General features: G+C 46.0%; 3 protein-coding genes and 1 pseudogene across 6 annotated transcripts; 2 read left to right on the top strand and 2 right to left on the bottom strand.

Annotated features, from left to right (window-relative positions):
- Nucleotides 1–51,963: 51,963 nt before the first annotated feature.
- On the bottom strand, nucleotides 51,964–63,635 carry LOC119465315 (tubulin beta chain-like). Of its 2 annotated transcripts, none has more exons than XM_037726116.2 (6): nucleotides 63,477–63,635; nucleotides 59,412–59,520; nucleotides 58,289–58,399; nucleotides 54,443–54,887; nucleotides 53,570–54,006; nucleotides 51,964–52,268 (listed from the first exon to the last, which is right to left on the bottom strand). In XM_037726116.2, the coding sequence occupies exons 1-6, from the start codon at nucleotides 63,531–63,533 to the stop codon at nucleotides 52,087–52,089; spliced, it is 1,341 nt and encodes a 446-aa protein (XP_037582044.1). In that variant the 5' UTR covers nucleotides 63,534–63,635; the 3' UTR covers nucleotides 51,964–52,086. The 2 variants fall into 2 exon arrangements, with proteins under 2 accessions (XP_037582044.1, XP_037582045.1); XM_037726117.2 differs by having other exon boundaries at nucleotides 58,289–58,396.
- Nucleotides 63,636–64,015: 380 nt separating this feature from the next.
- On the top strand, nucleotides 64,016–106,767 carry LOC119465314 (actin-related protein 6-like). Its single transcript, XM_037726115.2, is given in 12 exon segments — nucleotides 64,016–64,242; nucleotides 65,435–65,552; nucleotides 68,398–68,466; nucleotides 73,905–74,028; nucleotides 78,376–78,511; nucleotides 80,441–80,596; nucleotides 84,388–84,440; nucleotides 84,443–84,507; nucleotides 92,565–92,688; nucleotides 96,814–96,889; nucleotides 103,026–103,088; nucleotides 106,483–106,767. Coding segments are annotated over 12 exon segments (1,191 nt in total). The 5' UTR covers nucleotides 64,016–64,165; the 3' UTR covers nucleotides 106,613–106,767.
- Nucleotides 106,768–111,245: 4,478 nt separating this feature from the next.
- Nucleotides 111,246–174,821, bottom strand: LOC119465313 (protein Mpv17). 3 transcript variants are annotated; one of them, XM_037726112.2, is made up of 2 exons: nucleotides 174,353–174,821; nucleotides 111,246–115,206 (listed from the first exon to the last, which is right to left on the bottom strand). In XM_037726112.2, the coding sequence occupies exons 1-2, from the start codon at nucleotides 174,505–174,507 to the stop codon at nucleotides 114,822–114,824; spliced, it is 540 nt and encodes a 179-aa protein (XP_037582040.1). In that variant the 5' UTR covers nucleotides 174,508–174,821; the 3' UTR covers nucleotides 111,246–114,821. The 3 variants fall into 3 exon arrangements, with proteins under 3 accessions (XP_037582040.1, XP_037582039.1, XP_037582042.1); XM_037726111.2 differs by lacking the exon at nucleotides 174,353–174,821 and adding an exon at nucleotides 120,456–121,082; XM_037726114.2 differs by lacking the exon at nucleotides 111,246–115,206 and adding an exon at nucleotides 165,563–169,116 and having other exon boundaries at nucleotides 174,353–174,806.
- Nucleotides 148,887–149,005, top strand: LOC119465380 (5S ribosomal RNA; annotated as a pseudogene).
- Nucleotides 174,822–207,258: the final 32,437 nt, after the last annotated feature.

Genomic DNA, 207,258 nt, shown 5'->3' with positions numbered 1-207,258 from the left:
GTGACAAAGAATTTTGAACAAGATAGGAACACATTTATTGTCTCGATCGGTGGTCATCGTGACGATAGGTACGCACGTACATTCTGGTATAAACTCTGTTATTATTATATTTATTCCATCATATTCGCGTATAGTCCGGACTCCCGAGGAGCAACGGGCCTACGAAGAGCGACGGCAGGAACAGAGACGAGAATGCAATCGTCGCCGGTGGGCGGAAAACACCACCGATGAAGATCGTGCGGGACGTCGCTCTACATAGACGCGTTGCTCCTCGGGAGTCCGGAATATACGCGGCCTCCCCATTACGACGACAGAAGAGAAGTTCAATTCAAAATGGAGAACGCCAACTTTTCTTTTGGGTTCTTTATATACATTCGCGTGGACGGCGTGACCGCCGCGTCGAGGAGTCGGAGGTAACTAGGCACGCGTGACGCTTCGACGGCACCGCCACCACGGGAGAGAGGAAGGAAAGGAAACTAGATACGCAAGCGCTTGGAACGCCGACAAAGAGAGGGTGGTGCGAACGTAGACATGGTCGATGTGGGTCGGCCTTTTGGGTTAAGATCCGATCATAGTATCCGTTCTGGTCCTTGTGCCTGGGACCTCTTTGGGTCCCAGGTGTGATAAGGGTAGCTCAAGGGCGCGTTACAGGTCCCTGAGTCCACCACATGGAGTCCGTAGGAGCATGTGCCATTGCGATTGCACCCTTTCTGCACTATCACCAGGATCGGCCCACATTTTTGTTCACGGAGAACAAAAATGCACGGAACCCTAGCCATAAACAGCTTCGCTGTAAAAAAGAATGGTGCGGCACGAACGCATTCACAGGTACTAAAGGGAAGTTTATTGTGGCAATTTATAACTCATAATTTGTTCTTGTTTGCATTCCTGAATTGCATTGTAGCATTTGGTCAACATACTCATTCTGGCACAAAAGTACACATGCAGTTATACATATACGTATACATATTTACAATAATTATATAGCATCATAGTAATCGTGGCACCCTTAAACCCGGTTGACATACTAATAGGGCAATGCCGTAAATTATGTTCTACCACTTCGAACACTGAATAACCAAGCATGAAATTGCCTCAGAAACTCCTCTTCACCATTATTATGCATTTTTTCGGCTGCACGAGTCTTACCTAGACTCCGGCCCTCACCATGGGGGGTGGTACACGGCCGCAGTCGTGCATGAAAACGTCGTGGTGAATGGCCTAACATTCAGAGCTCAAGACATAACACATGCGGAGGAAGTCGCCATCTCGTTAGCTGCCACAGACCAGGACTCGCGCGTCATTATTACCGACTCGAGAGGGGCCTGCAGAAATATTGAACAGGGGTCTAATCCTCTCATTGCGTCTCGCATCCTTCAAAACAGTAACTACCTCGGGGCCCCCGCGTCTCGAACGATCGTATGGGCTCCTGCTCATATGGGCCTCGAAGGCAACGAACGGCCGACGCCGCTGCCCGCGCGCTCACTCTCCGGGCAACGCATTTAAAGCCTTCCGAAATGGATCCCGGAACCCAATCCGGCCCTCACTTTTCGAGAAATTACTCAACTATACCAATTCGGCCACGCAATTTGTCCTAAGCCCTGTAAGGGCCTTACAAAGGCAGAGGAACGTACACTCCTCCGCCTTTACACCAAAACACTGCTGTGCCCGGCAGTTTTAAAACACTTTGATCCTGCCTGTACAAGAAAATGCCCGCACTGTGCGGAAATGACTTCGGACATCTTCCACATGGTGTGGGCATGCCAATCAACCCCTAACCTCACCCCAAAACCAAACCCCACCCGGGAAGACTGGGAGGCAGCCCTGCTCGGCTGCTCCGACCTGGCGAGCCAGAAGGCCCTGGTCGACCTAGCACAAGCCGTGGCGGCCGCTAATGGGCTCCTGTAAAGAGGAACCCACCTAGTGAGTGTGAGAGGTGGCCCCCTCCGGGCTACCTCAAGCTACCTCCGTGTATATTAGATAAAGTTTTTCAGACAGACAGAGGGCGCAGACGCAATACCTGAAGAATAGGGAGTTTTAAAATACGGCCACCCAAACTTCGGGTGGCCCAATTCCAGTGACTTTATTGCGTTCCCGGATTACCCGTAGTTAAGGCTGGTTAGTAAAGAGTTGCGATCGACCACCCTATAGCAGCGGGCTTGCGTTGCGGCTGCATAACGAGATTCTGGAAATAAAGCCACAACCTATTACAATACGTGTACTTTTTAGATGTTTAAGCTCTACTAATGCCTAAGCAACCCTTGGCTCGGCTTTTACTTCGCTTTTGCTTACTTGCTTTTCCTAGCTTATGCATGTCTACCCTTCGCTTTTCCGGTGCCAAAGAACGCTTACGCACTATAGTAGACAATTCTCGGAATTTCCGTAGCATTTTTGTTGCTTGCCATGTCTGTCCTGCTTAGACCATATAACGTTTCAGAGACAATTCTATGCCACGCAATCACTGGATTACAATCGTCTTTTATTGCTGGCGTTCTGTAAAATTTTACGTTTGTTATTTTTTATTTTCATTTTATTTCCTTTTTATTACGACTTAAGCGCAGTGCCGCCACCATTTTTTTTTTTATTTTTTATGGCTACCAATCATCTGCTATTCCACTATTATCAGTTCTACCAGTCAGCTATGCTATCATATTAACGCGATAGCATTTAGGGCCCCGTGTCGCAGAAAATCCGGCATCGGCGTCGGCATTGGCACCCACGGCGGCGAAAATCATCCCCAACCACGTTTAGGTATGCCACGCCATTATATCATTAATGTTGCTCATACCTTGTCTTGCATTCTTGACAAAGCTATTCCATGGAATTTTGAGATTGACAATCCACAAACAAATGTCATGAAACAAAACTACCACAGCGCATGCCTTTTATGTTAAATCTTCTCAGACTGAAATATTAAAAGGGCGAAAAAAATACGGCGTGGTTTTTTTGGCGTGGTTGTGCACAATCTCCGGGATCGGCCCATGCAAGAGGCCGCGTTTCCACCAGAAAGCTCACCTACGTGCATAGCGTTCTCCGCCAGTGTTTGCCAGTGACCATTACGGTTGCATAAGCAGCAGTCGTCGGGAACCATGCGTAGCAGTCAGGGATCTTTAATGCTATCGCGTTCCACTCTCAAAAGCGAAGCTTAAGCGTCCTACCAACACCGTAGTCCGATAGCAGGCTTTTTTGTACGCACATGAGCAATACAGAGAAGTAAGCTTTCAAGAAAAGTAAGCTTTCAAGGGGGCATGGCGAGAACGGTTCTCTCTTTCAATTCCTTCCTTATCGATTCTAAAGCTACCAGTCATGTATTTTACACTTTTATAACGATTAATTGCCTCAACTTCGCCAATAGTGCATTGATTTTGCTGATAAATGGTGTGACACTTCTCGCGTTAGGCACAGATCTTGCAGGGGTACTCGCCAGAGAGAGATTGCGGTTGTGAAGAGGAAGAGGCTCGCAAAAGAATGCTTACGCGCAAAAGTCGCAAATCGTAGTGGACGCACCGTCAACGCTACGCTCAATCGCCTCTTCGGTAGAGCATGGGCAGCGTTCTGCGTAGTGGGAGCGTGTGTGTGTGTGTGTGTGTGTGTGTGTGTGTGTGTGTGTGTGTGTGTGTGTGTGTGTGTGTGTGTGTGTGTGTGTGTGTGTGTGTGTGTGTGTGTGTGTGTGTGTGTGTGTGTGTGTGTGTGTGTGTGTGTGTGTGTGTGTGTGTGTGTGTGTGTGTGTGTGTGTGTGTGTGTGTGTGTGTGTGTGTGCGTGCGTGCGCGCGCGCGCGCTCTGGTTTGAGCAGTCAACGCCAAGCCAACGTTATCTAATGCTTCACCGGGTGCTCACTGCCGTCAGCGAATTCCCCTCGGTCGAATCTCGTGCCCCATAGACGTTCGATACCTGCAACGCCACTGGCAGCGCACCGAATCACGCTAAGGTAGGGAGCCTACATACAAGCGCTGTTTTAAACAGCGCTTGCATGTAGGCTCCCTACGCTAAGGTCCCTGTATTTTTCAAAGGTAGCGCAAACTCCTCCTTTCCGCGCCTTTTCCTCCTCGCCCAGTGAGCGACGCGCGCGGCCGCTACCGCCCGCTTCATATCGTATCGCATGCGGCGCGTTGAAGCGCTTGCTTGAAACGCGACTTTTCTGGGCCCATTTTCACAAGGCTGTTCGTACGTGATATTTCTACGTAAGATATGTAGTACTTTCAATTATTAGTAGAATCTGCATCACTCAGGTGAAGAAAACGAAACGTAGAGCAAGTTAAACACCATCTAAGCAGTCTTTACCACTGCTGATTGTTTCTCGGAATCAAATGGCATTCTGTTTACCTGACGCATTTTTGAAAACAAAGAGGTACATCAAACTATGCACACAAAATACGGCGGAGACATTTATGTGCTAAATACCCTCAACGTGTTTTTTTTTTTTTTTTCAAAATGCATCCGCGCGCTTTTCATTCCCCGTCAGTTATATGCCTTGGTTCCCGTGTGTGCGCGCGCTTTCTACGTTTTGCTCTTTAATTGTCGACTCTTTCATTATGCTCATTTTATTAGAAGTCATGCTGGTATTCATATTACCAAAATGCGCCCTTTTGTGCGTCGCAGAGCATAAACCGGGACTTTTTTTTTTACTCAGTTGTTGGCTGATGGTGAACTCGCGAACGCACCCACCTTACCGCGTACATCACTACCTGGGTGAGAACAGCGATCAGAAACCCCCTCAGTAATGACCTCCCTTGATGGCAGTCAAATTTCTTTCTTCCGATACGGTGGAGCCATATCGCTCGCCGTTTGAGGTTTTGTTTGCCACGAGGAACTGCAAAACGCTTGCCCCGCTTGGTAATGCTATTCCAACATCCAACAGCACAACAAGTCGGCATCGTGCAGCAGCCGAGCCCGTCTTCAAAAATGTAAAAATCGTATGCTCACTCGCAGCGCACATCTGTTCCGGTGTTTCTACGCTCACTAATGGCGCCGGTTTTCCCGCGATAACAAAAGCCGCGCGGGTTATTTGTTACGTGTCAAGCTTCGTCCAATGGGAGAGCGGAAAACGGCGAACAAGTCAGGAGAGGGTAGAGGGCGGGGAGGAAATTCTCCTTTCCTATTTGAACAATGGTTTGTGCTACCTTTGGAGCATACAGGGACCTTAAATCACGTCAACGTTGTGCGACACCTGGTGTATGGTTGGCTATCTTCCAGGGTGTTGTTCCTTTTCCCGGGCAGGAGTTGCCTTGCGTGCTATTTGGCGCCAACATGTCTCACCCGCATATGGTTAAAACACCGTCCGAGGAGTTTAGGCGCAACGCTAGGCATCGCTATTGCTGTCACTGCTCCTACCTCCCGGCGAAAGTGCCAATCCCGAAAATAGTGCAGTCTAACACTGCGTAAACCCGCAGTGTAGTACGGTACCACCTGTACAGGCGGCGGTACCGGTGGTAACAGGGCTCCCTGGTGGCACCACATGGCCGAAATCGCCCATAGCGTAATCGACTGGTCCAAATGCAGCCGCGCTATTCCCGCTGCACTGCTGCTACTGCTCGCTGCTTCCCACGGCAAACGCTGCTACGCCTTCTACGGGATTCGATGGCCCCGAGTATCGGAGAAATAAAAAAATAAAAAATAAAATCAATGCGGTGGATGAACAAGGAACAGATCACCTAGGTAGCGATCAAGACCGAACAACCTTACCTTTCGGGAGAGACCGCGATGGAAGACAAGAAGCAACACCAGCCGGATAATTAAAACTAAATGAAAATCAAGTAGCAGGAACAGCAAAACAAGCCTAAAGAAGAAAGTGGAGGCTTTTCCTATGATTACAAGGAACTCGTAGACTTAATGCAGCATGAGGTAAGACAAGAACTGCTAAAGGTCGTTGGAGTGGAAAGAAAAAACCGTTTAAACGTTTTCACAAGAAAATAAAGCAAGCTATAGAATAGTGTAAGAAAAGCGTATAGGGATCGTCGAGAGGACAGAAAGTTGGGATTATATGAAGAACAGGCACTGCTTAGGTGGAGCAAAAGAAAAGCGTGCTGATACAACTAGTGCAACAAAAAAAATTAAATGTACAAGTGAAAGTAGAATGCATAACATTCGCCAAAAAAATAAAGGCTCCACAAAATTATTCTGGAACTTTGAGAGAGCACTAAACTCAACTCCAACTATCCACTCGCAACCGGCTATAAAGGATGAAGACTGAAACGTCTTCGAAGGAGACGACGCGCTGCTGTACAAGAGAGACATTGTTAGTGATAACTTAGGCGAGAAAAAGAGCATGTTCTGACTGAAACAGATCCGGCAACAACGGAGAAGCCTGAGAGATCAAAACTTAGCGTAAGAAGCTTTTATAGGAAGAAAAAAAGCAGAACATGTCCCTAATCACACGGCCGCCAGACCCAATTAAATCCCAATACACCTAATTGAACAGCTGGGTCCAGGGAATAAGGCTCTGCTGAATAATGCCATAGAAACAATAATTAAAACAAGGAAAGTTCCATTTGGGTAGCGTGACAGCAAGATGAACCTTATCTATAAGGACAGAGGTGATAAGGATAAGACGAGCTTGCACAGGCCAGTTATAGTAACGTCGGTCATATATAAAATGGCAATGCAAGCCATGAAAGTTGAGCTGTCGAAGTGGGTGGACAAAAACATTATACTGCGGAAATTACAGAACGGGTTCAGACCAGGCAGATGCTTAGAGGATAGTATATTGGTACTAACGCAGTGGATACATAATTCAATAGCTCAGCATGGACACTTATGGATAGCATTTCAAGATGTCAAGGAAGCTTACGACAGCACAGACAGGGAAATTGCTATGGGATAGTCTCAAGCACGAGGGCATAGACGACAATTTCGTGGGCTGTTGAGGGAGATATATAGCAATCACCCAACACAAATCCTATGAGAAGGCCGGAAATGCAATGAAGTTGTGGAATTTCACCGATCATTGAACAGGGGTGTCCTCTGTCTCCATTGTTGTTCATGCTTTATGTTAAGGGCACAGAAAGACGACTGGAAAGCGGTGAATTAGGTCTTCATCTATCTCACATCCGTAATGGACAAAAGGTGCAACAGATAGTCACTGGGCTGATGTACGCGGACGACATAGTGCAAATGATTCATTGATACTTGCGAATATAAGAGGCAATGCAGCAACGAATCTAGGCCTTGAGTTTAGCACATAGAAATTGGGAATTATGATCTTTAATGAAGAGACAAGTGATGACGTGGTATCAATACGTATATATATATATATATATATATATATATATGTACGTCACTGTAAACACAAATTAGCCCATATGGGCGTTTTAACAGGTGACATGCCCTTTTTCCTCCCAAGCTCAAAACAGGTACTCCCACGAGATAGAGTAAAACAAGCTAGAACCTTTATTTTACCCCCGACCTCATTCAGATGAACATTAAGGGGACGTTGCGGTTGTAAAATGGGGGTTTTCAAAAAATAACTGGCGTTGGGTCGATAGGGAGTGCTGAAATACGCACATATCTTACCCGAGCCAAACAGCTAAAATAGCAACTCAGCCGCCTGCCATGACCAACATGGCCGTCACCTCGAGCGACAATTTCAGTAGAATTTATGCACTCAGATTCGAAATATCCGCGCAATGCGCATCCGCGCTGTTTTTCTGTTTGGAGTAGCCGCGCTAGCGCTTCAGGCGCTGCAGGGAATGCCGCGCCAAACCCGAAACCATCGAAACGCCGCGCCGACCGGTCTTCGGAGTGCGCGCGCTCGAAGCGACCAATCGGCAGCCATCACCACCAGCGTCGACGCATTGTTCTGCCACCGCTGGTGTCTCTCGCAGTTTTGAACAGCTAAGACTCCACGGTAAGTGATTTTCAACGAACGCTGCACGTTCTGTGTATACATATGTGTTCTAAGTGAGCAGAGGCTGATACGAGTTATTGAAGGCCTCAGTGCAACAGCTAGTTGGCCGTCCCGAACCATTTTGCAAACATTGCCGTGCACGATCACCGTGTTTGTGCGAGCTTTTTCGTATTCGAGGCGAGTGCTTAGAGTGGAGCGAGAGTACATAGAAAACATGATTTTAGATCATGAGGAACTTTGCCATGGTTTTGAGGTCTCTTAATTGGATGGCTGTGATTGTTCTTGATGTTTCCCCAAGCGCAAGCCACTACCAGAGAAGTTACGTGCAGTGCGGGGTGAGCTAAGCCGCCAAGCTTCGCCGCATAACCGCGGCCTTAAAATGTGTCAACTCGTTACTGCGATGCGCGTGTGTGCAGGTTTCGGCGCTTCTTTGTGCGCGGTATCTGCTAGCTGCCGCGTACGCGGCGCCAATCCCCTCGTACGGTTGTGTGCAGTAGGTCGCTTACTAAGCGCGCACTGTGTAGATTTGCCGGTGCGCTCCGGGCCGGCGTCTGTCTCTTTGCGACCACGCCGCTGATTGTGCAGGCAGTGCGCGATTGCTGCGCGTAGCCGCGCAGCTTGGTGAGCCAGCACCCGTCGACTTTTGTCTTTAAGAAACTCTTTAGATTACCGTTCAGATTACCGGATACGCCGTCACTCGACCCTCGGGGGACAGAAAATGATGCGGTTGGCTTGACGAAACATAAATTTACGCGATAGCGTTGGCGGTGATAGGTAACGGGAGCGTAGCGCAGTGGCTGTGTTATTGGCTGAGGCAGCGACTACGCCTCCCATGCAAGTACTATGCAATATCTATATAGTCGGCGCTTGTACACTGTTATTATTCGACTGCCGGCTCTATGCACTGCACACTTGTTTAGTGTTTGTTTTGCTGCCGCGCCATTGCGTACAAATATTCAGTTTTGATTTCTAGATACCAAATTCATACAAAGTTGTGCTTTCAAACTCAGGATCTTATTACACTTGACAGTGTGATCCTACCGTACACGAGTATTAACTCAATTCCTGCTGCTGGTAAAAAAATGGCTGGCTGATCAACCCAAATCTGAGAAAAATGTGCTTTAGGTCCGCCATTGTCTATTGTAAAAAGAGATACTACCTTGGTATTCGATGTCAGTGACACTCATTAATTATGAATCTTGACTGAAATAATTTGTCTTAGAAGCCAGTCACTTTAGGTGATCAGTAAACATTTCATGACTTAAGTGCATAGGGGTATGAGTTGGGTAATGGCTTTAGTTGTAAAGAGCAAAGCCTGTTAAAATATAAAATTTTGGCAAGCTTAGTTTACCAATAATGTAAGCTGAACAACAGCATAGCACCGCATAGCAGTAATCCCATATTAACTTGCGGCCAGCCGTTGCGTGCTCTATGTGACATCGCTGTCTAATTTTTCACTTGTGTTTCAAGACTGCAGCCGTTTCATTGCCAGCTGTGAGGATGAAGCAACTTCATAGCCGGACATCAGACACCTTCCAGGAGTTCCCCTTTTCAGCAACAGAGGCCTAGGTATGCTCTTACCTAGTTTTTTTACCCTGTATCTGTTACTTGTAATGGCTAGTTTTGTGGCTTCAGTTAGAGGGATCGCTGTGACACCGGCAGGACATGGGACAGAACACATATATAGGCATGTGTGTTCCAGTAAGAAAATAAAAATACTGAAGGAGCCCAACATGACGTATTTCAGGACGAATGTATCATGTAAATTACTATGTGACAAATAAAAAATAACGACAAGACTTGGTGCACTGTGCTAGATGTGTGCATCAGAATAACGACGAAAACCTTGTGCAAGTTTAAAAAAATATTCACTAGGTTTTGTGTGGCTTTATTATCATTGTTCTCTATCACATTATTGCAAAACTGTGCTCTCTAGTATTGCATGGTTAAAAGCACAGTTCAAATACATCAATTGCCTTCACCGTCATATGCACAGAAACAGAGTGGAATTCTTAAAAAGTTGCTTTGCTTCTCTGACCTTAATTTTAGTTCCTTCTCAAGTTCTCCCATCTATTTCAAAAGTGTATCATGAACACTTTCCAGGGTTTACAGGCAGCTTACATTGTGCCAGATTGTGGAAGCCAAAGAGGTCCCAGTGTCTATAGTGGTGTCTGGTAAATGCAAGTTTCTTAAGTGATGCATTATGCTTAGTACCAATTGGATGAAGTCATGATTTTAGAAAAATGTTTGTTTTCCAGGCAAATGTCATTTGATGTGTGTCCAAAGAATCACACTTTTTAATAGAGTTGCTCATTCTCTAAGTCCAGTGCTTGGTATTATGAAATGCATGTACCTTGTAAGCATAGGGTTTAGCCTTGAGCTGAAGGTAGTATTGGCACGTTTGCATGTACATAAAGTAGCATTAAGACAATTGTGAAAACCCAAGCGATAACATGACACAGCTATGTATAAACATTTTCACATGAGCAGATCACTCAGTGCAATCCTTAGGAAAGTAAGTAAAAAGATAATAATGTGCTTATATGATAAACAGTGCCGGTTTCTCGAGCATGGCCTTTTACCTTCATATACAATAACAGTTCGTTATTTAGCATTATAAAACTATTTGCCTTATTTGTGTCCAGCTGCTCTAAATTTGAAAATTCTCGTTAATCGCATTAGGAAGGTTTTGAGAGTGTCTTGGGTCACTGCCAGAATTAAATTTGTAATTGGAGCTGTTGTATGTGTGATAACAAAAAAATTAGAACCAGTTGACTCTATGCAGTATGCTAAGTGTGCATATTAGAACAGTCACTTATATTTTCATTGTAGACATGTATAAAGTGTGTATGTACACATCTTGAAGTCGTAGATTGTGCAGTTTTATTCAAATGTGTGATTGTGTGGATGTAGGTTTTTCTGTAAAGCATTGTCTAGAATTTCTTAGCAATACATTAAGGTGTGAAGCACAGAGAAAAATATTGTTCAAACAAAATGGTTAAAGTTTACTCTTAAGAGTCCTAAGCACGTTTGGATGACTTTACAGCATGTAGTAAAACAAGAATAGGAACTGAGGTGCTCGTCACAACCATATGGCACCAACAAACAATGGACAAGGAAAGAAAAAAGGAACAAAAGTGAAGTGGACCATAGGACAACTCGTTGCTGATGGGAGCTGTATTCACATCTGCATGATGCATGCAATCTTTTATTGAGTTAAAGCAACCGCTCTTCCTCCTGTTCACTTTGTTGCGCATTTTTGTGTGTGTGTACTAAGTCTGGCCCTGGAAGCGTTAGGCAGTGCCACTCACGGCCTTGGTGCTGGATGTAACACATCCTTCTAACTGTAGGTGTCATGTATTATGTGAACCTAAGTTTTTTTTTAATTCATGTACCCCGCGAAAGCCGCACTTGAAACGATATGCTATATACGCCACCATTGCTATGAGTAGCAATGAATGACGGTCCCATGGCCAGACATTGATTTACCTTACTTAACTATCTGCAAAACTGTTTTGCATACAAATGTGGTAATTAGTATACATGCTAAATGCCTCACAGAATAAAATTTTTGATGCACTTTTTACAATTCTTATTATTTTGTTTTAACTCAGGATGCCATTCTACCTGTGCTGCATTGTGTGGCTGACCACTCCAAGAATCTCAGCAGAATCATTACACAGGTGTGCACCTTTGTGATTCTGAGTACGGGTATTTTTGTAGTTTACGTTTGGTGTAATGGCACAGATGAAATGAAAAACAGATAAAAATATGAGCTGACAGGCACTGTCTCCAAACTTTAGTTACAAAGGCAAATCTTTTAACGTTGTCTTTATAGCAATATAAAAGAGCGTGCACATCACAACACCAGTGTCTAACAAGCAACACCATTGTAGTGTAGGAGAAACCAAAACATCATACGAAAACTTGTACCAAACTGGGGACTGTATTAAAACATTATGAGAAAGACCATTTCTTGAGAGTGAGTTTGTGTATTGGAGCCTTAAACTATTTCTTTGGTTACTCTGTCTCGTTTCTTGAACTGAACTGATGTCTTTTGGTTAGTTATCTTACCCAGACCGCTGCATATCGTGGCGCAATCGGCAATGAACATGTGTGACCGCTACAAGTGGCAAGCCGCGCTCCCCTTGACGAATACTGTGAACGGTACTGTTATTGTGCCAAAAATGCCTACAGCTACTTCTGTGGAAGATCATGCGAACTGAATAACCTATATAAAAGCATCAGGTGACTTCGCTAAGAGCCTTTTATGCCCTACACACCAGACTAGGATGCAATATTTAGGTTATTTTGCAACCAAGACGCCCACATACAACGCTTAAAACATGATTAACGTGAGTTGGGCATTTTAGTACATTATGACGAGAATTTCAGCGCAATAAAACAAATGAACGACACAAAGAAACGTCCAGGACGAGCGCAGAAGTTACAACAGGCTTTATTGTAACGAATTTGACATATAAGCACTATCCAACACAGACGTCAATAGTTGCACATGCGTAGAAATGCCATCTCTTTATCTGAGAGTGGTATCGATGGCACGCTAACACACGTTTCCCCTAGCGGGGCAATACGCTCTACTTCAACAATTTTTCGAGTGAAGCGCAATTTGCTCTTCATAATCACAGACGTGTTATGCATTCATCTTAAGTATCGTAACAGCGCAAACAATACAGGAACAAAAGGAAGGAAAAACGACAACACGGCATGTCAGGTGAACAATTCTTACATGTTAAACAATGCCAAGCCAGGAAAGCTTGAGTCTTTCCCTTCAAGCGTGTTTTTCACATAGTTTGCATGCTCCCTAACACTTAACCTAACGTTGACGCATCTCCCAGTTTCGCCAACATACATATTGCCTGGATACTGTATGTTCACAAGCTTTCACACAACCTGAAAAAGGTGGCCCAGCGGTATGACGTAAGAGTCGTATTCACCACACCTAACAGGCTGTCCAAGCTCTGCACAATGACCGACCCAGAGGTAAGAAAGGAGCAAGCCGCAGGCTTGCTCCTTACTTCTTTTTTTTTTCTTCTTTTTGAGTCTTGTTAAAAGGGTCATTTTCCTTTCAGTGTGTTAGATGAAGTCAGTCACAGAAAAGTCGAGACTATATTTTGGTTTCAGCTACACTTTATGTGACATGATACAATTCCTTCACACGTTGCAACCAAGCTTATTTTTTAAATGTATGCCTTTCTTTCAGCGTGGAAAAAACTTACATGAAACAAGGTGATAAGTACTGCTTATGTATCTGTATGATGTTCCGACACAAAGGTGAAAAGTAATAAATCTACGCTTTCATAAATTTTCTACCTAATCTACAAAATTTCTTAATGGGAATAAGACAAATTCATTTGTTTGCACTAGCCTATAACAGAAACAAGAAATGACGAACTTAGCTTTTAAGGGGGCCCTGAAAGGAGCCCAGTGGGGTGCAGTTGGTGTGCACGTGCTCTTTTCTAGTGCAGCCATCACTGCACATGGCTGTCGGTTCAGCTGAGCACATATGCAGCCTGCGCACCTTGTTCTAGAGGTAATCTGCTGCGTGTGCAAAGAGTGGGCATGCTGACATGGCGTGGCATTACGTGTATTGTCTTCCTGCTTTGCGAGCACCACTATAACGTTACAAAAGAAGTGTGTGGCCACTTGGTTATCCCAATTCTGGTGTAATGGCACCACGAAAAGTGAACGGAGATATGTACACATAACACAAGCCTCAGCTCTCACATCAAGCTTTATAATCAAGAAGCAGACAATATATAATAACAAGTGGTGACATGATGCAATGTTATCTATTAAAATCTTTTGTGCAGTGCAACTGATAGATGACTGATGCATTTGTCATTCTTTTTAAATTTCAGAAGTCACAATTGCCTCGCACGTTGTCTAGTCATGATGCGTGGCTACAGTGTCAGTTTTGTTGAACACAGTACTGCCGCCACATTTGTTAGTGTTTCACAATGCGTGATGGCAGGTTGTTTCACACAGATGAGTCATGCTTCCCCAATCACGAATTAATACAGCTTCCCACCTGTCCATTGTAGCCACAACCTATTAAAGACTCCAGTCTACACAACACTTGTGTCCTAGTTTGGTGGATGCATATTATGCCGCAAGCCACAACAAACCTTCTCCATTTTTACTTCTGCCTTTTTTTGTCACAGCACAAAACCATCCTAACAAGGGCCTGTAAAAAATGATTTGCACAACTGAATTAGGCATGACGATGGAATATAATGAATGAGATGAGCCAAGTAAAAAATGGTTGCAGTTGTTTTGTATACTTTTGTGCTTTTTCATGGGCAAAAGTGCAGTTGGTCCCTATGGGCTAAAAGTTTTTTTTTATGTAGGAAGCTTGTGAATGGAGATTTGCTCTGATGTGAGAAAAAATACTGCAGCCAGGAAAATAATGTGGTTGTTGCGTGTGGCACGATTTGAAGGAGATGGTGCACTGTGCAATAGAGGTTGTGTACAGTCGGCCATGGCCATCTTGTTATGCCTACATTGTGTAAACATTGTATTAATTTGAGATTGGGGTGAATTGAGTTGTCCCTAACAAATCTCATCCACACATTGCAACGTACTGCAAAAACAGGGGTTTATTCCTGTGTTCCACAAAACTCGTTATAGCCCAAAATTATGGAACTTGGACATCATAACAAGCACAAAGGAACGCAGACCCAAAGAGACACACAGACTGGACGGGCTATAGTCTGTGTGTCTCTTCGTGTTCCTTCATGCTTGTTATGATGTCCAAGTTCTGTTATCACAAATTAACCCAAACTTCTGTGTTGAACAAAAATTATGGCCAGAGAGTACATAAGATAATCAAGCTTTGGCAGATTCACAACGCAAAATACAAATGCATCGCTCATTCTCATTTACATTGGATGAAGAGTTTATTTTTGAATGAATGATGTCACTTCATATCACCACGTGTTATGTGTGATTTCTGTTTTCTTATTAAAACTAGTTAAGAGTAGGCGATCGTGTCCTGCTTGTTGTCTTCGCTTACTTTCTGTGATGCCATTAAGCCAGAATAAATCCGTGACATGAACTGCCAGTCCATAAAGCTATACATTGTATGCAGTATGGCTGCTGGCCTGACTTTGACAAGTGCGAAGTAGCAGTAAGAACTTCAGAAGAGTAGAACTTTGGGCCAGTTGGTGATGCATATTAGAGTACGGTGAAGTGCAATAGATGGGACATTGTGAGGTGAGACAGACAGGCCAAGTGCTACTGACAACTTTGAATGTTTATTGGAAAATTTTGCTGCACCAGGACAATGCTCGCATGCGCCCAAGACACCTGAAACCAGCAAAAAACAGCAGGCACGAAAAACAAGGAAATACGGCAAAATTGCTGAGAACATGTGCACGATCTCTTCTTCAAACGTGATAATTGGGAAGCATGTGTACGCTGTCAACTGCGCACAACTGGCACAACAGACAAGAGACATCAAAAACGAAACAGAAGTAGAACTAGCTTACCTGTGGCTACCTGCGAATCACGCTTCTTTGTTTAAAGTGCCACTAAAGTCACGCTAATGCACGTATAAGATCCAGAATTGAAAAGAATTTTCAATTAAAACTGCTTCGAAAAGCTCGCATTCTAATTTTGTTTTTCCACGGCCTACTACATATAGCAACCGAAACTTTTGCAGTCCAAGGCAAGATCCAAACCCTTCTCCTTATTTCAAACACATGAAGTGCTGTCGCAGCCTGTCGTTCAGGTACTGGCCAGTCTGTCCCAAGTTAACACGACCGCTGTACATGAATTCTGTACAAGACAGAAGTAGCGCATGGGACCTACTGATACTCGTGTTTCGTCGTACAGTATTTCCTTACTCGACTACCCGTGACGCTTTTGCACAGTTGTGCCAACTTGCATTGCGCAAGAAACACAGGAACCACCCCATATTTCCCCTGTGACTTTCATTAAGTTGTGTGAAACCTTATGCACATAAGCATTGCCACCTTGACGGGGTGGATGTGTTGCTGAGGTTTCGCACAACTTAAGGAAAGCAGCAGGTAAGTATGGGTGGATCTTATGTTTTCTGCGCCATGCAAGTTGGCACAAGTGTGCAAATGCGTCGCGGGTAGTCCAATTAGGAAATACTTTACGACAAAATGTGAGCATCAGTGTGTCCCACACGCTAATTCTGTCGTGTACAGGATTCGTTAAACTGCGGTCGTGTTTACTTGGGACAGACTGACCAGTGCTTGACCGACAGGATGTGACAGTACTTTACGTGTCTGAAATAAAGAGAAATGTGGGATCTTGCCTTGCAGTGCAAAAGTGTGTTATTGTGGCTTTGGGGGCACTATAACCCAAGAAGTGCGATTCATAGGTAGCCACAGCTTAGCTAGTTCTTCTATTCTCTTTTCTTGTTTATTCCTATTGGGCCAGTTGTGCGCAGTTGACTGCATACACATGCTTCCCAATTACCATCACATTCATAAGGGATTGTGCGTGCATTGTTAGCTATCTTTGCTGTATTTCTTTGTTTTTTTTTTGCTCACCAGCTCTCTTTGTTGCTGGTTTCGGGGTGTCTTGGGCACATGTCTTGCTGCAGCGAAATTTTCCAATAAACGTTCAGCTGTCAGTTGCGCTTGTCTCGTCTGTCTCACCTCACCTTGTCCCATCTAGTGCACTTCACCATACTCTAATAGCAGTAAGAAGAGCAACTCACCTGAGCAATAAACAAGGCCCACAGAATTGTCAAATTGAAGGAGAAAGGTTTCAGTGTAGGGCCTGTTTTGTGAACTGATAAGGAAATGGCATACATGTTTGCAAACCAATGACCAGGTGCATTTTTCATCCACATACATTATTGTGTGTAACTGCTCCCTGCTTCTTAGGTTTTTTATAGCTTTTATCAAGCGTTCCTGAGTACTTGACTGTTTGTTGTAAAATAAATCAGTTGTCATTCAGCACGGCGTGTCATTTTCTATAAGCCCTTACTTTGTCTTTGTCGCTGGTCCCACCTATATATGAATTTCCAAATAGCCTTTTTTAGATTATGAAAGAATACTTTTAATACGTATTTCATTACAAAAATTTTCTCAATTTTAGGAAGAAGTCCTGCTGACCCCAAGCATGGCGTGAAATGAAGAAATGGCACTCCACATCCACAGGGAGCTTGATTCCCCTTTTTCATGCTTACTTGTTGGCATAGCCAGTCTGTTAGCTTAATTTTTGGTTCTTCCATATTGAATGCTCAAGAAAGGCACCAAAACTGTCATTCATTGAACAAAAATTGTGCTTGCAGACACTGCCACGCACAAAGCCCTTGACCTCATTAATGTTTTTAAAAGAAAATACAGCTTCTGTGTGCAGTAATAGACTGAACAAGATGAGCGCAAACAGGAAGGTTAAGACATTAGTGATTAAGAGTTGTCCAACAAAGGTCTCAAGCTGAAGCCAACATCTTCATAAAGAAACAAATGGATTTAGCCTGAGACATTCTTTGTTCGACCAGACAAGTCTCCTTGTCGAAACATGTGCTCTGGCCTGAGGCATACATATCCCGTTCTACCACTCTCAGGTCAACAATACACCAATACAATTAGCAAATCGTGGCAAGGTCGTAAATTCACGTTCGAAGGGAATGTAGTGTGCACCCTGCAAGGTAGCATGAATAGTATGGTATATACTTGAATGAAATGCAGATTTGCTTGCCAGTTACATTATCCCCATGATATAGTTGGAAAGCATGGTTCCTAAGAGAGAATAACGACTTAAGCTCACACAGTCTTGCTCTGTTATGTCAGTTCACACTGTTATGGTTGCTACACTACCAGTGCTGTGTGCAACTGCACAGTAGTGTTCCGAGTACGCAGCCCAATTCAATAGAAGTATAAGGCTTTTTTCTCAGAAAATGGGCTGCTGCTTCACAGCTTGATGCAGACAAGTATTTTATATCTGGATGTTGACTGCAATAGGATGTGCTTTTTGAAAAAGAGCGATATGCTGTTTCAAGTGTAATTAAATGCAATTTCAAATGACCACTGCTTGGGGGATCACACGATGGGAGGCCAATGTTAGAAGGAGGATTCGATTTCGGAGAACAAGGCACTTGAACATGAGAAAGCATGACTTATTTCATCTAAAGTTGCTACTGTTGGATATGATCAGGCAAGGTACTTAGTCGTGGCTCCATTTGCAACTTATTACAATGCTGGCTTAATATTTTGCACTGGGTCGAATGAAAAAACCACTGCTTGCACAATATTCAACTAAACAAGGTAGCCATGCTAAAGTGTCCATGCAGAACACAACTCATTCACTATTAGAAAATAAATACCCAGGGTGATCATTTCAAGTTTGATGGAATTTTTTAAAATCGCCTGTGGCAGACAGCATAATTCTTGTCCTTGAGCTGGATTATTTGAAGAGGCGAATTACTAGCACAAGAAATCGAAGCACACACGCAATTAGTTAATGAAAATTTCAGTAATTAACTGATCAGTTTACAGCACATATTGAAAATAACGAATGGTAGCCGGAGAGCTTGCAAGACGTATCCACTTGAAATGGATGTCCAGGATGACACCAGTTTCGAGATATTATTTCCCAAAGTGTGGAACGAAATACATGGGCATTCCAGTTACTTTTGTGCTTCAATGCAGAAGATAGTGATATGATCTCGACCGGGTGAGGTGGGTTGTCACTGCAAGAATCAGGAGACGGCGATGAAGGCGGGCATCGTGGTTATGAAAAAAATATTAAAGACTGTATTCACTTCATTGGTACATGGTTTTGACTCTATCCGAGTCTCGAGTGATTCTGCTTAACATGGGGCCAGGACGGCCTTAAATAACCCCTCATGGTCTTGTGGTAGCCGATGTCTCCTTCGGGGAACTTGTGGAAGTGTCAGTCCTCTGTCGGGTTGTCAAGTTGACGACGTCTTCCCCCTCGGGTCCTCTCCTTTGGTTGCTCGCCTTTGCTTTTGCTCAGGTCGTAGAGATGTGACGCTTTCTCGGGGATTAAGGGGATTATCTCTTCACGGGAAAAGCGCTCAGGCCTGTCTCCCACATTTGAGAGGTACAGTTTCCAGGAAGACGATAGCGCGCGGTGATATTTCCCGCACTTGTGGGAGCCGAGTTTCCGGGAAGACGACCGCGCGCAGCGATATTTCCCGCACTTGTGGGAGCCGAGTTTCCGGGAAGATGATAGCCATGCGAAGAGGTTCCCCACACTTGAGGGGTTTTCCGAGTTTTCCAAAAACATGATAACTACCTCCAGTCATGGGAAAGCATGCAGCGATGTATTCCACACACTTGAACTGTCGAATTCCTTGCCAATCATAACAATAGCATTTTGTTAAAAATGGAAGTTGAACAGTGCATCTTTAGGGACAAGTTTGACGGCGTATATCTCCAAACTGGCGTCATTCTGGAAATTCATTCCAAGTGGATATGCCTTGCAAACTCACTGGCTACAATTCGTTATTTGCAATATAGGCCGTCAATTATTTCAAATGATAATTAGTGGGGTTTTGTTAATTAGCTGAATATGTGCTACGATTTGTCGTTAAAGTATTGTCCGCGTCTCTAATACAGCTAAGGACTAGAATTATATCTGCAACAGGTTATTTTTTAAATTCTGTAAAACTTTAAAATGATCACCCTGTATATAGGAGACCCTGTTTGGAACTTTCACAAATCTAGTCATAAACAAAAAGACGAAGGATCAAATCCCGGCCACGGTGGCCGCATTTCGATGGGAGTGAAATACAAGAACACCTGTATACTTAGATTTAAATGTACATTGACGAATACCAGGTGGTCCAACTTAATCCAGAGTCCTTTACTATGGCGTGTCTCAGAATCAGATTATGGTTTTGGCTCATAAAACGCCATAATTAAATTTTAATCTTTAGTAGCCTGCTCGAAAATGCAACGCAATCACTAGACCAAATTATTTAGCTCGTTTGCGTGATGAGTCCCAATTTCTTAATTTAGTACTTCGGTATTTATCATTCTATGTTTTGTGCTAGTCCATGCAAAATACCACTGGTCGGCCTCATTCTATAGTCCACTGTTAATTTTGGGTGGCTTAGTCTTGCAAGCTCAACATATAGGCTGCAAAATTGTGGAATGTCGGCCCAAAGTAACAGTTCATACACATGGTTCTGTATTTATATTTAAATATGGGACGAGATAATATTTCTTAGATTATCATTTCTTTCGTTTCCTAATTTTATTGTGTTCGGACATGTAGAATAGTATTGACTGGCATGTTTACAATGTAGCTTTTTTTTTAATCCAGACAGTTTTTTAATGGTGCAAGAAATGCTTCTACTTTGGCAGAAAGTGAACATATATTTGTTACATTTGGTGTCTAATAAATTTTATTCTCATTAGTGTGTGTGTGTGTGTGTCGTGTATTTTTCCTTTCAGCGAGTAGAAACTGCTCTCGAAGACGCCTGCTGACCTCGGAGGCACTGCCGATTGCTAGCATTTTCCCCGAGGACGACTGCATGACAGCACAAGGTTTGCAAAGAGGGGCTCTGCAATCAGTGAAAGGAAAATGAAGTCGAAGAAGTGCAGCGACGGGTTCATTCGCCATTGGACCACGTGTGCGCGTGACTTCGTCAATGCCCAGGGCCGTCGATTGTGTCACGTGAGGCAAGCACGCGGTGAAATGTTTCGTGGCAGGACGCCGCCGCGCTTATACGCAGTGGCAGACGGAATACAGCAGGCTTAAGTGTCGGACGCCAGCGATAGCTGCAAACGGCGGTATTCGTGCTCGCCAAACGCATGCTCGGGCGGCAGCTCCTCGGAAGGCCCCGTTCCCTTGAGGCTTGGTGGCCGGCGTCCGACATTTCGGCCTGTGGTGATCCGTTGGGTGCTATGTCACCCGCGCCACCAAGCATTTCGCTTCGTGCTCGCCCCACGTAAACTGAAGCGCCTTTAATTCCATCCATAAACTATCTAATTAATACCAAAAAACGCCCTAAATGCCGCCTTAATTTCATCGCAAATGCTCCCATTTGGAAATGATAAAACTCCCATTGTGGCCTGCAAAACATCCCAGTCAAATGGGGGTAAAGTGGCATTAATATTACGGTACTCCCGTAGTATGCCGAAGGAATGCCCACCTAAATGGGAGTTTTATCGTACGCCCATTAAATGGGAGCAAAAACATGTACGAATGGGAATGCGCTAGAGGACACGCGAAAAACGCCCATCTGGGTGTTTTTCGGTTTAGTAGGTCACAAAATATAAATATCTGGGTGTATAAATAGACGAAGGAAAGACCTACTCAAGCGTCCACCAAGATAATCTAAATATGAAAACCAGGCGGAATGCAGCAATAATGAAACATAGAGCACTTTAGGGGCTACAATATACGAGGTGGTGCAAGGAATTTGGATAAGTGTAATGTTGCCAGCACTTACGTTTCCCCAAATGCCGTTCTGTGCTATAAATCAGAAATCTGGTCGGGGTTGGAAATTAACCAGAGGGCGGTGGGCCGACTGGCTTTTGGAGGCCCGCGGTATAACTACAAATGAGGCGGTGCAAGGTGCAAAGTGATATGGGTTGGGCTCCTTTTGAAGTCAGAAAAGAGCAGAGCAAGATTAGCTTTGAAGAAAGATCAAGGAACATGAATGAATTAAGTGGCCGTTTAAGTGTACAAACATCTGTACCTCAAGAGCGTGGACATGGAATGGAGGAATAGGTCAAGAAAGTTGGCAACCAAGTACAGGGTAATTGAAAGAGTAAGTAGACAAGTGTGCATAGGAGGCATAAAAAAGAAAGTGAAGAAATAGATAAGGTAACTTGGATGCAAATCCTACTTACCTTATCGGCCCAAGAGACCGGAGTTTTCTGTCGCACATGAAAATTTCACAGGACCCTAACCACAAACAGCTTTGCTGTGAAACACGGTACAAGATACAACTCTAAAATGTACCATGTTCGGTCCTCATAGGTCTAACGGCCAAACATCATAGGTTTTAAGATCCTATCTCGCACCGTGGGTTTTTTTTTAATCTTTCATTGTGTTGAACAGCTTGGCTAACGTTAGCTGGGACACCCTGTATGATTACGATTAACATTTATCGCAGAAAGGGTGTGACTTTAAGGTCATTATGGGACAGTGGCGTGTATACCAGGGACAAGAAAAGAAAGCTAAGATTTTACGAGCGACGGTAAATCCTCGCATCGCGTGCGAAGTCTCATAAGGACAATAGATTCGTGCGGGCTTCACCGTCGCTATTGGCCGTTATCCAGTCTTCGGCGCTCTTAACATGTAGCTTGAGGTATTTCTGTGTGAATGTTTTGTAGCCGGGGCACTCGCAGAATATATGTGTTCAGCCGTCGGTCGAGCACCCCAGCGCACATCGAGCAGTTAAGAGGAATAGTTAGCTCGAGTGCTTCTATCTAAATACATGGGAACCGAGACATTGTTTTGGTGGTCATACACTGGACCTAATTTGATCAAGTTTGTCGCATTTAAAAGGAAAGGTCAAAATCTAGTAACCGTAGTAAACGATGTTTGCTACGTTTACTAGATTTATGACGCAAATTTATTTGGAAGAATTATCGAAAATCGCGAAATTTCCAGGAACTTAAACATCAAGTTTAAACCACAGCAATGGCGATATCACAATTCTGTAAACAGCGTCTAATAATACATCTATCGCGGACGAAATTGATGCATTGTGCACCGCTGTGAAACATACCACTAGTTTGAGAGTAGGACTTTTTCAATCCCCTTGTCCGCAAACTTCCGCAAACTTGTACATTCAATATAGCATTTGTACACTTGAGATTATCTAGTAGAATCAGTTTACAGAACTGTGGTATCTGTTTTTCGATGTAGTTACGTGCATTCGTAAACTTCGTTGTCTTTTTTTTTTTCTTTTAACGTGCCGATATTGTAGCGATCTTCGTAGAAGATGACAGCTGGTAAATCGGAATTCTGCTTTCTAGACTTATTCGACAAATTTTTTCAATCAAATGCAATATATTTATTTTAAATCGATCCAGTGGTTTTCTCGGAAACGCATTTCTCTATTTTACACGTACTTTGAACTGGCGGTATGGGAGTCAGCCGCTAGCTAAACAACTATAACAGAGCTTGACGAAGCCGCATGTGTATCATCGTATAACTACAGACACGGCTGGTCTCGAGCCCAAGTCTCGCGTGAGCCGCGCTCCAGGCCGGCCTCGGTGAAGCACGTCATGTCTTGTGATTGCGCACGTTTTAATGCTGAATAAAAGTATCGATTTTTCTACCACGGCGGCGCTTGGACGCAGCAGATCGTGGCCGTTTGCTTAGGAAGATATCAATCCAAGGTTCTGCCGGGACTTGTTTTGCTAGCTGAACAACATGGCTCGTGAAAAATGAAAGCTATATGCTTTATTTCGTTGTTCCTTGTCCTACTTTTGGTGATTCTAGTGAAGGAAACGTTCAACCAGATATGAAGTCCTTGAAGAATCCGAGAGCTCCCAGCGTATACCTCACGTCTTGGGGAACCATGTGGTCGGCGCACCGCTGGAAACAAGCCGAACATGATGATCGATTATGTTTTATTACATTAGCCATGGTCGTGGACGGTTAAGTTCCACGTGCATTAGATGTTGACAGCGTATAGCCTTCCAAGCGGCAATTATTTTAAAGCGTATTCTATATGCAGGAACTGCTTTCATCCTGCTCTTTTATTGCTTGCATTATTTTTCTCACTGTTCTATGGGCTGCACGCGACTGAAGCTCCCTGAGGCTTGAGATCAACATCGTTCGCCTTCAGTGCGTACGAAAAGTTTGCCAGTAGGCAGTAAAAACGGCTTCCCGTGCAACCTATATATACACATCACAGTAAGTGTGCATAGGCTAGAGTAAACAGTGCCCAAATCGATAAATTACTGCTATTCAGTACACGTACGTAGCATCAGAATAAGCCGAAATGCAATACGTACAAGCGTAGGACAAACTCACAATTAAAATAGAGGGTATGCAGAATGTTTGACAATAAAGTTCCAGAGATTACGTTGACACCCTGTTACTAATCGCAGAAAAAAATACTAAACGTGTCCGATAAAAACTACGATATTCTTCTTTTGCGGGATGTGTAAACATTTTGTAACGAGAAAATCTGCGTCTTTATTAAGATCGATAATCGAAAGCACCCTTCTAGCCTTCTTCATGAATTCCCACATGGAATATAGAGCAGACACCAAGTTTGGCTGCAAGTTGGGGAAATGAGTGCGCGAGGCCTACGAAGTGATCGTAATTATTTACCGCGAGAATGGCCTATGTGCGATCGTACAATTGGCCTATAAACACAATCTTGCGAAGGGCGTAAGGATGTACGTGATGGCCCAAGAACTGGACGCCCGTCCAACCAGTCAGTCATTCAGAGGACGTTGTCCAGCGTGTTCGCGACGTTTTTTCGACCATCAAGACATAATTCATTTGGAATGGGTTCCTGAGCGCGCAAGCAATCAACGGTACATTCGATCGCGATGTTCTTGATCGACTAATAGAACGCGTTCCTCGCGCGACACCACGCCTGCGAGAGTGCGACAGCTGGCTGCTCCTTGATTACAACGCTTCTCCTTATTCAGCCCCATTTGTGACAGTGTTCTTGGCGAAGCACATGTTTCAAGGTTCACCTGTTCCCCTTATTTCTCATACTTGTCGCCCGCCTACTTTTTAGTGCTTCTCTAACGAAAACTGACGATAAAAGTACAGCATTTCAGAACTATTCACGACATCCAGAAATGCGTGATGACCCAATTCAAGCACTTTTCAGAGAATGACTTCAATGCCACTTTTGGAAACATCGGTAAGCGGGGAAAGCTGCACATCGAATTTAAGGGAGACTACTCTGAATAATCCTCACCGCGGTTTACTGAAGTAACTTGGACTTCACGGGCACCAGTATCAGTCCTGAAACTTTACTGTCGAACCTCGTGTGTGTTCGCCCACAATAACAGCCTCAGATGGCGTACACGAGTTTGGCCATGGACGGCATGTACTCAAATCACTGGCTAATTATACTCACTGCTGTCGCGTCCAATATTGAAGTAACATTTGCACGATACTGCCTGAAGAGCTCCTGGAGAAAGATGACAAAACAGAAACATCGTTCATTGTTCCATGTCATCAGAGATAGGCATCTGGTGCCGAAGGCGATGGGCACGCACGTGACAAAAAGAAAAACACCTGACAAAAAATGCAGGATGCAACCTTCCGAAGCATCACCAGGCTATGAGGGATGCCGTGGTAGGGTGGTCCGGATTAAATTCGACTTAGTGGAGCTCGTTGACAGTAACCTGAGTGCATCTATATACTCGAGCGTTATTGCATTCCGTCCAAATCAAAATGATGGCGGGGATCGAATCCGCGACATCCGTACTCAGCAGCAAAACACCGTAGAAATTGAGTCCCCGCATCGGCTGTCCTGCCAAAAGTTTCTTTTCACTGAATATCTAAGCTATAGTCGATTCTAAGACGATCTTAAGGTTTTTGTTTGTTGACATGTGCGATATGGCAAACATTCATAAAATCAGTGTGAACGGGAACTCCTTTAATACACTAGCGTGAAATCAACATCAGCCAAAATGCAAAATGTGTCAACATAAAATTGGTTCAAATAAAAAATTTTGGACAGAATTCATGCAAAACAGCGAAATCCTAATTTCTATGTCACCCATGCCAGGAATGAAAGTCATGTGATAGGCTCCGATAATTGATCATCTCTAATTGCATCCCCTGCGAAACGGGGCGGCAAAACATAGTCACATAGCCTGCTAGGGCTAATTATGTCTTACTTTACTTACTGCACTGTAGCATTTTGACTATCTCTAACTTATCTTCTTTGTCTTCATTAAGAGCCTTTACCTCTTAGTTACCTATGCACCCACTGTGGTGGCGTAGTGGCTTTCGCGCTGCGCTACTATGCCCGAGGGCGCGGGATCCCAATCCGGCAGCGGCGGCCGCATTTCGATGGGGGAGAAATGCAGAAATGCTTCTGTACCATGCATTGGGTGCACGTTAAGGAAGCCCAGGTGGTCAAAGTTATTCTGGAGTCCCCCACTACGGCGTGCCTCATAATCGTATCCTGGTTTTGGCCCATAAAACACCAGAATCTAATTTATTAATTTTTTTTTCATTTGCCTATGCCTGTAACGACCCTGGCTTCACCTTTTCCCTGGTATTCTTTTCCCACCAGTACTCTGAACGTCTCTTGCTTATCTCACCCGCTGGTCAGTAAACGCTCCCATCACATTTGCATCCCAGCACGTCTGGGAGGTGGAAGCACAGAGCGGGGCCACTAACTACTGGCAAAGAACGGCATCAGCAGTGCACGCCCATGGCACCGCATGTCAATGAATCGCCTTTCAAAACGACAGCCATCGCTGCACTTAAGGTGCTATCCAACCAGTCTATGCTTCTAAAGGAATTTAAACCGGTAAAAAAAAAAAAAGACGAAGGACCGAGAAGAGACGTGGCACACACAACGACTCTCCTTCACCTTTTCACTGGTTTAAATTCTCAAGAACTTGTACCAACTGACCCTGATCGGAACTCTATACTGCGATGCTTCTAAGCTGCCTACGTCGCATATTACGGAATAAATGGTCCACAGAAGAGCTCAAGCCAAGGAAAACAGACTTGCATTATGGATTATAGCAGAAAGAACAGTTCCTTCACGCAAATATATACGTGAATCGAAGGCGCACGCACAAGATAATTTATTCATGCCGCACTGGCGTCTCTAAAAACAAGTTAGGTAGCTCGGCGGTTGCGTGAGCAAATGTTGTCAATCAGTCAATCAATCAATCAATCTTTACTTTATGTGTCCAGGAACAACCGGAGACCTGAATACTCCCGCACAGAGAGCTAAACGAACTACGACCAAATGTTACGGGATAAAAAGCAGAATGAAAAGAAGAGAACAAGATAAACAGGTATAGTGAGCAAACATTCTGCAAAATAACAGGAAATTGAGAAACAGAGTACAGACATACCTAATAAGTGACTCAAGAAGTAACGGCGCTTGAACATCATGCAGGTTATGGCTAGGTGTGCACATTCGATGTGGCGGCATATACGGAGAGAAGTTAGACGAGAGGGTGGAAGAGGCTCGAAAAAAAAAGGTTCAAAAAAAAGAACGACGCTCGGAACAAAAAGAAGTCAACACAATTTGAAAGATATTAACATAGAGAAAATAACAGTTGCATAGACTTTGCATTCTGCGGAGAGAAGAGCGCCTGATGAAAGAGGCAGCAACTTGGAAGGGTCTACGTTCCCTGGTAGTCATCTGCGGAAGCGGTAATGAAATAGAAGGTAGTAGCTTCGTGTGCGAAATAATTTTGTGAATGACTTCATACAAAAACAGGACGTCGGTGCGACTGCTTCTGCAGCTAAGTGATGAAAGTGTGGTATAATTATTCCAAATTGAAAAGTGCGTCAGACCAGCTCATGAACTAGTATTGTGCTATCGTCCACTGGCAACCGTAAAAATTTCTGAAAGTGTTCGCTGAAACATCCGGTACTTGCTACTATGTTGCCGTGGCATAGTAGTGAGGGAGATAATTACCGGATTGAGCGCTTCGCTCGCATACAGCATTTTCCTGATACAGTGCATATAAGCTGTCCGGAACTGGCTGAGCGTCTAGAAAACAAAGAATAAATGTATTAGACAATCGCAAGGATCATCCTTGATAAGGAACTTATGGGGTAATAAGTTCAAGGTACAGATGACGTAGCTCTGCTACAGAGATCATGTGCGCCGAAGGTAATTGGCAGCGTTTTCGGCAGCGCAGGACCATACAGACTTGCCAAATGTCGCTCGTGGCTAACCACTTACAGCAACGTTAGAATCACCCACCGATAGAAATGAGCGTTTCAAAGCAATACTGCAGATTTTAGGCCATATAGTGGGGAGCTCTGAGTCAACTTTGATTATCGGGGCCTCTTAAACAAGCGCCTAATATACACATTTGAAAAGTTACCGGTCTATTAGCTTGCTTTCTGTTTTGTACAAAATATTCCCTCACGGAATTTTGAGTGGAATCGGTGCGACACTTGACTTCAGTCAGGTCAGAGGACAGTCTGGCTTCAGAAATGAGTATAGGGGGTGTCCAAAATCAGGCCCAAGCGTCGGCGCTCTGTGGGTAACAGAAGCTAATCTCGAAGGATATGTTTTTGCAAACTGCACGTGCCTGAACCAATATTGAAGCCGGAAACACATTATTAGCGCCATGTTTTGGACATCATCTGTTCGATTATGGATCGCATTCATGCCGTCGATCAGGCAGTTAAGAAGTTTCCGGAATTTAATCGACCCATCTTATGGATTTCATATAAAACGTGTTCGATTAAGTACAGTAAATAACTACATTATATAGGTGGTGTCCAAGTCCATGCCCCAGCGACGAGTGTCTGTGAGTAACATAAACAGATCTCAGAGGCTATGCTTTTTGAAGCTAAATGCGTGGGAAGTCATTGCGGAGCCGGAAACAAGTCATGGCCGCCGTGTTTTCGACACAACCTATTGTGGCAGCGTCACTTAAACGAACCACCATAAAGACACAAGCTCTCCCGTGATATTCACTGTATGCTTCCCAGGTGCATTCAAAGCCCTAAATTAAGAAGAATTATGTGCGAGGATCGACGGGAATTATTAAATCAACAATGCACGATTTTAAGTTTACATTCATCAGTTCAGCAACGCGGAAGATGAGTTACAACAAATCATTTAACAGTCTGACTGATAGTAGAGGAGGGATATTAAGGAATATTATGCAAAACATTAGGTTATTGTTGAATACTTCAGCGACACGACAAAGTTATGTGGATGGTAATCAGCCCCTTGATGTTGTACGGGTCTACATTTACGTAGGACAAGTAATCACCGGGACTCAACTCAAGAGGCAGAAATTAATACAGAAATAAAAATAGGCTGCACCTCATGTCGCAGACATACTGTCTGCAGTCGTAGACATCCTCCCTACGAATATTTTCGAACATAAAAGCATACAATCGCAGCACTCTATTAGTAGTTCCTTACGAATATTGATTTAGAGTTCCTTTAGAACTCCTAATTAGTTCCTATGAAGTCAAAAGGAACTCCATAGGAACTCGCGCTCTATAGAGTCGTCTGCACAGAATCTCTATGCGAAATCTAAAGCACCCTGTCAATAGAAACATGTCATTTGACACACAATAGAAGTGCAATAGAGGATGTTGGATATTAACAATAAACTACGAGAAGCTAAGAACTGCTCAGTGAGCGAAGAAATAGGAAATGATAGGCGAAACCTTAAGAGACAAGGTGACATCGGTATGGATAAGAGATGAAACAGAGGTAGCCGATATTCCAGTTGACATTAACCCTTCATAAACCAGTGTTTCCCACAGGCAACATACCATCATTGCTTACCGAGTTTCGATATTGAGTACGAAATTTCTGGCTAAATGTATTCGGCCAACTCTGAATGACAGGCAGCGAACGTCATTTGTTCGTCATTTGTTTAGGGCCGGAGCACAGGAAGGCAAAAAATAAGCTTGGAATGCTAAAACCCCTATATATAAAAAGTAGTGACACTATCCTCCTCCGCCTTCCCTCCTCCTCGTTTATCCTCTCTTTCGCGCTCCTTTTTCGACCGTTGCGCCGCCTACGCCGCTTGAAACACGCGCACTTGTTTATCTTTCACCGCTGATCAGATTCGACGATCGCCGACTGTGTTCGTCGCTATCGTCGTGCTCCTCGCCAGTCGGTAGACGCTTCTCGGGCGAAAATGGCGATGGAGCGTGATCGTAACAAACGCAGCCAGCGCTTGGGGGCTCGACGGTCCACGTGATGCCATTAGGCCAATACCGACGCGGCGTCGGCCTCGGACAGGGTGTGCGAGGAGGCGGCGGCATTCTTCTAAGCGTGACGCTACTTTTTTATATATAGGGGTTTTATGGAATGCACCTCACGTTCTTCTTTTTTTTTTTTTTTTGAAAGCAAGGTCAGAGGACAGCGACCGATGCAACATATCTGGCTGCACTGGGCCGCTATTTTGTAGCGATGCATTATGACTTATTCTACTCTATAGTCTTACCATCCACCGCTCACGGCCGGCTGATCCCGTTGATAACGCGAGCGGACCGTCACTCCGACCACTGACAAAACGCGATAAGCGCGAAAAGGCATTATTACCGGAAAGGCATCGCTACAAGATACCGGCCCTGGTATCACACACATGGTGTAAAGGAAATAAAATGTACACCCGTGGTTCACATGCGATGAGAGCTATCTGTAAAAATTGCAAGCAAAGCCGTAGGTCGCATGGGGAAAAGCACACTTTCCAGTTGTCTCAGTCTGTTATTTCCCGGGTATTGATGAAAAAGTTTCAGCACAATATTTTTTTCGTAGATTACAGTTGTTCTGAATGGGTTTTTAATATTTCCGTAGAAAATAAACAATTTTTCCTGGTATTTGCATTACCAGTCCTTAAAGCGTTAAGAGGAAGAAATGGGGTTGCGCTGCAGGCCATGTAATTCCTAGGGAAGATAATCGGTGGTCTATTAGGGTTAGAGAAGAAGTGCCAAGGGAAAGGAAGCACGGCCGAGGAAGGCAGAGAACTGAGATGGTGTGGTGAGATCCACGGGAATGTTGGAGTTACATAAGCAGCAGGAGTGACGAGTTGCGAACCATATCAAGCCCATTTTCAGAACTGTTCTTTCGCCTCTTGTGTGTGGGTGGTGCGTGCGTGTGCGCGTTAGACTGCGAAGGATTTTTAAAAGTCGCCTGTGGCCGATAGCATAATTCTAGTCATCCTGCGGGGATTACTCAAAGCAGCCGAAATAATAATTGACTAATGCACTACTTGACTTTGTAAATATTTACTTCATGAATTGTGGCTTAGTGGTAGAGCGCCCGCCTCGGCTGCGGGAGGCTATGGGTTCGATTCCCACCGCCGCCGGGCACCCACTGGTTCAAATGGATACAAGCGGGCCCCGGCCTGGCGTTCGGCTTTCTTCAGGGGTGATGCGCTTGGGAAAGGAGCCTGCGCGCTGAATTCCCGTCGAAACCAACGTGAGCACGGAAAAAAAGTGATGTCTGGGCCGCTCCCGTGGAGGTCATTTCCCATGTGGCGCCCCAAGCACCTATTGAGGTGGGGGCGCCTTCGGGTTGAGGTCAAACACTCCTTTCCAAGCGTTGAGGTCCCATAATGGCCGAGCACCAGGCCGGGAGCGCGCTTGTACCTATTTTACCGGTAGGCATACCCGGCGGCAGCACTTGCCTCCCACAGCCGCGGCGGATGCTCGTCTACAAGGCCGTCTGTGGTTGGACAAGAGGCGCCCAGAGACAAGAGCTGAAATCTCTATTGGGCCCTCTTTCGAGATGTGGACCCCCACGACAGCCGAGCACCAGGCCAGGGGACATCTCTACCCATTAGAAAAGCCGGTGGGTTCCCGGCGGCACCGGGATTTGAACTCGGTACCTCCCGCATACGAGGCGGATGCTCTACAGCTAGGCCATCGCTGCGGTGTAATCGCAAGATTACACCTGTTTCGAGATAAAATTCCCAAAGTGTGCGACAAAATTCATGTATGTTCCAGTTATTTCTGTGCTTCAGTACAAAACAGGGCGTGTTGTTTAAAAAAATGTAAATGAAACAACAGTGCATTTTTATCGCAACTTTGATAGCGCATATCTCGAAACCGGTGCCATACTGATAATTTGTGATAAGTGGATATGTCTTGCAAACTCACCGGCTACAATTGGTAAATCGCAATATTGCGTCGTAAAGTAATCAGTTTAAACGTACTTTGAATATCATGTACCAGTAATATACCTCTCTTGAGTATTCCACCTCAAAAAATAGAATTATGCTATCGGCCAGTGTCAACTTTTTTTTTTACTTGTGTATAGTGTAGAAAACACCCTGCATTGGTAGTCAGGTAACAAGCAAACTTCACAAGTTATTGCGTCAGTATATTCACACGTCGCTTCCTTTTGATATACTCACGTCGTTCCTATAACTTCCGTAGGCGAAACAAGTGCGGAACATGATGCATAGACGCTTTATTTCCTGCAAAGGCATCAAATACACCCATTCAGCATTTTAGCTGAAGAACGCCGATTTCTTATAACAACAACCATTAGCCGAAACGAGTCGAGCACCCAACGTTGCCCCAATTTCAAATTTTTGTGCATTTCTGCGGAATTTATTTTGAGTGTACATATACCTGCGCAGGATTTTCAATGTGTCCAGATTTTTATATTCCCCATAGTAAATGCCCTTTCTGGTAAGTTTGTAAGCAATTTTACGACGAATTCGGTCTGTTATCTGCGGACTCAGCTCTTTTATTCATTTTTCTCAAGAATAGAACTCCACTACATTAGCGATCATTTCGCACACTTTCACGCTTTCACACTTTCACACTTTCAGCGCACATATAATTACTTAAGAGCGTTTCTTTCCAACCGCGAGGCGAGTATCAGTATTGGCCAAATCACATCGGATTTATTTAAAATGCCTAACAAAGGAACACCTCAAGGAGCGATAATATCTCCTCTGCTCTTCAACATGGCGATGTGTCGTCTCGCGCGTGATCTGGATCGGATACCCGACCTAGGTTACACGCTCTACGCGGTCGACATCACGCTGTGGACGAGCAGAGGCTCACTAGGGGATAAGGAATATACGCTCCAAAGCGCAGTATTAGCGGTAGAGAAATTTTCCAGATGGAGCGGCCTGAAGTGCGCGCCCGAAAAATCTGAGGTGATCCGGATACACGCGAAAGGCTACAAATCCAGAGGATCCATTAACATCGCAGTTAAGGGCCAATCAGTCCGAGAGGTACCCACGATGCGAGTCCTGGGTTTGTGGCTGCAGAGCGACGGGAGAGCAGTACAGACGCCCAAAACCCTAAAATCCACAACCCACAACATAGCTCAAATGATACGTCGCGTGACGTATCGAAAAGTAGGAATGCGAGAAGACGATATTCTAAGGCTCGTACTTATGCATCTGCATAAGTACGAGCATGGATGCATCAGATGCATGCATCAGATGCATCTGCATCTGATGCGTCTATGCATCATGTTCCGCACTTGTTTCGCCTACGGAAGTTATAGGAACGATGTGAGTATATCAAAAGGAAGCGACGTGTGAATATACTGACGCAATAACTTGTGAAGTTTGCTTGTTACCTGACTACCAATGCAGGGTGTTTTCTACACTATACACAAGTAAAAGTGTGCGAAATGATCGCTAATGTAGTGGAGTTCTATTCTTGAGAAAAATGAATAAATGAGCTGAGTCCGCAGATAACAGACCGAATTCGTCGTAAAATTGCTTACAAACTTACCAGAAAGGGCATTTTCTATCGGGATATAAGGCTTAGTGGTTAGTCGCATCACGTATGGCTTACCGTACCAAATCCTGAACAGGGAGGTGGAAAGGCAGGCCAACACAATAATCCGAACCGCTTTCAAAGCTGCTTTGGGCCTGCCTAAATGTACTTCCACGGAGCGCATGTTAGCTTTGGGAGTGCACAATACTTTCGACGAACTGAGGCAGGCCACTCTGATGCGACAGAGGGAACGCCTCAGCTTCACAAAAATTGGTAGAGCAATATTGGCTAGACTCAATATCCCAGCATACCCCATGTATCTCACCGAACAGGCCGTACCTGTCCATCCTTCGGTGAGACCCAAAATTACAGTAGCCCCAATTCCGAAGAATATGCATCCCGAGTAAAACAAAGGCGCAAAGCACGCGCACAACACATTCAATCAACGTACTCTAATAACCATAGGTACAACACGTACTACACGGACGCAGCTGTGTATGCAGAGGCGACCGGGCAGCGCTATCAAAGGAGGTACGCACTGGCCGTCGTGAACGTGATCTGCCAGCAGCAAATAACCGCATCGGCCACGGCGGGATCCCCCACCTCGGCCGAAATATTAGCAGTGGCGATCGCACTCGCTCATGCGGAGCGTTCGCAAAGGGACTCGGTCGTTGTCACGGATCCATGTCGCATGTTTCTTAAGGGGCACGTGACTGCGGCTAGCCTCGCGATAATCCCCAAATCCTTCAACCACCGTCATCGCCTACTCTGGTGTCCGGGCCACGCGGGGGTACAGGGGAACGAAAAGGCTAACGCGTTAGATCGAGGGTTTACTAACCGAGCGACGGCGTCCTCTTCTAACCCCAACCACTCGCACTATCCCTCACAAAATCCTACCAATTTAAATGCCAAAGACATGCTTGCTCATCAGCGCGGAGTCCGCAGAAAATACCCGCCGCCTCACCCACAACTTAGCGGGGAAGAGGCCGCCGATTGGCGTAAAATACAGACTGGGGTATTCCCCCATTTAAAATTGCTAAACGACATGTATCCCACTCGTTATAGGGCCAACTGTCCTTGGTGCGGTGGCATACCTACCTTAATTCATGTAACTTTGGAGTGCGCTAAGCACCCTCATAGACCAAATACCAGTGACACAATGGAGCAGTGGGAGGCACAGCTCGCCCGCTCCGTCCTGGCAAAACAAAAGTCTTTAATTAGTCAGGTCAGGCAGGCGGCAGAGGCCAGTGGGGCCCTGGACTAAGAGGCTCCGACCACCCCTCCTTTATATCTTTTCCATTACATTGAAGTTTCTATTTTCTATTTTCACGCTTTTGTTTTAGAAAGCAATGCTTCCATCTAAAAAAAAAAAACCCATTGGACACCACCTGTGTGCGACGATTATGACGTCACATTATGCTTCCAAAATCTTGCAGCAGCTGAAGAAGATATAGACAGTTAAAAACGAAGGCTACTCAGCCACCGCTGTAACACAATCGGCATAGAGCATCGCACGCGTCATTCACAGGTTGTAAGTTTGGCAGTCACGAGAAGCAAGTTCTCTTTCATTCCACTTTCACGTCCTTTATTTCTTTTCGAGAATACGAAGATTATAGCCAAAGTTAGACCTCAGTCATTGTCTATGGCTATGGAGCACGACTATGGAGCACGGCTGAAGAGCACCAGACCGCGGTTCAATTCTCGGACGCACCGGTTGCATTTCGATGAGAGCAGAAATCGTCCGGACTAGGTTGCCCTGATGCATTGAATGCAGCCGAATTGAGCCTCTTTTAAATTCAAATCCCGCGCTATTGCAGGTCCACTCAACGTGAAAGCTGGGGAAGTGCGGAGCAGTGATTGGCCGGTGTTTCACTTGTGTTTTCCTTGTGTTTATCTTGTTTTATCAGTGCGTTTATTGTGTGTTTAGCAACCCGATCATCCGTTATGACAACTGTGCTAAGGCACAAGTGGTGCCTTAGCACAGTTGCACATGGAGCAATCTCGCACATGGTAGCCATCTCGCACATGGAGCCAAAAACCTTTGGCTGATGATAGAAGCGATTTAACCAATTTCTTCTAATTAATGCGCTTAATGCTTGATTATTCCTGTCTTTTAAATTATTCTGAATCATGTTAGTTTATTTTGAACCGGTTTTATCTTGAAGTTTATTTTGAACTCGTCATTGTGCGGGTGGATTTAGCACGACACCATCACCTTTCCGGGCCGCTCGCCCAACCAAACGAGCGAATCAAGAGGCTAGCAAGTATGGCGGCAAATATGGGACGAATCAATCGACAACTCACTCGAATTATAGCTGGACTCACGTTCAGCCGAATGATGTGGTCCTTGCACGAGTGCATTAGCTCCGTGCCCAGTCGCATTGCTTTCGCCTGCTGCAAAGGATCTGGGAGAAACGAAACATCCTACGCGGAGATTCGATGGCGACAATGCTGTGCGCATTACAAGCCGCAAAATTGAAACAAGCTATCGAAACCGTCTGGCCAAATTTCAGAAAGCCCAGAAGCCCATCAGTACGTTTATGCGAGTATTCTTGAAACACGGCACCTCGAAACATAATTTTCAATCGATAGGCCATTTTAAGTTTGAGCTTGGCATCCTGGTACGTAGGTCGGCGTATATCACTCACGAGAACACCGACTCATATTCGCTCCCCACTCATTTCACAGGCGGCCTGAGATAGATCGCTAGTGAGTGACGAAGGGTGTGAGTTAAACTAAATACGAATAGGGGTAAGTGTCACTTAACGTAAGTAAGAATGCAGGTCGGTGACAGTTTGAATTGACGTGTGTATGAAAGTGAATTACCATGGGCGAGCGTGAGTTTCTGCGTGAGTAAGGGAAGCTACGAGTGGGATCTGACGCGAGTATGAGCGCGAGTTGGTGCCTGCAAGTGTGCATGAAGGCGACTGTTAGTTAGTTCGAGTTAGTGTTGCTGAGTACGAGTAGGAGGGTGACTGAGCACTGACGAGTGTGAGCGCACGTGAGTTTGAGCGAGTTTATATAGCTTGGATAAGTATGCGTGAGCATTCGCTTATTCTGCTGACCTATGTCCTGACTCTCGAGGGCCTGACTCTCACTAGAAGAGGGATGCCCACAGTGAAAAGTTCCGTTCTCTTGCGCATAAAAAGTTATTCACTCGCTTCCAGCATTGCCAAACTGCTGCAGTGCAAACAAATTGAAGTTGACAGCAAACATGCATTCCAGATTTAAAAGCCCAGTTCTTCGTCACGCTTGATTGCTCGGAGGCCTGTGTTCGTGTATCGCTGCAATTCATGCCAATCTTTCCTTCATTGTATATATGTCATATTGAATACTGCATACGATGCAAGAGTTGTACGGATTATAATCTCCGTAACTGCGAGCTCCTTCCTGCGCAAAATTTTATGCGAATACAACTTCGCTAGCAGCCAATTTCGTTCATTATTAACATTTTGCAAGATTTGTAATTGCCAGTGCAAACAAAGGCTCAAGCCCTGTCAGGCGAAATTGTCATTCGCTTTTATCTGGCGCTTTCCTTTAGGCCTCAAGAGATAATAAGCTGCTCTTATAGCTTGTTTACGTCTTACGTCAACATCCACAAAACAACGCGGGCGCGCAGAAATAATGCTTAGTTTCCAATCACTAGCGCTTTTGAGAACGTTGCGCAAAACTATCAAAAAATAACTAAATGATTTACGAACGAAAAGCGTGCACGGTTCACAACGCTCTAGCTGCGTCACATTTCACGTACTTAGCCTGTCTCCACACCAACGGAAGTATTCTTCTTCCCGAAGGATACTTTTAGAAAGGGCCACGACGATGGATAAAAGCCAGACACACTTCATCTCGGACGCAAATCATTCAGTTATGTACAACGCATCACTTTTATGCTATCTTAACACTTCAATAGCCCTGCCTTCCAATGCATGATGTACAGAAGCGGTCGTCGCGGCTATTTTCGTGCGTACTGCTCCTTGCACATTCCGTTGCAGATTACATTTCCATCGTATGTACTCCATAATATGTATTCAACTGCGCCTTTCCGAATGTACTCCGTATAGAGGCCATCACAGTGATGGATCATCATTTGTTCAGCGTGCGATGCCACGGCACTAAAGAATATTGAAGTCGGAAGCGCACGGCTTCATTGTGCACACGCCTCCATGACATCGCTAAGCTGACACACCATGAACATTTCAGAATGACGAGTATATTGGACCTCGAGCCCGCACTCCTTGTCCCACGCTTTCGGAGCCCCGAACTATACTATGCTATAATGATGCGCGTCACGCAAATTTCAGGCGTAGCACTAGCGTGGCTAATGAGCTTGCATGTCAGCGAAAACTGAATGTACGTATTTTAAAATATACCCGAAATTCACAAAACCTCTCCCACTGTAGCCATGACCGGCCGCCTCTGCTGATACTGCGTTTGTTATCGCGCTATCGGGGTCGTGATCACTTCCCCACAGCTTTATGAGGCGCCAGGAATGTGTTTTGTACGTTTCGGAATGTTAGGGGAAAATGCTTATATAATTTGACCCCTTTCTGCGCCCTTTCTGGTATAGCTATGCGTTGTATGTTGTTTTCCTTCTACTAACGGCACGAATAATGTCATCAACAAAAACGAGTGACAGCGTGCGGCGACGATTTCATCGCCCTTGGACTTTATAAGGAACCTCGCGGCGACGGCAACGCCGACGGCAAAAACCCGCTTTAAGTGTCCATATAATTGCTATCGCAATAATTATAGGCGTTCTGTTACTAGGTCAATTGGTTCACGTAAAACGCAAGTTGCAGCAATCTACAAAAAAAAATGTCGCAGTTTCACCCGAAAGGCGAAGCATCAATTGCGATAGCAAATTAGCCATGCTATCTATCTGGCAATCGGATATTTCAGATGAATTTGAACTACCTCATATGAAAACGTTCCCTGTTTTTAGGCCAAGTCTTCGAGGGGGTGGTGTCACTATGCTACTTGATAATTCTTTAGCAGCCGTATTGCTCGAAAAGTTTACTTTAGTTACTGCTCATTACGAGATGTTATGTGTTCAGTTTCAAGATCTCATAGTTGTTGTGTGTTACCGGAAACCTGATGGTAACTTGTCTGATATTTTTGCAATTTTAGATGTTTTCTTAATATTTGTAAATCAAAATCAATACACTGTTATATTGGGTGGTGATTTCAAATCAAATCAAATCAAATTTTATTACTATATACAAAGTTATTACAACATGTAATATACAGGAGGAGGTCCCGGAGTCGCCGACTGAATTGGGACCTCCTGTACGTGGATACACGAAAGGAAAAGTAAACTTAGGTAACGCAGCGATAGTAATAAATACAACTATAAAAACAAATTAAAAAGGCAGCAATTATAAAAACAGTGGAACACGAAATAAATTAATTAAACAACATAGGGAAACATGAACAAATTGAACAGGAAATGAACTTGCTTAAACAGTTTCATACGTGAATAATAAGCATGATATAAACTGCAGTATTTATCAATGAAAATGCAAAGGCATGCACTATGCAGCACAAGCAAAAAAAAATGTTATGTAAGGCTCGGTTGGTTCAAAAGGAACTTTTTGAATTCAATAATAAATGAATGTAGTGTCATTAATTTTAAAACAAATGGTACCGAGTTCCATAATAAAAAAGCGCTGAAATGAACAGATTGCTTGCCGTAGTTGGTTCGAACTTTAGGTAAGATGAGATTTTCCTTAAGAGCAAATCTAGTGCTGTTAGTGTTGTCTAGAAAAGTAGACGGAATGAAAGAAAAGGGAAATCGATTGTTGATATGCTTATATAACCAAATACCTAGATTATATTTAATTATGTCGGACACTGTAAGGATATTATTGGCTTGTAATAATTGTTTGGCGTTGGTGTAGTATAAGCCAAAAGTTATAATTTTGATTAATCTATTCTGGACGATTTGTAGTGGCGCAAGATGAGTACTGTATGTATTACCGCCATGAAATTATACAGTAGTTGATATGTGAATGAATGAATGAATCATACAATGATAACAGAATAGAATGTGAAAAAAAGGACGAGCTCGAATGAGGATGCGTATACCATAGGACATGTTTTTCTTGCGTCTGAAATGTGGTGATGAAATTTTAAGTTTCTATCTAGTCTGACGCCCAAATACATACAGTCATCACTAGCCTGGATCGAGTACTGTGGCATGCAAATGGAAGGAACAGGAACTAATGACCGTTGATGTGAAGTAAAGACAATGAACTTAGTTTTAGATGGATTAAATTGTAATCTGTTTAATTTACACCAGTGTATTATGTTGAGAAGGTCCGCACTAAGTTTACCTACTAGGCAGTTCATGCTTTTATCCAAGTTAAATATTGTAGTATCGTTAGCATACAGCAAACAATTACAGTGCGTGATGAAGTTAGGTAGATCTTTATTATAAATTAAAAATGAAAGTGGGCCCAAAATGGACCCTTGTGGTACCCCTATATTGGTCATTATTTGCTTTGAGTAAGTCCCGGAAACGCTGACCACTTGGTTTCTATTAGGGAGGTAACTGCGGATTAGTAGCAAGGCAGGACCAGAAATTCCCATTGCTTCTAGTTTTAGAAAGAGTATCTGGTGATTTATAGTGTCAAAGGCTTTAGTTAGGTCAACAAAAATAGAGTCGACATAGCTACCATCATCAATAGCTTTCTTTAGATAATCTGTGAGAAATATTAGAGCGAGATCTGTAGAGTATCCTGATCGAAAACCCAATTGATAGCGCGTAAGAACATTAAATTGAGATAATTTGTTAGGCGTTTCTCAGTTAGTTTCTCATTATTTTATTGAAGAATGGCAACACACAGATAGGTCGGTAGTTCGTTAATAATGAACGATCTCCTTTTTTAAATACTGGGGTAACTTTGGCACGCTTGATTTCACGAGGAAACGTCCCTGTTTTAAATATTAAATTAATAACATCCGCAAGAATATTAGATATCGGACAAGCAATTAATTTTATATGACATGGCCTAATATCGTCAAGACCGGCACTTGTGACTTTTAGAGAGAGAGAGAGAAAAAAAGGTAAAGGAAAGACAGGGAGGTTAACCAGACATTATCTCCGGTTGGCTACCCTGTACCGGGGGAGGGGTAAAGGGATTGGACAGGAGAGAGAGAGAAAAAATAAGTACAAAAAAGGGGAAGAAAAGGAAAGAAAAAAATCACACACACACACACGCACACGCACACACACACACAAAACAGCAACTGTTTCTGTGGGCATTGTCACGCAGTCTGCGAAGGCGTTCTAGTGTTGCATAGTGTCAACGTCCCATCCTACGTGTGACTTTTAGATTATTAATTACAGAGATCACTTCACCAGGAGTAGTAGGGAACTTGTACAAAGGTTGCGGGAGGCGTGTCAATTGATAATCAAAAAGCTTGTCCGAAGCCAAATTGCTCGAGAAAACGAAGTCACTGAAGATATCTGCTATGTCACGAGGGTTTGAATATTCACTGCCACAGTGGTTTATTCTAGTTACGGTTTCCTGGTTGCTGCTTCTATTTAGGAAAGAATTTACTATTTTCCATTTGTTATCAGAGTTGTTCCCACACTCCAACATTTTCTGCTCAAAGTAGCTTCTTTTTTTCTCTTTTCAGCTGCGCGCAGATATGGTTACAGTATATTTTGTACCGGGCTATCAGTCTAACATTAAAGGCTGTTTTTTTTTTATAAGAATTCTCTCGTCTTCGCATTGCTTTCAGTAATCTATCAGTAAGCCACGGGTTTTGCGGTGACGCTAGTATCTTCTTGCATTTTTTCTTGTGGGAATGGAAATGAAATGTGTGTAAAAATATTGACATGGGGCATGACGGCACGAAAAAGTGTGACCTTGAAACTATTATTGCATGCAACGGTTGCGAAAACATTATAAATAGATCCACTAGAATTGCTCTGTCTCCGGAGACCACCATAGACTTATTTATCCCAAACTGTGATCTGTCGTGTGTGACCTGTGCTGTCCTTACGTATCCTATTAGTGACCACATGGCGATATGTTGTTCTGTAAAAACAGGTGCACCTACGTTAATTCAGAATGACATTCCTTATAGTTGTCAGCATGTCACGCCAGCTGCATTAGATGCCGTCAGTTCAGAGATTGGCACTTTGCATTGGGAGAATGTTTTTCACTCAAATGATGCAAATGCAGCCTAGACGCCTTTTTTTAGAATCCTTTATCTGTATATACAAAAAACACTTCCCTTATAAACAGCGGAACAAACGTAAAGGTTGTCGGAAACATTGGAAGTGAAGAAATCAAAGGAGCTATCACACACAAGCATTTACTGTGTGCTCAAAACGAGCAGATGTGTATATAATAAACTCTTTGATGGGCCGCAATCCGAGAACAGAAGAAATTAAGGAGGTACTCCATGATGGAAACTTGGTCAGTGGAGAGGCTATGGCCAATGTTTTTTAAGGATTACTTCGTTTACAGAGACTTTAACGACAGATCACCCGCTGCTTGCCGAACTCTGGGTCCAGAAACTACAAACACATTTTTCTTAGCAGGTACTATTGAACCAGAAGTCCGTACAGCATTCCTCGGCTTAAAAAACAGTCGCAACTGTGACGCAGATGGCATGCAAATAAAACCCGTGAAATGTGTTATCGATCAGATAAGTCCAGCACTAACACACATTCAATCTCTGTATTTCGACGGGTGTTTTTCCTTCGCAAATGCAAACGACACGCGTAATAGCCCTCTACAAAAAGGGGAACAAGCATAACGTTGCAAATTATCGACCGATATCTATTCTCCCCGCATTTTCTAAAGGTATCGTAAAAATTCTTTTTAGTCGCTTATCCTGTTTTTGCACCAAATATGTCCGACAAAATCGCAATATGGCTGCCAAAAACGTAAGTCTACAGAACTCGCCCTACTGGATCAAAAAGAATATATTCTACAACAGTTCGAAGAAAAAATAAAGTGGCCGGAATTTTTGTGGATTTCACACGTACAAGCATTTGACTACATTCACCATGGCATTTTATTTGAAAAATTAAACCATTATGGCATTCGCGGGCTCCCATTCATGTTACTTAAAAGCTATCTGGCGCATAGATGTCAATTTGTTTCTATATATAGAAATGATTTAGTAACATATAAGAATAAGATAATTTCAGGGGTACCTCAAGGGAGCATTTTTGGCCCTTTGTTGTTCACTTTATATATTAATGATATAGTGCATATGTCCCCAGAAGTAAAGTTTATTATCTACGCGTATGCAGATGGCACGAGTATATTTGTCACCTCAGCATCAGATGTTATTCTTTCAAGAAAAGCTAATGACGTCTTACAGAAGTAAGACAACTGGACAAGTAATAACAAGTTACTTGTCCAGCAGCAACAATTGTCACAGCATCATCGCACAGTACTTATGCGTTATATATGAAACTACACTTAATACTGGAGTTGTTCCCCGTGACTGGAAAATTGCTAACGTAGTCCCGGTTCATAAATCAGGTGACAAAAAGCTCGTCGAAAATTACAGGCCCATCTCGCTAACAGCATTTTGTTGCAAGTTATTTGAACACATCATATACAGTGAAACAGTTAAATACTTGGAGTCAATCAACTTCTTCACGACGTCTCAGGATGGTTTTAGAAATGGGCGTTCATGTATACCCCAGCTAGTCGAATTTCAACATTACATTGCACAATGCTTAGACAGTAACGCTCAAGTAGATGCAGTGTTCCTTGATTTCCGTAAAGCTTTCGATACCGTCCCACACAACCTGTTAGAATTTGCAATACTTTCTGCAAACATAAACCCTAAATTTATTATTTGGATAAACCGCTACTTAAACGGTCGTCAGCAAAGCGTAGTAATTAACGGCTCAAAATCATCGCAGTAAACGTTACGTCCGGTGTACCACAAGGGAGCGTACTAGGACCTCTGCTGTTCCTGATTTACATTAATACCATAGTTGATGGTGTTACCTCTCCCATTAAGTTATTCGCAGATGAGTGTGTAGTGTTTAGGGAGATTAAATCGCGTAAGGATGCAGAAATTTTGCAAAATGACTTGTGCAGAATATCAACGTGGTGTCAAAATTGGAAAATGAGTCTAAACGTCCGGAAATGTTGCTGCGTATCGTTCACCAACAGGTTTCGTAAAGTAGATATAACGTACGAAATCAATAATTCAATTATTAGCAACGAATCTCATTATAAATATTTGGGCGTCTATTTTTCCGACAATTTTAAGTGGATTAAACACATAGATATGACCGTGACAAAGGCAGGTAGAATGCTATACTTTATACGCAGAAATTTTAGGCAAGCCTCACAGACCGTGAGACAAACCTTCTATCTCATGTATGTAAGATCTCTTCTGGATTATGCTTGTGTATAATCTGGGACCCCATCAGCAATACTTGATCGACAGACTGGAAAAAATTCAAAATCAAGCAGCCATATTTGTTAGCAACAACTATAATTCTTTTGCAAGTATCACAGAAATAAAACAAACCTTGGAATGGGAGCCACTAATGGTGAGGAGGCAGAAACTGCGGCTTAAAATTATTCATAGTATTTATTATAATAGAAATGCCATTAACCCCCTTGATTATATCTTCGCACCAACGTACGTCTCAAATCGACGAGATAATTCACAGAAAATATTACAATACTCCTACAAAACCCACTCTTTTGGCAGTACCTTCTTCGTAAAAACAATACAGGAATGGAACCGACTCCCGGATGACATCGTTAATGAAACTGATAATGAAATATACCACTGCCAATAGGAGTGGTTTGGTGTCCCGAAGCGTTTGGGTGTTTAAATGTATAGCTGTGTCACTGTTTATGATTTGTGTAATTCACTGCTATTCGAGTGTTTTTTTTTCTTAAAAGTATCTTGTGCATCGTTGTATTTGTCATAACTATCATATCGATTGCTAACTGCGTTATGTTATTACCCTTGTGTACCTCCCCTACGCAATGCCGTACGGCGATGTAGGTGAAGTGTAAATAAATAAATATAGCAACGAAGCCGTTGCGGCTATCGCGTTATCGGTTCGACGGCCGCTCGCGCGGGGTTCGGTCGAACGATGGTCGGCACGCTGATTTTATCGGTGCCGTCGACAAGAAAGCCCGTCGCAGTACGACAACTCGCGCTCGTCGGTTATGTCTTGCAGGCCTGGTATGATAAAATGGTCTCAGAGACACAGTGCTGAATGGTCGGCCAATCGTAGGCGTGCGCGTCTTGTCGGTCTCGTATCGACCCAGTGTTACCGCGCCTTGAACGAGTACGTGAAGTTGGGCACACGCTGCCAATACCAGCAAGCGACGACCGACGCTGCAAGAAGTCTTCGTCAGCAACGTGTTTTTAGTGTCGCCCAAGTGTAACGCAGGTGTTTATCGATAAATTTGCTATTACAGCCATCAATGCAAGGCGGCAACTACGTGGTTCCCTGTGCAGTCTGGACGAAGCCCTCGCCGCTTTCTGTTAAAAGTGGAGTTGCAGTGTTACGCTACGCACGTTTTCAGAACCGCACCGACGTCGAGCTACCAGTGAAGTTTCAACGAGGTACACGGCACGAGTTTGCACTTGCAGTAGCGCGCGTGCGAGTGCATTTTTTTTTTCGGGGGACGTTTCCCCGAGACGGGGCCGCACGGCCGCGCGTGCGACCATTCCAAAACGTTTCGCGACTAATCCGCCAGGGCAGGGCGCATGCGCTGTAGCGCCGTGAAAAAGGCGGATTCTTCAGCCCATCAGAGAGCACGGCGCCGCGTCGCAGGGGAGAGGGGGAGTAGGAGGTAGAGAGGAAAGAGAAGAGACAGTTCAGGGGGCTCGTCCGCACATGGGTAGGCAGCAGAGGCGGCAGGGACCGGCAAGGGCAGGTACGCTCAGCGGTACGCCGCTATCCCACTCGTCTCCACGAACTCCACGAGGCTGTAAAGTACAAGTTGCTCGCAGAGCAGAAGCCGCACGCCTTCCCTCCCGCACCGCCTTCCCGCTTTCCTCATTTCGCCTGCGAGATTCCAGTTCCCCTTGCGCCCGGTCGCAAGATAGGCATTTGGTGCCGCAGCTAAACGTCGCCTCCCCTCCCTCCCTCCCATCCCCCACGGCCTTTCGCGCCACGGAAGACGTCGCGTTTGCTCTCCGCCGTACGTTCGCTCCCCGTGAAAGCGCGCGTCCCTCACGTGCTTTCACGCGCACATACAGCAGACAGCGCGCGGCGACGATTTTATCGCCCTTGGACTTTATACAGAACCTCACGGCGACGGCAGAAATCCGCTTGGAGTGTCCATATCATTGACATCGCAATAATAAGTGCACGTTTCGCAAGCGCAAGATGCAGAAAAAAAGTAGAAAGAAGGAAATATAATTAAAAGTACTTGAGCTAGACATACATATGGAATGGTTCTAGTTGAACAGACGAATGGAAAGCTCTTCTTCGTATGTTTTGAACTTGAAAGTAGCACTCGTGGGCCGTGCAGCAGTGCTATAGTATGCAGTGCTCAGCGAAAACCGATGCTGGCAATGAAAAGTTCTCACTACTATGTTTTCTTTCTTGTCCCTATTCATTCGTCTGTTTTTTCAGCGCGACATAGTCTCAAAATCGAGAAATTACTTAGTGGCCGGCGGCTTTCAGAACTTCTCTGCATGCGTATAGATTTTTCTAGTAGTAGCATCTCCATGGCACTTGAGTATTCTCAGTCCCTCATAAGCGTAACTTTAACCGGGAGTCATCGTGGAACCAGCAAGAGGAGACAGTTAGGAAGCTAATTCATACAGGTAGATATGGGGCCAGCAACTGCACTCAGAGCTAAAACGTTGTCCCATGGAAGGAAGGGGAAAAATTTGAGGACACCTAAGCACGTCTTATGAGTTATGAATGCGAAAGCGATCATTTCCAATTGAACGCCGCTGAGCGGCCCTGCGAGTTCCATTTTGCTGCGTTCTTCTGGTCCCTTACTTCGTCTGCGGTGTACTGGCGTGGATGACCACGCTTAGGTAGCGGCCGCCGACGATGTCGATGCTTCAGACTCCATAGCGGTACGTGCTGCCCGAGCCAGCAAGCAGCAGCATCCTGTGGTGCTAACGCCTCAGGTCACCGATGTCCTGCGCGACTAGAGACCGAAGAAACAGCAGCGGTCACCAAGGCCGACAGGTGCGCGCAGCAGCTAAGCCCAGTGGTAGTAAGAGAGAGAGAGATACGGTGCGCTGGTGACGTGCGTCGGGGCGATGCACTCTCTCCTCACGCAACACCTGGCGCGCTACAACAGCAGCAGGTGTTCCATTTCGCTCGCTCTGCACCGTCGAGGCATGCTCGTGACGTGGCGTCGCAGCCAATGGGAATTTAGGTGCCATTTCGCTGCCACAGACGCCGGCTTTTTCGCGCAATGGGCCATTTCAGGCTTTCGCATCAAAAACATAGTGACGTTTCACTTCGTGAACGCGGGTTACGCGCAAGCGTATGGGTGCTATTCCCTTTTTGTGCATTGACCCGCATTGTCACAAGCCGCCTAGCACGTTCTTCGGGAGCCTCCTGGGCACGCCTAGCCCGCGCCTTTTACCGGTCTCGTTCAGCTCGTGCCGGCGCTTGCTGACGACTTCGGGGTCGGTCGACTCGCGCTCGGCCTGCCGCCGCTTGGGTTAATGCTCCATCCTTCTCGCCATTGTCAGCCTGCAAGCCATTGTCAGCCTGGAAGGATTTGTAGAAAGCTTCATTTTAATAGACAGTATCCAGCCAGGTGACCAATTATTTTAACCCTCTCACTTCCATTCCCAAGATAACTTGGGCACCCGCTCTCCCACCACTACCTCCACTCCTCAATATAGTCGTTTTGTTTTCAGCGCATTCACAGCATGGCCAGAAGCAATTCGTGCAAAAAAGAACAATGTATACCTGTTTTGCTCTATAGGGAGATGTCAACACACCCACACACACAAAAAGTTGAAGTTAAATTTCTGACTACTGCGTGGAGCGATTGTCTCCGGGCTCTGTCTCAGCAGGGCAGTCACGACGAATCAGTCTGTAAAGTCCGTACGCATTCAGACGTACGGCGTACGAAGACATTTCAATGAATTATGAACCAGAAGAAATCGACAATGTAGAACTACTTTCTATGCATGTGTGGCATGAAATGTCCTCTGAATCAAAAGATTTAAAAAAAAACGGCCGGGGCTAAGGATCGGAAGGCCAGGCATGACTATTGCCAGTGTGGCAGCTGTCCTTTTGTCCTGACGATGACAAATTAATAGATTTATGAACTGTTCACAAGTATTTAAGGGGGAGAAAGAAACAATGAAAAAACAGCTTCTACGCTATTTGAAATGTCCAATTAACCAACAATCGTAAGAAAAAAGAAAAACACTGCAGGGTCTGAGGAGAAGTCGAAGAAAAAAAAACTTGAATCAGTCAAAAGGATAATCTCGACTGACAGAGACTCCCTTTTTCCACTAATGCGCTTATAAAGGATTGCTAATTTTTTTTTAATCGCTTGGAGTATATAGCCCAATTCAGCCTGTTCAGTTCGGTTACCTGCACGAAAAATTACAATGACCATGGTCATTGTCTGCAGACACACAATTAAAAACATTCACTTAACTATTGGCCACATGACGGTCCTGTCCCCACATCTAAGCAGGAACGGTTTGATGAGCAGACATGAAACGCAATGAACTTAATTGAAATAATACACATTCAGCACTTTATTGCAACAGGACACATTGCACCATAGTTCAAATACAAAAAGAAAGCAAAGACAAGCTGATGCGTGAAATTTTTGAAGCCATGGTAATTGATGGAAGGGGGAAATAATACATCAGTGCACCAGCAATACTACCGACAGAAAAAGGCTACCTGTGGAAAACCCGGTCTACCAGCCCAAGAAACATACTATCGGCGTGATAAGGAAAAAAATATCAAAAGTAACTGCATTGGTTGTCGATCTATACAAAATGTTAAATCGAATAATCAGTGTTCAGTTGCTAGTCCAGCGGTGCGTCTCGTTTCCTTCTATGTCAGTATTTTCTGCTGGCCACGTTTCCTACACTGCTCTAAACCGATTAGCAAGCAAAGAATCTAAGAGCAAAACTCATTATAATTACCGTGCAGAAATTGGAGTTGTCGGTTGCAGAAACATTGAAATACAAGCGAAATGAGAGCAACCTACCTTTGAGTAACCCTCGATTCAAATTATTGCGCATCTTGAGTGCCACATGTCACTCTTCCATGAAGTGCCGCATCATGGCTGCCAAGCCTGCTCCGCTTGTCTACGGCGTCATTATGTAGCTTCATCATGGCCTCACAATATGGCAGAGTGCAATCCAATCTCGAAGACATCACTTCTTTGGTTAGAACAGCTACTGCGAGGTGGCAGCTAGCACGCCATGTGCTTAAACCCACTTGCTAGATGTGCTCACGAGATCTTCTTTCTCGTATTTGCCAGAGCGTCGAGCGCATGCGCGACAATTGACAAGGAACTTTATTGATGTGTCCCGAGGAAAATGAATTCGGCCCCCCAATCAAGTTGGTGGTTCCACCCACGACGGGACCGGGAGGCGGTGGCTCTCGGCGACATCGCGGGCCCTCTGGACAGACTGTAGTTGGTGCGTGAATTCCGAGCTCTTCAACAAGGCATCCCACTTAGACTTGTATTGAGCAGGGTTGGGACTGCCCAAAGTCATTTTGGAGCAATTTTCGGGGCAAGCAAAATTGAGTTTTGGAGCAGTTTGGCGTAGACAAAATTGCATTTTGCAGCAGCTTGGAGCAGAGTAAATTTCATTTTGGAGCAGGCCAATCTGAATTTTGGTGGAATAATGGAATATGGCAGCGCACTTAGAAATCACAATGAAACAGAGAATAAAGCAACACAAAGCGCATATTAAAAGCACGCTTTCTAGCTATAGTATACTAGAATGTGGAAGAGTGGATCGAGCAGCGGCACGGCGCATGTCTTCCTGTAAAGCCAAAAACATCAGTGGAACTACAATCGAACTATACATTCCCGCGCCGACGCTCATGATGATAGCTGAAAATGTTCTCAAATTATGCATCCCATCGATGCGCTAACATAATTTCTGGGTCACGATATGTCACCGCAGACCTAGAGAGCTGCAATCAACCCTGGGCTGGTATAAGGTAAGACTATTCGAATCTGTCTTTATTGCAATAGCAATTATGGACACTCCAGGCGCATCTCTGCTGTCGTCGTCGCCGTGATGTTCCGCATGAAGTCCAGGGGCGATAACATGGTCGCCGCGCGCCGTATTCTGTATGTGCGAGTGAAATCGTATGTAGGTGAGCCAACGATGTCGGCTCAATCTCGCACACGCAAGGGAGGAAAGCGGGGAGGAAGGCACAGTCTTCGATCGCGCGCAAGGCACCGCGTGGGAAATGGACGGAGTGAGGGGGGCTGCTGCGTATGGTGCGGCAGCGCGGACCCTATCTTGAAAGCGGTCTGCGATGAGGACAGTGCAATTGCTCATAGCTTCGTGCGCGCTATGTTTTCGCCGCTAGGTTCGTGTTGAAGCGAGAGGCCACACAAAGGTCAATTCGCTCGCTGCTGCTGCCGCGCTTCCTCACTCAAGCGTTTAGACAGCTAGTTTCCGCGGTCATCGACTGCGATGTGTTCACGTTTGTTTGTGCGTGACACCATGCTTGTCAATTTAATAAATTTATTAAGCCAATGTTTACAAGTTTATACAGCTGATAAAACTACTATCCTTACTTCGTATAGCTGTCAACTAATGTGCTATCGCAAACGATGCTTCGCCTTTCAGGCGAAACTGCGACTTTTTATTCCAAATCCGTCATTAGTCCTTTGCGACGTGTCAAAATGGCTCAGGCCTCGCCCAAATGGGCTTAAATAACATTGAAATATGTTTACGGTATACTGGCCCTGTGCATAAAGACGGCCGCCCACTGAATCCACTGCAGCGCGCGGCTCCCTGTAATTAATATCTAGTTCGCTCGCAGTGCTCTCAGCCTACTATTCGTTGTTTTGCGCACACATGCCGAAGCCGTTCTGGCGCAGCGTGGCGCTACTTCGGTCAATTTTCCGTGTTTGGCGCAGGAATCTGCATTTGTATCAAAATGGCGCAGGAGTCCCACCCCTGATTGAGGTTCAGGACCCGCGTTGTACGTGCGCATGTGTAAGGCATTGTTGTATTAGCTGCAAAGGCACTATCCTCTCATGGGATATCCTTCAGCAAATCTGAAAAAGAACTCGCTGTGCAACACCTGCTGCCAGCGTCTTGCAATGAACCGTTGGATATGGTTTCTCTAATGGGAATCAGCAGAGCCGATCATATCTCGGTTTGCAATTGAGTTTGTTTGAATGGCTATCAATCTAATAGTTTATGATGAATGTGGCACCACTGGCAAGGTGTTTATCCTTGTCAACATTTTAATGCAGTTTTCTTTTGCAGAACTCCCAGGAAATATTTTGTGGAGACTCGAGGGCATGCTATAGTACCTGGTACTGTTAATGCCACTAGTATGGATATGTGGTGCTGGCATCACTGCCATAGCATTTGTAATGAGTTTGAATCGTTTATCAGGCGATGCTTCGCACTGCAATAAGTACCATGAAAAGTATTTCGTGGCACCATGCCAAAGCGCTGTGCTCATAACTGGTATGGTCCTTAGTTTGCATCTAAACATTCCCTATAGCAATAAGTCAATAGGCACTCTCGAATCGATGCACTGAAGCATGGTTGGTTGGCTATACTGACAGAACACGTTCGAACTGGACCTTTTGCAACGGACCACAAAATAGGAGAGCGACTAGTGATGTCTGCTATAAGCTATTATTACAAAGTACAGAACATTTATATTCAAAGCCTTGTGTGGCAACAAAAAATCTGCACCTGAGCACATCGGCAAACAATTGGGCAGAAAATCGGATGGTGACCACACCCAGGAACGTATCGGGCGCACAAGTTGATTGGCAAACGCGGAGAACAGAGCCACGTGATAGACAGTTTGGACAGCATGGAACGCATTTCTAGTAAAAGCACTGTATACACAGGTCGCACCTTCTGGAGAATACTTAATCAGCTCTGAAAGTGCTTACATGCCCTCTGAAGCTGTGATCAAAGCATCATTTCATCCACTTGGTTACCATCCAAGATATCTCGCTGTTATGTTAGTGGCGGATACTCCCTTTATCAATGCAACGAGCGGCACTCAAGTTACTAAACGTTCCACGGTTGAAGTCTTCCTTGGAGGTCAGATACGCTGGCACACGAGTTAACTTTATCCTTGAGGACATTTCGCAGCAGCCGTCCATGAATTTCGCCACTCATTCAATACCTTGATGTGTCAGTCACTATTTTTACAGTCAGCTACTGTACACATTTGACCTCTCCCATGCAACATCTTGCAGCACAGTGCATTGGCGATGCACCATCTCATTTCTTGAGAGTGATCCACTTTACAAAATAGGCTATTTAAGTAAATACGGTAGTACATCGTACAGTAGCATCATTCCTGTAGGATCTCGTAGATCACAAGCTAGAGTTCCCACAATAGGTTACAAACTTAAGCACCTCGTATCTACAACAGCAGGGTTATCCTGCCATAAGTGCAATATTTGTCAGCACAAAGGTTACTTCAAAAATTCTGTCACCCTACAGGTGCCACTGATTGTATTTGCAAAGCCAAGGTTGCACAGCAAACAGGGATGCAAGACATTTAAAGTCGCTGGCAATTTTGCAGCGATAGTTGATGCTGCAGACAACAGCAAAACATACTCAACTGGCCAACACGATGGTGCAACACTGCAGGTTTGAACAAAATAATTTATTTAGAACTGAACATGAATGAACAAAAAAAAAAAAAGTCACTGGGAGAAAATGAACAGGGGTGGGGGATTGCTGCAATGATACATGAGAGAAACGTTGCCTAAGCCTCGGCATCAGCCTCTGGCTCATCATCGAACTCTCCCTCCTCGTCCGCGGTGGCCTCCTGGTACTGCTGGTACTCTGAAACCAGGTCGTTCATGTTGGACTCTGCCTCGGTGAACTCCATCTCGTCCATGCCCTCGCCAGTGTACCAGTGGAGGAAAGCTTTGCGGCGGAACATAGCTGCACAGAGAAGTGTACAAGGTGGCATGATCAACGCAAGTCTACACGGGTCAATAAATGGTAAAAGAACCAACTATAAAATATGCAGTGTCACTATGCGTTGGTCACTCTACTTGTATATGGCTAAGGGTGACACCCACAATACACTTTGCTAGAAAAATCCCATAGGCAGTGAACCACCACAGGAGAAGTACAGAGAAAGTTTTTTTTTTAATGGAACGTTACTACAGCTCGGACCGCTTGTAACTCAACCACTTGCAGTGCAGGAACGGATATAATGCGGTCTTTAGATACTCCCGTTAAATTCCCACAGAACTTGATGTATACTTATACATAGTGCAGCCATGTGATACGAAATACAGGTTATGAAGTTGCCAGCAAATTTAGCAGACAAGCGAAGCAGCGAGTGCACGAGGGCAATTCAGAGAAGACCAAGCAAGCGAACGGAATAAAGAAAAGAATGCAGCAGCAGCAGGCTGTCTCAGTGGGTGCTCCGATTCTCCAGTTAGCTTGAAGCATATACATGACGAAAATATTTTTCCGACAGTAAGTAGCGAAAATGCCTGCATTTTGGGCCGGCCACAAGGAAACCAACTTGAGATTAAAGTCAACTCCAACACCACAGAAACATCAGATAAAGCAGGCTATGCTGCACTGCACATAATTTCGCATCAGATCTGTGTATTTGCCTATGGGTACAAACTTATATCAAGGGCGAGCTTCCAGTGACTCCCATCGGCTTTGCCTACCACCATCTCGTCAGCCAATGTTGCGGGTTGGTGCAGAGTCTCCAAAACGCATTGCAGTGGCTGCACAGCACTTGTACAGTGGGGGAACCACCTAGCAAATGAAAATCCTGACATGTCCAGTCATATGCGTTAACTTAGACACACGCAGCTGCTTGGTCTACATGTTTTGCATGTGCACAGCCTTTGAAAAATTGTTTTGGTTAATGCAATACTGCTTATAGTGTGGTAATTGGCGACTCTGAAGAGTTGCATTAAAGCAGTCTATGCTGTACTCTGCAGGGAAACTGAACCCAAACTGGCTCCAAATGGTAAACAATTGCAAAACTTTTTGCTTTCATCCAAACAAAACAAGCTTGTAGGTGCAGACACGTACCAGTTGCTCATCAAACACTGTAGGGTTGCGCAAGAGCAATAAGTCATGTAGTGCACATCATTCAGGTAGGGACAGTCACCCATGATGGCATATGGAAATACTAATGTTGTTGAATGACTGGTACTGATGCGGCAACGCTTAGTACTACCGTGAAAGAAGCCGCAATCTTAACTACCCACCTGTGAATTGCTCGGAGATTCGTTTGAAGAGCTCCTGGATGGCAGTGCTGTTGCCAATGAATGTGGCAGACATCTTGAGTCCACGGGGTGGAATGTCACACACGGCGGTCTTGACGTTGTTCGGGATCCATTCGACGAAGTAGGAGGAGTTCTTGTTCTGTACGTTGAGCATCTGCTCGTCCACCTCGCGCATGCTCATGCGGCCTCGGAAGATGGCTGCCACCGTGAGATACCGGCCGTGCCTCGGGTCACAGGCGGCCATCATGTTCTTGGCATCAAACATCTGTTGGGTCAGCTCGGGCACCGTCAGGGCACGGTACTGCTGGGAACCACGGGCAGTGAGGGGCGCGAAGCCAGGCATGAAAAAGTGCAGACGAGGGAAGGGAACCATGTTGACTGCAAGCTTGCGCAGGTCAGCATTCAGCTGGCCTGGGAACCTGGGCAGAAAAAAAAAAGATGAATGGCGATTGGTTGGAGATCCAAATGTTTGGAGAAGAAAAAATCCAATATGAGTAGACACCCAAATGCAATCACTTCCTTAAAAAAATGTGGCTAAGTAAACTTGTTGCGTAGTAATGAGGTCAATATTGCCATGTGGATAAGTCAGGCTTAAATTACTAAAGTTGGCACCCATTCACAATGCATCTTGTATGGATAGCTATGCCTCACGGTGGAAATACGAATACATGACTAGAATGAAAGCAGAGATGGTGGCACTGAATGAACTTGGCACCATCCAGTTACTGCATCCTGCACTAGCATACCTTGTCCACTCCACTTACTATTCCAAACCTTTCCCCTAGTGCCTTTATAATCAAAAAGCCATTCCTCAGTGCTAAATATCACTTGGTAACCGATTACTAATGGACCCACCTAAGGCAGGTTGTGACGCCGGACATGGTCGCAGACACAAGGTGGTTGAGGTCTCCGTATGTGGGTGTGGTCAGCTTCAGCGTGCGGAAGCAGATGTCGTACAGAGCTTCATTGTCGATGCAGAAGGTCTCGTCAGTGTTCTCCACCAGCTGGTGGACCGAGAGGGTTGCATTGTAGGGCTCGACCACCGTGTCGGACACCTTGGGCGAGGGGACGACCGAGAAAGTGTTCATGATGCGATCCGGGTACTCCTCCCGGATCTTGGAGATGAGCAGGGTGCCCATGCCGGAGCCAGTGCCGCCTCCGAGCGAGTGCGTCAGCTGGAAGCCCTGCAGGCAGTCGCAGCCCTCGGCCTCCTTCCGGACAACATCGAGCACAGAGTCCACGAGCTCGGCACCCTCTGTGTAGTGGCCCTTAGCCCAGTTGTTACCCGCGCCACTCTGGCCTGTAAGCAGGAAGAACAGGAGACATTAGACGAATACGATGGGCACAAAGACTTGCAAATAAGGCACACGTGCAACCAGCTGGGAGAAAAAAAAAAAAAGCAAGCGGGATTTTCGATCACCTGGGCACGTAACTGGGAATTCAGACGTCCTAAGTACAGACTGAAATCTGAACATTTGAGTTGTATGAAAACTTTACTTCCTATCGTGAAAAAACACCCCTCACGAAAGAGTGGCCTCCTATCTAAGAGACTAAGCACCCTTTTAAGCTTCTGCAGCCATGCTCATCTGCCCATGCTGTCACTAGACCTTGTGAACGGAAGTTTAGCCTAGCTTAATTCCACAAGGGTTAGTGCAATGCATCAGCCTATTTTGTGCATACTGCAGGATGAATGGCTCTACCATCTATCTTTAACTCTTAAATGGCGGCACATATAAATACCTGGAAAGAATGTTTGCCTACCTAATTATCCAAAATCAATGAAAAAAAATATATTTTGCAGAAACTCAGTAATATGATGAAAACGGGCAGAACTGGAAGTTGGCTTCACCCCGAGCCACCTGTTGCCAAGTTTGAAATTTGCAGAGAACAGCTGTCATCATATATGAAGCATAGGTGTGGATTTTATTTGCTTTGAACACGTGTGACCACTACAGCCAGAGATCTTGCATCGGTCAGTCTCCTCCGACCATGCTTAAAAAAAAAAAAGCGAGTTGCATGCCAAAATACTTTGTCCACTGTTCTTGCTCTAAACCAACAAATGGCTCTTGCTACCGATCATTTGGTGGCAAGAGCAAACCAAATCCAACCAACCAAACCAAAAAATTCTGGCATGTTGGCAGTAGGAAAGACTTCAATAAAGGGATAGTTATTTTCATGAACAAGTGCACACCATGAATGCCTGCCATTGTTGACTGTTTGCCGTTCATTTGCGACAATACATCACAGGTATCAAACTCAATTTTCGCAGTAATAAGTAGATTAGAAGACCAAATGAAGGTCTTAGTTCCCCTTATAAATTTTGCACTGAAACACCAACACCAGCTTTGACGTCATGAATGTGAAAGTATTTTTCGGACTTGGATTATTGTGGATCAGCAAAAGCTTTTTAAGTTTGCGAAGAACAGTGTCCCCCGCTCTTCTACGACGGGACATGGCAAGACTTCACCAACGAAAATGTAGGCTGAAGCAGCTGCCGCCAAAATCTTGAGATGTCACGGCAAGCGGGCGGGAACCTGAAGGTCGAGTCGCCACTAATCTTTTGTTTTTGTGCATTTTCTGGCTTGCCAAGCCTTGTCACAGGAAGAGGCTCTTGTTATTTGGATAGCAAGTTTACCAGTGGAACCGAGCTTCCTTTTTTTTTTTGTAGTGTCCTAGACGCAAGGACAATTTCGTAGGTTTATATTCTGCACATTCAGATTTGGTTTTATCATGATCAGCAGTGTGAGCACTCATTGTGCTTTGTTCCAGGCACTGATATGCACACACAGGACAAGGCATTAAGGGCCAGGCCATTTGCTCGTTGGTGGTAAACTTCATCAGACCATCTATGACCAAAGACCATCGAAGAGCATGAACCGTGGTCTAGGAAGTTAACCACTGTAATGACCAATGCTATACTGAACAACCTCATATTACACCGGAAAGAAATGCAGCAGATCAAACGAGTTGAAATCTATACAGCGAAGCTTTGAGAGTTTACAGAGTCGAAACACGAGTGTTTATTGAATGTCCACTCAGAGGGACACAAAAGGGTTTATTCAGGCATTGTAGAGAGGCTAATGCAATGCCAGCACCGCTGCTGCAGATGCACAAAGGAGAGCTTTCTGGTTCTTTCCTCCACACTGCCACGTAGAGTTACTATATGCTCCCCATGGGAGCAGAGTTGCACACAGGTCTGCCATCTTGCCTGCAGACGCATCCGTGTTAACCAGAAAAGCCACTCCTCTTGCATGCAGCATACAGCATGGCTCAGCTGTAGAGTGTGCTTGCTCCTTGATTCCAAGGCCAGGTGGCGTGGCGGGCGACAGTGTAGGCTATAGAAACTATTGTGCAGGCGCATCCATGAAGTCTGCTTTCCCTCAAAAGGGTGCTTTGAGATGTGACCAGATTTGGTGAATAGGGGCGCGTTCAACCAGACGTGCAACTCTGCTCCACAAGGAGAGCATATGCAGCAACTACTGCCGTGTGGAGGCGAGCGCCACCTAGTGGTGGTGCAAGGAATCTAGTGGTAGGCATGGTGCACATGGCCCGCCGAGATTGACTGGCCTATTCACCAAGAGAACAGCTACGCCGCAACACCCAGTCGCGAAACCCGGTGAAGTTTGCCAAGAAAAGCTTCGCTTTGATAAATTCCCATGGCGCAAGTTACAAGCAAGCAAAAGGGATAACTATGGGCATTGATGCAGTTCTGTTGACAGCATAGCGTCACCATACATCGGCACTCGATGTGTTAGACTACAGCGTGGGTGATGCAGTCTGAAAGCCAGCATGGCCCCCACAACTGTGTAGCCTCACAGTTTGTGCAAAAAAAAAAAAGTGTGATCCTGTTGACAGTCGTACTATGAACAAATGCAGCCAATGAATGCAGTGGTGCAAGTCTTCATTTAGTGTTCAATTTTCACACCCACGAAACTAGGTTGCAGCGTAGCAATATTGGATAAAAAACCTTTTGGAGCAGCATTCCTACTGCTCTATTTTGCATATTCATAGGCTTTTGCGGCATCTAAAGGTTGAAGAAAATTTGTTCTATTGCAAGGAAACAAATCTCTCTTGCAAAACTCATGGCTGCATGCTGTGCTATCTGCATGTGATTGTTGATCAAATCATAGTAGGCTAACAGTAAAGAAATGCAAATACTTTTTGAGCATTGATTTCAAGTGTTCAAATTGAAAATTTACAAACATTTTGCACAATGTGCAACAAGCTACCACCAGACTTTAGATGAATAACTAATTCTGGAGCTAATGTATTTACTTCATTGGCAGAGAGGAGAGACTCCAGGAGAAGATGTAGGACTTCTTCCTGTTCAATTCTGTTATGCAACAACTATGCACACTATATCTGGTACGCCATGCGGTAAAGGGTTAAAGTAGAATTTAACAGGTGGCTGTGTGAATTTAAAGAACAAATGCAAATTGGAAAATGGGCAGTCCGAGGGAAGCTGAACAGCACAGCACAAAATATTGAGAGCTGTAATAACTGTAGTTCAGTTGAAAGCAGGAAAAAAGGCCACCAAAATGTGCAACAATTAACCGTTGGAGCTTTGCTACGACTTTCTATGGCTCACCAGTACTTAACATTTTCAACAGGCTACCAGAGCAAGCTTAAATACAGCTCACACTAAAATTTATGGCAGCGCGATAACTGGTATTGACAGTGCCAACTGTAGAGAGTACGTACCGAATACGAAGTTGTCTGGCCTGAAGAGCTGGCCGAAAGGTCCGGACCGAACGGAGTCCATGGTGCCGGGCTCCAGATCCACCAGGATAGCACGCGGCACGTATTTGCCTCCTCCACCGAGAAAGAAGATACAAACTCACGAACGAGGCACTAAAGACATGGCACAGAGCAAGAGCCAACAGTCTGCAGTACACTAAGCACACAAACTGCACTCTGAACAGATGCCTAGAAAAAATTACCAATGTGTTGCAAGGTCTCAAAGTAGCCTTGCAATGTGCGACAGTACAGAGTAGTGCTAATGGGGACACCAACTTTGAAGTGGTGTCGCCAGCCCCTGTCACGGCCAGGAGCCGCAAGTGTATGTACAACAAAGTTCCCAATTTTTTTTTTTTGCAGTCTTGTCACCAGAAGCTGAGGGGATCGGCAAAAACGGGTGCAGGAGGGGGCTTTAATTCAGGCGAGCACGATTTGCCACTGCCAGACATTCCCAACTGTTCTTCGTGGGTGCAGTCTCAAATAGAGTGAACGGATCATATTCCATGCACCCCAGTGTGGTGCTCCAAAGGCTTTTGTGGAACGATCCCATGAAACGGGCAGACAAGCACGCTTGCAAACTGCACATACTGCCCAAGCCAAACAGAAGAAACATGATCCCTTTCTGCCCGAGAATTCACTGCCAGATGGCACCAGCCTCTGAACACTTGGGCCTCTTCGCTTACAATCGGGCAACTACAACTTCCACGGCCACACGTGCTATGCGGGGAGGTCGGATTCACAGAAACGAGAGCCTTGCATATCAGGGGACGCGAGAGTAGCCTCCCCACAAGCTCTGGCACCGGTGTCTACAGGAGCTGCATGCATAACAGTGCAGTCAGCATGGGCACAATGGGATAGTAAGTGTATTTACCTAAACCTTGACTTGATGGCAACAAGCAACCGATTAATTTGCAATGATCATGCGCACAGACAATTGCATTGCATAGAGAACCGAGTAGGTGGGAAAACTACACACGAAGCGCAATAAATAACGAACACGTCTTCAACACACGCCTATGCTGACCACGGCCGCTGGCAAAGCAAGCAGGCTATGAAAACAAGGCACGAAAAAAGGCAGAAGCCTCACCGGAAGCCTCATTGTAGTAGACATTGATGCGTTCCAGCTGCAAGTCGGAGTCGCCGTGGTAGCTGCCAGTGGGATCGATGCCATGCTCATCGGAGATCACTTCCCAAAACTGCGATAGAGAAGGCCATTTCATTTACAAAGCACGTACAAGTTTTGCATTAACAAGCAATCAAAGTTGAAAACTAGCCTGCAGTTAATGCTACGAGTTTGAGAGGTGTTCTCGGTACGTTATATGCGAATGAGCACAGCTACAGCTCAGCACAGTATGATCTAGAACGGGAGAATGCCCTAAATCTAAGCAACATTTACATCATTTTAGGACATTAAAGGAAAAGCATTTGTGTCTGGTCCTCGAAGTAAAGCTTGGAATAATGCAAGCCAAATATGGAAACAAGGTACATAATGTGCCAACTGGACTTCATATCCGATGAGTAAGTTGCATGGTATGCAGCCTTGCAGGCTGATAGCAAGCTGGGCACTTGAGTGTAACGAGAGCGCAGCAGAAAGTACAAGTAAGATAACACGAAAACAAGATACCTTACTAACCCCCAGAAGAAGGCAGCTATCTGCACGGTATCAGCTGAAGGGTGCCCTCAATGAGAAGGCTACAGGACAATCTAATCAAATGTTGCTATCTACACAAATGACTTCCAAGCTAGATCCACACAGCCTTCCTAGCAGCACACGGGCAAATTATTCATCGTATTCATGCACATCGCGATTATTACACATTGGGAAACATCCTAGTGCAAGCAATCTTTGCACAATAGCTTTTGTGGATAATGCAGCAATACGCCAACACTTATGTGACACGTGTTTATGCATACACACAGAACAGAAAGTAAGCACAGTTGGAGGTGTGCCGACAATTCTGAACTTCACTATTGCATTTAATGAAACCGCTCGACCTTGAAATGTTTACGAGCAATATTATCAATTCTAAGTAGCTTCTGTACAGCCAGATCAGTTCCCAGGGGATGCGTCTTGATGAGCGAGCTGAGCAAGCTAGCCGGTAACGATTCATAGTGAATTTAATGCGTGAACAAAGGTGCAGGGAAGAGAGCACAACGTGAGCATTACTATCAATTGAAGGTGCATTTCGGAAAAGATAGGTTATGGAGTAAAACCTTAGTAAAACAAGCACTAACATGCGAAAAACACAACAGAAAAAAGCCAGCCCTCCCTCGAACTTCACAAGAGAACTTTTCAAGCAAGGTTACCGTCATACAGGATATGGCTTAACACCCTGCTCCATAACTTCTCTGAAGCGCTAGGGAGGGTTGGCTTATTCTATTTTTTTTTGTATAGGGTTCCTTGCATGGAAGCGGAGGTTTTAGTACGCAACTCATCCTTTACGAAATAAACCTTCAGTTGATGACAGCGCTCACAGTGCATCTTTTCTTTAGGTCTGTTTGAGCAAAATTTTCATCACGATGCAGAAAGTGGTCATGCAGGGCAGGTTTTGGCACGCATTCAGACTTGCTCCGTGGGTGACCAAAGTAGAAACGTAGCCGACGCATGCCGGACCGGAGCAAGTGCCAAAAAGTCACCATCTCCTTGCACGCCCCCTTTTTCCGGACATCGCAGTACATGTCTGAAGCCCCGAGATTGCTTGTGCGCCAGTAAAATTCCCTTACCATGTGGTTTGGCTGTTGTAAGTTCTGGCTAGCACTAGCTTTATTTTCAATTTATGCATAGTTGACAGCCCTTTTTACAAAACATACTCTTAGCTTAATGTAACCGTGTGCAGTCTTAAGCAAAAGGAAACAGTTATGTGCAGCTGCATATTGTCTCCAAGTGCATCATAACTGAAAAGCTCCTGCAGAAGTAAATAGGATGGAGCAATATCTGTCTTTGGCATTTAATGCCTATTGTGCAGAACAAGGATCGCGAAGTGAATAATTAACCAGCATATTTACAGATGCTTTGCAAGCGAGATCATTTGAAAGGAAGTACAAAAAATTCTACATTGAGCCTTTGCTGTAAGATATAAAGTAATCCAATTAATAAAATTATGAAGTTCTTACATAAGATACAAATTCATTCGTGGCATGTTTGATACCGCCACGAGTAATGAGGTTAAAAGCGCAATTTTATTTACTGGACCAGACGCAGTGACTGTGTCCGAAAACGAGAGGCTAATGTTTTTACGTTAGAAATGCTTGCCGATTGCGTGTTTTCCAAATTGAAACTGAACAAGATTGCACAACAAACGTAACGTTAGCAACGTGTTGTGCCACGCCCGCGGAACGTAGCGAACTCAATATGTTACGCCCGAAGTCCGCAATTACCACCTTTATTCGCTGGCCTTAGTACGACAGTGCGAACCAAACGTTTTGTACTCAAGTATCTCAAACGCCGCTCAACAGCTGCTTCATCGATTGAACTTGACAGGCAATTAGACAATCGATCACTTATTGCAACATTCCTTCCGAGGCGGTGCACGTCAAAAACAAGTCCCGCGGTATCGAGGCACCCGTAAGCGGAGGAACACCAAGCAGGAATCTGAAGGAGCAGCCACGATACCGCCAACAATCTGTAACCGCCTCCGCACGCCTTATCAGCGGCAAATCTAATGACGCTCGGATGACCTACATACGATTAAACAATGGCCAATTAAGACTGAAATGAAAAAAAAAAAGTCAGGATACAGCAACGCAAAGGTACAGGTAACAAAACGCCCACATGCAAAGCACGAAAAAGAAACGTTCATGAAATGAACTGGATACACCGCTTCCTCACTCGTCGCCCTTAAACGTGTGCAGCGCTGCATCCCAATAATGTAAAACCACGCCCAGCCTAAAAAAACATTAACTAGCGCGAAAATGAACAAGTTCGCTGGGTATAATTTTTACTGGTTAAAAGAAAATCTACTTAAGTGCCCAGGCGGGCGGTTAGATATGAATGCCCACGCAAACGAGAAGGTAACGGTCAAGCGGCGGGAAGCCGATTTCGTAATACGAAAGGCGCTACGCCATTGGTCAAAGAGCCAATTCACGCAGCCAATCAACGACACGCAATTTGAAACATGCCGGTCCGCGCGGAAACAGCGCGCGCTTTCTTGGCAGCGGACGCGAAATTTCACGCTGCAGGAAGCGTCCCGAGAGCCGCTTATAACACGACGCAACGCCAAAGCATCTGCCCACGCATTGCCTTGTAAGGAGACAGACTGGCGTTACTAATTTAGAAAGCGCAGCTAGACAAAATGGACGCCAAACAAGGAAATACGCCGGGCGGCCGCAATGGCCGATAGGTACTAGTAGTAAAAGCTGACTATCAAGGTGACAGGATTAAAGAAGCCGACAAGCATACAAAAAGTTAAAGGTGCAGCGAAAACGAAGATCGTTCCGTAACCACAGTGTGTGGGTTGCTCGAGCGATTGCGAGATCGCACTCGAGAAGGCATACGATATACACAGCGTAAGCGCAAATCGAAAGCCAGACTGTTTATGCACAACGAAACGGGCGAGTCGGGAAACACTAATGGGGACGTACTACACGAGCTTGCCACGGATCGTGCATTCGTTATAAGCACGGCCTGCCCCCCACGCATAGGGCGCCTAGGAGGAGTCAGGCCTACGCGTGAAAGCTTGAATTTCACGCGGCACCGCAGCGCTTCTTCGTGAACGAAAGACGGGCGCTGTCCCCAATTAAGACGGGAGCGAACACCGCAGGAGAGCTGGCGAGGCCTAAACCAACTAGGCACGAAGGTCGTTCCTCTTTTGAACCGAGTCACGACCATGAGCGGCCGCTGCAACGGTCACCCACACAACCAGGTCATCGCGCCGGCATTGTCAGCGGGTGGGGCTTCCGCTCGTCGCTTTTGCAGTTTCAGCACAACACACCGCAAGCAGCCGATTACTGGAATACTTGCACTAAGCGTGAAGAGAGTTGAACAATAAACCTCGAAGTACGCTAGCAACAACACTACATCAGGTGTCGATCGAGACGCCGCACGGTTTTTAACAGGAGGGGCTCTTTGACGTCCACTAAGCCTAACCGCGCCCACACCCGGCACACCTGCCTAATACAGCGTTGAATTGTCACAAAAGCTGCTGGTAATTACCTTCGCTCCGATTTGGTTCCCGCACTGGCCGGCCTGGATGTGGACGATTTCACGCATCTTGGAATTCAGATAGGGGCACAAGGAAGACTGCCGCTGCACGTATTACTGTCGAGCGCAGACACAGACTGGGCGCGACTGGGTGCACGGGGGTCTCAACGGCCGAACAGGTTTTCACCGGCTCGACCAGTCTCGACAGCCAATCAGAGAGCTCGGATCAAAAACGCGTTGTATGATTGGCGGAAACATTTCGCGTGACATGATGGCGCGGGGGCCGCTGCTGTTTCGTTTCGGTTTCGAAAATGAATGAGAGCTTTTTTTTGCGCGTACGTCAACCTCTGTGTTCTCAATCTTCAATATAAGTTCCTTCATCAAAAGCTTTTTTCTTTGCATTTTTGAAATTTGCGCACTGCCGTCCAGCCACTTTCGCATACAAGCGAGTAATTTCAAAGTACTCCACGTGTTCGCTGTGTATTATGGTATTTTTTTTTTAATCCAGTGTGACAGTTTGTGACAAATCATACATTAGTGTTTATAACGGAACAAGCAAAGCATGCTCTTGCCAACAAGTCCATTGACACTCTACGCGACAGTTTCTATCAGTGTTATGATATTTTGCACAAGCAAATCTCGTCAGTTTCGGCCATGCCTTCACTGGCAAGAAGGCAACGCTGTCGCTCACGCATTTCGTAATGGCCGCGCACTGTTTAGTTGTTGACAACGGCGGTGGATCTATAAAAGCCGGTTTCACGACGCAAAATGTTCCCAGGTTAGTGGCCGAGCTACCCGTTCACAAAAACAGAACGTGTAAACGTGTATTCACTGTACATTAATGAGCGTTTGACGCGTTTGGCACGAGCATTTTTGCTCTGTTGTCCCTAGTCTCCCGGCCGAAGAGCAAAGTAATGCTCAAGATTCGGCGATGTTTCCTCTTCTAATCACCGACCTAGAAAAACCTGTCTGCACTTAATATTTACTGCGCTTTTAAGTGACTCAAATGCGCAGTTTGAAACACACTCGCTGCAGACCTGCGGCTGATTAGAGTGGACTGAAACTCGCCGGCAGTTTTGGGTCGTTGCATTTTAACTCCGAAGAGAGAATCTGCGATTTACTCAAGTGCTGATATTTGCTGTCATCACTGCATGATTAATCCACTTCCTGGGTAATGAAGCTGGTTCATAGAAATTAGTACTTCAAGTGTAGATTGTTCATGATGCTTTATAACCTGCCAGTACTTTTTATACAGCTTTGAGTGTTTGGACCTTCATTTAATTCACAAAAAATATTATTTGATTTATTAATAAAGCTAAATATCTGCAGCAGCTGCGCCCACTAGGTGCCATAGGAACAGTGAAAGTAGTCACAAATAAGTTTACGAGTATGTGTCATTGAAACGTGTCTTCCCCAACGGAAGAAAACATTTCCGGAGCATGCACCAGAAGGAAAGAAAATATCTAGCGTTGGAGAAACGCGACATAGCATCTAAGCCTTCATGCCAGAAGAGCTAGTTAGCGTTCGGTAACGAAAGTGTCCGCCCAAGTACGAAAACGTGCAAAGAAAGCCATTCACTTTAAAACAGCAGAAAGAGGCAACGAAATAAATGTGGTTTTTTAAAAGAATGATGCACTTGAAGGCGTACATTTGTTACAGTGATGATATTTAGGTGCCGTTTTGTTGTTTCATTGCATAATTCCGTAGATAAAAGAGCCGCCAACCGGCACATCTGCAGGGGTCAGTGCAGATGGCTGTTCGTATACATCGAATTTATATGCATGTTCTGTTGGGTGATGTATGTTCTGTTGAACCATGTTGGGCGATGACGCAGTTTCCGTGCAACGGAAATTAGTGCAGGACACCTAGAGAAAAAAATGCTTCTGTGGTAAAAAAAAAAAAATGAAAGTTCTAAAAAGGCATGTCGCCGCTCTTTTAAACCAGCACGTGCGTGCAAAACCTGCTTGCAGGGTGCTTCCCAACTGCATCACCAAAGCCAAGAGCGAGCGCCGGCGCCAGTTCATTGCCGACCAGCTCGATGACTGCAAGGACATGTCGGGCCTCTTCTACCTGCTACCCTTCCAGAAGGTTTGTTTTCGTGGCTTGATTACACCCTCTCCGGCACATGTTCCAATTCAGTGCTTGCATTGGTGTCACGTACGGGCACTTTTGATCGCTATCGCCCTCGATCTGTATCGAGTGCTGCTGCACAAGCGCTTTCAGTCGTAATCGAGCCCTATCTGGAGTGACTGCTGCGACGCGGGCACTTTAATTGCAAGTTTGCTGGATCCAAATTCAGTCAATCACAATTTGTGTATTGTAATTGAGTTTGTCGATTTTGTTCGAAGGCCGGCGTCTGCAACGTGGTTTCTGTTGCATATGTGGCAAATTTATCGAGTGCTTTGGAGCCACTTTGCAACGCCCGGCAAGCTAGAGCTCGGCATACTCAATACGGATTGTATTTCATTTTATTATCTTAAAGACCCCTTGATAGGGGTATTACATAAGGGGTTACAAATCAAATCGATGAATTGAACTGAACATCGGTGATAGCATTAAAAAAGTCAATCCTGACCTGGCTCGATCACGGCGAAAAGTACCCATCATGAAGAGACACATATATACAAAGTAGCACATCTTGCACATGTGCAGTGAACCAGCTGCCTCAGCATCAAAATCTCGGAAAGCAAGCTGACCACATCATATGATGAGGTCATACTGCAGCCTTGATGAGCCACGTGCCGACGCATGATTTCTACAGTACTGATTTGTCTGTTCAAGCGTTCCCCGCCCTTCAAGTTGTCAATGAATTTTCTCATGCTCAACCACGTGCTAGCCTCCTGGTTCCCTCGGATGGTTAAGCGACTGCTTCAGGAAGTGGAGTGGCATTCAGTCCAATACCCTGACCAGAATGAATTTTTCGTCAACTGTGAATGCTTCTTTCTGAGGAACCTGTATGGGTTTTAATATTATGAGCATTCTTTGGCAACTTCATGCGCTTTTAGGCATTGAACACTATGATATTTATAGTCCATTCGAGTAACCTCCTTTACCAGTGTGGTTGATGGGTAGAAATTCGTTTCTCCATGTAGCTGGTAGGCAGTGGGGAGCAATCAAGATGTGAGATGCATCATGAGATTTGAACCCGCTGTCACTGAGTTTGCGTATTATGCGCCCAGCTCAGAGACGGCAGTTTGGAGTGGGCGTGAAGTTAGAACGATGTGCATTAAGATGTTTCCCAGAATCTTGGTTTGGTAGAGCTCGACACAGTCCCAATGCAGCCTAATCATTTAATGCAAATAGCGTTCTTTGGGAAGTTCACCCTCTTTTCGATATGTCCATCTGTATCTAACCACTTTCACTGGGTATGTGCCCCAATAGGCAACTTGTAAAAATACTAGTTCGCGTTCGACAGGGCGCACCATCGCTTGACCACTCACGAACGTGAAAAGTGCCGGAAGGTTTTAGCCTTGGGAAAAGGCATCGCTAGAAAATACCGGCCCGGGGCGTTTATTGAGTGAGTAATGTTTCAGACAAGTGAAGAAGATGTCGGTAACATAAAATTGAAGTTGGCTACACAAAAGTGAAGAATTCAACAGTACAATGTGTCACTATATATTGTGTGAATGCTAGTCACCTCATCATGGGATGGATTGTGCTGCAATTTTTTTAGGGCTGTTCGAGTAGTGAAATTTCCTAGTCAATAAGATTTGAGAAATACTACCACCGAATATGGATCAAATATCGAATCGCTTCTAATTTCTAAACCAATGTGAAATCTGAAGTTTACGCAGTCTCTTTAGTAAAGAAAAAAAATATGGTATCAGGCTCATACGGCATTGTCACATGTGTAATGCCACGTTCGAGTAACTGAGGAGCAGTAGCGCACCCAGGATCTCTGCCAGGGGGCGGTTGACAGTTTGCCAATACCATCTAAACAGCACTAATTTCGATTTCTTCACGGGAAATTGTCAAAAAAATTCGCTTTGTGTGAGTGTGCAGACAATTGCTCGTCTTACATCTTAGTTGCAGCACTCAAATGCGTAAGGAAAGAAAAGGGGTTAAACAAAAAAGGGGGTTAAGTCGGCCTCAGGGGGGGGGGGGTTACAACCCCGAATCCCCCCCTGTCGGTGCGCCACAGCTGAGGAGCTTGTAAATGATAAACTGGTTTCTCTTTTCTGGGGCACCATAAGAATGACAATGACGACACAGGAGAACAGTATGTCACCACATGCACGTACAGCGTTCTTTTCGCTAAAAGATTTGAATTGTAACGTGTTCATTAGAAAAGACAATGAAAATAAGAAGCCCCGATTGGGCCTTAAGCATTAGAAGCAAGTGTGGATTCCCCCTACTGGGGCCTTGGTTGTTCATGTCATCGTGGTGGGTGGTTTCCAAGGAGGCGATGGCCTGATCCGCCTTTATCGTCAACAAATTTGGCTAGCTTGATAGCCTAGCTTGAGAGAAGTGTGATACTACTGCACTGCACATTGTTTAAAAACAATTCAAACGTGGTAGGACTGGCCAAATAATTAAATTGGAAGAAATTCAGCCATTCTTATTGAGCGGAACGTATCTGACCTGCGCATTCATTCAGGAACTGGTGCCTCTATGCAACAACCGCAGCCATCCGGCAGCAGAATGATTGAGAACATTCCTCTGTCTGTCTCAGAAGTGTATTAAGTATTTATATGCCTTTTTGTGTAGTATTCGACAAGTTCCAAAAGTGAATTCTCAAATCGAATAGCAGGGGCTATGCAATTTGTATTCGAAATTTTGAATATTCGCACGTCCCTAGCTTTTTTTATAGCTTGGCAGGCCTCTTTCTCGGATGGATGACAATTTCTCTCTTTGTTTTGCCTCTAGTGGTAGAGTGTGTGTTGTTTTCCAATTGCTTTTCTTCAACCATCCTCTCTTTTCATCTCTCCTGCAGGGGTACCTGGTCAACTGGGAAGTGGAGAAGCAGGTGTGGGACTACATGTTCGGCAAGGATGTCTTCAACGTAAGCGACGCCACCGCTTGCAACTGTATCACTCAGGGAAGCTGGGAAACTCTTTGACCACACCTACTGCTGCAGCTCAGGGGCTGTGCCATTCTATTGCTGAGCGTGATGTTGCAAGTTTAATCCATAGCTGGGGCCATTCTTATGGAAGGTGTGGGATGCAAATGCATTCGCATGCTTATATTTAGGTGCAGAGTAATGTGAAACTAAAGGCACATCTTAAGTCAGTGAACTGTTAAAACAGCATTTCACATACCTCACAGCGCTTGGTTACGTGCCAAGAAAAGACTTAGCTTAAGAGAAAATTACTACTCAATGGGCCGCATTCCTCTAGTGAGTGAGGCTGTGTTCTGTGCTGCATTCGCCATCACTGCCCTTTACTGTTGTCAGTGAGTAAAACAGCATTCGAGAGCCAGCGCTACGTTTTTTTTTTTTTTTTTGTGAAAAGCGCCAAAGTTTGGCCAGAAACCGAGCAAATACAGAGCCGACAGCAGCTCAAGACATCCCAGGTAGACGTGGAATTTTCTGCTGCTTCCAGCCAGTATGAGCTTCGCGAGCCCGCAAAACAAGTGCAGTACTGCGCAACACCAAAACTGTCAGAATGTGAGAGCTCACAAACTGCTGCCGCGATTTCTGCAGAGGGGCGAAATACTAGACGATATGTACACTCGGCCACAAAATATTGCGGGGCATGCGAGCGCGTGGCGAAACGACCTTCTGCACGCAGAGCTCACATGGCAGCATAATTGGAGCGACGTAAATGCTGATCTTGCTGATACGACAGAATTGAGTGGCGGCACTTAGCGTCAGGCACGCTTCACATTGTTCATTTTGCGATACAAGGCCACTGTGACCGGACTTTTGATGTCGTCCAGAAATGTAACTTTTTCACCACCCACGTTAATGGTATTGTCAATAGGTTCTTTCTTCTAAGAATGGAGTAGAAGTGGACAAGCAGCGTTTTATTCCGTCTTGTAATGCAGTGCAATGAACTTTCTTTATTATCAGTGGTTGACTTCTACAACTGAACTCGTTAATTCGGAAAATCAAATTTGGACTTGTCCTCTGGTCCCTGCAGGCATATGCATGTTTAATGCAATCAAGCTCTCTATAATTCTGACGTATTTTGCCATACATCGGTTAATGCGGGCAACTCTCGGAGCTCGGCGAGCTCGGGGCGATGCAAAAACAGCGCTAGCGTCCAACCGAAACGAAGTGGCGGAGTCCGCATCGCCATAGTTGCACATCGCCGAATCACCATCCTGCACCAGCTTGACCAACGGATTGCAGCCGCATCTAAATTGCACATCTTAAAGTGCCATCAATAGCTCGATACGAAGCAAAGCCTGCGAATGTGTTTGGCCAGGAGGGAGCATGCACTGGCATGCATGCGTGTGTCCTGATCTTAAAGGGGCCCTGGAACACTTATTGGATATAGTAATAAAACGTTGCTGATCTGTCGTAGAGGCTGCGGTGAACATGGGAGCCAAATATTACTGCACTGCGTGCAGTAGGGAACTTACAATCTCGTGTCAAAAACAGCTAAAAATTGCTTCCGCAACGCCGTCATGCAGTGTTGTCGAAAGCAGCTGGCCTACCAACGCTATTGGCTGATTTCGTGATCGCCAAAGCATTCTCAGTAATACGTAATTGCTAAATTTGAGTTAAGTAAGTAGCAAATATTGACGTCTGCGATCTCCAAAAAGACTTAAAAATCATTTCATCTTTGCACTGTGCGTAGCTGGCTCAGCTGCGCGGGGTCTATTGCGGCCGCCACAGGGTGCCGCGACGCACCCTTTCATCGCCACAACGCTCAACTTTTGGCCGAGGCTCTGCCCTCTTGGCTTCTTTGCTGTGTAGCTTCCAGCGTGGTAACGGAGACGAAAAGAGAGAAAAACCTATAGCTGAACGATTCGAAAAATTTTTGTGGCATGAGATTCATGAGACGACGTTCTTTTAAAGTGAGGCCAGTCTATGATTAGGTTGAGAAGTGTTTCAGGGCCCCTATAAGTTTTGCATGATTCAAGGCGAGTTTAGTGTTCCAAACTAATGAAAATTAGGGAGACCTGACGGCTACCACATTGATAAGCAGTGTGGCCAAAGTTTCATTCCTACGCGGGCAGGCGTGGTCGAGTGTTAGCAGAGGATAGTCTGCGATAATATGAGAGTCGTACTTTCAGAAGTACGTAATTCTTTTCGAAATGCCAACCGCAGATTTTTCACTTAATTCAGCCTCTTTAATAAACTGCATAAATAAGTACACACAGTAACAGTAGGAAGCAGCGTACTGATCCAGACACCCTTCTTGACTGATGTCGGCTATCAGCCAATAACAGCCACCTATGGGAATGTTGCACATGGTGACATACGCAAGCCGCCGGCAGCTTTAAAATGGCCAAGGAGAAGGCCTCGTTTGAAAAGAGTGTTTGACAAAACGGTGACTTCGTACTCCACTTGCGAACCTCACGTACTGCACACAACCGCAAAATTTGGCTGAGATGTTGACAGCAGCGTATGCTATTCGCGGACTGTATTTTTTCTCCGAGCTCAAGGGGTGGTTCAGGGCCCCTTTGATGTCCATTGTCATCGCCCCCTGACAGCACATTATCATTGTCGATGGACTGCAGTGTGTCGCCCTCCTTACGGTCCATTGCACATTTGATACGTCACATTTATTAAATGATCATCCAAGAATCACAAAACCTAGACTAACCACTTCGATAGTTCGTCCTGGTATGCATGCAATTCTTGGGAATGCCAAGAACACCTGATGCTACTTTTCTGGCACTATCTCAGCGTGTAAATTAACGATATTTTGAATTAGCTTTTGTAATCAAAGACTAAAAGCAGTGTGTCATTGTTGCCATCCTGCCCGAGAACTTATTCTTTTGCCATTTTGTGATGAAATGATGATGCTGGCTTTGACAGAAGGCTGTTCCTAATGCGGCCAACATGATTTCATATTTGATTGGCACCACGCAGGAAATTTTCAGACCAGTATTTTTAGGGGAAAAGAGTGGTGTATTAGAAATAGGTAATTTCGGTAATAATTCATTGTGAGCTGCCATCTTCGCCGAAAACGTTTCCTAGGAGAGGCTGTAAATCAGCGCTTTCAGTGGGAGATAGCGTGTTTCAACACGTAGGCTGTTGTTAGTGCCTTGCTACAGCCATTGGGGTCACTAAGTGCATGCCTTTCAACTCTCTCAAATTTTCCTTATTTGGGCTCAGTGTATGATTTCACGAATGTTCCGTGGCGTTTTATGAAAAGTTAGTCCTCTTCGAGAAAAAGGTCTCGCTCAGTCAGCCTCTGAACCTTCCGTTGGAAGCCTTCTCATTGTGAAAGGACGCGAAAGGGGCGATTGCTTCGAGCAAGTTAATGCGGACAGGTTCCTGAAGCAGCTAAAACCAGTAACAGCGAATTCGCTGAAAGAGTTACTATGATGTAAACACAATTTGTTTCACTGACAGTATCTACTATTTCAAGCGTGTGTGTCTCACCTCCACCTCCACTGTCATGTCATCAGGATTTTAGTAACCTTAAAATTAAGCAAATTGGCAGCTATGCGTCTCGAGTCAGTATTTGGGTCTGGCGCATTCGTGCCGACCAAGCCAAGTTTGATTTATCTGGTGAGGGCCAATTTCAGGATCGAAATAACAAATATTTGGGCCCATGGCCACCATCCAGGACCTTTGGTCAGGATAAAATTATCTGCAAAATCTAATCAGCCAGAGTCCATTGAATGAATGTGTACTGTAGTATCAGGAAGTGGGTATTGGCTGCATCGCATAGTCTGTCAATAACTATGTTACAGTTTTCTATCAGAGCCACTGGCAAGCCATCAGACAACACTACGCAGTCGTGTTTCAAAAAGGAAGCACTCGAAGTAAAGCCTGCTTGCTTTGACACAGCGTGGAAGGACCCGTTCTACATGTATTATCTTGCAGAATAATGTGTGCCAGTTTGAAGGAAGGTAAAGAAATTGTAGGAAACGTTGAAAATGCGAAAAGTGAACAGTTGATGGAAGCTTTCTGCACTACAGGGAATTATCGAAGTGCATTTTTGAAAGAGCTTAACTCTTTCCCTACCATGGGGAAAATGGGTGTTTTTTTGTAGTTTAAGCCAGATTTTTTTTTTTCTGATGGAACTACCTGCACTGAATATTTTATGTAATACATAAGCAAAAAGCAGAATGAATGCACTTTTCAGGCATAAAGGTTTTATTGTTCAACTACTATTGCAGCTTTAACAGTATTTTTGTACATGTATGAATCACTTCTGCGAAAGTGTCCGCTATTGTTTAGCAAACTAGTATCGCAGGTTTAACACTATTTTTGTACATGTATTATTTACTTCTGCGAAACTGTCCGCTATTGTTTAGCAAACTAGTATCTCAGCTGAAACAGTCTTTGTGTACATGTCTTACTTCTGCCAAAGTGCCCGCTGCCGGGTACTGGGAGGTGAGGCCAGTCAAGCTACATGTTGTAGCTTTTTTTCCCGCTTTCCGAACCACATCTCATGTGCAATTTTCTTTTGTACTTTGTGTGGTAAAAATAAATCAACTTCAAACTTCAAATTCATGAGATATATGTCATAAGAAAGATATACAAATTGCCAAAATCAAGATTGTGGGATAAAATTGAACAAAGTTTGTAAAGACATGCTTGTATATGCTAAGAAAAAAATGCTGCGAGAATTATGGGATATATACAAAATGTATTGCCGTCTAATAGGCACTATCTGAAAAAATTTAGATTTTTCATTGAACAGGTACTTCGCTTTAAAAATTTCACATCAAGCAGTACAGTTGGGCGTGCCGGGCTGTGGCCGCCGATGTTCCGGGCTGGTTTGCTTCGTGCTCGCTTTCAGTCTTAAAGTCCGACAAAAAGTCAGCGTCCTCCGACTCGCTGTTACTCGATGTATCGATAAGATCAACCGCAGCGGCAGCGGAATCTTGAGATCTGCTATCTCCCGAAGCGCGCACGCGCTGCTTCTGGAGCCGGATATTTTTGCGTTCTGCTTTGACAATCGCTCAACTTCAGAGCGCGTTCAAAAATCACCGCCTCGCGGGAAAAATGCAAACTGCTTAGAAAACTAAAATATAGTTCTCCTCCTTCACCTCCGATAGCGCAATCTGCCTGTGAGCAGCACGCAAGGTCCCGCAAGTGGTGTTTCAAACCATCGATAGCGGGCTAACGATGTCCAATGAGCGCGATACGGATAGAGTTCAAAGAGAAAGCTTTTTCTTGATGTGCACACATAGACGCCTTAATTGTGATATCCCTGCTTCGTGTGTGTGCTCTTCATTCCTTACATATTTAGCAGTCCATGCCAGCAAATAAAACAGTGCGAGTTTAGTGCTTGTTCTTCATACCCTCCCGTCTGATTGTGACTGTCTTTAGTGCTACTTTCTGTTGCAAGTGTGTTTCCTTTGTCGCAGTGCCAGTTTGAGGAGACGTGCCTGATCCTGACGGAGCCTTACTTCAACTTCCCCTCCATCAGGGAGAGCTTGGTGGAAGTGCTGTATGAGGACTACCAGTTCCATTCACTCCTGCTCACAACAGGTGGGTGGAAAGAGAGGGAGGAGGAGGCTGTTGATGAAGCTGCAACACGTGTGGTCCCAGGAGCTTGTTTTTTGTTTTGGATCAAAATGATTTAATCAAATGAACTTGCAGTCCTCGACCCTTTAAAGGGGACACTAAGAAGAAACACTAAACCAGTTTAGACTGATAAAGTATTCTTTGAAAACTCTGTTGTCGTTAATTTCTCAATGGGTTGATTATTCGAAGAGTAAATGAAGATCAAACTACCGTTTTTAAAATGTTGCACAAGTGCACCCCGTGCCGGTACGTCATTGTGATGTCGCGGATTTCACAGCATTTTGAGCCGCGTTGGCACAGTGAATGTTCCTGAAACTTGCGGCGCTCATGCGTTGACTTTTTTAATATCGTAATGTAGTCGATTTTTGCCGACAAACAATTAACGAGGCTCTAGCAGACGCCGTCAAAATCCGTGACATTGCAGTGAGCTGGTACGGGAATTTCAAGGCGGCATTGCCACCTGTCTTTTCATCTTCTGTCTTTTTGCCTTCTTGCGACAAGATAGGAATTTTAGAAGACTAATTTACTAATAGAGGAAATTATTTTTTCTCTTTAGTCTCTCTTTAACACATGCACTCGAACCCACTTATAACAATATTCAAGTGCCACGATAATTCCATTGTTATAACCGATTATTGTTATAACTAGGTTGCATGAAAAAAAAAAATAGGAGAATGGCAAAGCTGTTGTGAGAAAACTATAATGGCGGGGAGGCCCACCGCCTTCCTCCATCCGGCTGCTGATTGTGTTGACTCTGCTTCCTGCGCGCCCTGATTGCATGTAAAAAGTCGTGGCTGTCGGCATTCAAGAATGGCACTGCTAGTGAAACTTCGCTAATTCAGATTTCATGGGACCGAAAAAAATGTCCGAGTTAACCGAATGTCTAATTATCGAGGGTATCAAGAAAACAAACAAATGCTTTCTACGTCGACACACTTTTACATACTGAATGAATCGGCAGAATCCTGTTTCTATTTTGCACAAAAGCAGTGCGGAAGCTGCAATTCTTGTCATCTCGTGACTGATTAGCGTTCGCATCGGCGAAGGCCTCCCAGCTTCTGTCGTAGCGCGGCCGCGGCGCGCATCTTCATCTAAGACCCCCTTTTCACAACCGTGCGCACATCCCGATTCTCTTTTCGCCCGCGTCGCCAGGTCGCCGCCCATCGTGATGTAGATGGTGCTATTCATCCTCGACAGCTTTGCACCAGTCAAACCGAAAGTATTGTTTGCCGCAACTGCGGCCGCTGTCGAGGCGATCATTGACGGCGATCTTGCGGTTCTGAAGCCGCACAGCCGACGCACGCAGTGAGTCAAAACGAAAGTACCGTTTGCTGCAACTGCGGGCGACACCGCGGCCGCTATTGACGCGATCATGGATGGTGACTATCCAGTCATGAAGGCACGCGGCCAACGCGGTGCAGCGGTAAACGCAAGAATAAAGGCCCAAATAGGCATGAAGCGTTCCGGCACTGCTGTCATTCCAGTACGATTTTCACTGATGACCATGGCGATGCGAACTTCGTCGCTTCGTTTCCATGGACGCTAATGCCATTTTGGCTATATTGCGTCGCACATTTGCGGCGCTCTGCCAGCCCAGCGCTATCAGCACAGTTGGCGCGGTCCATTCGTGTTTCAGAGGATAGCGCAGCATGGAGCTATGGGTGCAGCACATTCATTTTCAGAGGGGTGGAAGGGCAATGTGACAGATGCGCGTGAGGCTGGCGATGCAGAGAAGAATGGAAAACGGAGCACGGCTGCGTGCAATGGCTCAAATTTTTTTTTTTTTTCATTTCAAGGAGTTCGCATTCCATTCCCTTTCGGCACGGACACCCAGTAGCCAGGCTTCATCGTTATAACCGATAATGCGGCATGGGGGAATTGTAGTAAGCGGGTTATTTCGCCATAGAAAACATACAAAACTTGACGGTGCAGCAGCTTCTCATTGTTATTACCAATATATTGTTAAAACCGGTATCGTTATATGTGGGTTGGACTGTGCCCCCATATTCTAGAATGTTCTTCCACTCAACACCTACCTCGGCTCGAGGAAGTGGACTTCAGCACCATCCCCGACAGAAGCAGTCACTGAGCTTAATTGACAGTCCTCAGTAATTCTTAATAAGCGTAGTGTCATTTTCAGCGATAGGCCGCCGCTGAGCTCAACTCAGTTGAGTGGAGGAAGAACGTCGACTTGGGGGGAGCTCGGTTTGTTTGAGAATTACACTGCTGCTCCCCAGATAACTTGACCCACCCCCTCGCACAACCCCTGCCGCTCCCGAGTGTACTTGTTTTTTGTTTTCAGTGCACTCCCTGCATTTCTCGGAAGCACTTGAGCAAACAAAAATTGTTCACAAATATATGTAAATCTGAGCAGCTGATGCATCACAGACAGCATAGCTGTAAAAAAGAGTTATAAGTACTAGGGATCCGTTTGCTGACAGTTCTTAGTGATGATTCATCACCAATGCCCTTGTCTTACTCACACGGTTCTCCCACGGGGGATGCGTTGCTGGACGACGCCACCAGTTTCCAACGCGGAGCCAGTAAAACACGATGCGAGAAACAAAACTGATGGAACTCATCCACTTCAAGTACATTGAGCTTTATTCTGTTTTGGAAGGGTGGCAGGAAGGTGCTTGAACTTTTTTCCAGTTTCCTGTAAGTACGAAAAGAGTTGAGCGACATCCAGTGATGTTCTGTAAATCCAATAGAATATAGATTAAATGTGTCCTAGAGCATAGAATTTTGCTTACTACTACCAAGAGGGAAATCTAGCATAACCATTTTTATGCAAATATCTTGGAAGAGTACTGCGACGCCATGGGAATGCCAGGACATGGAAAGTTGGCCAGCTTGTCTCGAACGTTAGTTGGGCCTCAAACGTGGTAATGGCTGTGCAAATACAGTCGAATCTCGTTAATTCGAACACGCTTAATTCGAACTGCCGGTTTATTCGAACTTATGCTCTAGTCCCGTCAAAGTTATGTGTATTTCAATGGGCAAAAACGCTCGGTAATTCGAACGTGAAAGCATTTGTGACGGTTAATTCGAACATACCACGGACGGACAATGCTCTCAGCAGCGCGCCAAATAACGCGGCGGCGCCTCCGACTGGCATTGCTCCGACACCGCTATAGAGCAAAAGCTTAAGAGAGACCCCTTCATGCTGCGGCGGAGGCCCAGTCCGGCCAACGAACTGCCCATGCCGGCAAACGCTCGCTTCCCAATAACAGCAGAAAACGAAACTTCAGAGAGCGGCCTAAGCTGGCGCCGGGCTGGCTGGACCGGCGGTGTCAGCACCCACGCCGGCAAATGCTCGCTTCCTGATAACGGCAGAAAACGAAACTTCAAGGAGCGGGCTAATCTGCGCCGAGCTGGCTGTACCGGCGCGGGCGCGCCGGAGACAGTCAAAGGTGATGGAGCTGCGAGGGAGTTGAGAGAGAGGACGAGGGGAGCCACCGAAGTGGCGGAGTTGCCGAGGCCAAATCCGCTTTCCTGTCGCCTTAGTCCCTCACCTTCGACGGTCTCCTCGCGCGCGCGTGCCCTTCGCCATGTCGGCGCCGTCCGCTCCCTGAAGTTTCGTTTTCTGCCGTTATCGAGAACCGAGCATTGGCCGGTGTGGCCGCAACTCGCTATGCGCTTGTGCGCCGCGAAATTTCACGCCTCCCACCATTTGTTCATTTTGCTATGGTGCTTGAATACTTCAAAAATATGTCCTTCCATTAATTCGAACTTCTTTTGGTTCGAACAAATTTTCGTGCCCCTTCGAGTTCGAATTATCGAGATTCGACTGTAGATTATAAAAGCTTTGTCTCTAGGGGCACACCACGCTTAGTTCAGAGCTTCTTGTGCAAATAGATGTTTCATGGAATTACAGTGGAACCTCGTCGAGACGATCTTCACGGGAACCGGAAAATAAAGCGTATCATCCGAAAATTGTATCATCCAATGTATTACCCAAGTAAATCGTATTATCAGGGGTGGAAAACAATGTGTGATCCCAAAAAACGTATTACGCAGAATCGTGTATCAGCAAGGTTCCACTGTATTGTTATAAGGCATTCACACACTTGCAAAGGGAACCAGGTTTGTTGGACGCGAAAGTAAGCCATTCGCACACCTGCATGCCTTGCAGCCTTTAGCGCCCTCTTTCTTTTCTTTTTTCTAGGGTATATATTGCGGTTGCAAAATAAACACACTTGTTCGTAGTCGGCCTTGCCCTCTCTTTCTTGTCCCAGTTTTCACGCTGTTTTTCCATCGTGACTAGGCACTAGTTGTTGCTCAACATGTCCGGTTGTTGACACTGCGCAGCGGGTGCTCTGAGCGCCCTCAAGTACCGCAAGGAGCGTGTGCGGGAGATGGCCTGCGTGGTGGTGGACAGTGGCTTCTCCTTCACGCACATCGCACCCTTCCTGCGTGGCAAGCTGATCAAGGCCGGTATCCGCAGGTGAGGGACCGGCGCACTCCATTGTTATTTGTGTTGCCTGTGGAGGAAATAAGCCCCTTTGAAACAGACAAAATACTTGGACTTGGGGGCTGCAATCCTGCTAAGTACAGTGTAGACCGCGTATAACGTAAGTCGCCGGAGTCGCGAATATCCGCACTATAAGCGGTACCGCACTATAACCAAAGCAACAATTTTCAAGGCCCGCACATATGCAAAACATATGCACTGAGCTGCCATGCATATGCGACAGTCGAGGAATGCGGCTAGAACGTTTGCATTCAATTTACAGTCGAATCTCGTTAATTCGAACCAAATCACGCGGCGGCGCCTCCGACCGGCATTGCTCTGGCAAGGCCGCCAACGCTGCTTTTTAATTTTTTTTACTTTGGGCCTTCTCAATAAAAGTTTTCCACCACCACCGCCTAGAGTAAAAGCTTAGAAGAGATCCCTCAAAGTCACGCGTGAACGAAACAAAAAAAAAAAAGAAAGAAAACAAAACGCGGCGGAAATTTCACCCTCTCTCAAATGGCAAGGTTGCCGATTCTGCGTTGCGCCGGAACATGCGTGTACGTGCCGACGTCTCAGCCACGCTACCGTAGCCACGTGTAGAAAATGGCAGTGAACCCTTCTTTCTCCTTTATGCTGCCTTGCACGCTGCGGCTGGGATGATGCCAGTTTCGAGATACTAATTCTCAAACTTCGCAGAGAAATGCATTGGCGTTCCAGTTACTTTCGTGGTTCAATGCATAAAACGACGTTTTGTTTAGAAAGTAACTGGAACACCATTGCACTTCACTGCAAAGTTTGGAAATTAATATCTCGAAACTGGTGTCATCCTGAGAATTCGTTCCAAGTGGATCCGCCTTGCGAATTCCATGGCTACAATTTGTAAATTGCGATATGGGCCATCAGGTAATTAGTTAAAAACTTAATTAGTGAATTTTTGTTAATTCGTCGATTATGCATTAAAATTTTTTGTGCAAGGAATGTCCGCCTCTTCGAGTAGACCAGTTCATGTACTAGAATTCTGCTATCTGCCACAGGCAACCTTTAAGAATTTTTAAAGTGTTCGCTAAAACACCCTGTATATGGTCAAACCTCGATATAACGAACCTCTATTTAACGAAATTCACAATGTAACAAACTATTTTTATTTCCCCATCTTAGTTCAATTGAATTAACGAAACCTTGATATAACGAAATTCTCGATATAACGTAGTTTTTCGCTGCAAGTACAACTTCATTCTATAGAGGTTTGACTGTACTCTCACAGCATGGATGAGACTTGGCATCTGCCACAACGCTCCTGCAACTTGGACGAGCTTCATGATATTCCCGACGCGAGTCATTGAAGCACAGCACGAAATCAGTCGGGTGCATTCACCATGTTGACATGGTCACTAATAAAAGTTCAGTTCATAAATGGACACTCGAGGTAAATCTAAGTTGAGCTGAAAATACTTAAAAAGCCAAAAGTGGGTGACAATGCCACCTTGAAGTTCCCACACCAGCTCATCATAAGTTTAGACTGCTTCTGCTCAGACCTTGTTAATTTGTTATTGGTAATGACGGACTATGGCGTATTCTAAAACGGCCAAGAACTGAGCTTAGTTTCGAGAAAATTTTAATGAGTATGGGACAATAAATTGCAATCTGTGACATCGCACTAGTGTACAGGCGTCTAGGCCTCTGGGATTTCAATGCAGCATGACACTTTAACCTTTTAATAATCAAAATCTACCTGTTATGGTGAAATTCTCGAAAATAGAGTTTTGAAATATACTTTATCAGTCTAAACTGAGTTGCTCTTTCTCTTTAGTGTTCCTTAAAGGCTCGCTTTTTTGCTATGTGCCATGCATTTGAAGAATCAAACTGCGAACGTGTGCAAGAATGGTGATGACCAGATGGATGCGCATGCGTTCGTGGCAGGATAAACCTGGGAGGCAAGGCGCTGACCAACCACCTGAAGGACATAGTCTCCTACCGGCAGCTGCACGTCATGGACGAGACGTACGTCATGAACCAGGTCAAGGAGGATGCCTGCTTTGTCTCCACTTCCTTCAACGAGCACATGAAGATCGCCCAGTAAGCGTGATGGCAATGCTGAGTGTACCATATTTACTTGATTCTAACGTGCCCTCGATTGTAACGTGCACCCGTTTTCCATGAAAAAAAAATCCTTTACAGTACCGTGCACCTCATGCTTTCATACAGAAATGCAACTTTCTGTCATTTGGAAAAACAAAAATTTACTCCTGATGCACTAAAGTTGCGATGAAAAGAAGTCGCAGTTTCGCCCGACAGCGAAGCATTGATTGCATAGCAAATTAGTAGACTGCTATACGAAGTAAGGATAGCAGTTTTATCGGCCATATAAACTTGCAAATAATCGCTTAGTAAATAAATTAACAAGCACAGTGTCGCGTGCGCACCAGCAAACATGAACACATCTCGCTCGTTGACCGCGGAAACTCGCTGTCAAAATGCTGGAGGGACGAAGCGCGGCAAGCGAATTGACCATTGCGCTAGTATGCCTCTCGCTTCAACGCGACCTATAAGCGGCAAAACACAGTGCGCGGCGGACCCTCCCTGTCGCGGATCGCTTTCAAGAAAGGGTCAAGGCGATCGTATCGCTGAAGTGGATCGTCGAAGAATACAGTAAAACCCCGGTGACACGATCCCGGCTGGTACAAATTTCGGTGTGATACGAATTCGTAACATTCCCCGGCCGAAATACATTGCTCACAATACGAAAAAAATCGGCTGTCCCGAACGCTTTGCCGCGCCACTGCGGATCAGACGAATGCGTGATCAACTGCGGCGGCGGCGGCCGAGCCAGCGGAGCGACCGGCACAGACACGCGGCTACATCACGCGGCTGTGCAAAAACGCCCGCTAAATCGAACGCAAAAGCTTTGCGACGGTTAATTCGAACATACCATGCACCGACAATGCTCCCAGTAGCGCACCAAATCACGCGGTGGCGCCTCCGACCGGCATAAAAGTAAAAGCTTAGGAGAGACCCCTCAATGCCACGCGCGAAGGAAAAAAAAATGCAGCAGAAATTTTAACCTCTCTCAAATGGCAACGTCGCCGTTTCTGCATTGCGCTGGCACACGCGTGTACGTGTCGACGTCTCAGCCACGCGGAGAAAATGGCAGTGAACCTTTCTCCGTTATGCTTCCTCTATTTTCTAGTCACGTGTAGATCTTGCACACTGCGGCTGCGGCGTAGAGGAAAGCAGCGGCGATGTCTCAGTCCGGCCAACAAAACTGCCCACACTTCATCTCCGGCATCTCCGCGTGGGCCCGTCGCCGTGCCGGCGCTGCCCGCACCCTGAAGTTCCGTGTTCTGCCGTTATTGGGAAGCCAGCATTGGCCGGCATTGGCTGTTTCGTGGTTCTCGCTTACTATGCTGTTGTGCGCCGCGAAATTTCACGACTCGCACCGTTCGTGCATCGTGCTATGGTGCACGAATAATTCAAAATATGTCCTTCTTTTAATACGAACAAATTTTCGGGCCACTTCGAGTTCAAATTATCGAGATTCAACTGGTACGTGGAAGTCAATGAGATTTAGGTCGGGTCTGCGAAAATGCGACGTAGCAGCCGGGAAAACGCAGCAGTGAGGAAGGTATCAATGGGGTTCCACTATTAGGAATCTTTTCTGATAAAAATAAATTCATTTTTTCTTGATTTTGTGTATGTTTTGATGGTACGAATTTCGGGTGATACGAATACAGTTAAACCTGCTTATAACGAACCTCTATATAACGAATTCCTGGATGTAACGGAGGTTTTGTATTCCTCGCCGTTACTCCATAGAAGCATATGTATTTGAGACCTCTACGTAACGAAGTGGCAGCGGGAGACCCCCTTGATATAACGAATTTTTCCCTCCGACAACCTAGAGATTTCGCCCCAAATTTTGTCATGTTTGCGTGAGCAGCAACCGGAAACTACCTTCTCCGCCGCGACGGAATGCGAAGCGAGCGCACGTGTGCATGCGTGCGTGTGTGAAGCAGGCCTGCATCCCTCGACCCGGCGATCTTGCCGCAGCGGGCATGACCTTTCCCCCTCCCTTCATTGAAACCTGATCCTGCCGCTTGCTACAGTTGGCCTAGCCCGCCCAGCCGGCACTCTCTCCTTTTCCAGTTGATGTTGCCGACGCGCTGGTACACGCTGTGACACATCACACTCGATGAGTGCAGACACGCGCTGTCAAACGCTGGCGGCATCTGGAAGCGCCGCTGGAGAAGCGAGCGAAGTGGCCTTCGTGCTGTTGTCTATCGCTTCAACGCAAACAGAGCGCCGAGAAAACACAGCACGCACAAAGCTACGAGCCACCGACCACCTACACTGCTAGATTCTGCCCCAACGCAGATCGCTTTCAACATAAGGCCCGCTCGCGCGCCGCCGCGCAGTACGCAGTTGATGCAGGTACAGTACAACGCCGCCCCGCTATCCCTCCCCCTCGCTCCCTCGCGGGTGCCTCCAGCGCAACGGAAGGCGCGCTTCCTCCCTGCATTTCTTGCGCGCGCGAGATTTAGATGCGGTCGTCGGCTCCCCTCGCACGTTTTCACTCGCGCAATACAGCATACGGCGCGCGGCGACTGTGTTATCGCCCTTGGACTTTATACGGAATATCTATGAGCCAAAACCAATTTTAGGGCCACAACGCGTCATGGACACCATCTTTATATAGCAAATACGGATCTCAAGGGCCATAATTTTGCTGGCGGCGTGGAAGTGCCGCTGGAGAAGCGAGCAAAGTGACCTTCGTGCTGTTGTCTATCGCTTCAACGCAAACTGAGCGCCGAGAGCACACAGCATGCACAAAGCTACGAGCCGCCGACGCACCTACACTGCTAGACTCTGCCCCCACGCAGATCGCTTTCAAGATACGGCCTGCGCAACCGCGTGCCACCGCACAGTACGCAGTTGATGCAAGAGTACAGTACAATGCTGCCCGCTACCCCCCCCCCCCCCCCCCACCCTTCGCTCCCTCGCCGGTACCTCGAGCGCAACAGAAGAAGGCGCGCTTCCTCCCTGCATTTCTTTCATGCGCACGCGAGATTTAGATGTGGTTGTCGGCTCCCCTCGCACACACAGCATACGGCACGCGGCGACTGCATTATCGCCCTTGGACTTTATACGGAACATCTATGAGCCAAAACCAATTTTAGGGCCACAACGCGTCATAGACACAATCTTTAGATCGCAAATACGGATCTCAAGGGCCATACTTTTGCTGGCGGAAACCGAAAATACGTCATAGTTGTCGCCCCCGGCACTTCGGGCGGTCAATGCCATCGTCAAGCCAGCAAGCCAAGCGACATGAAAAGTCAAAATGGCCGCTCGGGCCGGCGGGGGGTGGCAGTTCGCAACGTCAATGCGGGAACGGTCCCACAGTTGCGACTCAACAGCGGGGTTACCAATGCATTGGGTTCTATGGGAGCTGTGCCGGGACCGGCCGAAAACAACGTAACAGCCGGGAAAACGCAGCACCCGGAAACGTAACAGCGGGGTTCTACTGTAATACTATCCGACGCCACTCTGACGCTCGCTCTTGGTTTCCGATGCCTCGCCGAAACGACATGCATCCGGTACCTGGTGTGACATTCCCAGGATGAGTGCTTCGACGAAAATGGAAAACGGGTGCGCGTTACAATCGAGGGCACGTTAGAATCGAGTAAATACGGTAAGTGTTTCTTTTTTCGAATTTTCGTGCCGAACCTGCATATAACGAAATCCTCTTTATAACGAAGTTTTTGGGGAATTTGTCAATTTCGTTATATCCAGGTTTAACTGTAATACCCAAACTGGCCTCTAGGATAAATACGCGGAAAAGAAAAATCATTCTTTTCTGCCCCTCACAGGAAGCACGGTGCAGAGAACACCGTGGCCCGAGACTACGTCCTACCTGACTACACGTCATCAAACGGGGCTACGTCCGACCGCTCGAGGAGACCACCGGCAGGCCCAAGGACAATGAACAGGTCAGCATGGTCGTTTTGCAGTGCTCTTTCACTCGCCGAGTGAGGCTGTTGAGAAAGCATGTCAATAGATGTACGACATTAGGCCCTTCATGTTTGGATATGAGGGCTGGATTAGACGTTTTATATCCGTATAAGATACTAATGCAACAGGGATAAAGCTTCGCAGAAGTGATGTGAAGTTCTCCTGCACTTTTGTGCACTTCAGCAGCTCTGTTCAGCATGTCATAACGCTCTCCAATAGCAAGTTTCATACTCTGCAAGCCACACCGTGCATCTACTGAACGCTCCATAAGTAAGGGAGTCACGTATAAATTTCTGTTTAGGTCGACGCACCAACTTGTGCAGCCTCAAGTTTGACACAGAGGTGGGATTTCGTTGTTCATTTTATTTAATGTCAGGCTTGGGTGCAGTAGTTGTTCGTTTTCGTCAAAAAAAAATTAGCAGTTTGCGTCATCTGCGGTGACGCCGAACAAAGAGGCCACAGTTTCTCAACAAACGAATGGTGCCATTATTTGTCGCTGTTATAGAGCACTGTTCCTTTCACTGAAACGATTACTTTATTGGTCCCTCATCACCACAGATGATATGTATACTTCTAACTTTGTATGCAAAACATGTAAACCTTGCATACAAACATGATATATATTAAATAAAGTGAGCCACCACATGCTAGCATCACCGGGAAGAACCATTTTTGCCTGACTGCCTTAGTTATGCAAAGTATTCAGTGCACAGGCCGTGACTGCATTGCCTGTGAAACTACGAGCTGTTACCATGCTTTCTTCATTATTGCAAGGAATCAGTGATTGAAGTGGTGGCCTGCGTGTTGTTCCAAGTAACCATCCACTTAACGAAAAAAATTTTCGATGCTGAAACTCTTTTATTACAAATTAGAAAGTCACCATTTACTGTTACACATGCTGCACTATGAAATTCTGAGTTCACCCCTTTTTAGTCGCCACTTTTTTTGGGAACCTTTGGTGTGTGCAACTCATAATGACGTTTAATAATTTGTTGATGTGGCATTCCATCTTTTTCGGCTAACTGTTCATGAAGGGCTCTTTGATCCTCCATGATTAGGGTGTGTCATGTCTTATCTCGTGTTGTCACACTACGAGGATGGCCAGAATGTGGTTCAGCTGTGACAGATTGCCATGTCCACTTGAGCTCACTACATGGTTCGAAATCATATACAGTTAAAGCTTGAAACTTAAATGTAACGAAATTCTATAACAAAGTATAACTTTTTGTAAACTTCTTGTCCATAGAACACCATGCCTTTTGATCCTATATATAACAAAGTTTGTTTATACATGATTTCAATACAGGACACTGCCATTAATTTGACCCTGACATTACTGATCAAATTATCTGGTGGGTCGAATTAAACAAGTTGCAGAAAAAGTGCCAAAACACGCTGCCGAATCATTTGGCAGTACAATTATGTCATAACATGCCTCCGAATCAAACGACACGCCCACTTTCTCGGTGCCCAAAGTATAAAACTAACGTAGAAATTACTTTAAAGCTATTAAACAAAGTAGAAATTTAACGTGCACGCGATTTATCAGCAAGAAATATAGACAAGAGTCCAATATGTGTTGCACAATGGCAGCCGGTTTTCTAAAGTCAGCTTCGCCGCAGTACATTCGTGTTACGCGGTAAAGCATACAAACTCCGTGAAGGCGGTTTGGGTTTTGTATCCGACCGCACCGCACAGGCAGTTTTCGTCCCAATTTTCATGAATAAAAATGGTACGCTCAGTTAAATACAGTAGTCAGGTGTTGTAAACGATGGTTATTGCTTCCATGGAAACTTCCAGAGATGCTGATGGTCAAAGGGTTGAATTGCATGCGGCTGCTTGCGAACGCATCTCTCAAATCAAGCACTGCTTGACCGAGAGCTGCCATCGAAGCGAAGCTGCATCATGTTCCATATCAAGGGCAAGTGTGATAAGATCCTATCGTGCCCCACATGCTGTGTGCTTTAGGTGTGAGTGAAAGCGTGCGAGCGTGAGCCAAGAAGGCCGGGGGGGTTGATGAGCGCCGTCTTCCCGCGCGATCACGGGGAAAGGGGGGAGGAAGGGAATTGGGGGCAGGTTGGCGCAACTCCATTTCTAGCACAGCCATGGCTGCTCAGGGCTGTCAGCATGGCTGAGCGCATATGTAGCCTGCGCGCCCTGCTTTAGAGGTAATCTGCCGCTTGTGCAATGGCTGGGCGAGCTGAGATGGCGTGGCATCGTGCACTCTCCTCCCGCGCGTTTAGTGCTAGAGGTTGCATAATCTCTAGTTTCTGAGGAATGATTCCGTTGGCGACTGTACTTGTTTGCATAAAAGCTTGAATTTCCATATAACAATATTTTCTATATAACAAAGAAAAGTGCCCATTTTACCGACTTATTTATATCAAAGTTTAGCTGTATTAGAACCCCAACTCGTGGATGTAAGGTTGGACCAAATTATGCATTATTTGCACACCCTTGTGCCTCCAGTCAGTAAAATCTTGCTAATTTTGACCCTAGCTAATCCTGAAAGCAGGCAAAAGTTGGAATCAGCTAGCGCAAGACAGGGGTAATTGGAGATCACAGGGAGAGGCCTTCGTCCTGCATGGCATCAAATTCTAGTTAATTTGGACTTATTTGTCTGTGAATTGCTCAATTCAGACGAGCCTTCGAGCACACTGAGTGCAAAGCACTGCAAATGTGCAATGCAAGAAAGCAACAGCAGTGCAATTTTCGGACCAAAACGAAGTGGCAGCGTCTGCATCGCCATAGTCATCAGTGGAAACTGTATGGAACGACCTGAAAGCCACAGAAGCGCATTGCCATTACACCTTTTTCTTGCATTTACCACTGCACAAGACACTTACCTTCAGGACTGTGTGGTCACCATCAGTGACCGTTTTAATATTGATGACGGATTCACCTTGAGTGGTCGTAGTAAGTAGTGGCTTTGTTTTGATCCAGTGTGCAAGGCACCAAGGCATGTATGATGTGACTGATGTCACAAACACGATAGAAGCCATCAAGGATCAAGAGCGATTTTACTGCTGCCCGCGGGTTCACGTCTAACCCACTGGCTACATCACAATGGATCATCAGTTGCCAACTTACTTGCAACTATATAATTGGCATGTCTGCTAAGATAATAAAAGCACATCTACTCAGATGAAGAGGCATGTATTACACCGCTACCGCCCTGTGAAAGAAGTTGCAAGGCCCTTGCCGCTGTGAGCTCACTTGTACTCACTAGATTGCAAGAATTGAAGCTTCTGCACTGGCTTTGTGCAAAATATCAACGAGGGTTGCAGATTGCAGAACACTTGGTCGATTGAACTTCAGACCGTGCGAAACGCCCCAAGAGGTTGACCTTCCCACACCATGGCTTCGGAAGGTGGCGTTTCTACATGCACATACGGAGAGTGAGCTGTGCAGCTAGGAGGGAGCTGCGCAGCTTGACTAGAAACTACCACTTGCCATCACGTGCTTCTCTGCTTTCTCCCTCAATTCCTCATTTTTATTTTGCGACAAGATTGTGACGCGACACTCTTTCCTGATCGTAGCACCAGACGTCGACTTCGTTGTTCGATCGTGTGTGGTGTCACTGTATTACTTCAGCATATTTGTCCACTCCCTGCTTTTGTTCCAACGCAGTGGCTGCCATGAAACAGCAAAACCTGCCATTCTCCATGAAGTTGTCGATAATCAACAGAGTCAAACACAGAGTAAATAAGTCCGATGTTTCGGCAGCACACAGCATTCAAAGAGTATGATATTAAACAACAAGTCTTAAGTTGCTCAGGCCCCACGAGCTTCACGCATGTTGGTGTCTCGTGCCTGCAACGATTCTCGCCATGGGCACGTCACAACTTCCCATCAAAACGCTTCGTTTGAATAAGCCCAGGCCAAATTTGAGGAGCGCAAATGCAAGCTTGCCGAAGCAGCCGCAAAAATGAGAATGTGGATGTCGGGGGTGCTCGGGCGCCACCAAATCAGTGCACGTCAGCTTCTCGTGCTGAAACGATTTGGGCAACACATTGCGTTACGTTTACAGTGCAGTCCACTTATAACGATGTCGAGAAGGGCGAAAAATTCTATCGTTATAACCGATCATTGCTATATCTGGACTGAAGCTGCCGAGTTTACCTTTGTAGTCCCAAAATCAAATTTGCCACTTGCGATAAAAAATCTGCATTGTAAAAAGTAGGCTGTGACAAATACATTGTGTATTTATATCTTTACATAGTGTTTTAATCATTAGGCATGCTGAAATGGTCAGAAATCTGCACTTGCTTTCACGGAAGTTTCAGGTTCACAACCGCGGTGTGCATCACGTCCAGCTACTGCGCAAACACTGCCGGCTAAAATTTATCATGCATGAAATCAGTGAGCGACTCGATCGTCGACAGTGCACTTTGGTTGAGCATCGGGGTCAGTGTCAAAGACGGGCCATTATCAATCTCGTCGCCGCCGTCTGTCGCGATGATTGCCCCGTCGGAGATCTCATCGCAGAACGAGGCAGCACTATCTGCACTCAGAAACTCCTCCATCAAAGCACCACCTATTCCATCATCGGTAGCGACGTGCTCCCAGAGTTCGGTATTGTCAGCGGCTTCCGTGTTGGTATCACCCATGGGGGGTTTCGTCCTGGCACACAAAGCCCGCCTTTTCCGTTGATCGGCATGGCCACTGCTTCTAGCCTTCATGATCATGGCGCTCCCAGTTTTCATAATCATCTATATCACGATTGCGTGAGCTTGTACTTCATCGAGTCTTGCAAAATTTGCAGCTTGGTTTCGGAAATGAGCACGGAAATGCGCCGTGAAAACAGAGGGATCGACACAGCTTTGCGCACCTCCCTCTGTTTTCATGGCGCATTTCCGCGCTCACTGAGAAAGAGAGATTGTAAAGGGAGCACAGGGGCGCAGGCGCCACTCGCTTATCACTTTCTTCCCACTCTCCTCTCCTATAGACGCTTGCGCGATTGCCAGCGACGCAGACGTGAAGCAGCTGGCGCCATCTTGTGCACGCTGCGCCAATTTACGAATGCTCTCGGTGGCTTTTACAATCGGCGCGGGTGGAATGCCCTGTGCGGTAATGGTGGAAGATACGAACTCGTGTAGGCAAACTTTTAGCCCCGTCTCGGTTAAAGGTAACTTAGGAATGCAAATTTCAGATTATTCGGCCTGAAAAACGCTGCCCAGAAGCAAAATTTCGATCATTATACCCAATATGCGGTGAATAACATACAGGGTGCATACAGGTCCTTGAAATCCTTGAAAACCCTTGAAATTGAAAAGTGCGTTTTCAAGCCCCTTGAAAGTCCTGGGATTTTTTTCCTTCCTTGAAAATCCTTGAATTTCGTGAGCAATGCACTCTGATATCGGCATTGGGGCCTCCTTTCTTTGGTAGATCGGCGTCGATCTGACAAACTCCCATTTTAGAAACAATACGCCAGCGCGAGTACACATGCTTCCGTTTTATGGAACTGCACGGAAAAAATAACAGGCTTCACCGCGTCAAACCACGAACGGAGCGAGAGACCCGTGCCGCGCTTGAGTGCTGGCTCGGCTGGCAGGGTTTACGCTGCTTTCCTCACCGTATCGTTCATTTCACTCCTCGCCCGTCGGTCTGCCTTGTCCCACTTTCACTCTTGCGCGCGAGGTGAAGCTAGTGGAGCAACTTTACCACTGATGCTCAGTGCCTTTGGGTGGAGGTTTGTTATGGTATTTATGATAATATAAGTGCAATAACATTACCGTATTTTTCGACCTATAATTCGCACCTTTGTATAAGACTGCCCCTCAAAACGGCCATTTTTCCGAAAAAAATAACGTATATAAGTCGCACCGGTGCATAAGACGCACCTGTTCTTTCGGTAAGTGATTTATAAAAAGATAGTGATTTTCCGCTCCGTGAAAGCGGGTCACGTGCAAGCGTATGGGTGCCATATATTTCCACTCCAGGCGCCTTTCTGCTGCCGTGGTTGCCGCGATGTTCCGTATAAAGTCCAAGGGAGATAACATCGTCCCCGCAGTATGCAGTATGCTGTATGTGAGAGTGAAAGCGTGCGACGGTGAGCCGAATCGTGCACAAGGTAGGAAAGCGTGAAGGCAGCCCGGGAGGGAGGTGGGGGGGGGGGCTGCCTGTACTCTCGTAGCAACTGCGTAGTTGGCGCAGCGGCACGCGCCGTATCTTATCTGCAGATGTGACGACTTCGGGTAGAGGAACTCGCGGTCGGCCTACCGCCGTTTGCGTTGCTGCTCGATCGTTTTCGCACGGCGCTCGGGGACTTTATCACGAGAACCCGGCACCTCAATAGTTCACACAGAACCCGTAGCAATTAAGTCAACCAGCACGCTTCGTGTGGCCATAACATCGGATCCGATTTTGACGACACCTTTTCTGAAAAAAAAATGTACATAGGTCGCACCGTTCTATAAGACACACCGACGAAAAATTCAGAAAAAAAAATGCGTCCTATTCACCGGAAAATACGGTATGCTGAATGTTTTGGAAATACTTGATCAACCAACCCAGCTGATACTGCAGAAGCCTGAGGAGCTGTTGTGAGTGTTTGTTGTGTTAACTTCTAATATTGCGGACTTGAGAAATGATCAAGACATGTTTTACAAAATTGCAATATGCATCTATTTGTTATAATATAATGGATGTGTAGCAAGACTACACTGAATGGTTTGGAAATGTTCGGTAAACTTGCCCAGTTAATACTTGAGAAGTCAGAGTAGCTGTTGGGAGCATTCATTGTGTTTTGTGAACTTTTTTTTGGCATTGTTGTGAACTTGCAAAGTGATTAAGGCTATACATTATTACCATCATTGGGATATACATTTATTTCTTTTTATTTTAGTGCAATAACCTTATGCTGAATGTTTTGGTGAACTTTACCCAGCCTATACTGGAGAAATCTCGGCCGCTGTTGTAGGCGTTCATTTTGTGTTGTTATCTCGAGAAGTTATCAAGGCCAGACATTTTTATTGTAATTGTGATATACATTTATTTATTGTAAGTGCAATAAAACTAGTTATTTTTGGAAATGTTAGAGTAAAGAAATCCTACTTTGGATGTCGCTTTGAGTCTTTGAAAAACCTGTGAGAGGTCGTGGAAAGTCCTTGCCTTGGAAACCTGTATGAACCCTGATGTATCATTATCATCAGTTTTTTTCTCATAGCCCTAATGCATAAGTTGTTACTCTTAAGCCGACTCATCGTTATAACCAATATATCGTTATATGTGGTATCATAAGTGGACAGTGCTGTACGTCCGCTCTAGTTGAGTTTGCCAAATGTTATAGTGACTTCGGGTCATACGTTTTCCCGGTTAGTAAGCTTTTCTTCTTTCTTTTTTTTTTCCAGAACGTATGAATGAGATGCAACTGTATTTAGAAAATAAAGAACAGTTCTTTTATGAGGTGTGTTCTATACATTGTCAAATTCTCTAAAAGTTCATTATCCATTTACACACTATATCAAAATAATTCCCTTGTTTTTCAAATTTTGTGAGTTAAATATATGAGAGTCTTGACTGTACGAATTAACAATGTTTTACTTTGTTAGCTATGTTTTGGCTGCAAGCGCGAATAATGCAGGAACGTCTCTCAACTTGTTCATTGGTCAATTGGCTCGAATCTGCCATGCTTTCCATGTAATTAAATATGTCACACTTTGCGACATAAAAGTATGAAATGAATGATGCATATCTATGCCTTTCTTTCATATGCGACAATCTGTATTTTCGGCATGAATGTGAGCACCGAGAGAAGCCTACACTACAAAGGCTAGAGCCTTTGTAGTGTGTCCGTCGCTGTATTTTCGAAACGGAGTGTATATAATGTTCTTCACACCATCCATGTCAACCCCAGCCTTGTTTTTATTGTTACGCAGCTGCTTTGGCTGAGCAACGAGAGGTTCACGGTTCCTACACTACAAAGGCTAGAGCCTTTGTAGTGTGTCCGTCGCTGTATTTTCGAAACGGAGTGTATATAATGTTCTTCACACCATCCATGTCAACCCCAGCCTTGTTTTTTATTGTTACGCAGCTGCTTCGGCTGAGCAACGAGAGGTTCACGGTTCCCGAGCTGCTGTTCCACCCGACAGACATTGGCATAGATGAGATGGGAATTCCAGAGGCGATAAACTATGTTGTTGAGACTCTGCCAAAGGGTGAGCATGACTGTTCGTTTTATTTCTTCCTTCACATCTGCCTTTCGTGACAGCAAAGGGGGTCATATGATCAACTGGGGGACACGTACTGACATGAATAAAGTTAAACGCAACCAGGGAAGCCCAAAGTAGAATGCTTCTTTTGGGTAATACAGCCGCTGGCTGATAATTCGGGCTTGATGGGAACTGCCTAGAAGCCTTAATGAATAGGCAGTCTGGAATAACAGATTAGCCTGAAAATAAGTGTGTTTATTCCACAAGTGGTCAGAAAAGCTTGTCAATGCCTTGCTGCACGCTCATACACTTGCATGCAACCTGGTGCTTTGACCAATGGCATGCTGCTGCTACAGATAGACAAATGTGCGATAAAGGCTTGCACTAAATCCACATCCCCTGGCAGCTCGAACAGGGGCTGACTGCGCCTGCAGCCGATACATCACGGGTTTCTTGACAAAAGTCGATGTCCATAACTTTTCTCGCTTAATCACTGGTAACAAGATGGTGCCTGTAACAATTGTGATCATGTCCCAATCACAATCGGACAGCAGCTAGAATAAAGCAACTAAAGGAACGCTAGATAACCAGGCATATCATTTCAGTTTCGGAAACACTTGAAATGCACACGAAACAAGTGCACCAGTGATTCAAGTCTGCGTCAGCCAATAAGAGCGCTCCGCGTGCACCACGTGACTGCAGTACCGAATCGTGACGCTAGTTTTCCCTTTTTGCGATCATTTTATTATTTTTTTTTCATTTTTTTTTCATGCAGAAATACGGCACTGTGGCTATCTTAAGCTACAATCTCTCCTGTTTACAGTGATACAGTAGAACCCCGCTGATACGTTTTACACGGGACCATAAAGAAAAAAAAAAACGTAAGAGCCGGGAAAAGCAAAAGCCGAGAAAAAGGAAAAATTTAGAAATGAGAGTAGTGTTAATTGCACACAATATTATGTTTAATTACATGTGAAAAAAAAGTTGTAGTTGTGCCCGAAAGCCGAAGCATCGATTGCGATAACAAATTACAGTATAGACCACTTATAATGTAGCCGCTTATAGTGCAGGACCAGATATAATACGGTCTTTTCAGACTCCCGTTAATTTTCCCCATAGCATTCTATGTATACGCGTATCGCTTATAGTGCAGTTGTGGGACACGAAATAGCAGTTACAGTGCGGCTGCCTGGAAGTTCGGCAGTCAGGCAGGACAGAATGGGCATGCTGCACCCAATGGAAAGTGCAGCAAGTTCTATACGGATGTGACAGTCAGTGTCAGGGCCACCCCAATCTGAAGCCTCATAAGCGCAACTTCCTCCACCTTACTTAGGCGACAGGAGGGAGCAAGCACACGTTGGGATAAGGGTGCTTGTGTCCTGCCGGAGAGAATTTTTGTGGGTGCAGAGTGAACATGTGATTATCTTCGGAGCTTTGAATGGGAAACAACCGGGGGGCTTTCAGTTATCTTGTGCACCATGGCAATGACCGTAATGAAACAAAAGCAGGACGCATCAGTGCTGTGTTGTCTCATCTTGAGAAGGGGGGATGTAGTGTCTGCTACATCATACAGCTGGCGAGAGTATCGGGGCTTGAGGGAACTGAATAAACCGGAGCACACGGGGCTCCGCAGGGGATTCGACTGGCTAGCGTCGTCCGGTGTACATGGATCTCGACACCCGTAGGTGCTGATTATAATCAGTATGGTGGGCCCCGGTACACTTTCACCCGAAAGGCAAAGCATCGATTGTGATAGCAAATTACAGTCAAAGCTTGTTAATTCGTAAATTTGGATAATTCAGCCTGCTGATTCCCTCCCTTCAAAAATGTACATATGTCTATGGCAGCAAACTCTTGTAAATCAGCATGAAATTACGCGTGCACCATTTAATTCGGACTGGAGACAGGCCAAGACCGGCGCTGAAGTGAGTTTTTGGAGCGCAGAAATCAGTACCGGATCGGAAACCACCCTCCATTCCGAAACCGAAAACGTACGCTGCTAGTTCAAGGTGAATTTTTGGAGCACGCATCGCTACTGTCATCACTTCGAGAGAGAACGAGTGAGAATGAGAACAACGCACATGCGCATTCTTCGACGTCCTTTCTTCCGTGTGTGCACGCGTGGTGTTGCTGTTGTGGTGCTGTTGTGTTGCGCTCCGCTGTGATGGCGACGCCTGCTAAGCGGGCTAAGTACGTGGCCAAGGACTTAGGGACTAAGGTAGAAATTCTGAAGGCGCTTGATGGAGGCATCTCCTGTGAAGAGAAGCACCCTGGAAACTTACGTAAAGAATAAGGTGTAAATCTTGGAAGCTTTCCAGAATGAAAAGTTTCATGCAGCTCGCAAGCGTATGCGAACCGCAGCACACCCTCAGTTGGAAGATGCATTGTTGCAATGGATTGGTGCCGCACGGGATGCGCGGCTCCCACTAAGTCAACCATTGATCTGCTTGCAAGCAGAAAGCTATGCCCTCCGCTTGAACATTCATACCTTTAAAGCGTCCGAGGGCTGGCTTGCGCACTTTAAGGAAAGTGCGCAAGCCAGCCCTCGTATTCAAGACTGTGTGTGGAGAGAGAGGTGCAGTGGATGAAAAAGTCGTCACGGACTGGCAGAACGGCGAACTTCAGGAACACATCGCAGCCTACAACCCAAACAATGTTTTCAACGCAGACGAGACAGCTTTATTTTTTAAAGCGCTGCCAGACAAGACCATTGCTTTGAAGGGGGACCCTTGCACCAGTGGAAAGAGAAGTAAGGAGTGTGTCACCGTGCTTTTAGGCGCAAACATGACGGGGACGGAGCGTCTTCGTCTTCTCGTCATCGGAAAGGCGCACAAACTAAGATGTTTTTCCAACAGCAAACACCTACTAGTCTACCAGTCGACTACCATGCAAATAGGAAGGCCTGGATGACCTCAGAAGTATTTCGCTCCTGGCTGCAAGGGCTCGACCGCCAGTTCAGCGCCAAGAAACATAAGGTGCTGCTAGTTATAGACAACTGCAGCGTTGTGTTCCTGCCGCCGAACACGACCGCCACCCTACAGCCTATGGATCAAGAAATCATCCAGTTTTTGGAAAAAAAAAGTTTTGGAGCGTATGCTTCTGTGCATGCATAGAAAAGTGCCCTACAATGTGACGCTCCTGAGCGCAATCCACATTTTGGCACTCGTGTGGACTAACACGCCGGCAGCAGTAGTGGCGAACAGCTTCGACACAGTGGATTTGGGCAACCGGAGCCGTCTGAAAGCCCGGGGGTCGCAGCACCTGACGAGGATAAAGCAGATAGGGCACTCGTAGTCCTGCTTCCCACCGAAGTACAGCTCGCCGACTACTTTGGCATCGATGATGGTGTTACCGTAGCCGGTCAGTTAACTGAAGCGGAAATCATCGCTGATGCCCTTGGTGTGACGGACGAGATGTCCGACGAAGATGGCCCTCGCGAGGAACTTCTGGCACGGCGAACCACCAAGGAAGCTGCGGATGCCCTCACTGTTTTGGAGGAATTTTGCCTCGATGCTCCGTGTATTCGGACATTTTTTTTTACTCCCTTGAGATCCGAATTAACAAGGTTTGACTGTAGTAGACAGCTATACAAAGTAAAGATAGTAGTCTTATTGGTTGAAGGAGGGAATTGTGACGTTACAACACCACACATTGTTTTAAAGAGATGCAAACTTGGTGCAACTGGCCAAACAAAAACAAAATTTTTTGCCTGAATTGACACAGCATATTCGTATATAATCCACCTGAAATTGAGGCATCTTTAATCGAATGACTGAAGATTATTAAGCAGAAGTTACCTGTGCATTGCATAAAAACTGGTGCCTCTGCATAACTGTGGCTCACCAGCACCGGAATCATTTGGAACAGTCATCACTTGGCATCAGTCCCTCTCCCTCCGAGACTCCAACAAGTGCTTTAGTCCTTTATAATTGAGCAAAAATGAATATCCAACAATTTTGAATACTGAAGTTTTCTAATCGAATACGAATAGAATAGCAAGGAGTATTTGATTCACATTCGAAATTTAGAATATTTGCACACCTCTACATTTAGGATGTGCTCTGCACCAGACCGTGTTTGCTTCTTGGGAAATGACATGCGCAACTTCTCTCCCCTTTTGGTGACTTGCAGAAATGCGACCACACATGCTGAAGAACGTCCTCCTGACTGGCGGGAATGCCTGCTTCCCTGCCTTCGGCGAGCGAGTGTGAGTTCAAATTATACTCTGCTTTTAATGAGAATAGCATTCTCCGCATTGTCAGACCAGTTTTCTCTCTGGCTATGTAGCTACCTAACTGTCCCGCCAAAAATGTGGGCCGATCGCGAATATAATGCAGTCTAAACATGTCGTCCTACCCCAAAGGCAGTACAGTCTGTGTGGGCCGTTCGCATGGGTATGTGCCGCTCAAAGAGTGCACCTCTATGACGCCATCTTGAGTATGTTCACCTGCGTGTGTGTTGCTCTTCAATGAATTTTGTGGAAGCTAACTTGGGCGACTGTATTAGTATGCGCCACTGGGTATGCGCAAACAACATGGCATTGGCGCCAGAAGGTGCAGCGTCTTCAGAGGGAAGTGCGAGAGAGTACCTGAGCTGCAGTTCACACCTCATATATGATGCATTTCGGTTATTCACGTACATGGATAGTCATCGTAGATGAGTTCTGCCCAAATTTCTATTGTTTCAGTGGTGCATTCAGTGGGAGCATTGTTGCCAGCTAAAAATCTGAAATTTGCAACTTGAGCCCTAAACAACTGTTACAGCTTATGCTCAAGCGCACCCAGTTGAAATATCCAGGCTGTGATTGGAATATATTCAACGTGCGTGAAAAAAAAGCATTAAAATTTTTTATTCAAGTTGCAAAAAAGCACCTAAATAGCAATTAAGTTCAGGCAGTGATCGATGTACTAATACCACCGGTTCTTTTGTGGGTTTGAATAGATTTTTAAAAGGTTGCCTGTGACAAATAGCACACTTCGGTCTGTTCAGGTGGATTACCTGAAGAAGCATACGCAATTTTTTAGCAAGATTGTTGCATAATGGCGGCCGGTCTAAAGTGAGCTTCGCCGCACGTGTTTCTGAAGTCAGTTTCGCCGCAATACATTAGTGTTATGCGGCAAAGCACGCAAACGTTGCGAAGGCTGTTTTGGTTTGGGTTCGATTGCATCGTGCACGCAATTTTCGGCCCAATTTACACAATTCGTTAAAATTGTGTAAGTACCATAATCAAATGAGGTGTGGTATGCCTAGCCCCGGGCAGCAACAGCCATAATCGTTGGACAAATAAAGTTTATTCCTATCCTAACCTATGGCTTGAAAATCTTCGGAGGGCAGACGGACCTAAAACAGGCATTTTCGACGAGAGATGATGTGTGCTCAATGCATTCGCTGTCCCCTAAGCTCCGCCGAGACAAACGCTGCCACTAAAGGGGTTGCTATCGGAGTCACCATAGGGCTCAGGCACTTGCATGCTGACTGGTCAATCTTAGGATTGAAATAGCGAATCTTTAGGCCCATCGAAATGCATGGGCGCTGGCTGGGACCTTCAGCCAGGATCAAATTAATTGAAAAATTGAATTAACAGAAGTCTGCTGTGGTTTGAAATTGGTGCTGGTTACACAAGTTCTGCGAAGCAAATGTGACTTCAGTACTTCTCAGCTTCAATTTAGCAATTGGAACATGTGCCCTAAAGTCAATAATTAAAATTTTAATTAGGGAATGTTCTTAATTAATCTCCTGAGCTGTGCAATTTATCACACAAGTAATGTCCAACTCTTCAGGTAATCTAGATAAGCAGGTTGAATAGTGCTGCATACTCCATGTGATTTTTAAAAAGTTGTTTAAAAACAAACACTTGGTTTACAAGGTATCTAGATAAACTTTCTCCTCCTCTTGCTAGAGAAAGGTTTAAAAAAACTATAAACGATAAATACTATTAGCATGTGTACTGCAGCATAATTTTCAGCTCAGGCACCTCTGCATCTTTCTTTGCCTCCAGATAGATGGCACCGCTTCACTCATTTAGCGTGTTGTAGCAGGCGTACCTTTAGTTCACTCAGCTACTTGGTCTCTCGCCATGTGATTCTCTAGTGAGGCACACCGCACTGGGCTATCAGCAAATATGGCAACAGTTTTAGGAAACTCTCCTGAAGGAGAATCGACAAAACATTTCCGACATTGATTTTTTTTTTCTTTTTTTTTATTGCGGTAGCAATTATTTGGGCACTCTAAGCACATTTCTGCCGTCGCCGTTGTCTTGAGGTTCCTTATAAAGTCCAACAGCGATAAAATTGTCGTCACGTGCCGTACGCTGTGTGTGCGAGTGAAAGCTTACGAGGGTGAGCCGGCAATCGCGGCTCAGTGTAGCGCAGGCGAGGGAGGAAGGCAGGCAGGCTGGAAGCGCACGAGGCACGGGGGGGGGGGGGGGGGGGGGCGGTGCGTTCTGCTCGGTCGGCTGCTGCTCACAGCACGGGCGTCGTATCTTGAAAGCAATCTGCGATGCAGGCGAAGTGCGCATCCGCGCGGGCCTCATCTCCAAACGATCTGCGATGAGGACAAGGTGCACGCGCCAAGTGCTGGTAGCTTCGTATGGGCTCTGCTTTCGACGTTTAGTTCACGTTGAAGCAAGGCAAGAGACAGTGCGAAGGTCGATTTGCCCGCTGCTGCTGGGGCGCGCCTTTTCACTCCATCGTTTTCACAACGATTTTCCACAGTCATCGAGTGAGATGTGTTCATGTTTACCTGTGCACGCGTGGCCCTCACTTGAGCTCGCTTGGTCGTCTGCTGTGCTGCTACATTGAGTTGTGCAACGAGTAGCAGCCTACAGACGACCAAGGAAATTAGAGTGAGTGATAAAACAACGCATTGTCTTGCTCCCGTGTGACCACCTTCTACATCGTGGCATCACAACACATAGAGTTATTAGAAAACGAAACCAGGATTGATTGGCTTGTATAAAAGCTATTTCAGTGGACTTCCGTTAATTCAGCTCCAATGAAATTGCTAAGGTAGCGGCAAGGAGGTTTAAAAAAAATATGCTGGAGTGGCAGCCCCCGCAGTTTCTTACCAGCACAGGTGAAGCCACAGTTTGCCTATACTTCTACTCTGAAAGAGGGCCGTGACAGCTGAAATCTGCTAGCAGCTCACGTCCTTTTGGTCAGTTATTGCAAATACTATGATAATTTGACATTAAAAACTCGAACCTTTCGCTTAAAATATTACCTTTGGATATGCATTAATATCATGATGTGCCATGAATTTGAAAATAACTTAAGGCTTTCTTCTGAAACCAGTGACAGAAAGGAAGACGTCCAACGATATCTGCACGGCTAAATTGTCCACCTAAAAAAATGTCACAGTTTCGCCCTAAGGGCGAAGCAGTGAATGCGATAGCAACACAGCAATGTCACACGAAGTAAGGTGAGCGGCTTTGGTAGCAATATGAATTGTAGTAAACATGAGCTGATTAAGTAAGCAGGTGTGCTGCGGCGTAAGTAGACCGACATGAAGAGAGACTCGATGACCACGAGGAGGCGCGTGTGAAACGGTGGTGTTGATGAGAAGCGCTTCCCGTGGGCAGCGCGTGCGAAGGGACACACCTGTAGCGCTGCACTGCCGACCCGGGCAGCATTGCATGTGTAGCGTGCGTTGGAAAATGTGGCCCGACTATTACTAACTGATTGAACAAGCGTGGTGTGAGCGCGCACAAACAAACATGAATAGATCACACTGAATGACTGCAGACAACGACTGTCAAAACGCTGGCAGCAAGCGCATATATACGCCGCAGCAGCGGGCGAAGGTACGTGCGGTCTATCGCTTCAACGGAAACTGAGCGGCGAATGCACGGCGCATAAAGGTCAGAGCCGTGTGGAGATAAGCGACGGTGCGAGCGAGCGACGAGCGAGGTTGTTGGCAGAGAAGTGCGCCCCCCTCCCCGCGCTCCCTCCGGCGCTGGCTTCCCGCTTCCTTGCTTGCGCGTGGGTGATTGCGTGCGTTCGCTCTCCGTGATAGCGCGCGTCCCCGCACGCTTCCGCTCGGGCATACGGCGCGCGGCGAAGATTTTATCTATAGGGAACCTCACGGCGACGGCGACGGCAGAAATCCGGTAGAAGTGTCCATATACTTGCTATCGCAATAAAACAGCATGGAGTGGAAAGAAACTGCTTCATATATTCTCCACTATTTCCTAACGTTATTGCTTGCCTATGGTAAAATGGCGGCGGTCCGGCTTCACTTTTGAGACGGCAGCTCCACTCCAGTATTTTTTTAAAACCTCCTTGGGTAGCGGCAACAGAGCCATGTCACGTGATTTCGCTTGCACATTCATTCTATGTCAATGCTGTGTCGATTTGGCAATGCTATTGACTGGACAATTAAGGCACACTGAAGGGAAATGCCGATTTAGTTTAGACCGATGGCTTATTCTTTCAAATCTCTTATTTTCATTAATTTTGCAGTGAGAGGCTGACTACAGTAAAACCCCAGTGATACGATTTCGCTGGTACGAATTTCGGTGTGGTACGAATTCGTAACATTCCCCGGCCTTAATACATTGCTCACAATAAGGAAAAATTGGCTGTTCCGAACGCGTTGCCGCGCCGCTGCAGATCATACGAACGTGTGAGCAACAGTGGCAGCTGCCGAGCCAGCGGAGCGACCGGCACAAACAAGCCGGCTCTGCGGGATCCATAGTGACCAAGCAACCGGCTACGTCACGCGGCTGCACAATCTCTCATTGGTCCCCACGTCGAGCGGACCGGACCACATCACAGCCTAGTCGATGCTTAGCGAGAAAGTAGACGAGGACTGCTGCAGCAACGACGACCGCGGCACAGCCTCGACGGCCAAAACGCTGCCTGCACTCGAAGTGCTCAGGCGTTCAGTGCGTGCAAAAACATTCCCGAGATCACGTGCGCGCACTTATACGCCTTTCAGAAGGCAATCGTTGACGATTTGGGCAAGAAGAAAACACGGTTAGTAAACGGTACACGGTTAGTAAAACCTCATTGATTCGTTTTTCAAGGGACTGTGAAAAAAAAAAGTCGCAGTTTCGCCTGTAAGGTGAAGCAACGGTTGTGATAGCAAATTAGTAGACAGCTGTACGATGTAAGGATAGTAGTTGTACCGGCCGTATAAACTTGTAAACATTAGCTTACTAACTACATTAACAAGCCTGATGTCACGCGCGCACAGGTAAACATTAACACGTCTCGCTCGATGACCGCGGACACTCGCTATCGAAACGCTGGCGTAAGGAAGCACATCAGGAGCAGCGAGCGAATGGACCTTTGCGCTGTCTCTCGCTTCAACGCGAACTACGTAAACGTCGAAAGCACAGCACATACGAAGCTACCGGTACTAGGTGCACTTTGTCAACATCGCAGATTGTTTTGATGATGAGGTCCGCGCGGGTGCACACTTCGCGCACGTTGCAGATCGCTTTCAAGATACGGCAACCGCGCGGCTGCGTTGTATCTGCAAAGTGCCGGTTGCTTGTTGCAACGCATTGGTCGCTTGTTGCAGCGTACAAGCTGGCTGCACCTCTAAATTTACGTGACCGCCACATTCAAACACAATGTAAGATGCAGGAACATTACAGACTGGCGATGTATCATGGGGAACTTAATACATGGAATTCAATGGCATTTCGGTCGGGACCGCGAAAATGTGACGTAGCAGCCGGGAAAGCGCAGCAGCGAGGAAGGTATCAATAGGGTTCCACTATTAGAAATTTTTTCTGGTAAAAATAAATTCATTTTTTCTTGATTTTGTGTATGTTTTGATGATACGTATTTCGGGTCATACGGATATTTCACGCGACCCCGCGAGATTCGTATCACCGAGATTTCACTGTACTAGAAGAGAAAATGAAGACCGAACTTTAATCTTGAGAATTTTGTGCTGAAACCGCAGTGCCATGTCGAGTGTGACGTCAGGTATTTCAGTGTACTTTCTCGAATTTGGGCCATTGTAGTGCAGTAAATGTTCGTAAAACTTGCTACGTTCAGTCTTTAGTTTCTTGAAAACACAATTCAGTCCATCTTTACCAATTTGAAATTAACTAGGGCCGAGCAGGTGTCATCAATACCCATGACATCAGGGCAAGCTGTTGCAGAAACGTCAAGACGGCAGTGTCACGTGCCTTTCTTCTTTGCGTCTTTTCTGGTTTATCAAGCTTCCTCTAATGGTATTGTGGAAGAGTAATTATTAATACATCTCAAATAATTTTTCTTGCTAGTGTTCCTTTAGGTCCCCAGGTAATCAAATTATGCCGCACCTACTTTGCCCTCTGCCATCCTTTGCAAGCCTGCTGCAAGTGGTGTTTGTCTTCTGTGGCGCAGGTACACCGACCTGCGCTCCCTGTGTCCTGAGATCTGCGAGGTGAATGTCACAGCTCCGGACAAGTAAGTCATTTTCTCAAGCCATTATTAGCGTTTCACCATGTGGCATTGGCTTCAACCATACCCACCGCAGTGAGTTAGTACAGTGGAACCCCATTGATATGTTCCTCACTGCTATGTCACCTTATCGCAGTCCCAACCGAAAAAAAAAACATTGACTCCTGTGTATTATATTTCCATATGATACGTCGTCATTCTGTAATGTACACACATCTGACATTGTATTTGAATGCGGCGGTCACTTAAAACTAGCAGTGCAGAGGCAAATTTGGAAGTATGAAATTGTCACCACTACTCGGGAGCAGAAGTGTTGCACGCAGGTGTTATGCGCGATGGAGAAGAGATACGACTGGCAGCACGACAAACAAGGATTTAATATGAGTAAAAGCGGGGAAAAGCGTAAGGCACACAAAACTAAAGACATAGCTCAACAAAAATGCTCACTCAACAACTAAACTATGACTCAGACTAAATACACAACTCAACTAAAATATTCACTTAACCATTAACCTCCAATCGTATACAAAACTACCAAAAAATGCTCATGTAAACAAGGAACGACTATACACTCTATCTCGTAGCAGTGGACTGTCTCGGAGCCTAGCTTCGTCCTAAAGTCTCTAAGTCAGTCTTAGCCCTGACTCATATCAAAGTCTGGCCACCCTAGACTCGGCCTAACTGCGCCGAACTGCAGAAACGCTGGTTCTTACGGACCGTCGGTTTGAAGCTCTTCTGGTCGAGTCCACGTCGTATTCGTTCGAAGTGTCACTGATGCCATAAGTGCCGATGACTCGCGGTTCCGTCGACCTGACCGAGTACGTTGCTGGTGCCCCGGTAGTCGCCGCTGACGTGTCAACTCTCCGGTTAGGCTTAATGAAGCTTTCTTCGTCCTCCGTCTATCTGCATGGTGACCCGGTGTCCCAGCAATTATCGGTTGATCTGGCTCGGCCGAGGAGGTGGGATGCTTGCGAAGAAGACCGGAACCACCGTGAACAGCAGCAGTCGGGCCCAGGAGCCTCGCCTGAACGTCTCCGAGGTCTACAGCCTGGGCCTTGCCAGCATCACGAGCTTTGTGGCTGAGCTCCCCGCACTCCCATCTTCAGAGCGTAGCTGACGAAGCGACCTTCCAGTCCGAGAGCCACGTCGATAATGCTGCTTCGTTGCTTCTCCCTCGCGGATTACACGTCGGTTCGCGTGCCTCGAGCGCTCGCTTGGTTTCGAACGCTCCGCGATCTTCTACTTCATTCTCGTGGGCCGCCGGCATCTGAGTCATGACAGAAATGCTGGAACTATGCGATCGTCAGTCCCGATAAGCACGCCAATTTCTGCCGACTCCCTAATGTCAGCTTCGCCGCAATACAGTCGTGTTATGCGGTGAAGCATATCAAGAGTGGAAAGGTGCTACTGTCTGGAAACATGGTACACTTCTCTTAATTTACATACACAAAAAGCTGTTCCCAATGTTGCTGTGGCTCATTGGGCACCTTCCTCACTGTTACATATTGTGTTCCTCAGTACTTTGGGAAACGTATCGACTGTATACAGGGTGTATTTTTACTAGCGGTTTTTCTATTCCTCCTTGGTGGGCATGGCAGTGTCCTGGCCACACATGAAGCCATTCAGTGGTGCGAAAAGTTTGGTCTATCAGATGCTAGGTAAACAATTTTTGTTCAGAGTAACTAAAGGTTTCACAATGTTCAGAAACAGTTCCGTTTAATGGATAATTGATCATAGCCGGGCTAAATATCATCAAGTTTGACCATACATTCTGCAAAGACACGTCCTTTCATAGCACACTATGCTTTAGAGACGCAAATGCCAGAAACTGAAGCAACTCACATAAAAACCCATGTGTATTAGTAGCTATGTAAATCTCGTGTCAGACACCCGAAAGCCACCTTTGCAACCTGAGTGTCGGAAGGCAGTGGCTGCTGTATTGTTATTACTTATGCTGAAAAGACAGTGACTGCTGTAGTGTTATTACTTATGCTGAAAACGTAAGCACAAACTCTCTTTCTTGATTGGCCCATGTGCCATGGTGCTTGAACCATTGGGAGTGACAGATTAAAGAAAAGCACTTATTGTACAGGAAACTTAGTTTAGGCTGACCTCATACGTTGTCTTCCCAGGCCCAGGCTAGCTTTCACATTTGCTTGATGTTCAGAGTACATAAAAAAATTATTTCCAACTTCCCTTTGGCTTTAAATAAATGCTCTATCAAACTGTACTTTTTGTTGCCTTGGACAAGATACCAATCTGTACTGTGAATACTCTGGTGCTGTAGGAATGGTTGAGCATACGCATTAGAATTTCAGCCTGTAGAGATGAAAGAACATTTTGTCAAGGTCAAATGGGCGTAATTACTTACGACACTGCTAACACGGAGAAGCACTTCAGGCCCTAAGCCTTGTCCTTCTATGTAGCATCAAACTTCGCACTTTGTTTGCTTTTCTTTGAGTCATTGGCTTCTTTGACAACCTCTAGGAATCCCTTCACACACAGATCATAATGACATATTTTTATTTTTATATTGCATCATAATAAAATACTAGGGGTGTGCGAATATCAAATAATGATATGCACATGCATTTATTAGCAAGTTGGGTTAATTTCTTATGTTGGAACATTGCAATTACATTGTTAATGGTAAAAAACTAGACTAGTAAGCAGTTATACTAAAACATTGTGCATTTGGCTCATGTTAACTTGGAGAATTTAGTAATTCCCCCTAGCTGGGCTTGCCAGCCTGTGTCTCATTATACCGCATCAAATGCCCTTGAACTCGGAGGCATTTGACCCTGTGCCAGTCGTCACTCATCGCACTTACTGTCAAGCAATATGTTTGGAATTGGGAGTGGCGCTACGGAAAAAAAATATTAAGGGCACCCTCGCTGTCCGTAAACCCGTGCCCCTTGCTACTCAGAAGCTGGCTTTCCCACAAAGTTTATACGTCTAGTGGGTAAGTGTGCTTTACAGGCACAATTTCGTTTGCAGCATGAAATTATCACAAAATACAGCACAAATCACCCCAGTATCCTTAGATTAGATATAAACAAATGTCAAGAACCGTGTTTGCTCCCGCACAGCTAGCAATATATTCTTCTGCTGGGCCTGAATATTCAAACATTTTACAATATCTATTTTTCGAATCGAATACGAATATTAAAAATATACTATTCGAATATTTGCACACCCCTAGAAAATACCAAATCCACCTTTCTTGCTTTCTCACTTTTGTTTTTTCTTTCTCTCTTCTGTGCTCACAATCACATGACTTTCACACAATCACATCCCCCATCCCCTTACCTGTGCGGAGTAGTGTGCAAGTAATTATATACACCAACAGAAATATCTGCATTTCATTAAAAAGTATTCTCACTCTGTTCATTGATTACAGTCCCATCACATATGCATGGCACGGAGGTGTCATGGCCTTCCAGGATCCCGACATGAACAAGCTCATTGTGACCAAGAAGCAGTACGAGGAGAATGGCACCGCTTATTGCTTAGAAAAGTTCGACTCGTGACGTGCTTGTGTGTGATTGATTTGGAACATTTTAATTTCTACAGCTCCACAATCATGGATGTCAGTGTGGTTCATATTATGTGTATGGCTGTGTGGAACAATGGAAGTGTGTGTTGTGTGCATGAGATCATAATAAAAGAGACTCATTTTCGCATTCTTGCTTAGTGATCAACTGATGAGCCACGCTGTGTACTGACTGTGTGCGGGGTCATAATGAAAAACACCTTGTCCTCTGATTACTAGGCAATCTGCTTGAGCTGTGGAAGTTGTGCTAGACAATGTGAATTCATTGTGGCCAAACAGTGCAGGGAAGCACGTACAGTGGGAAGAAGGGACAAAATGCTGTCAAAAACACAATAAGGAAAAACCGGAAATCATAACGTATCGAGCAAAGCCTTTGGTGACGACATGATTGGAGCCTGGCTTTGGTAACGTGATAAGCCTCAATATTCAATCTAGTGAGAGCTTGCTTATTATTAACCAACTCCGTACTTTGCTGTAGGTTGAGCAGCTTATGTTGCACTTTATGTGTGGCAACTTTCCTTTTCCCCGCATCAATGAGTCATCTGATCCGGAAATGGTGATGTTTCACATCTATTGTCAGTCAACTTAGAGTTCTGACCAAGAGGAGGTATCTTAGCTGCAAACAAGTATTCATTTGCCTATCATTGTGGCTCATTCATAAGGACGTTAAAGAAGCGAACTGGACTCGGACAAAAAAGGCACATATACACACACACACTCATAGCATGTGCTTTCATGTTTGTTTACCAGTAATGAAGGCTAACCGTAGAACTTACGGAATCCTGTTCAGGGCATCAAATATGGTGGTGGCCACGGTCAGTTGTGAAATGACTAAGTTGCTATCAGGGCACGCAACCCATTTAGATCACTGCTATAGTCAATGCTGGCGTGGAGTAAAGGTAGAATATTGGGTTTCTAATACTCATGCCAATTTGGTGTCAAGTTCGAAATCCTTGTCCAGGCCACTATATTTTCGCACTTGGAGTGCTGCCTGAAATCGGAAAAAAAAGAATGCTGCCAGGCAGTCGGGCTATGTTAGACCAGGTGCAGTCAAACTAGGAAAGCCCATTGAGCTTCAAAAAAGCCACACACCCGCCTAAACAGGAATTGGTTTCCCTGGGGCAGTATTTGACTACTAGCTCCCTCGTGACTTGCACTTAACCAACGTCCCTTAGTCCCCAGTGGCTGCAGAGCACCTGACCAAAGCAGCGGTCAGACCTGCAACGTAGCAGGGAGGTCAGAAATCTCTAGATCTAGACAAGTCTCAACTGGAAATTGAACCTGGCAACGTTTAACACAAGAACATTCTCAAGTGAAGCTAGCTTAGCAGGGTTGTATAAGGAATTATCAGGCATTGCCTGGGACATCATTGGCCTTAGTGAGGTTAGGAGAACTGACTATTGGCAACATCTGACCAAAGCTAAATGCTGACTAACGGCCACATATTCTACTGCAGAGGGCGTGCAGATGAAAGAGAATATGAGGCAGAACTTTTTATTAAGGACACAGCGGGTAACATTGATGAACCATTTAGAAGCTTTCCTGGCATACTGGCCTTTTTTGTGCTTGCTCTCTTTGATGCGGCATTGTAAGCTGAAAAGTCGTGTTCAATAAATATACATTATCTGCTCACAGTCGAAAAAAAATTATGAAATATGTTTGCTGCAGTATGCAGACTGATAAACAGTGGCCTCTTGTGTGCCCAGCAAGCCCATGAAAATGGGCTACTAACATTCGATACATAAAACAGGTTGTGGCTAGCAAACAGTTTACATATAGTGCCTAAAATGAAGCTTTAGGTGCCTGCTTTAAGCACCTAAAACCCACATTTTTACTGCCTAAAAATCTGGTCTCTGTATAGTAGTCGTGCTTCAGACACATGGGGATAGTCCATTAGTTAGAATGTTAAGGCACTGCTCGCTCTATGTGAAGACCATAAAAACATACCTTTCTCCATATGTGGTTCTTTCCTGATCTGTTATTGTGAATCCTGCCAGTAGCACAAGCACATTTCTGGCTCAATTTATTCACAGGGTTTAAAGGGATAATAAAGAAAAGACAAATAAAAGAAACAGTTTAGACTGATGAAGAATTTAAAAACTCTACTATCGTTAGCATCATGGTAATAGGTTGATTACCAGAAATATAAAATGAAGGTCGAAGTTCCATTTCTTCAATTCGAAACTCAGTGCCAGTACGTCAGTGTGATGTCACAGATTTCAAAGCATTGTGCTTGGCCCACTCTCAGTACAAGTTCTTGAACCTTGGCAAGTTCAACCTTTGGCTCTTTTGAAGTACAGCCTTCTCCATTTACCAACAAAAAAATAACTAGCCCTGTTTAGACATATTAAAATCAATGACGTTACTTTGGCAAATTCAGTCTTTGCCTCTCTTGGAATACAACCTTGTCTCTTTTTACCAATAAAATCTAGATCTGATTATACATGTTAAACTCAATCACGTTGCGGTGAGCCAGTGCGGGAAATTCAATGTGGAGTCCACACCCATCTTTCGTTTCTCTGTCCTTTCTCATTTACCAAGGCTCCTCCTATGGTAAGAGAGAGAAACTTTAATGGATAAAATGAAATTTGAGGTCCCGTGGTTGGGGCCCCTAGTCCAGGGCTCCACTGGCACGAGCGGCTCGCTGGGCTTGGTCCAGGAGAGCCATTTGCCTGGCCTGGTCCTCGTCCGCAAGCCACTCCTCCCACTGCCTATTCAAATCTTGTGTTTTTAGTAATGTGGAGCTTATATGTGTCGGTCTGTTTGGGCATATCCACATGATGTGCGGTAACGTTGGCGTGTCCCTGCACCACGCGCATTCGTCAGTGTATTGTGCTTGGTGAATACGGCTAAGTGTATGTAGGTTTGGGTATGTGTGTGTGTTTGAAGTCGGCGCCAATTCCTCGCCTGTTGACTGTTTAACTTTGGGTGAGGGCGTCCATATTGCCTCTGCTCCTGTCTTTGGTGTTCGAGGATGTCGCGCGGTGTAGAGGGAGGCTCGTCACTGGGTCGGTCCGCAGCTCGGATGCTTAGTATGCGAGCTAGCCAGTCCGCCCATGTGTTGCCCTCCATGCCCTCGTGTGCGGGGCACCAAGTGAGGTTGTGGAATCTGGTAATTTGACTCCCTAGAATTTTTAGTAATAAGCGCGGTGCCATCCCAGAGAGATACAGGCGACAGGCGGTTTGTGAGTCCGTGAGTATGGCAGCAGGTAAGATTGGGCTTTTCGGTACTGTAGTGGTAATCAACTAATTCAGCTCCAATATTCCATTCCTTTATTTTTAACGTCCATTTAACATTCCAAAGCAACACTGGAGGCTACAACAGACTCCATAGTGGAAGGCTCTGGATCAATTTTCGCCCCCTGAAATTCCCCCATGTGCACCTTCTGCATTTCGTCTCCACTGAAATGCCACCACAATGTCCGGGAGTCAAACCCGCAACCTCCTGCTCGGGCCGCAAAACGGCATAGCCACGCGACAGGTACTGCTCTCCAATATTTGGATAATCCCACGATAGTGTTGACCAGTGCATCGTAGCATGCCAATGAAAGTAGCGGGGGCAAGCGCACGCTAGCGGAGCATTCTAGTGTCCAAGTGTCGTTTGCTAGGCTCTACCAATGAATCTAGCATAGCCCCTTCTGCTTATCAGTTGTATCTATCGTTTACAACCACTTATTGGAACCATTGTGGACGCAGGAGCACGTGTGCACATTTCTGTGTTGGAAGTGGATATGCAGTAGGGGCTACGGGGACGGAATAGCCTTGCACACAATGCACGGACAAGAGCTTGCTCTGTGTGCGTGAGCCTGCTGTCGCTACTTCTGTAGCTGCGCTCCGGGACATTGCCACGTCGATTGACACTTCTGTGAGATTATTAACATCACAGAGACTTGTCCAAGCCCTTTGTGTCACAAGTTGTCACCAGAGACGAGAGACTAGTGTCTTTAATTGTCGATGCCAGGCAAATAAGGCAATGGCTGAACTGGAACAACAGAACTCGGGCTATGTTGAAAGCAGAATACTATTCACCTTCAGCCGACCATGCTGTGTACCTGCAGGCAAATGGAGGGATATGCCCAATGGGATATGTTCAAGTTGAACCAGAAAATGCTCTATTGTATTGTGGGCAAACCCAGCCATGTCGAGGAGGAAGCAGTTGAACAGAAATGCTCAAACGGCAACATGTCCACACAATGCAAAAATGACCTAATTTAGACAGAAGATTTGAACGGGGAAATTAGTCTATATTAAGCCTATCCACCAGATTTCTCACACCATCAGACTACCACCCGTTCTGGTATCGGCTGGAATGCACTATATTGCAAGGCCTTCAACATTCACGAAGAGTTCCAGAATTTTTCCTATGGCGTTTTGGAGGAAAGATAAATTTTTTTTTTCTGGAACAGTATCGAAGATGTCTCTGGACATTGGGCGAGGATCATAAACAAGTGTGTGTATGTGGCGGGGGGGGGGGGGGGGGCTGAATGATTTTGTGGTCTATTTCTGATGTATTTACTTACCAGAAGCTACAAGGCCCGAGCTGAAATATATAATTCTATAATATAGAAAAAAGCATGTCATCCACTTATACACCAACCCAATACGAAATGTCAGAAAATGGCGAAACATCATTTATTTGGCTTTTACAGACTACTTTAAACTTAACATGCAATCAAAGCACAGCAAGTGCAACAGCTTTGAATGGCTTCTAATATTGAGACATGCCGTTGCCTAGTTGGCATATGATGCAACATGATATCTGAAGTCACAGTTTCGGCATGCTGAAGTGATCCTCACAAGGTGTGTCTAGGGAAATGGAACGTCTAGTTCCCAAGGACAACGGCATCACAAAGGAACCCCGATTCGTTTTGCCAAATAAAACTTTCAGCATCAGAATTGTGGCTGGGCGTGAGTGTACCCCAAATACCCATTTGCATTCACACACTACGACAACAATGTAGCATGATACTCCATTTCATATATAGCATGCAATGCTGCAAAGGCCATGGAAACTGCTGTTTGAATTTGTGACTAAAGAACGGTGTGTCACATATCAAAGAGACATGTGTGCATCATGTATTCTAGTGTAAGATATATAATCTTACTTTTGGCCCAAAATATGTGGTAATCAACACGTGAAAGAAGTTGCAAGTCTGAGCATATTCACCACCAAGTCAGCAGGGTCGCACATTTCTGCGGCTAGTGAGCACAGCACACTGCTGGCGCTCGAGATCAAAACATAGTACACTGCGGAATCTTAGTCCCACCAGCTGTAGTTGTAAAAAAAATTCAGAGCCCTTCCCCTGTCGAGAAAGTGGGGGTAAGCGAAGCTTGCGGCAAGACGACACTGTTGCAGGCCTTCCGCTTCGCTTGCCCTAAACTCAGGGTTGGCAGCTCTTTGCTCATGTTTGGCCTGGGCTTTAGAAGCCCTCGTGCTAGAATCGGACGGCAAGCTTTGCTTACCCTCATTTTCTCGACAGGGGAAGGGCTGGTTATTTTGTCTCTTTGGGTCCCACGTGTGACAAGGTAGTTCAAGGGCGTGTTACAGGTCGCCGAGCCCACAGGGGGTATGAGCCATTGAGCTTGGACCCTTTCTGCACAATCACCAGGATCGGCCCAGATTTCAGCATGACACCACCACCATCACCGACAGTTTTGAGCCTATAAAGCTTCGCTTAATATATGATTTAGCCATGCTGTAGAAAGCATTGCACATCAAGCACAACTGCACTGCAAAATGCACGGAGCGAGAATGGCCGCACTACTTGTATAGATTCTGCAGCGTTGCCTCCCAAGTAAGCAATGGATAATATGTAACTGTCTTTATAGATGAATGAAATATCTTTTTCACAAGCTGAAACAAAAGGCAGTGGCCGAGCTTGTTCCACAGCACAGTACTTCCACAACCTCGAACGAAATGCTGTCACTATTTTCGATGACGCCTCAGTACCACCGGCAATCAAAATAATTTCCAGCGAGGGACCAAAACACAGCTTCGAGCCATGCATGTGAAGGCCTCAGCGCTATTCATGGTTCGTCATGTTACGGAACGGGCAGCAGACCAGGACAAGGAAAGAGCTATTGGAGACAGCGTAGTAATTCTGAAACGAACTGTAAGTTGCAGGCTGAAAGCCAAAACTCCTATCACAAGGATAGCAAAACTTCTGAAGGATAATGACCTGTCTCTTATAGAATTTGACAAGGAAGGCAGGTTTGCTGTGCTACCTAAAGCCTTGCTCCAGCAGAAGGCAGAAACAATCATGGAAAAGAGCTTCAATCTAACCAGTTTTGAACCACAACAGCAGAAGAAGTTGGCCTTAGAGCTGCCTAAAGAACTTAAAACTGGGCATCATTAGAAAAAGAGTTGGAAAGGCGGGAAAATCTTTCTTAGAAGCATTCTCCAAGATAAAAACACACAAACCCGACTGCCCACTAAGAGTAATTGTCTTTGGAGAAGGTGTATTGCAAAGAGAAGTTAGCAAGTACCTTCAACGTCACCTGAGCTTCCTCAGCAACAATGACCCTAAGTGGTGCACAGTTCGCCGGAAATTGTGACAAGTCTCGACAGTGTGGATGGGCAGCAAATGACGAGACTTTCTGTAGACATTAAAAACCTGTACCATTCTCTGCTGCTTGCAGCATTGTTCCGTGCAGTTAGGAATTTAATTTCAGAACCGGATGAAGTCAAGTTTCAAAGTGGAGCTGGAATCACAAATGATTACTTTTTAGTGCTATTAAAATTTTATCTCGAGGCATGTCGTAAAGGCGTACAGATATGTAGACGATCATAGGGTACTTTTAAAGCGAACTCCCCGATCCCTGTTTTGATAGGGCCGTAGAACAAGTGCTTCAAATTTTCAAAGAAAAAGGGGAAGGCTTTCAATTCACCAATGAGGTGCCGCAAGAGAATAAAATCCAATTTTTAGATCTTGAACTCGTTTTTAATAATGACCACCTCTGCTGTATGCATAATCCTAGGTCAGAGAAAGTCCTTTTATCGTTTGACATCACACATTTCAAACTTGTGAAGCAAGGCATCATTTCTAACAATTCGTACTTTTCTCCAACAAAACCATGCAGCCATCGCATTTCAGAAAGCTTTTTTAGCCAAGTAGACCATTTGAAATCGTCGAACTACCCCTCTGGTCTCATATCATCAGTTAAGTGTATCACTGCTACAAAAGTTGAAGCCTGCTCCATCCAAAACAAATAAAGAAAAAAAACTGAAAAAAAAACCTGTGCAGGTGACACAGTACGTACACAGACTTGCACATAATGTAAAGAAGGTGGCATCCAGATATAATGTCGATGTTTTGTTTTCAGCTCCTCTTAAGCTATGAGTGATCGCATCAGCAAATCGAGATGGAAAAAGAAAATGGGTTAAGTAACATGTGACTAGGTATGTGAAGTGCATTTCACATGTAGTGTATAGGATTTCACTAAGCTTTCACAAGATTTCACAGGTCAATCCGATCGCTGTTTCAACGACCAGGCTAGAGAACACAACTTGAATGTGCGCAACTATTGTGGCAGTCACGTTAGATGACCACTGCAAAAAATGCGACTGTAATCCAAATCTAGACAGCACGGCATTCTTGAAACGAGCGAGGGAAATGTTAACATATGGAATCATTGAGGCATTTTTTATCAAAAACAAGAGAGAAAATGCGTTAGCACTTCATCAATTCATTTATCGCAAAGTAAAGTAGAATTCGTAAAAGGGCATGTTTAAAAATTGATATGTAGTGGCACTTGTATGCGTAGCAAGCCAAGTGTTAATGATTATCGGCAAGGGAACTTGATGCTATTTGTTGAATTTTGATAAGATGGGTGCGTCAATTCCCAAATAAGCACAGTTGGAAGTTGGCACTTGTGGTGTACATTTCATTTGTCTTAACGTCCTCGTCTTTTTCGTGCCATTGCATTAAGGTTAACAAAACTTCAGACATCAGATTTACGGTGGGCACAAGCGTACCCCAAATTACCCATTCGCATTTGCCCACTAAGGCAACAATATATGTAACTGAATTCTGTAAACAACCGAGAAGTCACGAATGACATCTAGTGGCATCATGGGCAGACGACACTGCCTAAAAAGAAAAGCTGGCTTTGGTCTAGCTGGCACTGAAACCTGTGCTTGGACCACTCGCTGACAAGTCGATGCATTTCAAGACTAATTGTATCCACTATATCTTATGCGTCTTGTTGGCCTTCCAGGCCAAGTATGTGTTCCAGACGAGCGCCACGCAGCTCGCAAATGGCACTCGGTAGCTGAGAGGCACAAATCTAAAGTTGATGAGCTGCGCCGCAGGCCAGAGCATGTAGTTTGCCTTCAGGATAGGCAGGTAGTCCGCCCGCACCGTCTGCTTGATGCTCTCCCACGAGCGTCGCTGAAGCGCACCGAGAGTCACCAGAAAGCTCGGCAAGAACACTGGGGTGAACAGGGCCTGGTCGAGGAACACCTTTTTGATGACCAGTGCCCGACCACCTCCACTCCCGACAATGCGTTCAAGCGTGAAGTACCAGACGCGAAGAGCAGGGCCGACAAATGCAATGCCCATGACGAAGAACCTGCAAAGGTTTGGAGGAGTTCACAAATCAATGACCAAAAACAAACATTTTTTTTTATTTTCAAACCCCCCATCTTTTGGTATGACACTAAAAATACCTGGAATTCTTTTTGACCGTAGACCTGTTGCATTGTTCATAGTTATATATTCTTAGTCTTGTGAATATTTTTGTTTTGGCTTGCCTTGATGTTTACTTTTGCAAATTTAATTTGTTTGTTTTTTCTTCTTTTTTGACCGCACAGTTTGCCATATGGCATACTATGATGAAGTAAATGCACGCAGTCTTCTTTCATGAAGTTGCATAACTGGCCTATGAAACTTATCATCCATAATTAACCATTCACAGTCTGTGGGCTGGTTTGTACGTATCCTGTCGTTTCTAAGCAATTTCTCTCTTGTTGCTTTTGTCCTCAGACAAAGCGACAATATATGGCGAGCATCTGCGGCAGACGTGGAGGCAAAGCACTCTGGGTACTTCATGGGGTCTCCAGCTGCTGGGTCGCAGGCCCAGTTACAGAAGGGCTATGGGCTGTCTCCAAAGAGAGACTTCCTCCACCTAAGTTAGATTATGAGGAAGGGAGCAGACAGACAGGGGAATCAGAGCATGTGCGTCCTGTCAGAGAATTTTGGTCAACAAATATGGAGTAGGGGTCTGAGGGAAAGGAAGTAGGTGGGCTGTCAGATGAAAAAAGGGCAACGAGTGATGTTGGCTACGATTACAGTGGTTACGAGGATGATCCTGCACCCAGTGGACCTTGATGGTGAAATGCAAAGTCATGTGAAGTCTATAAACCTTTTCACACATACGCGTTGCTTTTCTTGCTTCTTTCAACTGCTTCACAGCATTGAGTGAGTTGGCCTAGATCTTCACATCAATGTTTGTCAAGTTGCGAACAGCTACTGATCGCAACATGGATGACCTGTAGCATAAGTAATAAAGAGTCTGTTGTTTCTGTCACATGGCTGCGAGTGTCCTGAATGTCGGGGTGTGTCTAGCTAGTGAAGGTAACCCGTCCTCCATTCCTTTGAACAGCTGCATCTGTGTTAAATCACCCAGCTGCACCCTACTGACGCTCATCTCTACTGCAAAAGGCGGCTGTTTACTTTTGCAAGGCTTTGTTGCTCTGTTGGTGGAGAGTACAGCACCACAGCGGTAGGTCATCCACCTTCGTTTTAAAATGCTATATCGAAGTGACTGTGGCAGTAGCGCACCCAGGATCTCTGCCAGGGGGGGGGGGGGGGGTTGACAGTTTGCCAATACCATCTAAACAGCACTAATTTCGATTTCTTCTCGAAAAATTGTCAGAAAATGCGCTTTTTGCGAGTGTGCAGATGATCGCGCGTCTTACATCTTAGTTGCAGTACTGAAATGCGCAAGGAAAGAAAAGGGGTTAAACAAAAGGGGGGTTAAGTTGGCCTCAGGGGGGGGGGGGGTTACAACCCCCGAAACCCCCTCCCCCCCCATCGGTGCGCCACTGGACTGTGGTGCAGTTTTATGGGCGTGAAGTCACGCGTTCCAAGCCCGGCCACGGTGGCCACGTTCTGATGGGGGTGGAATGCAAAACCGCTCGTGTACATCATACTTTGTGAGCACATTAAAGAACCCTCACATAGCAAAAATTGATTTGGAGCTGCCCAATATAGCATCCCTCATAAATCACTGTGCAGTTTTGCGAAGTTAAACACCACAATCTGCTAATCACCTTCCTTGTATATGTGCACTTCTTATAGGGGATCTCTAGCGATGTCCATTAGAAAAAGAAGATTCGCAGTTAAAAAAAATTCTCTCATTTTCCCGAGTTTCAAACCCCGTACCAGGGCAAATTTTTCTTCTAATGCAAGCCCATATGGCTTTCCACTGTAGCTTTATGCTACAGTTGGGTGGATGGCAATTTCTCCCTTTCAGAAGACAAACGTTAGATTCAGTAGCCTGGCAAGAGAACGAGAATTTGTGATTGGCAGTAAGGCTCTACAAGGTGCACAAGAGTACATAAATATCAAGGCCGACTTATCAGAAGGCATCCGAATCATGAAAAGGAAATGTACAGAGGAATAAAATGCGTTGGAGTACAGATGGCAGGCGCATTCGCAAGTCACGACTGGCACCTTACTGCTATCGTTGAAGCGAGAAGTGTACAATCACTGCATTCTACTGGTGCTAACAGGGCAGAAATTTGTGGAGGTTAACAAACAAGAGTGGAGACGAAACTAAGGAACCTGAAAAGAGTGATGGAATGAAAAATGTTTGGTGCGAGGCTAAGGGCCAAGAAGCCAGTGGTGTGGCTCTGAGAGCAAAAGGGGATAGCTAATACTCTAGTTGACATCAAGAGAAAGAAATGAAGTCAAGCGGGACACGGTTTTTTTTTCTTCTTTTAATAAATATAATTATTTATGAATACCTTACATGCATTGAGAAAGGCATTGGGTACAGGGGAAACATTGGTTACACCAACATGAGACAAGTGTTATTCAACAAGGCAGAAAAAAAGCATCAACGTATCAAAAGCATTGATCACACAACGCAATATAATGCAACATCATACATTCAATGCAAAAAAGTACAATTGAGATGAAAACTGAGAACAGAAATTAGTACCGCTTGATAAGGCACTACCAATTAGTACACGACGATCATTGCACTACCGGGTTGGCGCACAAATGCGAAAATAGCTACATGAATGGCTGAATCAACACAAAGCAATGTTAAAAAAATATTAATAATAAGAGAGAAAAAGAAGACAGGCAGTAATTAAACTCTGCCACCTACCATAAGCTACAAGGTCACAGACAAAGAATAGTGTGAGAGCCCACACATGATTTTTTAGAACATTAGAACAAGCATACCATAAGTACGGACTATAGGTACAACGAAATCAATGGATAAGGTTATAGAAAGGTACACAATAAAAATAGAGGCACGAAAGGACTAGGCGGTTGAGATGGCAAAAAGTTCGCGGCAGAGCTGAAAAATTGTCTGGGATATATCTGTGAAAATCTTCCACCACACGTGAAAAGAAAGGCAATGCTCACATTCAGATCTCACGTGGTATGCCTTTCTGTGACCGCCTCCAACTGGGACAGCCCAAGCTCGTGAACCGCATTACACTTTTTTTGGTGGGAAGCGAGCTGAATGGGATGGCCGGAGCAAAACCTGATAGCGCACGCAATCTTGAAGGCCTTCTTGTTGTATATTAACAATATTTTTCATATTGTCACGCTAGAAGACCACATTCTAGTGTTAATGTATGATTGCATTTCTTACAAAGAAATTACATGTTCGGATAACCAAAAGTCTATCAGCACTAGCACAAATAATATTTGAAAATGGTGTAACGAGTGAGGCACGGTGTTAAACCCAGAAAAACTGTATTCCCTTCTTTTACAAGTGAAAAGTGGCCACTTGGATACAGTTATAAATTGGTTTCCTCACCACTGCAAGAAGTAAATAGCTACATATATTTAGGCATAACCCTGTTTGGCATAAACCTGTCGTGGAACGTAAATATAAATATTATTTCTTCAGTTGCACTATGTTACTGGAGTCACAAACTTAAAAACACTGTTCAACACAAGGAGGTTAAAAAAAAAACTTCTGGAGTGGCGGCGCCCGCTAATGTTTACCAGCAGGGGTGAAGCCAGCGCTTGCCCTGACTTCACCTCTGAAAGAGTGTCGCGCAGGCTGCAGTCCGCGCACACCTTAAGTGCGTTTGTTGTGCGAATATAAACGCTAGGGTAATTGCAAAATAAAAGGTCGTTGTTTCTAGCTAAAATATTATATTTGGCTAAGAACTCTAAAAAAATGTACCACGACACTCAGCTTTGCTCCTAAAAGTTGTGAAACAAAGGTGTACATTTAATAGGATCTTCACAGCGAAATTAGCCATATGAAACATGAAGGAGGCGAAAAGCAGGCGTTTCCTAAATTACACCATTCCCCAATGTCTCTTCTTGCCCTGAGTAAGATGGCGGCGGCTTGGCTTCACTTTCAAAGCAGCATTGCCACTCCAGAACTTTTTTTTAACCTCCTTGGTTCAACACCACAGCAGTAACCTATTACTCACTAATCAGACCTAAATTTGAGCATGCTTGTATTCTTTGAGACCTGCACACGAACTCAGCAACCTCAAGAGGGTTCAAAAAGAAGCAATCAAGTTCATCGAAAATTTTCTCTCACCGACTCCTCTGTAACCAAATAAAATCTAAAGGCATTCAGGCACTTCATGAGCGAAGAAAAGCATTTAGACAGGAATTCCGTTCTTTACTCTTAACAAATCTCCATTGATCCTAAGTCTTATTTGTCGCCATTAACCACCAGATGCACCCAATGCTGTTGAAGCCACGCATTAATTCCATAGTTCGCAAGAACAGATGAATTTTGGTCTCCCTTCTACGCACATGCAATAATAGACAGGGACCTCTTGGCGCACTCATCACATCTACAAATTAATGCTTCCAAGTTTTTTAAAGCATGGTTTCCTTAGTGAACACTGCCAGAATTTCCTCGACCGTGGCTGTTGCTGTCTTACCAAATAGACATGCGCTTCATGTCACATAGCATGTGCGCATGAGAGGATGTGCATCTGTACAAGTAGCTATTAGGCCATGGATGCATGAATGAAAGAGAAAAAATGCTAGTAAATTTTACCCCTGTCTTTTGCATCGTACTTCTCTCAGAATTCATTTGTCCTCATCGAATCACTATTCCCTCGACAATTCACAAAAGCTTCGCTTCACAGAGATTCCAATAACATGTTCATTATTGCATAATTTTTCCATTGTTAAAAGTTATTTGTTATTAAATAAAAAGAATAGGCTGATGCCGATTACAGAACAATAAATAATGCTGACAACTTGCTATATCGTGAAAGGAAATAATCTTACACCTTTAATAATCTTAAAGTTATATCTTATACATGGGTTATTAAAGCAAACTTAAGCGCAATTTGGTTCCATGCATCCTGCATGCCCACACGACGTCTCTTGAGTATGGTATAAATGGAATAAAAAGTAACGAGGTTCTGTCTTGTTATCCACCAGTTTACTTGACAAATGAAAATGCCTGAATGGTAAGGCTACGATAGGATTACTTTATGCATTCTTGGAGGGAGAAAAGAAAAAAAAAAACACGAAAAACTACCAATTTGTGTTTTCATTTCTTTTTTCCCCCCATGTATGCAGTAAGAGTCATAGTCATTTTTGAAAAACCTGTTGCCAGTTTATACAGTGGAGGACGAAACAACTCGACCATACCTGGCCGCTCGAGGAACGTCGATGCTGGACCGGCGTTCGAGCACTTTCTGGGCGATCAGGTCACCCGAAAGCATCACGGTCGCCGTGGTGATCAGCTGCGTCTTCACCGGGTGATCGCGCATCACACGCGCGTAGAGGTTCCACGCCTGCCGCATTTCCGATCGAAGCCGTTTCCAACGCTAGCGCACGTCAAACGCCCTTAAATCGCAAGCTCCGTACGGACAGCAATGCGGAAAACGCGCCGTAAACTAACCGTCGAAGTGGTTCGTCTCTACCAACCGCCTTGGCAACCACGTGTAGAGACAGCGGCGGGAATGTTTATCTCAAAGATTTGAGTCCCCTTGGGAGTCCCGGGTCGCCCTAGTTATCGGAAGCGCCGATTTCGGACGGCAGCGACAGCAAAGACACGGTTTGATGCGCCGGCTCTTCGGGTTTGCACGTGTTTGTTCGGATCAAATTTCCTGCCCAATCGCTCCGCATTGCATGAGATCAACGCGGCAGCACAGCTGAATCCACATGACTACATATTCAGTGCACGACATGACCACATGTTCAGGCTCCGGCGCACACCTTGGGTAGAGGAGGTTAAGCAAAGCGAGCAAAAGCAAGGCAATCAAGCCAACGGTTACAAAACAAAACGAAAGCCGTAAACCGGAAGTCACGTGACCTGACGTAACTCCGACGAAAACGCGGCTATTTTTGAAAACAAATAACGCGCTCAAGAGTGGGAAATCGATTCATGCGTGCAGCGTTGCCTCTGAAGCGGCTTAAGCCGTTCAATCGAACAACAAAGTCATGTGTGATGTTGCTAACAAAACTACCTACTATAACACACATGTTATGTAGTTAGTTATGTAGTTAGTTATGTCTAAATGTGTCTGTAGAGTGGCGGTGTGGGCCAACGTTACTAGAATAAGTTTATTCTAGTAACGTTGGTGTGGGGTGCCTTCGATGTGCTCGAATTCGGTGTGAGCAGAGCCGCCCGACAGTGCGCGTCAGTTTGTTTATTAATTTTCGATATGGCCGAGTTTTGGAGGTAAGATAATCCTGCTTCAAGCCGAAGTAAATATAAGGAATAAAGTGAAACATGGGCCTTACGCAATATGTTCTACTAAAGCTTTGCGCAAATGTCCCAAATAATTGTGCGCGGTGTATATGAAGTGTAGAAATTATATTTGTCGCTCTGGTGCATAGATGTATACAGTGGAAAAATAAAAATAAAGCGAGCGCCGGACAGAGGAGCGCTCGTATGCATCGCTTCTTCATCGTGTCCCCGTCTTCTTTGTGCTCTAAGCGTTACACAACGGAATATGAAAGCCACAACTACAGCATTCAACTGTTATTTATTAGGGTGGGCGCAACAGGCTCACATGGCTCGCCACGAAGGCGTTATGCAGCTGCTATATAGCTGACACCCTACGCATTTTCTAAACATCTTACAATAGCCAAACAATTGAAGTGTGCAGCTGTTGTCATTTTGTCCTGTTGTATGGAAAATGACACAAAAAGAAGAGAAAAGAAAGACTAGCTCGAAAAATCAGTTGTATGTTAGCTTTTCGGAATAAATAGGTCATGAGACCATAGAGTTACTTTACTAATTCCAGATGAACAGCTGCGCAAAAAAGTGTCAAAGGACGCAAGGCGCCTTTGCTACGACTCATTTTTGCGACGCCAAAAATATGCAGAATATTATGCCACAAAAAATTTACACGTAGCACGTGCACACGTGTGAATCACGTGTAAAGTTCATTTAGTATATTTTCCAGAAGTATCGAATGGAAAATTTGAAATTTTGAAAATTTTGATGTAAAAGATGTGGTGCGTAAAAGGATATGCATTTGCAGGCGCCTGAACTATATGGTCCCACCTAAAGTCCCGAGATGTTCCGGTAAAACAAAACAATATCTAGAGACTTGAGTCCCACCATACCGAGGGATGCTCGGGGTAGTGTTGATTGCGCCACAGAGTTAATTTAAACAACCATATAGGAAAAGCTCCCGACGGTGCCCATACATAGAAATCGGCCAGCAGTCCAGTAAGTAATGGTCGATCGTTTCTAATGCGTTACAGAAATGGCACAAAGGGGAAATCGCCAGACCAGATCGGTGCATGTACAAATTTAGGCGGGGGACTCGACATCGCAGTCTTGTTAATGCCACTTCTGTTTGTCTGGATTTGCAAAAGTTCCTGCTCCAAGGGAATTGTAAGTGGTGCAGTTCGGTGGATGATGCTAGATCTGATTTTGATGCCATAAGGGTGTATCTTCTAAACCTGGCAGACGTTATGAAACCCTTCGTTGGAAGAAGGGAACACACAAGGCCTGCAATAGAAGTCTTTGCCAGGCTATCTGCCGCTTCATTCATAAATATGCCTTTGTGACCAGGTACCCATACTAATCGCAAATTCCGCAAATGACTTGGAACCAATGAGTGCAATTTTTTTAGTATAATGCGACTCGCCGGGAGCAGTAAGTGAGGTGCACAAGGACAAAGAGTATGTTAATACTACCGCGGTTGTTGTGGGAGGCTGTAGCTTACGCAAAACTAAGACAACATCTAGGAATTCCGCTAGGAATATTGGAGTGTAGTCGGGGAGCCGAACAGAAAAATTCCAATCTAATGCCGATGAAAAAATTCCAACCCCGACCTTTCCCGCACTCTGCGAAGCATCTGTTTCTATAATTACGTTTGTTTGGAGCTTGTCCAAGTGATCTTGGAGTAAGCCATTAGGAATATGCCAGGGAAGTTGCTTCGCATGGTTGCGTTATATGTTATCATAAGTAATAACCAATGAATTTTGGATACTGCTCACCGTGATTATATCATTTGAACGTACATTTAACGGACTTAATAACGATTGATTCTGTTTTATTCACCCGTGGCGTGTGGAACCGAGGCCATGAGACTCCAAAAAAATAAAGCTGGTTGACTAATAAATATCGACTGGGATCTTCTTATTGGAGATTCATAGAGCCTTATGAATTGAGTATTCAATGACAGTGAGTATTTTAAATCTCATTTCTAGGGAAGTAAGTCGTGATTCCTTGTAGAGCACGGCGTTCGCTACAAACTTTGGCAGCCCCAGACATAAGCGAAGTGCTTCCCTTTCCAGCAAAAGTAGAGGACGTAGTTTATAAGCCGGGGAGCCAGACAATAACACACCGCCGAACTCTAGTATTGGCCGGATATACATGCGGTAAATCATTATAAGTGTGTCTCTGTGCATGCCCCATCGATTATTGCTAATCCTTTTCAATATCCCCATTGCACGGGAAGCTTTTGAAGTTATATTTTCAATATGTTGACGCCAGTTAAGGTTTTCATCATAAATAATTCCTAGGTCTCTGACTTTTTCCACTTGTGGAATAGTGGAATGGCGGTACGAAATGGATATCGTAACTGCATGGGTCTTGCACCGAAAAGACAAGAACAGCGCTCTTATATACATTAAGGGACAAGTGGATACTATCCAGCCAAGCTTCCAACTCGCATAAGTATTCCTGTAAGTGCTCGTACAGTGAATGAATATCATTTGCCGAAGCAAAAAACGCTATATCATCAGTGTAAACGTACGTGCATACATTCTGATGACAAGGAATGGAGCTTAGCGAGATATTAAACAAAAGCCGCGATAACACTGAGCCTTGTGGAACCCCGCGTGTTTGTCTGAATTTTCCTGATACAATTCCACTTTACGCACAGTAAAACTCCCTGCCCTGGAAGAACTCAGCAGTCCGCGTTACGAAGTAATCAGGTAATCTCATTTCCTGCATCATTTCTGTTAAAATAGGGTATTCCACACTATCGTGTGCTTTTGAAATGTCTAATGTAACTAGAGCTGCACATTGGCTGAGGTAGCGAGCCAACTGATTTCGGCTTTCTAGGTCGACGTGTGCGCACCAGATTGACATCCCTGGCCTAAATCCAATTTGACAGGGGTTCAATAATTAATTCTCCTGTGGTCACAAATGCAATCATGCGGGTGTATCATAATCTTTCTATTAATTTTACAAAATTTGATGTTAGAGAGATCGGCCGAATGTTGTCTAGTACATACCCTTTGTTTTGGTCTTTAAGCAGTGGAATCATCTGTGCGATTCTCCACGCAGAAGGGATCCAAGCATATTGTATTGAGTGATTTACAGTATCTAACAGAACGTTAGGAGCAATGTCAAACAGAAGTTTAAGCATCTTAGTAGTAAGCCCATCAGCACCTGGGGCTGCAGCTGGTAAACATGAAACAGCCTCCGACAATTCTGACAAAGAAATCTCTTCGAAATCTTCAACTGTGCCCTGTCTCTGAGGAGAGGAGGGAAGACAAGTCGAGAACCGGATCTCCAAACCTCTCGCAATTGACTCTAGAGATTCTGCTTTATCACTCTTTATCGATTTCTATTGACTCGAAGTTCCAGGGACGCGGAATAATTTTTTGTGATCTTAAAAACCGAAACAGTGCACGCTTATTATTTGACTTTGAAAGAAATTCAAAATGTCGGACATTGTAATAATCTGTTGCCTTAGAGGCCGTTCCTTTAAACGTTCCAGCTATAAATGTGTAGTTATTCCAGTTTCTCGGAGACTGGTTCTGCATGAGTTGTTTCCACGCAGCTTTCCGTCGCTTGTAATCCCGCGAGCAGTAGTCATTCCACCAACTCGTAGAAGTAGGGTTCTTGCTAGCTTTTAACTAGAATTCTGGTCTTTTGCGCGAAGTGTCTAAGATTGAGGAAATATCCTCAGCGTTCATGCATGATTTTCAATTGTTGATTTGAAAGTGTTCAGCAAACATTTTTTAACTCTGGTAATCCACAAATGAGTGGATTCGAGCCTCCATGGTGGATTGCGGACCTATAACGTCAAACTTAATTGGAACGTGATCACTATTTGTCCCAACATCCACTGTTTCCCATGAGGATATGGAAAGACCTGGACCCGAAAATGTAAAATCCAGCACAGATCTAAACTGTCCGCGAATAAATGTAACTGATTCCGAATTTTGACATAGAAAATTATTACTTAATTGTTGCCCAGTCCCACATACGCTTACCACACTGGTCTGATCTGGCTCCCCAGGATATGTGATGCGAGTTGAAGTCTCCAGCCAATACAATTTCTTTATCGCATTTTGCCAGAACTAAGTCTAGTGGGCGTGTATCCTGCACACCCGAAGGAAAATATGCATTAGCCACCAAGAAAGGCCTACTGCCAGGGAGAGTAATTTCTACTGCTAAAATTTCACATTCTGGTGACATCAGCTTGAATGATATATTTGCCCTGTGGCAAAACTTGCTTTATACCATAATTAACAAGCCCCCTCTTTTAGACGGACGATCTAGGCGAAACGATCTAAAATCACGCAAACAAAATAATTTTTTCAGGGGATAACCAAGTTTCTTGCAGTAGCATTATATCGGGACAAAGTTGATAAGATAGAACGTTTAAATCGTTAGAAGCAGCGAATATTGATGTGCAGTTCCACTGTAGTACCCTCATCTACCTTCCGGTGATGAGACCACCGCAGAGGCAACTGCCTCCTCCAAAATATTGGATTTTGAGTTGACTTCAGAGAGGATTTTCTTAGATTTACAAATTGAGCGTAAAGTGGTATTCTCCAGGGGAGAAAACCTCATTTTCTGTGCCCTCACATCAATTTACACGATTGAGGTATCCTGTGAATCAGGATTGTCTGAGTTAGTAGTGTCTTTGCTGGAGGGACCTTCAATAGGCCTAACTTACTTTCTGTGCAGATGCCGCAAAACGTCAACTTCCTGAGCGTGAGGTGTATAGTAGCATTCATTTCAGAGTACATTGATTGAGCAGTAGCAGTCGGTAATAATTGCACTAGTTGTGAGGATACAAAGCCATTAAAGCATTCCGTGACGCTTTCTACAATACGCTCTTGATTTTAGCCATTTACTTTGCAATCGCTTGTGCGATTACCTCTGACAGCGTGCCATCAACGACAGCCTGGTGCCTTGCTGTCACACTCACATATCCATGAGCTCTTTCCTTTTGGCATCTCGGCGTGAGCGACGCCTTTTGTCCATAACTTCCAGGATTTGGATTTCTTGATTTCTAACAGGGCAGCTAGAATAATCAACCTTGTGGGCTCCATCGCAAAGGCAGCACGTGTCCCATTGAGCCGAGCAGTCACTAGAGGATTGGCTCTTCCCGCATGCACAACAGCGAAGGCTAGATTTACGAACGCCTATGCTATTTGGCCTATGCCAATTTGCCTCCCTGGTGCAGTATATATTCCGCCACTACCTCCCTCATGACTCCGACAATAAACCCATGGCCCTCAGTCCCCAGTGGCTCCGGAGCACCTGACCAAGGCGGCGGTCAGACCTGCTACGCGGCAGAGGGTCCTAATAACCTCTGGGTCCGGGCAGGCCGCCAATGGAAACTGACATTGGCAACGTTCAACACGCGCACCCTCTCGAGTGAGGCTAGCTTAGCAGGACTATTTGAAGAATTATCAGGCATTTCCTGCGATAATATTGGCCTTAGTGAGGTTAGAAGAACTGGTGAGGCTTACACAGTGCTGACTAACGACGATGTCCTCTGCTACAGAGGTCTTCCAGATCAGAGAGAATCCGAGGTAGGGTTTCTTGTCCATAACAGAATATCGGGCAACATTGATGAATTCTACAGCATTAATGAGAGGGTAGCAGTCGTCGTAATAAAGCTGAATAGGAGGTACAAAATGAAGGTAGTACAAGCCTACGCCCCAACCTCTAGTCACGATGATGAAGGAAATGGAACAGTTTTATGAAGATGTTGAATTAGTAATGAGAAAGGTGCAAACTCAGTATACTGTAGTCATGGGCGACTTCAATGCAAAAGTGGGGAAAAAACAGGTTGGTGAGCCAGCAATTGGCAACTACGGCGTCGGTTCTAGGAATGCAAGAGGAATGCATGTTAGTAGAATTCGCGGAAAGGAATAGGCTCCGAATAATGAATACCTTCTTCAGGAAGCGCTACAACAGGAAGTGGACCTGGAAAAAGCCCTAATGGAGAAACAAGGAATGAAATAGTCTGCCGATCTAAGCATAGTGCAGGATGTAGAAGTGTTAGGTAAGGTAAAGTGCAGTGACCATAGGTTAGTGAGGTCTAGGATTTCTCTCAATTTGAACAGGGAAAGAGTGAAATTAGTTAAGAGGAAACAGGCCAACCTAGAGGCAGTAAGGGTAAAAGCAGACCAATTCAGGCTGGTGCTCGCAACCAAATATGCAGCTTTAGCAAAGGAAGATAAAGACAATATAGAGGTAATGAATGAAACCGTAACTAGGTTTATCTCAAGCAGCAATTGAAGTGGGAGGTAAGGCACCAAGGCAACCAGTAGGTAAGCTCTCTCAAGAAACAAAGGACCTAATAAAGAAACGACAAAACATGAAAATGTCCAACTCAAGAGATCAGATAGAATTCGCTGAACTGTCAAAGCTGATGAACACGAAGAAAGTAAGGGATATTCGAAATTAAAACGTGGGAAAGATTGAGGAAGCCGTAAAATATGGACGCAGCATTAAATAAGTACGAAGAACGCTTGGCATAGGACAAGGCAAGATGTATGCACTGAAAGATAAGCAGGGCAATATCAGCAATTTCGATGACATAGTAAAAGCAGCGGAAGAATTCTATACTGACCTGTACAGTGCCCAAAACAGCCAAGCTACTTTCATTCGAAATAGTGATGAACCGGATACAGAGGCTCCTTCTATAACTAGCGATGAAGTTAGGAGGGCCTTGAAAGACATGACCAGGGGAAAAGCGGCTGGAGAAGATGGAATAACAGTAGATTTAATCAAAGATGGAGGAGATATCATGCTTGAAAAACTTTAAACCCTTTATACACAATGCCTCGCGACTTCAAGTGCACCAGAGAGCTGGAAGAACGCCAACATCATTCGTAAGAAGGCAGACGTTAAACAATTGAAGAATTATAGACCCATTCGCTTGCTTTCAGTATTGTATAAAATATTCACTAAGATAATTTCCAATGGAATCAGGGCAACAGTTGACTTCAGCCAACCAAGAGAACAGGCTGGCTTCAAGAAGCGATATTCTGCGATGGATCATATCCATGTCATAAATCAGGTAATAGAGAAATCTGCGGAGTACAATCAACCTCTCTATATGGCTTTCATATATAGATTATGAAAACACATTCGATTCAGTAGAGATACCAGCAGTCATAGAGGCATTGCGTAATCAAGGAGTACAGGAGGCATACGTGAATATCTTAGCAAACATCTACAAGGATGCCACAGCTATCTTAGTTCTCCACAAGAAAAGTAGAAAGTTACCCATTAAGAAAGGGGTCAGGCAAGGAGACAGAATCTCTCCAATGCTATTCACTGCATGCTTAGAAGTATTCAAGCTCTTAGACTGGGAAGGCTTAGGAGTGAGGATCAACGGCGAATATCTCAGCAACCTTCGGTTTGCAGATGACATTGTCCTATTCAGCAACAATGGGGACGAATTACAGTAAATGATTCAGGACCTTAATCGAGAAAGTGTAAGAATTGGGTTGAAGATGAATATGCAGAAGACAAAGATAATGTTCAATAGCCTGGCAAGGGGAAAGAATTCAGGATAGCCAGTCAGCCTCTAGAGTCTGTAAAGGAGTACGTTTATCTAGGTCAATTACTCACAGGGGACCCTGATCACGAGAAAGAAATTTACAGAAGAATAAAATTGGGTTGGAGTGCATACGGCAGGCATTGCCAAATCCTAACTGGGAGCTTACCACTGTCGTTGAAAAGAAAAGTGTACAATCATTGCAATCTACCGGTGTTAACATATGGGGCAGAAACTTGGAGGTTAACAAAGAAGCTCGAGAACAAGGACCGCACAAAAAGCGATGGAACGAAAACTCTTAGGACTAACGTTAAGAGACAGGAAGAGAGCGGTGTGTATCAGAGAACAAAGGGGGATAGCCGATATTCTAGTTGACATTAAGCGGAAGAAATGGAGCTGGGCAGGCCATGTAATGCGCAGGATGGATAACCGGTGGACCATTAGAGTTACAGAATGGATACCAAGAGAAGGGAAGCGCAGTCAAGGTCGGCAGAAAAGCAGATGGGATGATGAAGTTAGGAAATTTGCTTGCGCAAGTTGGAATACGCTAGCGCAAGACAGAGGTAATTGGAGATCGCAGGGAGAGGCCTTCGTCCTGCAGTGAACATAAAATATAGGCTGATGATGATAGTGATGATGATGATGATGATGCTATGTCCAAAGCGCCTTGTAATGGGCGCGAGGCAAGCGTATCCACTCTGAAGATCAGAGGCCAGACCTTTATCTCTGTGGGGGAAGATGTACCCGCAAACGTGGCAATTACTGATTCTGTGGGTACACGTGCATTGTCCACCAGTCTGTTGCACCGGTAAACAGCAATTGCCCCAGGCGCGGAGAGCTTTTCCAGGGTCTCTGCCGGACTCAAATTTGAGTCCACACGACGAACAGGAATATTCCCTTGATGCAGGCAAGATGCGGAGGGATGAAGGCACTTACTTGCAATGATCCAAATGATAAGCACTTAAGAAGGCCATACACGCACGCCTGGTCTGGCAATCGGCAAACAATCCTACCCCTGCCAAACTGTCGTACATCGGTAATGTGCAAGTAGTGATGCGTGGCCGCATGAAGCTGCGACTGCACTGCCTTCGGGTTGTTTAGCTGGATGGTTCCTCCATGCAAAGGCACCAGCGCCACAGGAATGCTGCTCACCCCACTACGGAAGAGAGCTTCAAGAGGCATTTGATCAGGTGGTAGAGAGGCCGAACAAGGCAGAGATCGCCCCGGGCCATCCTCTGGAGAATTTGTCGACATCTGTGGCACTATCTCACTACTTAACAATTAAATTACTCTCAAAACGATACTTAGCACCAAGAATCAGGGAAATAAATGCGCCCGACACTTAGCCGAAACCCGAAGAGCTCACAGTTCGTATAGAACAAGGCCAGGAACCACCGAGATTGCCGGTCATCATTCCAGCGTAGAATTTCACTTCTCTTCTGTCGTCGTAATGAAGAGGCCTGCGTTTACGGGGGTATGAGCCATTCATTGTGTTACGCGACGGACACATGTGATTTTGAAGCAATTTAATTTTGAAGAATCGCAAGTGGCAATGCGACAACGGAGGACTGCGGGCATACCGTCAGTGACGTTGTTTTCTCCGTCGCAGCCGAATGTTTCAGTTTCGCTGGTTAACCATCTGATGATGATGATGATGATGTACCTCTGTCATGGCTCGCACCCAACAAGGGGTATAGGCCAAGAATCGGGTGGCAGTGGGTATGCTAAAGAAAATTCATATTTGAAAACAAGAAAACAAGAAACACCAAGTAAAAGACAAAAAAGGCAGATGTCGCAATAACTAGATTACCATGCGAGCGAGCAGTCAGAGTAACTGAAAAGGTGAAAGTGAAAAGCTGTTACAACCAAGGGGAGGTAATATTAACAAAACAGTTAGGAGAAACCAATTTAGGTGATATAAATGCATCTGGCGTGTAGAATACAAATACAATAATTAGCAGGGTAATCGATTTGTTTCAGTTAAAAATTAAATACTGCGCAACACACGTCTCTGTGACTATAGCCTAGTGCTGAGGCCCCAAATGATAACAATACTGGTATGTTTAAGCCAAATCCAATTTTGTAGAGTGGAGCTTCCAGTAATAACTTTCTGTGATGTGAATATCGTCTGCATGATAAAAATTAGTGTTCTATTGATTCAATTTCCTTACAGCTGTGACATAGAGGGGACATCGTGAGGCCAGCTCTATGTAAATAAAAATTCAATTGTGTGATGCGACAGCGTAGTCTGGTGTAAGTAACTTCCAAGTGCCGAGAAGGGCACCACTGTTTATTCCAGCAAGAACTGAGATGCTGAAAGTCTGGAGATGGTTTCAGCAGTAAGTTGCTTAAATCATTTTGCAAACCAAATTATCTGTATCTCGATGCAGTGACGTAAGCAGTATCCGGTAAAACAGGTATATCTAAGGTCCACTTAGAGACGTTCTTGCTAATAAATCTGCCATTTCGTTTAGATATAAACCGCAGTGGCCAGGAACCCACAGCAAGTAATTTTTTTGTAAACTTTTAGGGGCTAAATCGTGAAACAAGCTAAGGAGAGCTGAATTCGTTTCCGTGGAAAGCGACACACATACCAATAGAGAATCTGTAACTACGACAGCTGTTGATTGATTTGCAGGAAGTTTATGTAGCGCTAGAACAATGACCAATAATTATGCTATGAAAATAGGCGTGTAGTCTGGAAGGCGAACAGAAAAGGACCAATTAAGAGAATGAGAGAAAATACCTACACCAGCCTTCTCTTCGGACTGTGAAGCATCAGTGGCTATGATATTGTTTGTTTCCAGGTGAGATAGGTAATCTTGTAATTGATCATTTGAATATAGGTATGGCATTAGTTAGATGGATAACCGGTGGACCATTAGGGTTACAGAATAATACCAAGAGAAGGGAAGCGCAGTCGAGGACGGCAGAAAGTCAGGTGGGATGATGACGTTAGGAAATTCGCAGGCGCAAGTTGGAATACGCTAGCGCAAGACAGGGGTAATTGGAGATCGCAGGGAGAGGCCTTCGTCCTGCAGTGGACATAAATATAGGCTGATGATGATGATGATGATGGCATTAGTTTAGAATATGAGGGGAAAATATCGTGAAATTCTATCTGGAGGCTTATTTTTGATTGACTTGTTGGGCGAATGCGTTGAATTTGCACATTCAATGGTGATAACTGTGCCTGTACGAATACGATCTGAGGGGTGTGTAATCGCGACCAAAGACTATTAAAGAATGAACTTGGTTCGTTAATAAAATATACATTGGTCTTCTTTGCGGAGATTCATAAATTTTTAGATATGTTTGGACTGTAAGAATCCTCAATCTGCTTTTTTAAGCTTGGTATTCGCGCTTCCATATACAGCATGGTGTTGGCAACAAAATTAGGGAGTCCAAGGCACAATCGCAGAGCTTCCCTTTTATAAGCTGGGCTACCAGAAAACAAGACACTCCCAAATTCCATGATGGGTCGGACATACATTTTATATATCATAATTAATGTATGCCTTCACAGCCCATATCGTTGGTTACTGATCTTACGTAGCCATCTCACGGCACGAGTTGCCTTAGACGCAACTCTTTCAATGTGGCTTCTCCAGTTTAGTGACCCATTATACGCGATTCCCAGGTATTTAAGGCAATTCACCTGGGGAATGAACTCTTGACGATACACCAATGAAATATTAATGGGAAGATCTAAAGGAAAGACAAGAAGTGCACTTTTACTAACATTCAGAGACATATGTATATTATCAATCCAAGTTTCAAGGATGCATAAGTAATTTTGTAACGATTGATACAGTGAATTTAGATCATCACAAGGACGCGAAAAGAGCGATGTCATCGGCATAAACGTACACATGAATGTCCTGGAGCGAAGGAATGGAGCTTAAAAATATATTAAATAAAACAGAAGAGAACACTGATCCTTGTGGTACTCCGCGTTTCTGCCTATACCTTGACGATGAACATCCGCTTTGAAAACAGTAGAATTCTCTTTCCCTTAAAAATTCTGCAATCCACGCCGTGATGTATTTCGAAAACCTGTACATCTCTAGTTGCTTTGTTTCTTTGTTTAATTAGTAAAATTGTCTGTAACAAATGTTCATTTTTTATTATGTGCGCTGCACTGATACTACTGGACGGGGTCAGGGACTTCTGGACAGTCACTGCCTTTTGTCCCTGCATCATCTTGAGATTTTATATAGTTGCAAGAAATAAATGCAAAGAATGAAAATTCAAATAATTTTTCGGGCCTCTATGGTTCACCATGTCTGATCTATAAATAGATGTATGTCTTGGTAAATCGAAGAAAATGTCTGAGAGACGCATTTTCAGGCTTTTTCACTTATCATAACTGTAATTCGATATATATATAGAGAGAGAGAGAGAGCCAGACAGATTGCGTGTGGTTTGCCCCCCCCCCCCCCCCCACTCGAGAAATAGTTGGTTCGCCAGTGGAACTTTCTCATAACGGCATCCAAGTGCAGTTCCGCTGCTCTCTTCTTGTGCAGGAGAAGACGTGCCAACCTCCTCGGCGTCATTCGATTGCGCAAAAATGTTTTTACTCGCCTCAGAGCACTGCGAGATCGCTCTCCTGAAGCAGCTGACGCAGGCACGGAAATCACGAGTGGCAGGTACCAGACAACCTGGTCCATCATCTTACGCATATCTGCAGACTTCCCCTGCCGAAATTGTAAAATGCGTTCACTTGCGGCCGGACCCTAGTGATGCTGAACTATCGATAGTACTATCGATACTATCGATAGTTGAGTCACTATCGAACTATCTATGGTAAAAAAAACTATCGATAGCATTAGCGATAGTATGAAACCAGCCACGCGAGCTCATTGCAGCATAAAGTTGGTTCCCAATGCGCGTGGTAACTATGACAGGACTCTTCGTTATTGCAGTCTACCCGTCACCGAGCTTTGCCGATGTACCCGTACGTACAGCTGCTGGATAAAATGAGTGTCGCAAACGTCCTTGTTCTGCTGGCAACAGCGACCCGAGGTGCACTGTTTGGCGCGCCTGCTTCTGAGCTGAATTCGAGTGGAATGTTTACTTCAGGACGTACGCTTGCTGTGTTTCAAGGTCAGTGCTTGAACTGAATCGAAGCAACATAGACATAAAAGCAAGAAACGAGCACGTTGCCCTTGACACAGCAGCTGCGCACTATTATATATATGTTCCGCGCAGCCTCTACTGGTATATGCGAACAACATTGTGATGTATCGTTTTACTGGCTACTTTTAAAGGCTGCTCAAATATTCAGCGTTTTGTGAGATCCCGTGGTCCGTAAGCGTTTTTGGTTGATAGTACATACAAGGAAGTACAAGGACCTACCGATGGTACTATCGATAGTAACACCGATTGCACTATCGATGGTAACACTATCGATTGTTTATCGATAGTAATACTATCCATAGTCTCTTTACACTATCGATGATATCGATAATCAATTTACCGATAGTTTTGCATCACTATCGGACCCTCGTCACGCAGGAGCGTTGGGAGAAGCACGAGTTGCGCTGAAAGCCTGCTGATGTCAAAATCTGCAGCGTGTGCTCCTAAAAGCTCATTTAGGTTGTTTGCCGCGAAGTTTCGACCTTCAGCAGCGTCAGTCAAAATACGCTCGAGGCTAATCAGCTGCTCCATGCCAGCCTGTTCAAATCGCCGTCGGATCTCGCTGGTAATACGATTGATAGCGTACAAAAAACTATTTTCACTGTGATGACTTACCGTCAAGTGTTGCAGGCTCCTCAGGCTTGTATGTGAATTGAAGCCTTCTGGGCGGCTGCGAAATTCTGGGCACACGAGGTTCCTTTAGACCTAACTCTGTTGCTTTTGAGTTCGTCCGCTGCCATAGGATGTCAAGTGAAGCGTCAGAGAGTAGCCTTGACAAGCGGTCACAAAGAGCCTCTGCAGCTTCGTTTGCTCCTGCAGCGCGGTAAACTGGGCGTTGAAGCATCCTCGTTAATTCCTCGCATAAGCCAAGCAGGGCTATAGAAAGGTTGCTAACCAATAAAGTTTCGAAGTTAATACTTTCTCATATCCTTTTATGGCTGTCTTGCTGGTGCCACTGAGAGAGCTTTGAACTTGTACCAGCTCCTGCAAAGTCGCCTGCACCCTTTCATAGTTCTCAACGAACCTGTCCACTGATTTTACTCTTACTGTCCACCTCGTTGGACATAGTGGTAGCAGTAGGGTGTTCGGCCTGGAACAGTCCTGCTCGCCGGCATCATTACCCGAAGGAAGTACAACACTCGAATAAACAGCCTTCCTTTTCTTCGTTTCGAGGATTACATTGGAAACAACCTTTACAATGTTCAGAGTGTCGCCGACGACATCGCAAGTTCCTTGCGACCTCCTGGAGTGCCAAGTCTAGGCAGTGGTGACTGCAGTGCTCAAATATTGAGCGTGGTTCAGAGTCCATAATCTTTTTCTGCACGCCAGTAAATCTGCATGCCATGTTCGCGGCCCCGTCAAAACAGTGTCCCCCTATGGGTTGTGAAAGTCCAGGCGCAGACTCAAAATAATGTCCCTCACCGCTTTATACAAGGTCTCAGCTCTGCTGTCTGGTGCTTCGTACATGCCAATAAATTCCTCACGAACTTCCAGTGTACCCCGTCTACCCAACGCACACAAAATGTGAATTGCTCATTGCCTGTTACGTCGGTAGTGCCGTCAGCGATGATTCCATAAAATGAACTGCATCTGACGTCTTTGATGATGCGCCGATGAACGCTGTGCGCCATAATTTCTATGAGCTCGTTCGGTATGTCGCTGCTCCGCCATCTGGCTGCTCCAGTCATTTCTTCAAAGCAGGCACGTCTTGTGATTGTTCATCTAGCAGGTCAAGAAGCTTTTCTTCATCCTTCGCTTAATTGCCCTTGTAAAGCTTGACCTGTGCGGCATAGGTAGCGCACCGAACTCAATATTGCGCGCAGTGCCTGCCTGTCTTTCGCTTGCTGTCTGTTGCTGTGTTGAGATGCTGCACTACACGCATTGACTAGCACTGACAATTGAGTAGCACTGGCATTGAGTAGCACTGAAGCCATACTACACGCATTCCTTCTTCTCTCGACAGTTGGTGGCTTGCGGAGACGCAGTGAAATTGGCTCTTCTCATGGCGCTGAAAATTTTCGATACCCTTTACCCAATTACTGAACCTGTTGCGAATAAAACACAGTTCCACTGCTACAACACTTTTTTTCTCCTCTTTCCTTGAAGGCAATCTGACACTAATTGCAAAACACGACGTCGCGTTCATAGTCGTACGACAGCCACGTGAATTTCTCAAACCATGCATATTTACAGGACCTTCCGGTTTGGTTACATGAAAATTTGTAGCTTGTAGACATGTTTTCTGATGTCCGCCAGCACAGGTAATATTGTGCTGCATAGGCAATCGCGATATCTCTAAAAGCTTATATTTAAAAATTTTTGTTGAAACAGTCGATTTATAGCTCGTCTATAAATCGGCATATGTGTGAATAAACTGTTGGTGAAAAAAATAAAATACCCGAGTAAATAAGAAACTAATAGGCAAGAAGAGTTAAAAAAAAGGCTGTCAGCCCTTCCACTGGGGTGGAAGTGCAAGACCAGCGAAGCTGTACTATGGTGGGAATTATGTATTTCCAATTATTACTATTAAGATATGATGGTGTAATTCGTTATTTGAAATATTAAATACTAATAGGCAGGAAGAGCTGAAAAAGAAGAAACAAGAGGAAATGTAAAAGAAAAAGAAACGAGAGCTTTTAACAAAAAAAAAAGGGAACAGAAGAAAACGCCGAACTTCAGGATACGCTATTGTACCTGACTGATAGATTTCCGTTCAGCAGCGTTACCGAAGGCTGGCTGCCGTGGAGCCAAGATTGGGGCAGGTAGGCTTGGTCAATAATCTGGTTGACTTTTTTTCACAAGTTCTTCAAGAGCTTGATATTCACCACGATGCTTAATTATTTCAGGTTTGTATACTCTGGTGTTTGGGAATTTGCGGAGGCAGTCTATGAGCTGGTCATCGATCTTTTGTGCAGGTTTTCCGTATTTGCAAGAGTTGTGGTAAGTTTTGTTGGATCTTAAGAGGTAGTTTGGAAATATACAGTGTCTAGTGATTGATTGCGTGGCTTGTGTAATATTTTGTATGGTAGTGCGATGCCATGAGGGAAATGTTTCTTATCCATTGATATGTTGTTGCTCCTTCTCCGTGTGTAAGTCCATATTCCGCCGATTTTTTGTGCATCTGTTTGCGTAGTTGTGATTTAATGAACAGTTTGGTTTCTGTTATGTTGAGTGGCGTGCCTTAATTTGTAGCTTCTTAACCGGCCATCGTGTCACCTTTGTACGCCCAGTTGATCACCGGCCTTATTGAAAGCATTGGACCACACAACCACCAGTTCCAATCGCCACTAGCTCCTGTTAAACTATGAGTGATCGCGTCAGCAAATCGAGATGGAAAAAGAAAAAAAAATGCGTCAAGAAACATGCGACTAGGTATGCGAAGAGCATTCCACATGTAGTGTATAGGATTCCACTAAGCCGTGGCAGGGTCTATATATAGACAACTCGATCTCTGTTTCAACAATACTAGAGAACACAACTTGAATGTGTGCAACTATTGTGGTAGTCACTTAGATGACCATTGCAAACAGGTGGCTGTAATCGACATCTAGACCGCACAACATTCTTAAATCTAGAGAGGGGCACGTTAACGCATGAAACCATTGAGGTATTTATAAAGCGAAGCTTTCTATGTCTCACTGATTCGTCTGTGAGTGCCAAAATCTCACTGCAGAAAAGTCAACTTACACAATAGAACAATCTGCGCTTCTGCGCACACATTCATACAACACTAGAGTTTACATTAGCAGTTGTACCAATAAGAACAATAGGAACTGCAATTCCACGCTATCCAGACGAACTGTATATATCCGGATTGCATTACGCGCGTTACGCAATGCATTCCTGGCCGTCACCGTGGGCAGGCCGCGGGTGGAGCACACGGCAGAAGAGGCTGCCGTAAGCGAACGTAAGTGCGAGCGCGATCGTGCCTGTAAGGCCGATCCCGTGTATCGGCAACGGCATGCAGTCCGTGAAAGTGTGAGTGTGTGCGTGTAATCAACGGTTACATGATCTAAAACAAAAGGCTATGCAACTTAACGAAATGTGGCTTCATTCATCTTCAACGTTCAAAAAATACTATCCTAAACAAGCAATCAAATCACATATGCATCGCATCGGGTGGCTCAGCATTTCTTCGGTTCGTTGCGTGGTCGTTGGCTTTGGACTTTGATTCAGTTTGCATGGACAAAAACTTCGCGTTGAACCATCTTTCTTTTTAGAAAGGGGCTTAGATTTTTTATCAAAAAAATCAGGGATAAAAATGCATTACCACTTCATCAATTCATTTATCGCAAAGCAAACTTACATTTCTAAAAAAATATATTTAGTGGCACTTGTATGCGTAGCAAGCCATGTGTTAACGATTATCTGCAAGAAGAACTTGATGCTATAGGGTGGATCTCGATCACATGGGTATCTTGATTCCCGAATAAACTCAGTTCGAAGTTGGCGCTCGTGTTGTACATTTCAGGTGTATTCGTGTCCTCGTCTTTTTCGTGCCATTGCATCAAGGTAAACAAAACTTCGTGAATGAAATGAGAGAGCCCATGAGGCGGTGCGCGCCCTTCTTTATAACCGCGTCATCTACCGGGATCCTTCAGAGACCCTCAGTGCCAGCATAACTAGCACGACAAAAGGACCACCGTATGACCCAGACAGAGCCCTGAGAGTAGCAGCCAACCGACACAAGAGGGAACTCCGTGCGAGTGTCTCACCAGACCCAAACCCACTTCCCGTGGGTCTTCCCAGGTCGGGGCAGGTGCTGCTGCATAGACTCCGTTCCGGCTTCGTCCTCACACCCGACGTGCTGGAGCGGTGGCGGCAGTACCGGCCACGCCGGGAGAGACGCCCTCCTTTCCCTTCTCTTGACTCCCTTCCGCCGCAGGAACCTGGCCCCTCGACAGCCTAAGAGGACGAAGAAGCACCCCAGGAGCCGCACAGGTGCCCTGACTGCGGCGTGGCCACTCGACCATCCGCAGCCCATTTGTTTGGGGAGTGCCAGCGGGGCCACCACCTGAAGGCGGTGCAAGTGTCGTCCTACGAGGAGTGGATTAGGCCGGCAAGTGGATTGGCGGATTCCGACAGGGCAATTCTGGACTCGCTCTTGGGTTTCGCCAAAGACACGCAGCTTCTAGGAAGGCTCTAATTTCTCCTTCCCTCTCCCCTTCCTGTTCCACATAATAGGCCTTCGAGCCATCCTACAATACATTTTTATCATCATCATCATCAATTTGCAGCACGTAGCTGCAGCCTCACGTGCAAGCTCGCGCGAACAAACGCCGCTGGCGCGCAGCGAAGCATAGACGTAACGCGCGTAGTGATTCATTTTTATGACCGTACTTCTTGCGTAGCTTCCACATGCACCTGATGTATGAAACGGAGTATAGAATATCGGCTATCCTCGTTTGTTCTCTGATCCACACCGTTCTCTTCCTGTCCCTTAACGTTAGGCCTAACATTTTTCGTTCCATCGCTCTTTGTGCGGTCCTTAACTTGTTCTCGAGATTCTTTGTCAACCTCCAAGTTTCTGCTCCATAAGTTAGCACCGGTAGAATGTAATGATTGTACACTTTTCTTTTCAACGACAGTGGTAAGCTCCCAGTCAGGATTTGGCAATGCGCCTGCCATACGCACTCCAACCCAATTTTATTCGTCTGTAAATTTCTTTCTCATGATCAGGGTCCCCTGTGAGTAATTGACCTAGATAAACGTACTCCTTTACAGACTCCAGAGGCTGACTGGCGATCCTGGATTCTTGTTCCCTTGCCAGGCTATTGAAGATTATCTTTGTCCTCTGCATAATAACCTTTAACCCCAATCTTACACTTTCTCGGTTAAGGTGCTCAATCATTTGCTGTAATTCGTCCCCGCGTTATTGCTGAATAGGACAATGCCATCTGCCAACCGAAGGCTGCTGAGGTATTCAGCCGTTGATCCTCACTCCTAAGCCTTCCCAGTCTAAGAGCTTGAATACTTCTCTAAGCATTCAGTGAATAGCATCGGAGAGATTGTGTCTCCTTGCCTGACCCCCTTTTTGATAGGTATCTTTATACTTTTCTTATGGAGAATAAAAGTTGCTGTGCAATCCTTGTAGATATATTTGCCAAGATATTCACGTATGCATCCTGTACTACTTGATTACACAATGCCTCTATGACTGCTGGTCATAAATGTTTTTTTCATGATCTATGAAAGCCATATAGAGAGGTTGATTGTACTCTGCAGATTTCTCTATTACCTGATTTATGACATGGATATGATCCATCGCAGAATATCCCTTCTTGAAGCCAGCCTGTTCTCTTGGTTGGCTGAAGTCAAGTGTTGCCCTGATTCTATTGGAAGTTATCTTCGTCAATATTTTGTACAATACTGAAAGCAAGGTAATGTGTCTATAATTCTTCAATTGTTTAACGCCTCCCTTCTTATGAATGATGTTGGCGTTCTTCCAGCTCTCTGGTACACTTGAAGTCGCGAGGCATTGTGTATAAAGGGCTTAAAATTTTTCAAGCATGATATCTCCTCCATCTGTGATTAAATCGATTGTTATTCCATCTTCTCCAGCCGTTTTTCCCCTGGTCATGTCTTTCAAGGCCCTTCTAACTTCATCGCTAGTTAAAGAAGGAGCCTCTGTATCCGGTTCATCACTATTTCGAATGAAAGTAGCTTGGCTGTTTTGGGCACTGTACGGGTCAGTATAGAATTGTTCCGCTGCTTTTACTATGTCATCGAAATTGCTGATATTACCCTGCTTATCTTTCAGTGCATACATTTTGTCTTGTCCTATGCCAAGTTTTCTTCGGACTGATTTCATGATGCGTCCATATTTTACTACTTCCTCAATATTTTCCACATTATAATTTCGGATATCCCTTACTTTCTTCTTATTGATCAGTTTCAACAGTTCAGCGAATTCTATGTGATCTCTCGAGTTTGACACTTTCATGTTTTGCCGTTTCTTTATTAGGTCCTTTGTTACTTGAGAGAGCTTACCTACTGGTTGCCTTGGTGCCTTACCTCCCACTTCAATTGCTGGTTCTGAAATCAACATAGTTACGGTTTCATTTATTACCTCTATGTTATCTTGATCTTCCTGTTCTAAAGCTGCATATTTGTTTGCGAGCAGCAGCCTGAATTGGTATGCTTTTACCCTTACTAGGTCTAGGCTGGCCTGTTTCTTCGCGACTAATTTTATTCTTTCTCTCTTCAAATTGGGAGAAATCCTAGACGTTACTAACCTATGGTCTCTGCACTTTACCCTCCCTAACACTTCTACATCCTGCACTATGCTGGGATCGGCAGAGAGTATGAAATCTATTTCTTTTCTTGTTTCTCCATTAGGGCTTTTCCAGGTCCACTTCTTTTTGCTATGCTTTCTGAAGAAGGTATTCATTATTCGGAGCCTATTCTTTTCCGCGAATTCTACCAAGATCTCTCCTCTATTTTGCCTAGAACCGACGCCGTAGTTGCCAATTGCTTGCTCACCAGCATGCCTTTTACACACTTTTGCATTGAAGTCGCCCATGACAACCGTATACTGAGTTTGCACCTTTCTCATCGCTAATTGAACATCTTCATAAAACTGTCCTATTTCTTCAACGTCGTGTCTGGAGGTTGGGGCGTAGGTTTGTGCTACCTTCATTCTATACTTCCTATTAAGCTTTATTACGACGACTGATACCCTCTCATTTATGCTGTAGAATTCATCAATCTTGCCCGATATGTCCTTATGGACTGAAAATCCTACTCCGAATGCTCTCTTATCTGGAAGACCTCTGTAGCAGAGGACGTGGCCGTTAGTCCGCACTGTATAAGCCTTACCAGTTCTTCTAACCTCACTAAGGCCAATAATATCCTAGACAATACCTTCAAATAGCCCTGCTAAGCTAGCCTCACTCGATAGGGTGCGCGTGTTGAACGTTGCCAAGTTCAGTTTCCAGTGGCGGTATGTCCGGATCCATAGATTCTTAGCACCTTCTGCCGCGTCGCAGGTCTCGCTCGTAGATGCTCCGCAGCCACTGCAGGACTGAGGGCCATGGGTTAATTGTAGGAGTTATGAAGAAGGTAGCTTCCGAATACTACACCTGGGAGGCCAATATTCCTGTTTTGGTGAGGGAGTGACTTTGTTGAGGTTTAGTGAACCTTCCTAATTTTGTTGCACCTGGACTAGTATAGACCTATTAGCTCTCAGTGATATTTTTTTTTTTTTGCCGGTGTTAGCTCCGTGGCTGAAAATGTGGTGGACTGGAGGAGGATTCGACTTACGACCTTCAGATTAGAAGCCGGGTGTTCTACCTCTGCTCCACGCCACAAACTCAGGGGATCTTTAACGTGCCCCAAATTCACGAGAGACGGGCGTCTTTGCATTTCGCCCCCATCGAAAGGTGGTCGCCACGACCGGGATTCGATCCCGCGACTTTGTTCTTTATTAGCAACGCAACACTACGGTGTCTAGAAGGGGGAGGTGAGAGCAACGGCGGCGGCGGAGTGCTGCAAGCAATCATTACAGCAGCGGCGGCGGCGCTGCAGTCGACAGCAAGATCGCTCCCCGGGCGCGGAAGCACGGCGGCATGGCGGTTGGTGCCGCGGGTTTCGAAGCGGGGGTTTCTGTTCGCAATTAGCGGTTGCATATTTGACATAGCTATCGTTAAGCTAATGCATACCGTGCCTTGTTAGTAGAGACAATAAATTAACTATCAGCTATCCTCTGATGAGCGGTTAAGTGGTAAAATGCATTAGATTCGGGCACGTCACGGCCGGCACAAATACTTTTCGCTCGTCTCGCTCGCACGCGTTCTACGTGCTTTCCCGAATCGTCGGGAGTGAAAAAAAAAAGGATGATTTCAGCTAATGCGAAGAAGATTATGCTAGTGGTGTGGGTAAAAAAAGCTGCACCGATTTCTAGGCTCGCAGTGAAGAGCTCCTTAGGTCATAATACTGCGACGCACTGCATCCTGCTCGTCAAATTGGTTAATACCAATATATGACGCTTTAGAAATCATTCCACATAGGAGTTAAGTAAACAAACCTATTATTGCGATAGCAATTATATGGACACTCCAAAGCAGATTTCTGCCGTCGTCGTCGCCGTCGCCGTTGCCGTGAGGTTCCGTATGACGTCAGTGGAGATGAAATCGTCGCCGATGATGATGATGATAAGTGGTTCTTGAGGGAAAGGGAAAGGTTGGCGCTATCTTCTGCAGCCCTTGAGGGAGCACGGCTCAGCGCCAACGGGGAGGGGTAAGTGGGAGCGAAAGAAGGGATAAAGTGGAGTCGCCATGGCTGGGCGAAGCAAAACCGGCAGGCATAGGCGGCACGTATCAAGCCGAGATGGAAGGCCTTGGTGTGCCGCAGAGTCTGCAGGGGTGTTGTGCCAGGCTGGTCAGGCCCGGGGTGGGGTGGGAGGCCGTGAGGCCTTCCCGCTTGTAGAAATGTCCTTAGAGGTGTGCGGAGAACACTGACGAGTCAAGGAACTCCACGACGCCTTGAAGTGCAGAAAGGTGGTGTCGGCCGGGGAAGAGGAGATCTTCCTCCTTGCCAGAGGGGAGGCCCAGGCGGCGGAACTCCTGCAGCGTCGCCGCGCGCCGAACGCTGTATGTGCGAGTGAAAGGGCGCGAGGGACGCGCGCTTTCACGGGGAGTGAACGCACGGCGAAGAAAAAACGCGCGTTCTGCGCCGTGCTCCCTTAAGGGCTGCAGAAGTCTTTTTCCTCCTTTACAATCACCATATATGTATATATAGAACAAACGCACCTTCTTCCGACGCGCGAAAGGTCGTGGCGGGGAGGGGGGAGGGGGAGGGAAGGGAGGCGACGTTTAGCTGCGGCATCAAGTGCCTTTTTATATCAGAGGCTCCGGCAACAGTCACCAACGCCGTACGCATTTTGTGCGAACGCGGGCAAAACGCCGACGGCGTCGACACCAGTTCTGCGTGTTGCCGGTTGCTGCTGCATGTCCAAGGGTATACACCTGATAAAGCTACTATCATTACTCCATATAGCTCTCTACAAATATGCTATCGCAATTGATGCTTCGCCTTTCAGGTGAAACTGCGACAACTTTTTTAGTCGCTGATGAACTAGAACGGCGGGGACATGAAGAATACTCAAAATGACGACATACAGCACTTGATTATATGATCAATTATACAGGGTGTCCTAACTATGATGTAACAAAATTTTAAAATATGCAAATGCGCCGTAGCTGTATAGAACCAAGGCAATGTTTGCCGTCGCTTGTAGATACTCAGATTATTTTTGCATTTCGCCTAATTACATAATTTGTCTTCATTATTTATCAACTTCTCAAATATTATAATTAGATGAAAAGTGTCAACGTGAACATTGTAGAGCAACTTGAAAAACTACCGATACAGTTTTCTGTAGCTCAATACGTGCTACATAAAAGCGTTTTTCCAAGCGTGAAAGAAGCCCGCGAATACACGCAATTGCCGCGCAACTGGCCGCTCCAGGCACTTTGCGTGTATTCGCTGGCTTCTTTCACGCTCGGAAAAACATTTTTATGTAGCACGTATTGAGCAAAAGAAAGTTGTATCGGTAGATTATTAAGTTGTTCTACAATTTTCACGTTGACACTTTTCATCTAATTGTAATATTTGAGAAGTTGATTAATTAAGGCTAATTATGTAATTAAGCGGAATGTAAAAAATAATCGGAGTATCTACAAGCGACGGCAAACAACATTGCCTTGGTTCTGTCCAGCTACGGGGCATTAGGATATTTTTAAATCTTGTTGCATGATAGTTGGGACACGCTGTAGATGATTCCACTGGGGTTCGAAGTGCAGCTCGCAGATCTTCCAAGTCCTGTTTAAGGCCTTATAAGCACGGGGCCCGGGGCGCTGCCACGCTTTAAGTGCCTCATCGTCATCAGGCAACGAGAAAAGGGATGTTTTTTTTTCTGCTTTTCTAGCAGAAACATAGCCTGTTGTGCAGCCCGGCGCAAAACAGTGCGTCTGTCGTTTCATGCGACTTGCCATGGCTTCTTACGGCATGGCAACGTGTAAAACTATTGTCACCACAAGGAGGTACAACTGCACAGCGTGAATGCAAACAGAAATGAGCCGTGGAGCTAAAAGCACCGAACAGAACCATGCAAACCGAGCACACTTGCTAGCTCCGGCAGCAGCCAAACTACCGCGGAGGCATCTTAGTGTCGACGCGCGCGCCACCACTCGGCATCATTAATCACTGCAACACGCGCCGCGCTCTCCGACGGCTGCGTTGCTCCCACCTCCCCCTTCTAGCCACCGTAGCAACACTATAGCCGCTAAGCCACCGCGGCGGATTGAAAGAGAGCATTTATTCTGCGTGCAGTTTTATTGCGATAGCAATTATATGGACACTCCAAAGCAGATTTCTGCCGTCGCCGTTGCCGTGAGGTTCCGTATGACGTCAATGGAGATGAAATCGTCGCCGCGCGCCGCCGAACGCTGTATGTGCGAGTGAAAGGGTGCGAGGGACGCGCTCTTTCACGGGGAGTGAACCCACGGCGGAAAACAAACGCGCGTTCTGCGCCGTGCTTCCTTAAGGGCTGCAGAAGTAGGCGTCTCTTTCCTCCTTTACAATCACCATATATGTAGAGCAAACGCGCCTTCTTCCGACGCGCTAAAGGCGGTGGGGGGGAGGGGGGGAGGGAAGGGAGGTGACTTTTAGCTGCGGCACCAAGTGCCTATTTATATCAGAGGCTCCGGCACCAGTCAGCAACGCCGCACGCATTTTGTGCGAACGCGGGCAAAACGCCGACGGCGCCGACATTAGTTCTGCGTGTTGCCGGTGCTGCTGCATGTCCAAAAAGCTACTATCATTTACTCCGTATAGCTCTCTACAAATTTGCTATCGCAATTAATGCTTCGCCTTTCAGGTGAAACTGCGACCACTTTTTGTCCTGCTCTGCGGCCGCGCTTTGGCAACAGCATTGACCGACGCCTTCAAAGGCAAGCACGCGCCACCACGTGAAAAGCATCTTTTTCTTCTTTTATACAGCGCAGCCAGCAACAAAACTTGGTTGAAAGCTTCTTTATTAGTTGAGTAATACAAAACGAGACAAATAAAAAATGTACTTTTTTACGTGAAAATCGTGATTTATCCCGGCATGTTCTCTTAAAAGCCTGCTTTTTGGACAATCGCCGTAAAGGTTAAGCGCAAAGGGACAAACGAGGAAACGGAAGCACGCGCCGCGAGACACCACGCGAGTCTATGCTTTGAAAGAAGTGGGTGCGAGCCATAACGGAGGTGCATCATCATCATCATCATCAAGAAGGCAACAACCGCATCGATCGCCAGCATATATATATATATATACTACCCGGTTCTTGGCCAATCCCCCAGAGTGGGTATGTGCCAGTAACTCCAAGGCTCTACATCTACATCTACATCTACGCCAGCATATCGAATACGTGTGAGTGTGTCGGCGTCGCGTAGCGTCTGGACGGCTTGGGTTCAAGGCAAAGTGCGCAGCACGGAGTCGCCGGGACGCCTTACCTGCACCGCTGCGCCAAAAACGACTGTGGCCACACCTGCGGCCTGCACCGAGCTTGAGGCGATTCACCATGAGCCTCGGCCAGACCTGATGACGTCTGGACCGGCCGGAAAATTCAGCCTGGGACAAGGCAAGTACATCTCGAGAGGACGGGGCGAGATTTCTTCGTCATCGCCAGTTATACCAGGGAGCGGACTGCATGGCGTCCGTCCTACAGACAGCCAGTACGCCGTATGTCCTCCGAACGCCGGGAATGGCCCTGAAAGTCGGTCCGGGACAAGCGAACCCATCGCTAAAGAATGCGGCAGAGATCTTCCCTCGCAGCGTTTGCGCACAGCAGGTGAGCCTACATCCCGCCTGCAGACGTCCTCGAGCTCGCCAGTCATCGGGACGCCTGCAGCTCCAAACGAAGTCGGCCCTGGACAAAGCGACTATATCGATACAAGATGCGGCGATGGTTCTCCCTCACCGTCTGTACTTCCAGGACGCGGGCTGACGTCTTTCCCCCAGAGAGCCTTGAGCGTGTAAGTCCTCCGGACGCAGGGAGCTGCCAAGTAAGTCGGCACGGGAGAAGACACGTATATCACAAGAGGACGCGGCAGAGGTCATCGGCCGCCCGTACACGGAGGAGGTGGGCCGGCGTCCATGACGACATCGGCGTGGAGCTTGCCAGTCCTCAAGTATATCACAAGAGGACGCGGCAGAGGTCATCGGGCACCCGTACATGGAGGAGGTGGGCCGGCGTCCATCCCAACATCGGCGTGGAGCTTGCCAGTCCTCAACTATATCACAAGAAGACGCGGCAGAGGTCATCGGCCACCCGTACACGGAGGTGGGCCGGCGTCCATCACGACATCGGCGTGGAGCTTGTCAGACCTCAAGTATATCACAAGAGGACGCAGCAGAGGTCATCGGCCACCCGTACACGGAGGAGGTGGGCCGGCGTCCATCCCGACATCGGCGTGGAGCTTGCAGTCCTCAAGTATATCACAAGAAGACGCGGCAGAGGTCATCAGCCGCCCGTACACGGAGGAGGTGGGCCGGCGTCCATCACGACATCGGCGTGGAGCTTGCCAGTTCTCAAGTATATTACAAGAGGACGCGGCAGAGGTCATCGGCCACCCGTACACGAAGGTGGGCCGGCGTCCATCACGACATCGGCGTGGAGCTTGCCAGTCCTCAAGTATATCACAATAGGACGTGGCAGAGGTCATCGACCACCCGTACACGGAAGAGGTGGGCCGGCGTCCATCACGACATCGGCGTGGAGCTTGCCAGTCCTCAAGTATATCACAAGAGTACGCGGCAGAGGCCATCGGCCACCCGTACATGGAGGAGGTGGGCCGGCGTCCATCCCGACATTGGCGTGGAGCTTGCCAGTTCTCAAGTATATTACAAGAAGACGCGGCAGAGGTCATCGGCCACCCGTACACGGAGGTGGGCCGGCGTCCATCACGACATCGGCGTGGAGCTTGTCAGTCCTCAAGTATATCACAATAGGACGTGGCAGAGGTCATCGACCACCCGTACACGGAAGAGGTGGGCCGGCGTCCATCACGACATCGGCGTGGAGCTTGCCAGTCCTCAAGTATATCACAAGAGTACGCGGCAGAGGCCATCGGCCACCCGTACACGGAGGAGGTGGGCCGGCGTCCATCCCGACATCGGCGTGGAGCTTGCCAGTCAAGTATATCACAAGAAGACGCGGCAGAGGTCATCAGCCGCCCGTACACAGAGGAGGTGGGCCGGCGTCCATCACGACATCGGCGTGGAGCTTGTCAGTTCTCAAGTATATCACAAGAGGACGCGGCAGAGGTCATCGGCCACCCGTACACGGAGGAGGTGGGCCGGCGACCATCACGGCATCGGCGTGGAGCATGCCTGTCTTCCGGACTCCGGGAATGGTGGACGATTTTACTGTGACACCATTAAGCGCTCGAATGAACTCCTATAAGTATTCTTTTTCCCCAGAACGATTACAGATTGGAAGAATCTTATAATGAAGAAGTATCACAAACGTCACTACAAATGTTTGAAAGCTATCTTTATTTCTTAACATCGTTTGTACTATATTATATCCTTGCGTTGCATTTAATTGTGTCTTATATTTTTGCATTTCTCTAACTTGATCTTGACTTATGATTTATTTATGAGTTGATTTATGATTTCTTTTGGAATCCTGTTTGCTCTTTCCAACGGTTCTTTACTTTTATATTACATGCCATCTGCCATACCATGCTGAATACGCCGGTTCTCGTCCGATCCCCGAAGCTAAGCAGCATTGGGCTCGGTCAGTACTTGGGAGGGACACCACCTGGGAACACCGAGTGCTGATGGCACCCTTCTTTTTTGGCGCTGAGCCGTGCTCCCTCAAGGGCTGCAGAAGATAGCGCCAACCTTTCCCTTTCCCCACGAACCACTTACTATATTACAAGCCCACTCTGCTAAGGTCTTGTAAAAGATCGCAGTATAAATAAAATACAGGGCCAGGAAATACTTCCGGTAAAAGAATATAAATAACCTTGGTATATGGATAAACGAAGGCAACAGATATTTGGAAATACAGGAAAACGCAACAGCAAAGAGGAAGAGAAATGCGTCCATAATGAAAAACAGAGCGCCATGGGGATACAATAGCTATACGAGGTGCCCCGGGGTATGTGGAAAGGTGTAATGGTTCCAGGATTTACATTTCAAAATGCGGTTGCATCACTGTTTCAAATGCTTGAAGTCAGTAGTACAATCAGGACTCTATGGCCACCAAAGGTCAGTGGGACGCCTCACATTGGGCGCTCACGGGAAGACTACAAATGAAGCTGTGCAGGGTGATACGGGCTGGACAAGTTTTGAAGTGAGGGAAGCTCAGAGTAAAATTGATTATGAAGAACGACTGAGGAATATGGAATAAATTAAATGGGCAGGGAGAGTGTTCCAATATTTGTACAGGAAACACACTGATTCACAGTGGAGGAAGATAACTATAGGAAGCTTACCAGCAAGTGCGCGATCGGTACAGTAACATAAGGTAACATGACAACAAAGAATGTCACGCGCAAAGTCAAAGAGGCTAAGACCATCTCATGGTTGCCGGCAATGGAAAAGAAACCTTCTATGAGTAACTACTTAACGAAAAAAAAACCGAAATCAGGAAATAAACAATTACGATAACTCCAAAGGGAAGCACTCTACTTTCCGAAGCGAGATCAGGATGCCTTAGAACGCGCACTTATAAAACGAGGTACAATACGGAAGAAGAAGCGCTTGCTGCGAATGTGCTTGCTGCGTAATGCTTGCTAGAATGTGATGATATTTGCCCAGCGGTCTATTTATGCTATTCTGTCCTCCTTGAAGCCCTTGGGTTCAGCGGGAGCAGGGTGGGAGTAAACATGTTCACAAAGGATATTAGTAAGAGGCAATTGGAAGTTTCGCGGGAAGTAGGGAGACGACCAACAACGGAGGCGTAGAAAAACAAATTTCCCAATAAGGGTTCAGAAACTTTGGTGATGAAAATTCGTTGAGTTTCTCTATTTTCCCCCCTTTTTTAAGTACGTAAGACATTGGGCAAAACAATAACAAGAGCTTGGTGGCCCAAGCCACCGCCCCGGTCTAAAGGGGACGATCATATATCATCCATCCATCTATCCATCCCATCCAGAGAGAACATTTCACGCGTTCGTGGCGACGTCACATCCGTTGCAGGAAGTTGATGGTGGATCCGCAGATCCCGGCATAAAACCGTGGAGGAAGGAAAAAGTTAGGAGAGCATTACGTCACGCATTCAGCCTTGGCAAGCGAATGCTCCGTGACGCCAGTCCCTTTGCTCAGTGTCGGCTAAACGCGCGACCGCTTGAGTCGAGATCACAGAGCAAGAATCGAGGTTTGCGAGACGTTTGGTTTCGAATGGACATTGAGGAAGGCAAATGCGAATGGGCAAAGTCAACCGTGAGTATTAAAACCTACCCCGCGCTCTGACGTTTCCTCCGTGCTCTGACGTTTTCCCCGCGTGTTGGGACGACACACTTGGCTTCAATAGCGTTGCGCGATGCTCCCTCTTATCTTTTTCCTTCCTCCATGCAAAAGCACTGGTCACAGCCAATCAACGGGAGGCGCTCACCGCGTATGTGGGCCGCTGGATTTCTACGCATCCGTACATGGAGGAAGGAAAAAGTTAGGAGAGAGCATGAAGTCACGCAGCCAGCCTTGTCAAGCGAACGCTCCGTAACGCCAGCCCTTTGTTCAGTGTCGGCCCAACACGTGACCTCTTGAGTCGAGATCACGGAGCAAGAATGGAGATTTTCCGAGACCTTTGGTGCCCGGTGTTTAAAAAAAAATCAATTCGCACTTGTTTGGGTGTCCTGCCGCAGCGCTGCATGCAGAGCGGGAGCCTTCAAATTTTTTTATCACGCGTTAGACGTGACTATTACGTACGTGTTGGGCCGACACGCCTGGCTTCAATCGCGTTGCGCGGTGCCCCCTCCTAACTTTTTGCTTCCTCCATGCATCCGTAAAACCAAAAGAAACGCTAAAGTAGCGTTATTCTTGTCAGTGTGCAGGCACCTCCTCTCTCGTGCGTTTTTGTACATTGTAAATCAAGTTGAGGTGCGAAGCCCGTTTGAGCGGTCATGGCCCTTGGCAAGAAACACGGTGGCCGGAAAGATGGGCTTCTGCAGTGATCCTGCTAGGACACACCAGGGTGGTGGACGGTTCGTAGCAGTACAGTAGGAGAGATTCGAGAGAAGGAAAAAAAATCAGAGCCCTTCCATGCACTATGTGAAGATGGAAACCCAGCGAAGCTACTGGTTTTGTTTAATTATATTAATTTTTTTAATTTGGTGGGTATGTTAAATGGTTGAAAAGACAACACATAACTTAGTTGCATCCCCGCGTGCCGTATGCTGTATGTGCGAGGTTCTTCGAAAGCGAGTTTAGGCGACTAGATTCACACCACCTTGCACCATCGGCCGCAGCACGTTGGGCCGCTGCGCGTTCGGCTTCTCGTCGCTTTCGCATCCATTGACGCTGTTGAGCGCGCCGGCGCTCCTGAATGGAAGGCGCGCGCCGCTCTTCCTCTTCGGAGTGAGCGACAGGGGTCTTACCCACACCAAGCCCAAGGCGAAACTGATCGCGTCACCAAGAAAATGGCTATGTCAAGAGAGAATGACAGCTATTGGATGGTAGACTATTACGGTTTATCACTGACGTTTCGACACGCATCGTCATAGGCGACAGTGTTCATTGCTACGACGCATTGTTTTTGTCTCTTGAGTCCCACGTGTGACAGGGGTAGTTCAAGGGCGCATTACAGGTCTCCGAGCCCACTGGGGTATGTGCCATTGAGCTCGGACCCTTTCTGCACTATCACCAGGATCGGCCCACTTGTTTTTTGTCAACAACTCGGACTCATTTTAACCGTTAATGGCCCCGTGCCGCAGAAAATCCGGCGTCGCATAAGCGCCTGCTTCGTTGGCGGAAATAATCATGCCGAATCACATCCTCCCGAACCTCCCAGACCGGGCAGGCCCTGCAAGAGCAGTAGCGCACCCAGGATCTCTGCCAAGGGGGGGGGGGGGGGGGTTGCATTTTTGTGGTGAGGGACGGAAGCAAGCACTTTGCATAATATCCAATTTCCTTGGTTTAGCCAGAGGAATACAACAGCAAATGAAATGCCTAAAAATTATAATAATATGATGACAGCAAGGATGCCGACGATGTTTATTTCTTCAGCGTTTTACTCAAAGTAATGTAAGAGTGAAAGCATATGTAATTAAATACAAGGCAGTGAGAGCGTTTTTGTCAATCAGGAAAATTCGACCTCAAGGCACCTCCTGAATTGTAATGACAATGTGAACAGAGCACTGAAGGTACACGTTGGACTGCTGGGGCTGGACACGTGGGAGGGGGGGTTAACTCGGCCTCAGGTGGGGGTTACAACACCCCCCCCCCGACGGTGCGCCACTGCGCAAGACGTTAGCTAATTTCGCAAAGTAAAATCCGTCAGAACTATAACCACAACCTACAGACGAGATAGCGTCGACGTGTAATTTGAATACACGAGAAAAAAAGCCTGATACGCACCCAAGGATCGTTGAATGCTATCGCGTTGCACTCTTGAAAGCGAAACTTAAGGGTCCTGCAAATTTTTTCCCCCAGATCCTAGCCATAGACAGCTTCGTTGTAAAATTCGGAAAAGTAACTGATGTAACACTGAGTACGAATATGGAATATGTAAAGAATGAATTTGCTTTTGGTTTTTTAAAATTTGCAGCCCGTCGCCGCAGCGTCACGTGCAAGCTCGCGCGAGCAAACGCTCCTGGCGCGCAGCGAAGCATAGACGGAACGCGCGCAGTGATTCATTTTAATGACCGTACTACAGTATTTTCTAAATATGGCGCGGGTGCAACAGACTCACGGGGCTGGCCACGAAGGCGCTTTGCAGCGGCTGTATATCTGACACCGTATTTGCTAAATATGGCATGGGTACAAAAGGCTCACGGGGCTGGCCACGAAGGCGCTTTGCAGCGGCTGTATATCTGACACCGTATTTGCTAAATATGGCGTCGGTGCAACATGCTCACGGGGCTGGCCACGAAGGCGCTTTGCAGCGGCTGTATATCTGACACCGTATTTACTAAATATGGCATGGGTACAGAAGGCTCACGGGGCTGGCCACGAAGGCGCTTTGCAGCGGCTGTATATCTGACATCGTATTTGCTAAATATGGCATGGGTACAAAAGGCTCACGGGGCTGGCCACGAAGGCGCTTTGCAGCGGCTGTATATCTGACACCGTATTTTCTAAATATGGCGTCGGTGCAACATGCTCACGGGGCTGGCCACGAAGGCGCTTTGCAGCGACTGTATATCTGACACCGTATTTACTAAATATGGCATGGGTACAGAAGGCTCACGGGGCTGGCCACGAAGGCGCTTTGCAGTGGCTATATATCTGACACCGTATTTTCTAAATATGGCGTCGGTGCAACATGCTCACGGGGCTGGCCACGAAGGCGCTTTGCAGCGGCTGTATATCTGACACCGTATTTACTAAATATGGCATGGGTACAGCAGGCTCACGGGGCTGGCCACGAAGGCGCTTTGCAGTGGCTATATCTGACACCGTATTTTCTAAATATGGCGTGGGTGCAACAGGCTCACGGGGCTGGCCACGAAGGCGCTTTGCAGTGGCTATATATCTGACACCGTATTTTCTAAATATGGCGTCGGTGCAACATGCTCACGGGGCTGGCCACGAAGGCGCTTTGCAGCGGCTGTATATCTGACACCGTATTTACTAAATATGGCATGGGTACAGAAGGCTCACGGGGCTGGCCACGAAGGCGCTTTGCAGTGGCTATATATCTGACACCGTATTTTCTAAATATGGCGTGGGTGCAACAGGCTCACGGGGCTGGCCACGAAGGCGCTTTGCAGTGGCTATATATCTGACACCGTATTTTCTAAATATGGCGGCGGTGCAACATGCTCACGGGGCTGGCCACGAAGGCGCTTGGCAGTGGCTATATATCTGACACCGTATTTGCTAAATATGGCATGGGTAAAAAGGCTCACGGGGCTGGCCACGAAGGCGCTTTGCAGCGGCTGTATATCTGACACCGTATTTACTAAATATGGCATGGGTACAGAAGGCTCACGGGGCTGGCCACGAAGGCGCTTTGCAGTGACTATATATCTGACACCGTATTTTCTAAATATGGCGTCGGTGCAACATGCTCACGGGGCTGGCCACGAAGGCGGTTTGCAGCGGCTATATATCTGACACCGTTTTTTCTAAATATGGCGTGGGTGCAACAGGCTCACGGGGCTGGCCACGTAGGCGCTTTGCAGCGGCTATATATCTGACACCGTATTTTCTAAATATGGCGCAGGTGCAACAGGCTCACGGGGCTGGCCACGAAGGCGCTTTGCAGTGACTATATATCTGACACCGTATTTTCTAAATATGGCGTCGGTGCAACATGCTCACGGGGCTGGCCACGCAGGCGCTTTGCAGCGGCTATATATCTGACACCGTATTTTCTAAATATGGCGTCAGTGCAACAGGCTCACGGGGCTGGCCACGAAGGCGCTTTGCAGTGGCTATATCTCTAACACCGTATTTTCTAAATATGGCGTCGGTGCAACATGCTCACGGGGCTGGCCACGAAGGCGCTTGACAGTGGCTATATATCTGACACCGTATTTTCTAAATATGGCGTGGGTGCAACAGGCTCACGGGGCTGGCCACGAAGGCGCTTTGCAGTGGCTATATATCTGACACCGTATTTTCTAAATATGTCGGCGGTGCAACATGCTCACGGGGCTGGCCACGAAGGCGCTTTGCAGTGGCTATATATCTGACACCGTATTTTCTAAATATGGCATGGGTACAAAAGGCTCACGGGGCAGGCCACGAAGGCGCTTTGCAGCGGCTATATATCTGACACCGTATTTTCTAAATATGGCGTCGGTGCAACATGCTCACGGGGCTGGCCACGAAGGCGCTTTGCAGTGGCTATATATCTGACACCGTATTTTCTAAATATAGCGTCGGTGCAACATGTTCACGGGGCTGGCCAGGAAGGCGCTTTGCAGCGGCTATATATCTGACACCGTATTTACTAAATATGGCATGGGTACAAAAGGCTCACGGGGCTGGCCACGAAGGCGCTTTGCAGTGGCTATATATCTGACACCGTATTTTCTAAATATGGCGTGGGTGCAACAGGCTCACGGGGCTGGCCACGAAGGCGCTTTGCAGTGGCTATATATCTGACACCGTATTTTCTAAATATGGCGTCGGTGCAACATGCTCACGGGGCTGGCCACGAAGGCGGTTTGCAGCGGCTATATATCTGACACCGTTTTTTGTGAACATTTATTAACCAAACAATTGAAATGTGCAGCTATTGTCATTTTGTCCGGTTATTCCTTGGAACTTGGGGCTTTTTGTGCATCTTGCACCGCCGTTCCGCCTGCTCTGATAAAATGGTTCTGCAACTTAATTATTAACACATTCCCTGCAAATCCTGCACTGTTTATAATAAAGTCAGCATCTCTGTACAACGAAGTTCACCTAACAAGGTAATGTACACTCTACATCACGAATTTTATGCATACATCACCGTTCATTTTGTTAATTTGCTGTGAAAAGCAAACAGTTAATGAGTTCAATTAAACATGCTAGGCCACTGAGCGACGGCACGTTAGCTGGAATGCTAGGTTGCTGCAGACGAGAATTTTTTTCTCAGTTACATTAAAAACGCGTAATTTGAGCGCACATCTGTCCTTGCATGGTTACGGGCAGTTTTAATTATTTGAGAGGCTAAAAGCATTAGGTTGGTTTATTTCAGCTAATAATGGCCGATGTTTTTCGTCCAGCTAACCTCACAATGAAGAGCGAAAGGAGATAGACACCACCTTTCAACTATGAGTTATGACGTCCTGGGTCTATAGACTGCTGTCACAGATGATCCTCACTATAATACCCTCTTGTAGCTTTCCTTTGTGGCAGGAAGTCAAAACACAAGAGCCCACGATTTACTTTCGAGGCAAATCAAGATCACCCTTGTGGCATCAGAACTACGCAATAAACAATATCAGGCTGCCGCGTAACCATGCACTAAGCAAGAGTTATGCAATTACCGTAATCATGATACAATTGTAACTTATGACGCGATAATGAGTGCTTGTTAACTAATCTTTTTTCTTTACTGCTGAGTGATATTCACGTCACCTCGTTTTAGTATCACAGAGATTGCAGAGCGATGAACACATCACGACAAGTCGCTAGAGCGTGGTATTCACGTATCGTTTTAGCCACTTGGTTTTATTGAAACGAGGGAAAATACTTTTTGTGTTTTACTCGACACACAAAATGACTATTAACATAACATCGGTATGATTGTGGGGAACGGAGGGTGTGACCGTCACACATTATACTCTCGATTTGGGCAGTCACTGATCTTAATACAGTGCAAAGACGACAGTGCAAGGCTAAATGCTTCTGTACATCGTAAAAAATGCAGACCAGCTTTTACGGCCGGGCTAGAACCACGGAGGTTAATGATCTTAAAAGGTATGCCCGTCGTACGCTCACATGTAAACATAGAGGGCGTAGCAGATGGCGCGCCTCCAGACTAACCGTACGTGGTTCAGCCGTTGGCCACCAGGCGGTGACTGCTCGATCTCGCGACCAATAACTAACTTGTGAAATCGCCTCACGTAGATTTTACTACGAGAAAGTGGGACCACATGCAGAATACATGGCCTCCAAGCAGCAAATTTTGTGATAAGCTTTATAGTACAAAGTACTATTTCGTTGTTCACTCGATAGCAGATTGAAACAAAATATCCTTGTGCTGCATACCAATTTACTTGAATTTCTGATCCATTTTGTGCACACAGGGAATAGCTTCACATTTGTGTGCTCTACCGCACTTTTACTTCTTTACCCCTTTAGGTATTTTACTTGAACGTTTTACATACAGGGGTATGGAAAACGGATGCGGATGTTGCAATATTTACCCTAATCATAGTAGCTATCATCCGATGCATGAATGTAGAAATTCTCAAAAGCGGAATATAGGAAAATCTGTCTTTTTCTGTTTATTTGTGCTAATTTTGAATGTGCAGACTATATCTGAGAACTTGGTTACGTGCCTTGGTTTGGCACTACGAGTGAAAGAAAAACTTAGGTGATGAAGCTGCGGTTAATTATATGCACTTTCGGACATTTTTAGTGCGCGCTGGTACAGCCTGTCCTTATCAGTTGTGGGCTCGATGTGGCTTGTTTGAAATCAAAAAGCTGTAAAAGTGGGCTAACTCTTGGCGTGTGAACTTTGGCCCGTTCTCCATGCACACCTCTGTCGGGATGCTGTACTATGCAAACATCGCCTTAAGTTCTATTACGGCAGTGGCAGATAAGTTGCGCGGGGGCTGTACCACATCTGGGAAGTTAGGCATATCATAGAATCATAAGCGCACAGGTAATGCTTTCGGCCGTATTTGAAAATGTCGATGACTACACAGTACCACGCTCGTGTAGGTATAGGCCGAATTAAAAGCGGCTCTGAAAGTTGCTTATAGGTGGGTACTTTATACAGATGGGGCATTTATGTATCATTAATTCAATGTTCCACAGGGTTGATGTTCGGCCAGTAGACTAAATGTATCGCCCGTGCTTTTTACTTACCCGTATCGAGGTGTCCTTCGTGAAGCCGCTCAATTATTTTGCCTGCATCCGTGTAGGTATATTATCATCTTACTTTCTTTGAGCAGTATGCCATTCACCCCGGAAAGGTCTGAAGATCTGTAGAGGGACCGCGAGACGTGATGCTGCCGTTTATGAGAGTTTTCTTTAATCATGTGCGCCAGATATGAGTCAGATGCTGTCTCACGGTGCAAGACGTAGAGCGGTTCTTTCGCTTAAGACAGATTTCGCTAAAGATCGACTTCGTCGTCGGTGGTATCCGGGGTTCCAGATTCGGCGTTGTCCGGAGACCAAGAAAGCATATGTGGAGCTAACACGAGAAAGATCCAGCCCTAACAGCGTTGAGTTTTCAAACTTATTTTTTATTCTCGCTCTGCACCTGCCGCGCGGACGAATGCCAACTTCTTCTTTCTTGACGGGCGCCGCATGCTGAGGCGCTACAGGGATCCTCCCCCCCCCCCCCTCCCCCTTAGAGCGTGAGCCATAGGAGTGACCCAGTCGACGTGCTTGGATGTGGATATCCAGACTGGAGATGGAAGCTCCGCGGACACGAGAGCGGCAATGCATGCAGGTTTTAGTCGATCGGCAGCCACGACGTCTTCACGGCCGTTGATGTCCAGCGTGAACGTCTTAGATGTACGATGGAGTACGCGAAATGGGCCATCATAGGCCGGTGTGCGTGGTGGCCGTATTTGGTCACGCCGAACGAAGACGTGACTACAGTCATGCAGATCCTGGCTGACGAAGACAGACTGGGGTGTCGGTCGGCAGGAATTACAGGAGCAAGGTCGTGAAACGTGGTGCGCAGCTCTCGAATGTACGTGGAGGCATATGAGTGGAAGGGGGCGGCGACGGCTCAAAGAATTCCCCTGGAAGACGCAGGCACACGCCATAGACTAGTTCGGCTGACGAGCAGCCGAGATCCGTCCTGAACAGGCGCGTAGCCAGGGGGGGGGGGGGGGCTGATGGGGCTTCACCCCCCCCCCCCCGAAATTTTTTCGTACAGGCATGCACCGCCGACCAAAACAACCACCGGCGCCGGTAACCATTTTGGATTTTGTCTACAAGGTCTTTTTCACGCTCGAAAAGACATTTCGGCACGAACATTGCCAACTAGGGCTAGATTTCGCGGCAACGCCTTTGCACCTAGAGTTAGATAACGCAAGGAGCCCCATCCGAGCACAAACTTTTAAGGGCTTTTGGATAGCGAGCGGGCGCGTTGCGGCATCTCGCAGCGGCCGCGGAATCTACGGAGCGCATGGATTTCAATTTCATAACTTTATAGGTATAAAGTTCTTATAATCTTTTGACGCGAATGGTGCACCGACATTTCCAAAGGCGTGCTTTAAATTTTCAATTCTGGAACTTTATCGCTTTAAAGTTGTCATTAACTTGGGCCAACATGCGCGCACTGGAGCCCTCGTGTCCAAGCCATTTCAGAAATGGAGGCACGCGCTCGCAATCTTCCACACAGACGAAAATACTAAATATCACCGTGACTGTCAGCTGGCAGCTCATAATTTTCTCCAAACATTTTCAGCAAGCGCGCCCTATGTGATCGATCAGCTGGACCAGGGCAGGGAAAGTAAAATAAGAGAAAACAAAAGAAAGTTAATGGCCTATTATTGAGGCAGTTCTTTTTTGCAGGCGACAAGGTCTGGCTCTCCGTGGCCATAGGGACAGTGGTCCTATGGATTTAAGCAATGTCCCCGCTGAAAATACTGGCATTTTCAGAGCGCTTCTTCGCATGCGAGCTGATTGTGGAGATACATATCTGAAGAACCAATTGGAAAGTTTCCCCAGTAATGCCTCGTATTTAAGCCCAGATGTACAAAACCAAATTATACAAATTTGTGGTGAAGTTATCAAAGAAAGCCTAGATGCAAAAGTAAACGCTGCAGGCTGCTTCTCCATAATTGCTGACGAAACGACGGATATTGCTGGAATCAAACAGCTTACTGTTTGTGCAAGGTACCTAAACAAGGATGCCAACGACATCGAAGGAGTGATTTTAGGTTTTAGCACCGTAATAGATGCCCTCTCTCATTCGACTGCAGGTTCTATGTAATTGTGTACAAACTACTGCAGATTCTAGTCACCCTTCCACTGACCACTGCCAGCGGAGAGCGAATATTTTTTAACATGAGATTACTAAAGAACTACGTGCGCTCTACAATGTCTGAGGAACGCATGGATAGGCTGGCGCTTCTATACGCCCACAGAGACGTCGGCACGAACGTGTCTGAAGTCATTGACCGCTTCGCTAAACTTCCCCGCCGAGTGAAGTTTGTCATTTAGATAGCGAAGCAGAAAAAATCAATCAATCAAGTAAAAAGCTCTATTCCATTAGGTCCATAAACTCGTAATTATGAAAACGTATGACTGCATTCATTAGCTTTTAAAACCGCAGAACATTCTGCCGTTTATTTTAACAGTTAGCATCATGATCACAATAGGCGACCCGTAAAACCAGCAATCGCAGGGAATTGTGGGGCGTGCCGTCTGCTAGCAGCTTCCGGTTCGATGGACGGTGCGGCGGCATCGGCGGCATGCTCGGCGCACGTGTTTTTCTACGAGGTTTCAACTGTCAATCGTGCGAAGCTTTCCGTCCGCTTTGTGGACCAACAATGTCGTACCATTCACGCAGTTGATTTCAAGGTTTCAGTTCACTCTGGGCGCGATGATGACGAGCCAAGAAAGGCAAGAATACGCTTTTATTCATAAACGAACTCTGGTTCTCGTTTCAGCAGTCTTTTTTGTTTTTGCCAGGTTTAGCTCTGCGACATTTGCCACTGCTTGAGTCGCTTACTGCTCTGCCTGCGGGTCAGTCAGAAATATGAAAAAGCTATCTTTATCAGATAATTTATCAAGCGTACAGAAGCGCTACTTAGAAAATCGGGTGCTGAGGCGATGCCTATAGTAGCCTGCTAAATACTGCCCTGTGATCGTCGCTGCAACCGATATCGTCAGTAATGGCGCAGTTAGCATAATTAGAAAATGGAGTGCTGAAAATGTTTGAAAACTGCGCGCTGTCAATGGCATTTCTTGGTCGAAATTCGAGGTTCATTTCAAGTGGTACGTAGTTAGAAGTTTTCGCATTTTTGTGATCAAGATGGGGAAAGGGCCGTATCGCCGACATATTACGGCTGCGCAGTACCTCTAGCGGTGTTCAAGGAACTAAGGTGGGCTAGTTGTTTACGAGTATTATGTATGTATCTCGCTGTGTCCCGTTTAAGTTTGCGCCGTAAAACCTTGTTTCATAATACCATGTTTCATAATGTGCATGCGAGTACTGAAATAGTTATTGTTGCTTGAGTCAATGTTAGAGCAAGAAATATCTTGGGGAATCATTCTGTGTCGGCCCTTATACAGCTCATCGCCGCCTGATAAGTGGCACTGTACGTTCATTTTCTTTTTGTTCACTGATGGTTCAGTTTTGGAAGCGGCAGCCATGCTGATGCTTGTACACAGCTGACTAAGCAAGGGATGCAGCAAGGCAGTAGTTACATGAGTTTACCTTTAACGCTTGAATTTGAGCAGCCAACGGCTGAACAGCCAACCATGGTTTTGTTAGGCGCCTGTGACAAAGCCGAACTGCAAGCGCATCAATACGCTTCAACGGCGAAGCGGTGGCCTTCAAGGTCAATCCACATAGGTCGCGAAGCTTCGGGCGAAAAGCGGTTCAGAACCAATTGTCACCAACATCAGCAAGGGTGGTTATGGGAGCAGCGATTGAAGCGCGACTATGTTTGGAGGGAATAAACACTGGGAAAAAAAGACGTTTTTAATTAAAGCGACACGCAGTTATATTCATTTAACAAGAATAAAATTTTTATAATTCATTTATATAGGCATGGCGAGGAGACACAACTCTATTTTACTTGATAATTATTAAGAAATACATTTTTTCAGCGCCCACCGTGAGAGCGCCCATCGAAAGCGGCGGGCGTTGACGCCGCTATCACTTGCAGTGCAATGCAGCTATTGGAGTGCGTGGAAAGGCACGCTTGTAAAGTTCACCTGTTACAATACGCCCCCCTCACATGTCGTGTTGTTTTGCATGTCGACGTTTGTCTGAAGTAGGTGACGTGGGTAGTTTTATTGTTTCTTAAGCTGTACAGTCAAAAGCAGTGAGTTGCGACCGTCAGATACTTGTTTACTTTAGTTGTTTTCGTGCTATACAGCGCTGGCCGACGGGCTTGGCGTCCGACGAAAGGACGAGCACTCTACGCAATCTACGCTCAAAGTGTTCGTCGGCCTCTAAAGAAAGTATGTTCTGTGCAGCGATGCGATTTCGTCACCCGTACGGCTGACCTTTTGCTGCATCGCTTCCCGCGCTGAAAGCTCGGAACGCCCATCAAGTCGAATGGCGGGGCATTTGAATATACAGCTCTAATGGCAGGCCTCCGAAAACAAATTTCGCGCCTATGAGAACAAAATGACGTCACTTCTGTTTTTAACGGATATGGCGTCAAATTATTTTTTACCCGCCGGAAGTGTTCCCTCCTCACACAGATGGCGCTAAGCCCCATGAACCGCCGATAAGCCGCCATGTTTTGAACGCATGGGCTTCTATGGAAGCTTCGCTACCAGTTTGCATATACCTTGGTGGCCTTTACGTTTTTCATATCAGCTGCGTGCACGGCTTTGCTGGTTTCGAACTGATATAGCTCTAAACTTCGTGTGAAACGCGGAAACATTGATACCAATTATTTCTGCCACAATTTTTTGGACATACGAATATATTCTTTTACGAAAAAATACATATTTTACTTGACAGTAATTCGTTTGCAGCATCATTGTATATACAATGGCATTAGCAATGGCAATGCAGTTATTGTTCATGTATTTGATCCCTCGACAAATTCAATGAGGAGGCCATGCTAGAACGTGAGCGCCCCCCGAACAAAATTTCTGGCTACGCCACTGGTCCTCAATGATGATCGGATGCCCAGAAGTACGAAGAGGAGGTGATCAAGCCAACGTTCTCTTGGCTGGTGAGCAGTGAGGGCAGCTTTCAGTTGTCGATGAAGCCGTTCGACCATGCCATTGGCGGAAGGATGGTAGGCAGCCGTGTGGATGTGTCGAGTGCCCAAGATATTGGCAAGTGCGGTGAAAAGGGCCGATTGAAATTGACGACCGCGATCGGTGGTGACGACAGAAGGGCATCCAAAGTCGTTTGTGAAAGCCTTAGCCACTGTCGGTGCTGTAATGTCGGAAATGGCAAACGCTTCCGGCCACCTGGTGAAGCGATCCACACATGTCAGCAAGTAACAGGCCCCTTGTGATGGTGGAAGAGGGCCGACGATGTCGAGATGGACGTGGGAAAACATTGCGTCGGGAGGCCGAAAGGGGGATGGTGCCGTGACCCTGTGACGGTGAATTTTAACACGCTGGCACTGAAGGCAGGTTCGCGCCCAGCGTCGGACGTCAGCATTGATGCTTGGCCATAGGAAACGACATGTGACTAGCTTCTGGGTCCCACGAATACCCGGATGGCTCATGTTGTGCAATTGATCAAAATTGCACGACGAAAAGCTCTAGGCACGAAGGGCCGAGGAACACCAGTAGACGTTTCGTACGTTAGTAATGAGGTAGAAAATGGAAGCAGGCACTCCGTGAAAGATAGAGACGTGGATGAAGAGCGACTACTATGCAGCTCAGGATCGTTGCTCTGGGCAGCTGCTAGCTCTTCCATGTCTAGTGGTGGCTGGGTCGACAAAGCATCGATGCGTGAGAGTGCATCAGCGGTGCCAATTTCAGGCCCGTGGACGTGTCTGAGATCCACGGTGAACTCGGAGATAAAGCATAGTTCACGGATCTCCCTTGCAGTGTAATTGCCGTGATTGTGATGGAAGGCAAACGTCAGGGGCTTGTGGTCTGTAACGACGTAAAAGTTCCGGCCCTCCAGTAAATGGCGGAACTGTTGAATGGCGAGGTACACCAAGGTACACCGCAAGGAGTTCTCGGGCAAATGTACTGTATTTTACTTCCGGGGGTTTGTGCTTTTGCGAGAAAAAATCAAGGGGCTGCCAATCTGATGCGTGCTGCTCGAGAACAGCGCCAACTGCTACACTCGATGCATCGGTGATGAGACGAATTGGGGCATCAGGAACGGGGTGTATGAGCATGGTGGCGTCTGCCAGAGCCTTTTTGGCCGTGGCGAAGGTAGATACGGGGTCGTCGGTCCATTCCATTGGCGCAGCCGGGTCTTTTTTTAAGGCTAATAGGTCGGTCAAGGGCTTTAGGGAAGTGGCACATTAAGGAAGAAAGCGGCGTTGGCAGTTTAGTAGGCCCAGGAATTCTCGGAGTCGTTTCATTGATGTCGGGGGTGGAAAGTCTTGGATAGCCTTCACTTTGCTGGCGAGCGGTTGGATATACCATGTGGAGTGACAAGGTGGCCTAAGAACTCGATTGTAGCGACGCCGAAGACGCACTTATTGGGATTAATGACGAGGCCGTAATCATCCAGACGGTGAAACAGGGTGCGTAGGTGGTCTTCAAGCTCAGGGCCCAGTGAGCTTGCGACCAGGATGTCATCAAGGTAGGCGAATAGGGCGGAGTTGTTGATCGCTTGGAGTGGGCAGGTCTGTTCGTTGCGACGGCGATCTGCACAGAAGACCGGTATGACGCTAACCTGGGCTCCTGTGTCGACGAGGAAGCAAGCGCCAGTGATCTTATCGGAAACATAGAAAAGGCAGCATGACTTTCGACCAGTAACACTTGCTGCCGTCAGTGGCCGGTCGTCGCATTTGCCGACCAGGAGCACGGGCCGGCGAGTGCACTTGCGAGCAGAGGCTCTAAATCGGCGGTGGTATCAGCACATGGTCGAGGACGAGCCGTCCCGTGGCGCGTCGGTTGTCTGAAGTCATGGAGAACGTGGAGACGTCGAGGAGCGACTGTGGAACTGGAACCTGGATGCCGATCGGCGATGCGCAGGTACGAAGTCATCGAGACGTCTGACAAGGACGTCCAAATGGTTCTTGATGCTTGCGAGCGCGGGGTCTGCAGCGGTGGCCGGTGGCGACATGGTTACGGCGTTGAGGCTATGTGCCCGCGAGTAGTCTGCCACTCGATCTGCCATTTCAGCGAGCGTGTCTACTGGGACATCTCCAGCAGCGACAAGGACCGGGACCATGCTCTGCGGTAAGCGCTGGAGGAACAACTCACGCAACAGCTTCTCTTCTTGAGAGGCGGAGGTCCCGCTAATGAGCTGGCGCATGCGTCGCAGGAGCTGGGATGGGCGACGGTCACCGAGCTCTGTGGCCGTGATGAGCTGTTGGAGTCTGCTGTGTTCAGACTCGGACTTGCGGGAAATGATAGCTTCCTTCAACGTGGCGTAGGGATGGCTCGGAAGCGGCGAAGCTAAAATATCTGCGGTCTTCCACTTCTCCTTTCTAGGGTTTTGAGGCACGCCGTAGTGGTGGGCTCCGGGTTAATTTTGACCACCTGGGGTCTTCGGCTACGTCCGGAGGTAAGGAGGACACCAGATGCCAGTACCTGGTCTGTTGGCTGGTGATTTGCCGTAGACGGAAGTACGCCTCGACCTGCAGCAACCATGTGCAGGGGTTGTTTGGCCAAAATGGTGGCAGGTTGACGTGTTGGATCGCAGCCACCGCAGCACTGCTAGGCCTGGCGTCTTCTTGGGCGTCAGGACCGGTAGGCTGGGTGGAAGAGCCGGCGGGATCCATGCGGGATGGTTGGGGTTGCGTGTTCTTTATCGGGTCACCATTAACTGTCGGAGCTAACAAGAGAAAGATCCAGCCCTGACAGCGTTGAGTTTCCGAACTGATTTTTTATTCTCGCTCTGCACCTGCCGCGCGGTCGAATGCCAACTTCTTCCTTGACGGGTGCCGCATGCTGAGGCGCTACACACATCAGCCGGGGCCATCTGTTTACTGCGAACAAATGTGAACGTGTAGTTGTGTTTTAACCAGGGTGTCTAACCGAAAAAGAAATATCGGTTCGGGTCGGGCTCAGAGAGCTCCGATTTCGTTCCAGTTCAGTTCCGGTTCGGAGAAATAAGAATGTATTGCAGTTCGCGAACCTGTTCAGCACAGTAAACTTTATCTTGTCTTATGATATGCTGCAGAGTGATATCAACTCGTCTGCATGGTGCATGCGCAGGCTTTGTCGGGAGATGGAAGAAATGGGCTTTCTGGCACATGGGAGAGAAAAATCAGTGTTTTTTTTTGCATGAATAATAAGGATGTTTAAGGTTGTACAGCTATGTACAGCAGCCATACATGTTTTCTTTACTTGCTATAACTGTCCCTTTTTTTTCTTTCACTGTGCATACATTTGTTATTTACCACTCCTTCCTGGAATGCCCTCGGGCCTTGGAAGTTCGCTACATAAATAAATAAATAAATACAATAAAGGACCGTCATCTTCTGCAATTTCATTGTAAGACAGTGTGGTACGCGGAGCTGTGCCCCGGAGCGTCCGAGTTTATACATTATTTGATTAATTTGCACCAGTACGATCACATCTGGTGGACAGCGAGAATAAGGAAAGGAACAGGAGGCCCCAGATCCATGTAGAATACTGGATAGTGCTCCCCAAAGAGCAAACGGCAAATACTACAGCGCCGCACATCGTTTTCAAGGAATTTAAAACATGGACACTATTTTTGGTCTAATAATACATTTATTTGTCTAAATCGAAACAGCGAATTCATAGGCTGTTTAAGAGGAGACGTGCTTACTCAACAGCTGGCAACTGCAGTCGAGCGCCTGTACAACGAACGCTTCCACAACGAAATTACCTGTATAATGAAATAATTCTGTCCCGGTTCTAATAGGAGCTGTGCAATGGGCCACGTTTACAGTTAACGATTTGACCTGTATAACGAATGATTTCGGAGGCCCCATTGCAAGCACTTCGTTGTAACGAAGTTCCACTGTATTGTGCATAAGTGATCTCCTCCGTATGTTTGTTAACTCGATCATCTGCAAAACGGCAGTCCTGCTAAACAGAGGCGTCATAGTTCACCAGTTAGCGCATGCAGAAATTTCTCTGCAATAACCTTCAGATAATCACAGTACGAACACTTCGCCTTTATGTCATCTAATAATTTGTGGACTCGATTTAAGCAAAGCAACTTTTTTGTATTTGGCCTGTTTCAGATCACTTAAACGATGCTGCCGAGTTATATTTGGCTCCTTCAACGAACACACCAACGCGCCTGTGGTGATGAGCCGCTATCTTGTTTCATTACCGTCATCGTCATGGAGGACAAGATAGCCGAAAGAAGTTGTTTATTATTTACAAGCCCCTAAGTTAGGCGGCCGTCCTATTGCATGCGAACGGCATTACATCTATGTATAAAAATAATGTAAATAGATCATTTTGTTTTGCCCAGATGGACCCTAAGCTAGACTTATGTTTCACTACGTTTAGAAATGACGAAATATTTGGTATTTAACTGGACAGTCGAAAGCTGTTTATCTCCAGTATTCTTATTCTATTCGGAAATTTCACTCTTTGAAACCCCCCTACTTATAAGGTAGTCCAGTCAGGAATTTGCTGTATCGAACTATGTGCAACCTACAGCAGCTTTTGTTATTGTTCAGTTAGGAACAACTATCAAGAAAGTCTTCTAGCTATAATTGCCAACATGTAATTTGTTATAATTTTATAGGAATTTGTTTTGTTGCTAAACACTTCTTTTATGGCAATAGCTTGCTCGTATTTTTTCGATTGTTGTTTAACTCGGGAAGCGGACGAAAATTGTTCCATTTTTGCACTTCATACTGCTCTTATTGCTACAACAGTTGAAAGCTTTGGAACTGGGTCTTCATGACGTGGAGATTTTGTGGACGTGCTGTAGATATCGATCACAACACACTTTTGACTACATGGTGACGTCACTGTCGCGTATCGCTCACTACGGGAAACTTCCACTTTCCCCACTCATCGCCACGTATGATAGCATATCCATAACATGATGGGCTTCACGTAGACGACGCCTTTTCAGCAGCTTTAAAGTGCCTCTTGTACATAACTCGTCGACTAGGTCTTGCACGTCGGAAAATAAATTTACTAGTATATAACGTGGACGTGCGATGCCGTACATATGGTACCTTTTACTAAACCGGATACAAACAAACCAAAGAGGTATACAAAGGAAGGCGGCTGTAATTATCTACAATAAATTTACATTTACTAACTCACCTACCCAGTTGCTAAACACAGGAATTCTGCCATTGCAGAATTGAGTTCGACGAGCACGCCTAAAATTCACGCATCAGCTAATTCACCGCCCGGTCAAGATACACACGGAAATACGCCTCAATTTCAGACAAAAGACCGACAAGACGCCGACACTGAAACATTGGTGGTTCCACACTGACAGTTCTGGGTATTCATTTCTGCCACGCACAACGAGATAGTCTAATAAGTATATCTTCTACAGGCCTTCTTAAATCAACAGAACATCACTGGATGAATTCCTCTTGATCATCCAGGGTAACGTTTGCAGTTTGAGAACAGCGAACACAATGAAACGTTCTGTTTAGTTGTGTGATGTATTTTGTGTGCTATAATTCTAATAAGGGATTTATTTTCAGATGTACTTGTTCTTATTAGAATATGTAAATTTTGTTCATATATATGACCCTCTAGTTAAGATCCTGTACAGAATTAGCAATGCATAAATAAATATTTTTCTTTCACTCCCTCCTTTCCCGCAGCGCAAAGTCAGGCTTTGGCAGTTCGCTTCCAACTGATTGTCACTTCCATTATCTCTTTGCCTCAGCGGTGGTAGAGGCTGCACGTGTTTCACTCGATCATCAGCTACTTGTGCTTGGCACGCAAGCTTTCAAGTCCGCCAACTTCGAAGTCACTTCTCCATGGCACGTCCTCTTCGTTCGATTGGCTTTACCGGCCAAATAAGTGTTCCACACGATAGCCACACAACTGCCGAACTGGCTGCCTGTAGCTGAGGGGCACAAACTTAAAGTTGACGAACTGCGCCACGGGCCAGATCATGTACATGGTCTTCAGGATCTGCAGATAGTTAGCGCGCACTGATTGCTGGATGTCGTCCCACGAGCGGCGCTGCAGCACGCCCAGACCCACCATTAAGCTGGGCACAAACAAGGGACCGAATATAGTTTGGTCTAGGAGCACTTTCTTGATGACCAACGCACTGCTGGCCCCGCTGCCGACAACCCGTTCGAGGATGAGGTACCAGCCACGGACGACGGGACCGACAAATACGACGCCCATGGTGAAGAACCTGCAAAATTCGACAGGGCCTTTAGAGAGTGAGACGAAAGTCTGTCTAGCACGGAGAAAGGAAATAACTAGGAGGGAGCATTACGTAACAAAATTGAAGCCTAACAAAAGTCGGCTCAACACGTGACCATGCCACGGTAACTTCTGGCGTCTTCCACCGTCGCACTAGCCGCGATCAGCGCATGCGCGCTCCCCCCTAATAGACAACGTGTGCAGTAGCAAAGTATAGTTGCAGCACTCACACACTGCGTTGCAACAAAGGTTATAAATGCATACGTTGCAATAAAGGACGGCAGTTTTACATGCATATCGGGAGAAATATTAGAGGAGGTTTAAGCTTCGCCTTTAACAGTGGAACGGGATAGCGTTCCAAGGTCTCCGTCTGCTTCTCACGCTTCCCGGCAACTGCATCTCATGTAACCGTAATGTTTACCGGCAAACGCTGGCGGCGTAAAGCGTGGGCCGATCCCAGAGGTAGTGCACAGCCGCGCCAATATGTTTGCATCATTTCCAGGTTTCTGTAATTGTTTCCCACGTTTAATATTTCAGTCCGCGAAGATTTAACATAAAAGGCATGCGCTGTCGGTGTTTTGTTTCATGACATTTGTTTGCGGGTTGTCATTCTCAAAATTGTGAGGAATAACTTTGTCAAGAATGTAAGACAAGGTATGAGTAACATTAGTGATAGAATGGTACGGCAATATAACCCGCATATGCCGCATGTCATATAGCAAGGCATGGAACATACATATACGAAAATATACGAGAATTTTTTTATCACGGGACGCCGACACCGGATTTCCTGGGACACGGGGCCCTTAACGCTTTCGCGTTAAAATGTACGCAGAGTGGTTGGCGATGCACCCCCCCCCCCCCCCTCCCGAACAAGTGTGCCTTCATGAAAACCTACTGGAATTCAAGCCCGCCATATGGGCCGAATCCGCCAAATGCAAGGTCACGTGTTGGGCCGAGGTTGCGATAGAGGAAAGGCATAGGGGATGACTTCAAGGAGAGCAAGCTCGCGAATACTGGTAACGTTGCCGAAATGCTTCCTCCCAGTTTATTTCCGAGCGATTGCCACTTCCTGGCTTATGAAGAGATAACCTTCTCATGGGTATTTCGCGGCTTTCTTTGATCGCTCGTGAGAAAAAGACGCCCATGAAAAGGTGTTCATCCCTACACAACATAAATGGAAGTAGCTGCTCTATTGTCAGCGCTTCAGCTGAATTACCTTTTTTTTTTCACACTGTTTTCACATTGTTGCGTCATCTGCTACCAAGAAAAGCACTGCAACAGGAAGAACATTCGCAAGAAAACCAGTGTGTGGCCTTGGCTGTGTAAGAAATCGATGTGCATTTGCCGGTTCCCAGTGATATTTGCATGTCCTAAACATTCGTTTCATGCATTTCCCATCATAACGTATTCAACCAAATTGATACCTCTTCAAAGAGAGAGAGAGAGAGAGCCTTGAGTGGCTAGTAATGATCGGTTTTTCTGCAGAATAATGTTTTCGTATACTCGATAACGTAAGCTTCTTTAACTTAACCTAATGGCGGTTGAACGAAATGTTATAATGAATGCGCAGGCATATTCCATTACCGCTTCCGTGTAATCACTTTACAAATGATATATTCTCAATTCACGGTTTGCCACCAGCCAAAAACGTTCTTTTGGGTTCCTTAGGACAAATATATGATTTTGGACTGCATCGCTTGACTTTGTACAAGTGTGAGTACTAGGAGTGCGTGTGGCCAGTTTTATTTACGTTAATGACAATCATCAGCTACATCATGTCATAACCGCTGCCGGGCGTCTCATGCATTCACAAACATCTTAGTGGATTTGAAACGGCCGCAACTGTAAACTTTGATCATAGATATAACACACTAATTACCAGCTAAATGAAAATGAAATTTTGGGGTTTACGTGCGAGAACCACGATATATGATTACGAGACACGCCGTATAGTGGGGGACTCCGGGTTAATTTTGACCACCGGGGTGTCTATAACGTGCCCCTATATCTAAGTTTCAACGTCTGTGACTATTAATGCAATAACACACGCGTGAGCGAACTCACCGCTAATTTCCTAACTTTTCTTCCCTCCTCTCTCCCTGTCATCTTTGTGTTCCCCTTTCCCATTCCCCCAGTGTAGGGTAGGCAACCGGACGTTATTCTGGTTAACCTCCCTGCCTTCTGCATTTCTCTTTCCTCCTCCTATATCTAAGTTAGACGAGCGTATTTACATTTCGTCCCATGCGACCATTTGATCATTTGATAATGATAACATTTGATCCCCATAGGCTGGGGATCAAATTTGTGACGTCGAACTCAGGAGGGCAACGCCATAACCACACAGGTAACTCGTGGAGGGTTATAATTACCAGATAATGTGTGGCTTGCGTGACGCGTATTGTGAAACACCACATTTGTAAGCACTAATATTTACCGACTGTGACTATTAATAAAAGCGTTTAGTACAAGCGCAAGAAAGACCACAGGGAAACTTAATTGGAACTAGCTAGGAGTTGGTACTTGATATGACCAAACCTTCCTGGTCGATGCGCATAAGAGGAAGTCGCTGAGTATGGACTTAGCAAGACTATAGTGAAGGTCAGGTTCTATATTTCTATTAGAAGGGATGCCTTCGTTGCGTCACATACAACACAATTACAAGTCGTTTCCACCCAAGAAGCAGTTTGTGCGTAGAATACCAAGACGCAGTTTAATCAAGTTGCTATGCTTTACGGTTATGTATGACATTTGTTGTCCGTGACATGTAATAGGAATGAAAACTGAAACGACAAAAAACAAGGAACTGTGACGAGAATTCGAAAGAAAAATATGAATGAAAAAATGCAATGGTGAACTCGGCGGTAATGCAGTTCCGCTCAACGTGAAAGCTGGAGAAGTGCGGAGCAGTGATTCGCCGGTTTTTCCCTTGCGTTTTCCTTGTGTTTATCTTGTTTTATCCTGTATTTATCTCGTGTTTAGCGATCCATCATCCGTTTGGCACCTGTGCTAAGGCACAACTGGTGGGAAACCGCCACGCACATGGAGCCAAAGCCGTAGCTGATGATAGTTAGAAGCGACTTTAACGAATTTCTGTTAATTCGATTAATTCGTGAGTATACGCGTATTCCTGTATTTTGTATTATTATGAATTCAGTTAAATTTTACCCAGTTTTGCGCTGGTATTGGCATTTTTGGCCCTGCTTTGCGCTTGTATTTTCAGAGCGTGACGACATGACAGAGTCGACGCCGACAGCCCGAGCCCCTAAAGTGCTCCGCACTTAATAAATTAAAGAAGCAATTCATGCTGCTTAATTATGTGCTCTTGACGCAGAACCCCGCATAAAGTGCCATGCAACTCCCGCATACCTGCAACTTAATTGCATAGAGCGCAATCACTGAAGTTGAGGAGCCATCTCTTTCAAAGCTACGTCCTTCGCATAAATGGCAAGAGTGAAAACGAAAAGAACAGTGGCGTCGGCGCAAATATCTTGTGCGCACAAGAACGTACTCACATAATCGTATACACATACATGTAGACACGCGCAGAGATAAGTAAGTATACACCTGCGCACTCCCGTACAAATTATTGAGCATGCATTATTGAGGCAGAATATTTTATGGCGGTGACAGCTGTATGAATGCCCGTTTTGATCGAGGTGCAATGTCCGGCGCTCTCCACGGCGTCGACGTCATATCCCCACACGTGCTCCATTGGTACGTTGAACCACACAAATTAATCACTTCCCAATTTCAGTATGGCGACATAGCAGAGTAACCTTGGGCTGTATTTCGCAACGACCCTTTTTAATTTTGCGTTTATTCTTGCCTTGTTATGGCTATATCGCCGTGGCCTGTCATCCAGCAGCACAGAAAACAGTGAATTAGAATACGATCAAAATCATCATCATAACCAGCCTATTTTTATGTCCACTGCGGGACAAAGGCCTCTCCCAGCGACCTCCAATTACCCCTGGCTTGCGCTAGCCGATTCCAACTTCCTAATTTGATCACCCCATTTAATTTTCCGCCGTCCTCGACTGCGCTTCCCTTCTCTTGGTATCCATTCTGTAACTCTAATGGTCCACCGGTTATCCATCCTACGCATTACATGGCCTGCCCAGCTCCATTTCCCCCCCTTACTGTGAACTAGAATATCGGCTATCGCCGTTTACTCTCTGATCCACACTTTTTCCGTCTCTTAACGTTACGCCTAACAATTTTTGTTCCATCGATCAAAATAATTCTTACAAAATACAGTCACAGGCGCATTGCATGATGATAGGTCAGGTACACTAAATCTGCGCGCATTCTGCACTGCGGCAAATACTGTCACGTGGCCAGGTTCGCGCCGTGCGTAAAGCACATCCTGTCCTCATTCAATGATTGACCCGTCGCTTCACAACGGCATGTCTACGTCATAATGGTGTTATGCCCAGTTCGTAGGAAGGGCTCGTTAGTTTAATTTTATATCTCCTTAGTTCTCCCGTCGTGAAGCGCACGACGAGAAGCGGCGAAGAAGTTGCAAGTGTTGCACTCGAAAAAAGTTTCCACCTTTGGGGGCTGATCTTGTACACAAACGATTAACGCCATCTATATGCGGGCATTTCGTTTCATTGTTTCTTTAACACTCTTATCACTTCCGGTACTCTCACGTTACGAAGGGCATACGCGTATTTGCGTGACACAGCACTCTTGACAGCAAAGCAGAGAGCACGGAGTTTTAAAGAAAAGCAAAGCAAGCAAGGCAGTGTAACGCTAAAAAAAAAAAAATTACAACCTTTTATGTGTATCTTAGTCACACAATAATAATTATCTATTTTGCGTTCCTTTCCTTTCTTTAACACTGCTCACCCGGTACTTCTAGGTCACGAACGGGGCATGCGTGTTATCAGCGTGACAGAACATTCTTGACAGCGAAGTAGCGAGCGCAGAGTTTTCAAGAAACGCAAGGCATATGGTGACTATTTGGACATAAGATACGCCCCAAAGGGTGTAAACGTTTTTTAGAGAGCAATTTCAGGAACGCGAGACACTTACCGTATAAACCGGAATATAGGTCAACTCCTGACCTTGACTAGACCAGGCGACGACTGGCAGTGTGTTAAAGACTGCTAGATAAATCGAGGGACGACTTTCGCTTTTTTTTTTTTTTTTCTCTTTCGGATAAAAAATATCGACCTATATTCCAGTTTATACGGTAACTTGCGTATCAAAAAGCTTACCTCGCCGCTCGAGGAACGTCGATGCTGGACCGGCGTTCGACCACCTTCTGGGCGATCAGGTCTCCCGAAAGCATCACAGTGGCCGTGGTGATCATCTGCGTCTTCAACGGGTGATCGCGCACCATACGCGCGTAGAGATTCCATGCCTGCCGCATATCCGGTGCTGCGGCAGCTGAGCCGACGGAGGGCAAAACGCGCCCGCTCTCAGCCGCACGCTTTGAAAGGGCGAGCGCTTACGGAATCGCACAGTCCGAGTGAAGCAAGCGCGTTAAAACTGTACTGACGTGCTCCTGACGACAGCGAAGGGGAGAGTGATTCTAAAGAGGAAGACACGCACGCACGTGGACAGCGAATGAAAGAGAGTCGAGAGGAGATGTGTCGAGCCTCTTAAAGAGCTTATCGCGAGTGACGCGGCAACGGATGACGACAGATGTAAGCGACTTCCAGCCTGTGCTCTCTCATTTCGCACACCTGACTCGCACGGTAGACGTACTGCTTACGTATGCAACGGCCTTATGAAAGGGAACCACGCGAGCGAGTGACCTTCGATCCGGCGTGGCTCGGCGGCCGCTTGTAGTGCCACCACTAGGAGGCTGGGAGAAGCTTCGCCGATGTTGTGTATGGTCTCCGAGATTAGCAGACGCGCGGTTCGCTTCAGGCTCAAACCGCACGCCGCACCGCCGGCGTATTCGCACGCGTGCGGTCGTGCGAGAAACTGCGTATGTTGCACACGGTTGCTCTAATTTCGGTTTGCAATGGGTGCGCGCAAGCCGTCTAAATCGAAATTGGCGAGCACCTGCGCGCGACATGTGCAGTTTTTCGCACGACTGCACGCATGTGTGGCAGGCGAGTGGTGCGGCGTGCGGTTCGAGTCGGCCCAGGCGGAGTGAGCACCGCCAGCCGGGCACCCGATTTACGGGCCCATGGATGCTTGCGGCAGTTGCAGGTGCCGCCTTCGAGCTTTCTTTACTTCATCTTTACAATAGAGCCTCTTCGCGGAGTAGGTTGCTCTAGAAGAACGAGGTGGCGCTTCCAGCGTCGGCCGCACGTTGCCTCAGGCGAAGGCGAAACCATTACCACTTCTACACCCAATGGGCATTTGAACTCCTCGGGACGTCCTCTGGACTACCGCTTCTGGATATTTTGGTCATCCGTAGGACGTCCGCAGATCGCTGAAGGATGTACGGCGGACATCCGCAGGACTACAAGGCGCATACAAATTGGCAGTCCTAAGGGTGTCCCGCGGATGTCTGCAACGGATATACGAATGTTCCATGGACGCAGGAAGTAGTTAATGTTTTCGATAATTGCTTAATGTCTGTCAGACATCCGTGCTACAAACCGTGGACCATTAAGGGACGCCTGCCGGATGTTCGTTTTTATTTATAACCCGCTGAATTGCACAGTTGGTGTAAACATTAGCTCTCTGTAGAATCTGTGTTGCAAAGATGATGCCACCCAGTATTGTTTTGTACCGATGAAAATAAAACTTGCACACCCATGAAACACAGATTCGAAAAGCAAGCTATGTTTAGGCAAAAAAGGACAAACACTTTCACACATATTTTTATTCATTCATTCAGCTTTTGCAGCACTAGCCAAAAATTTCCAGCCCCCAAGTGCTGCAAGTGAAATGAGATCAGAGAATATAAGAGTATCTACTCATATTCTCTCATCACTGAGCACTGTAAGCACAGAAAATTTTATGTGGCGCTGCAAGCAAAAATAATGAAACATTCACAAAAACTTCAGAAGCTTACGATCACGCTGTGCATTAGAACCTGCCTCCGTTGGTACCTGAATGCTCTCCACCAGAAGAAACCAAAAAAAAAAGACGGCGGGTAGAATTCGAATTTGTTCTAGTTTATGATGCATGTTAACATTTGACGACTGGTCGATATTTCACTGAGAAACGTTATGTCCATTAAACAAAACTACATGTGGTTCACATAGCTTGATTGAACTGGAGGCCGGTTCTGCGTTGGAATTTCCAAGCGCAGAAATGCTCAACAAGGACACCTTCGTGACTAAAAATCCGGACCAAGTCCGGCTCGGTCCGTCGGCAACATGTCCAGCACAAATGACCTAAGAACGTCCGCAGGAGGAGAAGTGGATGTTAAAATTGGTGCGATAATGATATCCACTGGATATCCCTGGACGACTGCTCTTGGACGTTGGGATCTTGTCCGGACGTCCGAGGGATTTTCAATGCCCATTGGGTACACTGCTACTGTGCCATCAGCTGTCTCGGGAATGCAACTGGGCGATCGTTAATGCATTGGACTCGATTCACGCGGGAAAATGTGGAACGGTACGACGTGTGCAGTAGTTGGTTGCAAAAATATTGACTGACATATTAAGGAATGGAATGAATCTTGGTGGGGCCAAGTTCACGCACCGCTGCTACGCAAAGACAGCCTGTGTTGCCGGCCGATCGCGATACACGGCTTTCCTCGACGATTAAAAAAATTCTGCGTTTAATTGACTTTTAATAAAGTGAGTGAATTCTCATAGCGTGGGATTGTCCTGAAAATGAACCGTGATATTTGTAAAGCAGTTTAGGCGCAGATAATTATTCACTGTCTGGGTTATGCCAGGTACGCACTTCCAATGAAGCACGAAAATCACCATTCATTAAAATGAAACACAGCACAACAAAGCCATTTCGGATGTTAATCGCATTGTCCGCCTCTTTATTGCATTTAACTTCTTCTAAAAAGAAGAAGAAGAAAGTTAGTTTTTTTAAGGGTGACAACAGTAGTATAAGTTCGTGAAAACTGCTTGGTCATGCAAAAGCTAGCACTACAGTACACTATATATATATATATATATATATATATAATACATATATATATATATATATTATATGGGGTAATTTATTAGGGTAATTATTATATATATATATATATATATATATATATATATATATATATATATATATATATATCCTTCGAATATGCTGTTGGCGTGTGTGGAAAGTGTGCGGATTGCAGCCTTTATCAACACGGGTGCTCCGCTTTCAGTTATTAGTTCCGATTTGTGTTCCCGTTTGCGAAAAGTGAAGACGCCCTACCATGGCCCGCTCCTTCTTTGTGCTAATGCCGTCCTTGTTCTGCCCTCCGAAGTTTGCACAGTACGCGTTTTAATTGAAGCCATACGTCACTACAAATTCTGTGCTTTATGCTGTCCTTCTGCACTCACGAACTCATTTTAAGATGGGAATTCCTCTCATCCGCATCACGTTTGATCTCTTGCGGTCAACGGGTAATTCATATGAGAGACAATGAATGTTCATCTGAACTCGACGCACACAGCCTGCGGTTCATCACACTGACGATTGTTTGATTTCACCTGTCCAAAATGATATTCTAATATTGACTTGGATACCATGGTTAATGGCGATGTGTTCCTTGTACCATTCGGTCGCCCCATCTCTAGCGGGATCATCATCGCTCCTAGCCTGGTGACGTTTCACGACAGAAGTGGTCTAGTCACGGCATCTAAGCCAACTCTTTCGACGATCGTGCTGTCCCATGACACCGCGCTGTAATTTGCTTTACGGACACCGAACCTTTTACGCTTGTTCCCCTTCACATGGAAACACGACCTTTGTATTCACTTCCTGATGATGATGCTACTGTAGCTTTAACAGTCACGAAAAATGATGATCTCACTGTTGCGCAGAAAGAAGATCTTTTAGTTATGCTTGAAAAGCACATAATTTTATTTGACGTCCTCTGAAAGCATGGAAGTTCGCTCACCAGGCCAGTCAGTGCCACATTAAACAATGTTGGGCTGAGAACTTCTCCATGAGAAACTCCACGGCAAACCTGATGACGATTAGTATCTCCGTCAGGAGTGGACATGTAAACGAAACGGCCGCTGAGGTAGCTCACAATCTACAGGTAGAGCCGGTCAGCCAACACCCAAGTCAACTAGGGCATCGAGAATGGCTTCATGAAGGATGTTGTCGTAGGCCCCTTTGATGTCTAAGAAAACAGCGTCGACGAGTCGGCGTCGACGTTTTTCATGTTCTCCTGTCGTAACGAGGTCAATGACGCTGTCAACCGAAGTAGGACCCCGCCAAAAGCCGGTCATCACGTCCGGATAAAGGTCATTTCATTCCTCTCCAGAAAGCATTCGAACCTCGCCAGTACCATTCGCTCCATAACTTTTCCAACACATATATGTTCCAAGTTCCAACACATGTCACGAGGTGTGACAAAAAAAAACAACAACAACAAAAAAACGAGACTAAATGTGTAGCTTGAAAAAAGAGTGGAGTTGGCAACAACTGTTTTGATGACGCCATCCCACACACCTCCTCTATTCATGCGGCCAGTTTCGACTGAACCGATCACGCCAGTTGGGAGTGCTGCGTCATTGAGTGAACACGGACAACAGCATTCTGCCGGAAAAATGTCTAATGTAAAAACCGACCAGCGAATCCACATCAAGTTTCTTGTGAAACTTCAGGAATCAGTCACGTACGGAAAAATTTCAAATGTTAACCGAGGCTTATCGAGACGAAACTTCGTCTCTTGCACGTGTGTTTGAATGGTATAAACGGTTTTCAGGAGGAAGGGACAGTGTGGAAGATGATGAACGTGCTGGGCGCCTAAGGTCAGCAATTACAGCTCAAAACATTGCGAAAGTTCGTGATGTGATCCGTGGTGACCGAATATTAAGTGTTCGTGCAGTGGCGGAGTTGGTTAACTTGCATAGGGAAGCTGTTCGACGCATTTTAACTGACGAATTACACATGAGGAAGATTTGTGCGAAGGCTGTTCCAAAAGTTCCGTCCGATGACCAAAAACAGTGCCGTAAAGACGTGTGTGCGGACATGTTAGAATGCAGTGCAAACGAGCCAAATTTGTTGGAATCTGTTGTAACATGTGATGAGACATGGATTTTTACCTATGACGCAGAAAGTAAGCGCCAGTCGATGCAGTGGAAGTCTCCAGGATCCCCAAGACTCAAAAAAGCACGCATGTCAAAATCAAAATTCTGGGCAGTGTTAATTGTCTTCTTCGACATTAATGGAATTGTAATGATTGAGTGAGTTCCCAGTGGTCAGGCTGTTAATCAACACTACTACATTGAAGTACTAAAAAGACTTCGTGAAAAAACTAGGAAAAAAAGGCCACAGCTGTGGAGTGATGGATGGCTGTTGCACCAGGACAATGCACCCGCTCACACGGCCCAATCTGTCAAGCAGTTTCTGACCAGCAAAAACCCTACTGTGATGGGGCATCGTCCTTATTCACCTGATTTGGCTCCATGCGACTTTATTTTATTTCCTAAAGTTAAATCTTGCCTAAAGGGAACCCATTTTACCTCAGTTGAAGAGGTTCACGCAAAAACGGAGAATCTCCTGAAGGGCCTTCCAAAAACCTCGTTCTAGAACTGTTACCAGCAATGGCAGCACCGAATGCAGAAGTGTGTGAATGCGGAAGGGGACTACTTTGAAGGTGATGAGGTTACTGAGAACTAATTCTGTACGTACGATGATTTATTGGACCAGTCTCGTTTTTTTGTGTCACACCTCGTATGCATATGCAGATGACATCTGCATCTGGGCTTCTGGTAAAACACGCCTACAGCTACGGGCGAGATTACAACGTGCTGTGTCATCTACTTCACGATACATACGGCATCAGGATTTGCTCTTAGCTGCTAAAAAATGTGCTGTGGTTGCATTCACGCGCAAATCCGTCTGGCGCTACCCTATCTCCATTAATGGTGTTATAATACGTTATGTCTACCACCACAGATTCTTGGGCATTATCATTGATCGCGGTTTGTCATGGTCGAGGCACGTTAATATGCTGCAGCAAAAAATTCATATCTTTTGCCATGTTGTTCGCTTCGTAGCAGGCATGAAATGGGGTCCCACGGAAGGCTGCTTACTACGACTATATCAGTCTCTATTCGTAGGCTACATTCGCTACAGCCTCGATCCCGATACTCTCAAACTCGAGCTTTCCTGCTTACGAATATTAGAGAGCGTTCAAGCGCAGGCACTCAAAATATGCTTCGGCTTGCCACGGCGTGCCTCCAACAAAGGCACAACTGAGGAAGCCCGCGTATGCCCATTATCGGTATACCTGTCCCACGAACCACTTCCTGTATATTTACGCTTACTCACACGACACCATCGCCATTCATTGACGTCTGTTCTGCATGAGCGGCTGGACAGCAGCTTCACAAGTGCACTCCACTGCCATCTATACCCACATACGAGTAACATCAGGCTATGCCCTTCCATATCACCCCGTCAAACCACCGTGGATGATGGTTCAACCTTCGGTATGCCTGCATTTCCCCGGAATACTAAAGAAATCACTGGTTCCCATTAGCGGACCACAACAACTTGCTCTGGCATACTTCTGGTCAGAATGCCAGACCTATGTTCATATGTACACTGCCGGATCCGCGTAACTGAAGGCATTGACATCAGCTGTGGTGATACCCGCCCAGCAGATGACTCGAGGTTTCGTTCTAAATCATAATTCTACATCAACCGCTGCAGAGCTTGTGGCTACTCGGGAAGCGAATCGCCACATCTGTGGGGAACGATCTCAAGAGCGGTGCATTTTCAAGGACTCAAAACCTGCGCTGCAAGTTTTGGGATGCTTCCTACGCCGCACCGCATGTCAGGCTCTGGCACTGCAGATCACCGAGCTCCTTTCATGCGCTCAAGAAAAATACGACCAAATAGTGTTCCAATGGCTCCCGGGACACTTTGGGCTCAATCGTAATGAGATGGCCGATGCTGAAGCAAGGCGCTCCCTCAGCAATGGCCTACAAAGTATAGTGCCATTCTCTAGACCGGACGTCACGTGCCTCCTGTCGGAATTAGTGAGGAGTGCGACGAGAAGATACAGGGCCCAGCCGGACACTCGTCACGTCCGCCTTAAAAGGCTGGATCTCGATATGCGCTTTTCTGTTCAGCGTGGAATTTCACGGCCTCTACCTGCCTGATACACAGACTACGATTAGGCGTCGCTTTCATGCCCAAATACTTGCACATCATTGGACGGACAGACTCCCCGGACTGTTCAGCGTGTGGCGTTGTAGAGACTTCTTAGCAAATCTCGTGGTGTGCCCTGTGTATACGTGCGAAAGACTGACACTGGCAGCTACCTTGAGGCATTTAGACAACAAACCACTGTCGGAGGACCTCTTGCTAGGCGCATGACCGAAGAGTTGGTAGACGATAGAGGCAATGCGTGCTCTTTCATGTTTCTTAGGTGACACGGGCCTGGACTCATGCTTGTGATGGTAACATTTATGCGACGTGTTCTTTCACCTCGTTTCTCCCATTATCATCCCCATTATGACTCTCTTTCTTCCCCTCTTCCCTTCCCTTACGTAGAGTAGCAGTCCAGATACTCAATTTTCCGGCCGACCTCTCTACATTTTCCAGTCAATAAACTACTTCTTCTCTCAAAGCATCTCAACCGCACTTCCGTCGCAGTGCATCGCATTGAACCCAATGGCAACTTCATTGTACGCTTCGCTCATATATACCATGTGTCGTCCGCGGAGCGCAAAATCATTGAGCAAAACGTCACCGATATGCTGAAATGCGACATTATCCGGCCGTCATCGCGCTCTTGGTCGTTGCCTGTTGCGCTAGTCCGGAAGAAGTCTCTTGTTTGTGGGCTACCTACGACGCAGCGTGCCTGTGGTTTCAAATATACGTATACGTAATTAGAAAGCCTTCAGTCCCAAGCTCTACGAACATGCCTAGGTCTGCCGCGGTGTGCATCAACTTCCGGCACTATAGAGGAATCACGGGCCTATTCAATTGAAGTTTACATGTCCGGTGAGCCACTTCGAGCCACGAAGCTGTCGGCCCTCGCTGATCCTAGACTCGGTCCCCATCGAAGATCGCTTTCAAGTTTCAAGAAAGGGTCCGCGCGGCCGCGTCATACGCAGCAGCCGCCGGTGTAGAACGCCCCCCCCCCCTCCCCCCGGTGCCTTGCGTGCAACGGAAGACGGCGCGCTTTGTCCCGCTTTCCTTCCTTATGCGCGCGAGATTGAACCACCATCGTCGGCTCACCCTTGCGCGCTTTCACTCTCACGTATATAGCATACGCTGCGCGGTGACGATTTTATCGCCCTTGGACTTTATACGGAACCTCACGGCGACGGCAGAAATGCGTCTGGAGTGTCCATATAATTGCTATCGCAAGAAAAAAAAAAGCTGCTGAACTTATGTGCCACAGACACATCTGAAAGGGCCCATTACAAGGAATACGTAATTTGTTTCAGCCTAGAAGATAAAACTGCTACCTTGACTAGACTGTAAAAAACACTAAATGACAGAATGGAAGCAAAAAGCACAGGTTGTCGTGTATTGTTTCACCGCGAAACCGAAAACAAAGCTTGCGTTACCCATTTCGTTTCCGAATTGTTTCGAAAACATTTGCTATTGTTTCCCTTCTGATAACTTGTGATACTTTTCTTAACAGACGAAGGGTAACCAGACTTTAACAGTCGGTTGTTGCGAAATAATTGGTTAGTTTCGAACATTTGGAGATGCCAAGCAGTTCATTTGCGAATACGAATATTTAGTGTGCAATCGTTCGTTCATATTCGAAACTTTGATTATTCGCGAACCTCTATTTAGTTGAGATTAAGAGGAAGAAATGGGATTGGGTAGATTATATGCAAAGCGTACGGCAGATAATCGGTGGTCTATTAGAGTAAACATTACTGCTACGCGAAGGGAAGCACAGTATAGGACGACCCTTGGCTAGGTGGTGTGATGGAATTGAAATATCTGCAGGCATCGGAGTAGTCCGTTTTGTGCAAGAAGGGGGCAATTGGAGTCGACTAGCAAAGACAATGGACGCAAAACAAGCTATTGCGGCGGCTGCTGCTGATGATGATAATGAATAGCTGATTGACTGCCCATGAATGACGTTACCTGCTTCGTTTAATCTGCAACGTATATTTTGCACGTCTTCATGTCGTGGTCGCGTTCTCCGTTCCGTGATCAAGTTTATGAGAAAATATGGACGCGGGAAATATGTGTAACGGAAAAGACTTCAGGAATCGCATCTTGCTGCCGGTCCTCATCATCGCTCCTAGCTCTTATCATTTTCCCCATCTTCCCTTTGCGTCTGAGCGCAGTAGCAGGCTAGGGGATTTTAAATGTCAGGCCGTCCTGTCTGCGTTTGCTCAATAAATAATCCTTTCTTTTGTCCTCCGTGCTGAGCCGTGCTTCGAGCTGACCTTCCACCTTGTTTTTGTTCAACAGTAAAATGGCGCAACCCACTATGGGGGATCGGCCATGAAACGGGAGGCGAAGTACTGCTATTATAATTTTTTTGGGAAGATAAGGTAAAATGAAATACGTATCTTTAAATGTGAATTAAAATGTCTACGGTTACAGGTATGAATGAATAAATATCGAAATATTACAGGAAAAACTATGTGAGCATAAGATGTAAAAAGAAACCTCCCATGCACCTTTCCACGATTAAAACTCTCTCACTCGCTTTGCTTGCTTTTTTTCTTCTTTATTCTCCACTGAATAGTTTACATTGAATTCTTGGATAGCCGGTGGTACTGAGGCCTACCTTCCCATGTTCAGTATTTAAAGGATGAAGTGCTAATTAATAAAGGAGTCGCAAAAGATAGATCCAAGTAAAATGAGCGTTAACAATGTGGAAGAAGGTGTTTAACGTGTTAGTCTCCCTATAGGAACTACGCAGTGTAGGATTCATGAGTCGAGGTCTCGGAGTCTGACATCAACTGCGGGTCGCTCTGTAGAGCGTATGCCGCCGGTGCTTCTCGTAACGAGTAGCTGGCCTACGCTACCTAGGCCACGTCATACGGTGGCTTAGCAGGTCCACGCCGTCGTCCTGGCAGACTTGACGAGGGCTGCTTCGTTCATGAAGAGTACACGAGATCGAGAGGTAGGGTAAACGGAACAGGGGACTTATCTAGATGGAATAGACATACTTATTTACAGAACAAAAGGATAGACGTACCGGCTGGAGTACGGAGCGCAGTGCATTGTAGCATGTCAGTGCTACGACATCTGAGCAGACTACATCGTTCTGGCAGAGCACCATCTACATCTAAGAGCAGATGGGAGAGCACTCCAGATAAGCCACAAACGTCCGCTCAAAAGCCTGATGTCCTCCCTAGATTGCTAGTACAGGGAAACTTGTGGGCACACATTCTTCCAACGGGAGTGTCGAAAGCCACTGCAGGCACCGCCTTGAGGGCGAGGGTAACGCATAATCACTCCGGCGCCTTTATTCCCCGAACACAATTGGAAAAGTAGCCTCGGGCGCACACGGCTCACTGTCCCAGAGAAAGGTGTGAATGCCCGTAGACAGGGGGTGTCTCGCCAGACTCAATTAGCGCGTCTTGGCACTTGGGATGGTCAAGCAATTAGCTGGTTCGCCTGTCAAACGGCTACGGCGGCTAGCAGCGGCCATAACGAAATGGCGTAAAACGCACTTTTCCGAGAGTTTCTCAGTCCCAGCGTCAAGGTCGGCGATGAAGTGGCACCCAGCAAACACGTAGTCGTGGTGTCGCCGCTGCTTCTTCCCGCGGTACGTATTTTCAACTTAACGAAGCGATTGGCCGCATGCAAAGCAGGGGAGGATTGAAGGTCGCTGCCCCCGCTGGCCGTTTGTAACAGCAGTCGCGCACAAACTCACACACATCTTCTTGCGCGCGACACCGGCTGCTCACACCGAAAGGTAAAATAATTAGCTCCATTAGCTTAAAGCAGTGTTACCGCATGTGTGCGGTAACACAGGATTGCATGAGCCAAGAGACCGAAGGCCAATACGCGAAAGTGTATATTTCGAAAGTATGCTTCGGGCAAAAGAAGAGAGTGGGTATGTGTCTTAAATACTGAAGCCACAGAAAAAGGAGATGAAGAAGAAGAATATATGGCGCAGAGTGAAGGAGCGCCAGTAGTCTCTGCTGCTGTTTCACCCACTCACACGGCCCCCAAAAAACAAGTTACACCGAGAGGCGCCGTCGTCGGCATCTCCTGCGCCTTGTTCGCTTCCGTGGGCGTCTTCGCCCTTATCTGGCTCTCGGTGCGGCTGGTCGCCTTTCGGCGCAACGACACCGTCCTCCGGGAGACGCCGTTCTGCTGCCCCAAAGAGGCGGCCGCACTGTTCGCCGTCATCGACCACAAGGCGGCGCCCTGCGTGGACTTCTTCGCGCACGTCTGCAGGAACGCGATCGAGCAAGGATTCACACAGGAGAACGCCGGAGACGACATTCTGGTAAGTGCCTTCGAGCAGTATAGGGCGGTGCGGTCACTGAAGCCGCCAAGTTCAGACACCAAGATTATTGCACATTGCAGATCCATCCTTTATAGGATGTTAAACAGTGGCGGTGAATGTTGAGCGCTATAGTTGGCGAGGGTCTAAACAGGAGGAGGGGCCTCGTAAGTGTGTTCGAAAAGTATACATGTAACATTGGCACTGTACTATCTAGATACAGATGGGACTTAACGACTCTTGTTTGCGAAAAGCACAGATTTACTGAGAATGTCAAGCGATGGCAATGGCAATCATTGCTGCCATGCACCATTGCCGATGACCGCCGTTATAATTTTTCTACCAGACACTCAGATGACTGCACATTGCGCATTGCAGATTGTAACTTGTTAGGGAAGTAACTAGTGTGACTGATGTGTGCTTGGCCCAGTTGGTCTGGGCGGCTACAGATGGCGCCACGTGTCCTGCGCAGCAAGTAGCCGCGCAGACATAGTCGCCTACCTTGCCTGCTTCCGTTTCCGGCAGCCTCATCCCCTTGTTTGTTTGCCCGCCATGGGTGAGCCAGTGAAGCCATTGCTGCTGTAGTGCTCAGTCGGTGTGATGTGTGTGTAACATTAAGCTAGCATTAAACCGTTCCCTACTATGTGAGTCTTCCTGTGTTCAGCCCAAGCCTCACACTAGCGTATGTAATGCGGTCTTCTAAAAGGGGTTGGGAGCCAAAGACCGCATTTTCTTAAGTTTGCATTAGCGGCCCGGATAATCTCGTTACGTGCTCGCAACGATACCAGGGTGTTCTCGTTTGAGTGCCAGGATACCGGCTCCGGCCTTTGACTAATGGGTTCTTGAAGGTCGCCGACAACGGGAGCTAGAAGCATTTCATGCTTAAATGTCACGGGCCATTCCACTGCTGTGAATGTGGATTACCAGCGAAGCAGTTTGGCACATGACCTAGAGGGGACAGCGGCCATCCCGAGGAATGACACACGCACGCACACTTTTATTTTGATCGACGGTCTTGATGGGCGGCATTCTTTAGCGTGGAAGACTACCGCCACCTCGGGGAGCCGGGGCAACTAGGCACGCGGGACGGGACCGCCACGCCGGGAGAGCGCTAGGTACGCAAGCGCTTCGAATGACGGCAAAGAGAGGGCGCGGGGAGCGTACACATGACCTACATGGGTCGCACAGCGGCAAACCTTATAGAAAGCCTTGTTATCTACCGGAGAGTCTACTGCCCGTGAAAATGGTGCCTATTGATAACTAATCTACTGAAAAGGCATATACAAGTGATGAGACGTATAAGCTTTTGCATAGAATGAAGCGATTTTGCATCAAATTCAGAAGCTGAGTTTTGGCACATGCAGATATGTTCGCGGACACGAAAAATACATAGAACCTTAGCCATATACAGCTTCGCTGTAACAAACGTACCCTTCATTTTGCAGTGGGAGATCCTCGCGCACATCATCACGGGCACCTCGAACTACGGCGTCAAAGCAGCTGCGGCGCTTCAGGCCTTTTACAGATCATGCATCACGGAGATATGGCAGCCAGAGCTTCGACTGAGAGGCACCCTGGCGGCAGTTTTAGAATTCGCCAACACCAAGAATGGAATGAGCCCCGCCCAACTGCTGCGCTTCGCCCTGGAAGTGCAGACCCGGTACAATCTCATTTTCTATTTCACCATTGTCACCGAAGGTGTCGGTATCTACTTCGAAAGAAACATGCTCCGGATCGCCGCGTACGAGCATTTCTGTGACAAGGCCTGCTACGCTATCGCCCTGTCCACAGTAAACGCGCACTTTGGCGTAAACTGCACGAACGAGCAGATGTCAGCGTGGGAGAAGCAGTTTCGGGACGGGTACTCCTTGCCGCAAACGGTCGCATTGGACGAGATTCGTGCCGCCTTCGGAGGCATGGGAGCGGAGGAGTTCAAGACTATATTCCAGGAGTTCTTCATAGACATCGACGCCGCAGAGTTCATACTCGCGGACCCGAAGACGGAACTGTTCGACGACATAGAGCGCCTGTGGGACGTCGCCAATCAGCCTTTGTCTCTGTGTCACGTACTGGTGATCATAGCCCTGGACACCTTGAGGCGGGTCGTCCATGATGAGGTAACACTAAACGCACCAACGGTGCGTAGCAGGGAAGTCTGCGAGTTTCACCTCAGCCAAAGCCCGCAGCTATGGCAAGTTACGAACGTCGCGGCTCTCACGAGCCCACACAAGGACCTCCAAGTGCGCTCCATCTTCGAGGCGACGCGGCGGAGCTTCCTCGGCTACCAGCCGCTACGACGGCTCATGACAGCCGGAAATGACACCGTAAAGTTCGAGAGCCTCGTGCGCAACGTCTCCCTTCTGCTTCCGGCCGACCTCGTCCTGCCGCAAGTCAAGGTTCCTGTATTGAACGACAGCGGTTTCGTTCGCAACATCTTCCACCTCATCAGCTTCGAGTACGACACCAAGGTCGAGAAGCTGCGACGAGGGCTGCCCGTATTTCACGGCAGTTCGCCGGAATTGATGACAGAACGAATGCTGTTCGTGAAGCAGAGGACGCTGTACGTGACTGCGCCCGCGTACGCCTGGCTGAGCACGGGCACCACTAATCCGGTGCTCGCGGATGCGCCAGTGATTGCGAGCCGCATGGCGTCCTTGATGTGGCAGGAGGTCTATAACTGGGAAGGCTGGTCTGATTTTACGTGGATGGCGCTTTATTCCTTTCGGTAAGATCCCACTCATTAGCTGGCGTCAAACCGGGAAAGGTATAGCGGACACTAACACCGCCGTTTTGTTTAATTCATGGTAGTGCGTGCTTTGATTGGCTCACAAGGTGGCTATGCCTTCTCCGACGCACAAAAGAAAATTTCAGAGCCCTCCCATTACTGTGAAGATGAAAGCCAGCGAAGCTGTTACTATGGTGGGTCTGCTATAGTCAATATTGCTATAGTGAATTTATATATTATCAGTATTGACTGTATTGAGCGTCTTCGGCACGTTCGTCAAAGTGCAGGGACACCGGCGTCTTGTTTTCGCCCGGCGCGATGGCCAAGTAGTGTGTTTGCTGCGCCAAAAACTAGCGTATGAACCACAGCAATAATAGACGCGGCACACTGCACGGCATCGTCAGGGTCCTGACGTCAGGATCCTGGAAGATGTGGTTAAACGAGCGTCCGTCCCATAGCGAGTCCAAAGGGCAACTGCTGATAACAGCTCTAGCGCGATCTCTACCTCACGAGACACAGGGGCACAACGAATGGTGGGACGTGGTGCCGCCGAGTATCGCGGCTCTTGTGAAAGAGGCATCGGCGGTGGCGAGGGGTTTGACACCCGTGCTATAAGAAATAACTGGCGGGAAGCCGCCACCCACATGGAGTTATATCGCCACGCATATGGAGTCGGTAATTGATCTACTTCCGGTCTATCTATATACTTCCGTTGCCGGACGCGAACTTCTGGAACCTAGCGTATAACAGCTTCGCTGGAAAAAAAGCTCGACGTGGCGGGATTCATCAAAAATTTGGAGGGCGCTTAAGCTTCGCTTTTAAGAGTGCAACGCGATCGCATTCTAAGATCCCCGAGTGCTTCTCAGGCTTCCCGGGAACTGCAGCTTATGTAACCCTAATGTTTACCGGAAAACGTTGGCGGCGAACATTGTGAACTAAGGCGAGCTTTGTAGTAGGAACGCGCTCTCTTCTTGCTTGTGCTGATCCCGGAGATTGTGCAGAGCCACGCTAAAAATTACATATTTTCAGGTTTCTGTTGTTTCGCACTTTTAATATTTCGGTGTGAGAAGATTTAACACAAAAGGCATGCGCTGGTGGCGTTTTGTCCCATGACATTTGTTTGTGGGTTGTCAATCTCACAATTCCGAGGAATAACTGTGTCAAGAATGTACGGCAAAGCATGAGCAACTTTAGTGATAGAATGGTGTGGCAATATAACCCGCATGTACCGTTTATGTGAAATAGCAAGGCGTGGCAGATATATACATATACCGAAATTTTCGCTCACGCAATACGCCACCGACACCGACTCCTGATTCGCTGCGACACGGGCCCTTAACGCTTTCGCGTTAAAATGCGCAAAAACGTGGAGGACGCTTACACACGTGTGTCATGTATCACACGTGTGTCATGTAGGTCACGAAACAGCCACCTAGGTCTTGGTGCTCTCATGGTCATTTCGTTAACTTGGTATATGTACCAAATGTGGCATAGTAAGACAAGAGTGTATGAAGATCCTAAATGATAGGTCATGACATGAATCTGATGACATGCGTGTCATGTAGGTCACAAAACAACCGCCTACGTCTTTCTGCTCTCATGGTCGTTTCGTTAGCTTTGTATATGTACCAAAAGTGGCACAATATGCCAAGAGTGCATGACGAACCTAAATGATAGGTCAAGACATGAATGTGATGACATGTGTGTCATGTAGGTCATGAAACAGCTCATGGTCGTTTCGTTAACTTGGCATGTATCAAAATCAACGTAGTATGAGAAGAGTGTATGACGAACATAAATGATAGGGCATGACATGAATGCCATGACAAGCGTGCCATGTAGGTCTTAAAACAGCGGCCTACGTCTTGGTGCTCTCATGGTCGTTTCGTTAACTTGGTTTGTACCAAAATTGGCATAGGATGACGAAATTATAGGTCATGACATGGGTGTCATGTAGGTCATGAAACAGCTGCCTACGTCTTGGTGCTCTCATGGTCGTTTTGTTAACTTGGTATGCATCAAAATGGGCATAGTATGACAAGAGTGTATGACGGGCATAAATGATAAGTCATTCCATGAATGTCATGACATGCGTGTCATGTAGGTCATGAAACAGCCGCCTACATCTTGGTGCTCTCCAGGTCGTTTCGTTAACTTCGTAGGCTCCCCGCACACTGCTTCGCATAAGATAGATTGCCATAGGGCGTGGGATGTGCTGGGCCACAGGGCGTGGGATGTTGCTGTACAATTTTCTGATTGACACTTTTCAAGTAAATATAATATTTCAGAAGTTCATTAAAAATTAAGAGTAATTATGTAATTAGGCGGAATACAAAAAATAATCTGAGTATCTCCAAGCGACGGCAAACATTACCTTGGTTCTGCCCAGGTACGTGGCATGGGCATGTCTTTAAAGCTTGGTGCATGGTAGTTGAGACACCTTGTACATGTTTTCACGTTTCTGACTCGCCAATGGTAGCTTTACACGACGTTTCCTGTCTTCCAGTAGCTCGACAGTCTGAGCTGTACGTAGCCAGAGAACAGTGAAACATGCAGTGCATGACAGTGCTGAAAGCAAACTGTGGTGTGACACGTGTTGGCTTTGTTGAGTCATATGCCACGCTCCATCCACGAAATGAATGTGTTCTGGTCTGTCGTGCGATAACGTTCAAACGCAAAGCGTCCACCAGAAAAAACAAGGCTTGATGTCGCCAAGAATTTTCTGAAAGCTCCGTCATTCCCATACTCATAACATCCAGATGGCTGGCAAGGCAAGCGCCGCTTTACTTCTTTAAATCACGTTAATCGCACCCGCGGTTCAAGACGTCCGCTCGCCCAGCCATACAGGAGCGGGTAAGGATACCTGCACTATGGCGACGCGCCACCATACTTCACCCACTTCTCACGAAAATGGACATAGAGGACCATAACGGACGCCGACAAGCTAGGGCACAAGCCTTAGAAAGATACTATAGCCAGAAACACAGAGTCTATTACGTGGACATAGCCGGTCCAAATCCACGGGGGTGGTATACGGCAGCGGTGGTCCACGAACAAAGGCAGATAGACGGACTCTCTTTTAGATCACCGGGAACAACACAGGCGGAGGAGGTAGCCATTGCATTAGCAGCATCCGACTCTCAATCTAAACATATAATAACCGACCCGCGAAGCGCATGCAAAAATTATGAGGCAGGCTGGGTCACCCCCCTTGCTGAGAAAGTACTGCGAACCTGTATGAGGGACACATATCCCTCCTCTAAACATATCGTATGGACACCAGGTCACCAGGGCGCAAGGGGGAATGAGGCTGCTGATGCAGCTGCGCGAGCACTCATTTCCCGGGTACCTCCTAACAATCCCAATGACCTAGAGGAAGAACTATTGCTTCGATTGAAGGAGATTTCAGAATATTATAAGGATAAACATCGCATGTACCCAGAGGCCGCCAAGGGCCTGGGGAAGGCCAACGAACGCATTCTTTATCGGCTTTTCACAAACACGATGCTCTGCCCAGCAATCCTTAAACATTTTCACCCAATGGTCACCGGCACGTGCCACTACTGTGGGGAGGTGGCCGACACTTTCCACATGGTCTGGGCCTGCCAAAGTAATCCAGCCCTTACCCCCAACCCCAACCCTACCCGAGAGGACAGGGAGGCAGCCCTGCTTGGTTGCTCAGACCTCCAGGCCCAAAAGGCCTTGGTCCAGAGAGCCAGGCTGGCGGCTTCGACTGATGGGGTCCCGGACTAAGGATCCCACCCAGTATGCAGGGCCCCACAGGAGGGCCCACACCTCTCTTTAGACTCAATAAATGCTTTTTACCACCACCACCGCCCAGCCAAATGGACCGTAGCCCCGCGCAGGCGAAGCGAACGGAGGGTTTTGGCAGCAGGCGACGCGCGGCATGCGTCGCCCCTGCGCTGTATCGCGCATGCGCAAGGTTTTCGCCACTTCCTGTACATGGCGCCGCGTGGAGCATGAGCCACGCGCTCGCGTGTTCCCTCTTACAGTGGACCCAACGGTAGCTTTTAGGCGGATCGCTCACGTCATCGCTCGCGCCATGCTATCGCGCCATGCAAGATAGCGGCAGGAGGCGTGGCCTTCCTCCTGCTACGGCCGGACTCGACTCTCTCTCCTCCATGTGAGCGCGGAGGAGAGAGAATCGAGTCCTCGTCTGCACGCACGCGCCTTCTCTACTCGACCGGAGCACTCACTCGATGACGTCAGCGCACACTCTAACCAATCCGAACGCTCCTATGCTACTGGTCTAATGAAAAAAGCTCTTTCCTCCTCTAGGATCGGCTCTTGAGGCTCAAATAGCCTATGGGGCTGATGCGCAGGAGTTTTGAAAGTACTGTGGCGCAGCCTGGTGGCGTGCAACGAAGTTGGCTGGGTAGGTTTACATGGATGGCGTCCCTTGAGTTACAGATGTCTCGATCACTTTGTGCGTTGTATTGAATTCTGTGAGTCGTTTCATACTCGACGATGGCTTTAAACGTACGCATGACCTTGTGTGCTATCGCCTGCATCGTAGGACATGGAAAGCGAGCGCTCTCTGTCTCGACAAACAGCGCCGAAAGCAGCGGGACCCGACGATTACGCTGAGCAGCGTGCGGTCCTGAAGCGCGGTAGCCGTAGTTTTGTTGCATGTTAAATTGTTATGAACATGAGGGTCCTAATCCTGGTGTGTGGTTCTGTTGGTTCCCCGGAAAGCCGTACGAAGCGGAGCGGCGGGAGGGCGGGATACGTGCTTTTTGACGCGTGAAGTGAGTACGCAAGAGACACGCTGTCTGCTACGTATACATGTAGGGTATTTACAAGCTATATATTTAGGGTAAGCAACGCGGCTCGTTCACCCGCCGAGCGCCCCGAACAAATTACTGAGGGTAACCAAGCAAGGTTAACAAAAGGCTCCGTCACGGCCAGTGAACACCAAGCCAAAGTAGTTTCGGAGCGCGCAGCCAACACGGGGCAGATTGCAAAAGCATGGCTGTCAGCATGCGAACTTGCGAACTGCCACCTCGAACATACACAATTTGAAGAATTTTGGGGAGAAATGTTAAAAATTACGCGTAACTGCCGTGCATGCTATAAAAGTGCTTGCGCGATTGACTGTGCTGCACAAACGACGGCCGCGGCCAGTAGTCTTCGGTGAAGTTTTCATGTTTTCTTTTCGTCGTTTATTGCACATCATTTTGGGTTTCTTAAGAGCAACCTCTTCGTCCATTCAGAGAGAACTTTCCTGTTTTTCAACGCCGTATGGTTGCCAGCTATGTATGCCAGGCTAAACCCGCCTGCTTCAAGATCACCACCCCCACCACCACCACCATGACACTCGCTGAACATGCCAGTGGCAGCGCGCCGAAATACGGCGGCAACGTCGTAAATGTAATGGGCGTTGAACAGCTTCCTGCCTTTTCGAAGAGTTCTCGGTCTGAAGAATTCTTCCACGCCTGAAATTCGCCGAAATCCAAACCGCAGAAAGAGCGAAAGCGGCGGCTCCATTGCGCTCCTGAGCTTTCAGCAGCACACGGCCACCTTTCCCCCGACTCGAAAGCAATGAACTCAACGTTGGGGGCGCTGTTTAGCGGCGCTTTTGCAGCGCCGCCTTTGCAGCAAGTCTTTCCCATGTATTCACATCAGTGAACCTCGCTGACAACATGCACATTGCTACGTCATGAAAATAACCAATAAAATCCGCGTGGCTGTTACCAAGTGGCGCCGGTCACCTTTAAATTACGCAAATATGCGCCCTTATGAACTTTGCGTGCTTAGAGTTGTAGTTGTTGGCATAGATTTGCCAGGAATATTTTAATGATGTGCGCTGTGGCGTCAATCTCCAACGTAGGGGATGTGTGATTGAGTCGGAGGGTCTACAAGACTACGACACCGGGGCCGACCTGTTTGCGCTGACCATGGGCCTGCGCATAGCCGCGATTGTGGCGACCACGAGCTACGGCCCCGGCGATGCCACGAAGGCGCAGTGGTTCCGTATCAAGCGCGCTTGGAGCCTGTACCGCACGTCTGAGGCGCAGTTCTTCTACGCCCGGTACGCCTACTTTCGGTGCAGCGGTGACAACGCGGCGGCTTCGGTGAACGGGCCTACCAGGTACAACGCCGACTTCGCCATCGCCTTCCGATGTCAGCCGGGAATGAAATCCAGCAACGATAGTGGCTGCGCTGATGTCGCCACGACGGGCGACATTTCTGATTGACGATGTCGCCGAGTCAGCTGTTACCCGTGTAGTGAACACATTGCAGGGTGATTGCACAGCTGGCAAGAATGGTGTTGACCAAGGTTCTTTCAATTCAAGAGCTTTATTGGAGTCGTAGTGTAGCGCCAATGTTTTCTCTAATTCTTCTGTTGTGCTGTATCCTCGCGCTACCACGTAACCAGTATGTTGGAACCATCTGACCCATCCAACGAGTTTTCTTCAGAGCTGCTTGGAAAACTGGCGGTATTTAAATTTGGTTCACTGTTGTAATACATACAGGGCGGCGCGCTGGAATCACCTATAATTGCCCAGATTGCGTCTTCAACGTGGCTGTGTTGTCCAAGGACGACAGACTGCTGATTTTTATTATTGTTTCACCCCTCTTTTATGGAGGTTATTTGATAATGCTTACCGTGTTTGTTTAGCTGTCATGTGTCAACTGTGCCGCTCTCACCCACTTTCCAAAGCCCCCTCACAGTTTTCTTGGTTTTCCCTTATTCCTCATGAAATCAGAAGTGTGCCAACATTGTAGATGCACAGTAAGTCATGGGTTAGTGGTCGATAACAGGGCTGTAATTTATCACGCGCTATGTGTCGGAAATTGAAATGGAAAAACTTTATTGAGGCGCTATCATTTTACTTCGTTTTACGTTCGAACGATGAGCGAAGGCTACGCGTGCTTTGGAATTATCCCTGTGAACTGTCGCCTGTTGCTCGGCCTCCATTGAGAACTCTACCCCTTTTTCCCAATGACTATCACCTCGTGTGTATTACCGTACACCTCACCTCAACGCCTACTACGTGAGAACCAGAGCCAACTGTGCAAACTGCATGTACCTAGTAAACCGGCAGTAGACTGCCATATGTTCTTGCGTACATGTGGTTCACAGGTTGCTCTCAGTTCTTTGTCGGGAACAACCTTCTGTATAGGCGCACGCGACGCAGCGGTTTCGACACTCTACTGCTTCTTTGGTATTGAATAAGTTTGCACCATGTACAGCTCTTCTGTGTGCATCTGTGCACAGTGTTCATGCATACATTAACTTCTCGAACGTTTTAAGATGAAACACCCTTGGAACTATTTCGGTGGTACACCCTAGCTTTTTAGTGTTCCCTAGCTATTTGAACTACGTGCGCCCGTTTGTAAGGGTGCTAAACATGCGCCCTTGCTGTTGCAAGGGCGTTTGCATAGAACCACGTAGGTATTAGTACGGCGAGATGCTGTTTACACCCTTAAGTGCGTTTGTATAATTTTTACAGCTCAGCTGTACGCATGGGTACACAAAGTGCATGGATGCATGAACTTCTCAGGAGACTATTGAGATCAAACACCGTTAGAATATTTTTTCGGCGCATGTTGGCAGCGTCGATGTGCGGGGAACACCCTAGTCCTTAGTGTTCCTTAACTATTTAACCTATGTGCACCCGTTCTTAAGTGTGTAGAAAGGTTCTGTGTAGACCATACCCAAGTATGAGACTAGCTGAAAATACAGGCCGTGCCCCAATATTTTCGTAATGGCGGCTGCCATAGTGATTTAAACTTACCTTGATGAATCTGCAATTTGACAAACCCCACTAAGGACATGCATTGCCGACTTTCTTAGCTCTTTCACTTTTTGTTCTTAGTTCTTTCGATATTATGTTGGTTTTCAGGCCAGTTGCGTGGTCAGTAAAGGCGCACTGTCGACTAGTACCATTATTCAACTCGCGTAAAGCGCTGTACATGCGTAAGTTATATCCATTCACTTCGTCAGCAAGGACGGTTTCGCTTGTTTACACTCTTTATCACACGTAAACGAATGACATTCTTGTTTCTGTTCGTATGTACAGAGTTTATAATGTGGTCCTTGTGTTCGCGAAGTGCCTTGATTAACGCATGCAGTGCGACATCACATGAATGGTGCCTGCTGCTGGCAATGATGAGGGTGCATTTTGAAAGATAGCATTTATGAAGTTCACACTGAGCAGCCTGCTTGCAAACTACCAAAGCAATTTGAAAGCCTACTCGTATAATTGCACATAAAAAATTCCACCCTCTCTGGAAACGACCATGAAGTAGTAACATAGTTGATAGGCAGCGCAGTATTGGGCGCGGAGAGTTTTGCTGCATTCCAGGCCGTGTCAGTGGCTGAAAAAAATAGAAAGACAATCACAGTGGCCCGCGAACAGTTTCCGTAGCAGAGATAACAGCGTTAGTATCGGGGTGACTTCGGGTAGTGGTAGAAATAGAATAGATAAACATAAAAATATATAAATATATAAACAAGAATATTGGTAACCTAATGTATACATATGACGAAGAAACACGATGCTCTGAGCTATGTGATTGTGAATTTTAAAATCAAGTGGACGAAGAAGAGGCGCGGACGATACCTACAATGAATAAATTTATTTCACTGCGTTTTGTTTTTGATGTGATGGCTCAACCTATTGTTATTCACTGCAGGTAATTGATAAGCGAGACCTCTGCATCGACTCGCTCTCATAGCTTTCTTAAACCTGCATTTCCGAACGCTGGGCCTGTCACCTAATCGGCAGTCAAGCTTAAGCGTTTAAGCTCCAACCCGCTCTATAGGCTTACAACAAAATCGTTAATCTTAGTTATCCGCGCTACATTTACTCCACTCCACCCCAGTCATATCACTGGTCTGTGCGTTTTATACAGCTAGCATCCTTTCTTCTTGCACGCTACGAGGCTGGCTTCTCCGCGTTGAACGGCAGGATTGAAAAAAGGCGTAAATGGAAAGTAAAGGCAAATATTAGTGATTAGCTGAAGTGATAGACTAATGCTCGCAAATGTGCTAGGTGTCAATATTTTTGAGAACAGAGTTTTCGAAAGCTAGAGATTGGGATAAATTTAGGAGGATTTGACACTTTACCGAGACGTTCTAGCTCTAACCCGATGACGTAGTAACGCCACATTAAAATTGTCTCACGAGAACTCAACCACTGATTTATATATTTATTTGTTTGTACATACTGCAGCCCTGTTGGCCAATAGCAGGAGTAGGAAAAAGGATAAACGTGCACAAATTCAGTAGATATACAATTATGTTAGCGCTTTCGGGAATTCCGACAATGAGAAAGACCGAATAGTGTCGGTTAATTAGTTACAATGATGAATAGTGCGCGGAGAAAAAACTATATTTGAATATGTCGGGAAGCTAGTAGAAAGGTTCGAGGTTTAAAGCATCACGGATTTGAGTAAAAGGTGGGTTGGAAATAGTTGGAAGACTGTTACATGACAGGTAGCATAATGAAAAAAATTCCTGGCTCTCCCGTAATCGACAGTAGATGTAAGCATGAAATGGCTACCATATGGCGCCTATTGCTGCCTGCGGTGGTCCCATGTTCAACCGCTTTTCTTCTTCGAACAGTGCAGCGCGCTCAGCGTCTGTCGCTACTTTTTCACCTTGTCGCGTCGAAGTGGTCGGCTGCAAATGTGCGGCCAACTCATAGACCACTGGCGTTGAAAAGAGCACAGGCAACCCTGTCTCAGTGCCGAAATGGTGCCATGTATCTGCCTTTTGAACATCGTTATTTGGAATGGCAAATAAAAGTTCAGCGTTCTAGAAGTTACAGCTTGCGTGATACCATGAACAAACATTAGTGAGAAATGGGAAGCAATATTTTTTTTTGTAAGTTGTTAGCCCAGTGACTAGCCTATGTAATATGGTCCTGTACAAATGTTTGGGGGCCAGATACCGCATTTTCTTAAGTTTTGACTGGTTGCCCGGGTGATCTCGCTTGAGTGCCAGGATAACGGCTCTGTGGCGTTTGGATCAAGGTCACTTGAAGGTCGCCGACAACGGGAGCTAAAAGCATTTCATGTTTAAAAAATGTCGCAGTTTCACCCGAAAGGCGAAGCATCAATTGCGATAGCAAATTAGTAGAGAGCTATACGGAGTAGGGATAGTAGTTTTATCGGCTGCATAAACTTGGACACATTCGCTTACTAACTGAATTAACAAGCCTGGTGTCAGCGTGCACAAGCAAACATGAATAGATCACACTAGATGACAGCAGACAACCACTGTCATAACGCTGGCGTGAGCAAGCGCGGCCGCCGCAGCATGCGAAGTTTCGTGCGGTCTATCGCTTCAGCGGAAACTGAGGGGGAAAGCACAGCGCATACAAAGATTGGAGCCGTGTGGAGATCCCTTTCAAGATACGCTGCGCTCGACAGCCCGCACCGGCCCAAAGTACAAGTACGCAGTTGTTGGCAGAGTGGAAGTCGTCCTCCCCCCTTCCTCCCGCGCTGCCTTCCCGCTTTCCTCCTTTCGCGTGGGAGATTGAGTCGTCAGTTCCCCTTGCGCCCGGTTGCAACATACACATTTGGTGCCACAGCACAGCTTCGCGCGCCCTGCCTCCCTCCGTCCCATACCACACGGCTTTCGCGCGACGGAAGAAGTCGCGTTTGCTCTCCGCCGTGCGTTTGCTCTCCGTAAAGCGCTCGTCCCCCGCGCGCTTTCACTCGCACATACGGCGCGCGGCGACAATTTTATTGCCCTTGGACTTTATACAGAGCTTCACGGCGATGGCGTCGCCGACAGGAGAAATCCGCTTGAAGTGTCCATATAATTGTTATTGCAATAAAGGTATTTAGTAATTTTGATGACTCATTCTTCAGCCGCACTGAAAGTGATTGAAGGCTAGAGGCGTGAATGGCGGATGAATTTAAGAAATGAGTGTCATACCAAACCTATGCATGGCTTTTCTTTCCATGACCTCTATCGCATCAATTTCAAAATGCTTATGTAGATTCCAGACTACACAAGCTTATTCTAAAATATGGTTTCCTTTGGCGGTTTTGTTAATGTTATGCGGAAATAACCCAACATTTAAGTGCATTCCAACAGATACATTCAATATGTTTGGCCCACGACATGTTAGAAGTAAAAAAGTCGCAGTTTCGCCCGAAAGGCGAAGCATCAGTTGCGATAGCAAATTAGTAGAGATCTATTCGGAGTAGGGATAGTAGTTTTATCAGCTGTATAAGCTTGGACACATCCGCTTACTAACTGAAATACCAACCGTGGTGTGAGCGCGCACAAGCAAACATGAATAGATCGCATTAAATGACCGCAGACAACGACTGTCAAAGCGCTGGCAGCAATCGCAGCCGCCACAGCGGGCAAGGTTCGTGCGGTCTATCACTTCAAAGGAAACTGAGCGGCGGATGCACAGCGCATACAAAGGTCAGAGCCGTGTGGAGATAAGAGACCGTGCGGGCGACAGCCACAGCCGGGCAAAGTACGAACGGAGTTGTTGGCAGAGTAGAAGCTGCGCCCCCTCCCTCCCGCGCTGCCTTCCCGCTTTCTTGCTTTCGCGTCGGAGATTGAGTGGGAAGTTCCCCTTACGCCCGATTGTAAGATACGCCTTTGGTGCCGGAGCACAGCGTCGCCACGCCTCTCTCCCTCCCATACCCCCACGCCTTCGCGCGACGGTCGCGTTTGCTTTCGGCCGTGTGTTCGCTCTCCGTGATAGCGCGCGCGTCCCCCTTGCGCTTTCGCTCGCGCATACGGCGCGCGGCGACGATTTTATCGCCCTTGGAATCTATACGGAACCTCACGGCGACGGCGACGCCTATGGCAGAAATCCGGTTGAAGTGTCCATGTAATTGTTATCGCAATAAAAAGAATTGACTCACCACCCCCGCCCTGCGAGAGTGGATGTCCAACGAAATTTGAAAACCGCCACTACAACTTCTGAGGTGGGTGTACAATGGTTCATTGCTTTAGAGTAATGGTAACTTAGAGAAATGATAGCAATGGGAGTGATGGTAATTTTGACAGCACGTCCCCGTCCTTAGCGATGCTGCAACAGCAATGAAATTAGTTGCTAGGCTGGTTCTTTTATGAACGAAAGGCTAGTGACTTGACACGTCGCAAGCTGCCATTGCCGCGGAAGCTTGCGCAACAGTAATCTTTACCGGAAAACGTGTGCGGGGAGCGCTACGTGCTTCGCACTGTTATCAGAAGCGCCTTATCATCAATTATGTGGTTCAGATGCTTGCTTTGTGCTTGTTCTTTATTGAAACGTATGCTGTTCTTGAAAAATTGAGGAAACCGTAAAATATGGACGCAGCATGAAATCAGTGAGAAGAAAACTTGGCATAAGACAAGGCAATATGTATGCACTGAAAGATAAGCAGGGTAATATCGTCACAAGTTGGATGACATAGTAAAAGTAGGGGAAGAATGTTATACTGACTTGTACAGTACCCAGAGCAGCCAAGCTACTTTCATTCAAAGTAGTGATGAACAGGATACAGATGATCCTATAAGTAGCAACGAAGTTAGAAGGGCCTTGAAAGATATGACCAGGGGAAAAACTGCTGGAGAAGGTGGAATAACAGTCGATTTAATCACAGATGGAGAAGATATCATGCTTGAAAAACTTGAGGCCCTTTATGCACAATGCCTCGCGACTTCAAGTGTACCAGTGAGTTGGAAGAACGCCAACATCATACTAATCCATAAGAAGGGAGACCTTAAAGAATTGAAGAATTTACACCCATTATCTTGCTTCGAGAATTTATAAAGTTCCCACCAAGAAAATTTTAATAGGATCAGGGCAACACTTCTGCCAACCAAGAGAACAGGCTGGTTTCATGAAGAGATATTCTACTATGGATCATATCCATTTTATCAATCAGGTAATCGAGAAATCTGGGGAGTACACTCATCATCACCATGAGCCTATTTTTATGTCCACTGAAGGACGAAGGCCTAACGTTAAGAGACAGGAAGAGAACGGTGCGGATCAGAGAGCAAATGGGGATAGCTGATATTCCAATTGACATTAAGAGAAAAAAAAATGGAGCTGGGCAGGCCACGTAATGCGTAGGATGGATAAACGGTGGACCATTAGAGTTACAGAATGGATACCAAGAGAAGGGAAGCGCACTCGAGGATGGCAGAAAACCAGGTGGGGTGAGGAAGTTAGGAAATTTGCAGGAGTACAATCGACATCTCTATATGGCTTTCATACATTATGAAACGGCATTTGATTTAGTAGATATACCAGAAGTCATAGAGGCATTGCGTAATCAAGGAGTATATACAGGAGGCATACGTGAATATCTTGGCAAATAGCTGCTAAGATTCCACAGCTACGTTGGTTATCCACAAGAAAAGTAGAAAGTTACCTATCAAGAAAGGAGTCAGGCAAGGAGACACAATCTCTCCAATGCTATTCACTGCATGCTTAGAAAAAGTATTCAAGCTCTTAGACTGGGAAGGCTTAGGAGTGAGGATCAATGATGAATATCTCGGCAACCTTCGGTTTGCAGATGACGTATTGTCCTATTCAGCAACAATGGGGATGAATTACAACAAATGATTCGGAGGTCCTTAACCAAAAAAGTGTAAGAGTGGGGTTGAAGATTAATATGCAGAAGACAAAGATAATGTTCAATAGCCTTGCAAGGGACCAAGACAATGCGTTGGCGGGCTAGTTGGTGCGAATCCATAATTACCTGTCTCCACTGGATTTCAAGTACTCGGTAACGTCACGCTTCCTGATGAAGTTGCAGAATTGTTAAAAAATGGGCCGAAGTTTAGCACGGAACCAAGAATTCCTGCACATGAGCTGCTGGCCTTGAACAGGCGCATCGCAAGGAAAGCAGAACTAGAAGACCAAGAACGGTGCCTCCTGGATGGAGTGGATTGCCTTCGTAGGACCGTCACCAAGAACGCGCCACCTTCGACAGCTGTGATCAAGAGAGTAGTATCTTTCTTTAGAGACAATGAACTTCGGTTGTTACTGAGTGACAAGGAGGACGGGTTCGTAATAGCTCCGGCTGTTGTCTTCAACAAAAAAGCCATCCAGGCTATCGACAAGAACTTCATTCTGGCAAAGGAGAAAGCTCAGAAGGTAAAACGCAAAGCCATTTCTTTGTTGGAAAATATTGGCCTAACCAAGATCGCAAAAGATGTCAAACAATGTAAGGTGCTTGCTCTGGAAGTTTTTTTCACTGCAAAAACGCACAAACCTGATGTCCCATTCCGTACAATAGTCAGTGAAAACAACTGTTGGCAGGTTTTGGTTAGCCGTTTTTTGCAAAAACAGTTGAAGCTTTTAAAAATTGACGATCCTTATGGTATAAAGAATTCTTCAGATGTTGTTTCCTTTCTGGAGGACAACCAACCAGTAGCCGAGTTTTTTTCTGTGGACGTCGAAGATCTTTATTACTCAATACCGCATGATGAGCTATTTCGTAGTGTGATGACCTGCATCGAAGAAAGTGGCGAGGTAGATTTTCGCAATGAAACCGGGTTGTCCTCGGAAAGTTTTTTGTCCCTTCTCGAATTTTATCTAAGTGCAACTTTTATCTGGTTCGAAAATAAGCTATATATTCAAAGAAATGGTGTTTGTATTGGTTCATGTGTGGCACCTGCTCTGTGTAATATTTTTTTATCGTTTGTTGACCGCACTCTTAAGAGTGCTTTAGACAATGACTTGGTTCAAATTTTTAGATATGTTGACGATTTTCTTGTTGTGATAAAACAGACTAACAACGAATGCTCCGTTACGGTAGCCGATATTTTAACTCTGTTCACTGACAATCGCAAAGGTCTGACTTTCACACATGAGCTATCTAGGGACGGTAAACTTCAGTTTTTAGATTTGCAGCTATCCTTACAAGCAGATCACGCGTGTTGGATGTACTCGCCACGTGCACGTAAGGAACTCTTACCTTATGCGTCTGCGCACTCAAAGATTGTCAAACGCGCCATTGCTTTGATGTGTCTAGAATCTTCGTTGAAGAAATCGTGTCATCACACTGCGAACCAGAGTTTCATCGCACAGTTAAATAGGCTGAAGGTGGCGGGCTACCCAGGTGTGATGGTGACCTCGGTCTCTGAGGTATTGCTTCAGAGACTGAAAGGGAAGCGTCACAAAAGCAACTGTGTTACTCAAAAGAAGAGGCCTGAAGTTGTGCCGTATTGCCATAGAGTGGCTCACAATCTAAAGAATGTCGCCACTAGACACAATGTCCCAGTAGTGTTTTCTGCTCCTCAGAAATTGTCATTGTTGTGCAGCCGTATTTCAAAAACAAGTAAGAAACCAGTTTGTGAAAAGAACCACGAGAAGATTGTAGATTGTAGCGTCGGTGTAGTATATAAGATTCCGTTGTCATGTGGCAAAGTGTACGTAGGGCAATCAGGCCGCTGTGTTAACGAGCGCCTTAGAGAACACGAGCGATCTATACTGACAGGCACAGGTTCCCATTTAGCTCAACATTGCAAAATATGCAGGTGCAAAGCTATGTTCCATGACACTACGATTTTGAAAAAGAGCCGTGATACCACCGCCCGAGAATTATCGGAAGCTTTTTTCATACTGTCACTGGGTTCGCAGTGCATTAGTGTGCCTTCCTTAAGCTTGTACAGCGCTGAATATGGTTTTTTGGATTATGTGTCATGAGTGCACTCTGGCGATCAGATGTTGTGGTGGTTGCCGCGCATGGTGCTCACTGCGCATGTTCTTCTTGTTTCTGCTCTATATAAAGGAGGGATACAATAAAATGATGTCAGTTGAGAGTAGCGCCTTGTCCTGTCGTCTTTCACGTGTCCGTTGTTTTTGCGCTAAACAAGTAATTAAGGGACCAAGAATTCAGGATCGCCACTCAGCCTCTAGAGTCTGTAAAGGAGTACGTTTATCTAAGTCAATTACTCACAGGGGACACTGATCACGAGACAGAAATATCAAGAAGAATACAGTTTGGTTGGAGTGCATACGGCAGGCATTGCCAAATCCTGACTGGGAGACTAGCACTGTCGTTGAAAAGAAAAGTGTACAATCATTGCATTCTACCGGTGCTAACATAGGGGGCAGAAACATGGAGGTTAAAAAAGAAGCTCGAGAACAGGTTAAGGACCGCACAAAGAGCAATGGAACGAAAAATCTTAAGACTAACGTTAAGAGACACGGAGAGAGCGGTGTAGATCAGAGAGCAAACGGGGATACCAGATATTCTAATTGACATTAGGAGAAAAATATGGACCTGGGCAGGCCATGTAATGCGTAGGATTGATAACTGGTGGACCATTAGAGTTACAGAATGGAGACCAAGAGAAGGGAAGCGCAGTCGAGGATTGCAGGAAACTAGGTGGGGTGAGGAAGTTGGGAAGTTTGCCGGCGCAAGTGGGAATCAGCTAGCGCAAATCAGGGGTAAATGGAGATCACAGGGAGAAGCCTTCATCCTGCAGTCGACATAATTATCGGCGGATGATGGTGATGATGCTGTTCTGTGTATTGTATGCGTGATTCCAAAGATTGTATGCACTTTTCGCTTTACTTTGCTGAGTGCTAGAAGCCTGCTTCACCTAAGTCGAGGGTCGGCCCGGTATTGCATTACCTCCAGGATCGGCCCACATTTTGTCTTACGATGATGGACACGAAAAATGCTGATCAACTAGAGGCGAAAGGCTTCGCTGCAAAATCTGAGTTAGCTGAGTTAAAGCAGACGAACTGTGTACGCAAGGAAAAATAACTTGAAATCCATGAAACCAAAAGCGGCTTTTTTAGCGTGGTATTGAGTTTATGGAGCAGTTTAGAGTGAAGTACGCTGTCAAATTTTCTTCAAAGGTTATTGCATTTTAAATGCTAAATCTATATTGCGACAAATGTAGTGAGAAAGCTCGGTAAATCGAGTTTATGAGCTGTAACCGCGAGGAAAAGCTGTTGAAAAGAGGTTAGAAGATTATTATTTTCAAGCAATTCAATAATTTGTTTATGAATGATGTGTTCAGAATTTTGCATAAATGTGCTGTTAATGGTGTGGGTCTGTAATTAGTTAACAGTAGTTTGTCACCTGATTTGTATAAAGGAAGAACTTTAGCTACATTCCATGATGGCGGGGCTTAACAACTGCTCAATGATGTCTGGGAGGTGGTGAAGAGATACCGAGACGTCCAGATGGAATAGCGTAAGGAAAATCAATTAAAGATTCCATCGGGGCCAGAACATTTCTTGGTGTGCAGATTCAAGATGAGGTTCAGAACTCCCTCTAATGCCAACGTTATTATTTGTGTGTTGTATCATGAGTGAAGGACGGAGCGACTGAGTTACCTCTAGTGAAGGCAGATAAAGTACGTATTGACAGTGTTTGAAATGATAAAGGGGTAATTAATTATGCTGTTATTGATTATAAATCAAGAAGAGAATGTTTCGCTGGGTGAAATCGAGAACCAGAATTTCGAGGGCTTGCTTTAAGCAGAACCGGAAGCTGAGTGCAATAGAAGAATTCTCTTGCGGCAGTGGTTTTGTGACGCATTTCTCCTTTTTTTGTGTGAACAGAACTTGGAGTTTTGGTTACCACAGCGTTTTGAACATTTTAACCTTGCAACACGGCGCGATAGGTGCAATACGTCACGATGAATCCAATGTATGTTATTGTTTTTCTTTATTGCTTTCATTGGCATGCAGGAAACGATCGACGCGGGACCTAATGATATGTTGAAAGGAATCCACTAGGGAGTGAACGTCACCTGACAAACAAAGCGCAAGAAAATAATCAAAGCGCTTGCTAACTCATCGATAATGGAAAAGTCGTCAGCTTTCTAAAAGTCTAGAAACGCAGGAAAAGTAAAACGCTGCTTGAATACGCTGCTTCATGATAAAACTCCTAGCAGAACAGAAGTCATGATGGGCTAGCATTCATTATTAGATGGGTTAGAATGCGATTACCATTCTAGAAATATAGCAACACACCGTATTGCCGAAAACACCTGTATTTTGAATCTGTAGATGTTGTTCCAAGATTTCCATTGCTACATCTATATACACTCTAAAAACAAAGAGAGTTCCGGGAACTCTCTTTGAGGGAGTATCTGCTTGTCCCATATTTCACTCCCTTTTCAGGAGTAAAACGCCTCCATCTCGGAGAGAGTACAGCAACTCCCCCGGACAGACTATTAGTACTCCTCCTCAAGAGAGTGCTGGAACTGCTTCCAGAGTACGAATACTCCACCCCACAAGAGTATTAGTACTCCCTCAAACCGAGTGCTTCTACTCCCCCAAGCAGAGTGGTTGTACTCCTCCTAATAGAGTGTTTGTATTCCCTCAAACCGAGTGCTTCTACTCCCCCAAGCAGAGTGCTTGTACTCCTCCTAATAGAGTGTTTGTACTCCTTCAGACAGAGTGCTGGTACTCCTCCCAGTTGTGTGAAAGCACTCGCTATGCAGTGCCATGGTCACATCAGAGGCGATTCACAACACTTACATGTCGGGGATATTTGATTCCTTCTTAAGGAGCTCCTGCACTTATGCTTAGTGAATTGAATTTGACGTTTAGTCGTCGAGTCAATCAATGAAACATTTTTCTTAAAAGGTGAACATTTTTATTGATCAAACAGTCACAAGGCAAACTGATTAACATTTCGAAAAACATACAGATACACATAAAATCCGATTGCACGGATTTTCATGAACATTACAACACATCTTGCAATAATACATAAACATTTTCTTTAACATTTCATCGCTAATGCAGTGAGAAATATTTTTTTATTTTCAATTGGCAACATTTAAAAAAATGAAAGTATACAATGTAAAATCAAACAAACAACCAACATGCGCAAACTCGCGAAGTATTAGCACTACGATTGAAGAGAAAGATGCACTACATTACTGGTCAGAAAACGCATTTCAAGCAGTAAACTCGTGTACTTATATACCGTAGGTTATC

This window comes from Dermacentor silvarum, chromosome 9 (genome assembly GCF_013339745.2).
Source record: "Dermacentor silvarum isolate Dsil-2018 chromosome 9, BIME_Dsil_1.4, whole genome shotgun sequence".
Taxonomy (NCBI): domain Eukaryota; kingdom Metazoa; phylum Arthropoda; class Arachnida; order Ixodida; family Ixodidae; genus Dermacentor; species Dermacentor silvarum.
The sequence above is the reverse complement of the archived record's forward strand: the minus strand, read 5'-3'. Positions and strand labels throughout refer to the sequence as shown.

Excerpts from the sequence above, each read along its gene's own strand:
- LOC119465313 (XM_037726112.2), bottom strand. The coding sequence starts at position 174,507 with ATGCGGCAGGCATGGAATCTCTACGCGCGTATGGTGCGCGATCACCCG. Across the intron at positions 115,207-174,352 it reads GACGTTCCTCGAGCGGCGAG|GTTCTTCGTCATGGGCATTG; the intron begins GTAAGCTTTTTG and ends AAACCTTTGCAG.
- LOC119465315 (XM_037726116.2), bottom strand. The coding sequence starts at position 63,533 with ATGCGTGAAATCGTCCACATCCAGGCCGGCCAGTGCGGGAACCAAATC. Across the intron at positions 59,521-63,476 it reads GGAACCAAATCGGAGCGAAG|TTTTGGGAAGTGATCTCCGA; the intron begins GTAATTACCAGC and ends TCTCTATCGCAG. Across the intron at positions 58,400-59,411 it reads CTACTACAATGAGGCTTCCG|GAGGCAAATACGTGCCGCGT; the intron begins GTGAGGCTTCTG and ends TTCTCGGTGGAG.